At 47.9% G+C, this 288358-nt stretch overlaps 1 protein-coding gene across 1 annotated transcript; it reads right to left on the minus strand.

The window, feature by feature from the left end:
- Positions 1-4260: 4260 nt before the first annotated feature.
- On the minus strand, positions 4261-128259 carry SLC25A33 (solute carrier family 25 member 33). The gene is made up of 7 exons (XM_069610024.1): positions 128011-128259; positions 74298-74477; positions 52360-52437; positions 51358-51458; positions 49720-49786; positions 28398-28681; positions 4261-4734 (listed from the first exon to the last, which is right to left on the minus strand). The coding sequence occupies exons 1-7, from the start codon at positions 128052-128054 to the stop codon at positions 4532-4534; spliced, it is 957 nt and encodes a 318-aa protein (XP_069466125.1). The 5' UTR covers positions 128055-128259; the 3' UTR covers positions 4261-4531.
- Positions 128260-288358: the final 160099 nt, after the last annotated feature.

Consider the following 288358-nt stretch of genomic DNA (forward strand, 5'->3'; position numbering starts at 1 on the left):
CCATCTCTAACCCATAGCAACTTATTCAACTTCCACTGGGTGTCAGTACCACCCATGGCGTTTGAGGGCTTGTCTGGTCCTTCTCTCCCGTTCCTCCCTTTCAACCCCTCAATCATGTAGCCTTTAAATGTCCCTGTATCTGGCCCCTCCCTTTCAAGATGCCAATTGACTTTCTGGCAAACTCCCTACCAAAAAACCTTCTGGCACCAGTTTGTTGCGACCTTCATGTTGGAGCCCCTTCTTAAGCGACTTTATTTCTATTTCTCCCCTTTGGTTACAATCAGGCTGATCTCCCTCTCTTTCCTCCCCGACGGCTGAGTGCCCTCTTTATCTTCCGGACCTTCTCCTGGATCCTGGGCTTGCCCCTCTTCTCCTTCCATTAACTGTGCCATCTCTTCTTTGGAGATTGAATATTGTTGACCTCGCCACTCAAACTGCAGGGCACACAGGAACGACCATCCGCATCTGGTCTTATTTGCCCGGAGTCAGCTTGTTTCCACTCGCAAAGGCTTCCATTTAATAAGAGTTGCCTGTGCCAAGTCCTGAAAGAGGGCCAGTGAGTGTCTCAAACCCTCACTTGTTCCCAATTGCACGTATCCTTCATTATTTCTTCCTTTACTTGGTACAGATGCACCCTGGTCCAGACGTCCGGCGTCAGGTTCCTGCTCATCTGGAATGTTGAATACACTCTGTGGGTGCAGTCCAGCACAATTTCTCATTCACATCCTGTTCCCAACCTAGCTTGGAACAGGCTCCTCAGATATTCATGTAAGTCTCCGTCCGCTATGGTCTTGGGCACCCCTCGGATTCGGATGTTATTCCGTCTTGACCTGTTCTCTGCCCCCTCCTGCTTGTCCAGGAAGGTTTGGTTTGCTGTTCGATGGCGTTCACTCAATGCACCAGCTCATCATGTTCACAGGCTTCCGTCTCTAGCTCATCCACACCGCCATTACATTTTTATTAATATCCAAAATGACTTTAGTTAGGTCTGCAGTGCTCTCCTTTATGTTATGTCCTTTAACATGGCCTGTATTTCTGACCTAATCGGGAGGGGGGGGGGGGGGGGGGAGGTAGGAGAGTGTCCTCCTCCATTTAAAGGGGGAGAGGGTTAGGAGGGAGTGGCAAGTCGCCCTGCGCATTTGTTTGCTGTTGAGCTCTTTTATGCGAGTCTGCACCCTGCATCAACACCTTAATGTCCCCAGAACGTGGGCCCTTCTGTTTCATTTGCTGTTTAGCCGCCATGCTGGATTTTAAATGAGCCTCCTTCCCACTCCTTTGCGTCAGGCTTCTTCTGTGGTGATGAGCTGGCGTCTCCCCCTGCTGCTGCAGCCAGTGTGGTTTCTTAGAATGGTTTGGCCGGGAATGGCAGCCCCTATTCTCCAGCTTCAGCTGGATCTCCCTTTCCCTAGCTGCATTGGGAGCGCAGCCCAGTCCTGAATTAATGCGCTTGCATGTGCTCACCGCCAAGCTGCTGTTATATTCCTTCCTCCTGTGGGGAGACTTATGCCTGCCACCTTAGGCCTGTCAAGGTGGGCCCTTGAGTTGAGGTCCCCAGCGCTTCCTCCCTTATGCCTCGCAAGGCAACTGTGGCTGGTGAAGTTCCTCCAACGCCACACCCACCCCCTCACCATTCAGCTCTGGACTGGTCTTCTCTTCCCCCAGCACCCCTGGTCACACATTAGGGCAGCCCCTCTACTTAGTTTGCCCTACCCAGGGGGGCACATTGTTAATGCAGGCTCCGATTCTCACCACCGGGCCGGGGGGCGTGGTGAGGGGGGCCAGGTGCTCAGTTGTAACCGATACGCCTCCAGTCACCCGGGCTTCCCTGGGACGCTCGGGCCTCCTACACATCTTGGCTGCGACCCACGCTGCCTGCCACACTGCATTCCCCGCGGGGGCCTGGGTCACCAATCCTCTTTCTCCTTTCCCCTCTTCCGTGCCTCAGGGGGCTCGCTCATAGCCTGGAAGCGCACCTCTTCTCCGCCCACTCAGGGCCACCTGCCATCTTGTTCAGCAGCCGCTGACGCTACCAGGGATCCCAGAAACCCAAATCTCTCGTTCGCCTCCTTAACACAGGCAGCCGCTTCCCACCCACTCAGGGGCGCCCCAGCTTAATTTTCAGGGGTGGTGTTCGCATTTCAGGGGGTATATAGCAGTTGAGATGGGACCTCCGAGCGGGAGCTCAGCGGAGCAGTATCTGATTGCGACTCCAGCTAGCCACGCCCCTGTTAATTCTTTTTTTTTTTAAATGCATTTGGAATTAAACCAAAAGATGGGGAAAGATTTTAAATATTTAGGATGCAAGGTGGAGGACTTTGATAGGAGGGGAATCCATAGGGGATCCAGATTTTATGCAGGAAATTTGATGTAGAAGTGTGCCAAGAGTGAAAATATTTAAAGACAGGGAACGAAGAGTAGTAAGCATAACCGGATATTGGGGGTGATAATTCAGAGGCAAGTAAAAAGCCAGTATGTAGGGCTGATCTTTTTGTTCCAAAAAGGAGACTAACATCTCTTCAGGAAAGGAAGGAATGGCAGATGCCAATGCAGAAGGATTAGAACATTCTGGCAAGTGCCAAGAGATTAAATGGTTCTTAAATGATAGCAAACGTTTCTTTTTGCTAGCATTGGAAATGAATGCAAAAAAGTAACGTTTTTTCTCCTGACGAATGTCTGCACCATAGCTGTTATGGTTTGCAAACCAGTCGACCATCTGTGCTGTAAAACTAATACAAACGCCATTCCGCTTTTTGTAACAAGGGCTATGACGAATGATAAACCCCATTTAGTTTTATAACTAGGCATTTGAGCATCTAGAACAGAAGAGGGTCAATCTGTTAGATGTAGATGAAGGACAATAACGGAACATGTTTTTCTGCCTTGCTGTCTGCGCAGATTCAACCAATCAGCGTTTGATGCTGCCGCCTTGGGCTGGAAATTGACAGTATCAAGGCAAAGACATCAAGTATTTATTGGATGAATGACAAGGCACCATCAAGCTTAAGAGCTGTATCCTTAATACATTCAGAAAGCCCACCAACAGCATTTCTTTGCCACCGAGGTGGCACGAGTGTCACATAATGAGACTTAAGTGAATTACAACCTACAAATTAAGTGTTGTGTATTGTATGTGGCACATTTATGAATTTAGTTTCCAAGAAAACCCTCCTTCAGCTTTATTATGACACTAACGGAAGGCAGAAATGCAATTTTCTAGTGAGTATGAAAGACATGCAAGTCATCCCAAGGAAAAATTACTCGGCTTGGCACACATGCCCTTACTTTGAGGCAAATACAGATTTCACAAGAACGGACTTCTGGACAAAGCACATCACCCTTCTTTTGGTTTTGAATAGTTTGCATGTACAGTCCCCAGCAATCCCCTCCCCCCCCCCCCTTCATCCAGACTTAAGATGTGTGGTTCAGGCTGTTCGGATCAGACAACAAGGAATACCTTGACAAATGCACAAAAGAAGAGACATATGAATGGCTTTTGCAGCCTTGGCAAACCGCTCTGGTGTCATTCTCCCACCTAAAGTAACCCTTCTTTGCAGCCAGAAAGCATAAAAATAAGAAAGCAGGGAGGGGGCGGTCTGTAAAATAGGCAAGAAAATATTTCATTAAGGTGAAATAGGCTTAGAGAACTCCAACCAGAACAAAATGCAGTCGACGGTTGGCCTTTCACGATTGAATATGGTTTTCAAACGTTGAAAGTTCCTCAGCTGGGGTATCTGGAAAGAAATCCATTAGGCAAATGTTACCAACTTGAAGTTTCCCAAATGCAAGTGTCATTGACAGTTGTGTTTCTGTATTAATTGCTATAATATTTTCAATAATGGCAATTAAAATAATTGCGCATGCCAATCGAGGTGATGTCTTTTATTGATCATGCTTGTTTTAATAGTATTGCAAGACTAATTTTTTTTTAAAAGATAGTACTTTAAAATGCCAGGTCTTCACCTTAAAATCATACTGAGACCCTATGACAGTTCAATGTATGGTGTGTACTATTAGCAATGGGCAGATTATATTACTCCTGGTTGCATCAAAGTAAAGCGTTGAATGTCCAGCCAGAAAATAACCACATCAGGTCTATTAAGCAGCCAAATCTTGGGTCGCCAATGCAGCAGCATTGGTACTTGGATTGGCATGGTGTGATTTGCGATTTGTAATGGTGCGGGGGGGGGGGGGGGGGCGAGGCGGTGCATCTTTGCGTCCCTTTCTCCTGATCTAACAGGATGAATGATGCAGAGTGAGTGCTCATATCACAGAATGATTTTATTTACTAGCAGCTTCAACTTAATCATGGCTCTGCATGTTTGAAATTAAATATATATATAATTAACTAATAACGTTAATGTTAGTCCAATCCTTCCAGAAACACAATCCAAAAGGCAATGTCCATTATGTCCAAGAGGCCTGCATCTATGTCCAGTGCTTGGCTGGCCCCTCGGTGCTGTCCACCAGTGCATCTGAGAGTCTGGAGTCTACTTGCGGGGTGACCACTTAGTGTGGTCCACCCTTGGATTGGTCACTTGGCGTGGTCCTCCAGTAGGTAAACTATGAGCTCGTAGGTTGACAGAACAATGGCAGTGTTTGGGATCTGCCGCACCAGCTGTGCCAAAAGTCCTCTGTAGAAGGCAGGGTATCCCTCCTCGCGAGCCACCAAGCGGGCCGTCTGGAAAAATGTATTGTACTTGGTGCCTTCTTCACGTAACCTGGTTCGTATCACCTCTGTAAGAGAAAGAGGGCAACGTCAGGAGTAGCTTACATGTAATACTGGATCTGTAGTTTGGAGTCTGGTATACATTCAAATACTTTGCATAGGTCTGCCATCTAATTCTTTGATCTAGATTAGTTTTGTTTGTACAGCAACCTGTGGCCATCAATATACCATTGTGATATTGTAAGGATAATACAAAACATCTACGATCTGATCATATATTTTTGGGTTAAATTAGAATTAAACTAAGTAACAGAATGGTAAATGGCCCCCGGGATGGCTGAAATGCTAACTAAAATTGTGCCAGAAATGAAAACATGTTTGCCTTTAGCAAATCATTGGCATGCAAATGAAATGATATCCAGATACTACCAGTGATGGTAATATTCCAAGCATGTGAAACTTTAAAAATGACCCTTTTCTCACATAAATGATTTAGACATTAGGTGTGTCAAAATGTTACTCCATATCTGTGCACAACTTCATAATATTGTTTGCAATATAAGGAACTAAATGCTATAGATGGCTAGATCACGAAGCTACAAGAACTTTTCTTTTTAGATACCCCTTCAACATTAAGGAGCTTACAATATTATGGAACAGAAGAATCACCCCGGTCCTACTCCATGTAGGAAACAATTGCTCTTCACACAACTCACCTCATACTCAAAACTGCTACTCAAATTGTGTAACCAGGCTATGCTAAAGCGCAGCCCTACTCTGTACACTAGCAAGCATGTTTCAGAAATAGTCCAGGGCAAGCAAGGCAGTTACAAAAAAAGAAAGAAAAAAATATTTCTGATTCAAGAGCATCCACGATGCCAACAACTTCTGCAGTGTATGACCCGGAAGTGTGATTCCCTCAGAGTCCCTCCCACCTCATATGTTAGATGTACCAGCTGGGCGACCTTTCCCCTCACATCCAGGAAATTAGATTAAAGGGCTCTAATTTAGTCACACCTCAGCACAAATCCCTTTAACACTGGACGTTTATTTGGTGTTTTGTATCGCACTGCTAGTACAAATGCTACTTGAGGGCCCACCGAGAAAGGACTAAGAGGACTGGGCATGTGGTGTCACTCACAAAGTGTCCATAGACAAAAGTAACTTTCGAGGTGTAAAGGTGAAATGCAAGATGGCACATTCCGGAAGGATTAGATCTTCTTTAGCAGTACAACCTTCCAAAAGGTTTCTGAGAACACTTCGCGCATGCCTCAGCAACGATAAAAACATTACAACATTTTAAAGGATCACCGATACAAACCCATATTTTTTTTTTTTTTTTTTACAGCCACGAACAATTATGAAGGCACATTAAACTTGCAGCTACAATGGACTGCAAACTAAACTGAAAGGAAAGCCATGGGTGGGGAGGGGCTTTAATGAATGTTTCCATCTCTTCACACTTTTTTTTTTTTAAACCAGGTGAAGAATCGTGGGATTCAGTCACTTCTCTTCAGGGCAGAGATTTCCATGTGAGGCTAGAGAGGTGAGGTCGCAATGCAGTATTCCTGAGGGGTGGCGGCAGGCGAGACATCTCTCCCTGGGGGACAAGGACTCCCATTCCACAAAGTAACTCAGCATCTCCCAGTCTCTTGGCCCAACAGTAAAGTCAGGACTTCAGAAAGACCCAACAGACCAAGCTGCCGTTTGTTATTGTGCCATAAAATCCAAGATCCAACCTGAAGAAATACAACTACAGTGAAGACATGCAATGATATCTGTTTTTCCGTAGAAGGGGAAAGATGAGACACTTACTGCGAGCTATAGACGGATTAGTCTTATAAACATGGATAATAAAATTCTGGCAAAAGACTTGGCCGTTAGGCTGGAAAATCTTCTCCCAACCTTGATCAATGAGAATCAATTGGGTTTTGTGAAAGGGAGGAAGACATCAGTAATATTAGGAGGCTATTCCATACGACTACTAAAGTGACTGATCCGTTAGATGGCGCTGCTGTTTTTTCATTGGATGCAGAGAAGGCATTCGAGCGAGTGGATTGGGACTTCCTCTAAAAATGGGATTTGGAGTGAAGTACAGGTCATGGATTAAACTACTATACTCGGACCCGACAGCTGATGTCAACACCAACGTTAGACGCTCGGATCCCTTCAATCTGGAAAGAGGGACAAGACAAGGGTTTCCTCTTTCCCCATTGCTATTTGTCATTGCGATTGAGCCCCTGGCGGCTATGATTATCCCAATATACATGAATTGTCATGTTGGGAGAAACAGAAATGATGGTTGTTGCTGCTGACATTCTTCTGGTTCTCCGGGACTTGGAACAGTCATTGCCGACCCTAATGGATGTTTTGACATTGTTTCACACTATTTCCGGCTATAAAGTGAACTGGACAAAGTCGTGATGCCCCTGGTACCTTGTTGTAGTAAACAATACATAACTGGTCGAGGGTTTAGATGGTTCCCAGATAAAATGTATCTAGGAATCTGGATTACTCCGGAGATCAGTGATTTGGTGAAGGGGAACATGAATACGATTTGTAAGAATTTTCAAAGTGACCTGGAGCATTGGGGTTTATTAAATCTTTCACTATGGGGAAAGGTTAACGCTTTAAAGATGGTATCGTCTCCTAAAATCAATTATATCTAGAGTATGATCCCATTAAATATTGGTACTCAGTACTGGAAGGAGTTGGACACGCTTATTCAAGGTTTTCTGTGGGACAAAAAAAACACCTAGATTAAGGTTTGTGGAAACTACAATTACCATTGGAGAAAGGTGGACTAGGAGTGCCAAACGTTGGGGCCTATCATCTTGCCTATATGTGTGAATTTATAGTTGAATTCTTGGCACAAATACCAGATGTGTGGGCTATGGCAGAGGCAAGGTATAATGGTCCTCTGTCACCAAGGACCTTGCTGACCACAGAAGCAAGATCGAGAAGTGTGAAAGATCCGTTGACTGAGAAATTCCTGGAAGAAATTGACTGGCTTGTTGGGTGTGGATGCATACAAAGATCTTAGTGCATCGTTATGGATGAATCCTTCTATTAAGTTAGAAAACAAAATGTTATTCTGGCCAGAATGGTTTTTGGGAGGTGTGAGTTGGATTGTTGATCTATTCAAGGAGGAGAAATGGATGAGTGCGCGAGTGTTACAACAAGAATTTCATATTGAAAATTTCATTTGTTCAGATTACAGGAAACTGAAGAATGCTGTAGGTGAGATCGATTTCCAGGCTAGGTTGAATCTGAATTTCCTTACAAGAGAATCGTTGGTAGGTGAGGGTGGCTTAGCTAGCCGGGTATATAAACAGATTGTGAATAAATATAAAGACAATGGGCCTCATTACAAATAACCCGGTATGGAAACAACGGTGGCGGTGAACCCGCCGCCACCGTTGTTTCCATGCCGGGCGATCACAACTCCTGCAGGTGTGCGGTGATGTTCCCGCCAGGTCTGACCTGGCGGGTTTAACACCGCCCGCCTGCAGGCGGACGAGGAAACACCGGCAGCATTACGAGATGCTGCCGGTGTTTCCATGATCCCCATTCCCATCGAGTCCCATAGGACTCGATGGGAATGGGGATTAACACCATTCCGCCTCCGTGATTCCCGGGAAACCGGGGTTGTAATGCCCCGGTAATCACGGAGGCGGAATGGTAATACGAGTCTGGCGGTAACCAGGCAGTTTTACCGCCTCGGTTACCGCCGGACTCATAATGAGGCCCAATGATTTGCTCAAGGATGAGTGGGGATGAAGGATTGGCTCCGACATTACCGTGGAGACATGGACAAGGATGTGTGCAAATGTCAAATTGTGTTCCTTGGGTTTAACTGAAAGAACGAGGCAAATTATGATCTTAGAGTTTATTGGACACCTGATTATGGAAGAGAGGTTTGAAGGATGATCCGGAATGTTTGGCTTGTGCTCATGAAACTGGTACACTGGAACACATGATGTGGGATTGCAGGCAGGTGCGTGGATTCTGGAGAGAAATTGGTGTAATTTGGAGAAGGTCTTGAATGAATTGATTGGATTTGATTTTGAAACATTGATATTGGGAAATTATGCTACCTTGGAGTTGCTCACTCAATGGCAAAATAAGTGGTTATTTAGAGGTGCCATGGTGAAAAAAAAAAAAATCATCCTTAGAAATTGGAAATCTGACATAGCTTTAAAAGGAGGACTGGTTGAATGAACTGCTTGACCTGGCAGATGTGGAAAGATTTGTATATAGGAAACAAGGCAAAAATGGGTTGTGAAGATTTGGGGTACATTTCTGGCATTGTACTGTAACTGTCTTTTGCGTAATACACGATGTGCACCGGGTGTCTATGGGGGGGTATATTTATATTGTTTTTTTAATTATGTATATAGTTCTTGTAATTTTGTTGACATTTCATGTATTGTTATAGTTAAATTGAAAATAAAATAAAAAAATAAAAATACTATGGTGAAGAAGAGTGAGTAATACTGATTTCTCAGTGGTTAGAAACCAGCAATACGGACGAGGAGGAATGAGCGAGTAGTGGGGAGTGCTCAAATGGAAAAGAAAAATGACTATAATTCTCCAATGGTGAGGGCTCAGCAATGTATCATGAAATGGGAAGAAGGACCATTATTACTGAGAAGCGAAACCCGGGAGATTCAAACCAGCAGTGTCGTGGAAGATGACAGAACAGAGGATCCTCCGATGGGAGGAAACAACCACCTGGCGTGTGAGAAGCAACAGGATAGCTGAAAGAAGAGTAGGGTAAGAAAAAAAAAACAAAAAGAGCCAGTCTCAAGTGGTGGCGTGATCCATGAGAGGTGGACTGTAGTCCGACAACTACGCTGAGAACACCGACACTGCAAAGCTGCAGATAAGCTGAGGGAGTCAGAAAGCAGAAGCCATCCTGACCAAACGAATAGAAGTCCATATCCTTCAAGCAGGCCAGATGACACCAACCTGTAGAAAGGCAACGGGGACACAGGAGACCCAGGAAGGAATATGGGGTATAATGAGCACCAGCACCCTACTCTTCCCAGTGATACAAGAAAGAACCAAGAGAGCGCGACTCACCATGGGACTCGTCCTACTCATCATAGTGATACGAGAAAGAACCGAGTGAGTGCAAATCATTACAGGACTCACCTTCCTTGTCCAAGTAATAAAGGAAATAACTAAAGTGGCCAAGAGAACAAGAATACCTATTGGGTCCATCATACGTGCTCCAGTGAGAGAATCAGTGAACCAGAAAAGGAGAATCCGGACATAGGACATCTTACTCATGAGGAGTTAAAAACCATAGTAATATGGAGAACTGGAATAACAGAACGACAGATTCCATTTCCCTGGGATATCACAGAAAGACTTTGAGATACTTGAGAAAAGCACAATAAAAGACATTCAAAGGCCACAAATGCCTAAGAGGAAGCCTTTACAAAGTCAAGAGAACAGAACCAGGGAGTTGGAAAAGTCAGCTAAAGGAATTGAATGGGTCAATACAGCAGAATTATTCATCAAGGCCGGGTAACCCTTTCCAGGAGAAGGGACTCCTTCTCCTAGGCTTTAGTGGTTTTGCCTTTGTGGTAGGGTCAATGCAGCTTAATTATGGGTAGAGGACAGGCGGTTTGCTTCGGATTCCATGGCAGACGAAAAACACCCTAGGGAGGGAAATCCTATAGAGGCCTTTTACTTCTTTAAAAAAAACATGTGCAAGAATGACAAAAACGGGTTAGTGTCCTCCTCCTCACCTACCACAACCATTACTTAAAAACGTGTCTAAATCATGTATATTTTACTACAGAAGCACCTTACAAAGCTTCTAAAAAACAATGAGACAGTTTGACAAGTACTCTACACACTCAGGAGGGGAGACAGGTACATACCACAGAAATACCCATCACAGCAATAAACGGAGCAAGTCAAGGCGTTAGCACTGATAGATGGAATTGGGTTCCAGATAAAATAAAAATGTAAACAATGGAGCACAAACGGGGTACATAGCCCTCTCCATTTGCAGGCCAGTTACTTCTTTGTGCCTCGTGCCATGATTTAATTATTATTATTATTTGTTTATTTTATTATATTTTTTTATTTTTATTTTTTAGGAAGACTGAGGAAGAGACCGTTACAATAGTCCAAGTTTGGCATCACCAGTGGTTGAATTATTTAATTTCCCGGTTCATCTTCAGTACAGGGAGAGGTTTACAGAATACAATTAGAATAAAGTGACTTCTACCGACTATGTTTGTTTACGAGGGCCTAGTCGAAAGTTACACAAATGGGTTAGCCATTTTTGCCACTGTTGGGGCTGGGCGAAGACCGCTAGGCCAATGTTTGGGAATTGTAGCAATTTGGTGATAGGATTTCTGTTTGTCCAGGGTGCAGATAAAGTTGACTCATATCTCCAGGCATGGGTTGTGAATAAATATTCTGAGAATTTTGATGTTTGGCATTGGTGAGCAGTGTAAAGCTGGAACCTTAGTTGTGCATCATCTACACAAATGTTAAAAATGTCCAATGACTTAGTGCATTGATATATACAATGAATAGCCACAGTGAGCGGCAGGATTCTAGAGGAACGTCCTACAAGGGAAGGCAATAGTTTTATAGGCAAACTGACCCCGATCGTCTTCTGGCTCCTTTCTTCTGGCTCCTTGGTTTTGAGGAACATCACAATCACTTTAGGGCAAACTATATGATATTTCAAGTCTTACAAGAAGGATAGTATGGCCCACCACGTCAGAGACATCAGAGAGGTGGATAACTCCTAGATTGGTTGGCATACAGCTTTAGCAGGTCTTCTCAAGGGGCCAGAAGAGTACTTTATGTACTTCTCCCGTGTCTGAAACCAGACTGCTGGTTGTGGAAGAGAACATTTACGTTGCTGTATTCCAGCAATTGCTTGTTGACTGCCCTTTGCATACACTTTGCTTCAAAATGTAAGGGTAAGATGGTCTGCAACTTGCTAGGCTGGAATAGTCTGGGCCATGCCATTTCAAGGGGAGTAAGGATTGCTCTCTTTAGCCGGTAGGGAAGGATCTATGATGTGAAAGGCCTGTTGTAGAGGGCTCTTGGGGGTATACCAAGGCTGCCCATCAGTGCCTGAGGTATGCCGAGCAAGGATGCGCTTGTAGCTTGTTTCTACACAATCGACAATGTGTTTTCCAGGGTTATGAGCAGGAAGGAATCCAGGGCGGTGGGTCTTGGTTTGAAGCCGATTTGTGGCTCTGGAGAATCATGTGGTATGGATTTCTTAGAGATTTTGTTCATGAATAATTCATCTAGATGGTCTGGGCATTTGAGTTGATTGGAGTTGGTTCCACTGGGGAAGAAATGTGGGTGGGATTTAATAATTCCTTATAGATAATGAATAGCTTATGTGGCTTTTTGGTGGACTGCTCGATCCGTTGGTAAATGTACAAGCTTTCTTCTGCTTGATCGTGTGGGTGTAGTGCCTTGCATGTTGTAATCCTTGAATTGGACAGGCTCTTCGTGTTAGCTTATATACATTTCAGCTTGGGTCTTTAGTTAAAAGGGCAAACTTTTTTTGCAATCACCGCAGATTTTGGCCATTTGGAAACTAGTGGGCCTGCCTAGTGATAGTTGGCAAGTAGTCCGGGTTATTTATAGGACTGGGGAAAAAGTTGAAGCAACTTTTTATTAAAGGTTTTTGAGTTGATTTTCTTTTCAGCTTTTAAGGGGACCCGTTTAGTATCATTGATGGGCCTTTTGGAGATCTCCTTCGAGAGATCTTGGGGATGGCGGAGGGTATGAGGAACGGTTACGATTACAGAGTCATCCCACCGGAATGTGGGTACTATCCTATTAGTGTGCTAGACATGTTCCCATGAAAATAGGACAGAATGCAAAGGATCTCTCAAATAAATCAACTGACAGCCTCTGCGTACCCCAGAGGAATGTTGTGCAGGAGTTGTGGGCCAGAGAAGCAACATTGCAGAGCGTGGACCAACTAGATCCCCCCCCCCCCACACCTCCCACTCCAGTGACAGGAGGGCACTCATACAGAGAGCCACCCTGCTTCAACATCACTTACGACATCAAAAAAGCTTTTGTAAAATGGAGAATTATCCATCACCGCTATAAAACACCAACAGAAAAAAAAGAAACGTACACCAGAGAACAACTCTTTACGATTGATCTCTAGCCAATCCCCAATTCCAAATAGGAATAGAATCTTACCAAAGCAATCATGAGTAATACTGAATAATCAGCCTAATCAGAAGACGAATAAGCGCTCAGTATGACAGGAATTTGCAGGTAGGACAGCAATCCTGGCAAGACAAGGACCCAAAATAGAAGATGAGCAAATAAGAGCACAAGGGTGATTCAAGCATGCTGAAGGTTTTCTCAATGGTAAACACCATATTTATAGCAACTTCTATTGATATGGATAGGATAGGATGCATACGATTAGCGACCGATTTAGACCTGATGAGGGTTCCAACACAAACCATAGCTAGGCTACAGGTCCAAAAGGAGAATCCAGAACCTGGGCCCAAAAGGTTGACCCTAGAGTTGTGCGTATAATAAAGCCTGAATGATCCTAGGGGATGGGAAATACCTGCTGTCAGACGTGTGTGTATAACATCACATCAAGCACCCTAGGAAAACAAACGGTGGCGAGAGGTTGAGAATCTGTGCCAAGGAAGCAAGGAGGTACTTGATTGGACCATGGAGTCAAGAAGCATACTTTGTGCGAAATCCCTCAGACAGAGTTCTGAACCACGAAGCAAGGTCGGCTTTATATCCTGGGAGGACTAAAAGAGGAGGGAATTCCGACTAGGACAGCAAGTCTTTTAGATCTTTTGATAACACCAGTTACTCCCTTTTAGCTTTCGCTAAACCTTCAGACTGTATAGGCATTCACACGCCTCAACCTGTTCTGTAAAAAAAATGTTTTTAAAAAAAGGTGTTGATCACGATCTACCATGCTCGTCACAAAACAAGCATGTCTGCACACCCTCGAATATACCCTTTGCTGCCATGCTCGATTTACCCCTTGTGAAAGCCAGTGTAAAAACATGTTACTTACCTATACATGTGTGTCTCCTGTATTTGCATCTTTAATAGACTTATATACTTAAATATTCTCACCTCTCAGGCTGGGAACGCCCCTACTTTACAACTACCATTAAAAATAAAAAATAAAGTTAGTTTTCCTGATTTGTGCATAGTCTGCACAAATAGGTGTGTTCCCCTTCACAAATACATACACTACGCCATTCATTGATATTTTATTTCGATCGCGCTCGTACACAAGTGTTTGAGCGCGACAAGGCAAGGGAGGGGAGGGGAGGGGAACAGGGGAGAACAAAACAGCGATCTTACTAGGCCCAGTGACATTGAGAACGCGCAAGTGCATGGGAAAGGGGGAGGGGAAAAGTGCATGGAAGGGAGTGGTGGAAAGTGCGAAGCAGAGGAGAAACAGATGAACAACAATAAATAATAACAACAAACAGTGGTAATGTAGCCAGCAATTTGCAAGTACTAGGTTTAAGGCAGCAGACAGGGTAGGTCTGATAAGTGCAGGAAGAAAAAGGGGGGGGGGCTGTATGGGTACAGATACAGACCCCAGTGCAAGGGGTGGCCCGGAGGCAGTGCAGGAGGGTGGCAGGATGAGAAGGTACCTGGGCCCAAAAGACAGGGTGGCCTGGTGCACGGTGCCAAGAGAGAAAAGATCAGCAGGGGACAGGGGGAGCGAAGGCAGAAGAAAAGAGGAAGGTCTGGAGGTGCTTCCGGAACCGGAGATGGTTCTCCTCAAGTTTTAGAGTGGCAGGGAGGCTGTTCCAGAGGGAGGCCCCAGCTGAAGAGAGATCTACCCCCAGCTCGTTTCTTAGAAAAACAACTGACCCTGAGTGAGTTGGAGGTAGAGGAGCAAAGAGCTTGAGAGGGGAGGTATTTGCCGAGGGATAGCTGAAGGTATTTTGGACCCAGGCCCCAGAAAGTCTTGTGGACAATGCAGAGGGTTTTGAATTTAATCCTTGCATCCACTGGGAGTCAGTGGATGCCAGCCAACCACTGATCAATAAGCGTTGGTACCCATGTTTGAAACATACACCTTCGAATGGATTGTGTCCTCTCACGTATTCCTCATCTTGTGATAATTCTTTATCGCCAGCTTTGCTGCTTCAGCAAACATTTTTCGGCAGAGGGCGCTGTGCTCGAGGTCGTGGCATCGATTGTCCCTCGACGGGCCCCGTTCCGTGTCGACGTCACTATTGGTATAAGTAGCTCGAGCCGCGCCCGTTGGCTTCAGTTTCGTTTTTCCGATTGCTTCGCTCTCGTGAACGGCACGCTTTGAGATTTTCTGTCAGAAAATGTCTTCATCAACTGCTTCTACACCCAAAACTGGGTTTAAGAAGTGTATCGACTGCGGGTCGAAGATGTCTATCACCGATCCTCACCGTATCTGCCTTTGGTGTCTGGGTTCGGATCATCGAACCGGCGACTGTGGTTCTTGTCAGTCGATGACGGAGAAGGCCCTCCGTGAGAGGAAAAGTAAGTTAGCGGTGGGGCGGGAGGCGTCAAAGGCCAATTCGAAGGCCTCGTCTAAAAGGCATAAGAAATCGTCCGATTCAAAGGAACTGGAACGTCATAAAAAACATTCGAAGAGATCCCGATCTCGTAGTAGGTCGAGACAATCATCTTCTTAAAAAATAAAATAAAAAGGAGACAGATCTCCATCGTCATCATCCGATACATCGACTGAATTGGTTCGATGTCCAACAAGATCGGATTCCCCTACAAAATGGGAGAATTTTACAAGAAAAATGATGCAGGTCTTTGAGAATGCGGCCTCGACCCCCTCAAAGAAACCTCAGAAAAGCCAGACCCAGGTCGCTCCACGGGACACCACAGGAAGTCGGGAACTACGGCGGTAAAACCCAGTAGTACCCATAAAACGCGAGTCGACAAATTGTCGAGAGATCCTTGAGGTTCGATTGCTTCTCCAATCCCTCATAAAAAGCAGAAGGTGCAACTTCGTCGAAGCCTATATTATCTTCAACAACCTTACCGAAGACTGTCGATTGTGTCGACGATTCCTTCGAAGAAAACCCCCAATTCCTTCCATAAAAAATAAATAAATAAATAAATAAATAAATTAAAAAAAAAAAATCAGGAAGAGAAAAGGTTTACACCTTTACCCAAGTCAGATTTATTTAGGTCCAGGTCTTCAATTTTTGAAGAATCTGGCTCGGAGGATGAAGATGTCACTCCTTTTGGAGTAAAATATGGCACTAGACAAGTTCCAGAGGAACTTCTAAACCCTGAATCAAAAATGAGACCTATGCAAAACTCTACATTCTGCTAGTGGTGTTGACACATCACCTGAATTGGAGTTTGCTGCTCCTGATCCTGCATAACATGCAGGCTCAGGAGTTTGATGAACAGGGCAATAGAATATATGGGTTGGGGGAAGAGCCTCACCTACTTTTGAGCAAGATGATATGACGGACATAATAGTCCGGGGACCCCAGAAAGATCCAGTTCTCCCTTTCCATAGGGCGCTTCACCCTTTCCATAGGGTGCTTCAAAGGACAGTTGAAAGGAACTGAGAAAAACCTGATAACATTGCTGCAGTAGACAGCAATCTTCCAAAGAAGTACAGAACATCTACTTCTGATCCAGAATACCTAGATAGACACCCTACTCCAGAAAGTCTGGTTATTCAGGCTACTACTACTTCGAGACAGACAGCATACCCAACCATTCCTCCGCAAAGGGAGGATAAGAAGGTTGATGCTTGGACTCGTAAAGTTTTTACTTCAGGTAGCATGGCCTTGAAATCAACCAATGTCACCTGTACCCTGGCCAGGTTCACACATACCCTGTGGGAATGCATTTTGGTGGCGGCTGAACATATTCAGGAAGGCGAGGAAAGGGAAGGCTTCCTGAATATAGTCAGACAGGAAGGAGGCAATGGGGGAATGTCTCCCGTCTAGACTGGATACTGTTGATCGTATTAGCAGATCCATTGCATCAAGCACAGTGCTATGCAGATTTGCGTGGTTGAAGAAGTCAGGGTTTGCACCAGATGTGCAATCCAGACTTCTCAACATTCCCTTTGATGGCTCGAGGCTGTTTGGTAGTAAGGCTGATGAGAGCCCAGAAAAACGACAGACCTCAAAAGCAGCAGCCAAATCCCTTAGTGCCTCCATGCGACAGCCTCAGAAACCCTATTCAGGCTCATTTTCCTGGAAGGGGGCAGGGGGGCGCCCTTTTCGATACTACTCTTCTGTTGGTAGAGGAAGAGGACAGGCTTTTCAAAGGGGCAAAAGGAATGCCACTCGTGGTGGACGAGGAAAGACTACAAAACCATCATCAGGAACGGCATCTATGCCCTCAGCCGCTCCTGCAGCCGCCTCCAAATCACTTAAGTCTTATCATACAAAACACCAGTGGGAGGCAGAATCTCTTAGCATCTGAAAGAATGGCGGGACATTACTTCAGATGCTTGGGCACTGGAAACAGTAGCTCAAGGTTACTGCCTTCCGTTCCTAAAAAAGACCTAACGATCATCCACTGGGAGCCAGCTCTTCCTGAATTCCACACCCGCTCCTTTTGCAGGAAATTTTCACCCTACTAGCGAAAGGTGCAATAGAAGATGTACCTGTTTCGGAGAGGAACAAAAGGTTGGTACTCCCCTTATTTTCTCATCCCAAAGAAGGACGGAGGATTGAGACCCATCTTGGACTTAAGAAAATTGAACAAGTTCCTCAGGAAGGACAAGTTGAAGATTGTAACCCTTTCTCAGATCCTTCAGGCTCTCCAACTCCAAGACTGGTTGGTATCATTGGACCTTCAGGATGCTTATTTTCATGTGCCAATCCATCCCAAGCACAGAAAATACCAGAGGTTTGCAGTTGGCGGTTCTCACTATCAGTTTCGAGTTCTGCCTTTAGGGCTGACCTCCACTCCGAGAGTTTTAACCAAGCTGATGGCGTCAGTGGCAGCGAGTCTCAGGAGAGGGGGGATTCACGTCTACCCCTACCTGGACGACTGGCTGATCAAAGCATGTTCTCCAGAACAAGCTCAGGAACATCTGTCGATCACCTGCCACTTCCTCCACAACCTGGGCTTCTCCCTCAATTTCAAGAAGTCCCACATGATACCATCCCAACAACTCCAGTTTATAGGTGCAGTCTTGGACACTTCCTCGGGTAAAGCCTCACCGCCCGAGGTAGACCTCTTCACATCGAGCAGATGTTAACAAAATTCCAGAAAGCCCAGCATCTGCCGGCCTTCGATTTTTCTGAGGTTGCTTGGCATCATGGCATCCTGCATTTTTCTGGTGCCAGAGGCCAGAATGAGATCCCTCCAATGGGCCCTCAGAACTCAGTGGTCCCAATTCTCGGGGAATATGTCAGATCTTCTACAACTCCCGAGCGCAGTTGCTCAGGATCTATTTTGTGGGCTTACAACAACAACATCCTCAAGGGAGAATCTTTTTGGCAACCATGGCCGGAGATCACAGTAGTGACGGACGCCTCACTCACAGGGTGGGGAGCTCACACCAGCGATCTGACAATCAGCGGATGTTGGTTTCCATCGGAGTCCAAACTACACATCAACCTATTGGATCTGAGGGCAATCAGACTAGCGCTGAAGGCCTTCCTGCCCTCTGTACAGGGAAAGAACGTCCTGATGACGACGGACAACACAGTGGCCATGTACTACCTCACCAAAAGAGGAGGCGTAGGATCACTACCTCTGGGCAATACGAGAAGGAATCTCTCTATCGGCAGTTCACCTAGCTGGAGAGCAGAACACGGCGGCAGACGCTCTGAGCAGGCACAGCACAGTCTCCCACGAGTGGGAGTTAGCTCAGAAATCCTTCTGGGGAACCCCTCAAGTGGATCTGTTCACAACCACAGTAAACCGAAAGTGCGATCAGTATTGCTCAAGGGAATTTTCCCCGAGAGGAGTTCTAGGAGACACGTTCGTGGTGGATTGGGATTTTCCCCTGCTGTACGTGTTTCCTCCAGCCCCTGTGATTGCTCAAGTAATCAGGAGGTTGAGAAAGTTCAGGGGAACCATGATCTTAATTGCCCCGGACTGGGCCAGGAGGATGTGGTACCCGGACCTTCTGGACATGTCCATCTGCCCTCCAGTACGTCTTCCGCAAAGAGGATCTTCTCTCGCAAGAGAAAGGTCGTGTTCTCTATCCAGAGGTCAAGACACTCAGTCTTCACGCATGGTTTCTGAGAGGTTGAGATACAAGGATTGGGTTCTTCCGGATGACGTAATGGAGATTTTGCTTTCGGCCAGAAGGCCAGCAACAAAATCCTTGTACCGGTGTTGTTGGAACAAGTTCAGTAACTGGGGCAAAGATAGGGATGTGGACCCTTTTCAATGTGGCACCCCAATGGTGCTTTCTTTCCCGTTACATCTAGCCAATCTGGGGCTCCAGATCGGAGCAATCAAAGGATATCCTTCTGCGCTGTCCATTTTTAAGCACTCCTCGGAAGAGGTTTTTTACTTTAAAATTATTCCATTACTCATACAGTTCCTGAAAGGACTTACCAATGTATATCCACCAATACCGTTTCATGTTCCAACTTGGGATTTAAACTTAGTCCTTAAATTCCTAACATGTATACCATTTGAACCTCTGCACTCCTGTCCATTGAGGCTTTTAACACTATAAACTGTCCTTGTGGCATGAACATCGGCCCGCGGGGTTAGTGAACTACAGGCTCTCATGTAAACCTCCATATACCATCTTTTACAAGGATAAGGTAGTTCTTAAGGTTAAACCATCTTTCTTACCGAAAGTAGTTTCAAATTCCATTTGTCACAGAAAATTATTTTACCAACATTCTATCCTCCTCCTCATTTGGGAAAAGAGGAGAGATTACATAGACTGGACCCCAAGAGGGCCCTCAGCTTTTACATTTCGAGAATGACAAAATGACGTCAAGATGACCAACTCTTTGTGGGTCACAGGTCGTAAATTGGGGTTAGCGGTGACAAAACAAACTATATCCCGCTGGATCATTCTAGGTATATTGGAATGCTACAGATTAGCAGGAAAAGACCCACCGGATGGCTACGTGCTCACTCCACTAGGGGAATGGCTACTTCTGCGGCTTTGAAGAGGGAAGTCCCTGCAAAAGACATTTGCTCAGCTACAACATGGGCATCAATGCATACCTTTATCAAGCATTATTGCTTAGATGCCGCCTCCTCCTCTAATGAGAGGTTATTTGCCAGAGCGGTACTTCACTCCGTCCATGAAAACAAGAACTAGCACTCCCACTTCCAAATTTGTCACTGCTATGGGAGTCCATCACAAGATGAGGAATACGTGGGAGGACACAATCCATTCGAAGAACAAGTTACTTACCAACTGTAACGTTCTTTCGACTGGATGTTCCTCCCACGCATTCCTCATTGACCCTCCCAGCCTACCCCGCAGAACAGTTTACGTTTTCTTACAATTTCCTCTCACGATGGGTCTATCAGTCACAGCATACGCCTGGATGTTCCACGAGTATTTCCTTGAAAAAACAGAACTGAAGCCAACGGCCGCGGCTCAAGCTACTTATACCAACAGTGACATCGACACGGAACGGAGCCCGTCGAGGGACATTCGATGCCAAGACCTCGAGCACAGCGCCCTCTGCCTAATAAAAAAAATTCCGAAGCAGCAAAGCTGGCGTTAACGAATTATCACAAGATGAGGAATGCGTGGGAGGAACATCTAGTTGAAAGAACGTTACAGTTGGTAAGTAACTTGTTCTTTTACTTCATTGATGTATGTTGAACATGAATATGTACCATCTCCAAGCCTCCTTGTTAAGTAAGGTGGACATTTGTGAATCTACAAAAGACAATGACTTAGCACAAATATTGCTTTCATACACAGGTTGGAGTGTAGCAGGGACCTCAAAACTAAATCCTCAACACTGCCTTGTTGTTTTGAGCATCTGCTCATGCCATCATGCCTACACAGCAATGCATACTGAAAGGGTGTACGCTCTTCTGTGTAGCTGCCTTGAAGATTGCCTCTAGAGAAGGGTTTAAAACAAAACAAACACCATTATCCCTTGTAAAACATGCCACTAGGTTTCCTGGTCACAGTCTTTTATGACAGAGATTTGTGTACTCCACAATCCATCCAGGTAATCCTTGAGAACAGTTTGCCAAATAGCAAGAACAAATATTTTGAACCAAAGTTAACAGTTGTTGGTCTAATCAAGATCGGTCCTAGACCATCAAAGCTCTTAGAATGAAGGGCCCTGGCCACTGGATTCAAAAACTACAAGCAATAAGATGCTCTGGTTAACCATTGAAACCATCTTTGGAACAAATCAATGATTAGTCCGCAGTGTCACCTTGTCGCTGGAAACCTTCTTGGTTCTGGGACCAACAAGTCAATCCCACACTTCTCACTGAAGTTATGGCCAAAAAGGAAGACTTTTCAGGACAAAAACTTCAAATCACAAAAAATAAAAAATAAATAATGGATCAAATGGATCACCATCAATTACAAAAATATCACGTTGCGCTTCCATACAGTAGCCAGAGTTGGCCTGTAAACTGGCAGAAACTTTCAAATAAGACCTAGGAGGAATCTTATAACTGGAACAGCAAACAAACCATAACCAGGCCTTGTCCGATAGCTGGTATTTGCAGATACACATGCATCAAAAGAATTCACGCTGCAGCTTCAACCCAGGATGTATGTCAATACATAATCAGGTTGGCAATAGAGTGTTAAGACTGCAACAGCACATCAATTGCAAAATCTCTTCCATCTGTTCCCATCAGTTGACATTTTAAACAGGCTGTGCTTCTGGACACTTGAATATGGGTCTAGACTGCATTGAAGTAATAAACTCCAAGACCAATGCTGGGTCGTGATGCAACACCCTGCCCTAATGTCCGGATAAAGGGTTGTGATAACGAAGAGATAATGCTTTAGCAGATCAGGTAGCACAGCGGTCTGCCCATATTGGCACCATTAAAAACATCTTGTAAGGAGTGCCAAGAGTCTCTCAGCACCCTCTACATGGACCGTCTTGATGCAAAATATTAGCAAACTAGAAAAGACTAGATCAAAATATCTTCCCAGAGACTTTAGCTGGTGGAATATGGAGGTAAAGAGTTCAGTTTGTTTTTTTTTTTACAGTGGCATACAGCTATTTCTGGATGACCCCCCCTTACCCCCCATCTTTGAAACCCCCAGTTGCAAAAGTAAACTATCAAATTCCCATTCAAGTCGTTTTGTTTAAACCTTTAAGAGAATCGAATTTAACATTTGGCGTTCCTGGCAGATGCAGACTGCTGCACTGGATGTTTGTTCCCCACTGCGACAGTGCTTGGACTACCCATGTTAATCGGCTTTAACCTTGCCTGCAAATGCAATACTTTGCTGTTGCATGACCCAGTAGAATCTTGGCCACTACTAAAGGCCAGATATCCCGCCTTGCATCCTTTTGAATGACCTGAATGAGACAGCCTTCTTGCCACCTGAAACAAACCACGGTTTACAGGAAGAATTTCCTTCTTTGGTCTATGCTGACTTGGCTGATTTGTTTTGAACAAAAAAGAACTCCTACAAATTGGATGCTGAAACCCCAGCTGAAACAGAAGACTTGCTTGCCTCTTCACAGCTCTGACCCTGGTTCCTGAATAAATTAAGCAATCGTCCAGTTAGGAATACACACAGGTACCCCCAAATCCTTCTCAAATTAGCTCCATAAGGAGCTAGATTTAGTAAAGCCCTTGGGGGTTGACCTCAGGCTGAAGGGCAGTACCTGGTAATATCCTTCCTTAAGCTCAAAGGGTGATATAAAGCATGGTAAGGTGGAAGTAGACATTCCTCAAGCTTTTCAACACAAATCTATCGTGAACCAAATCACATTTTGCATGGTTATCTTGAATATAGATTATGAGGCATTGATTCAATGTTCTGGAATCCTGTATGTCCAGTGACCCTTTACCAGGATGTAGCTCAAACACATCCCCTCGGAAAGTAGGCCAGCATGTTGCACCACACCTCACAAATCTACTGAACAAATTGGATCGTTGACTCCATCCTCAAAGAGCTACACTGGCGTCCCCTGCAAGCACACATTCAAAACTGCCTGCATTACCCACAAAGGAGGCACAACCAAAATAGCATTGTAAACTCCCCATCTCCTTAGGCAAGTGCACTCCCAGAAGCCACAACGATGGCAACAAAGCACTCCAAGAGAGGGAAATACTATGACCATTGTCTCTGAAGGATGGTAGGAGCTGGTCTTCGCTGCATTGGAAACGTGTACTCTTTAGGAAGGACAGGAAGACCCTACTCTTTAAGAACAGTTGCCAATTGCTCCACTCAACCCCATTTCTCCCCCTCTAGATTTCCCTCCCCAACAAGGTGCTCCTCTGCGATGCCTGCACACTACTTGTAACCCACCCCCTCCTTTGAGTGCATCTCATTTGTTTGCTATTTTGCTTATAGTCCTACATATAAACATACATTGACCTGTGTTCCTTTGGAACCATCTATTACATTTTTCTTTAACATTTGCGTCATCTCCCCTCCTTCCAACACAAGTGTCTTTTGATAAGGAGTAAAAGTCATCATCCTAAAACTACAAGTCTTGCCCGACAGCTACTGTCAGGTTGTACTTCTTTTGGGCCCCAACAACGTTGCCTTCCCTGCCAGACTGAATGTGACCATGGAAACCAATCTTAAATTAGTCATAATCAGTGCAACAAATAAAACTGGTATGGACTAGTGACAACTAATTCATACAGGCATACTCCAGTTCAAAGCCTTAATGTACAAGCCATAGAGACACTATTCAAATCTGACCTCAGCCTGAGTCATTGGGGACTGTAAGCAACTCATGGTGGCAAAAGTAAAGACAGACACAAGTGATCACAGTTCAAGGGCGTTTATTGAACTTTGTAATGGGCGAGATAAACGCCTAATCTAAACCTAAATCTAAGATGGGAACAAGCTATGACAATCAAATAAGGCAGTCCTAGTGGCGTCTTCTCAAATAAGGGCCTATAAAAAAATAAAACTATTTCCAATTCTCACCATCAAGTTACAAAAAAGCATGGGATAATGTTCACCAGAAAAGAAAGAAGAGTTCACAAAATGATAAGTCAGGATGGTATGGCTGGTTCTCCCTTCCCCCACGGTTTATAGCACGGGACAAGGCGGGAACTCTAAGCATAGCACACTCCTGGGCCTCACTAGCACAAGGTTAGTTTCATTCAACTATACCAGGACTTCAGGCCAAGTCTCTTTCCTTAAAAGGCCTGCTGCACAAATGTTCCTTGGGTAATCGTGTACCTTGGGCGATTGTTCTTCACCCCTTGTATCTCCCTCTGCCGGGATCGGATCTTTTTTGCAACTTGTGCCTCCCTCCGTCGGGTTCACTGCGGCCTTTCACTCTTAATATCAACACAATGTTCTTGGGTGTGTCAGACTTCACCCTTATTCAAAGGCATCCCTCCGCCGTGTTCACAATTGCCAATCTCACAGTTCAATTTAGTTTCAACAGAATGCAGGATTCACTCTTCTTAGCTTTCCCTTTGGTATCCCTTTGTTGGGTTCACATAGCCATCTTTAACAGTTCATGCTTTTAATCACACTCGGAAAGCGGGGATTCCTGTCCCCTATTTTTCTTTCAGCAGGCAATGGGTCAGACTTTCGATTGTACAAGGGATTTGATGTGACCCCTATAGGACCACTAAGACGCCTCACGCCACCCTCTCCCAGGGCTTTCTGGTACTTGCAGTTTCAAAACGGGTCCCAGTCAAGAGTCTTTCGAATGAGCACCCACATGGAGCTGGACTCCTCTGCAGCTGGACCTTAACTGGCTTTCTTTTAAGTTCACATATACACAAGTTCTTTCTTCAGTTTCTTGCCTTCATACTATGTTGCCGATGGCGAACAAAACTGTTGAGCCCAAGGTTGCAATCTGCTTTTCCTGACTCCCCGGCGGTGCGGAACTAGTTTGAATCGCTTAGCCTGTGATTCAAGGTCAGTGTCTCGGTAACCAGCATGCCTCCCTACCTAGGTCATCAATGCGGGAGGCCTCCGTGCATCATTGACATCTGCTACTCCACACGTCAGATACCAGTCTTAGGTTTTCTCTTTCAGAGGCTTTGCAGATCTGGGGTGAAAAGGCCAAGGGCATCTTCCTCCTCATTGTCCTTTCTGGTCTCTCCCACCTTGCCTCTCCTTTTGAACTGCCATCCTGTATTAGCTGCTTGGTTTGTTTGGCATGGCTCGGAGTGTGCTCTCGTGCTCCACCTTTTATCCCTGTGGGGAAGCGTGGTTATGGTCAATTGCTCGACTGCCTGACCAGTGTGTTGGGACATGTCAGGTAAACTACTCTGGTGTTAGTCCGTTGTCTGTTCTGGTGTAAGAAAGTGTTTGTATCAAAAAAGGATGTGGGTGAGGGGGTAAGTGGCAGAGCTAGGTTACAAGGAGGGCGTACCGAGTCCCAGCAGTCAGTGTCCCACTTCCACTCCTTGAAGACCTTTCATCCAGGTGGTCCAACCCCAGGAACTGGATCCAATAGTGATGGCCGTGTCCTGGCCACCTGGATGACAGATCCCCGGGGACCAGCAGGCGAGAAACCTTCAGATTTCTCACAGGACATTGGCCCGAATTGGAAACCATGGACTCCAATGAGAAGCCTTTAAAAAGCATCGAGTCTCATTATCCAAGCTCTTCACGTGGCAAGAGCAAAGGAGACAACGTTGAAAGTCATGAAGTCGCCAGTTACAAGATAGCCAGTTTCCTGTCCGGACTAGTGTACTCGCATGCTTGAAGTTTTCCAGATTGGTTGTTGAGCTCTTTATAAAGAAGGGATTTGAGCCACACTTGGGTGCTTGGATTCCTGGTTCTGGCCCTGCTGTATCAGAGTCTTGCTCCACCAAACCTGGAGGACGATGCCAGTCCATTCATTCGGACCGAAGGATTGCATCAGGAAGCTAGGAGCCAGCTGACCACCAAAAAGAGCACTCCTGATCACAGGGGACATAAAACAGCTGGACACAAAAAGCCTGGACTTCAAGGTCTTGTCTCAACATTCTGGATTTTCCAAATGCACCAAGAGGTCAAAAGAACCTTACTAATAGAGCAAAAATGACCTGCTCCTAAGGAATCCATTGTAGTTCTGTACTTCAGCCGCAATTTATGTAGTACCATTCAGGTTGGCAGAGAAGAGGTGCCCCTGCTTGCGACCCAGCTTAGTCTTGAAGCGGCTCAAGCCCTTCTGAGAAGAGAATCAGCAAATCTTCATGATTCACCAGATCCAATTTCCCCATCAGCGGATGTTTAAATCCAGCAGACCCCTCACATGGATCAACAGGGCCACCAGAAGACTAGGCTGCCCTGTTCCTAACGCCCGACTCTTGCCCCATTCACCAGTAGGGACAGCAGCAGACTTCCAGAGTTGGGGAACCCTGCTGCAGAGCAATCATGGAAGTTCCTCTGGGCTTGATTTGTGTACCTTTTGACTTCTATCTTATGAACTCCTTCAGATGGGACACAGCTAGGTTTTTACTACCTCCTTTCAGATGAGATCCAGCTTTGTGTCCGGTTTTGGCCTACCCTGATCTTCCGATTGCCTCTCGCCCAACTTCATGTTCACCTCACCAGATGTCCTTTTGGGACATAACTGTAGTGCCCATTGTCTGGCCTTGCGTGGTCCAATATGGACTTTTGTATCTCCATTAGAGATCCTACATTCTGTAAAGGTAAACATTACAATGTGTTCTTCAAGGCCATAGTGCCTACACATAGTTCCTTCAATCAGCTCCTTCAATAATTTCTCTTTCCATCGTACTGATGCTACTTCACATGCAGTTATCAAAATGCAGTGCATACTACTGCTGGCAATTTCCTGCAAATGTGCATGTTGCACAGCCACCCAATACACGCAGCTTATAGGCTACATCTGCACAGTTCGGAAAACAATTGCATATTCCATCTAAAAAGTTGCTAAACACTACATTTTTAAACAGTATCTCCATCAAGCAATTACAAGAGAGAACAAGAGAACATAGGTATTTACAGCAAAAAAATGTCAGTGATGAGAGTGCATATAATGTCTTTGCTACAGTCACCGCAATAGAGTTGGGCTTATATTTCCTTAGTAAATGGAAGCAGGGCAACAGTGCATGGGTTCTTCAAACAGACACACACATTTGTGTAGGCTATATGCATATATTATCACAAACAATTCTTTTTATATTAAATGTTAGTTTTAAAGTTAAATGTCTTCCCAGCCTGAGAGGGGAATAGTCAAAGTATGTGAAGCTATACAAGACCAATACAGGCAAAGAATTTATTACTCCCTAATTGAGGTGACACTTTGGCATCAGCAACCGCCCAAAAACGAACCTCCTCATAATCCTCCAAAATAAGCAATGGCATTTGGTTCTATCCTGACAAGCAATTAGACCCTGTTCTGTCAGCTGATATGTTGAAGGGTTGGCACTAAGTTGATAGGAGAGAGTAGGTTAGTAAAGCACGAAACATCAAAAGGTTTTTTTTAACGATTTCTACACAGCTGGAATGAGGAGATCTACTCTTGCTCGGTTGAACTTGTAATGATTTGTAAGCACAAGGTATTTGTCAAGATCAAGTAGGGTAGACAGGTACGGAATGTGCATGCACAGAAAAACATTGGCGCACATAGGCACTGTGGTCCTATCATGGACATAGCCAGGGCTTTATGAGAGGTGGCTCCTCCTGGTTCCAGGAGGAAGGCAATGCCCCAAATTCTCCTTCCAGGTGGGAAGGGAACCCTGCCAGGTTCATAGTTCCAACACAGATGGGCTCTGCCTCAGAGGAGGAAGGAGGAGCCCAATAACATCCCATTCATTGCTGCAGATTCCCTTTTAGTTGCAAATGTTAAGGAAGGGACAATGACATACATGGATATGCAAGGGATTAGATGCAATCAAGAGCTTGGGCTTCCCTCCTAATCACAAGCTTCCCATGAATGCCCAAGTGACTCTGCCCATCCTGATTAATAGAGGGCAGAGTCACGCTCTGCATTCTCCCCTCTCAACCAAGGACCAGGCCTTGAAACCTCAGTTGATGCTACGCCAGTATGAGGAGCATGGAGAGATGGCTGCTGCATCAACATGTGGGACTTCATTTCTAACAGCCAAGGATTTGGAGTACAAGGTAGGGGTTGATGCTTATATGTTGTTGTAAACCGTTTCAAGGTCCTTAATCAACCAGAAGATTGTCAATCTGAGTGTAATACTTCATTATCTGTCCAAGGTTTGTCTACTCTCTACAGCGACCATGCATAAATTATGAGAAAAACATCAGCTGAACCAATGTATCCACAAAGTAAGCAGAGTGGGATGAAGTTATGGTTAATATACCAACTGATCAAAAATGGGCCCAAATATGCTGTAACCCAATTAAGATGAAATAAGATTTGTATTTAAGGAACACCCAACAATGCAAGCATATATTTAGTCTTGCCCCCCCCCTTCAGAATTTTCTGACACAAATGTCTTATAGATGATCAATACTGGACCTATAGGAGGGGTACACGCATGCATATATGTTCTGGTCTTTCATTGAAATTTCTGCAATCATTTAGTCAGGACAAATGAGCTGGCATGTTCCCCTCTTCAGGGGTCATTCTCAATTGTGTCTTTGGTCTCTTCACAGCAGTTTGCTACATCGCTTTACAGAGGATGTAAGACTTACCATGCGGATAAGCAATACATGAAGCGCAGCCCTTTGAGAATGCTGCAGCCACCATGAGACCCAGGAAATTAGTACATCCCTTCTCGTTGACTGCTGCATGGGGTGGCGAAAGGCGTCCCTCTTTCAGGTGCTTTTTCAAGGCCTCGTAGATTACGAAGCATATAATGGTCTCGGATATGCCAGCATAGGAAGCAGTCAGGCCTCTGTAGAAACCTCGCACACCCTCTGTCTGATACACATAACGAGCACACTGTAAGGCGTTCCTCTGCTTTGAGCCACCAACCCTATAAAAACAGAAATGGTTGTTAGTTCAGAAAAACAACAACATTTTGTCTAGCAAGCAAACAGGGCAGCAAGTACAGTAAGACAACTTTAATTACAAGCCTCAAATGAACGCAAAATAAAATTTAGAGCATTGGTGTTCTGCTTTGGCCCAGTGAAGAAGCCCTGCTGCTCAGAAGAATGGCTGAAAAGTTGCTTGGGAAGCAGATTACAAACCCAGAGTGGTTGTCACTCAAGAAGGTATACCTACTTTAGACACAATGAAAGAAAAATGATAAAGCCACCATTTAAATGCTTACCTCTAGGAGGCTAAAGTAGAAGGTGGTGAACACTACCGATTACCCCTATGGATATTCAGCACCAGCCAGATAATCAACTACTCTGGCAGTCTTCCCATATAAGTCATAGCACCAAGTAGAGCGAGGAACCATCAGCTGTTATTTTGAAGACAACATAGCATCAAACAGAACCAACAAATCCTATAGCAACATTTTAAAAGAAGAAAACCCCCACAAGGTAGTAACAACCACTTTGCTTTCACTTGTCGAAGGAGAGCACATCTCTGAAATTAGACAACCAAAGCAGCCATGATCCGTTAGGAGTAGAGACAACTCCCCTCGACACCAGCAGCAAGAAACACATAGCTTAAGCAACTACTGTGGGGCTTACTCCTTCTCCAACCACCAGAATTCCCTACGGACTATCGGAGTAAAGACAACCCCTTCATATATACACACAATTCACAAGACCCCAATGACTTTGCAAAAGGGCAACTGTGCTTTTTCCCCCCTGGACGTGATACAAAACTACTCTGGTCTCAATAAAGGAGTCCATTTGTAAAGCCACACTGGTAACGGCGATACGGAAAGTGCATTAATCGCAGGCAACTGTGCAAGAGACCCGTTTGGGGGTATTTTGCAATCTATCAGTATTTTTCCCATTATTATATTTTCCATTGTAAACAGTGTGAACATTCTAGGTTAATCAAAGCGTTAACCATCTGTTAACTGACAGTGTTAATAGTAAGGCTCTCCATGGGAAGCATCTCTCCACACCCTCCTATTTTTACATAGGAAAATTAATCTGTTACACAACTTGTCTTTTATATAAAGGGATTACATTCAGGGTATTTCTTAGACACGCCCCACATTTTCTCTACACATCTGATGCTAGAAAAGAACAGCGGATCTCCTGAAAGGGGTTCTGAACGGTGCAGTCTCTAGGTAGCCCTTTCCAACATTGCTAGTTCCAACACCCATCTCTCCTCCTCCCATGCCCCTCAAACCCACTATCAGCCAGGACTATCTGAAAGGTTCAGTTCTCATCGCATTGGCAAAGAACAACATTCTTGGACATCAGCATTACATTTTGATCCAGTTACTTCTGCAGTGGGTTCTCCCTCAAGTCTTGGGAGGATCATTCAATATTATAGTCTCCAAGGTCTGTTACCAGTGACATTTGCCCAGACATCTTATTCTGTCATCATGATAATTTAGTGCAGTCTGCAATATATGTAGTAAACCAGCATCGGGTCGATTGTATCCCCAGCAATAACTGTTGGGGCTCAGTTTGGGTAAAAATTTTCCTTGGCCACACCAGTAGGATCGCAGCAAGATTTTTTTTGTTCAGTGTATGGAGATTGTTTGGATACCATTAAGGAATTGGATCTAACGCTCTTCCAGGCACTGGTTTCAAATAAGCTCTCCCAGTCAAATCTTGCCTTTTTGCGAAGCATTCACAGTAATAAGATACAAATGCTTTGTATACATCAGATACTTTCACGGCTGTGTCCCCATTGGTCTTAGAAGAGTTAGTATTTATCTTAATTGAGCCATAAATGTGAATTAATCTTGGCGCACAGCAGGGCAGATCCATAGTTGGGATACAAGGAGCCCAAATCACTTGCTTATAAAACCCAAAACCTTCAATTCCATCATTGTTAATCACAGCTGAATTCACCTATTCTTTTTGATACCCATAGATACCACCACCAGACTGTCCTTGATCTGGAGCAGAGGGTTATTCCACTTTGGGAGCATGGCAAATGGCTGCTCAGGATGTTCACTGCTTTCACAGTCAGTTTGAGGGATTTCCCTCTCTAGGTTGCTGTTTGTAAGGCTCTTCTGGGGTGGTTGGGTACACTGGCAACCCAGAACAAGTAGATCAGTAACCCCTGCAAAGCTGCCATTCCCTGGGCCACCCATCTGGGGGTTTCTAACAGTCAGTTTCTTGCCTCGAGTTAAGAAAGGTACTCCCTGGTACATTTTGCAACAAAGAAATCGACAGCTGCCCCCCCCCCCTCCCAAGGGGATATGAGTTTGGTGTGGTGGGTGAAGGAAACATATGGAGCTCTAGTCAGCTGTATACTATCATTACCTAGTTCATATACATTTTACAGAACATGCATAAATCACAGGGCCACGTTCATCTTGTTGCAACTTAGTTCAGCCCAAAAGATAAAGTTCAATTACTCCCCCACCCATCCTTCTCAATCAAGACTTATTTGCACCATCTCTGCGGCTAGATTCTTTAAAAAGGTTTTTCTTTACATTCCTGGGAATTTTGATTAAGTATTTTATCATTTCCACCTTATGCAGCCTATTGAGGAGTATGTTTCTTGGTTGTTTAACCTGGACTTTAAAATGAAACTTAATTTACACAAGCTAACATTTTAGCCAGACAAGATGCCACATTGTTCGATGGTGTTCAGCAAGACTGGCATTTTGAAAAAAAGAAAAAAAAAAGCTACACATTAAAAGTTTGTCTGCAAACATGAGTATTTTGATAAATGTATTGAAGTGTTCAATATAATACAATCAACATTATAAGATCAACAAGCAAATAGTAGAATGTCAAGAACAAAACATAGTATCAACTGTAAACTATTCTTTATATACAGGGAGAAGGAGAAGAGCAGGAAAAAAGGAAAAGAGAAGAGGGAGAAATAAAATGTTAAAAATAGAGGGGTGGGGTGGGGCGGAAGAGATAAACCTTAAGTGTAAATCTCATTAAAATCATCCCAATTTTCAGAGTAATTATCTGTCGACAAATCATGCAACCAGTCTTGCACAGAGGGCCCAAGGTCGGGCTTCCAACAATTTTAAATCTGTTTCTTGGCCACCATTTAAGCACTAAAGACCCAGAAGAGTAAGCCGACCGACTGACGAAGCTCAATCAGGAACCACCCCAACATATACAGTAAAGGATTACAGGGAAGCAGAAGACCCAACATGAGGTCCACACACTGTAAGACAACCTCCCCAAATTACTTGATTTTAGAACATAACCAAAACATATGCAGAAACGTCCCCACACCTAAATTACAATTCCAACAGGTATCCTGCACAGATTTACATGTTTCATTCTCCAAGGGGACCAATAAATACAGTGCAAAATCTGTTGTGAGTATACCTCAGATCAAGGTCAAGCTTAGACCTCTATGAACCAGAACATATAGGAAGCCATTCACTGTCAGAAAACTAATGCCCCAAAAATCAGAGCACCCTCCATACAGCCCTCCCGTGATCTGAAGCATTGTAAACGCCTGTTGGTGTAAAACGTTTATACAAATGTGAAGCTGAAAGGTGCGTGCCCTTAGCCAGATGTAAAACAGAAGGGACATCATTCAAAGAGGTATTTAGGGGTGGAATGTTTCAAAAACAGCACAAAGCACACGATAACAATGATTTCTGTATTATGCAACTTATTTAAACTGCAGGAATTCAAAGGTGAGCATAGAAAGACCATCATGAACTTGCCCCAATTTCCAAATACCAGCAGATTGCCCCGAGGACCAAGAGGGTACGATTATTCCAACTACCAAGGGCTCGAAAAAGAGATAAACCGAGGCGATCATGGACAACCCTTCGTGTACCTCTAGAAATAGAAAAGCTAGTCGATACGCAAACATTAACGGTGGCCATAGCCTTAATGTCCTTATACAGGGCAATAAATCGTAAAAACTGGTCCACAGTTCCCCCAGATCAGTATTTGCCAAAGAAACATCCAATGTACCCTGTCAAATGCCTTGACTGCGTCAATACTAACTGCAGCGTGGGCTTCAGAGGAAATACCCTTTGATGTACAGCATCCAGGAGCTCCTGTACATGGTCACGGCTGTTCCTGCCAAAGACAAAACCATCTGATTCGGATGGACCATTTTTTGGCGAGGATTAATCTTCTCAGCATGCATTTTGGCCAGGAGCTTGATATCCGATTTCAACAGGGATGTGGGCCTATAGCTTCCACAATTTGATTCATCCTTCCCTGGTTTGGGGATCACAGTGATCAATGCAGTCCTCATTGAAGTGGTCCATTACCATCTGTAATAAATAACGCCCGTCTCCCCTTCAGCCAGTTAGCCAACAATGCGCCAATTCCCCGCGCTCCCAGAACGCTTTGCCTGGCATAAAATAAATCCTTCTATGCTTTAGAGTGGACTATATTATCTAGTGAACGTTTGGCAGTCAGCATTGCGGACATGGTAGAAGCAGAAGTCAATAACGTTCCACAGAGCGTTTATAAATGGACAGTTTCCACCTCACCCTGCTTTTTTTTGTAAAAGGCAAAACTTGATGATCTTACCACTCAACAGGCTTTCAGTGCATCCCACACGGTTCATAATAGGGCAACAGAATCTACATTGTTAAGAAACAACAAAATCTCAATGTCTATATGATTTTAAAAATCCTGGTCTAACAAAAGTGGTTTCAGCTCCAATACTACAGATTGGAGAGCTTTTTATCCAACTGCAGTTGCTAAGGTTTCCAGTGTTAGGGTTAACACGATAGGAGAAAGGGGTGCCCTTTTTGTCTCTTTCAGTACCATTATTCTGGCCAGTAATCCATTAGTGTTGATCATCGTAGAAGTTTATTAGCTGCACACTTCTAGCCAATAGTTCCACAATACCATATCAAAGGCCTGTCTGTGCCCAGACTTAACAGAAGCCCTCAGCCCCCTTTTTTGCATTGTGAAACTTGAATCAGCTCCAACATTTGTCCAATGTTACTTGAGCCATTTCCTCCCCTCAACAAAGCCACTTTGGTGGACCTGAATTAGAAATTAGTCGATTCTGCCCACATTTTCCATAAGATTTTCTTGTCTCCAAAAGGCGATAATTGCAGCATTCTTGTGGGTCACAACATGGCTTTGGGAGAACCATTTGCAAAAACGTAATTGTTGGAGGAATTCTTTAACATCTATTGATAGTTCCATACAGAGCAATTTCTTCGATAATATTTATAACAATCTGTAGCTATCCCATCTAACCTTGGTAAAATCCAGGGCTCAAGTCATTATTAGAGGTTTTGACTTAATCCAGTGTTCGGTCTGCATCAATCCATGCTTTTAGATGTGTGGACTACTATGGGATGGGCCGCTTTCACAGTCCTCTTTTGGGCCCTTCCCTGCATTGTATGACTTTTTGTAGTAGGTTTCAAACAGTTGATTGGTACTTGCCAGAGTGAGAGCTTGCCCCCCCCCCACCTCCCTTCATCTTTTGCAAAGATGGATCTCATTGTTTCAGCTTCGTCAGTCTGTGTGCTAAGATTTCACCACATTTTCGCCACCTCGCCAATATATCCATTTCTATTTCTGTCACAGTAGATATCCCTCCGCATTGTTCATTCAACTCATTTTTAAGATTGTTGCTTTCTAATGTTTGTACACCCGATGCACTGTTTATAGCTCATTCTAGGTTTTTCAAATCAGCTCAAAAAAGGGAATTGGGAAACTCATACAGGGCGCACACTGGGCGACTTGTATCCATGGCTCCAGAGCTCATACTACACAGTTAATGCATCTGCAATAATAAATTATATGTAAATTAGGGAAAGAGACGAATGTTAATTTATAATAACGTGTTACTTGATTTAGGAAACAAGATGAACAATGTGTACAGCTTAGTCTAATTTGACGACTGATAGATAACCAAGGCTGGGGCCTGAATGTGCAGAAAAGTATGGGGAGGGTCTTGGTGATGTATTTGGAAAGTGGGGTAAGGGTGGACCAACAGTAATCACATATCTTGGTGATCATGCAACATTGTGAAGCGAAGACTTACATTGGATATATTAGAAATAAGGTACATGTAGTCATAGGAATTTGATTCCTGACAGCAGTACTGTTTTAGGTATAAAGATTGTTTTAGTGTCATCAGTAAGTTAGATATAGTTAGCATTTGGGTCAAGTGTCATACACAACACACTGCTGATGTGGGGCAACCAGGAACCATGGCTTTGCGTTTATAGATTGTGGCATGGAATGTCAATGGGTGGATAGATAATTTTTGTATAATAAAATCGGGAAAATTCTTTCGCTGAAGGCATAATGAGAAAGCATAAAGAAGGAAAGTCGTTTTTTCTCAAGGTAGACCTTAGAGATGAAGGAATTGCCCTCAAATGCAGATCTGCCAAACGTTCAACCTAAAGCAGTGTTCAAGGCATCCAGAATAACCTGATCAAATTCAACCACATTAGCCTGGTATTCGGAGTAGACCAATTTAGTACCAGACCAGAACCCAGATAGGCCTTCCAATGCAAAGGTAAACTATTATGTGACGAGAAATAGATTATCCATGTCAACACGTGTCATTCATGGTAGAAATGTCATGCCAGCAGAAACCCGACTAATCATACTATGCGGATAGACACTTCGATTCCAGGATTTACTTCTGACTAAGATACAAGCCTTGTTTGTCTGAGAGCTTGAAAGTGTGCCTATGGATTATGTACATAAGCGAAGGAAAGGGGGAGAAACAACGGGAGTAAAAACTAGATCATTGTTTTCACAGACTTACTACATGCCACCAAGAGGTGTACAACTTTACTGATAGTTAAACCACACTTTTCTGAGAGTCTGAGTGCATTTAACCACACATATTGTAACACTGTACAGTGCAAGAACAGTAGCAGGATAGTGGGCCCTGCATAGCCAAAGTGAATAAGGCAAACTACTTCCATGCCACACTAGTGCTTGAGCCTGTGCATCTTCCATAGTCATTTAACGGGTCATAAGGCCATACACTGGGGAAGTTTGAGATTCAACTGCCTCTTGATCGATCGCACTCACCAGCCTCTCAAAGGCACGGTGCCATTAGAAAATCTACTAGGTGCCCTATAAACCAGTCTGCCTATGCATGGACCAACTAAAGGTTAGCCTTCAAATTGCAGAGGAAATTGCACCACATTGCTGCAGTAACAAGTAGGCGTCTACCCCATATATGTGAAGAGGTTACTGTGAAAAAAGAAGTGGGATAGTCTTTCATTTTAATGGCAACAAAAGTATTTGGTTAAAGAAATGTTGCTTAAACTTGGTTTGCAGTAAATGCCTAAAAGCAAAAAAGGTAGGAAACTAACTTTACTTGAAAAGCAGAAAATTCAGGCCATTGCAGTGATACAAAAGGTCTGTCCAAACGAGCTGAATAAATGTGTCCTCTCCCAATTCTAGAAAAAGCTGAGCAACATCAACTCAGCAGAAATACAGCAACCCTACAAGCAAGCTTCTGGGGTCTCACTGCCAAGGATTTGGCCATTAGGCCTGGCCTGTTCATGTGGCAAAATGTTCCTTCCTTTCAAAATTAATAGAATACTTGCCCCGGAGCATTTGAAGAATACTTGGTGTAAAAGATTTGGAACTTGCCTCAACCGCCAGGTCCATGCCCATGTCAGGCTAGACCACATGGCCCAAAGCAGAGTCCTCCTACTACAGACACTAAGAAAGTGAGGAATTGAAAGCTCTGAATTAATCTTGCTCTGGGCTGTTTGTATTTCCCATGTTTTTTATCTCGTCTTTCCCATCATCGGAACCAGAAATTAGGGCAGACTAGCCTAGACGGCTAGGCCATGCCCCACTTCTCTGCATCAAAAGCAAAGCCCAACAGCCAATAGATCCACCCATTTTCCTTAAATGAAAACAGCCAGTTTTTCCTGTGATGCCGAAGGACAGAATTCCCTCAAACAGGACATGTTGTAGTTGCAACCTGCCAAAATAGTGATAGTTTGACACCTGTAGGTGGTGTTCTGGTACACCACCTTCCTACTGGACAGGGGATTATAGCCATTGTTCTTGTGAGTCAAGGACCGAAGGACCAGGTTGAACGTCTCATTTGGAGTAACAGTCATTAGAAATGACTGGACTATGGGCTGCATTGAAGCACAAAGTAACTGGTCAGGTAATTATCGATTCTCTCAATTATGTTGTCGAGGACTCTGGTTGTACCAAATTTCTGTAGCCATTCTTAATATATATGGAAAAGAAAACACCAAACTCCCCAAAACCCAATAACCAATCTCTCCACCAAAGCCAAAGTCTGGGGTGAAGGAGTTCCTTCCTCATGGCCATCAGCACTCTGTCATGATCTCTGCTTCCAAAAGATCAGGACTTGCCCGACTCCCTTGGAAGCAGGCCCATAACCCCGGGTCCGAGTACCAGCCAGTCCCAATTGGGACCTTTTGGACCCTGTCCTGGCGCCAGTGGCACCAGGCTCATAAAGATGCCCAGTCCCAGCGCTGGAAGCGCCGGGCTCCTAATGCTTGGATGGACTTACCTGCAGCAGACCATGCTGCTTACTTACCTGCCAGTTGAACCCCTGATCCTCTTCTGTTTGGGACTACTTTTCCTGTTGGGTGGGGGCAGGAGCCACTCCCTAGGTTCAGAACACTGGAACTCTTCTGGAAAGCAGGAACTCTTTTCTTAGGCGTGGCTGTGGAAGGAGACACCTAAGCACTACAGGAGGCTATTTAAACCACACCCGATGGATGAATCTTGCTTTGCGTTATTCTGCATTCTCTGCAGCAGAACGCTCATCGTGTCTTCTGCTTCTGATCCTGGGCCTAAGGGAACAAAGGCTTACCATCCTGGAATCCAGTCTTCAGCAGCACCTGTAAAGACAAAGAAAGAACAGGTTAGCACTACGGTCTTCAGTGGCAGCGCATCTCTTACCTGGTCCATCGGCTGTCACCAACGCCTCGCGCTGCATTCTGGCATCTGAAAGACAAAGGCTTACCTACTCTTCGCATGCTCCGGAGGTCTTCGCACTGCATTCCGGCATCTGAAAGACAAAAGCTTACCAGCTCTTCGCACGCTCCGGAGGCCTTCGGCGCTGCATCCCGCATCTGAAAGACAAAAGAAGGTGCGTTTAAAGACATTGGGCAACTTTATTACTCACGTGCCATTACTCCTTCCCACGCCGAATCCAGTGGGTATTCCAGCACCCTTCAGCTTCTCTAAAGCTCCGAACTTGTACCTGCAAGATAAAAGGGACAGTTAGTGCACATCGTGAAGCAGGCTACAAGCGCTTACTTACGTGCTTCCAGGCGCTTCTATTCCTCACGCGGGTTCGATCCTCAACTCTCATCAGCCCGCCATCGCCAGAACCCTGCAAAACAAGAGATACCATTACAAAAGACTTTTAAGACATTTGAAGTGCCCAGAACTTACCGTTCGTGCAGTTAACGACGGACAGCAGTCCTCTGAGGTCAAGAGGCCTGCACCTTTATCCAGTGAAGAGACTGGTTACGGCACCCTGCCCCGAGGTAGATGGAGAGCTCGGCGTTCACTTACCTAAGACATCTTACTCTTCGAGTCAGACATACAGTGCACAGAGGTCCAGCCCAAAGAGCCAACCGTGTGTTACACATCACCTTTGAAGATACGGCATTCACCCAGTCAAGACCGGCGCCTCTGCGGGAATCAGGTGAGCGTTACACACTCACGGATAACCCAGGGTGGTGTGGCAGATCATCACCTTAAATATGGTCTTCCAGTCTTGCTCATCAGTTCTCCATCCGAAGACCTTTGGCATGCACTTGAATGAGGACCATGACCGTCAGATAGAAGGGGAAAGAAGATCGTCAGGGGCAAGATTCTAATAACTGGCTGTATGGAGAACTGCAGCCAGGGCAAGTGGAACTAGATCAAGTGATTCTTAAAGTAAACCCTCACAGCATTAAATGTTGACCAAAAGCGCCCATAAGTGGAGCACCCCAGAAGGAAAGGATGTTGGGCGACTAGAGGATTGGTGCACATTTGCTGATTGAAAACCTTGCATCTGATGGTTCACAGACCAAAGCAAGATGAATAGTTTAATTGCTATGCAGTGCAGGTAAAGATTTAAAGAACTCCAGGTCCATACAGGAGCATTTATAACACACTGTGCATTAAAATGAAGGAGGAGGAGGGAAAACTGGGCCAAAAATAGTCTCTACTTTCAGGCTGAAAGCACTCAAACCAGCGAGAACGAGTTTCATTGGGAGCCACTGCCTGGGTGTGGTAAGTAGGGCAGAGGCAAGCAAGCTATGACGTGTAGTAATCACACAGAAAGTCTCCGCCCCCTTTACGTAAATGGGCGAGACTTGAAGTATGCTCTGTTCGTCCAGTTTAGGACGACAGATCAGTCGCACAAACCATGGAGGCTGCTACAGTTAGCTACATATATATGATGACTGAAGACATCAATAAGCAATACACTTAAATGCACAGTTCAGTCAATCACACAATCATGCAAATACGGGTGGTTGTCATGAGGTTCACTTGTCCCGCCCTTCCGCTCACGCGAAGGGGTGGGACCGGAGGCACGTCCGTCTCATCCAATCGGGGACGGACGGTGCCACGAACTCCATGGCAACGCCGTTATGAAGCCTCACACGGCTGCGTGCGCACGCAACCCTTTTTACGAGCAGATTGCAAAGAAGCAGAGTGAAGGTAAGACGCCCTGCAACGATAGGGCATTCTGTTTTTGAGTAAAGGAAGATTACAAGGGAATTGTAGAAGGCTCATTATCCCTCTCTCCTGACAGGGATACTCTGCTTACGTACACATATATACGAGACATTTATGATTGTGGAAGAACGGCTAAGGTAAAGATGCATAATTACGAGCACATCACGCATTTTGTAATGAAACGTTTATGTTGCCAGGGTCACTAATGTATACATTGCAATTCGTCTTTCTTTTTACCCAACTACAGGATGGGACTAACTTACCTATGGGTATGTATTCTTATTTTCTACTTGTGTGACATGAATTGTGTTAAAATATAGCCCTGAAGATGGTGCTAGGCACCGAAATGCATTGGCAAGAGCCGTATTGATTTGTAGAGTAATTGTGAATCTGCTGACTAAATTGTGTGATTTAAACACAATTACAACAGTAAAGATCTGTGAAAAAAAAGAAGTGACCATAATTGCTTTTTTGAGCTGCTTGTTTGAACTATGTTGTTGAACGGATTCTCAAGCTAAACAAACCAATTAACAAACCTAAAGGAATTAATTTAGCTTCCTACTCGGAAGCAAAAAGTGAGCACCAGGCACTACGGGGTGTTGCACTCTGTTTTTCTAACTGTTGTACTTACTATAAAGCCCTAGTGTCGTTGGGCTTTTTTCAACCTGGTAAGCTCTTCAGAAAAACAGTTATCTTAAACAACGAAAGAAACCGCTTTCCATTTAAGCCAAAGAAACCAATGGTCGTGCCCACCTATTTTCCATTTTTTTGCTCGAGGTAGGGCAGAGGCCACATTAGGCTTGATCAGGGTTATGGTCCGTCAACGTGCCCTAAAGGAGGTTTCAGGGTGCAGTATCAGGACTGTCGACTGAAGCATTTCACACGGTCTCTAGCTGTACTGATGGGAGCCTGCAATGCCAGAAACAAGTTCCGATGGAGAGAGTGAGGCACCATTAGCGATCAAAGCAGGGCATGCGGCAATGGGGTATTGCACTGGCATTTAGCCAAGTTTCTCATCAGTGGGTCCGCTCTAGGGCTCTACTCTAGCACAGGCTTTGTCACCACAGTTCAATGACATTTGTGGAGAAACTTTCTGCATGGTTTGCAAACTGTTGCTCTAGTCTTTTTGACCACTCACAGGCAGGGTTAGAGGTGAAGGCGTCTGTAGTAGAGCTACTCCGAGTTTGCAGCGAAGATTTCTTGGGATGCCAGAGCAGCTTTGACATGGATAGATGACAGTTGGGTCTGGAAGCGTTGCAGCTTCCTCCCAGAGAACAAAAACTGTAGCCAGAGAGCTGCCTCCCCAATGCTTGGGTTCCCCAGTCAGGACAGTCCGATGCCTACCAAGATACCCCCACATGTGAAATCACAATGACTAGTGCCAGCCAGGTTGGACCAATGCAGCTCATCGTGTGCCAATGAGTGCAGCACTAGAGAATTGGGCTTGCTGCATCAATGAACCTTCAACTGCAAGGTCACCACATTAGCATAACTTGCATTTGTCGAGCACACGCTCACCTAAAGAGGGCTCTCGTAGCATAGCGTACCAATAACAGATGTTTATTGTGCTCATTGGTCCAGGAAACTGGCTCTGGCAGTTTAAATTCTGGGACTGGCAGCTTGCAGGCCTATCGCATTGCACTTTAAGAAATGGCTTATTACTCAATTTTTACTAGGAGTGCAGCAGGGTTGGTCTTACTCAGATGAACCTTCCCTTTTTCTCCACCTCTCCTTTACGGACCATTCCCCTCCTTGGATGATGCCCTCCTGTATGTTGCTGTATCCAGCCCTTCAGATTCCAATCTGACACCATAGTTCCACATCTGAACCAAGTCACATCTTTCCTCCAGGTACTCGCTACATCTTGCAGACTATTGGGATGGCCTTTCAAGATTTCAACGTAGCACTTGCTGTTCCCTTCCAACACACCTGTCCCACTCATTCACTCACTCCCTCCTGCCCACATCCTCAACCATGGATTACCACAGCCATCTGACAGCCGATAAACAATATGCACCACCATCTAAGCCAAAGAATTCTCTCCATTTGCACCAAATCTTGCTACTACTCCACCCTCACACACATCCTCCTCCTCCTCCTCCTCCTCCTCCTCCTCTGATCCCCAACCCCACCCTGACCCCGACTCGCCCTGCGTCTGCCCAGTCACCTCCCCTTCAGTTTCCCCACCAAGGAACTGGTATGCTTACCTGCTTCTACCCTTCTCCCCCTCCCTTTTCACCCCTTTGTCTGGGGGGATTTTCCCAGCCTGCTATAAGGCTGCCGCTGCCCTGCCCCCTTTAAAAAAATCCTACATCAGACCCAAACAACTCTGCCATTGAACAACCGTACCTCTTTCTCCCACACTATTCTAAAATTAAAGAAGGGGGGAGCGGCGTTTAACCACATCACTGCTTACATGAAAACGCCTGGGCTCTGTGACCACCTTCACTCCCAGTGTGGGTGCCACAGTAGTCCCTTAATGAGAATGGAACTTAACCAGGTCTCTCACCTCTATGCTGCAAGTGCCTCCACTCCTTGCCGGCAGCAGGTTTGACTACTGCTACAACCTCCTAGTCCATTAAACAGGGTATTAAACTTTGCTTCCAGCACCCTCAACTTCCCCCAATCCTTACCCTACACACCAGTTCAAAAGAGCTCACCATGCACCATTGCACCCCCATTAAATTCTTCCGAATATACAAATGAATCCAAGGGCTAGCCCACCATCCCAACGATACCTGGCTAACAACATCTCTCACGAACCCCCCCTTCCCCTCAATGCACTCAGATCTCAAACCCTCAACCTCCCTGCAACCAGTCTTCCCCCTGCCTCCTATTCTTCCACTAATTAACCCCGAATGCTCCTCACCGTTCGCACTATTCCCCCCCAGACATCAAGTCCATCTTCAGTACCAGGCTTCAAAACTTCCATGAAGGGAGAAAAAAAAAATCTCTGGTGGTCTCACGCTCACACTTTGCTCCAGATCTACTCACCTCACCCTTTAATAGTTGTAAATACTGCTAATTAAAATTTGAACATACTTCTTTAATTCAGGATATTAAATGTACATTTTGTAGCGTTCAGGTTGCCTTTGCTGGTGCTTTCATGGAGTCACCTCCCTTGGGCTTTGAAATATCCAGCTTGCGTTCATCTCACTGCCCTTTAACTCTGGTTTCGACTACAATAGGACCTTGCCAACAGAGAGCCATCAATAGATTTTCAGTGAATATTAGGGTTTTACCTCCCCACTGGTTGGTTTTCCCCAGATGAATGTGCTGCATTCCTTAATGTCTTTTTTATAATCTAAGCATCCCATGGGTGTCGCACTGTTTTGCGTTGCTGTGGTCAAAGGGTCATGTGGCCGGGCTTGTAGGGGCCTATGTCAACATCTTCAGATTGCCCAGAGCACAGGCCTAACAGGCAGGGGTCAAGTCGAGGGTACACATGGCTGGACGGAGTCCACCCACTTTTTTTCAGAGGTCACCTCGATATGCTAATTTCTGGTGACACCATATTCAATTGGTACGTTAATATGCCCCCCACTTTTTTTATTTTTAGGACTTGACCTCTGCTAACACGCTTCCTCTGCTTACATGCAATAAACATGTGCAAGGTCGGCTGGGCCGCAAAACCAAAGATGGATGGTCACTAGAAACCGGTGTAGGGAGGACTGGAACAGAAAAGTCGCAGTGCATACAGTCAGGCTAGACACTGCTTGCTTGCATTTCAGGCACAAACCGTGCAAGCCAGCTTTAGGAAATTGGGACCAACTGGAGCAGCACCGCTTCAAGTTGGCCATTAAGGGCCATAGGTGAGGGGAGGAGCAGAGCAATGGTGGTCTCAGTGGCATAACTACCATATGGCTCAAGGGTGGACAAATTGCTATTCACATTTTCGTGACAAGTACATTGTGGCGCAGTGTGGGGCTTATTTGCTTAGCTAGTGCTAACGAGATTGCCAGGGTTCACCAAGTGGTAGAAGCGTCCCGACGCCTCCTCCACCAGGTCTCAAGATTGCACTTTTGTTTTTTTTTTACTTGGTCTTTGTTTTTAGACATACAATTCTAATGTGGAACAGTTTTACTATTGGCTGAAGCAGACACTTGATGTGGGCTGAGACTTTTCAGAGAAGGACGGAACCACTCCAACATATGAAGCATTACTGATGCGCACCTTCGCATGCTGATGGCCATATAGTGACTAATATCTGGTGGCTTTAAAGCAAGGCTCTTCTAGGGTGAGTCTGTGGGTAAAACACAGCATTATGGATACAGAAATCAAGTTGCCCCATGACTTGTGTAAAAAGGTCAACCACTGCCTGCTTTTGTGGGGTTGGGTGCGGGGGTCTTTGTTGCAACGGATTTTTAAACAGGAGTGTGATGAAGTAGTCCCGTTGGGTGAGAAAGTGGCCAGTGGTTGTCTGCATGAATAGCTGCTATGGTGAACGAAATTCAAACCGTGCCTCGAGCAGGCAAGACCTTGGAAGATGGCCTGGAGAATCAACAGGTAGGGTTAATGAATACCCTTCAAATGGGTTTCAAGTGGATCACCCCAGCTATTTTAACTGTGGTCTTTTAAATCGTGGCTCTTTTTGCCGCTTTATTTATTTATTTTTTTAATAGGGGGGGTTCTCCCACAAACCACCTCACCCTGCCACCCCAATCCCATACCTCAAAACAACAAATATAAATTTTAAAACAATGCAGCGAAAACCGCCGTGATGAAAAAACCACCTTGAAAAACAATGAAAACACAGTAAACGAGGAAATGGGACGGAAAACGTCCTGTAGCTAAGGGTGATGGAGCCAGGATAATCATCTGCTCCTTCCCTTTGTTAAGGAGCCGGATGGAAGTGGGCGAGTTTCAGGGTCCCCATCACTTCCAACCTTTGTGGCCAGCATAGCATGGTTTTTGAGTAATGCCTGCCACACATTTCATTGAAGTCTCCCATTGAAGTTCCAGAGTGCCCTGAAAGACCCCCCATATGACATGACTGTTCAACTTCAGGAATGACCACTGTATCCCTTTAAGAAATTATATTCACTTCATTCCCTGAAAGTTATTGAAAACGTGTATACATCTTCAAATACTAGATACCACGTCTACAAATAGTAGAAACCGTAAATCTTCGTAAGTGTGGCGAACCGACGAGTGTCTGTACAGTTTTGCAGGAAATTCTGCTTCTTGGTGCCTACTACATGCTTTAGTAGTCAGGTCAGACATGGTCAGACCTGGCGGACGGTAAGGCACCCACGAGCAGAACTCATAGTTTGCTGGTCTGGTAACACACCGGCAAGCTTACCGGTACTGTTACCGGACCGGCAAACTTGTAATGAGGCCCGGTGTCTCCATGATGGATTCCCCATTGGACTTACCACAATGCCTTCACAAGATCCATAATACTCTACATCTTCCCGTTTGTCATCTCCTGCGTAATTGCCTTCCCGCAGACTTTCAGCGCATCAATGTCAAATTAGAAAGCAGTCACTCTGATATTTTAACTGAGATTAATCAAAAAATGTTATGAGCTAGTCTCCCTCTATGAAGGGATTAAGATTGAAACAAGTTCTGTCCTCTTGGAATCCTTACTTTTTAAATTTGAAAATATCAATGTTTAGAATAATGAAAACCCAAAATATTATAAACAGCAAACTTCGGCCCCATGATTAGACAAGATGCCAAAGATTACTGGTCTGGTAACAGTACAGGAATAGCATGACTCTTGGGAACTATCTAAACGAACGGTCCTGGATTCCTAGGACTCTGGTGGCCTCACTGGTGGGACCTTGCAATCTTCCTAACATCCATTCCTCCTCAAGAACTATCTTTCTTGGAACACTCGTGCCCACATTCGTTGGTTTACTAATCCCATAGCAGGTCAGGTTTTGAGGTCCCCCACTATTATATCCTTACAAGAAACCTGGTTTACACATTTGCCCGTCTTTGATGGTTCGGTCTCCAAATGTGATCAAGGCTGCCCGTTTGGTGGCCTATTGACACTAGTCAAATCAAATCATGTTTTGTCCATTATTCACTGTCCAGCTAATAACTATGGCCTTTTGGCAACTTGTGTTAGATATACAGCCAAACCAACCTTTGATGTTCTGATCCTTAATGTATTTTGGCATGTAGGTGTCCGTAATTTAAATAGGTTGGAGTTAATTTAGAACTGCATTCATGAATGGGTAGATAAATGGCCTAATGGGTTAATCCTGTATTTTGGCGACCTTAACTCCATTTGTGTAAATGACGGTAGTGCCTCTGGGATCGCTTTCAGTTCTGGGGGTGAAGACCATTCGGGCCAAATTTGGTCCCAAAAACCGAGAGGAATGGGTCTCTTCCCACAAAATGGTTCAGTCTCTAATGTTCCAGGTAAACATACTTGGTCTAATGGTCGTAGTTTTTCGACCCTTTATTATATTTTTGTTTGTAGCAACGTATACATAAATGTGCTTCCCTTAATATACTTTCTAATGAATATAGTGTTCACTGTACCCCGACTAATTGCAGATCGGCGGAGGGTTTAGTAATGGGAGTCCTTTCTAGTGGTTTAACCATCAATCCCACTAGGAACAGGGTCAATTAGAATCCATGTACAGTTTCTCGTGCCAACAAGTCGGCAGCTTCACTGCTTGATTCTACCAATTATGAATGGCAATTCAATACCTTTGGCATTGATAATTTGTGGATTAATTGCCCATAATTACTGGGCTGAAGAGTTGGGGGGGGGGGGTTATAGTAAGAGGCTTGTGCATGTGTGTTCCGGATGTCACCAAGAAAAAAAGGAAATGAAACCGTTCAATCCATTAGACCCTCAGCCTTATTACAGATCTTAAAGCTTTTACAACTGAAAAATATAAAGTTGGCACACAAAAGATGGTTAAGGGGGAAAATCGGGCTCTTTGCAGTCAGCGAGATGCGGAATCCATGTTTGTAGCCCTGCGTAATAAAAATTCTTAGGGCTTCTGGAAGCTTTTTTAAAGGAGTTTGAGAAACCACAGTCAAATGCTCAATTGAACCCACTTTCTGAACAGATTTCGGTGTTAAATATACATCATTATTTGCCCTTACGGTTGGTTGTCCAGTTGAGAAAGTCAATGAATTGCATCTGCTTGATACCACTGATTATCATCAGATACTGTGAATCAAGAAAAGGACTCCCTTGCGAGCCCCAACTAACTTTCCAATTTGTTATTTAAAGGGAACCCTGTACTTCGGGCACAAATTCTATCAATTCTTTTTGAACATATTTCCTTGTCTACTCTACTTCCTCCTTCATGGCCAACAGCATATGTTCGGCCCATATATAAAAAAGGATTCAGGTTGGACTTGTGCAACTAACGCCCAATCACGATTCTAGATCACAACAGCAAGGTCTTCGCAAGCCTTGCTGTTGGGACATCTAGAGGAATGGGAGGTTGGTTCTGGTAGAATCAAATGGCAAACGGGGTTTAAAAAATATCTTGGTACCTCGCTCAATTGTTTTCTGTTGAAGAGCATCAGTTAAGTCGAGCATAGAAAATAGGAATGTTGTCCGCGCACTCTTTTGTCCTTGGCATTTCATTAAAATAATATTTTGGACGTTTGAAGGACTGCTCGTCTTTTGTAACTCTGGGTCCAGTGTGGAATCACCATGTGGGTTCGTTTTCTGGCGTGCACTCCAAAAGCCTTATACTGTGGTACGAGGCTATATATAGCCACCATTGACCTTTCTGCCACATTCAATGCAGTAGATGGGGGCCTTTTATGTACCAAGCTAAAAAACGTGGGGTACCCCAGGAGGGGCTATTACGATTTATAGGTCTGTACACAAACTCAATTGTGCAAATAAGCCTAGATCGAGAGATCCTTATCCAGAAAAATTGCAACCTATAGGCGTAAGGGAGGATTGCGTTTTGGCACCCTGTCTGTTCAACCTCTATATGTCTGATATCAAGGATTCTCCAATACCAGCAACCTTTGCCTCTCCAAAAATTAGCAATATAAAGCCAAGGCGGCTCGCTTATTATTAATTTAATTTTTTGTACCACGCACACATGCCCGTAGGCCTCAGTGCGCACGAACAACTAAACAAGACAATATGCTGATTATTTTCTTCTTCGATTGTTCCAGGCTGGATTACAACTACGGATGACGGCCTTCTCTGATTTTGCAAAACTTCAAGTTTGACCCCGTTAAAAACAAAGGTTATGCATGGTACTTAATCAGAGGAAAGTTGAGAAATGTTGGAGAGTGGGTCCCGAAGTGGCTTTGTTTACTTAGGATACCCCCCCCCTCGCCCCTCCCCCCCATCTATGCCAAATCACAAATAATCCAATTGAAGACCGGCACAGAACATGCACTTTTGAATCAGATACTTAGAATGGATTCTAAATATGGCAAGTTTACTTTAATTCCTGTTATAAAGTTTTATCAAGCAAAGGCAATTCCACAAATTGTATACAGAATAGAAATGCTTCCTATTGAGGTCCTGGACGGCTTGGAAAAATTAGAGGGTCTAAGATGCGTCAGATTCCAAGTAGTGTCCCACTTTCATTGCTAAAATACGAACTTGACATACAATCATCAACATCGAAGGCCCACTGGAAATGTTTTATCACAAAATACAGTAACCAAAAATAAAAAATAAAATCCTTATTTGCAGCTATCCAAGCTGTGAGGGATAAAAACCACGATCAATTAATTAATAAGTATTCTAATTTTTGCATTTCCTTGCTTGATGGAATGGACTCTTAATCTTGTGAAAGTAAAACACCATCTTTAAGCAAGTTGGTCTGCCACTAATGCATTCCTATAAATCATTGAACCATTTAAGTGGCGACCATAAACAAGCTGGTGTTCTTGCTCCCATCTAGCGATGTATCCTGATGGGGAATTAGATTTTTTTTTTTACGTTTTAGGTTAAATTTACTTTACACACGGGAGGTTTTGGCTAAATATTGTAATCTTCAATCAGACTCTGCCAAATGTCGTTTTTGTAACGAAGAGGGACAAGCCGAAACTTTAAAGCCCCTCCTTGTTGCTTGTGTAGCTGTTCAGGGTTTGAGAATGATTGGTTTTAAAAGATTTGCTAACCTTTCTCTAATGGGGGACGTAGACATAGTATGGCAATGTTGTCTGGCAGGATGATAAACTTCTACTGTGATAGCCGTGACAGGATTCGTGAAATCCGACATATCTTCAACTGTCACTGTATAACAATGCGTGATGCTTTTTTAACCGCTCTGATTGTTCTTATCGTATATTGCTCTTTTATGAACGATTCCTTTCTATTTTAATGGATTTTGAAAGGGATTTTAATAGTCGTATAATTGTAAGCCTTCATCTGTATTAACTAGCCTGTTCATGTACTTTCTTCTTTTGCTCTGTTTTTAGTTGTTTTGATCGTATTTTGTAATGTGTGTAAAACAGATGTATATTAATTGTTTTGAATTGTTAAAGGCTATGGTTTAGCCATAACACAAATAAAATAAGTGTGGCATGTAGCATAAAACAAGGTGTCCACGGAGGCAGTGTAAATAGTTCCCAGCAATGTGTGGGAGTGGTCCAATGGAGTGAGAGTACCAACAAACGAGGGTTGGGGGGGGGGTGAGAGTTGTGGCGATTCTCCCCTTGATCATTTTAAACATAATGGGTTAATGTGGTGTATTTGAAAACTGTGTTCTGTCAAGTAGCACAAAATCCAACAGATGCCACATCAGCATCATTGCACAGGGGCTTTTTATAATGCATTTTCATGATGCCTGTGCTACACAGTCAAGCGCGTACCCATGATGCTTGCGTCTACAATAGAGGTCAGTATTGTGTGAAAGGATCAGTCTAGTTGACCGTTCACTATGCTGCCCCGAGCTTGGATGGTGGAGTGCCGTCCTATTCCTCAAATTGCGGGTAGTATGCCCAGTTTACTCACCATGCAAGCGACGCTCAGAGTTTATACCCCAAAACACTAATGGTTCTAGAGAGGGACAGTTGCCTGGATACAAATGGTACATCATGCATTGCAACGCTCGAGGCCTCGCATTCACCCATCTCTCCTTATGCCCTAGTCCAAGCACAAGCAGCGTCTAAACAAGGACACTGAAGCTCAGGAAAACGAGAGACCATATATAGCGTGAAGGAAGGCTCACGGGGTAATGTCTAGAGGTCGCTGCCAGGACACCGAGACTCTAGATCAATTGGGCATGCCGCGAAGGAAGACGATTGGAGAACGTTAACCATTTCCTATGAATCCTTCCTGATTCACCTAGCACAAGCCCATCCCCCACCCCACCCCATCACGTTCACACACACTGCGTGGCGAGTCGCAACACGGGACCCTTACCTGCGTTCCAGCTGCATCCGGGTTTTCACCATCCATATGGGGTTCATCAGAGAGTTTGTGATGAAAGCTGGAGAGAAAGTGACAGATGACCGAGCGGTTACTATGTCTCACATGCATCCCAGAAAGCAGATCTTCCCCAACCCCACGGATGGTTCAAGTATGAAGGAGGGTTCCTCCTGTCGCTTTAAGGAAGGTGGCGGGGTTGGAGACAAGTTAGAAGTATGTGGAGTACCTCACACTGCACAACTGCTGCTAAAAATCAGGCCCAATTCCCCATGCCATAATCTGAAGGCCATGCTAATTACCCAAGCACCTGGCTCTAGCAGCCTGACTGGAGAGCTCCTTCTCCTCCGACAGGACACGGTTCATAAAGTATCGACTCCCAAATCATTAACTTTTAGAAAGATCTTCCTCGGTGGCAAGAACAGCCGGCGATGGGTAAGAGAAATGTGCACATCGTAGAAGACACATCAGGAGATCGTTAAAAAAGGGGGAACTAGTTCTGGCCTGCCGTCAGAGTCACAGGATTTAGTTAACTATTGTCCAGCGCCGGTCTCACGTCCTACGCCGGGATGCGTGTAATGCACCCCACACACAGCCCACGCACCCAGCTTTGGAAAGCTTTAATTTCTCTTACAGCCACCAGAGGGCGCCATCGTCCAGAGCTTCATGGATTCTGCAGACTCGGGACACCAACCCCCGGGCCCCCTCCGCTCCCCCTTGCAGCAGCTGAAAAACGAATGCCCGATTGGCACTCTTCCCAGCGTTTATCGTGGCCAGAACCCCGCCCCCCTCGCCACAGCAGTGTTACGTCTTCCACGCCCGATTACTACAGATAAGCAGTTCTCGGGAAAGGAATACAACCAAGGTGCACGGCCTGGTGAGTACCAGAGGTAACGTAGCGAGGCCCTTTATAATGCGCTAGCATCAAGGTGTGTGTAGTCTAAGCACTGGCGTAGTCCCTCCACCTGGAGGCGGCCTGCAGAGCGCGCACGCTGCTCGCCGCCAGGTGCGAGAGCGGCCCAGACAGACGCGGCTCCACAGCTCACGTGCTTAGCTTTCTGGCACTTTCTACACAGTAAGAGTGATCCATTCACTGTAAATGTGATTGCAAATTCAAATGGACACTTAACGTTGTACTTGTAATGTGAGGAATAATGTGATTAGTACCAGACGCTTAAGAAACACCCGTACTCGTCGTCCTAGCTAAACCACCACAGTGCCCCGCTGTTTTGTCATAAGAAAGCACTTGTACAGGGGTGAAACATGTAGGTGTGGAGCGATATCAGTTATGTGGGACTCTTCACTGTGCATTCTGGTACTTGTAGGCCCTGTACGTATAAAGGGCTAAACACCAATGGCTGGTACTGCATTACACTGGTTAAAGGAACACCCGAGAGCTCTGGTCAAGAGGAGGGGCTCGAAAAAGCTTTACAATTGCGAGATTTGGGAGGAAACCAGCCTGGGCAGCCAATTTAATGGCTAGTGTCAATAATTGTGCACTTGAATGTGGAGGACCACGTGTACACTTTGATATGAATAAGCGGGGGCATTGCGGCTCCCAGGAGTACTGGGGGGTTGGGTACCTCAGACCCCGATGGTGTGTTCGATAAGCAAGGAAGCCAAAGTGCAACCTACCTGCGGAGCCCGCGGAACACATGTGCACAACGTTACTGTTGGGGGTGAATACCCGGTTGTAGAGTTCCTTTGCTTTGGAGTAGGAGGCGAAGTAGATGGCCCTGTGGGGAAAGGAAGGGGAAAAAACAGCCTTCAATAAATCACTCGAATAAAAACCTCCCTGAAATTCAAAAAGGCAGAGTGGGACATAAATCAGTAGTTTTCACAATAAACTGCTGGAGTAATTAGTACGGTTAAAAAAGTGCCAAATGAACAGCCATTACTCTCGGGAACCAATACGGCACAGCATCGTGGGACACTGCAGGGACGCGTGGGCAGATATGATATTTTATTTGCATCGTGCCCATACACAAGTGTTTCAGAGCGCGACGAGGCGAGCGCGACGAGGCAAGCAAACGGGGAGTCGACCACACGCATGGTCTCAGCCTCTGCCCCAGCCCTTCTCCCTTTGTATAGGAATAGATGGGTTCCTCCACAGGCCAACACCTTTGCAAGCAGCCCAGATATTTGGGAGTAGATAAAGGTATGCCATACGGGCAGGAGCGCAAATCAAAAACAGGCGATGGCTGGAAGGTTTGGAATGAATCTTAACCGCCGGCATTGCTCTGGCCCGGTGGAGTAACTTTGCTGAAAGGGGGGATGGGGGGGGGGGGGGAAGAGAATTCAAGACCTCCAAAGGAAAAGGACCCCTGCCAAGTGAAGGGGACAAAATGGCGCGTCACTAAAGTTGGGGGGACAAACACCTTGGACCCCTGCCCCCCCCCAAAAAAAATCACTCCCATGGAAAGACCCCTTGTGCAATGGCACAGGAGCTAAAACGGTTGTGTGCAAAGTTGCCGCCCAGAGCAGTGCCAGTGGTTCAGATTTATTCAAAGCCTTCCATCCATCCATCCGTTTTTTGGTTACAGGCATCGCAAATGGCATGATCACCTGACCAGCTACCGCCTCTGCAGCCTTCATTCACATAAGGACCTGGGGGGGGGGGGGGAGGGGGGGGCTTACCTCGATGGAGCAACTCCCACCAGATTTGGACCTAGCCCTCTAAAGAGAGATCTCGGACCCTCCTTCTCCAGAATGGACCTGAAAATAGAAGAAAAAAAACGATAAGGACATGATGCAGAGATTGGATTCGAACTGCGTACAAAGAACACGCTTTCCTGAACGCCATATTAGGTCTAGGCTTCAGATCTCTGCCCCCCCCCCCCCCACTTAGCTCGATAACTCATCTGGGTCATGGCTGGAAGATGAAGTGATGCCGCAGCAGCAGCGCCCAACTGCAGGGAGGAAGGAGGGGGCAAGAGCGGGCCTGCGACCACGCCGCAGCCCGGCTACATCCCGCCTCAGTAGCCCTCCTCGACTGCAGCAGTGAGGACGGGGCATTCAGAGCCCCGCTGGCACTCGCACAGCCTTCGCCCCCGCCCCTCGCCTCTCACAAGATGCACAGCTCGCGGGGTTTCGCGACGGCACCAGGGACGGGAAGGCGCCTCATCAGTAATCTCCCTCAAAGCACCAGGACCCACCACGTCAATACCGGGTAGCCCCTTCATCCATCTTCCCAATTGCCCTGGCATGCACTGGGCGGGCTTCCCGATGTGCCCGGCCAAGAACCCTGCTGCCCACACACCAGTACCCGCTCCCACTCCGAGTCAAATAGATAAACACCGAGAGGGAGCGGGGGGCATTCATAGATCGCATTTGTGCTGGACAACGCCTCATACAGGATGTGCCCCTTCCCCACAATGCATGGCTTTAGTGATACCCGGGCCAATGCCACCAGACTCCCTTCTCCCAGGAGTAATGGAGTCAACCTTCACCCACCGCTGCCAGCAGGGGAGTTGCTAGGTCTGGAAAAGACCCGGGGCTAAGGTGATGTCGGAACTGTTGGGACTAGGGGCTAGCTAGTCTTTTGGCTGTAGCTCCTGAGATTCTATCCCGGGCTACAACCAAAAGATATGGGGTGTTATAGCCATCTGAGCCCCCCCCTCTAGCAACGCCCCTGGCTGCCAGGCTGGTTGCATCCATGCACTTAGGCTGAAGAAAGGATGCACGGCCACGTGGTTCAGCGAGCAGGAGTGCCAGTACTCTTGCCGACTCAGGTGCTGGCGCAGCCAGTACTTTACCTACAAGCACCTGAACTGGACCACTTTGGCCATTCTTGGACTGGGCCTTTCGGATGCCAGTTCCTGCAGGTGGGGCCAGGACCCTACTGCATCAGCTCCGCCTGCTTGCCATGCACATGCATGGAGGGGCAATCCAGTGGTGCAGCCTGCATGAAAGTCCGCGTCACTCTTCCTAGAACACTCGCGGCTTTATGCTTTGCCAGACTACCTTCTCTCCTAGGACACAACAAGGCCAGCATCTCATGATACCCCCAGCCTTCCTGCACCAAAGCCTGGCCCTTTCTCCCACTAAGTGTTCCTCTGCTGGCCAGGGTCTGATGCTGTGCGAGGGCACAGAAAAAAATAAAATAACTGTGGTAATTCCATCATCGTACTATAGGTTTGGCGGTAAGGTGGACGATTTACACATTCCCGCCAAAAATCAGCAGCCTGTAGTAATTCTGCTGAAATTCCCATGGACTGCAAAAATGGGGAGTTACACCATTTATAAATTGGCGGTAAAACCAATAGCTAAAGTGGCGGTAATGTCAATTGTTTTACCACTAGACTACCACCAAACTTGTAATGAGACTCATAGCATCTGGACAGGGCTCTCTTAACTCAGAAACCATCCTGCGGCTAGATCTAGTAACAATTAAGAGAGAGATCTCTCTCTCTAGAGTGAGTGAGTAAGTGAGTGAGAGAGAGAGTGTGAGTGAGTGAGTGAGTGAGAGAGAGAGAGGTCAAGCAGCCCTGTTCCTGCCAACTCTTTCCACTAATGTGAGGAGCGAGTCACTACAAGAAACCACCCAATGCATCAACTTCAATAACCAGGAGGCGCTGGAACCAACAAAACCATATTCCAACTCTACTAGCAAAGTCCAGGTAATCACGACATTCTGCCTACCCTTTCTGAAAACCTTATTGCATAGGGCAAAATGGAGACGATTGCTTCCAAGGAAGGAGGCCAGCACATTCTCTAGGAACAATTCAGAATCCTAAAACCCAGAGTTTACTACCGAGGAGCTCATTTTTAGAACCGAGGAGCTCATTTTTAGAACCCGTAGCTTGTTCACATGACTCTGGAAGAGGTGTTGAAGTGCCCTTCCAGAAGATGGTAGAACATTGCAGCAAAGGCACAATTTGGCACCCAATTTTTATAGTTGGTATGCAGACTCTTTATGGTCTCCCAGCTCGTCATTAAGTGGAGTTCACCAGTTGGTAGTAGAAGCCTCCAATTGCCCCCAACCATGGCGACATGCGGCAAGAACCAACGGTCCCCTATTTTTTGAGCCATTAGTAAGCACCTTTGATTAGAACTGCCCTGATACATTTCATGTTTCATCTCCTCCTGTACAGCAACTCGCTGTCCTTCAACCTTGCTACAAAAAGTGAATCGTGTACGGTTGCTGTGCAGCTCCAGTAGAACCACCCTGGGGACTGTACATCAGTGAAAACCCGGACACAGATCAGAATCTGCATCAGGAGATCACTACTGCAGCACAGAAGCCAGCTCACGGACTAACAAAGCCACTTCAGCGCGGCAGAATGTATGCAGGACAGATTGACTACATAAGCCTTTCTGGGAAAAATAAATATCTTCCATTAGTCATATGAAGATACACAGTATGGGAGGAGTGGAATATTAGAGTTCTAACAGAAAAGAAAGGCCCATCATTCAAAGAGGAGAAAACGAACAGCTTCTACGTAATCTTTCACGATGGACAATGGAGAGCTACGCTCTGGCAAGTATGGCTCTTCTCCTGGCCCACAGCTACTACTCAGGAGCGTGAAGGGGAAACGCCAACTGCTTCCTATGTTGGCCCGCTGATACAATCTTTAGGTCGGTCTCATTTCTGAGTTTACTTTCCACATCATTACCTGCAAAGGCCGAGCCATATGGAAGCAGAGGCTAGGGCAGTGTTTATGAAAGGTTGCCAAGGAGAAGAGGAGATGAAATCCAGCAAAATCAAGGCGGGGAAAGAACTATACCACAAAAACCCATAGTCAACATTACCTCAGTGAGGTAATCCGAGATGCAAGGTAGCAGGGAACCAACAATGGGGAAGGGCAGGCAACTGGCAGCAAGGGATCTACAAGCTACTAGGGGAGGAAACAAGGCAGGGTTGCCCAGTTTCAGGTTCAGTGGGGGCATGGGCATTAGGAAGGCGGTTCCATTTCCAGCCAGCAGCTGTGCAGGATGCAGTGGCAGGGTAACAGGGGTAGTGTGTGCACCGGGGAGTTCTTCACAGAAAGAAATGCACTGCACAGCGAACGACAATTAAGTCATCATGCATCTTTAGATCATTGAAAATAGGGCTCAAATTCACAAGGACATCAAATGCATCCCAGATTGATTCTGGGAGGGCCTTTCCTCCAGCTGCCTGACTTTATTCCACAAACATACACCATATTTTCTGCACCAAACAGGTGCATTGCACGCCTAGTGGAATTAAAAACTTTTCTTCAAGAATGCAAATTGTCAATATAAGGCCGGCAATCGGCCAGGAAAACTCCAAGACGACTTCACTTGATGCTTTTATTTTTAAAAAGGAAGAACACTGTTGCATTTCAACGTCTCCACTCTAGATGAGCGAGACAGTCTACAGAATCCCACGTAGAAGGGCAGTAGGTCAGATTATTCTGACTGCGATTGGTGTATAGGGAGCAGTTGTGAAGGGAGAGAGTGACATCAACTTCCGGGGCACCAGTGGTCCAGGGATGAATATCGGTTTCTAAACCATCCATCAGACCCACCTCTAGTACACCAGAAGGGATCAGAATAGATTGGAAACACAAGCAAATTATAAATCTCGTTGTCCAATTATGGTAATGTGGACAGAACAGCAGGCTCATCTCCGCAAGGTCGTGGGTCGTTGGTTAGTTGCAACGCAGCAAAAATACAGTTAATCATAAAGACTGTCCAGCCAAGGTTGTATAGAAATATCTATTTTATTATTATCACAACAGACAGTTCTAGCACACTACAAAAAAAAAAAAGAAATACAACCCACCCCACCCTGTAAAGGAAGGCAGAGGACAGAGTTTCAAGAAGGCACGGGGGTGCGCTCTTGATACGGACAGGAGGGTAGCGGTAAAGTAATTAATCACAATAGTTCAAGGATACTTGGTTTCAGCACAAACGGAGCAATGGTCTTAAAATGTCACTAAAAGCCTTGATGGACCAGGGGGACAGAACCACAATGTACCTTGTGCTTGTAGAAGGTCTTGGTGCTAGACAGGGTCGAGTTTGTTTCGGGGCACTTTCCAGCTTCTGCGACAGAATTCAAGACGGGAGACCGCTGCGGGTATCCGGCAGCAGGCAGATCAGCAAGCGAGGATAGATAAACGACTGCAGGAAGGCCTACACAGCAGCACATGGTCAGGAATCTTTGCTTCAGTGCTGGTTGGCGGGTCTGAAGCACTGGTTGAGGCATCTCAGACAATGTTGGCGACTGTTGTGTGACAACAATCAGTGGTGCAGTCGGTTGCAGCTCGAGGCACTCAAAGATGTCCTTTAAGGCGGACGATGGTTGATGTTGGTCGATGCACTCCTCCTAGCTTCTTCACAGGGCTTGTGTCGTCCTTTAAGACGGATGATCCCAAAGCGGAGGAGAGTGTTGCAATCAACGGCCTTGTCCTTTGTTTGGTTCAGAGACACTCTGGCACTTCCCAGGGACGTCATAAGTGTGACCGCTGAGGTCCCTCTTGCGACCTCTATAAAAAAAAAAAAATTAAAAAAAAATAAGAAAACTGTAATGCAAGCTCCTGGGCCAGCACCATGTGGCTCTTTACTTCTGGAGAGGCTGGCTTTCTTGTTTAGGCCCCTAAAAAAAATAAACAAAAAAATCAACAACAAAAAATAAAGAAAATTAAGAACAGGGGTGCCACAAGTCTAACCCTTTCAGCACTGACCGTAAATAATAAAGAATAGGAATACCAAATAATGTGTCTTTTTGGAATAATAATTGCTAGACTCCGCAAAGGTTTATTTCAGGCACACTTCAGGGGTGAGTCACTGATTTAGTCTGTTCTTAAACGCCTCAACTCAGCCTTTCATCCTTCTGAGGTCGATAAATGAGTACCAACACAGGTTTGGTGATATTGGGTGTATATTTTTTCTATATAAAGCGCTTAAGCATAACTGCTATATAATAAATCATTACCATTTCGTCGTGGACGTCTGCTTGCATTCACAGTAATTTGATAATATGGGCCTACACACACTGATCTTAACGATACATATGGCGATCCATTCTTGTATGAAATGTACATCACATAGTGATATCGTAAACATATTTCTCGTAGTGTACAATGCTCTGTGATGCCACTTCCTGTTTTGTCAACGGGCGAAAGGTCGTGTTCCATCACTTCCTGTGCTATCACTTCAGGGTGGGGTCAAATGACAGCTCTTCTGAACAATCAACAGCCAGGCACTGATCCCAAAAAGAATACGTCAGCAAAGAGAAGCGTTCTAGATAGATCGGTTGGACACTATCACCAAGAGGAATGAACGAAGAACTTGATTTGAACGGTTTCCTATAAAATGAAATCTACTTCTGAAATATTTTTTACAGGCAACCCCTCCAGGGTGTCTTAACATAGGTGTTGCACATAAGCACCATTTAGATGACACTCTACGAAAGATCTCTATTTTTTGGTCTTCTGTGTGTAATCATGTTTTTTCAAGTAATGTGCACTGGTGCCATTTTTCTATTTTATAGTTTTTCCAATTTTTTCATCACTTTTCTAGTGATTTTATTGTTTGCATGATGTCCACCAAAGTTCAATTGCAGTATATTTTGGTTTGTCATAAGTATATGTTTTGAGGTTTTTATGTATGTAATGCCATGTTGTTGATTAGGTATCACAACTCACAACAGACATTAACGCATCAGATTCAGAAAGTCGTGTATCTATACAACATCGACATTGCGGCAACAAGAAAGTGTGCTTAATCTGCTACAGATGCTGATATAATTAGCACATTAACATCATCATATTCTAACATACACGAGCGATTCTTATTCTTTTTCTTTTATGAAGCCCCACGTAAAATGGCGGCTTACACATGGACAATCGGCCATGTTAGAAGTGGCAGTCACCATAGCAACCATAACCTCACTCTCGGGAAACATTCTCTGTTTCCTTAGGTATGAGTCAGCGTGAAACGGCATTGACATCAGGCTGACATTTCACACGAGGTACGCGATACGCACCGATTAGACTGTTAGAATTCGGTATAGCACCGTTTGAGAGCGAAAGAAGGACACGATATCTAAATATCTTACGCTGTATATTTAAAAAGCGTCATTACATTTAAACAGGTTTTCGTGTCCATTTGGACGAGGACGGTTGCGCCGCACACTGAAGCGGAAACAATCGCACTTGTGAATGGCAATTTCTGAAAGGTTATATTTTTAGATTACGAGTGTAAGTCACACAATTACAACATCTTTTTGCATCTTTTTGAACTATTAGGGACAATAAGAGAAAGTCTAAGACACTGGCAATTATTCTGTTAGTATGCACGCTTTCACACGAGGTGCATCAACAACTGGGACAAATGTGATTTAATAATGGAGAGAACCACATACTAAATGCGATGTCGCAATGAAACAAGTTTGTGTATGTTATATATGCAATGAAACATGCTCATACATGCTTTCTTTTTCTCTCATGTGTTTTCATGTACGTGGGTACCCTGTCACGTTTATTTTTATGGTTATGTTTTTGAATGGTCATGTTGGGATTTTGTTATACTGTGTCTCTTTATCATATCAACAAACATTGATGTTTGCTATTGGCTGCTTGTTTAGATCAGCTAAGGCCCTGAAGGAGTTTTAGGTCTGAAATGCATTGGCCATTTTATGATGTTTGCTCTTTGAAAATAAGCAACGACACATTGTCTTTTTGAAACTCTAATAAACCACAGAATTTATAATGGAATATTGATTGAGTTGAATTGTTGAGAAATTAAAATACTTAAAAAGATCCCATTGGGATACAAGGTTGTGCGGCCCACACCGCAGGCAAAATTGCCTAGGTCTCTCTTCACACCATCACTTCTTGCGATGTCATCAGGGGGTCAAGTGTTGTGTGATATCACTTCCGCTACCCCTGGCATTTTTGGTGAAATGATGTCCCTGGCACTTCCCACATGGTAGCTTGCTTGCCGATCCTAGCAGGGCACGCTGTGTGCTGGCTGGCTACCGGTTCTGGAGCTCCTTGGAGGGTCCTCTGGATTCAGCATCTTCCTCTGTTCCCTGGGAGATGTTTAGGGGAGGGATCTTGCTTACCTCTACGAAATCCTGGCCTTCATTCACTGGCGGAAGCTGCAAGGCAGACTGCACCTGCAGCCAGGGTCCAAATGAGTTCTTCTGAAGGCTTCACAAGGAGTAACGAGATGTGTCAAAAGAGGGGCTTAACCCTCTTTTAAAGCCAAATGGACCCCAGTGATTGGTGGATGCTAAACCTACCGTAATGAACCAATCCTGGGTCCCCAACCAACAGTCTTCCGTTATGCGCAAGATCCTAACCAGTGCGCTTTGCAACAGGAAAGGTAAAGGGGTGAAAACATGCACTACTTACTAAGCCCCACCCATCTTCCACTCTGTTGTGGATCAAAGGGTCTCTCTGGTTAATTGAGCGCTCTGTGGCTCCTGATTAAAGCGCAGGTCTCCCTTGAAGTTGTGGCGAGAACAGACTGTCTCCATCAAATCACATACTCCTACCTCTGAATGGGGTCCCCCTGTAGGGGTTGCCTACTGTAAACACATGTTCCAGACAGGACAGCTCACTGTCATTGTTACTTTAGGTAGGGAGCCGGCTTCAGGTTGACCGATGCATATCAAAAGGTGTTAGTGTCCTGTCTGGTTACCCTCTGTGGTCCTGTTTGAAGCATACTCTATTATTACCCTTATGTTCAATTGCTGCCACCATCCTTGCAGGGCCAACAAAGGTTAGGGGGATCCATAGAGCCCTTGTTATTTAATTAGGTTGGCCATGACAGGGGGGGGGAGGTTTTGCGCCCCCGCGAGATGCCTGGATTACTCCTGGGTGTCACATTCCAACTAAATGTGAGAGGGAGGACTGTGCCTGTAGGCTGTGTCCACCTAGAGTACACAGGTCTATGTGTGTCGGTCAGTGAGCATAGGAAAAGTTGTGCAGCTTAGCCCCACATTTTCCAGATGTTGGCCTACCCTCATTCAATTTCATATAACATTTTTAAAAAGCCCACTGTGCGGATGGTCGAATTCCATTATCCAGTGGCATGCTCAGAAGTGGGGGGGGCGGCGCAGGGCACACTGCACCGATCTCTACACGGTTCATGCAGCCGGTGGCAGAGACTCATCTGACTCTTCCATTTGTCAACGCCAAGGGACGGCTCAGTCTGTGAGCAAAGACCTGCAAGGGGGGGGGGGGTGGGTGGAGGTGACGTGATGCATTCTTGGGACATCACACAAGGAAGATGTACTCGAAGGGTCAGTTTATAATGGCTGAATGCCCGGCTGCAGGCCATAAGGGTCACAGTGCGCTCTTGTGAAGATCCCCTAGTTACAATCCATTGCCTTGAACAACCGGGCAACCATGTAAAGAGCCAATACTGCAGGCGTTAATAGTCCTGTTAATAGTCTGGGAACAAGTGCACCCCGAGGCATCCCAGACTGGTTAGGGACTGCCAGAAAGAAACATTCCCTTGCTTAATTTTTCTAAAGCCCAGTGGCGAATACTGAGCCACCCAAGCTCGCGTGTATGGTGTGGGTATTCAGTGCTCCCATTCCTAATGGGACGACCACCGGTGTTAATGGACTTTGACCCTTGGCCCTCACTAGAATACCCTCTGTCCCTGGGTCACAGTGTCTAGTAGCCTGCGATGCTGCATGGTTATTCTTTTAGAACGCTTTGCTCTGGGTCCTCACTTTGAAGGACATGACCCCCACCACCCCCTTTTCTTATGACCTACCACCTGGCCTGACATGTTCAAATGCACCCCACTGGCCCTCAATTTTGCATGCCATGTCCTGTTGTAGCTCCCCGTCAGACCACAATTATCAATCGAAATCATTAACTAGTTGTCAGGACTTCACTGGTCTCGAATATGGAAAGTTCGGTAATCCCTACCTGCATTCCCTGGAAACCAAGGAATCACAGCTACCAGGCTGGCACCAACATGGCCATGTTGGAACACATTGTGTATAGGCGCTATATATCATATCTCGAATCACAAACTTTCATGTCTCATCCTTGGTAGCAGAGGATGAATAATAAGGCACGCTGGTCATGAGGTAGGCTGGGTGAAGTGTGGCATAACATCGCAATTCCACAGGAAAAAAAAAAATATCCAGTCAGAGGTATTTGCTTCAGAAAACCTCCAACTCATTAAAAGGAACTTAAATAATTCAGCTCTGATGCTAAAATACAGTCTTAAAAGTCAGGAATGAACAAACAGCCTGGTTCTTGGGCACCAACGGAACCAATGTTAACCCAGTGGTTAAGTTACCAAATAAGATTCCAGTACTGGAACTCCAGCAGCACTGTCCAAGGTGCTGAAAAATAACCTGTGGGTACTTCTTATGGTACTGTCCAATGTTCCGAATTGGGTTCTAATAGGAGGATTATGGACGCCATAGGTGTCTCGGATGTATTGGCGGCCTGTCCACAATGGGCAACAGGTTGGTGCCCACCCACATTGAAGGGAACACTGTGGAGGTCTGTCATGCTCTGTATGACCAGCGCCACAAACTGTCTACAAGGACAAAGGCCTTTATGTGATCCGCCATTCCACAAGGGCCTGTGGAGGGGCTTGGCAAGTCAGGCGGGGACGAGGACACAAGGCTGTCCATTTTGCAACTCATAAGACTTACCACAGAGTGAGCTGAGGTAGGAGTTAGGGAGGGACGCAACCAATCAACATCAAAACTACCTTACTGCTTTAGGCGGAAGTCCTAGAGCTGCAGAGAAGGGGTCAGAATAGGAATTTAAAAAAAGCCAATTATAAACATGTTGGGTGAATTTAGGTGTGCAACAATGTGTGAATGTGTATATGGGGGGGGGGGGATTTCAGTCACCTACATTGTTGAGAGTGGACTCCATTTTCTTTGGGTACAACCAGCATGAACAGGAGGTCAGCTCTGTGATTGAGACAGGGGTCATTCTATTCCTTAGGAGCAAGCACAAAAGAAACCTACAAGCATTGACCAGCAAAAGAAAAATAAAGCTGTTGAGCCGGTTTTCTTGATCTCGAGTGTTCTATTGCACTTACACTATAAACTATGCTAGTAGAGGAAAGGCAAATCCCGACACTGCTTCAGCACCAACTGTTAATGGACTCCTTGTTCCGGTGACACAAGTAATGCACATGTACCATCATGAAGTTCCCAGAGGATGTCCTTTCTGAGACTCCAGCCAGACAAGTCTGCTTGCACGCTGGCCTGCCGGCGGGGGTAGGCTGTTCCTAGCCAGTTCAGCCCACGCCAGCCAGCAAGTCACGAACAGACTCTGGCCGGGAAGCAGAAGATGCATTCCGGTTATGTACGGTTGCTTACAGCTTCAATACTCGTCAAGGCCCTCGGCCACCTTCGAGGTCACTGGCCTTCCTTCCAGCTAAGCAAAAGAAAGTAAAACCAGGTAGCAGAGGGCATTCAAGGACATACAATGAAGAGACGACAATAGCAACTGGCCAGGATGTGGGGCCTGTGTACACTAGCGGCAATGTGCCAAGTGGTTATACCGGAAATCCACTAGGATGTGCCAGCAGGGAATAATGAAAATGGCAATGATATGCCAAGTGGGCAAGAGTGGCGTCTTTTAAAATATAAACAGATTACCTATGTCTTATATTTTCTATTAAAAGCAGTCACCTTAATCCTTTTTTTTTATAAATAGTCTTCTTAATCCAGTTATAAATGCACCCCACACCATTGGGCATCCTGGGGGGGATAAGGGGAGGAATAGATCCCCCAGTTTGAAGTCCACTGCCCCAGGAGTTCTCTCAACTAAACTCCCGTGCTCCCAGCCTCATTAGGAGTTGGCCGTAGTCCACGTTTTTCTTCATGCAACAATGACGGCTGACTAGTTCAGAGGCGCCAGGGCTCAACACTGAAACACCATGTCCTGCCCCACAGAGCAACCACTCCGGAAAATCATGTGTTTCTGCAGCGTTACATTGTTCGTTATCTAGGTCTGCACCTTGGAGAAACTAGTACATAGATAGAAAACCTGCAGTATTTCAGAAATACGCAGCGTAGGGAAGATCTAAAACTTTGAGACTGCATAGGCACAAATCTTTATGGTTTTATGTTGTATTATTTATAACATTAATAAACATGTCAATTAAAAAAAAAAGACCATGGGCTCGCTCCAGTGCTAATCCCTCATCAGGGCTCAAATCGAGGCTACATACAGGGGAAGAGTCGCCCACTTTTTTCGGAGGGCACTTTGATATGCTAATTTCTGGTGATGCCAACTTCACTTGGTATGTTAAGGATTCTCCCTACTTTTTTTGTAGGTCTTATCCCCTGGGTCCATGCCGAATTATCAGTGAGATGGCAACAATTTCACTTCCTCTGGGGGGTTTGTCGATTAATACAAAGAAAGCAGTGCAGCCCTGCACTCAAAACGCAAAGACTTGGTTGGGGAGGGGTTTACATATTTTTACCAGCACTTTCTGGTTGCAACTTGCAAGTTTGTAGAATGCGATTCCTAAAAGGATTTGAGCCGGGAAGCTGTGGCAGGTAGAGCCGCGTCACTCGCTGTGCCCTCCGTGCCTTGCGTTTGACCTTCCCTCGCCCACTGGCACCGCTGGTGCGGCCTAACCGCCCGAGGCGGCTTTCCAGCTCGCGCTGCATTCTAGCCCGCGGTGTCCTTTACTACCCGACGCGGGCTCCGAGAGGCGGCTCTCCTCGCCACTTTCGCTTTATAGCACGTGACCTACTGCTACCGTTGGGACACTTGTAATTTGCACTTCGAAAACATCAGATCAACTATATTTCTCTGACCTATTTTCACTGTCGATGCAACCCGAGAACAACTTCTTAAGCTCACCCTCTTACAGCCATACTCGGTTTGGGACCCAGGAAGCAGGGCTTGCCATACTCCCTTCGAGTTGGAATTAGGGGTGTCGTGGGAACCAAAAATTGCCCTGGAAATGTTCAAAGTGACCCCATATTACACATTTTTAGCAAGCCCAACCCCTTTCTCATAAGAACATTTGGAAATAAAATAGGTAACCGCACAAAAGCAGCTTATGCACAGAGGCCTAGCAGGACATCTCCAGAGTTCCCTGTTGGCCAGTCTCCGCCCCTGGATGGAATGGTGAAGGGGATGGAGGGGAACTCAGAGGGCGAGAAGGGTGAAGTGGAGTGAGGAGTATTAAAATGCTGAATTCCAACTCCATCCTGCTGCACTGATGGAATAATGAATGGAGGTACATTCTCATGACCCATAATTAGGCAAATGCTCGTAAAGGTTATCGTTTCAAAAACTGCCCATTAACATTACTGCCAACCTACTAATGGGAGCCACAGAAGGATGTGCTGGTGCAAGGCAAAGCCCATGCTTTCTGACTGTTCACTAGCCCCCCTCCCCCCACTTCTTGTGGGGTATAATGCAAGTGGCCAGCGCTACCACCACAGCTCCTACAATTAATGATGCATGGCACAGCGCTGCCCACATCCTACTTCAAAGATGCATGCAAGTCACCCCTGCTCCCGTGTTACGAGCCTTCACTTGCGGTCCTGACCATCCTGTGCAACCCCCACCTCCCCCGGTTCCCTCCCCCCTTCTTCCATGAGAGCAGATTCTCACATCCAACCATCGCTGTCGCTGCGGGCCTGTTCTCATGTTGTGCAAGAGCAGCAGTGATAGAAAAATAGCACTGGGCAGCCCGCCAACTCTACTGCTTACGTAAGGTGAAGCGATTCCCTGGAGCGACACAACACTAGCCAGCGAGATTCTGCTGCCAGGCATTCTCCGTTTGGACTGTAAAGACAAGGGCTGCGGCCCAGGGGTTCCAGTACCCAGTTTAGATAAACAGGAAAGCGGACACGCGACTGGCATCATGGAGGGCATAGAACCGAGCCGGGGCAGCAATCCCAATTATGACATCACTAGGCATATACAGTGCTCCCAAGGGATCTGCTCAGATGGCAGTGTGCAGGAAAGGTCCCTTCTGCGGCTGCTTCCTCAAAGAGGTGTACCTTTGTGGGTTTGAGAGGGGTAGAACATGGCCTTCGATTGCATATTTAGGGATCTGCATTGTCTCCTCACTCAAAAGAGCAATCAAACTTAATATGGCAGCCTTAATAGACTTCGAGATATGGTTGCTTCATGGTCTATATTGTATGTGACATGGTGGGGGTGCCTAGAATCCATAAAGATGATGTTTTCCCCAATCATATTTCATTATTTGCAAATGCTGCCTGTCCTTTTGCCTTCATCGATATTAACATGCAACTATTCAATTCTTTTGAATTTCTTATAGGGTAATTAAAAGAATCACTTTGTAAATAGACCAACACATGAGAATGGCGGCGTCAGGTTCCCGGATTTCAGGTGCCATCAAAAGCCTTCATATTAAAAACAGGCACAATGCTGGTTTTTGTCAGATGCCAATGATGATCCTACTGTTTTGTTGAAGAAAGGGAATTGGTGTACCCATTTTCTTTGACAGACTTTATATATTTTTGGTCATTTTTCAGCCAGATATAAGCCAGTTTGTTATACGGTTTCTACTCTTTAGGGAATGTTTATGTAGGCATATACTTTATTCTTTCAATACCTTTAGTGTAAATATTAATGGTAGACCCATGCTGAAGACATTACATTTGTCAATCAACTCTTCTCTGATGTGCATATCTTTTCCTGTGATGAATTGAAGGTCAAATTATCTTCCAAATTCATATTTCAGTCAATATAACAAATTATTAAATGCAGTTCTAGATATTCTGTCCTTTCCCAGCAATAAACTCGTTCTGGAGCAATCCACATTGCAAATGTTGGTTTTCATCACATCTATTAAAGCAGCAAACTTTTATGGAGAACTTTAGCTTGAATTGGAATAGGAGCAAGACTGTGGTGAGGCATTTGCGGCACATCTATGGTCTGATGTGGAGAAAAAAAATGTTTCTTTACACACCATTTATTACACCTAATAAATTATTGAATGATGGAAATTGCTGGTCTTGTTAATCTATTTATGGGTCATACAAACATGTTTTTTTTAATGTGTTGATATTTATTTCTGGGTATATGTCTAGAGGCATCTTAAAGATATTTTACGGTCGACGTCTCTCTATCCATCAACAATATTTTATCGGGGAGTCCCATTTAATACAAGGGGCTTTAACTATTCGTACATTATTTATGATCTGTATCAGTTTATTCTCATTGCTATTAGAATGATTGCAACCATCTGCACACAAGTTCAAATTATCTATAACAGGTTAGTGGAATAATGTGTGACATTCAAAGATTGGAGAGATGTTTAGCATGTACACAGGCTCCCTTTGCCAAACCTGAAATGAAGTGGTACCCGTCAGCCAACATTACATCTACGCAAGGACCATCATTTATTTTATGTACCATTTCATGACTTTTATAAATGGGTACACACTCGGATTTAATCACACCGATATTTATAACTCTTCTCCCCTTTTTTCTGTCCCTGGCCCCGTTTTGTGGTGTGTTGTATGTAGCCCCCTGTATTGCAGTTACTATAGTAACTCATTACTTTCTGCCTTTAGCTGTTTATTTATATGCAATAGCTCCGATGATTTTATTATTCCATATCACATTTGTTTATGTCATACAAGTAGTTTTTCTTTAAGCTCGAAATCTAAAGCTGTCTAATTGACCCCTACTACTAGCAACATGCCAATCTGTTAAACAGGTTTGTGCGACAGTTTACCAAGTGCCCTCAGTTGTATACTGCAATGACATGTATGCATATCCTAGTATATGAATGTGTGGGTTTGAGTTTAAAAAATCTAATAAAAAAAAATAATGTAGTAAACTAAAAACCTGGAGAACAAGAACCATGTCTATATCAATATTTCTTTTCAAGTTATCATAGAACCGACGGACTAGCAAGCGGTACATAGCAGGTAATGGTTAACAAACCATATGAAGGAACGAGGTTACATGGTATACCTGATATAAACTACGCCTCCTTCACCAATCAGGAACCCCAGAAGGTAAGTAGTTTACATGTAGGTTTTATTCTCTTAGTTAGTAAGTAGAGAAAGCACTGGGACATCCATCTGGCCCAGCAGCTTAGGTCCAACTGTCACCAGTAGAACCCTGCACACCAAACATACATCAGCATTCCACCAGAGTCCTAGTGACATCACCACACCAACACTCCACCTAGAATGTGTGTGACATCACCACCAACACAACACTCATAGCCATGATCAATCACAGCACAGATTATGACATATGTCCCTCTCTTCAACCAACACAACACTCATAGCCATAATCCCTCACAGCCCAGATATGACATATGTCCCTCTCTTCAACCAACACAACACTCATGGCCATCATCATGACCAGCACATATTATGACATATGCCCCTCTATTCAATCACACCAAACTATACCCATGGTAGAAACCCACCATAAGTGCAATTTACCCGAAACGTTAGAGCTCAGAAACCATTTTTACTCCCCCTGAACCCAAACCACTACACCCCAAGGTATAACCCAGATCTTAATGGAAAAAACCGAAAACTAACTCAACCACAAGCTCTCCCCAGAACCTGAGCCCACTCAGCTGCCAACCCGCTGAATGGACCATGACATGGAAGCACCAACCTCCGCTATCAACCAGCTGAATAACAACAATAACAGCACCTCACTGTCCCTAAAATACCAGCAGCACCTCACTGCCCCCAAAAACACCTCACAGCCCCTAAAACAACCAGACAGCACATCACTACCCCTAAACACCAGAACACCACCGGACAGCACCTCACTGCCCCCAATTTGACCCAGACAGCACCTGACTGTCCCTGAAAACACCAGGCAGCACCTCACTGTCCCTAACACAACCAAACAGCACCTCTCTATCCTTACTACACCAGGCAGCACCTCACTGTCCCTAACACAACCAGACAGCACCTCACTGCCCCTGAAAAGCACCTCACAGCCCCTAAAACAACCAGACTGCACCTCACTGCCCCTTACAACAACCAGACAGCACCTCACTGCCCACTAGACAGCACCTCACAGTCACCTAACCAAAAATAGACAGCACCTCACTGCCCCTAACATCACCTATGGCACCAACCATGCCAATATCCTAAATAGCATCTCACTGTCACCTAACAGCACCTCACAGCACCTCACTGTCACCTAAACCAAACATGGACAGCACCTCACTGCCCCTATATCACCTACGGCACCAACCATGCCAATATCCTAAACAGCACCTCACTGTCACCTAACAGCACCTCACTGTCACCTAAACCAAACATAGAGAGCACCTCACTGCCCCCCCAACATCGACTGCACCAACCGTGCCCATTTTTCACCTGACTGCCCTTACAACTGCATCACCTCACTGCACCTCCTGAAACCTAACACCATGAAGATGAAGCACCTCACTACCCCATAAACTACAACATGGACAACACCACGCTGCGCCTCAACCCAAGATATATATAAAGCACTGCTGCCCCTAAAAACACCAGACAGCACCTCACTGCCCGCTGGACAGCACACACAACCCCTAAAACTACTGTCATCGCCCACACATAACCAGGGGAAATGCCCCTGCGAAAAATTACCCACAATATGACCCAGACAGCACCTCACAGCCCGCTGGACAGCACACACTGCCCCTAAAAATACTGTCATCGTCCACACATACCCAGGGGAAATGCCCCTACCAACACGACAGACAAACACCGCAGGACAACATGAAAAACCCCACCTTAAACGATAAGGAAGTCAAGACCTTGGCGCTAAAGTCCCTGCGCCAAACCCCAACATGTCCCTGAAATGCAAAACCACAAAATACACGGCAAGTAATAGTAAATGCAGAATGGATGCAAGTGATATGGCGCTAACGTCCCTGCACCATCCCCCACCCACATGTCCAATTCAGCCAACCTGCAAAGCAAACTTTTCATAAACAAACATTACAATGTCCCATAGACCCCACACCCACAAGTCCATACTGAAAACCCAAAGGCATGTCCTAACACCAGGCCACCACATAAACACAACAGCAGTATAACAATTGACAGGCCTTACACCTCTAACATTGACCCAGGACCAAACCCAATTGTCTGCTAAACCCAGAGGCCACAACATGAACACAAACAGCATCAAATATTAAAACAGGCCTCATCATACACCTACCTCTATTTAGTCCTCCCCTTCTATGCACGTTTCATCCTGTATGCATCCCCAAGCATCAGGATCGAGCGCTCGCCACCTTGCCAATCTCCTTGTCTGATGCTCTACTTGTAGCTTCCACCGTCTTCCAGCGCACCCATTGTAAATGCCCAGACTTCCAAAACCAGCCATCGCACAGGCCAGCAGCTCCAATAATAAACGTTTTTTTTTTTTTTTTTCAAACAAATCCTCCGCGCTCACCATCTGTGCCGCCAAATCCATTACACCATGACTGCCACATGCAGTACTTGACTCCACTCCAGACCATTGTAACCCCGGAAATGCCCCACACCTTATTTGACTGTCTATAGACTTCCGGGAACCGCTTTCCTTGTCCACGGTGCTTACCCGGCCAAAAGTACCCTGCTCACCAGTGGGCAACAGAAAAACTTGCGGGGCTTCGCACACTGAGCCAGGGTCACGTCCTGGCTGAACGCTTACATCGGTGACAGCGTTATGTTCCTTAATCCCGTAGCATCGTAAGATAACGTTGCGTACCTTATGAACGCTGCGTTCCATATGAACGTTGCGTTCCAACTGGGCATTGCGTTCCAGCTGGGCCCGCTGAAACGCCTGTCCTCCGCCCACCAACGCCGTCCTACCTCCAACCGACGTCACCATTTCGGCAGCCGGCTCCACAGAAGAAACACCTCTGGCCGGTACCCCAACATGCTCGGTGTCTCTCAGGCCTCCGCTCCACTCATGCTGCACGGCCCTGTACTGCACACCGACCGGACTGCCCGAAACCTTGCTGCGCAACTATCAAAGCGCCCAGCACACACGGAGATTGGAATATTCCTCCTCCAAACTTCCACGGAGCCCTCCCTGTTGGGCCCCTCCACCGCTCCTGCAATGCCAGGCACCTGGAGGTTAATCACGGCCGCCTCTGCTTCTCCTGCACCCGCCCGGCATGCAGGATTAAACAGCCGCCACCTCCGGTCCTTCCAACATGGGGCTCCTGCCACCTCTGCTCCAACGCCAGCCCCCTCAGGCTAATCCATAATAGCCAAAGCAAAACAGGACAACGATGGGCTGCTCAGATAACGATTTCGGCTATGCAGCCACCCCTTTGGCACCTGGCATCCGGACTCGCAGGATCTCCTTCCTGGGCCCTACCCTAGACCTCGCCGCCTGCAATCTGGACCTTCTAGGCACTGGGCCACCTCAGCCCCGTCGCCACCTGGATTTTTGACCTTCCAGGCACTGGGTCACCTCAGCCCTGGTGCCGCCTGGACTCTGGACCTTCCGGGTCCCCGACCTGGACCGCTGTATTGGACCCCACTGCACCGCCCGGCCTGCAGCTCCTTGTTGCTGGATGGATGTCACCCTGGAAGGCAGCGCTCCTCACCTACTGCCCCTTCCCAGCAGGACCATCCTCGTCGCCAGTGATATAAACTACGCCTCCTTCACCAATCAGGAACCCCAGAAGGTAAGTAGTTTACATGTAGGTTTTATTCTCTTAGTTAGTAAGTAGAGAAAGCACTGGGACATCCATCTGGCCCAGCAGCTTAGGTCCAACTGTCACCAGTAGAACCCTGCACACCAAACATACATCAGCATTCCACCAGAGTCCTAGTGACATCACCACACCAACACTCCACCTAGAATGTGTGTGACATCACCACCAACACAACACTCATAGCCATGATCAATCACAGCACAGATTATGACAATACCCTACATAATGCAGGATCAAAAAGGTCCCAGGAAAGTAATCAAACCTAAACATTATTCTGAATCATGTGGTCGCGGTCTACGGTGGCTCTTCTTGTCAAGGTGGTGGTTACTTAATGCTCTTGTGTCAGAGAGGCAGGGTGTTCCACTGCGGGGGGTGGCAGGAGAGTAACACCTCCATGAAGGCGGTGCTCGGGAGGTTAGAGCAGGCCACCATGGGTTTTGTGCAGTAAACGGCGGTTGAGTACATCAAGGGAGAGGGATTGAGCTGGATATGGCTGTGTAAGGCATTGGAATGAGAAAGATGGGGGCTTGGAATTTAAAAAAGGGCCCTATTCTCGGCAGAGCGCCAGCCACCCACGTCATAAGAGTTGCTGCGTACGAGGTAGGCTGGGTAGAGTGTGGGGAGGAAATACTACGAATGACCTCATCGAGGGGGTGGGAACACTGGTGCATGAAGTCACAGAGAAACGGCTGCAAACTAAATAGTGGGTGCTGAGGAAAACCAATAAAACACCAACGTTACAAATTGGAGAGCAGGATAGCTTTTTCATTTGCCAAACGTGAATTACAATGAAGGCTTCGGAGAAGCGAGCAGGACTAGTTCTACTTACCAAATGTAAAGAGGTGGTTTTTCTAGGCACGTTGGTTCATGAAACACTTCCGGTCCAATAAAAAGCACGTTACTAGCACCCCACACAAGGTAGCATGATAGAGTAGTGCGTGAGCCTTCACAATGGACATATCAAAAAGGGACCCGCAGAGTCCAGAAAGAGAACATTCTTCAACCATCCTTGGCCTCATAATAACGATCAACCAAAAAAGATGCAGGGTGGACCAAAGGAAATTCATAAGGAAGACACTGAAGTAGAGCAATCAACCTGCATTACAAGCACAAGGTTAATCGACAAAAACATTAGGATGTCTGGGGACCAAAGAGGGACCATTACCATTGCACCACAACTTGTTATCCGGCGACAATAGCACCAGACCAAGTTGCGGTAACTAATTGCATTTGGACGGTATCCCAGTGCATTTACCACAGGGATAGCGCCCAACTTGTAATGACCGCCCCCCTCGACCCCCTTCCACCCAACAGTGTTCGGGAGCAGGAAGAGCAGGGAGGGTAGCTGGCATCCATCCTGCAGGCTCTGGGAAATTCAAACATGTGCTGCCCGAAACATCGAGAGGCAGCCAGTCTCTGAAGAAGAGGCCAAAAGGAATTCTGCGAGGCAGAGGGAATCCGACTCGCTGCCGAAATCGGGAAGAATCCAGCTGTGGCGTGGCCTCCCTGAGGTGGACCGTGTGGTCCATAAAACATGCCAAGACCGCTGCAGCAACATCTCCATGGACCCGCACAGAGCAGAGGAGGAAGGCAAGAAGAGGTGCCAAGCGCACGCAGAACCAACAGCGACCCAAGACCCTGGGAAGAACCAGTAGGACTCCCCAGTGAAGATACAGGTAATAGGAGTTGCAGGAAAGCTGGGTGGGGTCCCGGAAGCCCAAAGAGTAGAGTATTCCTCGGGAGTAATCTACCTCGTGACAGTGGCGACACAAGAAACCATAAATCTCATGTGTGCCTCTGGAGTCAACTCCCTCGTCACAGTCAGAAACCCAACATACGTGAAAGATACCAAAAGGACCAAGAACTTGCAAGGAGTAATCTCCCCAATAATCAAGATATAAAAACTCCAGACAAAGCTCCAGCATTAAGAAGAGATGATAAAGTCTGAACTCTCTGGTTCACAAACCCTTGGGAGGAAATGGAGAGTTCTAAAGACTGGGCATAAGACTATCAAGGAACAGTCTCAAGTTCTTCCAGACAGACTAGGAGAAGGGAGCCAGGGAGACATTCTCCTGGTGGTTTGGATCAGAAGTTCATTGAACCCTTTTCTTGGTTTGTTAGTGGTAAGGATAGAGTAGTTGGTTTGGACAGACAACGGTATGTTGGTTTCTTTTGACTTACATCCTGCGAAGCACCTACGTTATTCTGTGTTGAGGTAAGGAAAACCCCCTCTAGAATTGGGGAGAGACAGATTCTTTTCTTTATTTGAATAAAAGTCTATAGCCAAAATGATACCATCTGGTCTGCCTCCTTACTCCATCATGCCACAGCAGCCATCACAATTTCTCCAGCGCACGCACATTAAGAGTCTTAAGCATGCGTCAGGAGACTTGCACTAGTGGATAGTTGAAGGGACTGAGCACATGGATTTACAAGCTCGGAGGAAAGCCTTTAGGGAAACAAGATGTTCTCTGTGCACAAGCAGGCCAGTATAAGCCTCACACCTGAAAGTTCAGGATGTCCAAAGCAGTATATACAGTTCATGGTTACAGACATTTTATTCGGCGAGTGCTCTGACAAAGCAAGTGAGCACTAACTGCAGTATGCATTACATGCTCAGGATTTTATGTTTGAATTACTACTGACGTATTTGGCAAATAAAACGAAACACTGTAGTTATTCTTATGCTCCCAAAATGCTCTTTGATTTTATGCAAGTCAGATTGGAACCCACATTGGTAATCAATGGGTTTATTTACAGAAAGCAATTTATTTACAAACGTGCACGACAAGTCGTTTACAACTGGGCGCACAGAAGACAACAAAAATCCATTCAGAATGACCCAAAATACACGTTTGCAGGGTCTCATTGTTTTGGGCCTTCAGACCATGTTATTTGTTAGACAGACCCCTCCCGCCCCCGCCCCCTTCATTTCACACTCCACTTATGGGGTATAACATAGAAGATTCGTTGCCACTTACTTGAGCACCTGGAGTAAACCTGGGGAGACGGATGTGGTTGGTCGCACCATTCCTGCGCCACTGATGCCCAGCTGCACTGGTTGAAAGTATACCGTCCGGAGGGCCAGACCAGAAGACTGCAGCCTGGTCTTGATCACTTCGAGTGGGCAGGTGACTATAGCCCCCACCGTGCCCCCGCATCTGTATGGAGGAGAAAATAATGTCCATGAAACATTTGACAACTTATTCAGCTTCAGTTCCATATCAGCTTTCTTGGACTGCAGGGAATTGTATAAATGGAGCACGAGACAAGCAGCCAACTACACCAAGATTAGTGCCCATAGTGGAGCATACAGAGACCTCACCAGGATGAGCTGGACCCTGGTCTGGGGTGGCAAGGAATTGAAAATGGGGGACAAGGGTGATAACTTAAGAGAAGCAGGAATAGTTTAGAGGTGAGAGAAACCAAATTAAAAGCATAGGTGCGTTGGGGGGGCGTGCGTGGAGCAATACCACAGACATTTCAAGTGTACCATGTGAACTGAATCACTTTTAAACGTTCCAAGTTTGGCATCGGAAGCACAGTCAAAGAATTTCACAGGATCACACACTTAAGTGGTCAAGGTCAAGCTGGGACATCGGAGCAATTTGCAATTTAGGCTCTTGCCTACATTCCTTCCCAGCTCTAGTTGGCCAAAATAGCGTTTGGCTTTCAAGAATACCGTTTAATAGAGGGGACTTGAAAATAATAAACCACGGATCTAACCCCCACATTGGCCCCCAGCCCAAGTGGGGCCCTTTCAGGTAGGGGGTTATATACAAGGGTAGGTAGACAAACCAATAGAAATAAACACAGGACACAGAGGTTTTAACACAGTCCTATTAATGTGTTTAAGTGGACTTTCCCGACTGAACCATGGTGGACACATAGAACTCTGGGACAATGGGCATGTCTCCCCTGCCAGCAAGAATGGACTTACTATTTTCCCGGTAAGGCAGACAAAGACATACAGAGAAATAAGGACGGGAAAAAGAGAAAAAAAAAATAATAGATTAGTGCTGGGGGTGGACTGGGGGGCAGGAGAGGGCTGCAGCCTCGAGCAGCCCCCCAGGGCATCAGGGAGGTGGCTGGCCAAGCTATGTATGCCAGCTGCAGCCCAGCAAAAGATCAAAAGCCCTGGGCCATGTGCAGGGTGTGACCCAGATGAAGTGGCTCCAGCACGGAACCGCATTAGCCGGCGTCCCTGAACGAGGGCATGGCCTCCGAGGCTACAGTTCACCCCAGTAGCCAGACCAGACAGACTGGGGGGAGCGAAGGTCCCAGACATGTGGCGCACGGAGGCCGGGTGAATAATGTGGCATGGCCTGGGAGGAAGTCAGGAAGTCCATCCTTTCCGGGGCCAGACCGGGTGGGTGAAGATAAAGAATCCTGAGAGCGCAAGCAGCATGCAAAGGGCTGCCAGCACCGCAGGGGTCTGCAAGCTCTGCGCCTTCCAGATGAGGAGAACGGTTTGGAGCAACTGGAGCCCGTACGTGGCCAAGTCTCATTGAGGCAGTTCCTAGCAGGCTCCGCCCAGGTCAGCATGGCCTCGGCGGAGCCCAATCAGAACTTCCACATCCAACTTAGGCACTCGCAGGAAAAGAAGTGGGGGCAGTTCTCAAAGTCCTGAAATCAATGGAGGAGCGCAGTAAAGAAGGGAATGCTTAGGGTTTCCAATGCCTTAAGAGAGGAAGTGTAGGGCTGCATAAATCCCAAACCATGCACGGTGAAGCACATCAGTAGGCAAGGCCTCAAAGGGCAATTTCTGCAACCCACGGCAGAGCAGGGGGTGATGACAGGATAACGGACAGTATGTGAGAAGCATGGATGTACGGTACATTATAAAGTTATTAGTTATGTTATATGACTGACAAGTTGACAGACTGAGACCTGCCCATGTTTAAAGGGGAGAAGTGTACAAGAAATCGTTATGAAAGCTAAGACTGGTTATGGGGAATGAGGCAAGGGGAGCACTAGGAAAGAGTGAAAAGGAACTTGCCTGAAGTTCATATGGTTAGCGGTTGGTGTTCAAGAATATCTTCTACTTTGAAAAGGACAAAGCCAATTTGGATTGAGATCATGAAAGGGGCAGGTTGTTTAAGAAAATTAATTTAACTGGTTAGTAAGTGATATGTTTTAGATAAACGCCTAATCGGGGAATTAAAATCCCCCACCCCTCCCCGGTGTACTGTGCCTTAATTAGTACAGGAGATGGGCCACAATCCTGGGTTCCTAACACTTCTTAATTGCAGGTTGCTCAGCACACCACTGGAACCAGTGGGGTGGTTCCAGTGTGGCCCATCACTTGCCCGCAGTAATTTTAGTATTGTGCACCCCAAACCAGGGACATAAAACCAGGGGCTACACAGACATACAGGGATGGACTGGGAACTAAAAGAGGCCCTGGAAATGATGTTCGAAGTGGCCCCATATGACATTTTCAGCAAGCCCAATGCTTTTCCTATGAGAACATTTGGAAATACCACACAAGATGTCCAGGGTGCAGAGGCCCAACGGGAAATCTGCAGAGTTTCCTATAGGCCAGTCCACCCCTGGACATTTATCATTTTCTAGAGATATGCACCGCAAAATGTTTAACTGTAGCTTTACTGTCTATTTTGACTGGAAGGCTGCAAGTACCAGAATGTAAAGTGAGGCTTAAAAAAAGCTTCAGAGCATTTGTACTTTCATAGCTTAAATCCACAAAACAAAAGCTACATTGTAATACGCAATCTTGGTAGTAGTAATTGACAGGCGGGGTGCATTTGGGATGTGAAAATAGCAAATAGGGTTTTGAGTATGAAATAAGCATAGATTCAAATAGACCGTTTAAAAAGGTGTTCTGTTGGACACATTGATAGTCTTGAAAGAAGATTTGGGTAGCTAGCAGGAGCTTTGTGGGGGCTTTCATAAGAAAATTTCACCCACCGGTTTTGATCGCATAAAATGGTACAACTCCTTATGGAGTTGCTCAAATCACGATCAGTCAAATCATCATCAATAATGAAGAGCTTCTCGTTTAAACGCTCTGCCAATAAGAGTATTACTATTTAAGCATTTGCGATGCCCCAGTCAGACCCGATGAGACCATTTTGCTGGTTTGTGAGGCTGGGATGAGAGAAGAGTGGTCTCTAATGCCCTCCAGGGGGCAGTCAGGAGTGGCATACTGGAAGGGAGTCTTGGTGCCTCACAGGAGCTGGCTAGGAAGACAAGTCTCATTGTTGGGAAGGCCTGAGGAAACAGCAACCACCGCATACTAACTGGCCATCAGAGGGTTTGCTTTCTGCAATCAGAGTGGGGCCTTGACCGACTGCACAGACTGGAAATACCTAGCACCAACCCTAGTGAAAACTGCAAGCGCTCTAACAGCTTTAAGCAGGCCGAGAGAAGATGGCGTGGAGAGATTCAGGAGGACATGGAAGTTTAAAAAAAACAAAAAAAAAACATTTTTATTCGGCCTTCGATCCCCACTCCTCTCGAGCTGGAGAGTAGGTACTATTGCAGATATGCTGCCTCTACATGGCAGGGCTGGAGGCATTGAAACACATTGGCAATAACAACAGTTTTGGGCTTGTATAGGCATGGGAAATGCATTTGCTAGGCACTGCCGTATTAGTATTAAATTGCCTTTAACGGTAGCAGCTGCAAAATGGTGTGTGTACCTGGGCTTATAATAGCAGTTACAATGTACAGGGTGAAGCTACATGGATAGTTTGACCAGTCTATGGGATAGTAAAGTATTGTGTACCCATAGTAGACAGTTCTGACCTTTTGTTTCTCAGTCCGAAGTGTAAACTCGATTTTAACATCCTTCCTTTTTGGCCCACATTCCTCTGAGAGGATTCCAGTGACCTGGGACATACAGGAGTTTAACAATCTCAAAATTGTTACATTTTTTCAAAAATGGCTTCTCTTTGCCTTCTTTTACTGTCCCCGTTTTTGTAAGCGTTACACCAGTGCTCTCTAAGGAAAGTTCTCCCATACTTGGGACTCAGCAGGGACAGGAAGTTGTTTTCCACCTATTCCTTCTGTCTTTCTTACCGACCCTGTATCTCCTTAGTCACTGTACTTGCGCTACTCACTGTGTTTGAGGGATTTCCCCAATGCCCTTCCTAAACTACATACAGTTTTGTTTTGCCCATATAATAGCAGTGCCTGGTAAATGCTGAATACTTACACAAGCCAAACCTGTTCGCTTTGCCACTGATCGTTTTTAACAGGACTTCATTGAATGACACAAATGGTGCTAATTGAGTGGCTGAAGGCAGACCTGGTTAAGAAATGTTTATTACACCATTTGCGCGTTTACAGAGCCAAGTCATTAACTCTCTGAAGACTGCTTTGAAAAAACCTGGAAGGCACTTCTGGCACAAAGTTTGATGGCAAGGCTTGTTAAAGTTAGCTCAAAGAGATCCGAGGAGGATGTGCTCTGGTCAGGGAGCGGCAGAGAGTGGGTGGAATATGGACTAGCAAGGCCATGGGCAGTAAATGGGTGGGCAAATAACCAAACCCCTTCAAGATGTGTAACTCCTCATAAGCCATTTCTTCAATGCAATAGTTTTGGCTTACTAATAGCAAAACTAAAAAAGGAGCCAATTCTGGACGTCCACAGCTCACTAATCCAAGAGTTGGCCTTTTTGTCTTTTTTATGATGGAGAGTAGATTTTTCAGTTTTTGGGGATCATGGGCTAGTGTTTGGAATGTGGGTCCCTAGATGCTTGCTTTGGTGTACCAAGATCTCTGCAGGGGCCACTATCAGCTATTTTACAGAATTTGGAGATGGAATTCCCATATTTTGGTTAGATTTCAGGGCTCCATTTGAAAGTTTTGTTCAAGTCGTTTTTCCAAACTGCAGCTACATTATAGTATATTCAACACACTTTAGTTTTGGCTATTAAGTGCCTTCTTAGGGCCGCCTATAAAGCCAAACGTATAGCAATAAGAGTGCAGAGAGGAGGGTAAATCGGGATTAAGGCGGGAGTGAGGCTAATCCCAGTGGCCATGGCCACCCACTATACTCATGCAGTCTTAGAGATAAAGACATCGCTCAGCAACATCAAACAGGCTTTCATGGGTTTGCCACCGCCTTTTCAAAGTAACCTTCTGAAATGTAATGCCTTTGCAGCTGAAAGTCAGCTTCCGTTGCAATACACATTTATTGGACCTTTAGCCACCCGCGAGCAATATGTGCTATTGCAATTAACTCCTGCCAAAACGAGAAGTGAAAAAGCCAGCAGTTTTCACTGGCATGGCCATTAACGGAGTAGGCACTCATGTGCCAGCTGTTGCCATCGTATAGCCAGGTAGTTCTTTTCTGGTCACCTACTGTTGGCCTAAAACATTTAAATGAAGCGTTACAGCGTTTGCACATTTTCTTTTTTAGCAAAAGAACCCAACCAGCAAGGGCTTGAATACATAAATGAGACACGCAACATGTGCGGCACGGAGACCGCGTTATTCCTCCCCTTGAAATGTGGAAGCGTTACAGCGTTTGCGTTTCTTTAGTAACGGAAACCCCAACAGCCAGGGCCCAAATACCTCAAGGAGACACGTGGTACCCACCATAGCCTAATAAAAAGCGGATACCGCTGCATGCATTTAAGCAAGCAAACATACTGTTGGCCTAATAACTTTAAATAAAGCGCCTAATAACTTTAAATAAAGCGTTACGGCGTGGCACATTTTCTTTCTAACAAAAGGAACCCACCAGCAAGGGCTCGAATACTTATTGGAGACACGCACGGAGACCGCGTTATTCTTCCCCCTGTGAACTGTGGCACGGTAACCGTGCTTTTCCAAACCCTGGCAGCAAGAGATCAGTCATCTCGTGGATAACTGCCGTTCAGTAACCGCCGCACCCTCTCCATTGCCCAGCATACCCAACACCAGAACAGCGACCTGGCTTTTCTTAATACCCACCGGCCGCCCCCTTTATAGCAGATCTACGCGGCACAGCGACAGTGAGCAACCCCTCACAACAGATTACACGGCATCCGATGGATACATGTCACAAAAACCTTCAGTTCCCCTCAAACCTAGGTCACCGTGGGAGTAAGCAACCCTACGCCGCCTGCTAAAAGCAGCCACCACTGCATGTATTGGACAAAACCATGGTCTAGGCCAACCCTAGACGCCTTAGAGGAAATGCCAAAGGCTACCACTAGCCGGCAAAGGAATGAGCTGTGCGCACCAACCCAACAACTCCACTCATACCTCATAACATTAGGTTTGTATGCCTCGATCACGACCCCGACTCGACGCTCAAACCCGACTAACAACTCGGCCTCCAATAACCGCGTCTGCTGCTGCCGAATAACCCAGACTGCTCTTGCTGTTTGCTTCTGCCTGGGCTGGAATAGGGGCACCAGAAATTATGCGAGAGAAACCCAGCAAATGTTGGTAAGGGTGGGGTTCATCTGAGCCTGGTATGGATCATTTCAACCTAGTGCTGTGGGGAGTAATGTCATGGTCCGGATGTACATAGTGTGATGATGAGTATAGGCAGGGCCGGCCTTAAGGGCAGCAGCGACCTGGGCGACTGGCGCCCCCGCGAGCACTCCTGTTCAACAGGCAGCAGGGTGGAGGGGGGGGGCAGTATGTGCTTTTTTTTAACCAGGAGAATGTTGTGAATAGGACGCATCTGCTCCGAGTATAGGTAGGTACTTAAAGTTTGTGGGGGCATTGCGGTTGTAGGGGGCACCCCAAAGCGTGGCAGAGTTACAAGGGGCGGTCCCAGAGAAAGAGGCACGCTGCAGTCTTTTCCGTAAGCTAGAACCTCTGGTTGCTTCAGCCAGGATGGGGCGACACGGGTGCTGACACCACTAAGGATGGTTGGGACTCCTCAACAACTGATGCAGTGGCCTTGTTCGCTCCATTGTCTAAATGGGAGTGACTGAACTGGCAGTCGGATACAAGTGTGGGCCGTTCGCGCAAAAGCAGAAATGGAAGTGAGATGGCTCACAGGTTTTTGGGACATGGGACTTTGTAAGATGGGATTGGCAGAGCCACCCGGGAAAGGACTATGTGTTGGGCCAGGCATTCATAAAACCTGAGCGGGGCTGGGGCCAGCCGATAGGATGACTAATAATGCGACCATATGTTTCCAATAAAGTGTAATATGTTTCCAACTTTTAGAAGGTCTCCGTCTCATATCATAGTGGAACAAAGCATGAGATGTTATGCATTACTGTTACTATGTAGGGGCCATGGTAGGGGATAGCCCTGCTATGCTAATTAATGGAAAGAAACCTTTGCGGTTAGACCACACCTTTTAAATTGCTTCCTTTAGCTGTGCCAGAAAAAGCCGTTGGTCCCCTCCCCCAAAATATGGTTTTACGACTCATCGGACTGCCTCTCCACCTTCCAGCCCACACTTCTCATCCCACTTAAAGTCTTCAGCAAATCTGCCAAGGCAGGCGAGGGAGGAGGTCAGCTCTCATGCCATTACATTCTTGGCCTCACTGGCAACAGGAGACCAGTGACCATTGTGTGGAGGCGCTACATGGTAGGAATATGAAAGCAGGTTTGGGAGTAGGGGGGGGGTGGTACAGCACTGAATTTCAAATGCCAGCACACAGTTAAAAAGCATACTTCGGCAGCGTCAAAATCTTTGAAGACAATGCCCTCTTTATTCCTGTGGCCCAGAGAAAGAGAAAGAGAACCAAGGCAGCACAACAAAAATCCTAACCTCGCCAAGAAAGTCGCTGCCTGCCTTCCCACGCAGAGGCTTCCTTCCCATCCATCCCAGGAGCTCCCCACTCCGTCTGTCTGGGACAGACAGGGAATCTGCTCCCGTGCCAGGTCAGCGGACACAGGGCTTCGGTTTGAGAATTTCTCCTTATGTGGGAAAATTAAGAACATCCAGAGCGGCTTTCAGATAGACAAGCGCCATCAATATGTGCTGCAAAAGTACATCATAATATACACATTCTCTCTCGAAGTGACATCACACGACCCTTGACATCACAGGGAGTGATGTCATTTGGCCCTACCCTGAAGCAACAGTACGGGAAGCGATGGAACACAACCTTTCACCCCTTGACAAAACAGGAAGTGGCATCACATAGCATTGTTACTAAGTACACTACAAAAAATATAGTTACAATATCACTGTAATGTGATCTACATTTCATACAAGAATGGATCACCATATGCATCGTTAATATCAGTGTGTATAAGCACTTTATGTAGAACAAATATACATATAAAATCACCCAACCTGTGTTGGTAGTCATGTATCAACCTCAGAAGGATGAAAGGCTGTGTGGCCTTGCCGAGATTCTAAGCCACAATCTACAATCTCAAACTACACAGCAGCGAGCGCTCAACCCACTGAACTATCTTAACGGCTATATCCATTTTACAGCCGACAGTAAAATGAGCAATTGCATGTCTGAATGTTCCAAAAATCAGAAAGCAAATTACACACGGTAGTGGATACCATTAAACTGGTAACAGATTTAACAGCAGTCCAGTTCATCTGCAGGTCTGGGGTAAATTTGGGCACATGTCAAGACCACGTAGATCGTTGGTAAAATACATCCCATTGGGAGCGTTCACAACTGTGAATTAAAGAATTTCGATTAGTGCAGGAAAAGCAGTGCACTCTCACTGCACCCCGTACTGTGGGCACTAGTTACCTCATACACGCAAACAAACACACTGAACAGCATGCCATGGAGATTGGAAAGATAGACATTACAACAACGCATTCATTGTGGCACAATGAAATCAAGGGCCACTTTATGTGCTATGGTCAAACAGGTCTACACTGTACATAAGCTTTTAGGCACAAGGATTTTGTCAAGTGACCGAGGACACCAAGATGGAATGTCTTGTGATGATCATAACGCAGACAACAGCAAAAAATAAACCTGCTCTAACTGCCACTTGTGAAAAGCAAAATACATAGTGCGAAATGGATGCTTATTCTACTCTAAATGCTTTTTGGAAGTTTGTTCTCAAAAAACCTCAAACACACAATGCAGACAGACTAAATCAGTGACTCAACCCCTGAAGTGTGCCTGAAACCTTTGAGTCTACCAGTTATTACATAGAATTCCAGAAAGACAAGTTAATTTGTTATTGTTATTCTTTCTTATTTAGGGTCACTGCTCAAAGTGTAACATTTGTGGAACCCTGTTTTTTGTAGTTTAACATTTTATTTATTTAGAGGCCTGAACAAGAAAGCCAGCTACTCCAGAAACAAAGCCACACAGCCAAGGAGCTCCAATAAAAAAAAAAATGCTATTCCTTTTTAGGGGTCGCCAGGGAGACGTCATGGGTCGCAGGCGCAACCCGTTGGGCCCCTAGATGACATCCCTGACAAGCATACAGATCAATTTTCCCCTTTTCCAGAATCTTAGGCTGTTATAGCTGCAGGCGCTTATAGATTGGCTTAACACAGCAAAAATAAAAAAAAATGTATAAAATGATACAAGCATACACGTGTGGGTGGGACCCTCTAGCACCCTGAACCACTAGCCCCTTCTGCTGGACATGGCTGGACAGTATGTTTCTCCAAGCCTTTTTCCATTGACAAGTTTCTCGGATTTCTTTGGGGCCCTTTCCTTCTGACCAGGGACTCACCCTCTCCTCATACAGGGTTATTCCTGCGGAAGCAGTCTAGCACTTAACCGATCACTCAACACAGACACTAACCAACTCACATGGGGTATTCTCCTTACTCTGGTCTGAATACCTCCCTCTAGGTTTCAGATCTCAAGAGTCCAGATAGCTCAGCCCTCACATAACCTATAATAAATAATACAAAGCTTTTCTTTATTTACTTGGTTTCAGTTACAAAGCCGGTATCTATCTGGGGCCCATACACAACTGTGAAGTTTTGCACCACCGTGACTACTGTGCTCCTACTCCAGTCTGCTTTCCTCCATACTTGAAGGATATTGTCCATGGGCAGAGGAGCAAGGATTTTAAACAAAATCTTGTAGGGCACACAAGTTTCTGCTGTCACTCCCTTAATACCCAACCTCTCCTCACGCTGAATCTAAACATCAGTCCTTTTGATCAGTTCTAGTATTATTGAAAATCTTAGCTAAAGGGGATGATGGAAGGCTATATAAAGGACTAAAGGACTTCCTACACTGGAGATATATATTATCCCAAAATGCTCCTTAGACCTAACAGGCCAAACTGGGAGTTTGGTCTGAAGCTCGAATCCAGCAAGTAATGCTTGCAGAATGCAGGTATAATCAATTTGACAAGCCCCTGCAAAGGTACCGAGGCAGTTTTCGCCTATCCAGATGGATCTGGTCACTGTAAGGACTCTTGACCTTAATTTGCAGGCAGACAGGACACAAAACACCAACCATCTTGCTATATTGCCTCATAAGCCTCCATCCAAGGGTACAAACTGGTATATATTTAGTTGCTCAACCTCTTTTGATCAGGAGAATGGACGGTCTACATCAAGATTGTGCAGCACCACATGATCTCTGAATGATCTGTAAGCAGCTCTACAATCTACCCATACATTTTGCAAATCCTTCTCCATAACTTTTAGCCTTATGCCCCATCAAACGACATTTGGTTGAAGTGTGCATAAAAATCAGCAGGTTTACTGCTATCTGAATTCGCATGCTTTATAATTTCCATTTTCCTAATGCATCTAGAGGCAAATGGAACTGTACGTCTCATACAAAACAGAGCTCAAGGTAGTGAATTTTGTACTAATACTACTTGGTCACCTTTCCACCAGAAAAGCCTGTCCACCTTTCCACTCATTCTCATTGAGCGACCCACCTTCTGTTGGAGATGAGCCATAACAATGTAAAGTTATGCCCTTTTATAGGTCAACAGGCACTCACCGACAATTACGCTGTCGAATGGGGGCTAGAGGGGAGACAGCGAGAGTGTACTCCGCTGGTTCAAACAGTACCTTGCTAATTGCCACCAGTTTGGACAAATGGACTTCTCCAGATCACCAACCCATCTCCAATGGAGTCCTGCAAGAATCCATGGTCTCCTCCCATCCTCTCCCTGTGATTGCCAATCTTTACATGGAGCCATCCTTGTTCCACACAACATCCACCAATACGCAGGTGACATGCAGCTCTACCTCAAGATGTTTTTTATCAAAGACATTCACAGGCTCAAGGCCTGCCTTTCACTGATCCAGCCGTGGATTTCCAGTGCTTAACCCCTCCAAGACTGAATTCCTACTGCTGATCAGCAGCATTGCACCTCGAGGGTTTCCTATTGCAACTGGCCACCTACACCAAGTCCCTTGGAACAGCGACAAGACACCTCTCCTTCGAACAGCACATAGCAAGGAAGACAAAAACAAACTGGTTGGTACCAATTTATCTCCTGAAAAAAAAAAAGCCCTTCATATCAGATAACTTCATATCTGCCGTCTGAGCATTGGTCCTCTCCCACCTGGTAAGTGGCAATGCCTTCCTGGAAGGCCCTCTGGCAACTACTCTAGCTCCCATGAAATGTGGTTGAATTGTTGCAGCATGCAGGACACATCACCCCGACCCTCATCGAACTGCGCTGGCTCCCAGTGCAAGCCTGGTGCAGGAAGGAAATAACCAGAGCACTGGGCTTCACCATCTATGCCACAATACTCTAAAACCTCCTCCCCATCCACCTTAGACTCGCACTCTCACTTGTCCAGTTCAGGAAGGAGATCGAGAACATCCTCTTCCAGCAGTGGCTCCTCCCTAACACCTAGGTCCATACACTGTCCACTCCCCAACTTACCCGATACTGGGTGACCTGATCTCCACCGTTTTCTCCCCCGCTTACTTGTAGATCCATTGCTAACTATAGCTCTTCCTCCCATGTTAGATTCCCCACTCCCTTTTTTCTATGCCCTAACCTTATTTAAAGCACTCTGTTGCTTCCCGAAGCTAGGTCCACGCTCAATCATAAAATCGTTAAGGGACAGTAAACATCACTTATCAAGAATATTTTTGGTTACCAGCACTAGATTATTCACAGCAACCTCTTTTTCTACAGCGGGCTTTATGCAAAAAAAAATAAAAAAAAAAAAATAAAAATAATAAAAAATGAAGATTTAATGCAACTATTGCAAATGAGAACATATTTCCCTCATTTCAATTGGTCTTGCAATGGAGCTCCAGAAGAGCTTCATGTAACCACTGACCTTCCCACACCAGTAAGAAGGGTATAAAAAGTAGATGCTCTAGATGAGTTAAGCTTCATGCACGCAAACCTCAAGAGAGTGGTCTTGTGCCAGCCATATGGGTAGATTTGTCATATTGTACATGCCAATTTGTCATACTGGCTAAGAGAACACCTACTGAACATGCCAATAGTCTAGAGGAACCTGGACAACTAGAAGCTCGGAAACACATTTGATAGCTTTATTAAGCCGATATTTCCAAAGCAAAGACTTTATTTATTTTTAGATTAGTTGTGGCAAATCAAACTCATTAATAAGAGGAGGCTTCTTGAGGTGAGTGAACTCCTTGATAAAAGGATTGTTATTTTTAGAGTGTCAAAAAGCACAATTTTAGAGCTTTAACGTAAATAAGTCAGAGGGGATACAGCCTTTCCTTTTCCAGTGCAAGCCATACTGACGACGGGAGACCGAGTGTGTTCTCTTGGGAAGAAACTAAGTTGGAACTGGTTTAATAATATGACAATTAAAAATGATGGAGTCTAATACCGCCCCTAGTCATGCTGCATTAAGAGCAACTCAAGAATTTTGAAAAAGATGGATTTATTCCATTTTTAATTTTTGTTTAATTTTTTTTTTTTTTTTTTTAAGTGAAATGTGAAGGGAGAGTGGGAGCATGTATGGCATCCTCAAAGCTTCAAGAACACCCCACTATGTTAAACAGAGGGACCCAGGAACTATTGGGAAATTAAAGTATTTGAATTATACTTGGTATTCCATTTCTCCCCCAGTTGAAGAATCTATCGAGATATACATGTTATTAGGGCACCATTTTATGCCAGATCTGTCTACATCACTTCTTAAGCAACATTTGTAAAGCAAGTCCTTCCGAATTCTCCTTGGTTAGAGTCAAGAAGCTAGCCAAAATGCACGTTCAGGGTTTTCATGAAAAGCAACAGATCATCTCCGTAGGCAGCACGTTTCACTTCAGTTTTGTTTCAATTAATTCCAGGCATGCGAAGGTCGATTGCGAGTAGTTAAAAAAAAAAAGGATTCAAAGGGCAAGAATAATTCAAGTTGGTTAAAGCGGGCAGCCATGTATAGTGCCTCTTGACAGTAACACAATAACTAGAAAACTAGCCATTAATAAAGGACAGAAACTTTGTTAGGATAAATGAGTGTCACCAGGGAAATGAAATGGGGACTAAACCCATGCCACGTTAAAGCACTGAAATTCAAGTCTCATTCAAAACAAATTAACACTTTCAAGATCTAGTGCTATCAGAATGCTATGTGCTATGGAAGCATAGCGATTATACGAGTTTTGGGCAAGAACGGCAATATTAAAAAAAATAACCTGAAGTTGACACCTTTAACACAGCCAGTTTGACAATGCATAAGAGGTTGGAGGGGAGGACTGATGTAACTGGCTAAGATTTTCACAAAGCCTTTGCAACTCAGGTTTATCAGAGAAACGAGATGGACATTTTTGGAGGTTCATGGTCTAACAAAGATTCTAAAGGAGTCACATTTGGCAACTTATTTCCCGCAGGATTTACTGTCTGATAAAAAGGTCACAGATGCTAAAATAGTAGCAAGTGAGACAAACAGTCCGATGAAAGACCATCTGGGCGCCATGGCTTTTTTTTTTTTTTTTTTTTTTTTTAATCACCTCCAGGGGCTCTGTGAATTTCGTTCATATTAAAACAGGAGAGTCTGGCATGTTCAAATTCCAATGAGCAAAAGATTCAAGGAAGTTTATTTGAAAAAAGTGTCAACATAAGTTACATTGGGTTCAGATTTATAAAGGTCCAGATTTTAAAAATCCAGGAGGCCTTCAAAGATAGGTTAATCAGTTTAGTATAAAGCACTAGATTAGAATTTTGAAATAATTGGCCTGCTATTTTAATAGAGAGCCACACGTACATCAATTAATTAAAACAAAAATATATATATGTTCTTCAATAGCTCTTGGTGGGTTTAGAATTGTACCTTTCCCCCAAACTCTCAGAATCAGCAATTGTAGTCGAGTCTTTAATGGACTAAGAAACACATATGGCCTCTACAGGCCGCTTTGCAGCAGATGCCCTTATGAAGTGTGCAAATATATGTAAAATTTGTTTGATTAAAAACCATGCGTATGAACGTTAAAAGATAGGACAATTATCCTTATATAGGAAGGTGTTCAATCTCCATCTATTGGGTTAAGACAAAGATCTTGTAAATCAAAAAGTAGTGCTCAATGGGGTATATGATTGGATTTGAGAATCCATTAACAGAACTTCTAAGGGATTTGACAATAGAAATGCCAAACAAGCTGCGATAAAGTATATTCAGAGTCAGAAGAGCGGGCCGTTCTCAAAGAATCCATCAAACCCACTTCATTGATACACCACCTCAAATTATTTATAATATTTGCTGCCAGAGAACCAGATGATTTCAACTTCCTGTTCATGAATGTCCCAATTACATAACTGAAATCGCCACATACCATTAAACTGGGTTGGTCTGATTCTAGTAGGACATTTTTCCCACAATGGTGAGCAAATGTAGGGCAAGGGCTTGTGGAGCCATATACAGTCATGACAGATTTGATTAGAACCAAAACGCAATTCAACTAGGCCACATCCTTCTTCAAACTTTATTTTTTCAAGCATCTCTCATTAAAAGCAAAACTGCAGAGTTTTCATCCGCAGGATTTGAAATACCTCCCCAGCCAATAGTTTATTAGTTTCTGAAGTGTACAAGCAGGTTTCTCGTAAGCACGGGCTTAAACTTGCAAGGAGGAATGGGGGAGGAAAAGAGGGAGTAAGGATAAAACCCTATGCCGCGATAGGATCGAGTCTGACGTTCTTAGCAATACATTGCAAAGCTACTAAAGTATAAACGAGAAGCACATTTTTACTAAGGAACCACATTAAAACAGGCCTCATGCACAGTGCCAACGCGATGCAGAGGAGCCTGTAGGAGCAAACTAAGCTATATAACAAGAAAATAAATTAAAAGGAGCAGACCACAAGGAAAGGAGGAGGCAAGAGCCTCTTCAAAGCACCTCAAGGAGCTACTTTAGGACAAGCAATTAGGTCACAGGAGTAGGCACCGTAGGCTTGGTGTTCCTGTTAAGCAGACATAAGCACATGCGGCCGATCAATTAGCAAAAGGCGAGGCAGAGCCTGAGGCCCATCAGACTTGCAGATACTTGCTCAGAATGTTTCTCATCAACCAGCAGCAGTGAACAGGTGGCTCTGGGCTGTAAAGATAAAGAATGAAAAGTGCAAGCTTTAGTGCAGAGAGGCAGGAAACTATATAGGATAGTACATCCTGCACAAGCATGCTCCGCGATGAAACACTTAATTGCCATTTCTTCTCAGGCCGAAGGAAAGCAACTGACAACCATGGTGGCCGACACCACTAGATTCTCAACACGCATATCCCTCCAACTATCCATTGTGTTATTGCAAAGGAAAAGACCACGTTCTTAAGTTCCATCTCCAGGAGGAAGAATTTAAATCCATCACAAATAAACAAATAAAATGTAAAAGTCCCATGGAACTACTGTGCTACGTTTATATGGGGGCATTTGTGTGGGGAGGTGGGATGGTTGAGTGAGTTTCGAAGAAACAAAAAAATAAATAATAAAACTCCATCACAGTCAAGTCAAGCCACATTGTATGGTTGAAGTAAACTAGAAAGGCATCACCATTTGCCGACTGATCGTGTAGGAAGAATTTGGTACACCTTCAAAACAAGTGAGAAAGAATTTAAAAAGACTGGATTTGTTTTCCCTTGTGGGCTGTAGCAGGTAGGCTCGTTCTGGGGTTGGGTGAGAACACAATAAGTTTCTTCTCTGGTGGAACTTGGTGCTTTAAGATAATGTATCTGCTACAGGAAAGTAGCATGGTTTCTTCCAAATCTCGGAGGTCCCCACCATTGATCTCAGCTAGAAGTATAATCCTGTTCCTCTTAGGCCAAAAGGTGGTAGGACCCAAGATCCAGAACGAGTAGAGGGCCGGTGGGCGGAAAGGGGAGGGTAACCAATACTTTGTCAAGCCAACTTACACCATCAAAACAACCAGGATGGAACAGAACTAAACGACTATTCAGGATCATCAATGTAATCTTGTTCCAGATAGCAGGGGAAACTGTCGCCAGCAGCATACCTGGCCGGACACAAGTGGCAGATCCAAGAATCAACACTTCCACTACGCAAGAGTGTGGTGGTCCTGCATGCGAAAATCCACAGAGTAGCCCTTCAGATCCTCTGATGTCAAACTCAACAAAGGGGGTCCAGCTCCTAATCTTCTCATGGGTGCTGGGTGCTGAATACTACAAATTATGTTCTGGCTGCTGAAACGACAGCAAACAAATGGTTGGCACATTCCACTGCATCAGAAACAATACTGGGATGCAAGCATAAATGGAAGTGCCGGCCTTCATAACAAACCCACGAGGGTTAAGGTTGGCTTTGAGGTGGCAATAGGCACACCCCAAAGAGGGCTTGGGAGCTTCCTTGAACACAGCTTTGGGAAGTATGACTGGTCTTGTCCAGTGTGAAGCCCTCACACCATGGATGCATGGGAGCCAGATTCCATCTGCGCCCCCCCCCCCCCAACTACAAGGAGAAACAGGCCCAAGGAGGGACCAACTAACACACTATAAAAAAAAATAAAAATAAAAATAAAATGAAAGACCTGCATTCATGGAGGAAGGCAAGAGGGCAGAGGAGTAGCCAAGTCCATGGTCAATGGTTCTGGGAAGAGGCAACCCATCTATCAAAGATCAGGTACAAAAGGATTACAGAAAACAACTGTAAAGCCAGTCCGTCAGGTGCACCGTGGGCATGGGGATTGCCAAATCCAAGTTCCGTTTCCAGGTTCGAATATCTGTAAATCTCTCATTTCTGGTCCCACTACATGAACACGCGATATAAAAACAGATATATTTCACCCAATCACACCGATACCAGGTTTCTATTTTGGGTCTCTGGAGTGGGGACCTGTGGTAGTAGCAGTGTCAAAGATATCTGATAGAATTCTTGTTGGCCGCTTTATGCTTCAAGTGCTCCTCGGAAATCCTTCAGGGCGAGCCTTAGTGTTAAGGCTTTAGGCACAAGGCAGCAAGCCCCACCCCTTACAGACCTACATATACTTTCTGGCTCAGAGACATCCCCTCTTTCCTCGGATTGTCAAATTGTCTCAAGAGTACACATTACACGAACTGGGGGGGGGGTTCCATAAACAAAGGTTCCCCTACCAGAGTCCTTGCTTCTTTCATGTGCCCACAAGCTGCAAAGTCTGAAAAGCGTTCTTGCATGCTAAAATTAACAAACACTGACAAAGACAAAAGTTCTGGCATTTGTCAAGCACTGCCCTGGTGCTCAACATTTGACAACTGTTGTCACTATAAGACCAGATAGTACAACACTATGCCCAGATACTTGCATCATATGGCAGGTGTCACAATCAAAATACTAGATACTGCCATCGTATACTTAGTGCTAGCTAGCATCATTCTCAATTATTGTCACGGAAAGCCAGAGATTTACAGCATTGCAGTGAGAACTGGCAGGGGGGCGTTCATGTACATCCAGGGCCAGCCTTCAATCATTAAAAGGTTCCTTCGATACACCACAACACGACATGCACAAGCGTTAAAATTACGTGTCCACAAAGCTATGGCGGGAGGGAGGGCTTTCTCGTTTCCAGCTGCAACTATCTCGAGGACCTCCTGCTATGGTTTTGTAGACACATTAATACACCAGTCTTTGCACAGTAAAACCTTCCCCAAATAGGTTATCGAGGGGACTACAAATGGCCACTGTCTGTCGAAGTTGCGTTTTGGTTATTACATGGCACCTTAAGTGACAATTCTGAGCCGAAACGATTGCGTTGAAGTACAGCTTGGAGAGAGAAGACATGCGAGGAGGAACACGCAGGTTGTGGAGGTTTAGTTATTTACCCACCTATGCCAATCTCTATGGCCATTCCCATCCACATTTCCCGTGCCCCCACACCGAACACATTCTCTTGGGACCTCTGAGCTATCAAGCATTATCAACCTTCGCAACCAGCGTTACTTCTAAGCAGTCTTCTGAGACTTAATGAGTTCACAGCCGATGTAAATGCACTACTGGTGTAATAATAGCTTAAGCTGTTCCTTGCACTGAAGTCCTATTAAAAACAATAATTGGCAAAGCCAACACTTTTGGCTTGTGCACAGGTATTACGCCTTTGCCAGGCACTGCTATAACATGCCCAGTTATTCACACCATTTTCCAGCTATTTCCATCTTATGGCCAGGAAGTACCATGAAGGAATTGCCTGGCAAATGCCCAAAGCATGTCTATACAAAAACTGCTATCTTTGCCAATGCTTGTTAGAGTGGGTAGTTTCTCATAACCTGAGCAGCGTTACCCTACAGGAAAGGTTAAGCAAGAGCTGAGGCATGCGAGGCCATCGAGGACATAAAGAGGGGCAATCTACACCACAAATGCATGTCTCGTTTAGTTTTCCTTTCTAGATTTGCTGTGCAAACAATGCACTGGTAGGTAGTGCTGGAAATGGAATTTTAATATTGTAGGAATCCAACCAGGCTCCAGCATGGTGACATGTGGTGGTCGGAGTTGCTATTATTGCCTGCACATTTGCTGTTCATGACAATGGCAGTAGGCACTATACAAATATCAATCATGAACATCTGGAAAATAGCCCGGTTTCCAATAATAATGTAAGCAAAGATGAAATATGTGCACACCCTTTGAACCTAAAAAGCTGCACTTGGGAGTCTTGCCAAGGAATTTCAAAGGGATCCCTGAGTCTCAAGTGGTCTTGTGGCTTGATCTACAGTTTGAATCCAGCATCAGCACTGCGGCAGTTTAAAGCAATCTAAATGCAACAAGCATTGGAAATGCCAACAGTTTGGGCTTGTGTGTTGGCATGGGAAAGTCACTTGCCAGGCACTGCCATAGTTGTATTAACAGGGTATTGTTGGTAGCAGGCACAAGTACCTGGGCATCTAGTAACAGTGCCTAGCAAACGTGTATAACCAAGCCAAAACTGCTGGCTTTGCCAATGCTCATTTCAAACAGAACTTCAGTGAAGGACACACATAGTGCCTATAAATAGAGTGGCTGAAGGCAGATGTGATTTAGACATTTTATTAAAACACCAGTAGCTTGTTTACAGCCCCCAATTAAGTCATTAACTCTCAGAAGATTTCTCTGAAGAAAACAAAATAATTAAAAAAAAAAAAATACACAGCCAGGCACTGAGTGCCAAGTTTGATTGCATGGTTTGAGCAAGCTGAAGGAGTTCCCATGAGGTGCTTTGGCTGGGGAGGGGCGGGAACTGGACATAGGGATTAGCATGGACATGGGTAGTCCATGGGTGGGCAAATAAACAAAACCTTCAAATGTTGTGTCCCTCCTCGTATGCCATTTCTCCCCATCTGTACACTAATAGCTGTGGTTTATAGGCGTCGCAAGCGATACCTAATAGCCCAAACGAATGAAGAGTACAACTGGATGTCCACGACCAGGGAGTCGCATCAGAGAACTAGCGCGACATTTCGGATCCCAGAGGATCCGGCCCAATGCCAGCGCTGCTGGTAGGTTTTCCTGCAGCTAGGACACCACTACACGAGTGTAGTGCAAAGGGAATCAGCGTACCATTCACTGGGGCCCTTCGAAAGAAATTGGCCACAATACCGTGCACCATAGATTAAAAAAAATGTTATTTCACATATTAAGTTTCAAAGGCATTTTACAGGCTCAAAACAGACGGAAGCTTTAACCCACAGTGTCAAGTAAAAGAAAACAAAAGCGGATTGTAAACATCGAGTCATTCAGGAAGGAGCCCAGTTTAGCCTACATGCACGCAAGCTCCATTTATTACAGCCAAGTCAGAAGCCCTCGTCTCCTGACGTCAGCATGGTAATGCCATTCTGGAAAGCGTCCCGTGACCCAGATCAGTCGCTCAGTGTACTGTACATTCGTTTGCGTTGTCTGCTGGATGGAACCGGAGATGCGTGCTAAACCTTTAATCCAGCCGGGGTGACTGGACCAGAAAAGGTTTTCGCTGCGTGAACAGCGCCATCGAGAAGGGTAGAAGGCTCAGGGCAAGCACACAGGAAGAGCCACGAGGGCGCGCAGTGGCAGACGGGGTGTGAGCCCAACAAGGGCAACAGAAACAGCCGCAGGAAGAGCTTTAAAAAAAAAAAAAAAAAAAAAAAAAAACAGTCCCTTACATGGCGGTCCTCGCTTTAAGTCCAGAAATAAGGTTTCCCACCGCAATGCTTCCCATACTCAAAGGGAATAACAGCAGTCTCCACTGCCTTTCAACCAGGGCCCGAGGGTGAGGCGTTTAGGGCCAAACAAAATATACAGCTTGCAATAATGGTGCTAGAAGCACCTCCAACTTTGAAAGATAAGGGGGAGAGGGTGTACAGGGAGGTGAAGCTGGAATCCATAGATTACACAGCATCTCAATCTTGATTAAAACTCCTTGGTTAAATGGTCAAACTGTGGACCCCAGGAAAAAGAACCAGGTACTCTCGATACTAGCCAGTCAGCCTCCTTGCCAGGATACATAATGTAAAGCCAATGGAAGCAGCACCCACCGGCCACGTGCAAAGGACATGAGCAGGGCACACAGGCAAGAACCCAAACGACTGCCCTTGACCCACCACAGTGGAGTTGACATTGGCAGAAGTTTAATGATTGACTGGTGCCATGAAGGGATGCACACTGCTCCCGCTGCACTTACCCAAGAGTCAGGTGCTCTCCACCGACTTTGCCAGAATCAATGACCGATTTAGATACAATTCCAAAATCAAGGACTTCCTGCTTGGGATTGCTCATCTCCACGGAAAAGGTCTGCTTTGTACAGACAACCTTCCATGCCCACCACATTACAACAGGCCAGCCACCAAAGTGATGAGCGGAGCCACACAGGCCAGGGTAGTAGCAGACATCATACAGCAACGCTCGCATTCAGAGGCAACAGGTGAACGCATGTTGTACACAGGAGTTATTGCATTGGAAGCAAATCTGTAGATCCAGTTACAACAGGTGAACTACAAGCATATGTCACTGGGCCAGCATACATCTGAAGCGGCTATTCAAGCCACTTGCGGCACACTACAGATCAGAATCACAGAGGGTAGGCTTGGAGTTATTTAAGGGCAACGCACCAGCTTTTAGACAGGATGAAATTCTTCACATTGGCACTCAGCACCCGCTAGCAAACCCCCATGGCAGCAGCCAGCTTCCAACACTAGCTATTTATTTCACATAGACCAGAAGATGTTCATAGGCCAGGCAGTAACTTTCCCCCAACATGCTCCTTGATCCGTCACCTCTTCCAGGAGATTTTAAAAAAATCTGTTTGCGTTAATAGTCAATGGTTTTCTGAAGGACCGATGGCTGCAAAGGCAAAACCACCTCTTTTACATCAAGAAAAAGCACGTGGAACTGCTGATAAAGAGTGTACAAACAATGTAAGCAACACCAAACAGTGAAAGTCATCGTTTCAACCTGTGGCCCTGCAGATCTTTTGGACTACAATTCCAATGATCCCCTACTATGTACTATGCTGGCTAGGGCTGACGGGAGTCGTAATTCAAAACAAGTCGAGGCTGAAAGGTTGTAAAGCCCTGTATGGCTGGATTTGCAATACATAAAAAAGAAGGCAAGTGCTATGAACATCTCTGAAGTAAAATATTCAAAACTCCAATAAAAAGTCAAATTGGCCTCTTCCATTGCACCAGGTAGGTGTTTAGGTACCCTTACCAGCTCTTGACCCCAATATTTCCTCTGCAGCTCCCAGTCTGACTGCTGATACTTTCAACAATAACAATAACGAAAAGGAATAGTTCTTGCTACAGTGAGGTGACAGCTTGACACCAACGGCAGGCAAAGGTGAATAACCAGAGTTTTGATCACTTCTGGCTCCCTCAATCTGTGTGGACTAGTTATAGACCATGTAGAACCCTTCTTTTGAATTAATAAGAAAAGAAATCCCACATTTTGTGTGCGAGGGCGACCAAAGAAAACTTAGAATTAAAACAATGAGGGAAATGTATTTTACTACGCACTGGCAGATCCTAATAGAGGGACTGCAAACCGGAATTCACTCACAGGTGTTTTGGGGATCCATGTTCTGAGTGGCCGATTCACAGTAAGCATGAATTATTGGGTGCGACTCCTCAGATGGCTGCATGATGTGTGGTTGACCAGCGAGGGAGAGAGCTTTAGAACAACATTCGAAGGATGGATTCACTTTAACCTGATGCATCATTTAATAGCCCCAGAGGTAGCTCCGGGTGCTGGCGAGGGGAGAGAAATAGCTCGAGGGTGCATCGGAATGTGCAATCGGTCCAATAGGGCAACATGGAAGAGAGAAGAAAATATATATATAAATAAAAACCCTTTCCCCAACCATCAAGTGATAGAGATCGGAGGGGAGGTCTGTAGCTACACAATCCAATGATTAAGCAAGCGGTTGTATTTAACTCCGATAGCAAGAAGAGAAATGAATACATCGACGTTCGACCATTTGGTTTTCAAAGACTCCGAAAGACTAATTTGTTCACTAATGCATTCTGAAGTGCTTCTCCTTCAACTCTTTGCCTCTTGTCAAACGTCCCGAGTGTGTCTCAGTAGTATATATATATATATATATATATATATATATATATATATATATATATATATATATATATATATATATATATATAAAAAAAAAAATCTGACACAAATAACCAGTAGTATGCCAGAACACAATCCGGTTTAACGTCAGAGCAGCAATACAGTAAGGGACACGGATCGTGTTGACTCAGCCAACATGAGAGGAGCACGCCCCCTGTGTTGGCTCAGAGCTTTACGTGGGATGAGAATTAGAAAGGGGGGGGGGGAGGGTGAAAACGAGTTCTGGGTGCGACCTTAAAGGGCAGCCAGCTTAGGTAAGGGCCACCTACCCCAAAAAAACACACAAACTGGGCAAAAGGGGTGTAGGGTGTACCATATAAGCATGCATCCAAGTGAAGTGAGGAAGCCCTGTCCAGGACCAAATATTGCATTATAGTACATTTTTCAGAGTACATCGAGAAAAAAAATCCATATGATTCACAGGCAGCTTTAAACATAACCTCTTAGCAACAGTCCCTCAACCTGCTGCCCTAACTTAGCACCTTCTGCTTTTGGGCGAGTCATGCAACCAGAGTTCAACATAGGATGTGGATCTCTGATAGAACACAAAATCAGTTTACGCACATGAATTAAAAGCCAATAGTCTCATCTACAGCATCACTTACACTCTGTACAGGAGGAGAGTTCATATTCCCTCTTAACACTATAAACACAGGACTGCAAGTACCAAAATGCAATGAGATGGGATCCTGCACTGGATGAGCCTAGCACACTTTACATGGCCCAGTTCAAGAGGTCCAATCTTTCCTCACAAATTAAACATTTATGAGACTATCAACTGCTCTTAGCCATTGTTTGATTCAGTCACATTTTAAAACATGGCTTGAATGCAAGTTGTATTCCCACAAAAACACCAAACATACCGTTAGTTATGGGAATCGAATGACAGCTTACTTCACTTTGAAGAGAGCGCGAGAGGGTGCGAGTTTGGGTAATTCATGCACGCAGCTTCTTAAGGGATTTTTCCGATCATGGCGCACAAACTTGGGGGGGGGGTTTAGGAGGCTAAAGCAAGTTATTTTCCAGAATCACTGGCTAGCAACACACAATCTTAAAGATAAAAATAAAAACACATCTTATTTTCTTTTACACATGCAAGCCTTCATATGAGCAAACCATGAGCAGGTGAGAATTTCACATTGAGGGGTAAATGGCCCTCCTCCAATCTTACAGCTGACTGGAGATGTGTGTACCGCTGGCTGAAATAGGTCACTGCCTAGAGCAGACAAAGGTAACCCAGTCCGCTCGCTTACTGTGCAAACCCTCATTCTATTCATTGATCCGAGGGTCCTGGAGCGCGCTCGTTCCAGACTCTCCTTGTAACCATGGAAGCAAGCTTGGCAATATAGGAAATCACCAAGACACATTCCCCCCCCCCCCCCCCCCAGCCCCATGAAAAAGAGATGTTAAACCCACCAGGTTGATAAAGGTCCTGTTGACTGTCCTGCTCATAACTGCCATTCCATATGCTATGCAAGCATCCACACACTGCCACTAACTGCACGTACACCATCGGCGGCATTTCCAGAGGAAGCATCTGGTCTGTTACCTTTACCCAGGCCCTTCAACACAGGGTTACAGCACCTGCCTCCTCGAAGGACCACTATGCTCTTCTTTGCAACCAAGGGAAAGACTGCACGTATACTGTTAACGCACAGCAATCTAAAACCCCCAACCTCACCTGGCATTCAATAGTCCTTTGCAATGCATATGTACAAAAGTAAAAATCAGGTCAGGGTCAGTGCTACTGCTGGTAAATTGAGGAGGAGAGCCCCAACCCCTCCGTCCCAGCTATGGAGCAGTTTTTGAGACTGCTGAGGCTCCGCCAAGGCAAGAGGTCCGGGTTGTCAATGAGTGCTCCCAGCTGTTCCATGTATAGATCAAAGATCGATTGTAACCAGGCAGTGGTATGATCTGCAGGTGTTCATCTGGCAGCCGGGCCTGTCCGAGAGGTAGGACAACTACTTAAGAATCATTCCGACAAGGCCCATTCTTTGTGCAAGGTGCATTATCAGAGTCTGGTGGTTCCCCCATATTGAATGGAAGATAGGTCAGGAGGCAGGAATCCCATTTGTCCATGATCAGTAGCGCATCATTGATAACCTGGACGGTGGCCATTTCGGTGCTGCATTTACAACGGAACCCAGATCGATGGAGCAATGCGGACCGGTTGATTTGCTCAAAGTTAAATCGTCACTACATTCACAATGATATTACCAATGAATCAGAGCCTTTTGATTGGTCGGTAGTTGGTGAGGTCTTCGGGGTACAGTGTGGGTTTCTTAAGGAGCAGGTGGATCTGTGCCTGGGAAAATGCCCTTTTTGGGGCATTAATTTCTGAGCGAGGCTTTAATATCCAAGGAATCATGTTGACAGCATGACTAGACATCTTTTTTAGTATGGGAGGAGAAAGATGTCACCAGAGGAGGTTGGCTTTAGTGACGCCAAGCTTGTTGGGGGGTATCCTAGGAGTAGAGGAGGGTAAAGTCGGTCATAGGTATGGCAGTGTCTGGGGTAGGCTAGTTAGCAGTGGCACAGATCATTTGGAGGCATCGATTAGATACCCAATTTTGCTGATTTTCCAAATGAAGAAATCATTGAGGGCCCTGCATTTATCCAAGGACCCTGGTGTTTATGGTGCAGGTAAGGGGGTTGCACAGTGTTTGACCAATGGCTTTGATGTATCAGAGGCTGCTGCAATTTCTAAAGAGTAGTAGGAGGATGTGGTTTAAATAATCAAGGTCCTGGCGTGCCGTCAAGGCTTTAAGGGCTTGGAGGACCCCAGGTTTGTGCATTTTGCAGCTAAATGCGTACTTTGTTTGTGCTCTGCTTGCAGCCAATTCCTGGTCTACCTTAAGGTTGGGTGCTCGTCTCTGACGTGCCATGCTTTTAGAGGGGCATGTGTGTCGAGCAAAGTCTTTGGAAGTTTGAGTGAAGGTTTTCATTAAGGAAGGGAATACAGAGTCTGCAATATGGTCAAACATGGATAAGGGCCATGGTCTCTTAATTAAACAGAGGGTAATTTAGCAAGTATTGCAATCAGAGAGCCGAGCCTGGTTTAACCCAGCTCTGGCCTATGTGTTCATCCTGCAGGATACAAGTCCTAATACAGAAAGGCTAACGCATCTTTCAGAGGTCAATACATACGGTACTATTAGGTTTTGTGATTAGCCAACATTTTACTACAGGGTTTAGGAGCGGGAGGAATCTAGTATGTAGTGCCATATAATAGAATATCTTTATGTAATTATTATTCTCAAAAACGGAGTCACTTGCTAGCAGGGCATACCCTCATTCATCCCTACGGAATGAAGGTCTAGCCATTGCAGAGTCGGAGTAGTCATGCTCTTACAGCTGATGTGCAGGACTTGCAACCTTAACCTGTAGAGGCCTAGAGGGCATGGGTGTGCCAGTGAGATGGGCATGCCTATTTGGTCCAGGAAAACACCATTCACTTGTGGGCAGGAAGTAGGTGGTCAGGGGTGTGGTAAGAGCGAGGGAGCAAGAGATGATCGGAGTTCCTACATCAATTGATCTGAAACGCTGGTGACTACAGAATCCTTTAAGGTTTAATTTGGATGTAGTAATTTTACTCTTTCCTTGTAATGCGCAGTTTATGACATCTATAATCGTCAATAACAGTTACGAATGAACACACTTCATAATACGGTTGCATCACCCATTTCCTTTGCCAAATTGGCGCCCTTTTCTGTTGTCAATTTGCTGCCCTATAACCGCCGATTATAAACGGATGCGCCCCGACTCACAATTATGCACCCAGGAAGCACGAGCTAGAGAACATTTGATAGCCAGTTGTCAAGAAAGGACCACTCGGTGGGTGGGGGAGGAGAGGGGCTGGGCCCGGCCCCAATGGAAACACACGACTAGTGTAAACAAAAACAGCAAGTTCACCAGCTAAGAGTTTAATGTTTTACAAGAATAAATGACCAGGTCAGGTGGCCTTATCTGCCATCAGGAGGTATACAGGTAAATCAAAGGGCAGCCCGTGACTTGCAAAGGGCCAGCTTTGCTGTGGCTAAAGGCAACGGGAGTTGCATTATCAGGAGGACAAGTATGAGCAACAAACAGCAAAGACAATAGAGTGCGTGGGTACGAGGAGGTTCTCATTCGATGTAATGAGGGCATTAACGTGCCCTTCACAGCAGGCAAGGGGCATTACATAGAGGGTGCTAAAAAGGCGTTCAAGGGTGGTGTTCACATACCCGTGATAACGATCACAACGAGAAGGAACTTCCCTGACATTTCTGTAACTGCCGACACCTGTATTTACGGCAAAACCCACATCACCTGGAGCTCGGGTCAATGGCTGCGACAGCCGGTCTGTCGCAGTAGCAGCCAGTCCGCAGCAGTGGCAGCCATCCGAGGCAGAAGCGGCTTTCATGGCATGGCCAGACGACGATCGTCTGACATGCATCGCATGCGAGACCTAAGGAATGCTGTGCGGTGGGACACATGCCTCATTCATTTGTTGCTGTAAGGTTTTCGACATGCCAACTGATGTATCACTGTGTAGAGTTGAAAGAAACCTCCAACATGGGTATATGTAGCCCTCAATTGTATTGGTTTATTAGCTCAATAACATCAAAGCCCATCAGTACTCATCTGGTCGGCAAGGTCATCAACGCTCCTCTCCTGCCGTGATAACCTAAATAGATAAGAGACACTTGACAATTTCTTTCAGCGGTTATACATGTCAACCAACTACTAGACTTAGATGGACCATTCTGTACTCTAAAGAATTGCCCTACTAATCAGATATGATATTTTAGCTACAGGCGAATGCCCAAGTTCTGACAGACATCGACCAGCAGAGCAGCAGGGTGCTCAACCTGACCTGTGCATGCTACATTACCCAGTGGCATCTGCATCGCCCGCTCATGCTGGACCAACACCTCCTCAATTCGCTTCAACCACCATGGAAATGGAATAGGGGCTTCAGTTTAGCCCTGCTTTTTCAGATTTCCTATAGGTGGCCATCTTGGATTTGGCATTGTATGTATTATGAATAAACGCTTGCGTTTCTCCCCACACCAATAAGAAAGTGTTGGCATTAGCTCTCCCCCACTGGTTCTGGGTGATATGAGAGTATATAGTGCCTATACACAATGTGTTTCAAAGTGCTTCAAGGCAAGGGAGGGAACAAGGGCAAATACAGTGACATTCTTACAGGCCATGAACAGTAAGGATGTGAAATTAACCATCGTGCTCGGCCTGACAACATTTCAGATAGTGCAAGAGGTGAGACATAGATAAGGAAGGGAGGGGGAGAGTGGGAAGGAAATGCAAACAGACAGGCGACTACCATATTAGGCCTGACAACATTTCTGGTAGAGCCAGAGAAAAACAAAAAGGTGAGGGAGAGGGGTGCAGAAAGGGAGGAGAGGAACAAACAAAGCAACTATCGTACTAGGCCTGACCATTTCAGATATAGTGCTGGAGGGGGGTGGGGAGGGGGTGCATTTGTCAATACCTCCTTCACTTTGTGCCATGCCAGATGTTAGCCCATCGGCCATTAGTAAAAAGGACCTTGCTATGCGTGGGTTCATTAACTTGGGCCGCTACAACCCAGGCATCTTTTAGATCGCACTGCGCCAAAGTGGTCCATTCTCAATAGAATCCTACCTCATTCTTGATTACTGTGATAAGCCCCTGCCAAACCACCAGAGCATGATGGAGGTACACCAGGGGATCCTCTGCCTGCCGCCTCCAGGCCCAGAATAGCTTAAATAGCATGGGGACCTGGTCTCAAAGGATACCCTACTTTTCACCCCAAGGGTCAAGCAAGAGTATGTTTAATCTGTTTGCAAAGCTTCCTAGAACCTAGGAGATTCCATCGAATTCATTTGGCGATTACCCAGCGTCATGTTAGCTGGAGTGAGAGATCTGTAGTGCAACGAATCACAATAAAATATATGATCTTTAAGATGGAGTTGCCTTGGCACGCGCTGTTAAGAAAAACAGTTTTTAGTTGTACATTTTAAAAATGTGACTTTGAGCGAGGAGCCGGCATTCAACTCTAAAAAAAAATCCAGACACGTGTTTTGCACCTTTGTAGCACTCCCTTACGGCCAATGAATCTTAGTCCTTGCAACTGGAGTTCAATAACGCTGCTGTGCCTGATCAACCCGGTATGGCAACAATCATTATAGCTTACCAATTTCTCTTAAGGATTTCAACTAGCCAGAAGTGTAGATCATGTTAACATGCAATATATAAATACATGAGGAGTAATGTATATTATGATCCAATAGCAATATCTCGCTGTTCTGGATCTTAATAGACTTACCAGTTGTGTGCTCTACATCTTGTATCATATGCATTTTCTGATGCTTCACATCTTTAAATGCTGTTAATTGATTTCACTAGAGAGCCATTTAACAATATGAAACGAATTTGATTAGGCATAAAAGGGAAAGCCACTTTAGCATAAACTATTACTTCGAGGTTCCAGGCAGCTTTCGAGTACCCCGACCTCATTGAGTGGTAACACCCCGCATGGTGCCCGGGCGGTTGGTCTTCGGCCTTTTGAACTTGAAGCATGTCACTCTCCAGCCTCAGAGGTTAAGAATTTGGGAGTAATATTCTTTGCTTCGCTGTCCATGGAGAGCCAAGTTGGGGCCATCTGCAAGGAAGGCTTCCTTCAACTTCATGTGCTGCAGAAGGTCTTATTTCTTCCGGTCAGACTTAGGCCGCTTGTTACAGCATCCCTAAATTGGCTAGATTATTGCAATTCTCTGTTCTTGGCTCAGCCCCTATTATCTCCTTCATCGCCTCGCCTGCAGCTTCTCCAAGCCTATGCTGCACGCATATACACCAGTACCCCATATGGTGCCCATACCTCCCTCTCCCATTCTTTGGTATTTGCATCGGCTCCCGGTTGTTCAGCGGGTTTGCTTCAAGTCTCTGGTGATCTTACAACGGGCGTTTTCATGGCTCAGGCGCTGAATATCTCCAGGAAAAAGGTCTACCCTATGTGCCCGCTCATGAACTACTGTCGAAGGCCACCTGCCTTCTTATTGTTCCCCACTATCATTTTGAGCGGGTGGGGGGGCCGCTCCTTTTCGGTGGTGGCTGCCAAGTTGTGGAACTCTTCTGGCCTTTCGCCGGCTGTTAATCTGTTCTAACTCCTTGTTGGGTTATCAATTTAGTTCGCTATTCCTCTGTTATTCTTAGTGCCAGGATGCTTTGCCGAGCGTGCGCTTTATAAAAATAATTAACATAACAAAGCATCTCCGTTTTCCGGCAGGTTGATAGGGGATAGTGGTGGCAGAAATGTCTGGAGCCCCTCAAATTAAGACCGGGATGGTGTGTTGAGGACGAGTGGTTGAGCCATCCAGACTAATCAACTTGCACGAAACGTATGCCTTTAGCACTGAATTCAGCCAGTGTTGTGAGCACCAGATATGTCTGCTATGAGAAAGCCAAGTGCTACTACAGCACATTATGTTCCCTACTTATCGTTGGCCGGCATCCACCATTTAGTTGTATGAAACATGTCATTCTTAAACGGTCATCTTTGAATCGCATGACATTAATTTCATCAGAAATATTTGAAAATACAATTTACTTAAACAGATGATACTTAAATGCATGATTTAACTGAAGACTCAATCTCAATTGTTCTTCTTGGCCTCGCTTTCCTCCCCCATGAGTTTCTAGAAGGCTGCTCAAAACCTTTTTAGTTATGAAGGACCCTCCATCTACCCCGCCCCAAATGTTTGTTCTGCACACAGGAGGTTTTTTGGCTGGAGGCAATAGTTCCCAGAGCACAGTAAAACCCTGGTGTGTGAATGAAGGCCAAATACAGGAGGAAGTATTCACTGGCAGGTACCAGCTCGCAATTCTCACAGATCTCCGATTCATCGTCTCAGTTCCCAAGTTGCCTAGGCTATCACAACCCCCTGCCCCTCCACCAAGCATCCCATGATGTCAAGCAGTAGCCTGAGAGCACCAGGGCCCCCTTCCACCATTTCTTTTTGCCATTATCCAAGGGCAGTTGAAAGTTTCCACAGGTGCAAAGGCACTATATTGGTTCAAGGACAGTGATGTTCCTGTGCCTCAAGATAAAAAGCCATGGCTTTCAGCCAGAAGTTAGGATTCCTCTGCAGTTGCATTGCATACCAGTCCGCGGTCTTCGCAGAGACTGTTAAGAGGCCACTTCAACCAGAGCACAAGTTGAGGGACCATACGAGTGGGTGGCGTATGCCCAAACATAGGCTGTAAGCTTTATTACACCAACCAAAATTATATATAATAAATGCAGATAAACAACGTGAGATTTGCTTTTGGGAACATGGGATCAGGTGAGCGGACGCCCTGCTCCATCGTAGGGCCAACTCAAGGCTGATCCCTGCTGCCACCCTGAGGGGGTGCACAGCCTCTCAGGTCCCCCCAAAAGTCTTATATGCATCCTCTTTCTGTCCAAGTCCTAAAAATGTTTGTGACGGTCTCCCGCCCCGCTATTGAGATATGAACGCTGTCTTGGTGCAACAATTAGTTATTATTCCCAGAAATGGCCCTGTGTTTGATGAACTTGAGGCCGGCATAGGAGCAAAAATTCTCAATGGATATTTATAATCCTTTATTTCAATCTGCCCCCTGCCAGTGCTGCCCAGGTAGTATCTCAGAGACCATCACCTCTGTCTCCAGCACCCTGCAATCTGTCTAAGTGAGGTTCACATCCCCCACCCACCCCCCAAGAGTGCATGTGACTTCATATGCCCCCAATGCTTGATGAAAGCGAGAATAGTGTATTTACAATGTTCTTAAAAGGTTTTGCTCTTTTACCCAGAAATTACTAATGCCTTGTTGTCGTGGGTACCTTGCCATCAACATGTGGGCAGGCAAACAGATGAAGACTTCAGTCCCTCTCCAGTGCCCTCCTTTCCTGGGTGCTGGAAATCCATCTAGTCAGTCTCCTGGCCTATGAGCCAGGAAGAAAGGTAAAAAACAAACTTTTCAGAAGGTAGGTTAAGAGACCTTGTGGCCTGGCCCGGTTTGGTCACTAGCCACAGATAGCAGCTAAAGGTGGTACGGCTAAATTGAAATACTTTACCCAAATGGAAAAGTTGAACTGCTGCCGCCAGCTATTCCATTTAGGACAACTAGGGTATCCAAGATACTCTGGGGTAAAAATAAAAAGTGTACCCCCTTGTACTGCATTGGAAGATGCATTGCACAATGATAAAATTGCCAACAGGGATAAACAATTATCCAACAAGTGTCAGCAGAGTATCCATACTAAGGGAAGCCATGTTCTCCAGTACAGATAGCCTGCACAATGTGTCAGTTTCCCCCTGACAAAACTAAGAAACCAGTGCAGTGAGGTCATCCCACCTGGTACCGGGCATTCCCCACAAGAGGGGATTGTTTTTGCAATTGCCACCCTCTGGAGGTTGGCTGCTAGCCATCCGCCTGCTCGGTCACCCAGAGCGTGACCTAACAAACTTTCAATTTGAAAAGAGCCAACCCCTTAAGTAGTACCTCAAGTAAACCTGTTCAATTCCCAAAGTTCATTGGGCTCCTTCAACCTTTCTTATTTCTTTCGTCTGAACCAAACCAGGAGTGCATCATTTATTGGCGTGCTAACCTATGATAAACACTTGTTGACAACTGTGCTCCCCATTCCATACAATAATTATACCAAAGCTTATTATGCACTTGCTGAAACGCTTGGCCGTTCTCTTGGCCAACACGTTTTTGCCAAGCCTCTTATACCAGAGGGCTCTTCTGCTGTGGTCCAATCCCCTGCACTCCCCGTATCCATTTAGTAGGCGCTTACTGCAATGCTTGGCCGTACTCTTTGCCAATCCTTTTCTGCCAGCCCCCTTATTATAATCCAGGGCACTACTGCTGCTGTGCTATTCGGGGCACTCCCTGCAGCCCCTATCAATTGGGTGCCATTATTTGCAGTACTGCCCTCAGTTTCCTTAGGCACATAGTCCGGTGTGTGGAAAACTCATAAGCAGTGTCATTGGTATTGCTGGCAATTGGCCTGGCCTTTAGCACTGTGCAGCTTTACAATGCCCATCTTAGCATTGCCCTCCATATTATCAGCATCAACTGGCATGATGACCAACTCTTAGCCACTTTCTTCTTCACCCATTGGCATCTGCCAAATTACACAGACCCCAGGTCTATTATGCTTGAGGGCTCCTCTGCTGGTGTGCGCTCCTGGGCAATCCCTGCAGCTTTGTCCATTTATTAGGCACTTACTGCAACGTTTGGCCGCAGTCTTGGCCAATGTCTTTCTGCCAGGCCCCTTAATATAATTGAGGGCAAACTGCTGCTGTGCTATATCGGGCACTGTCACCCCATCAATTAGGTGCAGTTATTTGCAGCATTGCCCTCAATTTCCTTCCATACACAGTCCGGTGTGTGGAAAACGCATCAGCAATTTCATTGGTTTTGCTGCCAAACGGCCTGGCCTTTAGCACCACGTTGCAATGCACAGCCCAACTTGGCATTGCCCTACAAATTCACAGCACCAACTGGCGTGTAGACTTGTTATCCTCTTTCTTCTTCACCCATTGGTGTCTGTCAAATCACTGTACCATTAAGACTCCATGTCTACTTTTTTATACTTGCGGCACTTCTGCTGGTGTGCTATTCTGGGCACTCACTGCCGCCCCGCCAACAATTTCTTTCCACACCCAGCCTGTTGGTGGAAAAAGCATCAACCGCATCACTCTCAAGCTTCAAACCCTGAATCATCTCATTTCTTTCTTTACCTACGTTTCATTTGAAACTATTAACCTGCTCCCTTTTAAACTTCCTCCAACCGGCTATATCCTTGTAACTGGCTGGGGGACTGGCCCGGCTCGTCATCACTTCTTTTTGTCCTTCTATTAAACTAATTATGACTCCCTATAGGGCTTTAAACTCCTACTGTCTCGTCCCTAATGGGCCAAAATTCCCTGTTTGTATCTTACGTGGAAGTTACCTTTGCGTAACTATATACTAGCTCACCGCACTCCAGTGTTGGCTCATGGACGCTCATTGTTGGATACCTTGGAGATGCTTCTGCGTCAACAAAACTGATTTAAATACATTTTGTTGACCAAGTTCCTTTGAAATTCAGTGGGATGTGGAGTGTGTTTCTGCAGGGGCCAACGCGGTCGATGAAACACTAACCTGCCACTTTATGTGATCTTAAAAGGGAGCATGTCCCAGACTGTATGCCACGGCTTCAACAGACTGTGGCCAAAACCATTAAGACCCTGCTTTCTACACATGGCCAGCAAGCAGGACAAAGGAAAGCACAACAATGCCAGGTCATCTCATTTGCACATTGCTGCTGCTTCGAGCAGTTTCCTGTACCTTGTTGGCAACAAAGACTACAATCCCTTATTCTACAAGATGCGTCATCGGAACTGCGGGCACTGACGTTTTTTCAGAATCAGTGAAAGTAAACCGATCTTGCGATACAGCTCACCTGCTTCTTTGCACATGTACCCACCAGCCCAGGCAGAGGCTGGGCCTGTGAACAGTGCTTCACCCGATCACCAGCCTCTGCCCTAACTCAATACACCACACTCTCTGTGGCATATTCAGTTCACATGTCCACTTGCACGTTTGTCGTTCACTTGAAATTTAACTGCCTTGCTTAGCAATAGCAAAACAAATATATTATTGCAATCCATCCGACATTCAACTTATTCAACTCCACAATTAGCCTTTAGGAAGCGTTCCAATAATATGGCTGAGGAGACAATTGGGCCTCATTCCGAGTAGGGCGGTAAGGGTTAACGGTTCCCTTTGCGGGTCATTCCTTAACGCCTGCTTTTAACTACCAGTTATTAGCACCTTCCCCATTCCCATTGAGCCCTATGGGGGCTCAAATGGGAATGGGGAAGGGCGCTGGTGAATGGGGAATTACCGGTACCTCCAACCTTGGAATGGACCAGTAATTACTCCATTCACCAGGGCGGAGTCGGAACGATTTTGGAGGCAGCTATGCTGCAAACCGCGGCGTGGTTACCTCCAAAGTCGGAATGAGGCCCAATAACTGCATATTCATGGGTCGGGACGGCAACCTTTCTTCCTACTATTAGTGCTGAGGTTGCCCTTTCTATTATTTCAACTTGTGTTGAGACATCTGCGAAACAATTTTATGTAGGTACTGAGCCAGGTCATCCTCGAATCTACGGTGGGTGGAAAGGGGGGTGGGGGTGACAGCCGACCCCAAAATTGCTCTCTGTCTCTATCGAGTCTGTGTGGATGCTGCTGTTCTTGTAGTTACCTGGTATTGCGATGCTGCGTCCTTCATTTCGCGGCGAAGGCAATGTATGCTTTCGTTCAATCATTTAAAGCTCCACTAATGGAATTAAAAAACAGAGCTGTGCTGGTAACACAAATCACACCCAGCATCTTGCACGCACGCAAACCTCACTCAGTTCTCTAATTTTGCTATAGGAGGGTGGGCTCTAACCCCTTGGCCCTATGCCTTATCTGCTTGTGCCCCAGATACTGGCAAGCATACTTTAATATGTTGGACACTGACGCTTGTTCAGGCTCGGACTGGCCTATAGGGCAATTGTTCAATGCCCCAACCAAATAACGCAAAACCACTTTTTGGTCCTAATTGGGCCAGTCTGATTTCACCATGGGTCGTAGTTTTGACCTGTGTTGCTGGATACATCTTTTTTTTTTTAATGTCCAATTTGCATCACGCTTGATCAAAAACCTCCCCCTTCGGTAGAGCAGTCTGTCCCAAAAGTAATTAATTGCCATTTGCCACTTTTATATAGGTGCCCGAGACAATGTAATGCCCCAGTCTGACCTTGCATTTATTAAAGTAATTCCAGCAACCTTGCCAACCGTATTTAAACACCTAGGCATAGTATTCCCCATCTTTGTTTGAAATGCCATGCCAGCAGAGTTTGCCTGCCGCTCGGACACGTCCAGCTGTCTAAATTACACTTACGCATTGTTCTGATACCGGGAAACAGCGCAGTGCTTACTGGAGGGCCATTAACACTATGTTAATGACATGTTATCTGTACTTAATGTGCCAATACTAACTTTATGATGTGCCCTGTTCCTTGAACATTCTTTTGCGCCTTTCCTGTCGCTATTTTTGAACTACATGCAATGCGACTTAACGGGATCCTTTTCCCCCTCTTGCCATTTACTAATCTTCAATTGTTGTCCATTACTCGCCCATGGCTGTCGATTTGGTTTGCTCCGTGAATTGGACCGTAACTGATTTTTCGGATCAGCGGCTTTGGCCCTTTCGGGACAGACGCCCGTACGGGTGTGATCCGTCCGCAATGCAGACCGCAAGTCCCTTTCCTCAGAGATCATGTTCTCTGGCCCTGAAACGAAAATTGTAGGTTTCATCAAATGCTTTCTTCCGACCTGTTCTGCAGTAGCTCTTTTCTCACTTGCCAAGCATCAACGCTCTGCCTCATGGCTCCTTCACTGGTAGGTTTTCTGCATCTTCCTCTCAATCGCTTGCCCACTGTGGTCGCCAGTAAATTAATTTGTAGCAAACATTGCCTTGACACCCCCTTCTTGGATATTTCTAGAAGCAGATCCCTTCTCTGGCTTTCTTCACAATGTTGACCCGGCCCTGGCCGCGTCCTGTGCCTTGTACCCTCTTGTGCTGGATGCTCATTTTACTCCATGCTGTTGGAACGGGTCTCCCTTTGTCGCAGAGGAGGCCTCCACTGATTGTCGTGAGGGGATAGAAGTCATGGTTTAGGGTTCTTCTTGATTTGTGTGGTCTTGTCACAGCAGGGCTGGTTTCACAGGATCTTCGCAGTGCTGGGCCGCAGGTAGTGGTCGAAGGGATTTGCAGTGGTGAGTCTTCTGATCAGAGGGTTCGGGTTCTGATCCAGTCCTTGGCAGAAGTTCTTACTCAGCTTTGCTAGATGTTCGTCCAACATCTTGATGTCGGGGTCTCTGAAGGTCTGCTATCCTTGTGAAGATTGGAGCTCCAGAAGATATATTCGCATGCCTTTCCCTCTCCTCTTATGGGCCGCAATTAGCCTGAGGGCAGATAGACACCTCATTGTGTCAGCTGGGAGAGCCATGGCCCCACCCAGTCCAGTTGGTGGCTGTCTTTTGGTCTCCTTTGTTGTGGGGTCATGTGTGACCCTTCTCAGGTCAGTGTTACTTGCACCAGCTTCTTGCCCTGGGCCCAGGCGCTCGGGAGTCTGGCGTTTTCCTTGGTTTCTGCCTGGTCACCTCCTTGCACACATTGGTGCAAAGGAATAGGGGAATGTCTGCCCCCTCACCCCCCACTCTTGTCATGAAAGAGGCACTTCCTTCATTTTTCCACAGCTATGCTTATGTGACTGGGCCTTCCATCTCCGGGTCCTAGTGCAATTAGCAGCTTGCCATGGAACTTTGGCTGCATATATGCTCCAAGGCAGAGCTCTGGCGTAGCAGTCACCCACTTTTACGTGTTGAAACACAAATAAGTGCTTCACCAAACTGGATACTCGGCTATAATAAGCTTTTGCAGGTACATGATTCAATGCGACAAAAGGATGTATGTATGTTTCAAACAACCAGTCCGCTGCCTCGAATAGTTGCCCATTGATACCAGAAAGGATTACCTTTGCCATCGAACGTGATAGCGTCACCAGTCGACCCGTCACTCATGGCTGCAACACTCAAGTATCCGTTCCTCATATTACCCACAAAACCACAGCAGCGTTTTGCTGCACTTTTTTTTCGTAAGCAGCTGTCAGAGCAGTAGGCTTACGGGTCATGATGCAACTTTTTCATCAGCCTCTGCGGTGCTGCCTTCCCAGTCAGTCTGTATGATTTACAGTCAAATAATGCAGTCCTCAGCACCCATGTTAAGTCCGGGACACAGGTTAGCAACTAAAGGAACAGCCGAGTTTGAGGCAAGCAGAAAGCACACTGCTCACTCGTTCTGGCTAATATTTGATAAAAAACGGCCAAGAATATTTGCTTACTGATGTATTTAAACAGGATAATCTACCAGACGGCTACAGGAAGGGAGGTCAAGAGGGTAGCTCAAGATCCTGACAGGAAAGGAATACAAGGGGTAAACAAGCAAATCAAAATTGACAACGGTGGGAATAGCATTAAAGTACCAGGGAAGGAAAAGTGAACGAGTTGAGGTGGGTAGAACGGTGGTGCATCGAACCAAACTTAGAATTCTGGGAATATTGGGGCAAGAGGCGAGTGTGAACGGGGTTGAAATGGCAGCTCAAAAAAAGTCAGGCATCCCATACAAGAGGGAGGGGGGCGAGGGGGGGGAAGAGAAACAGTCGCAAGAAAGGCATTACAACTATGCAGAACATTCAATGAAAACATTAAAATAAAGTTTGCCGCAGTAGTACACACTGCCACATGACGAACTCTACTACTGCGTGATGTGATCAAAAGAGGAAACATAGCTCTTAAAATGCATTAATAACTAGGTGTCGAGATTTGGACAAACTTTGTGTTACAGGTAAAGTTTTACTTCCTTAAAAAATAAAAAAAAAATACTCCCATTGGGAATTAACTTACTTGTTACTCCATAGAAGTCATTTTACTGCCCACTTTCAAAAGCGGGGGTAAAATTCTGCCACTTCTAAATCATAGCTGAAGCACTGCATATCTCCATGTACTCTGAGAGTCTAGAATTAGACATTAGGGTTTTGCACATTCTTCTGAAGTATGGAAAAGTCCTGAGTGGAAGAGGGAGGCAGCTGAACCACACAGGAACCAACACTGTTGGAGGTGGGATGTCTACCATTAAGAAGTAGAGTATAGGAATGGGACAATGAAGGGAGATTTTGGGCCTGGGATTCTAGCCTGCTTCAGAGAACGTACTTTGCACTTTGGGAATCCAATCTTGAATTTACATCTTCAAAAATGAGACAGTAATAAACACTGTATTAGTCACTTATTGAAGGACCTCAGAAAGATGGCAAAACAATGAAATCTGTTCATTTAGCACCCTTAACAATACAGTTGTGTCCCAAGTGTGGTACAAGGATACGGGGGCACTGCTCCACAGATCAGTGATTACGAAACGGAAAGCACAGAAGACCCCATTAACTACAGACCTATATCCAACTTGCCCTACTCAGTGAACATATTGGAAAACCATGTATACAAAATTCTTCTTTGCTACGTAGAAACAAATGGAGTACTCAACCACTCGCAAGTCGGCTTTAGAGCCATGAGACGAACGGAATCAGCAATCCTATGCATATGGGACGACTTAAAATAAAAGCAGACAACAGTCCAAAATCTGTCCTCATACTACTGAACATAGCAGCAGTGTTCGACACGATCAGTCACACAACACTAATTGAAAGACTATTGGAATGCAATGTAAAAAGCCTTAAAAAGGCAGAAATCCTTACAAATCAAACCGAAAAAACAGACCTACAGCCTTTTACCTCAAACACCCAAAACATCTCCTGCAGATGTCACAAGGCTCCAGCCTCTCCTCTTCAACATAAACATGTTCCTCTTGATGAACATTCAAAACCAGATTGACCGCCTACAACTATGCAGATGAGACAGCTCCTCACCCAAGCAACACCCTCAACAATTGCCTAACCGACATACAGATGGATGACCAAATCCAGACAAAAACAGAGATAATGATTTCACCCCCAGCAGGCAACACAATCAACTCACAACTGGACTGGTCGCCCTGCATTGGCTCCAAGTAAAACAAAAAAGAAAAACAAAAACGCATTACATTCAAAGCCCTCTGCATTGCCCATAAATCATTACACGGACAAGGAGCCGAATTACTCCAGGCCAAGATCAGTGCTACCAACAAGGAAGAGACTACCTCCACATCGAAACAATACCAAAATAAAGTTTTTTTTAAAAAAAATGCAACTAAATAAATAAAGACATTCGGACGAACCGCATTCTCACATCCATTTGCTAATCTATGGAACACAACACCAAAATGAAATAAGCACAACAGAAGACCACTCAACATTCACAAAATGGCTGAAAACATGGTTATTAACTCCCAAAGACCAGCACAAAATGGACACTGCCAGCGATGGCAATGGGGACCAAAGAAAAAAAATCATCCAATTACTAAAGCCCCCTGCTTCAAACTCCTCTCCAGCATACCTCAAACGATCCTTGGATCAGTCCAATTCCCATTAAACAAACACATGTATCAACCATCCCATTCACTGAAGGCTACCCATCTGGACACAATAGCCCCAGTGTGCACAAGTCAAACACACCTAGAAACCTGACCCACACCACACGCCTGTTCCTCCTGGTTCTACACGCACAAAACTGAAAATCACAACCTCCTCCCTATTCCCTCACTAACCTACCCGATCCACGGGAGCACATGAGACTATGCCAATGGTAATGGTGCACTGTATAAGACAACTTAACATAGTCTGGGGTCCATGACAAGCCAAGAAGAAGAAGAAGTTCAAGGAGGACTCAGTTTCAAAGCATGCCACTAGTATATCCATACTATCCTGCATCTCACTGCTTAATGAGCGTGCAGGACTTGGAGCACATCTGTAGCATTGCCAGGCCATCCACAGGGACAAAATGAGCAGAAATTAAAAATGCTTCAAACTATGCAACATGGTGTTTCAGAACGACAGGGGAATTTGAAGAGTTGCATCGGTGCAGATTTCCAAGGGTTTGCGAGAGGAGAAAACCACTTCCAAACAAAATAAAAACATGGACAGGGACAAAAGCATCTTCCCATGGTACACTCGCCTCAGAGGGTCAAAAAAGACCATGTGGCTGCCCCTCAATAAATGCCTTACTAGATTGCAAGCGATTTACGGGCAAAAAAAGGAACCATTTCCTGTCTGCACCGGTTACCTGTCGTTAAAATACAATACAACTGGCAAAACAAGTCAGTCAATTAACGAGCAGGTCACCATTTTCAAAAACAGCCTGTAGGGTCTTAAAAGCTAATTTGCCACGTTCGGTATGCCTCTTATTCAACAGAAATGATCACAGCCTTCAGAACCGTTGTTGGTGCCACCTCACGCGGTTTGGTGCATGTGGTTGAAACTCAGGCAAGCAGTAAGCATGGTTTGTCTTTTCCACAAATGCATATAGTGACCCATAAATAAATAATCAGGCAAGTACCGTACCAAGTGAAATAAAGGCAGCCTTCTGGGTCATAGGCAACAAGTCCAAGAAAAAAATAAAATAAACAAAAATAATCACATCAGTCCAGCTTGTCAGAGTGGCTGCTAATGTCAACATGACCTGGCAACTCACCACTTACTGCTGCAGCAACTTGCATATCAGGCTTTGAAAAGTCGATAACTGTTTCCACATACATGCGAGAGGCAAAAGGAATACAGAAATCTTAATTAAAACAAATAAAAACCTAAAGGGGCTATTCAGAACTAGAATCACATACATGTTATGTACTGCTGTATAAAGTCAAGCACATACTACACTAGGTCACAACAGTGCCACGGGATCTGGATCTTATGCCAAACGATGACATGGCCGAGTGAGTGCCCAGTTAACTTCAAGGTTATTGGACTGGAGAACCTAAAAGATTTCTCAATGCCACCAGGGCGGACAGAAAACTTCCCGAAAATTGAGCAATGTTATTCGTCATGCGCCACAAGGCAAGCAACAGATTGTGGACATCACGTTCCCTAGCACAAGAGTAAACCCATCAAGACAAGTCCCTGCAGATTGGAGATGGACCCGAAGGACTGTGGGGTGAAAAACTGTGCAACTTGGGTGAGAAGGCCGTACCACCTGTGAGCAGACCAGTCCGGAAACAAGAAACCTACCTGTGCCTACCAGAGAGCAGAGAAAGTTGGCAAGTGTACAGAGTCAAGCTACAGTCCAATAGTGGGGATGGGCGGAATGGAGGCAGAGAGTCCAAATATGTGGTCTTGGGAAGCTGGGAGAGCCAGAGAGAGGGGTTAGGAGCACCCACAAAGAACTAAAGATGCATAACAAAGTGAAGAGGCATAATGCACGTACAGTAAGGCGTTGAGGCTGTGCTGCGTGCTGGGAACAGGACTTAAAGCTTAGAATGAAATTAATGGTTACTTGTGGCCTGAAAGTCCTGCATCCTGTGAAAATGGATCTTAAAGGCCCAGAATTAACAGAATTCGTACTCATCTGAAATTCCGGCTAAAGCGAAACAGGGTCTAAATGCATCTATCAGGAGAAGTGTGTCAGGGTTTGAGAAACAATGCCTTACAATCCATAGTGTAGAGAACCCCCTCGTCCACGCTTCAGTGCTTGAGAAACCGAGATGCAGAGCATTTAAACACCAGTCCAGCAGACTCGAGTGAAAGAACAGGGCCTACCCAGACACCCCGAGAATCATTTAAAAATAACGTTTTGTTTAAACAGTCACACACGTCACCAGCCTTTGATCTCTCGGAGCCCTTCACAACTGATAATCATGCCGCCACCCACGTTTTCTTCGCAGCCAGATTACTCTTAGGCAATAACATGGTATGCATCGTAATCCTGACCTGCATAAGCCCATGGGCTTCTTGGGTAGTGAACATGACGTGCGACCCTGTTGTACTCTGGGTAATAACAGCGAGAAAGCGAGCAAAAATAACAACCATCAGGTAACAAGGTGATGCAGTAGAATGAAACGCATAAAATGATCGATGCTACAAGCCACATGACAGCTTAGCACTTCTTCGCTAGTCTTTTTAATTCCAATGACTAGTTAGCTCTGCTCTGTTGGAATTTACTCAGCAGCTCGAATGCCTGCTTCAGGCGTGTTTGCAAACTGAATGCCTGCTGGAATCGTGATGACAACCTGGAGGTGCTGAATTCGCCTGGCATCACCAAGAGTTCAATGAAGTGAGCGCCAGAGAGTTAGAAGTGTATGCAGCATAGTATTGTAGGGCAGATCACCCTTTTAACGGTCTCCAATTTTCTCACCAAGATTAGGCTAGAGAGGTTCATGAATAGAACATGTTTTCGTTAAACTCAATAGGATTCTTGAACCGAAGATGGGAATTTAATGCCCATGTATGTAGTACTCTGGTTACACCATGAACGACCCAAATGATCAATGAAAACGTGTTCAGAGGCATAACCTGTCCTACTCCATTGCCTGCATCTAAAAAGGTGAATTACTCACCTAAATTCTAATCGAGTAAAGGTAGAACCAGAAATAGAGACTTCATAAATTAAAAACGTAGCAAGAAACATGGTGGTATCAAATCCCCAGACTATTACCTCAGTGCCTTTGTTCTAAAAGAAAGGCGACTTTGGCTCAAATACAGGGCTATGGACTACCAACCTTCATGGATAACAGCAACTGCCCTAAGGTTTCTGCCTTGTTTTGAAGAGGTCACACCAGTTAACATTTTTTGCCTGGATTTTTTATGTTGATTCAGTCAAATATACAGTGAAAATAGACTGCTAACGAGGTTATCCATTGTGAGAAATCTAGCATTAAACAAATGTCATCCCATTCCCTGTGGCAAAACGAATAATACGACCTGAGGTCGTACAGTTTGGCATGGTATAAGAAAGGAAAAAGTTGTTCCGACTATTATTTGATCAAGATAATAGTATGTCTTTTCCTAATCTAATGAAAGTCATGTGACTGTAACAAAGGGTCAAGTTACTTTAATGAACGACCATGCATCTGCCAAACATTAATTGGCTACAATGGTTCCCCGATTTTGTCTTTGTACTGCCCACTTTAGTGTAAAATGCAGGCGAGACCCCCTGCACAACCCATCCGATACAGCCTAAACAAAAACTTGCTACTTACCTTTTGTGGCAAAAAAAGTCAAATAAAATGTGTTGGTTGACAGACTGGGGACCATCTCACAATGTCTCGATTTATCAAGACTTCACCTTTCAGTATTTTTATACAGAACACAAAAAAAAAAAAAACACGTACACTACAGAAGTAGTTTTCAGAAACAAAGTTGAATGAAGATTGTGACCGTATGGAATGAATCAATACGGAAACGTATTTGAAAAAAAGTACATTCTATTTTGGACTACGAGCTTGTCACAGTCTTATTAATTTATTTCACATAGTGCTCTTTTTACAATATACAAGCTGGTTTTCATTCTAAAATGCTTCCAAATAATAAAGGTTGTTCTTCTAGTGTATACGACCGTTTTTTTTTGGCCATGTGCTTAACTGATCTAATATGCTTGGTTTCAGGAATATATAGTAGTATATGCAAGATGTTTAAAGGTTTTCTATCTTGCTTAGATTGAAAACATTACTTTAGATAGCTTAGGTAGTAGTGCAGTGCTTAAAAGAAAAAAAGGATTCCCCATGTCATTTCATTTATTCATTGTCGGGAGTCTCCAAAATTATTTTAATTGGAATGTTATTACTAATCCAAATATATGGTGAACAATATCTGCAATTAACAGAAGCTAATCAGATTTAATGTGAAATCATCAGTAGACATGACCAGGCACGAGTAAACGTGGGCGTCATTTATTCAATATCTTTCGACTACAAGAGCTCAGTTATGTCCATAAATGTCCGATGTGCCTAATAAGTTGCAGTTAATTAAGCTACACATCTTCACCATCAGTACTGTAGATCATATGCTTTTCACATTGTAATCTTTTATTATAGTTATTTCTCTCCCCTTTGGGGTTTATGGTGTCGTTACTACTCTTTTATAGATTTACGATGGATCATTTATGATCTTTTTCAGCTAACTGCTACATTATTATGCAGATATATTTTGGTTATTGAATTTGTTACGTGTAAATACATATAAACACACAATTATGCCGAAATGTTGGCAAGCATCAAGAAGCAATTTAGTTGGACATTCGGGCTATGTGAATCTAGTGATATGCAGGTTGTGTAAAGAAGTGAGGTGGCCCACGAGATGCAAGACTCAATGACAATGGTGGTAGCTAGTGGAGAAATACCATAAATTGCACTTTCTGGTACAGGTAACACTTAAAGAGGATACACCCTGAAGTCCTCATGTAGAGTTGGAGCGACTAAGGATTGTTTCTAGGTTCTAAATCCATTCAAATGCTCAAAGCATGTCAATAGAAGGCACTTGCTTTGGCTTCAACATGGTCCACATTATGAACATAATGTACTGCTCCAGTCACGCTGGCAAAAGCTGGATTCACATATCAGGGACAGAACAATACATCAGATTTCTTAATTGAGGCGCGTCAGCAAAGCGTGTTTGGCAAGTGCAAAGGCAGTCTGCAGTTCGACGGTAAGCGCATACACAATCTGAGAAAATTATTATTACACGGAGGTAAGATCTCATGATGACCATAACCATTATTTTTTTCCTGCAGCAACTATGCCTGGAAAGATTGCTAGCAAGACTAAAACATAGAAAGGTAGAAACCAAAAGCCTGATCGTAAACATGGTAGCACTCCAAAACAGTGTGTGTAAGGAGCTGAGAAACAGAATACTCCTTGCCCCTCAAAAGACCCAGAGGTTCCAGTCAGCTAACAATCCACACAATGAGCGCAAGATCACTGCCCCCTTCCCCCCCAAGTAGAGAATAGATTAAAAGGAGGTGGTAACCCCAACAGGCAGAAGGGAGGCAGAAATTGAGATCAGCGATGGAGTAACAGTGGGAAAAGGAAGAGCACAATATTTCTGCAAGTTCTGAAATCGATAATTTATTTGAAGTATGCACTTTGCTTCAGAATAGCATTGCAGCAGTTACCCAACGGGCAATGCAATCTTTAGACATAGCACATCAAATAAGGAGCCGCATCGCTCTGGCCAGCCTTCTACTCAGACTCTCTACAACCCCCCTCCGCAGATCCCTCCAAGCTGCATGCTGAAAGTAAAGACTGAGAAAGTATCAGGGAGGAAAATGTGGCCAATACCAGCCAGGCCACGCGTATGACAAGCTTGCAATTAAAAATGTTATGTGGTACAATGCATGAAGACTTAAAAAGCTATGGCAAATTTCGACTGGAGAAATCCTTAGTAAACCAAAATAGAGGGGGGAGATAGACAAAGAAACAAGAGGTGCCAAATGGCACGAATATGCCACTACTCTTGAGCCCGGCCAAGATGCCTGAAAATAATCCCCATAATCAATAAAACTGGGAGCCAGAGATATGTGAAACATCAGAGATATGCATAACCCGAAAGCAAAGACAGCTGAGGCGACGAAAAAGCCAGGGGTTAAAAGAACACCCATGTAAGAACATGGGTGATTTGGAAGAACCATCAAACATATCAACTGCTGCGGTTCTTACCAGGAAAAAGGAAAATCGTCAGAAAAAGAGACTTACTAAAACAACCGGAACCATGACTAGTTGGCTATTCAAGGAGAAAGGTGATGAATCACGAGCCGATATTGAGGTTGACTTGGCTATGAACAATCAGAAGCTCAATTGGATAATAGTATGATATTCGACAAGTGCTCTACACCTGATCAAACGAAAGTTAGCCTCATGAATGGTGTTGAGCCTGGTAATAGAACGTCGAGTCTGGAGGCACAGGGGGGATTAAGGGTTGTCCTATTGTAGATGCAAATGTCTTCACCATAATGGGTATTTTTTACAGAGCATCATAATAAAAAGGAACAGATCTGATTTATTACCGCTATTGCAGTATATTCCAGCATTGCAAGTGCATAACACGGATGATTTTAAGTTTGTGGAGCTGATGGAAAACTGTGGGGGACTTCTCGTATACATTGCTATATGGCTCACACCAACGTTGATACGCTCCTACTTGGTAAATTAACTCAAATTGGGTTGTGACCTTGATCTCAAATACAAACTAAATCAGTATCTGTAACAATGAGAAAAATCACGAATCAGCGAAAGCAGAAAATAACTGCACACAAGGGCATCTGTATTTCCAACAGCAGAGATAAAAATCACGAATCAGAAAAAGCTTATAACGGCTTGCGAGGGGCGAAGACTGGTCAGTAGCGAAGTCCAACATTATGACAAAGATCTGGAGTTGGATTGGCTTGCTGGATTCCTACTTGTGAAAGCATCAATACGACCATGAACTTACTTGTAAGGTTGTTTCATAGACCACCTGTGGCTACAAGCACCTTTTCAGTAAAGCAGGATCCCACAGTATTTTAATCGGATAGCAACATCTTTATTGCAAGAGACCTGGCCAATCCCGCACCTTTTCTTAGATGGCTACAAGATGTTTCAGATTCCTGACAGCAAGGGCAGGATAGGTTGTCCATCAGGCCGCATGCTGGTTGGGTATAAAATTAGTGTGGCCACTAAAATAAATAATAATGAAAGAAAATGTACTGCCAATAGAAATCAAGATTGAAACTGTGGAATTGCATAGGAGGCACTCAGTAATCAATGTATATGATCTGCTGGGGGGGTTATGCACAGAGGGGATAATTGATGACATTGCGGCTGTTGAGTGGATTTGTGGGAGAGAAGGAAACTTGGTGTTATTAGGAGGTGATCTGAATGCGCAAAACAGAGAAAGTAGATTGTCATGGATGGGGGTGGGGGGTGGAACATGTGACAAGTAAAAGCAAGTCAATCCAAAAAGGTATCTAATAGATAGGGTAGGATATGGCATAACTTCATGAATGACTGGGAGCGGACCATGTTAAATACTCAAACAACTGGGGATATACCAGGGAAACACAGAAATGGTGATCGTAGAGCTACACTTGACCATCTACATTGGAGTGACAAACTCATTCCTTTTCGTAAATAAATTGAATATCGAGGAGCACAAATTGTAGCAATCATCCAATGCTCTCCTTGTTTCTCAAATTTGCCCATTGTGATCAGGACAACCTTAAAATTGGCGATGCCAATGTAAATCGGGGCGGTAATCATGTCAATTGGACCCAAAAGAATATGCTTACAGCCAAAATAGAACATATTCATTCAGACAAGCTTTGAGAAATGTCCTTTAATGAAATTGAAAGCTGTCATAAAGCGTCGACAGCTAATTTTAAGCTGTGTAAAGGTGTCTATACACAATCATTGATCCGAAAGCAAAGGGTACATTTGATAAAGAAATCAGGCATGTGAAGCGCCAGATGCGAAAAGAGTTAGATAAATATAAAAAGGAATGTGTTCCATCACCCGAGATAATTAGGAAAATAAAGAATATTAGACAAAAAAGTTGACGTATGGGACTGGAACATAACTACGATCATCTGACCAAATTAAAAACGTATCCCGAGGTCCATAAATTTACGGCTATGCAGCAGTTTCTTCTTCAAAGTCCAGCACCTGCAGTTCGAAAATATAGTTTAATGTTACAAACCAACCAGCTACCTGTATTAACTGTCGGTCCAAGTTAAATGTACTTAATGATTGAAGTTATTGCCGAATATGTTGATTGAAACATATTCTGGAGACATCAAGACATTTCATGACTTTGTGCACAGTCCTGGGGAGCATCTACGTGTGTAATCACGAAAGATTCAAATATGATTATGACGAGATAAAAAAATAGTATGTTTTGGACTTACTGTTTAAACTCAGGCAATACCTCATTGCACTTTATCGTATCTGGCTATTTGCAACGCTGATGAAACTTCCGTTTTTTTTTAATGGGATTGTACACAATGTTTGTATGCATAAGAATAGTTTTGAATTTTTATAATGTATGTGAAAAGTTGGTTTTATAATTAAGCACAATAAACAAATATGAATAGATTACATTTTTTAGGAAAGGAATCCAAGAAATGTGCGGTCATAAATGGATCTTCCAAATGACTGCCTTCAGCGGTTCAAGCATTACCTGTGAAAGAATAGCTTGCGTATAATATAGTGTCCACGTGTACTAACCGAGCAGCCATGAAAGTATCAACCAGCACATGGAAAAGCGCAGAAGGCATTGCATACTTCAGATGATAGTCAACATTGGTTTTCAAAGGGCCGTGATGACATGTAGATAAGAGTCAACACGAGTAAAGGATTTTCCTCAATTTAAATTTATATCTCAAATAGTGCATACCATACAGAAGAAAATAACAAATAGGGACACTGCAGAAGTGGGGGGGAGGGGGCTGACTGGAATGTTTTTGCACCATAGTGTACACCAATTTTGGCATGCCTGCGAGGTCATCCAGACATCATTTGCTTTGCCGAGCATGGTCTCCCGCCATTCAACAATAAAAATTACTACGAAGTGATTCCGGCAAATTATATATATGTAGTTGTGGATTAAGGGCTAAAAAGGTGGAGGGGTTTGGGATAGCGACAAGGAAGGGGCGGAATGGGGAGGAACCCCTCCCCAAATAAAAAAAAAAAAATGAAAGACACAAAAGTAACATTTCGAAGTAATCACTCAAGTAAATTACCGCAAAGCAATTTTCTCCAGAATATATGGAACTGCTGAGCACACCATCACTAAAGCTGTGCCGCAGCGGTCTTTGCTGCCCCTTATGTTTTGGGAGCAAAGGACAGCAGGGCTATACTTGCCATCAGCATAGCATTTAAAACCAGCGATCAGTTATTGATGCCTGCAGACAGCATACAATGGTATTTTGAATGCTGTGTGATTTGAAAAAGGAGAACTGCAGGCTGCGTGGGTGTCCAATGAAAAAGCTGACATTCCCCCCAAAAATGCATTAGTAAAATCAGACACTTCCCCAAATAGTCTAAGATGGGAGTTTATCATAAAAATATAAAATTATACCCCTCCTAGAATATTTGGGGGAAAGTATTTTAGGGGTTATGAAAAAACAAAGTCGCCTACCTGGCGACATTATCACATGGAACATGACCATATGCATTTTTCTTTTGCTGGGAGTCAAGTTTCCTCAAAACGTAGAAAAAAAAGTTACAAATAATCACAATCATAATACAGGTGGACACAACCTCCCTCCTCTTTTCAAACACTGGGAGGTGTTTGGTAAAAACAATTCAACACACATGTGATTAACGTGTTAGCCATATTTTATTTATTAGAGGTTGCTACCGTCATTCGTAATAATACATTAATCTGGGATTCTCAATGAAGAAAGATTTCTTCAGCGCAGTCTTAATGTAATTAGTAGTATATACAGGTGTGTGGTAAGTTCGCCGTTTTGAAGCTGTAGAGCAGAAGGTAGTTAGTAGTTGGGCCTTATAAAGTTGACCATTATGTTGCTCCGAAGGCTGGTCAGAACAGTTTCCGCACAGAATTCAACGGACACTTTGAACGGAAAAAAAAATATTACAAACCGTCTGCATCCTGGCAACAGTGGGTGGGTTTTTGCAATGCGTGTACTGTACAGGATCTTCGGGGAAATGCGATGCAATGACACTGCCGGGCAGACAAGATCATTTCCTTGTTCTCCGTTCCCTGCCTAAAGCAAAGACTGCGGGGGAAGCAGACGCCAGGCAGCGTTGGTACGAAGCTCCTCCGCGTCCCGCTGCTCAACTGGAAGCGCCCTCTCAACTGCATATTTGGGTATTGGCCCTGCCAGGGATTGAGTCAGACGGTTTGGGAGTGGGAGACTGGGATACTAAAGGGAAGACCAGCAGACAGGTGCCACACACACAAACTTGTGTACATGCGCGTTATAAATGCTATATCTATATGTAATACCTGCCTAGAATTAAATTTTAAGTGCCATCTACATCTCTTGATATGGCCAAGGTGAAGCCAGTTCGGAATGCGGGGAGCGGGTATTGCAAGGCAGAGGAGCACATTGCACTACCATTATCTGTAGCCCCCGGGTGGTGTGTAGAGGGGGGTGCGGGGGGAGGGAGACGGACGCCCCTATGGCAGTCCGTTGAGTCCATGGGGATCAAGGTGGAGGGGCCCCAAGGGGCCGTTGCCTTGAGCAGGAGGGGCCGCCAAGGAGGAGATATCTCGGGCCTCCCCCAGGCCGATGTCAGGGCCTGCGGGCCTGTCGCAGGGCAGGAGGCATACTGCAGATGCTGGGCCCGTGCTGGATGAGCACGCGGGCCGCGGACCTGTCGCTCCTCCGGGTCCCCGGGATGATACGGCTTGTCCACAAGGGATCGTGATGGTATGGTGGAGTGGCCGACAGTGCAGACGGGATGGGTTCTGGGCCTGGGCCGACCACGGGCCCGATGTTAGAGTGAGGGCCTGGACCAGGCGTTATAGGTTCGGTTCTGGAGAACCGCCCCGGTGTCAGGGGGAGGGTGATGTTGCTTGAGCTCCTAGGTGGTGTCACGGTCCGGTCCCTGCATCCATGTACTTGGCTCCTTGCCGAAGCCGTCTGCCGCGGAATGGTGAGCTGGAGGAGATGCCCGGTTTGCCCCTCCACTGGTGCCGTGGTCGTGAGGGGGGGGGTGGAGCTGCCATGGATTGCCCATGCTGGTCAGGCGGCTGATCCAAGTAAGGCAGTGGAAGGAAGGCAGCCCCGGGGGACCCCCTGCAGCGCTCCACAGACCACGGGTGGAGGGGAATGACCACTGTTCTGCCTGCTGGGACCCGGGGGGTGGGGAGGGAGGGCGGGCGGGCCTCAAGCCCTGGCTCCTCTCCGCACCAGGCGCCAACCGCATCCTCTATTGCGGGGTGCAGGCCCGAGGCGAGTTGCGGCCGCCTCGTCGCTCTCAGTCTGGATGTCTGGGACTTCGGCCACCGAGGTCCATGCTGGTCTGGTCGGCTGGGCTGGAGGCTTCAGTGCGGGCCTACAGGAGCCGCCATCTTGGGAGATAATCTCATGCCCCGGTGAACGGGGGGCTTCTCCGTTCCGATTTCGCTTTGGGATCGGGCTACAGCTCTCCGGGATGTTCCGCCGCACCTCAGGCTATCTTCATGCCAGGGGTGATGTCTGGGGGTAGCATCGTCCAGTAATCTGTAGGTTAGATTATTTTTTTGTTTCTAAAGCAGATAAACAGGGCTACCCAAGCAAAACCAAAAAGTTGACAGCTGCAAGGTTTAGAATTAATCTTAATCACAGGCACAGCTCTGGATCATCTTCCAGACCACTGTTTTTCAGCCTGTCGCGTCACTACAGAAGAAGAAAGGCCCTATACAAATCAGACTTGTTCTCAACCCAAAAGGGGCAGTCCAGCCAGAAATGCTACGTCACATACCTTCTGAATGAGACTACAAGCATCCCCAGACATGTTGCTGCCTCGTGTGGAAGGAAGGTTGCCCAAAGAAGTGGCAGTGGTTCAGATGTATTCAAACTTTTCACCCATCACTTTTTGGTTATAGTTTGTCTCCGTGTGAGAGAGGGTATTCCCAGACTTGGGTCTCTTGCTCGCTGCACCATAGGCAACCAGGCTGCGCTTCACTGATGAGGCCTAACAAGGCTGAAATATGCCAGGGGACCTGGCCTAGCAGTTCGGTTGGGCTGCTCCCATTGATGGCAGTACCTGACTGACTTGCCTATAGCTGTACCCCTTTCCCAATGGTGCAGAGGGACAAAAAAAACGGTGCTGTGCAAGGCTGCCCAGAACAGCGACAGTGGGTCTATTTTATTTAAAACCTCCCACCCATTACTTTTTTGGTTGTAGACAAACTGGGCCACTAACAGGAAGAATGATGCTTCCCACGTCTGCACTTGTTCTTGGAAGTTTATACAAGATGCTGTTGCCAATGTAATCCGAAAGCCCAACAGGCAAGTTGTCCTGTTGGGCTTTCGTGTTGTCCTGTTGGGCTAGGTGTTAACGAATACATTCTGCCAGCTAACACGAATTTACAGGCTTATGTTGTAGTCTACATACAGTATTGCTATTGCCTTTTGAATCTAGTGCAATTGGTAGATTGGTCTTCGAACACACATGTGAAGAAGGTTCCTAAAAAGTTAGACCGTTGGGTGAGCAAAGAAAAACCAAAATGTATGAAAGGGGACATTCTTGCCTTTATACAACACTGTGTCTCTTATAGAACACGGACCTTGCTTTAACAGGTGACAAGGCAGGTAACAGAGCAGCGCGAAGGCAGGTTCAGTGACATGGGGGTGAGGATTCCGCTGTATACAATATGGCCAGTAAATAACCATAGGCAGGTTAAGATCATATGTACACACCACAAAAAAACAAAAATATAAAACACCACGAAAATAGCGAAAAGCAGGTGCAGCCATGCAGCAGTACCGCTTATATAAAGGGGTGTTTAAGGATATAAGGTCCCTCTCAAGTGGTTGGGGCTCAGCACAGACAGAGGTACATAAACGTTTTGCTCTGCTTACTGCGGCAGTGCCTTTTTTCCGGCACTGGTTTACTGCATTGACCCAAAAGCGCTGGGTGGCACCAGGGAGGCAGTAGGTTAGCGCTGTATAAAACAGCGAATCCGACAGAGATGTGGAGGTTTGTGGCAAGGTGCATACATAACAGGGTAACATCTCCCTTTGGGCGTACAGTATTTATATTCTGGAAGGCAACAGGTCTAAAAGTTAATTATCGACAGTGAAAGACTTGACCTCCAAATTGTGCCCCACGTCCCAACCTGGACGATGGGTAAAACGAAAACTGAACCGCTACCTTCCCAGACAGGAAGGCCTTGGAAACAGGCCAGACACTATTGGAAAAACACTTGTGTATGAGCGTTATACAAATAAAATATATCATAGTAGAAGGCAGGCATTTATATTGCCATGGCGTAACAGAAGGGGAGACAGACCCCACTAGAAACAGAGAGTTAGTCGGTCTCCAAATCTAGCAGGATGTCAGATTTGTGATAGTTTGAGCAAGTGCACATTCATATTCCGAGGTACTGATTACACATACAGGGGCACACACTTCCTGGGTCATGCATCAGCACGGGTGGCTAGTCTATTGGGCGCGGGGGGGTTGTCTGCGTTTCTGAAGGGGAGGGGTTCCGTTTCTGAGGGTCAAGTGCGAGGGTGGCCAGTCTCGGGTGGCGAAGGAGGTGGCCATTCTCCAAGTAAAGCAGTTTCCGGTTATGGTGAGCGGGTAAGGAGCAGGTTACAGTTCCCCGAGGAGTGGGGTGTCTGGCAGGGGTTCGGTTTTCGGAGGGGGGGGGGGGTCAGTCTCTGGAGAGGATGGTCCACCTCTCGTCTTGCGAATCACTCTTACCCTCCAGCGAAGAGATGCAGCAGGGTATCCTTCTGACTACTCATGTTACTTCAGTCCTCCGTTGTCTCGCACGCAGGTCAGCCGGGTTTCCCGCTCCGTTCCCGCAGCCCCCACCGCTACCTTTCACCGCTTTGCTGTCGGTCTCTTCTCGTCTTTTCTCTTCAGTGCGGAACCGGCTGTTTCCAGCACCAGCTCAAACGTCAGCCGTAGAGGGGCGTGGCCTGTGACGTCAAAGGAGGTGTGCGCGCAAGGGCGGCACGAGTCTAACCGTGTTCTTTTGACAACCCGGGGGCGCGGTAAACGACGTCATAGGAGTATGCGGAGGCCATCCCTCCTGTGAGAAAGGAGGGCGGAGCTTGAAGGGAAACCTCTCGAGAAGGCAGTGCGCCGGCGCACTTCAAATAGGGCTTTTGGAATATTGTGCTGGGTAAAACCACGAAAAAGGGGGCGTGGTCGCGACGTCACGGCTTTCAGTAAGCTGCACGGTAAATGTGTAGGAATCATACTTTTCCGACTCGCAACATGCTTGGTGCTTGGAGGGGTTCTTAAAAAATGCTTGCCGATTCCATGGTGGCTGTCGCATACACTCCTCTCCCCACGTGTGTAGCAAAAGTACAGCACAGCCTCTGCTTGAAATATTCGCTGGCGTGGCAGATTCACACAGTTATCAGAATTTGAGAACATGATGATAAAAAGCAATTGGCCTGCCTGCTTCTTAGGGTGGAGGGAATTAATGAAGAACGTCAGCGAGTTACTAGTAATCTACTTTACACCTAGTCCTAATCTTGCTCGTCACATTGCCAACTCGTACCAACTTCGATGGGTAATAATGGCAATGTATGTAAATATGTTCTATGTAATGCGCTTTATATTAAAGTGCTATGTAAACAAATTATTATCATTATTAAAGTCAGTCAGTTTACCCTAGCCAGTCTTCTAAATACTCTGCTCTATTACTAATCTCTTGTGAGCATTCCTCACGCCCTCCTCCCGTAGTACATCAGAATCTACCTACCCACCATTCCTCCTGTTTCAATTCCAGTGACTCAGCAGAAAGAAGCAGGTGCCAGCCGGACTGTGATGAGGAAAGGGAGGAGTGGGGGTATTGAAGAATGCCAGTAAGCAATCAGAGCATTACCCCCATGCCCACTCTTCCTAGCCCCAGTCCTAAATCTTGAAGTTTACCAAATATCATAGATCCATAAATAAATAAAGGCATGCCCACGATTGTTGCTAAACCTATTATAACTTTATTACAAATCTTAGCAGAATAGCTCCATCATGGGTGTGCAACCTGGAAAAGTCATGATGGGCTTTCCCGGGAAGATGATGCCAGCAATGAGGCGTGAATGTGCTCAAATTACCTCTTGGCTTCTGGAAGGTGTACTTTTCTGCAAACTTGTCCTGAACTGATCACTGATAAATTGGAAATCCTGACTTAGGGTTGTCTGCAATTTCTTGATATTCAGGAGAAAGCTGTGACCCATATATATGCCATGCCAGGGCTTGTTTGGCATGTACCCCAGATCAAGAGATCCTGCAAATAAGGGTAGATGATCTTCCCACGAAGGGTACCAGGATCTTGATGAACACTCTTGCGGCCAATCTCATTCTGAAGGAGCGCATGGTAAACTGGAAATGCTGGTCCTCTATCGCAAAGCTCAGAAACATGGTTGGCGGCCCGGTAGGGCTGTGCAGGTAGCCATCCACGAGGTCCAGTGACAAAAGTCAGCCACTGGTAGACCCAAGAGGAGTGATCCATTGGAGAGTTTCTATCTTGAACTTGAAGTTGGAGACAAGGACATTCACACTTTTTAGGTAAAGATCAAGCCTGTAGATCACCAATGTCTTTAAGATTAGGAAGATCATGGAATAGCAACCTGCCCTGCAATCTGGGTGGAACAGACAAATGGTATTCTTTTCCATGAGACTCTGGATCTCCCTCTGAAGGGACGGTCTGTTCATGTGATCCCTGCATCATGGTGTGGTCATTTTCTCCTGTGCAGGGAGGGCATGAATAAAACTCTATGGCATATCATCTTTGGATGGTATTGGGGCCCATGTGTTGTGCTTTTACCATTGGTGATCAAATTGCCTGAATCCTCCTCCCACTGGGTGGATGGTGAGATGCTGGTCCAGTCAGGCGCAAGCTGATTCGGGAGGGATAGTTGCTCTTGTCTTTTGGAAGAGAACACCCTTCATACCCTTGAAATGGGGTTAGCCTGAAGCCTGGGTTCTGGGAAAGGTGGGGTGAGAGGGCCTGGTCTTTGGAAGAACAGGACCACTGCTTCTGGGGAAAGAGTACCCAAGTGCTTCTCCTTATGCGCTTGGTGGACCATTTCCTTAAATTGCACTCCGAAGAGCACAGACACTGCAATTTGAAGGTAAATGGTGACTGCGACAGTCTGTACATCTCTCAAGTTAAGATGACATCTGGCCAGAACCACAGTGCCTATACAGAGAGCCCCTACTCACACCATATCAAATACCAAATCAGAAACAACTCAGAGGAGGGTGTCCACTATAAGTGAGGAAGGAATATATTGTATCCTCGATTCTGTGGAAGTAGAGTTCGTTCAAGAATCTGGGAACCATAATTATGTCTACTCCCTCCATATCTTATCTCTGACGCCTGGTATGAGGGTGAGGTCCCTCTTTGCAGTCTTTTAAAAACGGCTGCACCATGGGCTTGGTGTTGGGGTAAGGGCATTTTCCATTGAAAACCCATCCATTTGGCCACATGATTTAGGACCTTTATAACATCCTATAGGTTTACATAGATATTTTCCCTGGTCGCTCTTTGACTTCTTCCCCTGGTGATGTACGATGAAGAAGAGGAGGGTGTTGGAAGGGCAATGTCTGGATCCCCAAATGCGTAGTCTGCCCCTGTGCTTAGCTAATCTATTCTCTCCATGTAGGATCTCCCTGATCAGGTATTCTAAACTCTAGATAAAATCTGACCTGGGCTACCTCTTAGCAGCAACACTCTTCCTGGGGGTGGGGCTTGAAGTATCAGACCCAAAAGAGAGTAAAACATGCTTTCATTTATCATTTCACTTGCCCATGACTTCCCCAATCAAAAATGATACTGATTGATTGATTTTATTATTTATAAAGCGCGTACCCCGAGGGGACCAGGCAGAAACTGCATCTAGGCGCATAAGTAAAACTGATTCAGTCAATACTACATCGGACTAGCTCGAAGTCTGTCGTGGGTATGCATTTTCGGGAAAAGATAGGTTTTTAACTGTTTCCTGAAGACAGTCAAAGATTCAATCATTCAAAGATCCAATGGGAGAGAATTCCAGGCTCAAGGGCCAAAGGAAGAGAACCGCCTATCACCCCAGCTAGTTGTTCTGGCTAATGGGACCTGCAAAAGAGAGTGGTCCTTTGAACGCAGATATTGTTGTGGACAGAACCACTGAATTTTTATATTCAAGTAGGCTGGTGCCATCCCATGAATACATTTGAATACCAAGCAAAGCACCTTGAGCACGACTCTTTGCTGAACTGGGAGCCAACGGAGATTCCTCCAGTATTTAGAAATGGCTGTTCTTCTAGATAATGAGAAGATTAGCCTAATGGTTTGATTTTGGGTAACCTGTAGTCTTTTAATCTGACATTTTTGAGTCCCCATAAGAAAGGCATTACAGTAATCCAGCCTAGCACTGGCAAGTGTGCCTATTATCATTGACAGGTCCTTCATGGCAATGAGCAACACAACCAATTTTATAAGTCTCAATTGATAGTATATCAATTTGACCATTTGACTAACCTGAGAGTTGCAATCCATGCTTGATTGCCGAATGCAGCCCAAGTTCCTCACAGCGTCTGAATATTTAGTGGCAACACCGAATAATGAGGGGCAGCGGGTACTATGGACAGTGCTTCTTATCAGTCTCTTGGGGACAAAGACGATGACCTCCGTCTTCGAGGGATTCAACTGGAGCTTGTTCTCCTGCATCCAGCTTTTGATCTTATTGGCGCCGGACAGAACCAAATCTCTTGCTTCCCGTTGTTGCTTGAGTCGCACATACATTTGGGTGTCGTCTGCATAAAAGTTGAATGACAGACCAAATTCAGAGAAGATATTCAACAGTGTCCGGATATAGATATTAAATAGCAGTGGTGAGCGTGAGGACACTGAAGACACATTGTGACTAAGTAGGTCAAGCAGGGTCTGCAATGGGCATGCGCTCCAGGAATAGTCTCTCTAGTTCTTGCCAGGTCCATAGAAGATTGTGTGAGGGGTCAGAAATGTGAGGCGGACAACTTTGTGAAGTTTTCTCAACAAATGCCATTTTATTATAAGATAAGATCGGATGAACACCTCACTATCCCTACCCTGACACAGATTTCTCTGCCTAAAATAAACTAAAGGAAACACTCTAATAAAGGATACCTGTCCCTCCCACTTAGACATACAACAAATAAACACAGAAATACATGGCAATTCTAAACATAATAATAATTGAATTTATAATGTCACCACAGTCTCTCTTTGTAACCTGGGTGAATTCCCTTCCCCAGGTTCCAATGTGATTGTGCTTCACAGTTCAAGAACAGAAAACAAGGAAATCCTGATTTGCAACAATGTTCAACCACACTTCAACTCGCCAATAAAAAGTTCCAACTTAGTTTGGTATAGCTTCAACTTGTCATCAGGAAGTTCCAACAAAATCTGGTATAACTTCAACTTGTCAATGAAAAGTTCCAACTCAGTAAGTGCAAGTGTTGTTCCCTTCCTTGACCAGTTCTGCAGTTAATCAACAGCAACAATAATTATCTTGGTCAGGATGATTTGCCACAAATGCCTTTAGCAACTTCAACTTGTCACTAGAAAGTTCTGACTTAATTTGGTATACCTTTAGTATCACAACCAACACAAATTGCGCCTTGGTCAGGATGATTTGCCATGGTATACAGTGATATTACTGAACTTACAACAACAAATAACTTGCATAACGAATAAAAATAAATGTTGAATGTTTTTGTTAAAAGTATATATGGGGGTGAGGTAAGGAATTAAAACGGGTGGGGAGGGTGTTGGGGTGGGGTAATAAAACCGGGGAAACAGGGGGGAGGAGGGTTGACCCCCCAAATTGAAAAAATAATAATTAGACTTTTTTCATTATTTTAATTTCTTTATATGAAAGTAGTCGTTATTGTTTGATTTGTTAATAACACATGGAAACATTTGCCACATATATCTTTAGCATCACATTCAACATCAATAGTATTTGTTAGCACCACTTTTAAGTACTTCTTCAGCGTCCACCTGGTTTACTCCCATGCCAGGCCCACTCCTTCCAACAGTTTGCAATCCAGGTTTACTCCCTTGCCCGAACAGCAATTCACAATCACAAGCGTTAATATCTCTTGATAAATGTTTCACCACAACTTTATATTGTTCAACAAATTGCAGCTTCAAAACTCCCAACAACTATTCAGGGCCACAAGATTTATTTGAGTGTTTTTTGACACTCTTCTGAAAATAATGCTCCTCTCCTTCTGGATCTCTTCCACCAGAAGGGCAGCCTTTGTGCCACTCTTGTTTCCCCACTACACTAGTAACCAATGACTGATAGAAAAGGGTCTTTTACTTCTCTTCCTTTGAATTGTATAATGTGAGTTTATACCAACATTCACCGCAGGTTGTGCAATGCATGAGCAACACGTGTCACTGCTTATGTATCTTCCAATATCCCCCTTCCACCGTTGACAATGTCTGCTAGATTTTAACTGTCTCGGTTTGACTCTATCTTGGCTTGGGCAATGCTGGTAGGTTTTCACGTTTAACAACGTTGCCCCTTTTATATTTTTGGTGTTGCCACAAACTCACACTTTCAATATTAGTCTTTTGGCTTTCATTTAATGAGGCTTTGATGCTTTTTATCACTTTGGTATTCAAGGTTACTTTGGAAGTCTCTCTCGCTTGTGAGCGCTCCTCTTGCTTCGTTTCAGTAGCATGCAATTCAAAAGTGCTTTTCAAGTCACTTTCATTCACACACAAGTGTCTCTCACTCGCCGAACGCCTGCCTTGCAAACGCAAGTGGCGAGGGAGCGCTCCGGGGTCACACACAGTCTGTGAACTTGCTGGGTAAGATGTGCACTTCTCTTCCTCTCGTGTGCTGCAGGACTTCTCTTCTTGTGGCTTCTCACGACTCGGCAAACCTCTTGATTCTGTATGCTGCGCCACCTTCTAATGGAGCCCTCATCACTCCTGAGATTTTCTGGTGCACGTCAGCCACCAGAAACCACATGGCCCTAGGAGGCGGGACGGCCTCCGGGAAGGGAAAACGTCTCTCGCCTTCACTGCACAGCCTCTGCAGATTAAGTTGCCAGAGGGCAAGCTTCCCTCTTGAACGCTTCCCGCTCTGTAACCCCTACACTTCAGGACTCGAGAGGCACAGGCCCTCTCAGGACCGGTAGTCGGTCTGTGCAACGAATGGCCCACCGTCTTCTCTATCCTCCGGCTTCTGCTTGGGCTGCCAACCATCCTGCTTCTGCTTCCTGCTGCTCTTCTCTCCTTTTCTAGCAGGCACCTTAGGGGGCCTTTTAAGCCTCTCAGCCTCCCTCAGGTGTGGGTCGTTTGCATTAATGATCTGAACCTTTCTGCCATTCTGCACCTCTTCAGTCATCTTCCTCATCTCAGTACTTAGAAGATTATGGGACTTGAAGTCCCTAATGACAAAGTTAGAGTTTCTTATTTCTGTTGTTTTACAATAAGCAATCAGAAGAGTGGGGCTGCGTGGAAAATTAAACAAGGGGCTTTCCCCATTCCTCCTGACCTGCTTCCCACTTCATGTGATCCTCCCGTAGAACACCACCCCCAGGGTCGGGATCAGAAAGCATATACCTTTCACTGGCCACATGAGAAGGGTCCCAGGCCAGGTTTCCTTGTGGAATCATTGCTGATTCATCATAATAAGTATTGCTGATACTGCACATGCACACTTAGACTTGCTGGCGCTGTCCTGCATGCCCACACGGAAGGCGGAGGCAGAGAGGATGTGGCTCATTCCCCCTGGAACAGTACAGCCTCACTCAAATCATGCCACTGCTACTCATGGCGGCTTGTGCTCTGTGGGATCCCCATGTCCTCAACTCTGTTCAAGGTCAAAGGGGCCCTCCAAATGTACATGCTGCGCTATACTGCCTCATTCTTATACCATGGTCAAAGCCTGGCCTTGGCTAAGGGAGCCAGTAGTTGTGGTGGAGAGTGTTGGAGTGTGGAAAAGAAAAACCCCAGCAGGCCTCTGTCATAAGTGAGCTGACCAGAGGCCAGCAAGAAACAGTTTGTTCCTCCTATACTCCAGGAGCAGGGGGCAGTCAGCAGGGAAAAAGTAATAGGATTGAGATTATTTAGAAGACTGAATGGGGGAGGTAGACTGCCTTCAAGAGTTAGGACTAAGACATGGAAGAGTCGACGTGTGGGTAATGTTAAAAATAAATATGAAATGGTGAAAATGGGAGCTGACACAGTGAAATGTAAAGAACATTACTCTATGGCCAGTCTATGTTTTGAATGGATTGTGTCCTCCAACGTATTCCTCATCTTCGACATTTAAAGTCCAGCTTCGGCTGCTTCGGAATTCTTTTTCGGCAGAGGCTGCCCTGCGTCGATGGCGCTGAGTCGATGTCCCTCAAAGGCCTCCATCGAGGGTGACATCATCAGATGTTATAAGTAGCACGCACGGCGCCCGTTGCCCTCAGTTCAGTTTTTCCGCAAATGTGTTTGCTTTGTGAAACTCGGCACGTCTCATACTTCTGAAGTACTGTGAATTGCTTCATTTCCGACAATGTCTTTGTCTTCAACCACGATGACTCCTCGTTCTGGGTTTAAAAAGTTTAAGGAGTGCAGCTCCAAGATGTCGATAACAGACTCGCAACAAGTCTGTCTGTGGTGCCTGGGCGAGGGCCACAAGAGGGATACTTGTTCCAAATGTCAGGCCATGACAGAGAAGGCCTTGCAGGAATGAAAGGCAAAATTACAGGTAGGCAAGGTGTCCAATCCCTGTAAATCCTGATCGGCTAGGGCTTCGACCGACAAAGCGAGGAGCGACTCTTCTCGTCGGAAGAAGTCCAAGCACTCACGGTCTCGTATTTGTTCCCGCCACCCTTTCATCCTTATCGAAACGATCGAAGCGAAGGCACCGCCGGTCACCTTCCTCGTCATCTTTGTCAGGCGGTACCCTCAAGGGGGTGATATGCCCCTCCAAAACATCAACACTGGCGGGGTGGGAAGCTTTCCGTATGGAGATGCTTAACATTTTTGGGAGACAAGGCAAGGATCCGTCTGCATCTTCTGTTTAAGCCGGCAAGGAGCGGTCTCGACCCGATACTTGCGCGCTCTTGAGCCCAGGTACGTGCGTGATTCCCATCGAGAGCCCTCGAGGCCTCATGACAAGGGGTTGAAGGAACACTCAAAGCAGAGAGAGAGGTCACGATCTCCGACTTCGTTGAGGCCTTCGAAGCCTTTGAAACCCTCAAAGCCATCAACGCCGTCCTTGGCGCCAGTTGCGTCTTCGACGCCTGTCAGGCCTTTCGGTGCCATTGTCGACGTCGTTGGCGACGCCGAAGCCAAAGCCGTCGACGCTGATGGGGCCTATTTTACTGGCTCAGCCTGTTGACCCTGCTAGAAAGGCTTTGGCTAAGTCTCAGTCGACGCCTTTGATGCATTCCAAGCCTCTGGCCTCGATACCAGAGAAAAGCTTTGTCCCTCTTCAAAGAAAGGATTTTTTTCAGAACCTCACTTCTTTCTTTGAGGAGGAGGAACGTTCGGAGGAGGAAGAGGTCCCCTTTGGGCTCCAGTATGGCACACCTAATGTTCCGGAGTGCCTCATATCAGAGTAGAGCAGGATGCAGGACTTGTGATATTTTACATAACGCAAGTGGGATTGATAGCTCTCCTGAACTGGAGTTCGCAAGCCAGACCCTGGGGAGCATTCTGACTCATATAGGCACCTTATATTTAAGGTGGTGGAGTACTTAGGCTGGTCCAGACCGCCAGCGCCTTATGATAAAGATGATTTTATGGATATTTTGGACAAGGGTCCGCCTACGGATCCTTTGTTACCATTACATGTGCTCTGCAAAAAAGGGTGTTCAGGAATTGGGAGACCCTGGAAACTAATCCGGCAGATGACAACTCTCTAACAAGAAAATACTGCCCCTCCAGTATCGACCCAGGATATGTGTCACAACACCCCACTCCCAAGAGTCTGGTGGTCCAGGCAGCTACGGCTACCTTGAAGCAGGCCGTGTACCCTACCATCCCCCCAGATAGGGACGATAAGTGCGTAGATTGATGGACGCAGAAGGTATTTTTTTGGCGGGGAATATGGCATTGAAATCAGCCAACTCCACCTGTGCGCTTGCAAAATTTTCGTACACTCTATGGGCGTGCATCTCCATGGCGGCGGAGCACATTCCTGAAGGGGAAGAGAGGGACAGCTTCCTGGCTCTTGTTAAGGATGGCAAGGAAGATATTTGTGAGTCCCTTCAGTCTGGATTGGTTTCTTGCAGATAGTATCGGCAGATCCATGGCCATAAGCACCGTGATAAGCAGGTTTGCGTGGTTGCAGAAGTCAGGTTTTGCACCTGATGTGCAGGCTCGTCTTCTCAACATGCCAATTGACGGGTCTCATCTTTTTGGCAGCAAGGCTGACGAGAGCCTTCATAAGTTGCAGACCTCAAAGGCGGCGGCAAAGTCTTTAGGTGCTGCCGTTAGGCAACCTCAGCCTTTTCGTGCTAGTGGACAACCTTGGAGGGGTAGATCCTTTCATTATTACTCCTCATTTGGAAAGGCAAGAGGAATGGCCAGTCAAAGGGGCCAATGTAAGTTCCTTTGTGGTGGACAAGGTAGAGGTGCCAAGTCAGCTCCAGCAGTGGCCTCTGTGCCATCGGCCTCTGCATCAGCCACTTCAAAACCGCTCTGAAGGCTTCAATCACAACTCTCCAGTGCGGGGCAGGCTGTCTTAGCGTCTCGAAGAATGGCGAGCCATTACTTCAGATGCGTGAGCTCTGGAAACAATAGCCCACGGCTACTGCCTTCACTTTATCAAGAAGCCTCAGACCAATTGTGATGAAGTTCTAGTTTCTGGGTGCTAGAATACTTATAAATACCAGGAAATTAATGCCCTACTTCTTTGATGGGGAATGGTTATGTTTATGCAACAGAAAGGTGCTTGTGAAATTCTTTTTTGTAATATCTGAGCTTCTTGGGTTCGTTGCTAGGTGACTGCTGAGGAATGAGAGGACGAGGACGAGTGGTAGTTACGAGTGGGCATACTAAGAAAGTTAATGGAGAAGAGTTTGAATTATTATTGAAGCTGGTAGTGCCGTTGCGCTCTGAGAGGAGTCTTCGTTGTTCTGATAAAGGCGATTGTTGTCGCCGTGTGAAGATACGCGCCATTGCGCTTTGAAGAGTCTTGGCAATCGTTGTCGCCGGGTGAAGTTATGTGCCGTTGCGCTTTGAAGAGTTTTGGCAATCGTTGTCGTCATGTGAAATTACGCTGAAGGATAACAGCCTGTCAGCGGGATCCGACATCTGCTCTGGAAGCTGTGGCAGAGGAAAAGAGGGAGGCATCGCCCAGACAGCTGATCACAAGCGAAAGAGCCGGGCCTGTCAGGCTCTATTGTGTGGAGGAGACGGGGACTGAAGGAGCCGAGTCTGAGGAGGCGGAGCCCAGGGAAGTTTGTAAACAAGCAAAGCAGCTGATCGGAGGAAGGAAAGGAAGGAGACGTGAATGACTCACGAGTCCCGAAGGCAATTGGGGAACAGGGTGAGTCAATACGAAGTTGTGTGAGCCAAGGATAAAGCGAATGAAAGACTCTGAAGTGTTATGATCAACGCGGCTAAGGGTTTAATGGGGAAGAGGACTGAAGTTTAAGAGGCTGATGTGTTACAAAGACAAAGTGACTTTGGGCAGCCCTAAGCAACAGTTATGAGGCGAAATGTCTGATTCATAATAAAATAAAAGAGGGAACAATACCTTAAGATATTTGTTCAAAACAAAAGCACCATTTCATGGGAGAACGAAAAGAAGCTTGAAAAGAAGTGGATACTTGAAAGGCTAGAAGGAACGGAAAAAAGCCACAGAAAGAAAACTGGTGAGAGAGTCACAAATGCACAGAGTTTAAAGAAAAGAGAAGAAAGAGGCAGTATACATAAAACTAAAGTGTCAAGAGACAGAAACAGAGAAGTGATAGAGGAAAGAGCAGAAAGTGGAAATTGTGAATGAACAAAGACACTTACCTAAACATCATTTCTATAAGAAAAGTCCTGATCCTGAAGCTCTGAGGAATTTGAAGCAAAGACGTATCCTTTTTCCTAAATAAAAAAATAGAAAGAGAGAAGTTGCTGTTAATAAAAGTGTTGGGAAGAATCAAAACCCAAAAATCTACTCCCTGCCTCAGTGTTTTAATTTATAAGTCGAGTGAGCCCGTTACACCAATCCACCGGGGAAACACTCTTTGAGGATTCTGGATCCGCTCCTTGTGCATTAGATGTTAACCCTGCTAGAGAAAGGCGGCGTGGAACCAGTGCCTGTAGTGGAGAGGAACAAGGGTTGGTATTCCCCATATTTTTTCATTCCCAAAAAGGACGGAGGACTGAGACCCACTTGAGATACTTGAACAAGTTCCTCAGGAATGACAAGTTCAAGATGGTCACTCTTTCTCAGATCCTACAGGCCCTCCAACTTCAGGATTGGTTGGTGTCATTGGACCTTCAGGATGCTTATTTTCATGTGCTGATCCATCCCAAGCACAGGAAATACCTGAGGTTCACCGTTGGCGGCTTGCACTATCAGTTTTGAATCCTGCCATTCGGGTTGACCTCCGCCCAAGGGTATTCACCAAACTGATGGTGGTAGTGGCAGCGCATCTCAGGAGAGGGGGCATTCACGTCTACCCCTACCTGGACAATTGGCTGATCAGTACGCGTTCTCCTGAACAAGCCTTGGATCATCTCAACGTTACCTGCCACTCTCACAGACTGGGCTTCTCCCTTAATTTCAAGAAGTCCCATATCGCACCTTTCCAACAGCTCCAGTACATTGGGGCTGTTTTGGACACTTCCTTGGGAAAGTGCTCGCCTCCCAAGGTGAGGGCTCATGACATTCTTCAAATGGTTATGGAATTCCAGCATGCCCAGAATCTTCTGGCCTTCGAGTTCTTGAGGTTGCCCGGCCTCATGGCATCCTACATTTTCCTGGTGCCAGAGGCCCGCTTGAGGATGTGGCCCCTTCAATGGGCTCTCAGATCGCAATGGTCCCAGTTCTCGGGACAGATGTCGGATCGCCTCCAGATTCCGACTAGAGTCTCATGGGATCTGCTGTGGTAGGCCTGCGAGGAAAATGTTCTGAAAGGCGAACACTTTTGGCAACCATAGCCAGAGATCACTGTAGTGACGGACGCCTCACTCACAGGGTGGGGAGCACACGCCAACGACTTGACTGTCAGCGGTCGTTGGTCTCCATCGCAGTCCAGACTACACGTCAATCTTTCGAAGCTGAGAGCAATCAGACTTGCGCTGAAGTCTTTTCTGCCATCTGTACGGGGAAATGATGTCCTGGTAATGACAGACAATAGAGTGGCCATGCACTACATCAACAAAAGGGGAGGCGTAGGGTCACTAACACTGTGCAGAGAGGCAATGCAGCTCTGGTATTGGGCTATTCAAGAAGGAATCTCCCTATCAGCGGTACACCTGGCCAGGGAGGAGAACACGGCAGCGGATGCTCTGAGCAAGCAGAGCACAGTCTCCCACGGGTGGGAACTAGCTCAGGAAGTGGATCTGTACATGACCAATGTCAACCGGAAGTGCAAGCTGTACTGCTCAAGGGAATTTCCTCGGTTAGGAGCTCTAGAAGACGCATTGGTGGTGGACTGGGAGTTAACACTTTTGTATGCGTTTCCTCCAGTCCCCGTCATTCCTCAAGTAATCAGGAGGTTGAGGAGGTTCGGAAATCACATGATCCTCATTGCCCAGGATTGGGCGAGCAGAACGTGGTACCCAGACCTTCTGGATATGTCCATCTGTCCTCTGGTACGTCTTCCGCTAAGGGTGGATCTTCTCTTGTGAGAGGAGGTTTGAGTTCTTCATCCAGAGGTCAATACTCTCAACCTTCATGCTTGGTTACTGAAAGGTTTAGGTACAAGGATTGGAACCTTCCAGATGACGTGATGGAGGTGTTGCTTTCGGCTAGGAGGCCGCCAACAAAGTCTCTGTATCATTGCTGTTGGAATAAGTTTTGTGACTTGTGACTAGTGCATAGACCGGAATGTTGATCCTTTTCAATGTACAACACCAGAGGTTCTATCCTTTCTTCTTTCCTTGTTATGTTATGTTACTTGGTAATGTTACTTGGCATTTATATAGCGCTCTATATATCATTGGTATGACCTCAACGCGCTGGTAGGTTCAATGCCCTGGGGAACCGTAGTTCTGGTCAGTAGAGAGAGATAGTGTCGTAGGGTGCGTGGGTGCACCAGATATGTGTGCAGCTGATGTAATTGCTGGGTGGTAGCTGCATCCTAGCGTTAGGTGGGTGATGGAGATGTCACTTTGATGTGTCCTGTCTGGTGGGTGGACACCCAGACTGGGCTCTAGCTGCGTTAGGCCTGAAGGACGCATATGTGAGCGACTAGGCCGGAATGTGCTCGGCTAGCTGTGTTTTATTAGGGTGATGAAGTGTTCATGGGGTAGTATTCATATGTGAACAGCTAGGCCAAATTAATCAAGGGTATAGCTGTGTTCTAGTTGAATGATGGTGTATAGAAGAGAGGAAGAGTAGTGATGTGATATGATGGTTATCTTTAAGGCGCCCGAGACCAGGCACGTGAACAGGATGGCAGGGAACATAGCGACATAAACATAGCACATAAAGGTTTGCAAGTTGGTACCATTAAGGGTTAACTGGCAGCGCTGTCCATTTTTAAGCGCTCATCAGAGGAATGTTCCTATTTTAAGATCCCTTTTGTCACTCAGTCTCTGAAAGGGCTCACAAATGTGCTCCCACCTTCTACGTTCCAGGTTCCGGTATGGGACCTCAACTTGGTTCTCAAATTCCTGATGGGTGCTCCGTTTGAACCATTGCACTCATGCCCTTTAAGGCTGTTGAACTTTAAAACCCTCCTGTTGTAAAGCGCTTTGCTGCTCATGAGCTAGGTTCATGCTATAAGCAATACAAAAACATCTGTTTTCAAATACCTTCTTCCAAAGCCCAGATTATTTATTTACTCCACAGTATTTTCCTGCATACTTTGTCAAACTCGGCCAAGAGGTCTGAAAATGCTTCCTCAAGTGTTGTGGGAAGACATTTTCATCACCTGATGCATTAATTCATTTAATATAAGTCTATTACATATTGTACCAGTTCCTTTATGGAAACCGGTTTGCAAAGTCGATAATATATTTATATAATTGTTAAATTGAAAACATCTAGAACCCCGAGCCATGACGACCATACCAATGTAGTGTTAAAGACAGTACAAATGTACATACGCCAAGAATAGCTCTACTTGGGTGTTAGAGGTTTGCAGTGACAAGCATGCAGTCATATGGTTCTCCACTGATGGGACCAGGAAGTAATAAGGCAGGAATGAGGACAGGACAGTGAGTCAGAGTGATGTGGGAATTGTTTAGTAGGATCAGTTCGTACTTAGCAATTCAAGAGAGACAGATGCTGTTCTTTCGTTTTTAGTGACAAAGCAGTGATAGCAAGCAGCAGTGCGACAATCAGAGGTGAGTGTAAACTAAGCATTCAGTTGACTATACTGCCAAAGATGGTCTGGGGTAGGGTTAAATAATGTTTGTGGGCTAAACATACTGTGTTTCTGTATAAGCACAGCCAAAGCAAAACGTGTCTTATTCATGACAGACAAGTGTAAAGGGATTCACCTAAACATGCAGGTCTAGCACTGGTGCAGTAGAGAACAAGTGTGTTATAGGTAAATGCCTTTTCTGCTTCTAGATACCACTGTACAGACTCAGAAGTGTTCAAATGTGGGAGATTTTACAGTGGCTTAACCATAACGGCATATCCCGATATTAAATATCAATTATAGCAACCCGTCCTTTGGAAGGATCACATATGGGTTATGGTGCTAGGTCTGAGTAATTTTACAATAGCTTCTATACAGCTGTCTGTTAAGTGCCGGCAGCCTGTGGAAATATCACAAGCTAAATAATGTACCTTTCTATTGACACATGTATCATTTCTGTTTGGAAGCTTTGCGCCCTGCAACAAATCCCTGGGTGCTGTCACTTCTCCCCTAGGGGGAGTCCATTTCCATGAGGCCAGGGAGGTGAGGCGGCTACCCGATAGTCCCCTGGGGATGGTATTCAGTGGGTTGATATCATGGGGAGGGAAGACCCCTATGGGATTAGTGACGATCTGGGGAGAACATGGTATCCCCACAGCCCACCTCACTCTAACCCACCTTCCTCACCAACCCATACCAGTACCGTTCCCACTGTTCCCATGTGTTTCTCTTATACCTCCAGTATGGGAAGTACTGGGATGAGGAAGAGCCAGGACAACCCAAATAGAGTTCCCCTTCTTAATATCAAGGCAAGGATGGACACTGTTAGTTGTTGGGAGAATTATTCATTTAGTATTGGGACAACGAGGAGGCGCGGAGCACTAAGGAGTACCGTGCAGAACCAAAGTGAGCAATCTAGTCAATATGGACTTGATCATTGTATAAAACCCGAGGAAGCACTCAGACTAATGTCGAAACCCTCCCTGGCAGAACCAACAAGCTGTGAAGGGAGCACACCACCCCAAGTAGAGTCCGGTGTCAAGGGACCACTTAACGAAGGAGGAGGAAGCAGCTCCTGATGTTTCATTGGGTCGGCAAATGTGCGGAGCAGGAAGCACATCGCTGGAAGGAAATTTCCCTCGCAGAGCCGCAGCGTGCAGAAGGGGACTGCTGACCGGCGAGGAAACACTGCAGCGAGCCAAAAGCATCATGGAAGCCCTGAGAGCATCGCAGAACATTGAAAAAGGTACACAAGTGTGAGGCGAGGTGAAAGGGGCCCAAGGCCCAAGCTGGGAACCTTGAGGGAAACAGGGGTCACAGGTCTGGGACCCAACCTAGAGAATATAAGGAGATTTGAAGGACTCCAAATTAATCACTATAGTCTCAATCCCTGGAAGGGGAGTATACCAGGTGGACTGAATTTAAAAAGAAGTGTGTGTCTGGGACCCACAACCATAAAGGCAATCAAGGCCTCCAAGTTAATCATCATAGTCTCAGCACCTAGCAGGAGATTATACCGGGTGGACTGAACGTGGTGAGAGGAGAGTGTGAATTTGGGACCCACACCCATAAAGGCGAGCTAGTCCTCCAAGTTAATCATCATAATAATAGTACCTGGCAGGAGATTATACCAGGTGGATTGTATCTGCGAGTCCGGGACCTGCACCCATAAGGCATCTTTGTTGGTCCTCATAATAATAGTAACTGGCATGAGAGTATATCAGGTGGATTGTGCATGCAATTCCGGGACCTGCACCCATTGAAGTTTCCTCATCAATCTTGATATTCACAGTCTCTGACAGTGAAGGAAACCAGATTGATTGTGAGACTAAGAGCAAAATAAGGGAAAGGAAACATTAGCTGTGACACAGTTTTGGAAACATTGTAAGAGTAATACCTGGCCAAGTGGAAAATCAGTTTGGTGGTGAAAGAAAGTCTGAAACTAGGGCAAGGAAGTCAATTGCCCTGGTGTCTGCAAACAGCGAAGATGAGGGAGTCAATGCCCAGGGATAAGGCCACCACCGCAGCTCTCATCTGCTCTGCTGCGAGAGCGGGATCGACCGAGGAGCAGAAGAACCCCACCAGCAGTGATCGGGACACTGGAGTGTCCACACACGTTTCTGGCGTTATTTTCATCAATTTCACCTTCTACGACCCACAAGGAGTCTGGCTGTACTAAAATGGCCACCCCTGTTTCCATAGTAACAGGCAAACATGAAGAAAGTAGGTGGAATTTCACTGCCGCGGCCTGAGGCCACAAGAGGTCCGTGGCGCCTGCCAGCCCCTCCCCTACCGCCTTAAAGGTGGAGGGAGGCGACCGACAGGCAAAGCCTCCCACATATGGGTTATGGTGCTAGGTCTGAGTAATTTTACAATAGCTTCTATGTAGCTGTCTGTTAAGTGCCGGCAGCCTGTAGAAATATCACAAGCTAAATAATGTACCTTTCTATTGACACATGTATCATTTCTGTTTGGAAGCTTTGTGCCCTGCGACGAATCCCTGGGTGCTGTCACTTCTCCCCTAGGAGGAGTCCATTTCCATGAGGCCAGGGAGGTGAGGCGGCTACCCGATAGTCCCCTGGGGATGGTATTCAGTGGGTTGATATCATGGGGAGGGAAGACCCCTATGGGATTAGTGACGATCTGGGGAGAACATGGTATCCCCACAGCCCACCTCACTCTAACCCACCTTCCTCACCAACCCATACCAGTACCGTTCCCACTGTTCCCATGTGTTTCTCTTATACCTCCAGTATGGGAAGTACTGGGATGAGGAAGAGCCAGGACAACCCAAATAGAGTTCCCCTTCCTAATATCAAGGCGAGGATGGACTCTGTTAGTTGTTGGGAGAATTATTAATTTAGTATTGGGACAACGAGGAGGCGCGGAGCACTAAGGAGTACTGTGCAGAACCAAAGTGAGCAATCTAGTCAATATGGACTTGATCGGTGTATAAAACCCGAGGATGGACTCAGACTAATGCGGAACCCTCCCTGGAAGAACCAGCAAGCTGTGAAGGGAGCACACCGCCACAAGTAGAGTCCGGTGTCAAGGGACCGCTTTACGAAGGAGGAGGAAGCAGCTCCTGATGTTACATTGGGTCGGCAAACGTGCGGAGCAGGAAGCACGGTCGCTGGAAGGAAATTTCCCTCGCAGAGCCGCAGCAAGCAGAAGGAGACTGCTGACCGGCGAGGAAACAGTGCAGCGAGCCAAAAGCATCACGGAATCCCTGAGAGCATTGCAGACCATTGAAAAAGGTACACAAGTGTGAGGCGAGGTGAAAGGGGCCCAAGGCAATGATGTCGAAGCTGGGAACCTTGAGGGAAACAGGATTCACAGGTCTGGGACCCCAACCCAGAGAATATAAGGAGATTTGAAGGACTCTAAATTAATCACTAAAGTGTCAATACCTGGAAGGGGAGTATACCAGGTGGACTGAATTTAAAGAGAAGTGTGAGTCTGGGACCCACAACTATAAAGGCGATCAAGGCCTCCAAGTTAATCATCATAGTTCCATCCAACTCGGTAGCAGAACGTTAAATAAACATAAACTCAAGCCAAAATAATCCAGTGCTGCTGGAAACCAACTAGTCCTGGGGGCACTGTACCTCATCGGTGCCCAGCACCCCCACTCTTCCATTTCCTTCCTTTTTTCATGTCCCATCAAGTGTGGAAGTCCCGACAGCTGGCACAGAATCTAAACTCTCTGAACTCGTTCGATGCACAGCTCGATCTCTCCTCAGCATTCCACGTCGGAAGAAATGGAAGCTCTCTGGCTCCGCAAACAGAAGAGCGTGGCAGGGTTCTTTACTCACTCCCACCCTCATGAACGTCTCAAGCAGAACATAGTGCACAACCTTCCACAACGTCATAATCCTCCCAGGACACCGGCATGTAGGGAGCTCCATAATTGCTCCCAGGGGCATCAATCCCCGACCACAATGGCTCACGGCATTAACTCCAAGTTCATCATTTCGTTCGCTTGTCGTCCCATTGCAACTTCTCCCTTGTAACGCGGGTGGGTCCGTTGCCAGCACACCAGGAAGACGTGGCTGGTAAATGGCCCAGCATATACCAATCTCCTCAGCCACTCCAGTGGCATTTGCGCACCAATTTAAAAACGAAAAAAAAACAATGCCAACCCTGCCCAGTGTTGAAACTCTCCTCTGACCAGCACCCTCACTGCGGGTCCCTCCACTCCAGTGAATCTGCAGTGCTAACAGTGCCATTTGCAAGGACGGACCATATGGCATTTTTATTTTAAACTCTACACAGTTCTCATGAGATGCTTAACCGGTCACTCCCAGGATTTGAAATACACCTCAGAAACACTCCCAGGCCCCTCAGGAACGCCAAAACTGCTTTCTGCCAGGCTTTGTGAAGCCACCACCAGGGTGCTGTTACATACATACATGGCTCAAATATACTGATGGACCTTCTTGCTGCCCCTTGCAGTCATGCGTCCGACCCCAGTTGCCCCTTGCCTGGCTCTTCCTTGCTGCTATGGTCTGCGCTGGGATCAGCTCACCTTGGGGGATGGGGATGCAGGGGGGGGGGTGGAGGTGTCATCTTCCTCTGGTTACAGCACTGTACCTCTCCCCTGTGCTGTGTGCAGCTCACTCTTCCACTGTTTCCTTCTCTTCACGCCAGGCCTTGTTCATGGGTTCTTCAAGTTCCTCGTCTCCATTCATAAGAACTGTTCTGGAACAGATGAGACAGGGGCCCCAAATGGGAAATCAGCTGTAGGCAGAAACACTACGCGGCATGTAAACACAACCGCATTGTGTTTCTGCCTGCTGTGGCATTCACTTTGGGTCTGAGACCCAAAGTGAAAGCCACAGCAGGCAGAAACACAACGCGGTTGTGTTGGAAAACGCTGCGGTTTTTCTTTCCGAGTTTCTCAGGCTCCAGCTTTCCTGCTCTGGTCTCCGGTCCCCGTCCTCCGCGTACAGCACTAATGAAGGGAAAGCCACCCAGCGGTAGCTTTTGTTTACTACAGCTGGCTGGCTTTTCCTTCATTAGTGCCGCAAAAGCAAAAGCCAGCACAGGAGGGCATCCATTTCACAAAATAGATGCGATGCGCCCATGTGCTTGCTTTTGCGAATTTTGAGCTTGAATAGCTCACAATTTTACATAGGAAGTTTTAAAAAAGAGAATGCTAGTATTTTTTTTTATGTTGCCTATCTATTTTTTAAATATAATTTTTTACTAGACCATGCCTTTAAGGAACGGGGCCGCAAAGGGACCTTGGAGGCAATTACGGTACCGCAATTTGCGGTACCGTAATTGCCGCCTTCCCCATTCCCATTGAGCCCTATGGGGGCTCAAATGGGAATGGGGAAGTGCCATGGTGAATGGGGAATTACCGCCCCACACCCCTTGGAATGTGGCGGTAATTCCGCCATTCACCATGGCGGACTCGGTACGGTACCGGCGGCAACCATGGCGCTAATAGCACCATGGTTACTGCCTACCGTGTAATGAGGCCCATAGTCATTTATAGTAAAATTTGGGAAGAACATCTTTTTCATCTTTTTACTATTATGAGAAGCTAGCCTAACTGGCAATCCATCAAAATCTAAGATGGGCCAATCGGCCGTGAAATATCTCGGCTTCTTTGTAGGGAATAGTAGTGTCCAGCCCCAGCAAGGAAAGGTGAAAGCCGCCCTAGATACCCCCACGCCCAAGACCAAGTGAGACCTCAGGGCCTTCCTAGGATTGATTGGTTATTACCGTAGGTTTGTACCAAATTTCTCAGATAGAACAGCCAGGTTAACAGACAAATTAAGGAATGCTGAACCCCAGAATATTCATTGGACTGGTGAGGACAATGCATGTGTCAGGGCCAGCCAAAAGCTCCCACGTATTATCTTGACACGTAGTGAAGTTATAAATTCTTCCCACCAATGTGACACACTGAATCCTTAAATAAACATGCAGAGGGGCCAATTGATTGAAAGATGGATGGATGGATCCCATGAATCACAAAGGTGTAAGGAAACAATGTACACGTTAACCAGAATGACTCACCAAGTCTATTCTAAAGATTAAATCAGAACAATACATACCTGTGCAATATGCGCAGGTTCTTCGGATCAATAACTCTGAAGGCACAGGCAGGTGGTTGACCAAATACTAACAGTAGAAACAAGAATAGGAACAATCCCAGGCTCAAGATCCCCTAATCCCCTAAACTCCAGAAGCCCTTAAGAAGTGTGCTTACCGTGGAATCCGAAATGAGTTAAGAGAATATGGACGAAGACCAAAGGTAAGTTAAATGCAACCAAAAAATGTGAAGATGAAAATATGTCTTTCCCACGTAGCGCGCGTTTGCGTCCTTACTGTAGTTGTAGTACAAACAAGTGAAAAGGAAAAGATCTTTCCCACGTTGCGCGTGTTCGCGTCCTCATTATAGTTGTAGTACAAACAAATGAAAAGGAAAAAAGTCTTTCCCACGTTGCGCACTGTCATGCGATGAAGTATTGGTTGCTTGACAAATACCCTCCTTGGTTCCCTCCTCCTCCTCCTCCTCACCTGTACTGAGTTCTTCTGAGGAACTGTCTGTGTCTATGGCTCTCCTTTCTCTCCAGAGGTCCAGTCCTTTCCTGTTGAGTTTGGGACGAGCTCCACTGGAAGCCACCCTGCCCGCTGGCAAACAGCAAGGCAGAGGGGGCCCTCAGGGAGTCCGCCCCCAATTCCAGGGAAAAGCGTGGCTGAAAAACCCTGGTGTGCTTGGATGTAGTTAGCACTACGGATGTCAAGGCTGAAGGCTTTCCGTTGAAGTAGATGAGAGGACTACAATTCTCAGAAGACACTGCTGGTGTCGGGCTAGCGTGCGTATCCTGAGCGCTGTTTGGATGGATACCGTAGCCGAGGAATGAGGAAGAGGCCTGCAGAAGGCTGCAGTGGGAAGGAGCATACAATCGTAGAGGTATGCACAACAAGGGAGAGAAAAGTACTAGAGCGGAAGAAGGAACCAGGGCTACAAAGCGGGAGGAACAGAGGAGAGGAGGAAGCACCATGAGAGAACAAGGGCTAGGAGCTGAGCGGGCAATCACTGCGGACTGACAAGAGGAAGCAAGCGGGAATTCACAAGGGGAGTCAGAAAGGAGCATTAGCGTACGAACCTGGCGAGGAAAGCAAGGTTGCAACGCATCGACTACCGCGTGTGACGCCTATTTATATGCGTCATGACGGTAACGTGCAGTGCGTGGGAGACTAGACCGCTGGTGGAGGAACGGAATCAGCCCTTCCATTGGCTCCATAGCTTCCATGGAGTGCGCGTCATGACATGCACGTTTGCATCCTCACTGGAGTTGTAGAAATGTGAAGAGGAAAACGGCTTTCCCACGGAGCGCACATTCTCGTCCTCACTGGAGTGGTAGTGTCAAAAACTAAAAGGTAAGGCTGAGCGGAATCTGGGTAACCAAGTAGGGGTAAGGCATAAGAAATGGAGAAACCCCACTCAGGTAAGGACAGATAGAGCAATTAAGCAATAACCAAAATAACATGAACGGAAGGTACACCACAGAATACCTTCAATAATAGTGCGATGCAAAAACGTCAAGCCAAACAAGGGAAATCCAAATAACAGGCTGGAGTCAGGCTGGGTCGAAATTCCAAGAAAACCGAGTCAAAATCCAAAGGTGCAGGTAAAAGGCAAAACGTAGATACAAAGGAGGAGTTGGCAACAAGAAACAACAATGACCAAAAAACAGAAGTCGAAAGTTTGTTCAGAAGTGAGGAGCCGAGCGCAGGAAGGGTTGATAAGGACGAATACACGTGACCTTACGCAGCTTAGCCAAACGTAAGGGTCGCCACCGCTGCCATGGCAACTGCCAGTCTCGGTGTACTGGCTTTCCACTGAAGACTTTTCTTAAAGGGAAATTATGCCGAATTACTGGAAACTGAAGGCGCTTAGAATGAAGCCTTGTTTTAGCATTGTCATGTAGTCGATTCCTCATGCGTGTGCGGCACCGGATCGTGACAGCATGTTACAAAAACCTAAAACAAACCTTGTGTCAGAACCCAATCCTAAAGTAGTAGACTTTTCGAAAGAATTTGTGTTATAAACTGATGCCTCGCTCACAGTGTTAGGAGCAGTTGTATCTCAAATTTGCGATGGATTAGAACACCCCATCCTATTCATTAGACGTAAACTATTTGCACGTGAGAAGAACTACTCTGTGTTGGAATTAGAGACCCATCAATCAAATGGACAATTGTCCATCTAAGATACTATCTTCTAGGGAGGAAGTTCACACTTGTCACTGACAACTCTCCTTTAGTATGGATAAGTCAACGAAAGGACTCTAACGCTCGAGTCATGCAATGATTCTTAGACCTGCAACCCTACGGTTTCACTGTGGTACACCAAAATGGTAAAGACCAGGGGAACGTCGATTTCCTTGCCCGGTTTCTCTGTGAAACAGATGTGGCTACATTGCATAGGGGAAGGGGATGTGACAAACCAGAAGATGTTTTAGTCGCTAGTCCTTCGGGGTGTCTCTCTCAGGTGGCCAAGGTACGGCCATGGCCTTTGGATCCAGACCTTGAGGGTGGACCAGTGCGGGAGGATCATCTGGGTGAGGGGTCTTTTCGGGAGTGGGACTGGGACACCTGATGGCGAGACGCAGTATCCCCCCCATAACAACTTTACTCCATCCTACCAGGTAGGATACCTGGGAACTGTAACCCCCCCATACACGAACACTTTGACACAGACAACGCGCTCTGGGAGAAAACAGACTCCGACCCGAGCATTGTACCTGACATGTCCCACTACTATGGTGAGGCAAAGTCAGGCAATTCTTGTAAACAGCTCACACCTGACTTCCATTAAACTTTCCCACATGGATAAAAGGCGGAGCATGAGAACACACTCTAAGTGAGGCAAAGCACACAAAGGAACAGCTTTTGCCAGATGGCAGCTGAACGAGGAGAGAAAGGCGGAAAACCGAGAAGGGAGAGCATGGAGTGAGATACCCTTGACCTTTCTGGCGAGAAACTGTTACTTTCCAGAAACCTTCAGATTAAAAGGGGTAAGGAAACCAGACTGAAGAATCCTGCATTGTGTGTCAGAGATACCTGGGGCCCGCCTGCATGACTAGTCGAGTTTAAGTCAACCAGGAGGGCGTTGGGTTGGTTCCCCGCGTTGCTAGATCCTCGCCTCAGAATACATCGACAGACTGGCAGCCTCTCCACATCAGTCACCAGGAAGAACAGGTACCCAGCGCTCACGAGATGCCTCGTTTAACACTATCCTGACATATTGTTTCTTTTTTTTAAAAAACTCTGTTTATTGAGTTTGAGCAACACAACATGAAGAAACAAACATAAATGAGACATGAATCTTTGGCATACATAGGATGAAGGTAGCATGGCGGTAGAAACAGTTTACATAGGCCCGCCGGGCCAAGGACCACAAGACATCAGTAGGACAAGGTAGACAAACAGTGTTAATCGTGCTACTTATGTACCCCCTCCCGCAGGGCTCAGTGAACATCTAGCCATTTACCCCATACTTTTTCAAATTTACGGGGGCAGCCCCGTGCATTATAGATCCGGCGCTCTGAGGCTGCGCACCTGTCCAACTCGTTGCTCCAGCGATTCAGGCTCAGTGGGTCAGCTGATCCCCAGTTAGCTGCTATAAGTCTCTTGCCTGCCCCCAACACAATTGCCAGGAATATTTTCTCATATTTAGACAGGTCTACTTCACCCCCGATGCCTAAGAGTACCATCTTGGGATCGCTAGGGATTGGTGTTGCCAGAGTGGATGAGATTGTGTTAACACACCCCTCCCAGAAGGCCTGTAGCACCCGACATTCCCATATCATATGGTAGAAGGTGGCAGGTTCATTTCTGCAACGGACGCATGTCCCATCTTCCATTCCACCCCATCTGGCCATTACGGCGCGTGAGTGATATGATCGATGGAGGATTCTCAACTGTATTAGCCCAAGCTTGGATTCTATTCCGATTTCTCGGGGGGACATTAATGCCTCCACCCAATCCTCAGGTTCCAGGTGACCTACATCCCTTTCCCACTTTGTTTTGAGCGCGTCTAGCTGTGTAGCCCTGAACGAGTTAAGGGCCTGATAGAGAGTGGAGGTGACCTTCGAGGATATGCGTTGCGGGAGAATGTTGGTCTCAATGAGAGAACAGGGGGGTATGATCGTCATGTCAGGGAATTGAGTGCGGATGGCATGGGTCAGTTGCGCGTGCCGGAACTGGTCCAAGGGTGCAAGGTCGAATTGTTCTCGCATAATCTCGAAACCCAGGAGGCGACCTTCTTGTATCACATGCGCTAATGTATGTATTCCCTTTGCTTGCCAGTGACCAAAGGAGCCCATTTTCACTATTTCTGGGAGGAGCGCGTTGTGCCATATGGGTTGTGACAGTGCTGGCTGTCCTTTCCAGCCGATTAGTTTGTGTGCGTCCCGCCAGGCGCGGCGTATGTGGTGGGTCATTTTGGACAGCGCCGGGAGTTGATCGTGGGTGGCGTAGAGGATTTGCAACAGTGTTAACAGGGCCATGGTCTCCAGTTCGATACGGGTGTGTGGTAGTGTGGGGTCAGCGTGCATCCAGTCATTCACTACTCCTATCTGTGTGGCCAGGTAATAGGTGCGTATGCAGGGTAAACCAATGCCTCCCTCCCATACTGATCTTTAGAGCGTGTCGAGGGCGATCCGGGATTGTTTCCCACCCCATAGTAGTGTGCGCAGATTTCGGTCAATGCGTGCGAAGGTTTCTCAGGGGACGGGGAGTGGGGTATTCTGGAGGACATACAACAGTCTGGGGAGGGTCATCATTTTAAATAGCGCGGCACGGCCCATTAGCGACAGGGGGAGTGATTGCCAATGGGGGGTGTCTCTGTTGAACTGCTCAATTACTGGTTGTAGGTTAAGTCGGAGGAACCCCTCGAGCGTCGGATCGAGCCGTATACCCAGGTATTTAAATTCCCTGATAGAGACATGGTATGGGCAGGTCTCCGGGATTGCGGCTTTGCCACCCTGAATCGGGAAGAGGATGGTTTTGGTGCCATTAACCTTTAGGCCTGCAAAGTACTGGTATTCCCTGAGTATGAGGGAGACAGCCGGGCACGAGGTGTTCGGGTTGCTGAGGTATATAAGTAGGTCATCCGCATAGAGCGAAAGGCGGTCTTCTCCCCCTCCCGGCCAAACAAAACCAGTCCAGTTGGTGTTAGCTCTAAGCTCAATCGCTAATGGTTCGATCGCCAGGAGGAAGAGGAGTGGGGATAGCGGGCAGCCCTGTCTCGTGCCTCGACCCAAGGGAAATGGTTTGGAGGACCTGCCGTTCACCCTCACCGTGGCCTCCGGGGAGGCGTATAGCAGTTTTACCCATCATATAAATGTTTGCCCCAGGTTCATCCTAGCCATGATCTCCCACAGAGCATCCCACCCCACGGAGTCGAATGCCTTTTTCGAAGTCCACTGCCAGGAGGGCGAGTGGGGCTGGTATTTCCTTTGCCCTGGACAGCGCCAGCTGGACTGTACGCAAGTTCATTCGAGTTGATTTATTGGGCATGAATCCACATTGGTCCGGGTGGACGAGGGTCTCAATCACCTGCAGTAGTCTGTTGGCGAGTGTTCTGGCGAGGACCTTGGCTTCTCCATTGATCAGGGATATCGGGCGATAGGAGGCGCATTCCTCCGGGGGTTTCCCAGGCTTATGTATGACTACTATGCTTGCCTTCCTGAGGTCTGGGGGGAGTGCTCCTAGTTCTTTGCTGCGTAGGAACATGCGGTGCATGTGGGTGGGTAGCGTGTTACCGAGGCATTTCCATGTTTCTGTTGGGAACCCGTTGGGGCCCGGAGTTTTCCTGGGTTGGAGCTGTGCCAGCGTCTCTTGCACCTCGGTGTCGGTAATGTCTGTATTCAGGAGATCCGATCGGTGCTGTGCGAGCATCAGAATTTCGATTCGGTCGAGGTAGCGTGAGGGTTCAACCGGTGGGTGCCCGGTGGGTGGGGTATAGAGATTTTTGTAGTAGGCGGCAAATGCATTGACGATGTCGGGGTCTTCTGTCAGCAGTGTTCCGTCTGGAGATCTAATGGCCCTTACGTGTCCCCTGCTTTGTTCGCGTCTCTCCAGCCAGGCCAGAGTCTTGTTAGCTTTGTCGCCCCGTTCATATATTTGGCTCCGGACTAATTGGTGAGCAGTTCGTGCATTGTCTAGGGATAGGTTGCTAAGGGCGTCTTGCGCCGTGAGCAGCGCCTCCTTTGCTTCTTGGGTACTGTGTATTAGGGTTTGTCTTTCACACTCCAAGACGCGTGCTTCTGCCTCTCTGACCTTCTGGACTTGCCGTTGTTGGTAGGCAGACACCGCTGAGATAGCCTCTCCCCGAAGAACTGTTTTATACGCCTCCCAGATCGAGATCAGACAGTCCACGGAGCCCTCATTGAGTTCAAAATATTCCGTTGACTTTTTTTCCAGCTCCTCAGCAATTTCAGGGAGACGCAGATAGTATGCGCTTAGGCGCCAGTTGCGATCCGGGCGGCGGCAGCAGCTTTTAACGGTTAGAAGGAGCAGAGAGTGGTCCGAAATTCCTCTCGCGAGGAATCCAGCATCGAGAAGCCTGTGGTTTATGTTGCGGGGGATAAAGGCATAATCAATCCTGGAGAATGATTTGTGAACGCCCGAATAGAAGGAAAAACCAGCCTCGTCTCTGTGAAGCGAGCGCCATGCGTCCGTTAGTCCCAGGGCCTCGGCGAACGCAGCGAGCGGTGTGGAGGTGGGGCGTGTTCCAGCTCTCCTATGGGTTCTATCGGCCATGACGTCCATTACTTCGTTAAAGTCTCCCCCGATCACCCACATATCGCCCTCTTCTTCCAGGAGCAGGTTCTGTAGTTCGGAGAGTAGCTCTTTCGTCAGCGTGGGGGGGGGCGTAGATTGCTGCCAGGCCCCATTTCTCGCCCCAGATATCAGCTAGCAACAGTACATAGCGACCCCGGGGGTCTGTTCTGATCTTCTTAACCTGGAGAGGGACTCATTTGTGAACGAGTAACATTGTGCCCCTAGCACATTTCGTGAATCCGGCATGGTAAGCGTTCGAGTAGTTGGATCTTTTGAAAAAGTTTGTGTTTGTGCCTATCAAATGTGTTTCATTTAGGAGGACATTGTCTGGCGAGTGTCTGTTTAGGTACTGGAGCACCAGTCTCCGTTTTATGCTGGATCCAAGGCCATTGACATTCCAGGACAGTATGGTTACCTTGTTGGAGTTCGTCCTATCTGCGTGGGTCCTCTTGTTGGGGCATCTGGCAGGATTAGTGGCATTTGCGCTTTTTCCGGGGGCATATGTCGGGTTCCTCTCAGGGGAAACATCCGGGGGTTGCCTCGCTTTGAGGTGCCTGAGGACTGACAAATATTTGTGTCTGCGGTCCTGGCCAATGACAGTGTATGTTTTCCTTGCCTGCGTTTGTTAGTTTCAAGCCTTCTTGTCTCGTGATTCTGTTTTCTTGGATCCCCAAAACTCCCCCCACCCTGTACTTCCCCCCCAACTGGGAGCACCTGTCGCCCAAACATTAAACTTATAACTTGATGAACTTAAATTTCCCCGGGATGACCCGAACTAGGGTGGTAGCTTCTGTGGAGTCACTCGGACTGCGCTTGAGACTGCGATACCCAACCGTTGGCGGCCGCAGTGATGTAGTTTCCGTGTTGTCACGTAGCTAGTTCGGTTCTATGGTGCCCAGACCTCATCTGTTCTCTGTGGTATTTTTGGTGGGACGCTGTGGCGATTCGGTTCCCGGGTCGATCTGGGTATGGGATGGCGAGCGCTGCCTGGGCCCGGGCTTGTGAGCAGGCGGTCCAGAGGGCGAGCGTCGGGCCGAGGGCCCATTGAGTGTTTCAAGCCAGTCCCATGCTTCTTTGGGGTTGTGGAATAGATGGGTCGTGCCCTCTTGGTGCACCTTGAGTGTTGCCGGGAAGAAGAGAGCGAACTTGATTGACAAGGAGTGAAGTTTCTTCTTGACGGAGTCAAACGACTGGCAGGCCTTCTGGACCTCGTTGGTATAGTCCGGGTAAAACCCCACTCTATAGCCGTTGTATGTGATTGGGCCGGAGGTCCGTGCCATCTGCAGGATAGCGTCTCGGTCCCGATAATTGAGGAGACGTGCGATTATTGTTCTGGGCGGGGCTCCTGGGGCGGGTCGCCCGGTGGGTACCCTATGTGCTCTCTCGATGGAGAAGAATTTCGACAGTTTCTTAGGGGCAAAGACATGAGTCAGCCAGTCTTCTAGGAAGAGTTCGACACTGGGGCCTTCCTCTTTCTCCGGGATCCCGAGGATCCTGAGGTTGTTGCGACGTGCCCTGCCCTCACTGTCTTCGGCCCGGTATTCAAGTCGGTTGACTTTCTGGGCAATTATGGCCAGTTGTTGCTCCGATTGGCGGACGTTATCTTCTGTGTCCGACACTCTTTGTTCCGCTTCCCCGATCCTGGACGACAGGTTACAGAGATCCTGGCGTAGGAGGGATACTTCCGTGGAGACTCCGCCTATTTTAAGTTCCAGCGATGTTCTCGAGTCCCCAATTGCCTTCATTAAGTCATTCAGGGAGAGTTGGGGGTCCTGAGTTTCTTCCCTGTTGCCTGCTTCCGCCGGGTTTTGTGTCTCCTGGCGAGAGGGGGCCTCCACTGTGTAAAGGTCCATTTTACTCTCCAAGGTTTGCCGCTTGGCCTTGTCCTTGCCCATGGGCAAGTCGTTGATTTATGTGAGGATTTAGGCCCGGATGGGTCGTGTGGATGCCCTTCCGGGATTGCCGAGGAGACCAAGTTGAGGTGGGCTTGCTGGTCGTCCGTCTGTCGGCACTCTGTCCCTGTTCCAAAGCACCGAGAGGGGCTATGTAGGTTGCTGAGAGCCAATCCCCTGTTCTGGGTGGTCCGGCGTGCTTGTTGTGGGGTCTGAGGTCCTCTGGGGGGGTGTCTTGTAGTTGCGTACACGTGAGGACCGTGCCTGCCGTCTCGGCTGTGTTCTGTTCCTGAGTGGAGTGGAGTGGAGCGCAGAGGGGACCGACACCCTGCCGAGTGCACTTTCATAGGGGTAGTGTCTTCCCGGGGGACCGTTGGTTGTAGGGTGGCAGCTCGGTCTTCCTGCAGTGATGGTACCCCAGGCCCCTGGGCTGGGGAGGCCCAGTAGAGTCTGGGGGGAGTTTGCTTGATCCCACCAGGAGTTTTTCCCCCTTTGTGGGGTGTGTGTTCAAAGCTTTTATACCTGTAGGGCTGTGAGTCTTGCGGCTATGCGTTTTGAGTCCTGCATCAAAGGCCCCCGCTCCCCCAACAATCGTGCTCCAAAGATGCCGCTTTGTGGCAAGTCCTCTGGGCCTTTAGGCAATTTTGCAGTGTGGGGGTGAAGTTATACGTGTTGGCACCAGTACAAGGTGCTTACCGAGGTGGGGGCGGGGAGCGCCTTCAGTCCCCTCTGCTCGGGTCTGCTGCTGTCGTGGGAGGGGGGGTTGTGCCGCCTCCTTTATGCGGGTCGCTGTCCCACGGTTCGCCATATTGGGGGGGGAGAGGCTCCACGTACCTTGCCGTTGCTTGTGGGGGAGCGTGACACTGCGTTGCCTGTGTCGGCGTCGCGGCTCAACCCCAGGTGCTGCTGTCTCGCTGATGGGGGATGGAGGGGGAAGGAGGGCGGAGGGGTTCCAGCTCCGAGCCTCTTCCCCGTATTCGCCCCCGTTTGTGCAGTCCGGTCCGGCCACGTGGGTAGGTGTCTGGCTGTCCTGCGTGGTGCAGTTGGGGTCCCAGTCGTGCCGCAGCACGGGTGCCCGTCTGTAGGGGGAGAGAGGAGCTCAATGCAGGTGTCGATGTGGTGCCGTCTCCCGCTGCCCACGATGTGTTCGTAACACGATGGCCCAGAGGAAGAGGGGCGGAGTGACCGCTCTCGGCCGCGTGACATATTGTTTCTTGAACACTTTTCTTTTGCATACATCATTTTTCCCACACCATTTGTATTTAGAAGTAAGGATTGGCAATAGGTTTATTAGTAATAGGCCAGGGGTCTCCTTTACCCATGTTTTCAGCACGGGACAAGGTGGGACCTTGGAGCACAGCACACACTCAAGCTTTCTCAGCATGATCTGACAGTTCTGTTCCAGCTATCAAGTTCTTCGATGTCTAAGTCTCTTTTCAATAAAAAGTCTCTTGCCTTAGAGGGCATGATGTATTCAGCAACAAACAACCAAACAACCAAACAAAAAGTTCCTTTCTCAATGGACTTTGGGTGAGGACCTTTCACCCTTGGATCTCCGTCAACCGGGCTCGGACCCACTCGACAAGGGTGACCAGTCACTTCCCCTGGTATTGCAATGCCTCTTACGTTTACGGGTCTATATGTCTTTTTAAACAGTTCGTCAGGCTTTGCTTCTGATTGTCGGCTTCCCTCTGCCGGGGTCACTCTCTTCAACATTTACACACAGTTCACCATGGGACTTCAGTCTTCGCCCTTTCTCATTAGCATCCTTCCACCGGGTTCACTCTTGACAACTTTTAAATGTTAACTTTTATTGAATTTTATGAGGGTCACAATAAACATTTGAAACATTGGATCCGTTAATCTGGATCGACAGCATTATAAGAAAATACAAAGAGAACAAACAATGCAAGTGCATCCTTTAACCTCCTTCCCCTGCCCCCCTAACTCCCACCGCTTGACAACTTAATAATCCAACGGCTCTCTCGCGTTCACCCATTTATCCTTGCACCTCTGGGGGAATCCTTGGCCTCTTGAGCAGGTGACAGTTCCATTAAGTGTATGTTAACCTCTGAGTTGGGTGAGTCTAGGCTTTGTGTCATGTATACTAAGTATTCCCAGGTCTATTGAATATATTTTTCACGGAAATCCAACCATTCCATTTCGACAGACCCATCGTCTCTGTGAATGGCCGCTGTTAAATGTCCCATCCGGTATTTGTTATTTCCAGGGGGAAGCTCTCTTTTCCAGTTTGTTGCCAAACATGCCCTTCCAGCAAGCAGCAAACCGTGAATCATTTTAGGCAACCTTATGTATTCTCCTTCCTGTTTTGTAGGCCAAATAGTATCAGCATCAGTGTTTTCCCCCTTGTGATCGCGTCTAGGTCTTTAATCCAAATAAAGACTTCGTCCCAATAGGACTGGACCACCTTACATCAACACCACATATGCCAGTAGTCTACTCTCACTCCACACTCATGCCAGAACATGGGACTCTCTCCTTGATACATCTTGAAACGCCTGACTGGGTCCTACTGCCAAGAGTTTGATACCATGTAGTTTGTACTGACAGGAAATAGATGTCTGGGAGGCCCCCGACACATCTGCTACCACGTCAGCGGGGAAAACTGCCTCCCCATGTCCCCCTCCCAGTATTGTCTCAAATTGTCTGAGGACCCCCTTTTCGTTTCCACTAGGGCCCTGTATAATGCACCAATTAATCCCCTGGAGCCAGACCAGGTATTCAAGATCCTCTCGAAGGGTGTAAGTTCCCTCTGTAATTTCTCCTTCCAGGCCTCCCTCATCATCACCCCTTCAATTGTAGGTATAGGAAGACGGAGAGCAAATCCATTCCCAATGCCTCTTCCAGCTCCTGTATGGTAATGAAGCTGCCATCTTTCCATAATTGTCCTGCCCTTTCGAGACCTGCATCATACCAGGTTTGACCCCTCTGTGGATTTGGGATTGCGTCCCTGATCCATGGAACCCAAAGATGACCCAGCAGGTATGGCCAAGTTGTAACACCAGCTGATGCTGCTCCCAGAATGGGGTGGCCCCTTTGCCCCTGTGCAATAAACTTGACCTGGAACACATAGCCACTTGGTGACTGTCGCCGGCTTCAAGTGGTGGTTGTCAAGGCACACCCATTGCAGATATTCACGCCGTCTGAGGTGTGGGATAAGGGCCTTAAGCTGAGTGGCTTTATAGTACATATCTATGTCTGGGAGTTCCACCCCCCCCACTGTCCTTTGGGAGGCTAAATGTTACGTTTGAGACCCTGTTTTTCTTCCCCTGTCAGCGGAACCGTGAGAGAGCACCCCTGGTTGCTTTGAAGCAGTAGTCTGGGATCTGTATGGGGAGCATCTGGAACAAATAGAGAATCTTGGGAAGCACTACCATTTTAATCGCATTAAGTTGCCCCATCCAGCGAGGTGGAGAGGGCAGGAGCCCCCACCAACCCCTCACCTGCAGCCACAGAGAGCCTTAGATGCAAGGCGACCACATCGGATCGACTACGTAGATCACCTGCAGCAGCAGTCATCGTTCATGGTGAGGCCTGCACTGAATATCCAGTAATCACTGACGCAATCCCCTTCTTTGTGCCCCAATAGCTGCCTCCACACCATTAAGCTGTTCTTACCTTCTAAAACAGCAGATTTTGCTTTAATCGTGCGAAACAAAACGCTGGGCATCTCACGGCACCAAACCTAGGCTTGGATCCGTTGCTAAGCAACGCGTTGATTATTTCATCCGGCAACATCTGCCGGCAGGCGGAAAGCCGGCAGCCCGACGAAGGCCAGAAAAAGATCCTGTTTGCCCCTGTTCGCACCAGGGCGCATTTGGAGCATTTTGTATCCTGAACTCATCAGACACAACCCCTCTTGCAGAAAGAAACAACTTCTTAAAGCACCTGCCATAAATCTTCTAGTGAGTACCACTGTCCCAACCCTACCTAACGTGATCGTGCAAAGTCTTGTCACATAAACATTTTACCGAACTACCATCATCACTGTCTGCACTATATTCTTGCAAGTTCCATATACTGTTGATACGTAGTAGCCGTTGCGCAAGCCATGCTCGCAACATGCAGACTAAACCTTGTATAATCATAACCTGTCGCTAAACGCTAATTGCCCCTAACCCAGATGACTTGATTTGGCATGCCTAACTTTAACAATACTCCATGCAATGTAAGAGATTACTCCCATTGCGCTATGCTATCGCTAAAACTAGCATAGATAAAGTGGCATATCCAATGTAAAGTATCACGCCTGTGTCAGTCATGCGTAAAATTTATAGAACAAATCTTCCAAATAAAACTTTGATATCAGCCCATGTCTGCCAGACTTGCCCACGAAACATAACTGCCTAGGTTACATTGGATTATTCTTCAGTGTGTCAATGCATTGCTATGAAGATTTTATGTACTGCCTTATGTTGAATTTACCTATTGATTGCAATTATCTATGTTAACTTTAGACTTGCTATCAAAGCCTTAACTGTATGTTTAGAGAGTCTCCATGCCTACAACCTACTAGTACACTATACCTGCCAATACTGGACCAACCCACTAGCCATTATTGATGTATACTTTCATGAACGCTGCCTAACCTATCTGCCATAACTATCTAGGCACATTGCGCTAACTGCAAACGCTATTGCCATATTGCTCAATTTGTCCTACTGCTATGCTGTATGAATTGCTCTAATACACTATGTACCCCACTTTGCTAAACCTAGTCTACTTAGGCACCCTAACTAGCCTAATGGTACTATCTACTTTGTTCATGTCCACTAATAGAGCTACACTGTAGACACTCATACTACCATGACCTCCAATCTACCAATAGACAAGTCCAGTATACCTATGGGCTCACCCTTCCAAAAGACCCCTTGCAACACGGCACACAGAAACCTTAGGCTCTGGGCGCGGCTGCCAAAATTATTTGAACCACCTATCAGACATGAGGCCAACCCAGACCACTGTAGAATCAGAGTATCTCATATACCCATAACAAAGACTATCCCCACTCCTAATTCAAAGTCCCACTCAAATAGACCTAGGACTCACACTTGCATACATGCTCCCTCCAGTACACTCCAATCACCTCCACCAGATAAGTATGTACCTCACGTCAAAAGAGCCCTAATCAATGCAAGATCCTTAGTCGCTCATGCAACAGAAATAGACAAAGTCATCTTAGCAGAAGACTATGGGCCTCATTACGATTTTGGCGGCAGCCATGCCGCTATTGGCTGCCAAAATCTGATCCAGGTTCGGGTTCCCAGAACGGGGAATTACCGGGCCATTCCGAGTTCGGAGGGCCCGGTAACTCCTCCCTCCAGGAACCCGGGCCCGGACCTTCCCCATTCCCATTTCAGCCCCCATAGGGCTGAAAGGGAATGGGGAGGGAGCTAACAACGGGCCGATTACGACCGGCCTGTTGTTAGCTCCCTCTTCCCCTCGCGGGAACCGCTCTGCACGTCGGGTGAAACCAGAGGTGAAACCAGACGTGCAGAGCGGGTCCCGCGAGGGGACCTCGTAATGTGGCGGAATGGTGTTAACGGGTCTGCATCCTTTTGCGGCACCCGTTAACCCATTCCGCCACTCCTGTAATGAGGCCCTATGACTTCATTGCTATTACAGAATCCTGGTTACACGAGGCAGCAGGCCCTGCGCTAACCTTAGGAGTACCCGATAACTACACTATCCTTAAAGCTGATAGATGCGAATCATGAGGTGGAGGATTAGCTATCATTGCCAAATCCAAAATCTCTATGAGAATAAACTCTTGACCCAATATTAAATCATGTGAATCCTTGTCATTAAAACTACCCAGTGTGGCGTTGCCCCGTAAGGGCTGCGCACGCGGCGGCGTGACGTTGCACGTCGCCGCGTGCGGCTTAAATAAACGGGGCGTTCCCGGAAGCGGGAGAGCGACCGGGGAGCCCGAACCTGACGGACGTGTGAGTGTGAGCTCTGTTGGGTGTCGAGTGTAAGCCAGGATAAGGACTAATATGGTAGGGCCTGCTTAGTCCAGTCCATCCACGTGGCTCAATTTTTGGGACTTCTATACGGCAGTGCTTTGCTGCAAGGTGGCAACAAGGCACTTCCTCGCCCCCTTCATCATCAGGACACTCTTTTTGATCCTCTTCATCATCACGAGGTGGTGGCCGTTTTGGAAGTTCTTCGTGTGTTTGCACCAGGCTGTGTGTGGCACGGGGGTGCATCCTTCCGCATGGTGATGGTGGGAATCTGAGTTGCGGCCCCAGGTCTGGTAGTGGGGTGCCTGTGCGCTCAGTCCCATGTCCGACAGCGACCAGGACGGTGACACCGCGGATCCTGGGGAAGAATCTCAGGACGAAGGTCAGGCAGCCCAGCCTGCAGCTCTGCAACCGCTGCCACCGGGGAATCAGGGGCCTGCACCACAGGCACCACTAGGGGCACAGCCTGTCGCTCCACAAGGGCCCCCCATTATGGCTCAAGCTAGAGCCCAGGCGGCCCTGCAACCGATACCAGAATTCGATCCTACGGGCCCCCCGTCCAGTCTGGGGCCCCGATGGAAGAGGTGGGTGGCCCGCCTGGACATGTACTTCAGGGCTGCTCGAGTAGATGACAATGACAGCATGGTAGCCACCATGCTGTACTCGGCGGGAGCCGCGGTTCAGGAGATCTTCGAGTCGCTGACTCCGGTGGACCAGATCTATGGTGAGGCGAAAGCGGCTCTCCTGCACACTTCCTTCCACTTGCCAACGTGGACTTTGAGAGATTCGTGATGCTGTCGGCCAAGCAAAAGGATGATGAGACCCTGGACACGTTTTACGGCCGCCTACGCCGCCTTTCCCAAGGGTGCGCGTGGGGGGACGCGGAGGACATGATACGCACAATGCTGATCCAAGCATGCTCCTCCGGCAAACTGAGGAGACAGGTCCTCAGAGAGACGGGAATCACTCTGCCCCGTATACTAGAACTGGGTCGATGTCACGAAGTGGCTGAGGCACGGGCAAACAAGATGGAAGCGGGTTCACGCTCGATCAAGGCCGAAGAGGTGTGCGCTGTGTGGCGGGGCGGCAGAGGAACAAGAAGGCCTGGTGGAGCCCCCCGAGACAGGGCAGGAAGATCGGGGGAGTCATGTCAGAAATGTGGCTATGACCTCCCCTACCCCACAGAGTGCCCAGCCGCAGGAAGAACATGTGGCCGATGTGGACTGCCGGATCACTTCTCGAGAGTGTGTAAGTCGGCTCTACCTGTCATGGTACCCAGAGGTCCTGCCCGAATCTGGACTCCGCGCCAAACCTGGCCATCCAACGTGGCCCAGGTGGATCAAGCGGAAGAGGAGGCTCAGGCAGAGGAGGCTGAAGTAGAGGAGGAGGAAAACATCTTCTTCGTCTCAAGCATGGGGATCCTGAAAGGCAAAAGCAGGAGACAGCCAAGGTGCGTGGTGGAGGTGAACCGCTCGCCTGTTCCCGTGCTGGTGGACACAGGGGCATCGGTCAATGTTATGGCGAGGGGACATTATGACGCTCTTGACCCATTACCGAACCTGGCTGTGCCAAGAGCTCGCATCTTCGCCTTCGGTGGACTCGAGCCCATACCGCTGGACGGAGCGTTCGTGGCGAAGGTGGAGCATGAAGGCTCGAAGATCAGAGCCCGGTTCTATGTGACCCCCATAAGCAACAACACCCTGCTGAGCTGTGCGGCTGCGGAGGCACTCGGGATAGTGAGTTTTGCGTACTCAGTATACCTGGAAGATATCAACGATCTACTGGACAAGTACGCAGCCCTGTTCAACGGCATTGGGAGAATGACCGGTGATCCATTCCGGCTACACATTGACGACTCAGTACAACCAATTGCCCTGAAACACCGGAGAGTTCCTTTTCATCTGAGGGAGCAAGTCGACAAAGAACTGGACAACCTGGTGGCCTTGGACATCATCGAGAAAGTGGAAGGCCCAACACCATGGGTGTCCCCCATTGTCGTGGCCAGGAAACCAAAGCAGCCGGACTCCGTTCGCATCTGTGTGGATATGAGGCTACCCAACAAGGCCATAAAAAGGGAGCGACACCTGACCCCGACCATCAATGACATAATTGCTGAGGTACAGGGGGCCAGATTCTTCTCCAAACTCGACCTCAGAGCAGGGTACCATCAAGTTGTCCTCCATCCGGAGTCCCGGTACATTACGACATTCACCACCCACCGGGGACTCTACAGGTACAAGAGGTTGAGCTTTGGGGTATCGTCGGCTGCCGAAGTGTTTCAGAACATTATCCGGGGTGCACTTGCTGATCTTGAAGGGGTACTCAACATCAGTGATGACATTTTGGTGTTTGCCAACACGGAGGTGATCCACTTGAAGCGCCTGGCCAAAACCTTCGAGAGACTACAGTCATTGGGCCTCACCCTCCATAGGGACAAGTGCGAATTCCTGCGCCCATCAATAGAATTCTTTGGGTTCGTGTTCAAGGAGGGAGGGGTGTCACCCGACCCGCGGAAGGTTCAGGACATAAAGAGTGCACAGCCCCCGGAATCCGTGTCGGAAGTTTTCTGGGCATGGTGACCTACTGTGGTCGGTTCATCCAAAACCTGGCCTCGAGGTCTGAGCCGCTCAGAGCTCTTACCAAGAAAGAGACTGCCTGGCACTGGGGTCCACTGGAACAGTCGGCGTTCGAGGACATCAAGAGCGCCCTAACAACGGAAGACACCATGGCGTTCTTCGACCCGGCGCTACCCTCGGAGATCGTGGTCGACGCCAGTCCGTTTGGCCTGGGGGCGGTCCTGACCCAGGTGGACCGGGATGGAAACCTCCGACCCGTAGCATACGCCAGCAAGGCGCTCTCGGAAACGGAGCAGCGGTACTCCCAGATCGAGAGGGAGGCCCTGGCGGTCTTGTGGGGATGCCGACATTTTCGCCTCTATGTGCTGGGGCGCCCGGTGACTGTGGTGACTGATCATAAACCCCTGCTCCCGATTCTGGCGGGCTCGTCATCAAAGCCCCCGGCCAGAATTGAGAGATGGATGCTCGCATTGCTTGAGTACGGGGTCACGCTGGTATACCGGCCAGGTGCCAACAATGCAGCGGACTTCCTTTCCCGTCATCCCGGAGTGCGTGGGGGAGTGGCGGGAGACACCTGCGCAGAAGAAGCGGACGACCATGTCCGGATGATGGTGGAGGGAGCAACACCAAATGCACTGCCCCTGTCGGAGCTGGAGGCTGCGGCGGCCGAGGATGGGTGCTTCCAGATACTGAAGCAGTCGATGCAGAGCGGTTCCTGGAAGCTCGTCTATGAAGCTCTCGCAGGGCGGACCCACGAGGTGAAGACCGCCCTTGAACAGCTGTGGAAGGTGAAAGATGAGCTGTCTTTCTCGGAGTCGGGGCTCCTGCTCCGGGGGGATCGCATAGTGGTCCCCCACTCCAAAGTGGGTGAGGTGATCGCTTTGGCCCATCACGGACATCAGGGTGCTGCCAAGACGAAGGCGAGGCTGCGGTTGAAGGTCTGGTTCCCGGAGCTGGAGAAAAGGGTCGATGACTTTGTGGCAGCCTGTGTATGGTGCCAGGCAGCCTCCCCGGTGCAGAGGGAACCGGCTATCGAAGCAATGCCTCGAGGGACCAGGCCCTGGGAGGTCGTGCATGCGGACTTTGGGTCCACGTCCGTGGGCACCCATTTTCTGGCCATAGTCGATGAGTACTCCCGGTACCCCGAAGTGGAGTTTGTGGAATCGGTGGCATTCGAGCATGTGGTAGTCGGCGTGGAAAAGATCTTTGCAACCCACGGATTTCCCCTGACGCTATGCTCGGACAATGGGTCGCCATTTCAAAGCGAACGCCTCTCAGAGTTCCTGGCCAGCTGTGGAGTTCAACATCGAAAGATATCCCCGCTGTGGCCTTGGGCCAACGGCGATGCAGAAAGACTGATGCGAACACTAAACAAGACATTTCGGATTGCGCAAGGACAAGGCCAGCCCCTCCAACGGGCATTGTATCAATTCCTGAGAGTGTATCGCACCACCCCACATGCCTCCACTGGTGTCGCCCCGGCGGAAGTGCTGTTCCCGCGATGCCCCCGGGGTCTACTGCCGGAGGTACAGGAGAGAGAACCCGGGATTATCAACGACCAGCAGGTTGAGGCCAACCGACTGGCCAGGATCAGCCAAGAGAACGTGCACCGGGGCCTACGGCCCCAGCGGCTGGAACCCGGGGATGAGGTGCTCATCCGGAACCGCCATCCTCACGGGAAGTTGTCCCTACCTTATGAACCAGCGCCCCTGGATGTGGTCGCCATGAAGGGGTCAATGGTGATGCCTCCGATGGGCGAACGGCTGTCAGCCGTAACGTCAGCTTCTTCAAGAAGCTGGGGGACTCGAGAACTGAACCCCCTCTGGACCCTGGTGTCGCCGAGATCCCTGAGGAAGATGGGCCCCCTCTCGGTGTCCCGGCCTCTCCGTGTCGGGAGGCTACTGTTGATGTACTGCCGGTGCCGGAGGTGAGCGGGAGGTACCCCCAGAGGACTGGGCGAGGGAAACCCGCTTACCTCAGTGAGTATGTGTTGGGACAGTTGGAGAGTCGTCCGGGGTGAGGGTGGCTGACATTAAAGGGGCCTGGGTCCATGATGGGCAAGTTGTTTGTTGTGTGATATGTTGTGTTTAACTAATAACGTAATTGTGTGTCCTCCTGAAAAAGGAGGAGTGTGGCGTTGCCCCGTAAGGGCTGCGCACGCGGCGGCGTGACGTTGCACGTCACCGCGTGCGGCTTAAATAAACGGGGCGTTCCCGGAAGCGGGAGAGCGACCGGGGAGCCCGAACCTGACGGACGTGTGAGTGTGAGCTCTGTTGGGTTGGGGGCTCACGGGCACGCCTGGGGGGGCAAAGGACAGACCCCCAACACCCACTGCCAACTTTCAAACCTTGAACATCCATCTCATATACAGACCCCATGGCCCAATCAGTACTTTTAACGAAGACATCTCCACTATCCTGTCGGAGAACTTAATAAATACATCACAAACCCTACTGTTAGGAGACTTCAACTTAGGATTTAACAACAGGCTACCTCTGTAGGTAACATCCTGACTGTTACGAAGGGACTAAGGGATTGGTCCTTGTGGCACTGTTGGCATCACCTATCATCCCTTCGTATGTCTTCCCCCAAGATGGCGGCCTCATCTCCCAGTGTTGGTTCAGTTCTGCAGGTAGGAATAGATGAGGCTCCTCCCCTACACCCGGGTGCAGTACATCTGACCCTGGAACCGGCACAGCAGTGCTTTGCTACTGCTTTATGTGGCCGCGCTACGTGAGTTATGGCTTTAGCAGTGCTTAATAATTCTATGAGTTCCGATACCTTTCTTCCGTCTCTATAGACATTCGTTTTCTTCTCCTCTCATTCCCCAGGGGACCTTTGTTCTCCCGCGGCATGTCATTCTGCCCCGCTACTGATTCGGACACCAAACTGTCAGGCGTTTCTCCTTACAACAACGTAGGTGTCCAAATCCCTTCTAAACATTTCCACCACTCCTCATCCCTCACGGTAACATTATAATATTCTTTTGTAGAATGTGTGTGTGACTGCCTTATCAAGTACTACAATACCCAGCATTCATTACGGTTTTATTTCGTCCTTGTGGACTTGCTTTCCTGGTAGGTGGGGTTACAAATACACATACAACCAATCCTTTCTACTTCTCTATCTTCACATAAACCTAATATACATCTTTTTCAAGGAGCTTACCTGTTTTCCGGCATTTAAAGTCCCGCCTCCTGTTTCCTTACCAGCAGTTCCTTCTTGGAAAGCTACGCATCACATCCGACAGAAAGGGACGGCTATATCTTTAACCCTTACTAATCCTTTCTCTCTAATTTTTAGCCATCCCGTGAGTTAGAACAATAGCAGAGCCCCGCTCACCAGTTTCCAGTGGGCTTACTTCTATGTTCTCTAGCTACATTCCCAGCCTACAGTTACCTCTGCTCACAAACAGCACAGGGTTTTTTCCCCCCACAAGGGTTTCCCTGGTGCACTCTCTCGGTGCCAGTTGAAAAGGCATAGGAAAAGTGCATCAGGTGAGCATCCCATTTCTTCAAGCAGAATCCAAAGACCAGGTTAGTCTCATTATTTCTATTATCTGCATGTTAGACGCTGGTGTGGTTGCTACTATATGTTTATTTCATACAAGACAAGGGGTACAGTCTAACACTGACAGAACTTGGCTTCACCCAGAGAGTGAACGCACCAACTCATAACAAAGGGAGAATTCTCGATTGGGTGGCAGATCACAACTATAATGCCTCTATCAACTCCATCTCTCCTCAAATCTGGACTGACCATCTCCTTGTATCTTTTACACTGGAAACTAAAAGGCCCACCACACAGTTACCACCACGTGCCCTCCCCACACTAATTAGAAATAAAAAATATTACAGTAGACGATCTCCTTCACCATATCCTTCCTAATCTCAATTCACTACCTGACAATACGGATCCTAGCCTATTAGTTGAAGAATATAACAAAGCTATGGCTAGAGCTCTTGACAACATCACCCCTTTAAAACTTAGAAACAGCCAACCTAAAAGTCACCTTAACACTTGGTTCACTCCCCATCTGAAAAACTTAAGGTTAGATAAAAGAAAATGCGAAATTGCATGGAAACTACATCCCACTACAGAAAATAAAACTAGTGTAATTAACATTTCAACACAATACAAGGAGGATATCCTCTTGGCAAACAAGAAACTTATAACAACAGAATCACGCAAGCCAATTCTAGTATGAAGGAGCGCTTCACAATATTAAAAGAATTAGAAACCCCTATCCTAGCACAAGACAACAGTGTCAAAGATAAAACATGGTGCTCTAACATTCAGCATGCACTAGTCAACAAAGTTACCAACCTTCAGAATGAAATCGCCCAAAAGAAAGCTTCACTAATATCTCCATCACCCTCCAACAAGATACCTCTGTCCAAGACTAAAAACCTCACCCAATTTAACTTCTCCAAAGTATCTATTATTGAGGTTGAGAAAGTTATACTTGCACTCAAACCTTCAAATTGCAAGGGCAACCAATGCCCAGCACAACTGATCAAGGATGCCGCCAGAGATCTAGCACCTTTTATCGCTAAAGTATCAATGCCTCCTTCACATCTAGCACCATTCCCTGCAACCTTAAAGAATCCTGGGTACTCCCACTTCTGAAGAAAAAAAACATTAGACCCTACTATACCAACCAATTACAGGCCCATCACCACAGTGCCATTCCTCCTGAAAATCTTAGACAAGGTAGCATACATCCAAATTCAGAATTTCCTAGAATTTAACCAACTCCTAGGTTCTCGCCAATCAGGTTTCCGGCCACAACATGGTACAGAAACAGCACTAATCAATCTGAAAGCTCAAATAGATAAACTAAGACACAATGGAAAATGTGCACTACTCTTCCTCCTTGACCTCTCGGCTGCATTTGATTTAGTGGACCACAACGTCTTATGCAGCCACCTGGACTCAGCAGCCCACTTCTCCAAAGAAGCAATAGTATGGATACAGTCCTTCTTCAGTGACAGGACTATGAGGGTTTTCTCGACATCTGCAGCAGTGGACTCCATTCTCATTACTTGTGGGGTGCCCCAGGGATCATGTGTTTCTCTGACTCTGTACAACATATTCACCAAGCCCCCTTTTGATGATCTTGATCATCTGGGTATCACCTACACGAATCATGCAGATGATACCCAGATTCTCCTACCACTTACTGGGGATTATGATAAGGATTTGGCCTTGGTGAATGGAATTTAGAGCATTGTTCAGGCATGGATGGCTAATCACGGCCTTTGCCTGAACAATGATAAAACAGAGCTCATCATCCTGGGCACTGCATCTCACTTTACCAGACTTGGCCCTGATTATTCCTCCTTCATTATCGATGGCAACTCTATTAAAGTTGCCAAAGAAGTAAAAACCACAGGTTTTTACTTAGACTCAACCTTAAGATTTACCAAACAGGTAAATACTCTGGCTTCATCTACAGCTTACACATGCAAATTAATTATAACTGGCAAACAATTCCTATTATCTAACAGTTGCATGATCTTAGCTAGAGCTCTTAGCTTATCCAAACTTGAATACTGTAACGCCTTATACATCGGTGCCAACAAATACATTATCAATACAATACAGATACTCCAAAACAATGCCCTTAGAGCTGCCCTAAGCATTTCAAGAAAAGAACACATCTCTGAAACAAGAAGGAAATACAAGTGGCTATCTACACATGAGAAAATCCGCCTAAAAACAGCTTCCCTCATCCATAAATGCTTAAACAACAAGGCACCACGTTACCTGATAAAAAGAATTTCTAGAAAAACCTCAATCAGACCCATGAGATTAGCCAACTCCAACCGTCTTCAGGTGCCACGCTTCAAACTATCCACTATTGGAGGCACCAGCTTCCCAGTCAAATCGGCACAATTGTGGAACTCCTTACCATACACACTGAGAATGGATCAAACATTTACCAAATTCAGGCAGAATCTGTAACGCTCACCTGATTCCCGTAGAGGCGCCGGTCTTGACTGGGCGTATACCGTATCTTCAAAGGTGATGTGTAACACACGGCTGGCTCTTTGGGCTGGACCTCTGTGCACTGTATGTCTGACGCGAAGGGTAAGATGTCTGCAGATAGAAAATATGGGATTATGGAACTGGGTTATTGAATGTCTCTCTCTTCTTCCCTTTCTCGTCTCCTGTAGAACCCCAAAGGTTAACGCTCTCACCTTAGGTAAGTGAACGCTGTGCTCTCCATCTGCCTCGGGGCAGGGTGCTGTAACCAGTTTCTTCACTGGATAAGGGGAGCAGGCCTCTTGACTTCAGAGGACTGCTGTCCGTCGTTTACTGCACGAACTGTAAGTTTCGAGTAATTCTAATGTCTTTAAAGTCTTTAGTAATGATGTTTCTTGTTTTGCAGGGTTCCGGCGATGGCGGATGACGGGCTGAAGTGAGTTGAAGATGGAGCCCGTGTGATGAATAGAAGCGCCTGGAAGCACGTAAGTAAGCGCTTGTTGCCTGCTTCACGATGCGCTCTAACTGTCTTTTTATTTTGCAGGTACAAGTTCGGAGCGGCTGCAGGGTGCCGGAATACCCACTGGGTTAGATGTGGAAAGGAGTAATGGCACGTGAGTATTAAAGATCCCCAATGTCTTTAAACGCACCTTGTTTTGTCTTTCCGATGCGGGATGCAGCGCCGAAGGCCTCCGGAGCGTGCGAAGAGTTGGTAAGCTTTTGTCTTTCAGATGCCGGAATGCAGTGTGAAGACCTCCGGAGCGCACGAAGAGTAGGTAAGCCTTTGTCTTTCAGATGCCGGAATGCAGCGCGAGGCGTTGGTGACAGCCGATGGACCAGGTAAGTGAAGAGCTGTCACTGAAGACCGTAATGCTAACCTGTTCTTTCTTGTCTTTATAGGTGTTGCTGAAGACTGGATTCAGGATGGTAAGCCTTTTTCCTTAGGCCCAGGATCAGATGCAGAAGACACGATGAGCGTTCTGCTGCAGAGGATGCAGAGTAACACAAAGCAAGATTCATCCATCGGGTGTGGTTTAAATAGCCTCCTGTAGTGCTTAGGTGTCTCCTTCCACAGCCACGCCTAGGTAAGAAAAGAGTTCCTGCTTTCCAGAAGAGTTCCAGTGTTCTGAATCTAGGGAGTGGCTCCTGCCCCACCCAACAGGAAAAGTAGTTCCAAACAGAAGAGGATCAGAGGCTCAACTGGCAGGCAAGTAAGCAGCATGGTCTGCTGCAGGTAAGTCCACCCAAGCATTATGAGCCCGGCGCTTCCAGCGCTGGGACTGGGCATATTTATGAGCCTGGTGCCACTGGCGCCAGGACTGGGTCCAAAAGGTCCCAATTGGGACTGGTTGGCACTCGGAACCTGGGTTATGGATCTGCTTCCAAGGGAGTTGGGAAAACCCTGACCTTTTGGAAGCAGAGATCATGACAGTACCCCCCCTCAAGGCCCCTCCCAAACCAGGCTTCTCCGGGGGTTTTGGCTTGTCAGGAAATGTTCGGTGAAATCTTTTGATTAGGCGAGGAGCGTGGACATATTCAGCAGGTTCCCAGGATCTCTCTTGGGGGCCGTAGCCTTTCCAGTCAATTAGGTAAAATAGTTTAGATTTGGAGATCTTGGAGTCCAGAATGCTTTTGACTTCAAACTCGAGTTCTCCATCAACTAGGATAGGTTTTGGAGATTTAGTTAGTCGGGTTTGAGGTTGCACGGGTTTTAATAGAGAGACGTGGAAGACCGGATGTATCTTCATGTGCGGGGGCAAGTCCAACTTGACCGCTACTGGGTTTACTATGGTAGTGATGGAATAGGGACCAAGGTATCTTGGGTTGAATGTGCGTGGCCCTTTTAGAGGTAGATATTTGGTGGATAACCAGACTTGATCCCCTACTTGATATTGAGGGGCTTCCTTCCGATGTTGATCTGCTCCTTTCTTGTATTGTTCTTTAGCCCTTTGAAGGTGAGAAACAGCTTCCTTAAAGGCTTGGGTGATTGTAGAATGCAGGTAGTCTACTGCTGGTGTTTCAAGATCTTGGAGGGGATCCAACTCCGAGGTTCGAGGGTGACTGCCGTACAAAAGAAAAAACGGGGTTTTCCCAGTTCCCGAATGGACAGAGTTATTGTAGGCATATTCAGCTATCCAAAGGATGTCTTTCCAAGTTTTTTCAGTTTGTTGCAGCATGCAGCGTAAATACTGTTCCAGAGTTTGATTAGTCCTCTCGGTTTGTCCGTCGGTCTGAGGGTGGTGACTGGTCGATAGTCTCACATCAATTTGAGCCGACCGACAGCAACTTCGCCAAAAATGAGAAATAAATTGACTACCTCGATCCGAAATTAGAACCGAAGGAAAACCGTGCAGTCGGACGATGTTTTCGAGAAATTCTCGGGCCAGAGTTGCTGCTGTTGGCAAGCCTTTGAGCGGAATGAAATGCGCCATCTTGGAGAATAAGTCCACGATTACTAGAATCGTATTGTATCCGGAGCATGGAGGTAGATCGGTGATGAAGTCCATAGAAAGCGTATGCCAAGGGCGAGGTGGGATGTCAATAGGGCGTAAGAGGCCTGCTGGTCTTTCCTTTTGACTCTTGTTTTGGGCGCATACTCCACAGGACATTATAAAGTCTCTGATATCTTTTTTCCAAGACGGCCACCAGAAGTAGCGCTTGATCTTTTCTGAGGTCTTGGCCATACCGGGATGTCCTTCCATTAAAGAATCGTGATAACAAGAGATTACTTTTTTCTGTAAATCTGTGCTGGGTAGGTATAATCGTTCTTGGAAATACAATAAGTTGTCCTTTACTGCAAAGTCCTTTCCCTGCAGATGCCAATTCTGTATGTCTGCTGGAGTTACAAGTTGCCTGGCTTTATCCTTAACTTCCTCTATGGATTCTGTGGCGATTACACCCAGAATTCTTTGTTCGGGAATGATTGGTACAGGTTTAGGGTTGATCAAGTGTTCTTCCACTCCCATCCGAGAAAGGGCATCAGCTTTACCGTTCTTTGTACCAGGTCGATAGGTAATTATGAAGTCAAACTCGGCAAAGAATAATGCCCAACGGAGTTGTCTAGAGGATTGGGCTTTTGCGGTTTTCAAATATTGCAGGTTTCGGTGATCCGTAATCACAGTAACGGTGTGTCGGGCCCCCAGCAGAAAATGCCGCCAAGCCTTAAAGGCAGACTTGATAGCCAGAAGTTCCTTGTCAGTAATCGTGTAATTGATTTCAGGAGGCGAGAATTTGCGGGACCAAAATGCCACGGGATGCAACTGATTGGTTACCGGGTCCTTTTGTGATAGAACTGCCCCCATGGCAAGGCTTGAAGCATCAGTTTCCACGATGTAGGGGAGTTCGGGGCGAGGGTGTTTTAAGATTGGTGCAGAGATAAATTTAGTCTTCAAATCCTGGAAAGCTTGTTCCGCCAAGGTAGACCATTCAAAACGTTTGTTTTTCTTTAACAAGGCAGTGATGAGCTGGACTATTCGAGAGAATTCGGGGATAAACCTGTGGTAAAAGTTAGCGAAGCCTAACATGCTTTGCACACCTTTTACGGAGGATGGTGATGGCCATTTGAGAACTGCATCGACCTTCTTTGAGTCCATACGCACTCCGCCAGGTGATAATATGAATCCCAAGAATTCAACTTCAGTCACGTTGAAAACACATTTTTCCAACTTAGCGAAAAGTTTGTGTTGACGCAATCTTTCGAGGACCATTTTCACGTGTTTCCGATGTTCAGATTCCGATGAAGAATAAACGAGGATGTCATCAATGTAAACAACAACACACACATCTATGAGCTCTCTGAGGACATCGTTCATAAAATATTGAAAGGCGGCCGGGGCATTGCAAAGTCCGAAGGGCATGACCTGATATTCAAATAGCCCATACTTGGTGCGGAAGGCCGTCCTCCATTCATCGCCCTCTTTTACTCGTACCAAGTGGTAAGCTCCTCTAAGATCCAGCTTTGTATATATGCATGCTTTTCTGACTTGGTCCAGGAGTTCAGGGATCAAAGGTAACGGATATCTATTCTTAACGGTGATCTGGTTCAGGGAGCGATAATCTATACAAGTTCTAAGGTCTCCTTCCTTTTTTGGAACGAAGAACAAAGCTGAAGAAGCAGGGGACTTGGAAGGACGAATAAACCCATTTGCCAGGTATTGATCCAGGTATTGTCGAAGGTGAAGGTTCTCAGGCTCGGTGAGGGCATAAATTCTACTACAAGGAGGAGTAGATCCAGGTATCAGGTCTATCTGGCAGTCATAAGACCTATGAGGAGGTAGAGAGTTAGCCTGATCCTTCCGGAAAACATCTTGGTATTCTAGGTATTCAGGAGGTAACTGGGGAGTCTCTGAAGAAATTGCTGCCAGTGCAACACCAGGTGGAGGGTGACAAGTAGCGACACATTCTGGAAACTGGACCGTTCTTGCTCGCCAATCGATCAGAGGATTGTGTTTCTCTAACCAAGGTATTCCTAGAATAATCTGAAACTGAGGGGCCTTGATCACATCGAACACGATCTTCTCATGGTGTCCATCTTGACTTACTAGCGTCACCTCTTGAGTGGTATGCGTTACTGGCCCGGAGGCTATCTCCGTACCATCCACCGTAGTAATGACGTCCTTTACAGCCTTGGGACAAAGAGTTAGATTCATCCTCAAAACCATTTCATGATCCACATAATTGCCGATGGCACCGCTGTCGACGTAAGCTTCAATTGCATGTAATCGATCTGGATTATCAGGGCTAATGAGGACCATAGGTATCACGAAATGCGAGGTCACGGAACTGGTTTTCACGCTCGGCAAGAGGACCTCTATTCTTGTCGGGCGAGGTCGTTTCCCTGCTCAGAGTTTGTAACTTTGGTAACTGCAGCTCCTACTGCCTTCTTGGCAGGTTTCACCGGACAGTCTCGAAGAAAGTGCCCTGAGTTTCTGCAATAGAGGCATAATTGCAACTGTTTTCTCCTTTCCCGCTCCTTTTGTGTTAGAGGACCTTTCAGACCCCCTATTTGCATGGGTTCCCCGGAGTCTACTCCTTTGGAAGGAGTTGGCGGTTTGGAAAATACTCGAGCATCAAACTTGGAACGATCGGCCTTCCTGTTCTGCAGTCTGTGATCTATTGGAACGACTAAGTCTATATAGTCCGAACAATCTTGTGGGGGATTCACTACTTGGGCTAACACATCTTTGAGCTCTCCACGTAGACCTCTATAAAACAGCGTAATCCTTTTGTCCTCAGGCCATTGAGTTTCCACTATCAGTCTGTTGAAAGACGCAATATAAGCCAAAAGGTCTTGATTACCTTATCGCAACGAAAGAAGCTCATTGTCCAAGGCCTGCCCCTGTGAATGTCTTGCGAACAGTTTTTCCATACTGAGCTGAAAAGCTTGAAAATCATGGAGGACCGGATCATCTTGATTTACTAGAGGGATCGACCAGTCTGCCGCATTGCCACTAAGGTACGAAAGCACGAAAGCTACTTTAGCTTGATCAGTTGGAAAGGCTGCTGGCCGGCATAAGAAATGCAACCGGCACTGATTGATAAATACTGCAAACCTCTTTGGGTCACCAGAAAATCGTTCGGGCGGAGACAGAGGTACATTCCCAGGTAGGTTGATCTGCACTGGATTCATAGAGGATGTAGAAGGAAGATTTCCCCCAGATGCGGGTAACAGGGTCTGTCCGGCTTGTGACTGTAGCAATTGTCTAGCGAGATCATCTGTTCGCTCCTCGGAAATAATCAGTTCCCTTCTTAGAGCGTTCGTTTCCTGACGGGCTGCATGCACTTCTGCCCTTAGATCCCCAAGTAACTGGGCTAGCTGGTCGGTATCTGAGGTTTCCATAGCGCCTGGACGGGAGTTTTGTGGTAGGCTTTGCGTTCTGTAACGCTCACCTGATTCCCGTAGAGGCGCCGGTCTTGACTGGGCGTATACCGTATCTTCAAAGGTGATGTGTAACACACGGCTGGCTCTTTGGGCTGGACCTCTGTGCACTGTATGTCTGACGCGAAGGGTAAGATGTCTGCAGATAGAAAATATGGGATTATGGAACTGGGTTATTGAATGTCTCTCTCTTCTTCCCTTTCTCTTCTCCTGTAGAACCCCAAAGGTTAACGCTCTCACCTTAGGTAAGTGAACGCCGTGCTCTCCATCTGCCTCGGGGCAGGGTGCTGTAACCAGTTTCTTCACTGGATAAGGGGAGCAGGCCTCTTGACTTCAGAGGACTGCTGTCCGTCGTTTACTGCACGAACGGTAAGTTTCGAGTAATTCTAATGTCTTTAAAGTCTTTAGTAATGATGTTTCTTGTTTTGCAGGGTTCCGGCGATGGCGGATGACGGGCTGAAGTGAGTTGAAGATGGAGCCCGTGTGATGAATAGAAGCGCCTGGAAGCACGTAAGTGAACGCTTGTTGCCTGCTTCACGATGCGCTCTAACTGTCTTTTTATTTTGCAGGTACAAGTTCGGAGCGGCTGCAGGGTGCCGGAATACCCACTGGGTTAGATGTGGAAAGGAGTAATGGCACGTGAGTATTAAAGATCCCCAATGTCTTTAAACGCACCTTGTTTTGTCTTTCCGATGCGGGATGCAGCGCCGAAGGCCTCCGGAGCGTGCGAAGAGTTGGTAAGCTTTTGTCTTTCAGATGCCGGAATGCAGTGTGAAGACCTCCCCGGAGCGCACGAAGAGTAGGTAAGACTTTGTGTTTCAGATGCCGGAATGCAGCGCGAGGCGTTGGTGACAGCCGATGGACCAGGTAAGTGAAGAGCTGTCACTGAAGACCGTAATGCTAACCTGTTCTTTCTTGTCTTTATAGGTGTTGCTGAAGACTGGATTCAGGATGGTAAGCCTTTTTCCTTAGGCCCAGGATCAGATGCAGAAGACACGATGAGCGTTCTGCTGCAGAGGATGCAGAATAACGCAAAGCAAGATTCATCCATCGGGTGTGGTTTAAATAGCCTCCTGTAGTGCTTAGGTATCTCCTTCCACAGCCACGCCTAGGTAAGAAAAGAGTTCCTGCTTTCCAGAAGAGTTCCAGTGTTCTGAATCTAGGGAGTGGCTCCTGCCCCACCCAACAGGAAAAGTAGTTCCAAACAGAAGAGGATCAGAGGCTCAACTGGCAGGCAAGTAAGCAGCATGGTCTGCTGCAGGTAAGCCCACCCAAGCATTATGAGCCCGGCGCTTCCAGCGCTGGGACTGGGCATATTTATGAGCCTGGTGCCACTGGCGCCAGGACTGGGTCCAAAAGGTCCCAATTGGGACTGGTTGGCACTCGGAACCTGGGTTATGGATCTGCTTCCAAGGGAGTTGGGAAAACCCTGACCTTTTGGAAGCAGAGATCATGACAGAATCTGATCATATGGCTCCTAGAGAATGGTAAGTAAATCCTCAGACCAATACCACAATTGTAAATAACCCTTCTCTTCACACGCCACATTAGTTAGCTTCCCACATGTACATATATGCCTGTATCCTATTGTATGTATCTTTTATCCTATATTTTATGCCTCTTTGTACTTACTTCCTATATCTTTGCTTTTCTAGATTTGATGTCATTTCACTTTTATGTCTGTTTTATCTGATATGATCTTCAACCATTGTAACCATGCTGTATGCCTTCTTACCTCCTACACACTGATCCCCTTGGGTCTGGCATGCACAATAAATAAATAAACAAACAAACAAACAAAAAGGTCAGCTTGTTCCATTTCCCAGATCCTTCTCCACTCCAGTCATCGGAGGGCGGACATTCGCCTTATATAAGCCCTTCCTTTCTCTTGTGACGTTAATACCAAGGTAGCGCAACGTCCCCTAGCTGACCTTTATGCCCAAAGATGAGAACCGCCCCTCCTCTCCATCTTTACTTTTGTTTATTGGGAAAAGGACCGATTTGCCATTGTTTATTTTGAACCCCGCCATTCGACCATATTTTTCAATCACCTCTACTTCGGCCGGGACCGAGGTCAGTGGGTTCACTACATGGAGTAACATGTCATCAGTGAATATAGGTATTCCCGCCAACACTACTCCCCTCCACCCGCTGGTCCCCTCTCACTCTGTGAGTAAGGGGTTCCAGTGAAAGCACAAAAAGAGCCAGAAAGCAGGCAATCCTGTCTTGCCACGCTTACCATGCTGAACCACGTTGAGTATCCCCCGTTAACGGAGACACAAGCCCTCAGGGAGGAGTATATTGCCATTATCCCCCAGAGAAGTCTCTTGCCCAGCCGTATATTGATGCGGACCGCCTCTAGGAAATCCCATTCCACCCTATCAAAAGCCTTCTCTGCATCTATTGAGAGACGAGTGAAGTCCCCCTGCATCCCTTGGGCCTCATTTATCAGATGCAATGGACCTCATTACGAGTTTGGAGGTAGCCATGACGTTTTTAGCGGCATGGCTACCTCCAAACCCGGTTCCGGGTCCGCAAAAGGGGACTTAGCAGGCCATTCCAACCTTGGAGGGCCCGGTAATTCCCTTTTGCGGGGCCCGGTCCCGGTACATCCCCATTCCCATTTGAGCCCCCTGGTTAGCATCCTGGTCTGCTAGCGGGTCCCGCTCTGCATGTCTGGTATGGCCAGGCGTCCAGAGCGGGACCCGCTGCAGACCTCGCTGCAGACCTCATAATGTGGCGGCCCGGAATGAACGGTGACGTCTCCTCACAAAACACACTTGGTCAGAGTGAACCATTTTCGGTAAGTGAACCTCCAATCTTGACGCCAGGACCCTAACATGGATTTTGGCATCTATGTTTAGAAGTGAGATTGGGTGATAGAAGACACAGGATCTAGGGTCCCTGCCCTCCTTGGGTATCACCGTTATGAGGGCCTGGACGAAGGAGTCAGGTGCTCTCCCCGTCTCCATAATGTCATTGAAGTGTAGCGTCAAGAAGGGAAGCAGGACTGCAGAGAAGGTCTTGTAGAACCCTGGGGTGAGACCATCATCGCCCAGTGCCTGCCCTAGTCAGAGGCGCCCTTTAGCGATCTGAATTTCCTTGCCCTGAGATTGGGGCATCTATGGCCTCTGTCTCTGTCCCCTGGAGGGAGGGGTGGTTGGACCCCTTAATATATTCCTCAATTTCCACCATGGGATCCTTCCCCTCACATTTATATAGATTCTCATAGAACGAAGCAAATGCTTCCTGAATCCCTCCTGACATGTCCCCTTCTCCCCCCACCCTTCCTTCGACCTCTGTAACTAATCTCTCTGCCCGTTGTCCCCGTAGTCTCCAAGCCAGAAGTGTGTCAGCCTTATCTACTTTCTCATAGAATTTCTTTTTGAGGAACTGTAGGTTACAAACTATTTTCCCTCTTCCAGTAATTCTAACTCCTCTCTCAGGCCCTGCCTTCCACAATACGGTCCTCCATGTCTCTGGGTGCGGACTGTGCAAGCCTTTCCAGGGCTCCTATTCTTTCCCTTAGGCCTTTTTCTATGAGCGTGTGTTCCCTTTTCTTAAGGGCCCCTCCCCAATCAGCAGGCCCCTCCAATTTGCCTTAGCCGCATCCCATACCATGCCCTTCTTCACCTCACCCATGTCATTGATGGTAAAAAAGTCCCTTATTCTGTTCTCCATTTCTTCTTTAAACACTGGGTCCTTCAGCAATGAATTGTTACATCTCCACTTGGAGTTTCTGGGGTACAGTCCCTCCCAATTAATGTCTACAGATACAATGTCGTGGTCTGACCACGAGAGCAGGTGAATCCCTAAGTCCCTTGCCACTTCCCATACGTCCCTTGATATGTACAGGGAGTCTATTCTCGTGACAGTACCATGTGGGCGGAATAGAAAATGAATCCCTTCACCTGTGGTTGTAAATGCCTCCAAATCTCCCTCAGACCATAGAGCTCCATGACTGTATTGAGCTCTGCGTTTCCCTGTTTCTGAGGTTCCCCCTCTCCTTTGTGCCTGGCCTGCCTATCCAGATTCACCTCCATCCAGCCATTGAAGTCTGCACCAAGTATATGATGTCCCATGTGTACCATTATTTTCTCTAAGGTTTTTTGCAGGAATCTCTTCTGGCCCTGGTTCGGGGCATATATCATTGTGAAGGTAACCCTAATTTTCTTGATCATGCCTGAGATCAGCAGGGCCCTCCCCTCCACGTCAGACCATTTCTTTATTACCTCCAGCTAGAGCCCTTTCCGTACCAGAATCCCAACTCCTGCCTTTCTTAAGATTCCCGAACCCCAGTATTCACCCCCTTTGAGGCCACAGGGGATCTTTCGCTTATCACCTCTCTGATATCTGGTTTCCTGTGGGAATAGGACATCAATCCCCAATCTCTTAAACTTTCTGGCAACCAGATACTATCACCCATATCAATTCCACTTATCGCAGCCCTGTGCAAGTCTTGTGCCCAAAATGAGTCTCCGCAGAGAACTTAAGCCCCCCGAGCTCTAAAGGCTCGATTACACACGTGAACATTACAAGAGCCATCACATCTAACCTAACCCCCAAAATCCCCCTCCCCAACCTCACCTCACCCCCGCAGCGTTCGGTCCCTCCCAGTTACCATCACTAGGCGAGTCTGAGCCACCAAACAAGCACAAAGGCCAGGCCTCATCTCTCTGCACCTCAGTGTCGGGTGTCCCCACCCTTGTCCCCGAACACCAACAGGCACTGTACAAACCAAGCATTTTTTAACTATTTCAAACTTTCTAAAACCCTTAGCCGAACTCCTCAGCCCCCAGAAGTCCCTAAGGACCAGACTGTGCTCTCCTCTTTTCTCTGACATGCCCCTAGAGAACACAACTACAGTCCAAAACTACATGACAGAAGACACAAAGGGCCTCATCACAAGTCGGGCGGTAATCCGGCGGATTTCCCGTTGAGTGGTATTTGCGCTAACGCCAAGCCCCCTGGTGGAAAGCCTGCCAGATCACGCGTACGGGTGCACATGCACAGGGACTTGGCATTAACGCAAATAGCGCTCGACGCAGAAATTGGCCAGGAACCGGTAAATCCAGCGCACTGTGCGCTACAGCCGTGCCGCGGTGCAATTAGCGCGCAGGAAATGTGTCACCGCCGGAACGGGAAATAAAGCAGCGGCTATTTTGGTGCAATTAGCGCGCAGGAAACGCGTCACCGCCGGAACGGGAAAAAAAGCAGCGGCTATTTTGGAAATCACAATCTGTCTAATATCACAGCCCCTGCAAGCCATCCATCCCCGTGAAGAGTGGAAAATGTCACAGGAGCGCACTAGGGGCAAGTCAGCCATGGACAGGGTTAGGAAACCCAAATTTAGTGACCAGGAGCTGGCCGTACTTGTGGAGGAGGCAGTGACCCACCTTGAAGAACTAGATGGTGCACAGCAGCAGAAGAGAAGCAGGCAGCGTCGGGCGCAGATCTGGCGTGAAATCAGCCAGAGGGTGTCTGCAGTGGGGCGCATGCCCCGGGATTGGGAGGACTGTCGCAAGCGCCTAAATGACTTGCGTGTCAGAGTACATGGCATACTATCCCAGCACAGGAGTGCAAGCATGGGTACTGGAGGAGGGCCACCACCACCACCACCCGAGCTCACACCCTGGGAGGAGAAGATGACAACGCTCATCGACATGGGCACCATAGAGGGAGTCGGAGGAGCGGAGGCTGGCACCGGTATCCAGCAGGCTGCAGGTGAGCACCCCCCAAAATGCATGAACCTGTAAGGCCCAAACATGCAGACCCTGAGTAAATGAATGGGCATGCAATGTGCGTGAGGCACTGTAGACACCCATAACTGACCCCTTGTACCACCGTACCGTAGCACCCCCAAGACTCCCCTGTACGTGCACTGCATCAATACAAGGGCCAGGGGACAGACATCCATGGCCATGGCACAGCTATGTGATGTGTGAGTGTGCATGAAACCCCCCTCCCCAGCAACATGGGCACGGTGCAACCCCAGCACGCATGTGATGATGACACACAAACATGTCCGTGCAGTGTCCATCCACAGTGACACATTCCACCAATCACAACATGGGGAGTGAACATAATGCAAGTGCAATGCATGATTGCTACCCACTTGAAGGCATAATATGCATGATACTTATATAGGCTGCCCTGAACTCATACCATACACTATGTACCCCACAGACACAAGGCGATCACCACAGGGCAACAATGACGGTGAGGAGGCCACTACATCACGGCGCCCGAGGCAGCGCTCCTCCACCAGCACACCACCCCAGCAGCACCCACATGGCCGCAGGGGGTCCGCGCCTCCTTCACCCCAACCCATGATGCAGACACTGGATGTAGAGGGAGCCACCAGTGGGTCATAGCCCGATGAGGGACAGACAGCTACATCTGCACCTCAGCCAGAACTGTTGAGCTCACTCAGACGCAGTGAGACTGAAGGAATGGCCACACCCCAGGGGAGCCCAGAGCCAGTAGCACAGGAAGCACACACCCCACATGTGCATGTGCATCGTGTCCGCACACCAGAGCCTGATGTTGATACTCATTATATGGTACCCCAGAGGATTGGCACTCGGGCCGCAGCAGCCCCATCCAAGCTGCCAACATGTCCCCATGCAGCCCCACTTCCAGGCAGCTCACAGCTGTCAGGCCGGACTCCGTCACACCCGAGGTACCTTTGATCACGGGAGCTGCCGTGATGGCACGACTGGACGTAATCGAGACCAAACAGGCGAAAATATAGTCCATGGCCAAAGTGCACAGCTGCCACATCAAGGCCATCAGCGGAGCCATATGGGATGCCACTAAGTACATGGCCCAAGACAACGGGTAGACCCGGAAAGTGGTGGAGGGATGCACCGCGGCCCTGACAGTTGTGTGAGGGACTGTCTGCACATGCAGAGCAGACAAGGGAATCCAACAACTTTCTCTGCCAGCAGCTGCAGGTCACTGGAGCCATCCCAGCGACCTCTACCCCGCCCGCAGAGGGGTCCCTGGAGCCTTCAACTAGGTGCCAGTCAATGCGCCACCTGAGAGCCCGCTCACCAGATGGTCCCAGACTTGGAAAGCGCCCGCGACCATCATAGATGGACATGGCACAGTTTTCGTGGACCCTGAGAACATGCAGAACCCCGCACTTTTTTGGGGAGTTCACTGGGGGGAGGGGGTATTGTGCGCTGGGGAGTTTACTGGGGGGGGGTATTGTGTGCTGGGGAGTTCACTGGGGTAAGGGGGTATTGTGTGCTGGGGAGTTCACTGGGGGTTTAGGGGGATTGTGTGCTGGGGAGTTCACTGGGGGTTAGGGTGGATTGTGAAACATTTAAAAATCACGTTCCAAAATCATACAAAGCATGGACATTCATGATTGTGATCATGTGCTCTTTAATGTACAATTGAGATTTGTTACATGTACCCATCAACCATATCTGAGTCAATTCTCAATCAAGCCCTGTCTGGCCAACCTCCCATCTCCTAGCTTATCCCTGTGTACACGTGCACCAGATCCGGGCACACAATCATCTTGACTTCCATCCCCAGGTGGCTGCACATCGGCATCGGGGGGCAGTGGCACATTCCTGCAACAGCAAATGTTGTGCAGCATGGCACATGTTAGGACGAGTTTGCAGATATTTCAAGATGCATATGTCAATGCCCCTCTCGTACGGTATAGGCACCAATAGCTTGCCTTCAGCAGTCCAAATGCACTCTCAACGCATATATGTGTACGTCCATGCGCAATGTTGTATGGCCGCTCAGCTTGAGTGTGTGGATGACGCATAGGGGTCATAGGCCATGTGTACTGGGGACATCATGAATCACCTGCAGGGGAGGGAATGCAGGTATGAGGACAAGGTTGGTTAAGTGTGTGCACAAGGCTCAGTAATCAGTGTCATTGGCAGCAGAATCAAGTTTGTGTTGAAGAGGACCTGCTATCTCATTGCTATGTTGCCATGCTCACTGTGTCTTGCAGGACATGCATGGTCTGAGGTCGACATGCAGCTGTGTTTCGATGTATGTGTGAATCTTCATTTGTATCACACTCATCTGGTACATGTGCACTACTTGTCATATGGGCACTTCCATTGTGGTGTGCAAGGGGCAACATTGGATTGATGGACTACTTACTGTTAGCACCACACCCGTGTCTAGATGTATCAGGTCTGTCCCATGTCGCTGGATGATGGGACCCTTGCATCTGCATGTTCATGCGACATGTTGTTTGGCCATGTGTCATTGGCATCCCCTTTGGATGGTGTTGCGTTTGCCGATTTACACTATTATGTACACTTATCCTGGCATGTGATTGACAAATCAGGACTCATTGTTTCAGGGATGTACATTGTCGTGGATCAAGCAACTGGTGTGTTGTGTTGTTGTGCATATGCATACTTTCAGACACCAATGCCATGACTGTCGGGTGGCCAAGGTGGGATGTCTATGGTGTGTCATGGTGGGGAGCAACACTGCGACACACATAGGATGCATTGTGGTAGTTGCCTTCCATATATGACTGTGCTCCCATGTGTCTTTGCCATACAGACTGGCTTTGTTCTGATTTGTTCCACGTGTCCAAGAGTTCTCGTACAAGGGAAATGCATGTGGAAGTTGCTGTGCCAGTGCTGCCTATGTCTTCTGCTGGCATGCATGGATTTCACTGTGTGCCTCCAGCCACCCATCAGATGTCGTTTGACATGCATTTCGGACTTCATTTGTACTCACCTAGCATCCATGTTTTGAGGGCTCGGTGCCTTTTCTTGTACGGTAGCAGGACACTATTGTACTGGTTCATGGAGTCGTGGGTGTATCCTGGATAGCGGGCACAGCAGTGGCTGAGGGTTAGGTCAGGTCTACATGTCATCTGCACATTCATGGAATGGTAATTCCTACGTTTTCTTTACACCGCATCATGTGACCTGGGTGCTACTAGTGGTACATGTGTGCAGTCCACGGCTGCTATGACGTTCATGTCTTGTCCAATGGCATGGCACTGGCCCTTCAGCTGGTTCACCTGTGCATGTGTGGCTACCAATGCAATGTGCTAATTGACATGGAGCAGCAGTGCATCCAGCACCTGTCCCAGCATGGTACTGAGGGTGGACTGGGCCATGGCATGCATCATGGCAACTGTGTGTTGGTAGCTGCCTGTCCCATGGTATTGTGGCATGTACACAAGCTACACGAGCGGGGGAACTGCAGTGCTGATAGCCATACGGCTGCCTATGTCTGCCTGGATTGTGTCCAGCAACTGCGTGATGGTTGCCATGTCCAGCCTTTACTCGGTCACCAATTGCCCATCAGTCAGGGTCCAGGGTGTTGGCCTGACCCTGGGGATGGCTGTCCGCCTGGCTTGTGTTACTCTCCTCCTCTTCTCCTCATCCCCACCACCACCCTCTGTGCTCCCAGGGCCCTGGCCTGGTTGGCTGGCCTCTGTAGCTCCAGGCGCAGCAGGTAGATGCCCACGTCAAGACTCCCGGCTCCAGATGGCAGCATGGTGTTTGGAAGTGTGTGTCGTGCATGGGTGGGTCCTTTGTAGGCCTCTGATTTGCATTGGTTTCACCTGGGCACTTTTTGCTGTCTCCTGTGGTCTTTTACCTCCAGCATTTGGCCAGGGGTACTTTCGGCGGATTTTCTGCTGATTTTCTGGCGCTAATAGCGCCTACGCCGGACTCGTGATGGCTCTGTAATTGCATGATTCAGTGCCGGCACTTTTACCGTTGGCGCTATTACAGCCGGCTGTCCTTGCGCCGGCTGTCATAGCGCCGGCGGTATTTGTACTTGTGATCCAGCGGACCCTTAAATGCGGCAGTAATAACATTACCGCTGGATTTAAGGTTTACCGCCCAACTCGTGATGAGGCCCAAAGAACCAAACTATGTAGCAGTGAATGAACATTCATCCCGAGATTTCCCTGTGTCATCCCCAATAATTTGATCAGGATGTGTTAGGGGGAGGCATTGAGCTTCATAAATTTCCTGGAGCCCGGGATTTTCCTCCTTTTTGGCCCCTTAATGCGCTATCCTCAGTCTCCTCCGCTCTCTACCTAGGGTCCCGCGGCGACTCCTTCCTCACCAAGTAGCTCACTCATGGCTCTATTTATTTCCTCCTCCATTGCGAGCCTTTACTTCTGCCCCTCGAGCTCGTAGGAGATCGAAAAAGGGACTCCCCATCTGTAATGCACGCCTTTTCCGCTCAACCACCTCGTCTGGCGTAGGCACATCTGCCTCTTTGCGAGGCTGAGGGAGAACAAGCCCTGGAAGATAGTAATCCTTGCCAACCCCAACAGGACGGGCCCCCTGGCCTTAGCCTTGTCTAGGATCTTGAGCCTTTCTGGGTAGTTGTGGAAGCACGCCAATACCAATCTCGGGCCTCCAGATGGGCCACCAGCCCTATGTACCCTTTACATTTTTGTTTCATCATGCGAGTCGTCCTCGAAGAGGAGTTTTGTGATTTCATGAATTATTCTCTTAAGATCCCTTTCGGTCTCTCCCTCCTTTTACCGGACCTCAAAAAACCAAAGGTTGTTTCTCCTTTTGCGATTCTCAAAATCATCTATCTTTAGCACCATCTCTGCTTCCCTTCTCCCTATGTCGGTCATCCTTACATCCATTTGGGTCCCCAGAGAGGATTGGTTGTGTTCCACCTCTTGCAGCCTCTCCTCCATTTCGTCAAGTCTGACATTAATCTTGTCAACCTTTCCACCAATGTCGGCCCTCATGCCCCGGATCTCCTCCAGTAGCGAAGCAACATACTTCTTTGTTGCCGTTGAGTCTTCAACCTCGCCGCCATTGCCCTGCTGTTGTCTTTGTTTTCCTTCCTGCTCAGGTATGCAAATTCGGCCAGATGTGATCTGGGTTCCATGCAACACCGTCCCTGGGTGGAGTACCGTCATGAGCAGGTGCCCTCGGGGAAACACTCCCCCTCTGATGGGTGACCACTGGGGAAACCACTGCAATTGTTGCTGCCCATGAGGTGCGTAGTTGGGGTGGGTTGCTATTGTGTGCACAGGCGGACTCCCAAGGGCTTTTCTGTGTGTTGCGGTCTACGCAGATGTCTAGAGAGATGTCCACACCCCTGGAAAGTCACCAAACCTCTTCCCCATGGGTCTTATGTCCTCTGTAATGGGGCCATGGCAGGCGGGCACACGCCCCGAGTTCGGGGGCCACACGCCTGAACTACTTTCCCTTGCCCAATGGAGGCCCCCTCAGCCACTATCACAAGTTACCAGGGTTCTCTTTTTCCCTGTCTGCTGCCTCCCCAAACCCTACCTCCAGGCCCCATTACAGAGGACATAAGACCCATGGGTAACGCTCACCTGGCTCCCACGGAGGCGCTGACCTGGTCTGGATTGCTGTGACCTCTTCAAGCGTGATGCGCAGGATTCGAAACACCGACTGAACTGGACCCCCAAATCTGGCTTGTCTGGCCCGTAGAAAAATCGTTCTGTAGGTGGAGAAAGGGGATTAACTGTCTGCAGAGTATTGTGATTGCTTCCCACCTCCCCTTTGCTCTTCTCTGACCACCTCCGAAATCCCCAATCAAGGCTCACCTTAATGTTTGAATGGATGAGCTCTCCATCCTGCTTCTGGTGCAGGGGCGCGTATTTGACCACTTACTTCACTGGTTTCGGAAGGCGAAATGCCGTAAGTATGCAGTTTAAAAAGTTCCAGAGTAGAGTCTTCCCTTTGTTTGCTTTTCTTAACCTGCGATCTGTCCTTATTTTCAGGTGCAGAGTGGAAGTGATGCTTCGAGGGATATTGCCGGAGATAAACTCAGGTGAGTTTGTGATAAAATGATCCCTTTAAATGTCTTTGAATCCCTCTAGTAATGTCTTTCTTTTTTCCCCTTAGGGGCCGGGGTGCGGTACCAGGCCAAGAAGTGGCGTCTACCCGAAATGAGGAGTGGTTCCGTCAAATATGGCCAGGTAAGTCTTGTGACGGAAAATCAGGCTTTCCTCATTTGTTCCTCCTGCTCACCTTTTGTCTCTTCTTCTCCCCTGCAGGTGCAGAGATGTGGCGGAATGCCCAGAAGGTCGCGGTGGATAGTGAAGAGCCCACGCGGCAGGTGAGTGATGCGCGGCGCTGCAACTAGTAGCGCAATGCTTTTAAAGAATGTCTATCTTCAGGATCGCTGGCGTGATGGTTCCGGACACAGGTAGGAAGTTAGATTAAGTTCTTGGTTTTCACCTTTTCTCTTCCCTTCCTTCCCTTCAGGTATCCCAAGATCGAGGCGGGCGTGGCCGGAGGCAAGATGCAGGAGCAGCCACGTTGAGCGTTCAGCTGCTAGATGCAGAGCAACGCGAAGCACGTGTGGCAGTCCAGGCGTGGTTTAAATAGCCTTGGAAGAAGTTCCAGGTAAGTATTCTTCCACGGTCCCCACCCAAGTAAAATAGTTCCTTTGATAAAATAGTCCCTCCTAAGCCTCATTTGGCTTGAGGCTTCATGCAGCATGGTCTGCGTCAGGTAAGTGCACCAAACACCCTCTTTTATGAGCTTGGCGCCTATGGCGCCAGGACTGATGTCCAACATGAGCCTGGCGCCAAAGGCGCCAGGATAAAGTCCAAAGAGCCCCTATTAGGGGCTGCTGGGCTTTTACCCGAGGGCATGATGCCTGCTCCCGGGGGTGCTGGGCCTGTCCTGGTGCTTCGGGGGTAGGCATCATGACACGCAGGGAGGTCATGAACACAGGGACAGGTTCTCAGGGCCACTTTAATCACCTCGACTCAAGGATCCTCCAGGGGTGTGTCGCTCAGTCCGGAGTCTCTATCTAGGTCCCTGTAAACCGCGGGGTATCAGGCTCTGGGAGAGACACCTCTCCGGGGGGTCCCGTCCTCCTCTTCCTCCCCAGCTATTGCTCTTTTGGCTAGGCAAGGCGGGCACACTCCCCTAAGGAGGGGGCCCTGACCATGCAGGCTGCAAACTTCCCTCCTAAGGAAGTGACTTCGTTGTTCGGCCCGGGCTCCCCAAGCACTGTCCAGTGCTCCACTGTCGGGAGCTCCTGCAAGCCACGCCCCCCCAGGCCGGAAGGGACCAAGACCAGAGTCTCCCTCTACACAAGCCAGGTGTCCAATGTCCTCCTCAATGCTACCGGGATCCCCCAGGTGGGCCAGGACCCTTAGTTTGTCCACAAGTACCGGGAGCGGGGCGCAGAGCCCACTCTTGCCAGCCTACGGGGCCCACTGCCTCTTTAATGTGGGAATGTACCGCTGATCCGGTGGGGAATCACGGGGGGACAGGAGCTGAGATCTGCGCCTGCATTTCTGGCCAGGCTCTCCCTCCCCAGTCTCACAGCCAGCCCCAGCAGGAGCACAAGCCTTAGTAGCCCCAGACCTTCGCCGTTCACTTTCACTTTCCCTGCGATGAGGGAAAAGGCTGGTACTCTGGCTCTGGTGCCCCGATTTCTTCTGGGTTTCGAGCACCTTGGAGCCCCCCAGCTCGCCCATCTTTGCCTGGTGTCAGTTCACTGTGTTGGGGGCCCTGAGTGGGGGCACACGCATTGTTTAAGGGCCTGGGTGACGGAGGGACGCGTTCAGGATCCCAGCATCCACGCGCCCCCTGGTGGCAGTCTCTTGCCAACTTTTAACAAACAGTTCATGTATTCGTATTCTCCATGCGGGATTAATTTCCCTTTCTTTCACAATCATCGCCGGTCAATGACTTTCGACGGTACAGAGGATTTTACAAAACCCCTGTATGACCACTTTGACCTCTCTTCACCTCTTCCCAAGGCCTTCTGGTTACGGTAGTCTCTTATCATCGGGTAATTGCCCAGAGTTTCCTGCATGAGCACCCATGTAGTGCTGGTCGCCTCTGTTACGGGTTCTCCCTCTATTTTTTCAATAGTTCCTTTCAAAGTTCAAATCAGCTCTTGCTACTTTTGGTTCAACACATTTCTGTTTTTTATCAACTCTCCTCTCGACTCACCGGCTGTGATGAACCGCTTGGCTTCCTTCTCCTTCGAGTCAAGGTTGTTACCACTGATACAAGTGTCTCCCTCCAGCTTGGTTATCAGCGGAGGAGGGTCTTGTGTACCATAGACATCTGCTGAAGCACACGCTGGCCTTTGTTCGCGGTCTTATGTTTCCGACTGCAGAGGTTTCACAGACTTGGATTGGAAAGGGCAAGGCCACGTCTCTCCTGGTCACCCTCTCAGTATTTGCTGTCTTTCGCCTCCTCTTGAACTGCTGTGGTGAGTTAGCCCTCACGTTGTGCGGTCTAACTTGCTTGTCCTGTGCTCTCGTGTTCCACCTTTTATCCCTGCGGGGAAGGGAAAGGGCCATCAGGTCTGTGAGGTTCTGGTCAATTGCCTGACTTTGCCTGACCCTTGTATTGGGACATGTCAGGTAAACCGCTCTGGTGTTAGTCTGTTGTCTTTTGTGTTGTGCGAAAGTGTTCATGTCAGAAAAGGGGGGAGCAGTATTTTGGATTATCCTCTGTGGTAGGATGGGGTAAAAGTGTTGAAAGGAGGGGGATACCGTGTCTCACCCGTTGCTGTCCCACTTCCACTCCCCAAAGACCCCCCATCCAGGTGATCCTCCCTCACTGGTCCACACCCAGGAACTGGATCCAATTGCGATGGCTTTGTCGTGGCCACCTGGATAACAAATCCCCGGGGACTAGCTAAGGAGACACCTCCAGGTTTCTCACAGACCCCACCCAAAGAGTTTCACTATGCACAGTGACACATGAACACTCAAGGAAGAATAGCAGGGTAAGAAGGGAGTTTACCAACATGCAGACCACTCATATTACAGACAACAACCAACTGTCCACTGAATGACTTGCATTCATAACACCCAGCAACAATGACCGAAGTGCCGCAAGGGCCGAAAAATACTACAGCAGACACAACATCCTTTATGTCTCATCCTACCGCGCCACCTACTGATACAGACCACCCTCTTAACAAAGCACACCTGGAGAAACATCACAGGAAAATGGACACGTGAGGATTAGAGGCAGTGCCCAGGGAACCCTCCGCCCAAAGCCAACTCCTTATGCAACTAACTCAAGAAAACATGTCTAGAACACAAACTTTGTAAACATGGCCCACCCATCATGTCACAGATGTTCAAGGTCATGTGGCCCTAAGAAGAAAAACCAACCTAAACACACCTTTCATCGCCAAAGACATTTCTTCGCTTACATTCTTCCAGGAATCTGACAAACTAAACAACTCAACCTCCAACCCACTGGGCCTGTTTATCAATGAAATAATATGTGGGCCGCACTCGTAATTTACTTTACTCTTTAGCTAGAATTTCAACAACTGGTCAAAATCTGATATGGGTACAACAGTCTTTGGAATTCAGCTATACCTTAAAAAGCTATAAATAACAAAAGTCACACAATCCTCTAATGTGAACTGTAATGCACTCTTCCTGAGAATCAATCTCACAATACTAAGATCAAACCAACATTACAACAATTTATCCCAAAAAACATAAATATGTCTCTTAGTAAGACTATTTATTATTTTAATATACTTTTTTTTACTGATTACACTTCAAACAAAAAAAGATCTGAAATGGTTACAATTAAATTATATAAATAAAAGGTAATACATCAGTATAATGCATATTAAGTGAAAACATTCAATACATATCTTCTTTCCGTTAATTCCAAATAGCAATTAAACAAAACAACAATGAATTTCATGCCTGTTTTTGAGGTCACTCAGCACGTTTCAGGTTTTAATATTACCTTCTTCAGGAGTAACAGGGGAGAAGTTATGTTGATAGTCTAAGAAAGTTCAAAAATATACTAGATTAGTTCATGATTCTTAATGGCGATGTACCAAAAGTACACTATTCAAAACAACCACTAATCTCCTTACCCACCACTATCGAAAAATATCAGGAAACATGTTTTCCATCTAAGGAAACCAATACCGTACCTTTTGTTTCAATTAGAGATACGCTTCTGTTTGCTAATCCAATGCAATCAAAACATAAACAAATAGTATAAATCCCCAATACTTTTAAAACTTAACCAACTCCTTTTCAATGAGATAATTTCCTACCTGTTTTTCTTATATCCTATTCACAGAGGCAATCCTAAGGGACTGTCTTGACAAAATCAGGCCTGGAGACTGCTGCTATTACAATGAGTGACTTACAGTGGGAAACATCTCCACTAGATCAGAGGGTACACGTGTCCTCTGGCTGTCAGAGCGCAGAGGAAGAGGCACCAGTTCTGCAGAGGGTGAGAGAACAAGGGACAGGGAACAGAGGATTATATTCAGAGATTTTACAGGGCTTGCAGGTCAGGGGTCGGGACAATTCTTCTGCTGGGTTGAGATGGTGTTCGAGACAGAAAAGTCAAAGGCTTCCAGCAGGTTGAGTGAGCATTCAAGATGATGATTCTGTTAGATTAAGTCAGCGGTCGAGATACAGGGAATTGGTTGCTTCCATTCGAGTCGAAGATCGAGTCGAGGCAGTCTACTTCAGTGGGTGAAGCCGGTGTCTGAACTGCTCAGAGAGCAGATCATCAGTTTCAAATACTAAGGGTGCCAAAGGCAGGTCAAAGCACAGTTGTGCTGGCTCTTAGTTCAGGCTTTTTTCAGCTTCATGGACTTTGGAGTTTCTGGAAGACCAAATCCAGGGTCTCAAGGGAAAGGCAAGCCCTTTCTTCTACTCTTCTCAGCTAGGAAGGTTTGTGGGGAGCACTTGCAGGATTCTGTCACCTCAAGAGGCAGGGACAGGGGTATCAGTGTCTCTGTTGCAGTATGCCTTGTGCAGCCAGCTTGACATCTGAAATATGCCCTTGGTATGGTTAGGGAGAAGATCTTTCCTCTTCCTTGGAGGCCTCTGTTTTCACCTCTAAGATCAAGGACTTGGAGCAGATTGTAGGTGACTCTTTCTTCATGAATGGTATAGAGATTAATTAATTTGTATTTATTGAGATTTATAAAGCGCTTTCACCAAAGTGCTGTACATTAAATTCAAAACGATGCAAAAAAAAAGCATAAGTGATGTGTAATGATTTAAAGTCGAGGTTTCAAAGAAGGTCAGTTATTGTAGAGAGAAGAAAGAAGATGACATTTCTGATGACAACAGAGAGAGAAGTTAAAAATCGGACAAGCAAGGGAAGGGATTTCAAATGTTTAGGGGTAAAAAGTGAGAAGAAGAGAAAACAAGATGTACACAGGGAGGTTTGGGACCAGAGAAGAAGGTGTAGAGTTTAGGAGCGGAAATGATGTGATGTATAGTATAGAGGGATTGTAGAGGAAAGATAAAGAAAAGGCGTGACCATGGATGCGCTTGTAGACAATGCAGAGGAGGTGAAAAAGAAGACAAGACTCCAACAGGAATAAAGAAATAGAAAGGAGGAAAGAATTAACAGAAGAACATAAAGGAAGAGCGAAGAGACGATGCATAGCAGAGTTATAGATGGAGCAAAGAGTGGTATGGTGAGAAGCAGGGAGACCAAACAAAAGTACAGCTCAGTAGTAGAGCTGAGAGAAAATAATGGAGATAATATGGAGGTTAGTAGCTTGAAATAATAAAAAAAGTACATGCACAACTGATTTCCAAAAGATAAAAATGACAGATACAAGCGAAATGAGAAATTTGTGAGGAAAAAGAAAGAGGAGAGTCCAAAATAATGCATAGATTACATAGAGGCAGAGAGTAGAGAGGGAGGGAAAGAAGGAACCGTTGGAGGTAGAAAAATGGTAGGTTGAAAAATTAGAGCTTCTGTTTTGGCCAGGGTTGAGGTAAAATAAGTGGGAATGCAGCCAAAACTGGATAGCAGAGAGACAAGACGGTAGTATGAAGAGAACCAGTGAAAGAGGAAAAGAAAAAAAAGAATCTGAGGATCGTCTACATATAAGTGAAATGAAATGTGGCGACGAGAGTAAAAAGAGGTATATTACAAATAGTAAACACAGAGGATTGAGTACAGAGCTTTGGGGAATGCCCTATAGAAGAGGATGAGAAGAAGAAATGTCTCCAACCCATGACACAGAATAGGTTTGTTCAGAGAGTTGAAGAACGGATTCAGGCAGTTCCAGGAAGGTAAGTGTGGAAGGAATAGTAGGGTGATTGGCAGTGTCAGACGCTGCACATAGATATAAAAGAATAAATATTGAGGAGGGTTTAGCATGATGGGCAGAAAGGAGGGAATTAGAGATGTGCATAAGAGCGGTTTTAGTAGAATGGGAGGGTATAAAGCCAGACTGGATAGGATGAAGAAGTAGGTGAAAATTCAGAAGGGAGGAGACCTGTGTATAGACAAGACGCTACAGTAGTTTAGAAAGGAAAAGCAGATAAATATGGTAGAAATTCCCTAGGAGCCTTGGCTCAATAGAGGGTTTGTTAATCTAGCAATAATCACTGTATGCTTAAAAGAGAAGGAAAAAGAGGATGTAGAGAGGGAAATATTGGTTATATAAGTGAGATAGGGAATGCGTTGACAGAATCGGTTCCATGTTTTTAACAAATAAAAAAATAACAAATATAATTTTTTCACAAATTAAAAAGAACGAAACATATCAATGTTGACCTCATCCCAACCTCAACCCCTCCCCACCCATTTTAATCCCTTACCCCAACTCATATATTTTTTTATACAAAATTCAACATTTTTATGTTATTGTAATTTCATTTAAAAAGTTTCCGTTATTTTCTATTCATTATCTTCACTGTATACCAACAGAATCAAGAGGATATGCCATTGGATGAGTGCGAGTTGGGATAAAGGCAGTGTCTGAATAAGTAAGGAGGCAGGGGAAGGGGGAGATATGGCACAATGAGACAAGGTTGTGGTAAAAGAAGACCACACGAGAAAATGTTAGAAGTGAGCTAGCCTGCGAAGTTGGAATAGAAATTAGGGAGAAGATAAAGAAGGATCAGAGGGGTAGGGAAGAGAATATTATTGAGGAGTTGGAACAGACGACGAGGATGAAATGAGAGAGAAATAGTAAAATGAGGAAGCTGCGTTTTTTGTTGTTGCCATAAGTAAAAAGTAGTCATAGGAAAAGTGAAGAGAGGAAATGGCATCAAGATTAGTAGGGGATATGCCTTTCTTCCACCACAGTTCTGCTCTATGGAGGGAGCTTGAAGAGAAGGAGATAACTAGGGTTGGACGGTTTGCGAGAGGCAGAGAACGGACGAGAAGGAAAAAGTAGATCAAGAGTAGAAAAATGAATAGGAGCATCTTAATCTGAAGATGGAAGAGTAAGATCATTGAGGGAGGGAAAAGAAGGAAGAAGAGAGAAAAGACGTTTTACAAGAGTATAGGTGATGAGAGAAGATGGAGGAGGAAGAGAGAGGTCATTGGAGAAGGGGGAGAAGAAGAAAATTGATGGAAATAATCAGAGGAGTAGATGGGGTGAGCTCATATGGCATAGACGGGAAAGAAGAAAAGATAACATCAAGGACTGAACATGAAACTATCAGGAATGGCACTCTGTCAAGAGTGGCACAGGGTACCCATGTAGGTTTTGGGTGGCTGTGCTGAAGTAAGGTAGCAGATAAGCACACACAGCAGGAAGTTCAAAAGAAAGAAGAGTAGGAAACTGTAGCTGTGAGCCAAAAGGGGCAAAAGATACAAAGGTACAAACAAACTGGATTCCCTCTTGGGGTGTATGCTGAAATGGGAAAGAGTGTTCCACGAACCTTAGGAAACTCCAGCCTTCTGCACAGATTGCTATAACAGAGGCCCACGCTGTATACTCATGGCTGGGAACAACAGCAGTGGGTGTCTGTAACACTGAAATCGCTACAAGGGAAGGGGCAGAGGTTGCCTGCCGGAAACCAACAGGCAAGCTCTGTACAAAGGGATTGCATAAGACACATGAGAAGACAAGAACAGATATATCCAGCGAAAAGGAAGTCAATGAGCAATCTAGCAGAAGGAAATGAAGGAAAGGCAGTTAGACTGAAGTAGATAACCTAAGGTGGAGTACAGAGGACTCAAGGAAGAGAACAAGGGAGCAGCAGTCAGGAAAACAGAAGGGCTTCAAAGTAGGAAGCAGGTCTGCAGTCAAGAGTGGGACTAGGTGCAGGCAAACTGTAGTGGACTGTGGAGGACTGTAGTAGGTTGCAAGGCAGGGAGTCCAGAATAACAGGACAGAGAGAGATTAGTAGGAGGCGACAGAGAGCCCAAAAGAATAGGGCCACGAGGTAGGGAGCCCAGAGGAGCAGGGCTGTAGGCAGCTAAGTGTAAAACAGGCTGTAATGCAGAGGAGTGTAGCAAGCCGCAAGGCAGGGAGCCCAGAGGACACAGGCTGTAGGCAGCGGAGGGAGCAGGCTGCAAGGAAGGAGCCCAGAGGACAAGGGCTGTAGGCAGCGAAGGGGTGCAGGCTGCAAGGTAGGGAGCCCAGAGGACAAGGGCTGGAGACAGCAGAGGGTTGCAAGCTGCAAGGTAGGGAGCCCAGAGGACAAGGGCTGTAGGCAGCTGGAGTGAGGCAGGCTGCAGGGCAGGGAGCCCAGAGGACAAGGACTGTAGGCAGCCGGAGTGAGGCAGGCTGCAGGGCAGGGAGCCCAGAGGACAAGGACCGTAGGCAGCCGGAGTGAGGCAGGCTGCAGGGCAGGGAGCCCAGAGGACAAGGACTGTAGGCAGCCGGAGTGAGGCAGGCTGCAGGGCAGGGAGCCCAGAGGACAAGGACTGTAGGCAGCCGGAGTGAGGCAGGCTGCAGGGCAGGGAGCCCAGAGGACAAGGACTGTAGGCAGCCGGAGTGAGGCAGGCTGCAAGGCAGGGAGCTCGGAAAGGGCACTGGATCAAAACAGGATAATGCAGGAACAGCATACAAAGTAAAGGGTCAAGGCAAACAGGAGCGGGGAGATCTCAAGATGCAAGACACTGTGCTCCTGCAGGCAGCTGCTTATATACAGCCCTGCCCTGTTCTGAGGCAGGCTAGTTGACAGCACCTGGGGCAGCACACCTGAAGACAATCTGCCTCCTCCCTCTCTGGTCCTGAGCAGGTGGAAGCAGCACTGGCCGCTAGGGCTTCTGGGGATTGTGGTCCCAATAACGATGAATGAGAATAGCCAGGAATTGAGGACTGTAGCCAAGTGCATTATGGTAAATGTAGTTAATTGAATAAAATAAGAAAGAACCAAAGTTGAGCAAATGGAAATAAAAGACCAAGGCGTGAAAAGGAGTTGTTCAAGGAGTATTAGGAGGATAAATGAGTACCAAGTAGTCCATGATGGTTGCCAATGCGTGTGCCAGCGGCGCGGGCATGACAGAAACATGAGAAGGGGCACCTTGGGCGGCAACCCTTCAGCTCGGTGGAGACAACTAAGAGGAGGGTCTCTTCTCTTTGTGTAGGCGAAATGCTACAGCAGACCGCTCTACAGCAAGCATGCTGTTAAGGGTCCATTCCTGGATGTGGAAACAATTGCTCTTTTCTGATGTCATACCCAGCGTTTCTTATTGGCAGGAAATGGGAAGGGGGACATGAAGTTTCAGAGCCCACACACAATCCAAGATGGTGAGATACATTTGAGGGGCTGGAGCACTCCTCTAGGCTACTCTAACTGCCACCTTTGTCTGTCTGCCTACATTAAATGGTCTCCAGTAATCAGCCCCCTGCTGTGTGGTGGCAATTGAAGTGACAGGGCTGTCTTTCAAGCACTTGAACGCAGAGGACCCACCAGGGAGGGTCCCTGTTTCCTGAAGGAAGGTGTCAGCCCTTCTTATGGGGATCAAAGAGAGTGCTTCCTGGACTGGAACCAACATTGTTGTTGTGGGTTGTTAGAATGGATTTCTAAACAAGGTTCTGGTGAAGAGATGTTTAGCAGGCTCCATTTGTTAGTGAAACAGGGAACACTTCTGTGAAGATAGCCAGACCAATTCACAGTAGCTTGGAGAGCAGTCAAGGCTAAGTCAGAGTAGTGGGGGTGATCTGAGGTATGTCATGAGCATACACAGTAAGACATCAAGAATTACCCTTAGACAGTAGTATTCGAAAATATACAATTTATTAGGCCCAAGAATAAACACAAGTGAATAATGAAATGCACAGTAAAAACACCACTCAAACAACATACTTTATAAAATGTATGCAGTCACGTTGGTCAATGCGGTAAAGTGCAGGATCTTGCCAAAACCTGCACAGGAAAAGGGCAGGCAACTTTATAGCTTCGATAATCTTCAGAGATGGATAACCCTAACTTTATAAGTCCAGCCCTTCGATGAATGGAGCCTTTTGCTCAATGTTTGATGCACTAGTAAATGCGCTCGATGATGCGTAAAGTCACAAAGTACAATTTCTAAGGAGCTGGCAACGTTAGAGAAGGGATTCTGAAGGGTGTAAACAGATTCCAAGAGTCAGGGGAGGATCTACTGTGATGAACAAAGCTATTCTCAACTTTCGGAGAACCTTAGGAAGCAGAGGCTTCCCAAGCCAAATGGAGGATCACAAAGGATTCTCTGTGCATAAAATACAGTAGGCCTCATCACGAGTTGGACTGTATCACGGTTGTAATACCACCCGGCTGTAAAAGCCTTAGCACCCACCGGTCTGCCAGTATTACCGCCGGATCACTGGTTGGGCGTTAATGGTAAATCCCCATTCCCCATTGGGTCCATTGGATCCAATGGGGCAATTTCGGTGCTAATACTGCAGGCTAATACAGCTGGCGGTACTGCTGCCACAAACAGGGCGTTAAATGGGATTTTCACCTCCAGAAAAAAAACGGAGGTAAAACAGCCCATTTAGCGCCCAAATCCTGATAGGGCCCGCCCTTAAATGCGGCGGTAATACTCTTACCGGCGCATTTAAGGGCTACAACCCAACTCGTGATGAGGCACCATGGATGAACAAGGGGCCACCGGTAAGTGTTTTCAGTACTCACCGCCCTTAGCTCGGTTTGGGTTCATACTTGACTGGTCTGGAGGAGGTCGCCAGAAGTATGATTTCCCACAATTGATTTGAATTCAAAGTACACAGGCGCTGTGGGTGCAGATGCGGGTCCGGTTTACACCAGTAGCTGTATCTCTGGTCTCACTTTAAGAACAAAGAAAACACAGAAGCAGCTGGTATCAGGGCACTTGAAGAAATGCGGGAAAGCTGCCTTCAGCGACATTCACTGTCGCACTGTAAAGCAGGGGCACCCAACTCTCCCGATCTGACATACTCTTCTCTCTCGCGGCCCAAAGCAGCTGGGAAATTTGCCAAGAAGATGCTTTGGAGTGCAAACTAGGATTTAGGTTTGAGGCAAAACTCGATGTGGCAACGCTACTGCATGGGTGCCAAGGTTCGAGCTAAAAAGTCCACTGGATGGCCCAGGAACACTTCCGAACAAGCTCTTTTGCAGGGCAACCAGGAGTCTTCGAGAGTGATTGGTCCAAGCACTCCAAGGGGTGGAAGCACCTTTGCAGGCCTTCAGAGATCGAGCGCAAAGTAGGGCTGTCTTGGCACAACAGCAGTCTCAGGGTGCCAACCTTCTTCTGCATGGTTCCGGATACTCTTTGGATTTGCAACTGTAAATGTTATTGTTCCTCCTAATCTTGGAAATATGTACTTCGCATATCTTCATCTCTCGAAATAGCATCCTTGGTCCTAGGCCAATGTACTCCTCTATTTTGCAAGGGAAAACAACTTCTTAACCGTCTTTTTTACTTTAAGATCCCGGGCTCATATTTTGAGCTATCTGGGTTCTTCTAATGATCATCCTAAACATTGAATATATATCTCTCATAATCAAACTTCTATATGTTCTTTCTACCTTATGTTACTGCGTATTTACAGTTATTGACCAGTGAGTCACTTAATTATTTTTTGTGTTCATGATAACTGTATCACTGGGTACATGTTTCTCTTAGAGTTTCAGTTACTTCATCATCCATAAGTATTATCATGTTGTTTCAGCATAGGTTCTTGCATCTTCTTTATAACATTCTTTTCCTGTCGTTAGACTTTGTTTTACATACATCTATTATGTTCATGGCTGCATGTTGACAGCTCAACAAAGGGCATCCTTCTTTGTAGGTTTTCCCCACTATGTCAGCTTGTGGGTACACTCTAAATGGTTGCCTGAGTGCATATCGTCTCTCATGTACTCGGCATGGTACAGACATATTGCAAGGATCCATGCATGGGTTCCCAATTGTGGCTCTTTGTCTGTCATTCCAAATGGATGGTGTTAAGGGGACGGAGACCAGGGAGATGATGTCCACCTGCTCCTTTGCATTCTCCCCTATGGACGAGTTTTCGACCAAACTCTTTGCCTCTTCTTCTGCAATTCCTGCTTCATCTTCTTCTATCATTTTGTCATATTTTCTTTTCACCGGGACCCATATCTTTGTCACCCTCCTCAGATGACCAGCATTTTTTATATGTTCATCCATACTCCAGGTCATCGAACAACAATATCCTGCTGGTGCACAGAATATCCATCGTCCCACATATTTCTTCCGATGTTTAGGATAATAGAACTTAGTTCCTGGAGGTGCACAGGTACTTTTCTTTATGTTCTCATGAATACTGTCATCACTTTGCACTTGTTCACCAGTTAAAGAATCCATGTCAATCATTATCTTCATTCCGATAGCTTTCTTGGCTGTCTTCTTACATTGTCCACGATGATCCTTATGATTCGGAATCCTAGCAATACGAACACTAGTATTGCTCCAAGAATCTTGAAAGCATTTGCTAGCCAGGTCTGAATCCATGAAAACAAAGATGTAAACCAATCACGATCTTCAATTTTGTCTACCTCCCCACCATCTTTGTGTGCAAAGTTGACAGAATAGTTATTGCTTCTGTCAGGGTTCAATTTACTCCACCATGAGAAGGTATAAATGTACAGCACGAAGGCCCATCCTTGGTGCACATGCCTCAATCCATTGCTATTAAGTCCTGGACAAACCTGTTCTGGAGAGTAATCAGCCTGATGGCTCTTAAGTCATCTCTGATTGCATTGAACCCTTTTATTATTGCATTAATTGCCTGCAGCAGCTCCCATCTGGTAATCTGCAGCCACTTAGCGTTTACTGGCAAGAACATAGCTTTCAATATCATTGCTGTCTTTCTGAACAATTTATGCTAATCTGGGATATTGTCATAAAACTCCATTGTTTTTGCAGAAAAAATAGTTGCTTCTCTTAAGTTTGCGGAGTTCAGGTGATCTCTTCTTCCTAAAATGTTCATCCATTTTCAGAAATTCATCAATATGGAGGTCACTTTGCAGAATCACCAATGCTGGTACATGTAGCATGACCATGGAACATATTCCTCCCCAGTCAGTTCTTAGGCACTGGTATGTAGGCCCTGGCTCCACAGCCTTGGCTCCACTGGCTCCACAGGACCAATATCGATCCATTAATACTGCAGTTCCGCCATTCATTCCTGGGACTTCTATTATTTGTCCACATCTTTTATTTTTCCCAAACAGGAATACGCCATCGTTCCTATAGCATGTTGTTGCATTTCTCAGTGGTATTGTAGAAACTGGTCCTGCTTCATTATCAACCCACTGTCACGGCTCGCTCCCTTCGCTCCCGTTCCCGTCACTTGGGGCATGTTTTGGGTTTTTGTTCCCTACTGGACATTTCCTCTGAACCTTATGCTCCAGTGCTGTGATGAATTGGGAGCGCTAAAACCTTATTTTCCAAGTTACTTCCCTTCCGGATCAATTCCTGGTTTTTGGCAGCCAGCATGCTACTTTAATCTAATGACTATGCCTCCCAGAATGCCTGGCACACTGCCTCACCTCCTCCCTTGCAGGACAAGGTTGGTTGGAGGATAGGCAACACCTGTGGCTGCAGGTGCAGCAGGCGGCACACCTGAGGGATGTGCTCGTTAAGCAGCTTTAAAAGCCTCAGTTTATTTCAGTCCAGCGCTGGTCATTGTTGCAGTGTTCCTGTTGTGACTGGTCCCTTGTTCCTTGTTCCTAGCTTTTGTGCCTAGTTCCTAGTTCCTGTTTCTTGTTCCTCTGCCCTGGATTTCGGATTTATGTGCTTAATTGATTTCTGCTTTCTGGATTTCACTTTCTGTCTTCCTCTGTCTGCAGCCAGCCTTTCTCTGTGCTTTACCCTTTTGATGCTGCCCAATTTGCCTGTGTTCTCTGTTTCTTTGATGCTGTCCTTTGCTACTGAAAAACTTGATGCATTAGTCTTTCCCTTTATAGATTTAGCTTCCTGCCTTTTCTCCTTGGATGGGTGGGAAAGGTTTCCTCTTGTGATATCATTTTCCCTGCTCCTGATCCTTACTTTCTATTGGGATCCATTCCATGTTTTCCATTGCACTTCTGCATTTATTTCCCATTGACTATTAGGTGTGGGGTGCTGTTGTAACTCGTCCCTGTGTGAATGCCTTTTGTTTTCCTCACTATTCTATAATCACTATTCCTACTTGCCCCTTGACTTGGGTCTTATGTATTTAGTTATCCTCCACCCATTGCTGTTATAGCCTTCTGGGTCCCTGTTTGATCAACTGGGTTTGTGGGTTTACTGACATTCAAGTGGTCTTTCCGGTCCTCGTGAGTACTGTTTCTATCTAAGTTCCTTATTCAGTATCATCCAGAGTGTCAGCTCACAGATCCTGTCCTTGCTTGGCCTCTACGTGGGCTTAGCGCTGTCAGTATCTGTAATAGCATAGTGGGTAAGGAGTTTGCCGACTTTCCTTTCAGTCATAAGGAGGTTCTAAGTGCTTACCCCACATCCCTTTTCATATATTGGTATTATTGTTTCACTCTATTTGCACTCCTGGGTTTTAGTATACGCGAGTCTTCGGTATTGTATGCACGTTGTTAGATTCAAAGTTGTTCACTGTGCGATTCCGTGCACATTTCCCTTGCCATATTCATTGCCTTCTTCCTTTCTTAACACCCACATGCGTAACTATGAATACATGGCCTATGATTCCAGACATTTGTCACTCACTATAGGCACTTTGCTTGCTGATTCTCTCTTCAATAGATGTGCAGGGCAGGCCAATAGCCATTCTTCCCATCCAGTACTACTGGAAACACGTCCATATGTCACCAACTGAGGGTTTTCTCCACACCTTTGCTCTCCTGGTTTTTCAGTGATTTCTGAGGAATTCAGCTTCTTCATCAGGACAACCTTTATTCGTTCTCCTATTTGGGATGGATACACAAGTTTCTTGCTTGTCCATCCTAGTCCATTTTCTACCCTGCTTGTTTTCACATGGGTATCTTCATATGGAAATGGCACTTTTGTTTGCCATCATAACATAGCGCATCTTCCTTCAAATTGTCCTCTGGTAGAATGCTACTAGATGACTGGGGCATATTGAATCATGTGGAGACATTTGACTTGCAATAAAAGTTCTTGCCACAGTCATGGCATGTGGTATTAAGGATCAAACATAACAACATTCGTCTGCCCACTTCTTTCATGTGCTGGTACCATAGGTTATTCTTTAAATTAACCACATTTTCAAGATATGAATGTATACCTTCATGGTTCTTCAGTATTTCTTTTAAATCAAAATATTCTTCTAACTATTTTATATAACACACTATCTGTGCTTATAGTGGGGACAATAATATGGGTTTCATTAATACACTTTCTATCAGTGCTGTTAATACCCTCCATGTTAGTGCCATTTTCTGCAACACTTTGCAATGACATAATGATTAGGAGAAAAACACAAATCATAATACCAGCTGATATCACCATTAATATCACATGAAACCCTATCAACTTTTTAAATAGTAATGAATCTTTAAAATGTTGAAGCCTCTCCATTATATGAACATGCAAATGTATTACCTTTTTTTAATACATTTTATATTAGAAATTGGAGTATTGTTTCAATTATCACTCTCCAAACGACCCAACTGTTCTTGTGGTTCTCCAGGAATGCAACACTGTGTATTCCACTTTGAATCAAAGCTGGGAATGTTTGAGAAATGTAAGACAAAAGAATAACTAGGAATGCATATACGAATGTGATGATAGGTATCATGAATGACGAGCAATATTTTCTTCGTTTTCTTTTTCTTTCAAAGCTTGAACTCTTCTCTCATTGTCTCTTTTGGCTTGTTTAGGGAAAGTGTTCCACGATTACTGTTAATTGATCAATTCATAAGATAACCCTAATCTAAAAATGTTTCGCATTGTTTATCTGTGTTCTTGGTCATAGATCGTGTTGTCATTCGTTGCCACTCTTCTCTTGCTTCACTGTGGACAATGGCTTCACTGGGGATACTTAGTCATGCATCTCGTCACCTAATGCCTTCACTACACTGAGGGCATCAGTATTTTCCCTTGTTGGGTGTGGGGGGGAGAGGAGTTCTCATTCGGTGTCCAGTGGGGCGTTAAATGGCGATCTGAACCAGGCTGATTGCATAATGCATACAATGCAAGGGGTAGGCAATGCAGCCATCCTTTCTTCAATGTTATTTTAAGCTTTTCTACTTGAGAAGGCCATTTAATTTCTCACATATTCCATTGGCTTGCGGGTAATAGGACAAAGCAAAGTTATGCTTGATGGCCAAATGTGATACTATATGTTAAAAAAGAGTTAATTTACAAAGTGCGGTCCATTGTCAGATTGCAAAACTTCACAAACCACCCATCTTTGAAACACTTCACAGACTAGAAACTTTTCAGTGCATGCAGCATCAGGATACATGCACAGTCCTGCTTCAATCCATCTAGAAAAGGGACGTACTACAACTAACATATATTGATAACCATTACATGTTTGCAACATATCCACATAATCTATATGCAGATGTTGAAAGGGATCATTAGGTCTAGGGATTACTCCTCTCACCTTTTGCAGCATGTGTCCTGCCGTAACTTTCTGGCACACAATACAATTTACAATTAACTGTGCCACATGTTCACTGAGGTTCGGTACAAACAAGTCTTCTGCTATTGTAGCAGCTAGACTCTTTCAAGTCACATGTGTGGGGTAGTGGAGCTGCTCCAATGTTACTCTCAACAATGCTAGAGGTATAACTGGCCTTCCCGTACTGTCCGTTCTCCAAATTGCCTCAGTGGGGGATAAAGAATATCCCTGCTTTTTCCATAGCTCCTTTTCTTCTTGCGATGCTCGTGCTTGCATTTCAATTAACTGTACAATGGATGTCATATTAAACCCTTCTTTACCCAACATGCATCTCTCTGCCACTTTCCTTGTATCTTTTATCTCATTTTCAACTATGGTTGAATAATATGCAGCACATTTGGGCTCTAAATCTGCGGCTTCGTTCTTGCAAGAATTAAATCTGCTCTTTTTGAATGAGCTGCGCATTTCACAATGGTTATGGTTTCTGGTAAGCTTAAGGCTTCAATGAGCTTGTCTAAGAGCCCTGCATGTTGCACAGGAGTCTCGTCTGCATGGAGGAAGCCCCTCCTTTTCCAACGGGACAGGTCTGTGTGTACAGTTGCTGTCACTTAGGCTTAGTCCAAGTACACATTCACTTCCTCATCCTCAAAACTTTGCAGTGCATCAATACGAGTTGCTGAATAAGTTGACAGCAATCTTCTACTTATCAATACTTCAAATGTGCTCCTCTGCTTTCTCTCCCTCCCGCCCCTACTGACCTACCTGTCTGCTGCACCGACTGGTTGCTTGGTTACCCTCTGAGTCTCACTGGGTACCTGGCTCCTCTTGACCAGTCTCCACCGCACTGCCTCCAAAATACCTGGCTGTTGACGGGATATTGCACAAGATTGTCACAGAGTTTGTAACTAAAGGAAACTATATTATTTAGGGGGGGCGAAGAACTTGTATAAATCTCCATGAAACCCATGTTGATCTTTTGACAGGGTACACAGCCATGATACATGGAGAATCTGATGGTAAGAATGCCTTGTTTCATTAGGGCGGATATACATTTGAATATCCCCTCATCTGCTTTTCTGGACATCAGGTACTGTTTTGCAAGTGGCAAAAAAGTCCTATGGGACTCTATGGAAATGGGGATCAACATTTTACTGGGGCCTGACCCATCGGACCGCTGGGGTTGTAATGCCCCAGTGTTTTCGGCAAGTCAGGTGCCGGTTAATCATTGCGGAAACAAAAAACAAAAAGGTGTCCTGACAGGTTCACTAAACATACATATAACTTCTATTTATAGTAGTCTCCTCAATGCCAAGAGTATGGCACAAACTATCTGAAATAGTTCCTAGGTATGATTTTTATAATTTTATGTGTCCACCTAAGTCTTCATTGGGATAAGTCTTTCAAATCCACCATTTCATACTTCTGTTTAAGAATTTATACAACAGTAACTTTTTATTATTTTTTTGTTATTGCTCACAAGCAAGGTCTGTAAATTACCAAGCACAATTGGCTAAAAATAAATTCCAAAGCAAGCACAATATATACAAAATTGGAACAGATGGGTATCCATATTAATGTACACAATTTTTCATATAGAACAAAATACAATTATTTATACACATTTGAAAAGAACATTTGAAAGAAGAAAAAAACGTTTTTCTCTAAATAGTCAACACAATGTGAATATTGGAAATGATAGGTCCCCTCTCGGTGGTTGAAACCATATGTAGCTGAATTTTAAATTTTCAGTTCAGTTGGGGGCATTTCCAATTTGCTAGCTGAACACAAGGTCTACTAGCTGAACTCGGGGTCTACGTGTGACACCAGGATGGATCTAGAGGGTGTCGTACTCGTACAAGTATGAATCCAAAAAGTACAAGTAATTCTACGTTTCGGCGGAGTAGGCAATCCCGCCTTCCTCAGGACCAGTAGAAGTCATGACCCCTCAGGTTCAGAAAAAATAATAAAAGAGAAACAAAGAAAAGACATAATCCCACTCAGAATCTCGGAATAGCAATCTAAATACCACAAAATAATGTGAATCCCGTGACTCTTTGGGTATGCAACTACAAGTCCCACAAGGCATTGGGCTCATAAATCTGTGAAGGCAGAGAGATGAGAAAGAAACCAATCCCTCTATATATGGAGCCTGTGAGAAACAGTTGCCTTTTGTGCAGAAACCAAGTTAAAATGAATAAAAACCAATGTAAAACAATTAGTGATGTGTCATAAACCAAACACATTTACATAGCATGCAGAGAGCATAACCACTAAGCCAAGAAATGTGGTTAATCAAGATCATGAGTTACAGCCAGACATCAGTAGGGTGCAAGGCTGATTTCCAAAATACAGCGCCCTATGTGTGTCTGCACTGATGAGAAATAGCACACCAAGAAGTGTTAAACGTCAGATGTATACACTCACATGTCTGGGGCTCAAGATCGAATTCCCCACTTATTGTACAGTCAGTAGAGTGTATAGCATGACAATTCGTCACGTATATAAACAGACGTTTCTAATCCAAAAGCAGAATCAAAAGGTGGAATCAGTGTATAAGGGTCGGCATTAGCATGGTAGTGAAAAAATGAATAAAATGCAATTTAGCATCAATAGGTCATTGGCTCTACCTTTAAATAGCAGAAGAAACTTTGCAGCAGTCACTAATCATCTTTTTTTTGCGTGCAGAGCACTGGGGTGCCGTTAGGAAGCCATGCGCAGTTAGACACCGTGGTGGTACCCAGGATGGACTGCAACCTTCTGAAGTTGTATTCGTCAGTCTACAAAAAGGTGGCGTGGTCATAAGCTTATCCGTGTTGGATCATTAACAATACTGAGGCTGGGGAAAATGCAACCTGTGTTTCTTACCTGTGTGCTAGAGCCACAGTATACGGGTTGTTGCTCTCTCATAGTACTGCGGACGTGTGGGTCGGCGAGTCATGCAAGCGTAGTCATGGTAAACCTCCTGCCATTAGAGACCCGGCAGGGGTAAACCCTTACCTCGCAACAGCGCCATGGGAGCTGTGTGGTGGGAGGTGGAAAGACAACCAAGCTTCATTCAGTGCAAAAGGAAATAAGGCAAGCAGACTGCAAGGGTATACATATGGGAACGGGTGAGTGCAGAGACGCTTCACTATGATGCACATAGTTGTAGGAATATCTTGCAGGGGCGCCTCAGTGTAAGTCACCACCAGTATATGCACGTGCCTTCACTAGTGCCTACTTAAAGTAATCCCTCTATGCATGCGCCGCTGTTCTGAACTTAATCCCACACATGGAGGCATTACTGTACCCACCTAAAAGTTGACTCCTCATTTAAGCCTTTGGTTTTATTCAAAGAGTCAAGTCTGTAAATCCATCTAGCCTCCTTGTATAGCAAGGTTTTTTGTATATTCATGCTGTTTTTCACAACATCAATCACCCACCATTTGAGGTCATCTGGAGAATGTTGCATTTTCAAAAAGTGTGATACCATCGGGGCTGCATGGTTGCGACATCTGATTCTTGAACGGTGTTCACCAATCCTTATGGAGATGGCGCGAGTGGTCTGGCCTACATACCTAAGGCCACAAGGGCACTCAATACAATAAATCACATTGCATGTTTTGCAGTTGGACATAAATCTGATGTCCCATTGTTTTGTGCCAATCTGGAATTTTGTAGTTTTGCTCGTGAATTTGCACGCCCTGCAGTTTCCGCAGGGGAAATACAATGGGGCGTAAAACTTGTTGGCTGATGTTAGTCCTCTGTTCGGATTTAGCATGAACCAATTGGTCACGAAAGTTCTTAGATCTTTTAAAGGTGAACAGGGGCCTTCCTAGATTGGGCAGGCAAGTGGAAATCATGGGCCAGTATTTCATTAGGGACTTTTTTACTGCAAAAGATTCAGTACTGTAGGTAGTGACACAAGCAACCCTCTCTTGTGTTGAGGTTTTAATTTTCGGTGTCAATAAGCTCTCTCTTGTTGTAAACCTGGCCCTTTTATGGGCTTTCTTCACAAGTTTTTTAGGGTATCCACGTTCTCTCAATTCTCCAGCTAGTCGGTCCGCATGTTTATAGTAGTCTGAGACTGTAGTACAGTTCCGTCGGAGCCTAAGGAACTGACTGTAAGGCACATTTTCCTTCAGTGCCCTCGGATGAAAACTAGAAAAGTGTAATGGGGTGTTGCGATCTGTGGCTTTTTTATAGAGAGAGCAAGATAAATGGCCCATATTGGCAGTGATTTGTAGATCCAAAAAATTGATTGCATGATGATCATGCTCCATAGTGAAAGTGATGGTATTGTGTAGCCCATTGAGATATGTTAAAAATTCTCCAAGTATTTCAGTGTTACCTTCCCAGATGAAAATGACGTCATCTATGTATCTATACCATTTAGAGACGTGCAAAATGAAGGGGTTAGTATCACTAAGTACAAATCTGTCTTCAAAATTAGCCATAAACATTATCACCAAACTCGGGGCGAATGCTGCCCCCATCGCCGTGCCTCCAATTTGAAGGTAAAATTGGTCTGCATACTTGAAGAAATTCTTCTGTAAGGCAATGGCCATAAGTTCTACAATGAATGCTGCTGGCACCCTTTGTTGGGTGGCATTATGAATGAGTTGCTGGTGTATGATGTCTTTTGCTTCCTCCTGTGGTATATTGGTATAAAGTGCCTGTATATCCATTGTCACTAGTAACGCCTTCTCATTGTCAAAGCTTATCCCTTCAAAGATGTTAATGGTTGCAGTAGTGTCTTTGAAATATGTTCTAGTCTTCTGACTAATCGGTTGTAGAAATAGATCAACAAATTTGCATAGTGGTTCCAACAGGGAGCCACAACCTGACACAATTGATCTCCCTGGTGGTCTAGAGGGGTGCTTGTGTATTTTAGGGAGGGCATAGAAAGAGGGGGTCCTTTTTTCCGAATTATTAAGGTATTCCAATTCTTCTTGGGATATCCACCCTCTTTCTGCTCCAAGTTGTGTGGACTCTCGGATGAGCTCCTGAATATTTGCTGATGGATCCTTCCGTAGTGGTTGGTAACTCTGTCTATCTTCCAGGAGGTCCAAAACCATCCTATTATATGTTGTCTGGGAGAAGACTACTATGCCCCCTCCTTTGTCAGCTGGTTTAATAACCAGCCCTTGGTCTGTCATTAATTCTGACAATGCTTTTCATTCTTCATTGGAAAGATTATTCCTATTGTTTTTCGTTTTGCCTTTAAGTCTTTGGAGATCACCCAAAACACATTTTTCAAATAATACAATTTCATTCACCACTTGATTGTCCATCGGGGTGAAGGTAGAGGGGATCCGAAGACCCATATCTTGTATATTTTGTCCTTTATCTCTATCTTGGAAATAATGTCTCAAACAGAGTTTTCTAAAGAATGTTTTGATCTCCATTTCTGTAGTGAACCAATCCGTATGGTTTGTAGGGACAAACGAAAGACCCATGCCCAATATTTTCATCTGGATAGGAGATAACTCAATCCCCGAGAGGTTGAAAATGGGGATATCCGATGGTTGCTGTATGTCAAATCCGGGGCGAATCAATGGTCTATCTATCGGGTCTATTAGAAGAAGCCCCTCCTCCACTGGCGTTGCCGTCTCCTCCCTGGCCAAGGGTCCCATACTTTGTTGTAAAGTTCCCCTTGAGATGCGTGGAATTGGCCTCTCCCTAAAAAAGGTCTTTGTCCTCTTGATCTATATATTTGTTGTTGCTGTCCTGTTTGGTACGGGGTATCACCAGAGGAGTCACTGCTTGTATCAGAGAAGGTTACCCACCTTCGGTGTCCCCTTCTATTGTTTGTTGTTTGCTGTTGTCTAGGCTGATTTTTTTGTTGTAGATATTCAGCAGTTAATCATTACGGGTCCGGGAGCTACCTGCTGGTTTTACCAGCACGGTTACCGCCAGACCCGTAATGAGGGCCTGTGTCTGCATTGGTGCTTGTTGGAATTGCTGTGGTTGTGACAATTGTGTCTGTACTGGCACTTTCTGAAAATGCTGTAGTTGTGATGCACATGCCTGATTTTGTGTGTGATCTTGGGCATAATATCCTTGTGAGTCTGTATTGTATTGTGGAACATAGCCTGTCCACCTCTTGGAGATTGCCAATTCTGTTGCTGCATGTCACCTCTACTTCTACATGCTCTAGCCAATCTGTTTTATTTTTCAACAATTCCAACATGTTCATGGCTGTCCGCCATTAGATCCTCCCCTTCCTTGAGGGTTTTGAAATCCTCCTCGAAGCCCATTCCCTCTGCCTCTTGGCATATAATTATACCCATTTTGATTTTAAGTATTGGCTATATTATTTTGCTGTGGGAACTGCACCACTTACGCCGTGCTTCCCTCGTTACTTGTCAACACTGCTCCCTCTATGGTGAACTTTGATAATTTCTTCTGCACCAACTTCACCTCTTCTTGCTTTCTACCCTCAGCTTCCTTCTTATCTTTTTCTTTTAGCATTCTGCAATAATGCATGATTGCCAATTGTATCTCTGGCCATGGTTGTGCTTCCATTCCCACCGGTTTCTTTAACTGCCTTTGTACTGGTTCTGGCAGTCACTGACACAATATGTGGTAAAATAATGCTACAGTTTTATCCCACGGGTCGTGTGTCTTTGAACTCCATCTGTCCTGGATATCCTGAATAAAGGCAATGGGGTCTTCATTCTCCCTCATCTTCCTAGTCATTATTTCCCCAATATCCGATGTATATGGATATTGTACTCCAAGCGCTCGCCATATGTCTGCTCTACATTTATTGAATGGTGCTCCACCGTGCACTGTGTTTTGCAAATTGTTTATTTAATTTTACACCACAATAACTTACAGACATTACATTATGCAGTACCTTATGTCACAGTGCAATTCCTGTCTGTTGTTTCCCCTTATCCCCCCAATGCCCCCCACCCTACCCCGGCCTACCTCGCACTGCACAATTCTACAATATTGCTTACTCTCCTCCATCCACTCCGATGTCTGTTTGTTTGTTTATTTATTTATTTGTATTGCGCACCAGACCCGAGGGTATCAGGGCGCAGCAGTTACAAGGAAGTTCACAGCTTAGGTTACAGAAATAAATTACACATAGCAAACAATTATGGAACAAAGTCTAGCAAAGGGTAGCAATTCCCGCCATCACAACAAAGACATGAACACAGAGAGTACTAGGTCTAAAACAAAGTGGCAGCATCTTGTGCGGGCCTGTGTTCCAATTCCCTGTTAACTAATGTAAACGTGGCCAGCTCCGCAATCAACTGTCTCCAGGCATCCACCCCCTCTCTCTACTGATCTGAATTCCTGTCTACTGCGTCTTGCCACACTACAGTTTCTGCATTCGCCCATTTCAGCAGGTCCCTCCACCATAACTGCACCAGTGGCCTTGTCTGCGCTTTCCATCCCATAGCACTTTCTGAAAATGCTGTAGTTGTGATGCACATGCCTGATTTTGTGTGTGATCTTGGGCATAATATCCTTGTGAGTCTGTATTGTATTGTGGAACATATCCTGTCCACCTCTTGGAGATTGCCAATTCTGTTGCTGCATGTCACCTCTACTTCTACATGCTCTAGCCAATCTGTTTTATTTTTCAACAATTCCAACATGTTCATGGCTGTCCGCCATTAGATCCTCCCCTTCCTTGAGGGTTTTGAAATCCTCCTCGAAGCCCATTCCCTCTGTCTCTTGGCACATAATTATACCCATTTTGATTTTAAGCATCCCATAGCTTTTCTACGTTTCGCTAATATATATGCTAGATCCCGTAATTTACTTACGTGTTTAGCTCTCTTGGTCCTTGTAAAACCCTGCAGTAAACAAGTCAGGGGGCATCCGATTTCCAGAGTGATATCCACCTTTGCCAGTGTTTGAGCCACCTCCTCCCAGAATCTACCAATCTCTATGCAGGCCCAGAACATATGGACCATGTTCGCTTCCACTTCCCTGCATTTCGGACAGGATTGTAATGCTGTTTGGCTAAATTTCGCTATTCTATTCAGGGTCCAATATGCTCTGTGGGTTATGTATAATTGGATCTGTTGGAACCTTGCGTTCCTGTACACCTTTCTGTGGTACACTGTCGCTCTATTCCACACCGCGTCTGACATTGGTTCTTTCAAGTCCACCTCCCATTGTTGTCTCGTCTGTCCCAACTCCTTCCCCACCTTTGACATTAATAGCTCATATATCTGCAAAATCTCATGTCCCCCTCCTGACACATCATAAAATGTCTTAATTGGCTCATCTGGCTGCAATGGCACTTTGGTCTACGGCCATCTGCTCCTTATATTCCTCAGTAAGCAGGAATATGTAAGGTGTTGCACTGGGTGCACCCCGTCTACCCCAACAATGCCTCAAACCCTTTAGGAAAACCCTCCTCTATCAAATCTCCCATTATAGCCACCCCTTTAGGTTCCCAGTATTTCCACACATTCAACCGCAGTTGGTCACTCATCCCTTCTAGTGCCACCAGTGGAATCTTTGGGGAAGATGGTTTGATTAGGCTTTACGCCACATTACACAGCCCAGTCTCAGCAGCCTAGGCGCTCGGGTTGTGCGAGAGTCAGTTATCCATATAACTTTGCTCACAAAGAACTGGGGTCTTATTCCTTGTAACAGTCTCGAGTCATGTGTTTGTTCATCAGATAGCCATTTAGCTGCAAATTGCAACTGGCTTTGCCACAAAATATACTTCGAAATTGGGTATTTTTACCCCCCGTTCATACGAGTTTTGAATCTTCGATAGCGCCATTCTGCACCTTGAGTTCTGACATAGGAAGTTCCTACATATGTTATGTAGTTTGTTGAAGAATGACCTCGGGATCGCGAACAGAACACTTGTGAAAAAATGAAGGCGTCTCGGGAGCACCACCATCTTCAGCAGTGCTGCCCGTTCCATCATAGACAGTGGCAATATGGCCCAAAAAGACATGGAGTTTTCAATTCCGTTCATTGCTCTCACTGTGTTTTTTGTATGTTCTATCTGAGGGTCGTAATAAATGTCTACCCCCAGATAACGGAATGTGTTCAATTCCTATTTAATTGGCAACACTGGCAGCGTGCGCTCTGTCTTTCTGATATATCCCCCTAGTGGAAACAGACTCGAATTCTGTGGATTAATAGTTATGCCTGACAAAGCAGCGTATCTCTCCATCAGATCTCCATCACATCTGGACCATATTGTAGATTTGTCTTGGGATGTTGAAAGTAAAGAAGCATGTCATCTGCGTACAGTGAGATGAGATGCCTTCCCCCTGGCGTGTCTATTCCTGCCTCACTGTACGCATCCCTCAGATAAACCACCAGTGGCTCTAACGCCAAGATAAAAAGTATCGGAGACCACGGGCACCCTTGTCTTGTACCCTTACTTAGCTGCCATTGTTCTGATATGACTGCGCCTGTCTTGACCCTAGCCACTGGTTTGTTGTATAACAAATGCACCCACTTGATTTATGTCGGTCCCATACCAACAGGGTAATTCATAGAATTTCGCACAAAAGTGGCGCACGCGGCTGGTGCACAGTGTGCGCATGCAAATGTCTGCGCAAGCCGTGTGTGCTAAAATCGTTTCCCGCGCACAGCGTATTCATGGATTTTAGCCTCCAAAACCAGCCGTGGCGCCGAGTGGCGCAGCGACCCTGCAGCAGCGCCAGTTACACCCCCAAGAACGCCCTCGCGCAAGGAAAAGCCATCAAAATTCCCAATTCAGCGCAAAGGGCTGCGCTAAGCCTGGACCAGTTTACAGGGCTGCCAAACAGCAAACGCCAAGCGGGGAATGTTTATTACTGGGGTGCGCTTGAAGTTTCACACGCGAAAGGGCCTGTGCGAGTGGGGTACGTGTATTACTGGGGTTCGCGGGAAGTTTCACATGCGATTTCAGCAGGATACGTGTATTATGGGGGTGCGCGGGAAGTTTCACACGCGATTGGGCTGGGTACGCGTATTTCAGGGATGCGCGGGAAGTTTCACACGCAAATGGCCTGGGTACGTGTATTTCAGGGGTGCGCAGGAAGTTTCACACGCGATTGGGCCTGGGTACGTGTATTTCAGGTGTGCGCGGGAAGTTTCACACGCGATTGGGCTGGGTACGTGTATTTCAGGGGTGCGCAGGAAGTTTCACACGCGATTGGCCTGGGTACGTGTATTTCAGGGGTGCGCGCGAAGTTTCACACGCGATTGGCCTGGGTACGTGTATTTCAGGGGCGCATGGGAAGTTTCACACTCGATTGGCCTGGGTACGTGTATTTCAGGGGTGCGCGGGAAGTTTCACACGCGATTGGCCTGGGTACGTGTATTTCAGGGGTGCGTGGGAAGTTTCACACGCGATTGGCCTGGGTACGTGTATTACCAGGGGTGCGTGGGAAGTTTCACACGCAATTGGAGTAGGGTACGTGTATTACCAGGCTGCGCATGAAGTTTCACACGCGATTTTGCTGTCAGAGCGGGGAACGCGTATTTCGGGGGTGCGCGGGGATTCCTGCACGTGAATTGGCAGTGTGGGTCCTCCCAGGTGTCCCCTCTACCCCCTCCACGGCCCCTGCAGGCAGCCCACACCACAGGGGACTACACCGCACCCCTGGTCATGTCCCGCAGGTAGCACATCCACCATGGGCATGCCCCTCAGCCAAGCCACATGTCACGTTGCAATATGATCACCAATTCATGTCTCCCAGCACCCCCACCCCCCAGCAGTGCAGCGCACCTGCCAGCAGGCCCCCACACATATCCCCCAGCACCCCCACCCCCCAGCAGTCAGGGGCACCTGCCAGCAGGCCCCCACACATATCCCCCAGCACCCCCACCCCCCAGCAGTGCAGGGCACCTGCCAGCAGGCCCCCACTCATGTCCCACTCATGTCCCCCAGCACCCCCACCCCCCAGCAGTCCGGGGCACCTGCCAGCAGGCCCCCACACATGTCCCACTCATGTCCCCTTGCACCCCCACCCCCCAGCAGCGCAGGGCACCTGCCAGCAGGCCCCCACTCATGTCCCACTCATGTCCCCTTGCACCCCCACCCCCCAGCAGTGCAGGGCACCTGCCAGCAGGCCCCCACTCATGTCCCCCTGCACCCCCACCCCCCAGCACTGAGGGGCACCTGCCAGCAGGCCGCCACACATGTCCCCCAGCACCCCCACCCCCCAGCAGTCATTGGCACCTGCCAGCAGTCAGGGGCACCTGCCAGCAGGCCCCCACACATGTCCCCCTGCACCCCCAACCCCCAGCAGTCCGGGGCACCTGCCAGCAGGCCCCACACATGTCCCCCAGCACCCCCACCCCCCAGCAGTGCAGGGCACCTGCCAGCAGGCCCCCACTCATGTCCCACTCATGTCCTCCAGCACCCCCACCCCCAGCAGTCAGGGGCACCTGCCAGCAGGCCCCCACACATGTCCCACTCATGTCCCCTTTCACCCCCACCCCCAGCAGTGCAGGGCACCTGCCAGCAGACCCCCACTCATGTCCCACTCATGTCCCCTTGCACCCCCACCCCCAGCAGTGCAGAGCACCTGCCAGCAGGCCCCCACACATGTCCCACTCATGTCCCCTTGCACCCCCACCCCCCAGCAGTGCAGGGCACCTGCCAGCAGGCCCCCACACATGTCCCCTTGCACCCCCACCCCCCAGCAGTGCAGGGCACCTGCCAGCAGGCCCCCACACATGTCCCCCAGCACCTCCACCCCCCAGCAGTGCAGGGCACCTGCCAGCAGGCCCCCACTCATGTCCCACTCATGTCCCCCAGCACCCCCACCCCCAGCAATCAGGGGCACCTGCCAGCAGGCCCCCACTCATGTCCCCCTGCACACCCACCCCCCAGCAGTCAGGGGCACCTGCCAGCAGGCCCCCACACATGTCCCACACATGTCCCCCTGCACCCCCACCCCCCATCATTGACAGGCACCTGCCAGCAGGCCTTGACACATGTCCCCCAGCCAACACGTCATCACAATCCAGATCCCTGGCTCTTATGGCCACACAAATCCCACCCCACAGCACCCCAATCCAAACAACCAACCAAGCTTTACATCCACTCCAAATAGAAATCCCCATTACATGATAGATCACAAATAAGCAGTATGCGCATGAGTACAAGTCTGTCTGACCCACACAATGGCAACACATGACTGAGAAAACCCACATTGTGACATGCATGAAACCAATGAGAGAAGACCACACATTGAAGTAAGAAACAAAAATGTAATCAAGTCAAAATGAAGGGAATGAAATAAAAACACACAATAATGCCAATAATAATGAAAATGCAGCATGTCCCAAAAAATGATTAAAACAAAAAGAGAATCCAAATTAATCCAAATGAAAATGTGTCCAAAGTCACCGTCCAACAAAGCAAATCCATAGGGAAAGAAAAGCGTAATATCCATTGCTCCATGGTGAAGAAAAATAAAGATGAACGAGAAAAATCCACTGTAAAACTATATACAAATAGCCAATCCAGGGTCCATGAGCCCAACGACATAAATGAAACCTACAATGAAACCTACCATATTACTAACTATATACATAAAATTTGGGGCATAGTCCATGCGCCCCAAATGAAATAAAAAAGAAATTAAATTTAACACTAATGAACTATATACAATGGCGGCGGGCAAGTCCAACGGCTCACTTGCTGATGTCATGGGCCAGGGCATCATCGAACTCCTGTTCAATGTCTTGGAGGCGGGCCTCTTCTCTGGCCCTGAGGTCTCGCAGGGATAACGCCATGTCCACCTCCAACTCCCTGCGAATTCCCTCGAGGCACTCAGCCCGCTTCAGCGCCCTGCGCATGGAGTTCTCCGCCCTGACCATCGTGAGCCGTGCCTCCTCTGCCCACCGCCGCTCCGCACCTATCTGCTGGCCCAACCGCTGCCACACGGAAGACACTCCCATTCCAGGGTCCTCCTGCCCTCCGGCGGATGCCTGCCCCTGTGATGAAGATTGCTCCGAGCCATGATGCTTCCCACGTTGAGCCTGCCGCTGCCTCCGACGCAACTGCCTCTGCCAGCACGACGGCATCCAGGCTGATGGAATCCACCGATGCCGTCGTGCACGTGCCCTGCTCGATGATGCCGGCACATCCTCCATCCGCTAGGGTCCAGTTGCTGTGGTGTCCACCCCTGCTGGACCTCCGACTCCCGACTGTGGCAGGGATGGGATCCCCACCGAGCTGGCTGCGTTGGTCAGGGCAGGTCCACAGGGGGCCCTGGTGGCATCTGGGCCGGAAGACGGCATGGAGAACGACTGGCGCATAGTCTCTGCAGAGGAGGAGAGGGCCGCCAGAGTGGCCGACACATGTACAAAACCCCCGACCATGTACACTCCCAACTGGACCACGTTGGCACGCTGCTCTTCGTGATGACGTGCATGCTCCCCCCGGGAAGCACGCACGTCATCACAAATGTCACGCGTGTGCAACACGATACCAATCAGGACCTTCTCCATACAGCCAGGGTCCCCTCGTCCGCAGGTAGAGGAGTGTCAGATGACATGGACATCCCCCCTACCTGCGGACGGGCCTGGGATGGGGCATCCCTGCTGGTGCATGGTGGTGCAGTCACAGGGTCAGGGACAGCGACATGCACAGGCCCCTCCGCGGTAACCTGTGCTGCCTCCTGCCCCTGGTCCTGGACTGCACCACTTGCACCATTGGTACCACCCCCACCAGGCCCCATGTGCGGCTCAGTAACGGCCTCCTCCTCCTCTGTGGAAACCACCAACCTGGATGGCTCCACACCATCTTCCGCTGTTGCAAGCCCCTGTGGGGGCTCACCCACCCCTTCCGCTGCAGCCGTAGTGGCAGACGCAGCACCAGTCCCATCACTCCCGGACGATGGTAAATTCTGGGAGGGTGACTGGGCCTTGCGTCGCCGGCCGGTGGGGGCATCCCCACCGCTTTACTCCACAGCGCCGTCTCCGCCCTCTTCATCACTTGCCGCTGTGTAGAGGGAGACATAGAACACAAGCATCAGGGTACTGTACAATGGTCCCCTAGACAGGAAGCAATAGCAGATGAGTGGCACTGTCAAACATCACTTCCATCATGTCCCTCCACAACACGTGGGTCAGTGCAGGCAAAACACATGCAGTAACAGGCATGGCGCATGCTATGAACATTAGCATACATGTCCAAGGGACTCTTCAAACATACAATGCTGGTTTGAAACTCACATGCATCATGGGTCATGCCCATCACATGCACACACTTCACCCTAGTTTTATCCATCTGGCATGGTACACCCCAGACACAGTGGATACAAGGATGAGTAGGCTGCATTAGTGAATCTGAACATTGTCACAGACATGTGTCATGCATCCATGGCATTTCCAAGTCACAGACACGCAAGTCAGACACACAGACATGGACACCATACATGTCCATGACAGCAGCACCCATCTCTCACACCCCATCCATGTCCAATAACAGGGACAGCCATGCATTAATGTGTGCATTCCCCATGCTGCTCCGCATGTTGCATTGTAACACATGCATCAACCATTTGGTTCACACATTACTGGTCTCACATGCACGACCATGATGTCCCTGCACACACACATACGTACATGGCCTACGTCACACATACAGGCAAGTATCAGACAACCAGCTCCCTGCAGCATGCCCTGTTGCACACAGCAATGCTTGGCCACTTACTGCTCAACTCCGGACGGGTCTGCCTCCGAAGGATCTGGGCGTGGAGCGCTGGGCCTACGCGTTCCAGGACCCTCATCTGGATGGTACTCATGCTGCCCCGGCCCCCCTCCACGAGGCGCCGGGCCTTGTTGAGGGTCCTGGACCTGAAGTCCTCCCAGCGCTTCTTGACATGATGGAATTCGCGGACTGCCACCCCCTCCGCGTTGATGGCAGTCACGATGTCCGTCCAGATCCTGGTCCGTCCTTCCTTGTCGGCGCGCGACCTTCCGAAGAGGGCATCATAATGCCCCAGGACATGCTCCACCATGACACCAACTTCGGTGGCAGTGAAGCTGGTGGCCCTCTGCCTCTCTGGCTGTGGGTTGCCAGTGGTGCCAGATGAAGATGTGCCCGACATGGCAACCCCAGAGGCAGGAGTGGGTGAGCAACTGGGTCCTGGGGCTGGGCTGTGGAGTGATGGAATCCCAGTCGGGAGTCTTCTGTTCCAGCAGGGGTGGGCACAGCAACTGCACCCCTGCAGATGGCTGATGTGCAGGCAGCAAATAGCAGGGCACGTGGGCAGCAGGCAGGCAGCAGCAGATGGCTGGTGGGAGCGTGCTCGGGGCTCTTGGGGGCAGGAAAATGGCAGGAGCATGGTCTTCCGTGTGTGTACGCGTGGCCAGCTTGATACGGAGTGATTTGGCACGTGAAAATCTTGCATGTCAGCGTGTAATTCGAGGAAAGGCCCTTAGCGCATCAGCACACGTACGTGATATCATTGGACCAAAGGCCCTTAGCGCGTAAGCGCGTCAGCACACGTACGCAATATCATTGGACCAAAGGCCCTTAGCACCTAAGCGCGTCTGTGACGTATTGTGCACGGGCATTGCCCTTTCGCATGTAAAACTTGCCGCGCACCCCTGAAATACACATACTCCGCTCGAACAGGGCCCTTTCGCGTGTGAAACTTCAAGCGAAACCCGTAATACACATACCCTGCTGAAATCACGGGTGAAACTTCCTGCGACCCCCAGGAATACACGTACTCCGCTCAACAGGGCCCTTTCGCGTGTAAAACTTCACACTGTACCCTAGAACTACTTGTACCCCGCTCGCTCACACAGGGCCAATATTCCTGGGCTTCGCTGGAAGTTTCACACGCGATTCCAGCAGGGTATATGTATTTCTGGGGTTCGCGGGAAGTTTCACACGCGATAGACCCTGTGCGAGTGGGGTACGTGTATTTCTGGGGTGCGCGGGAAGTTTCACACGTGATTCCAGCAGGGTACGTGTATTTCTGTGGTTCGCGGGAAGTTTCACACGCGATAGGCCCTGTGCGAGTGGGGTACGTGTATTTCGGGGGTACAGGGGAGTCCTACACATGAATTGGCAATGTGGGTCCTCCCAGGTGTTCCCTCTACACCCTCCACGGCCCCTGCAGGCAGCCCACACCACAGGGGACTACCCTGCACCGCTGGTCATGTCCCAGAGGCAGCCCATCCACCATGGGCATCCCCCCCAGCCAAGCCACATGTCACCTTGCACTAGTGATCAGCAACGCATTACCCCCTTGGACCCCCAACCCCCAGCAGTGCAGGGCACCTGCCAGCAGGCCCCAACTCATGTCCCACTCATGTCCCCATGCACCCCCACCCCCCAGCAGTGCAGGGCACCTGCCAGCAGGCCCCCACTCATGTCCCCTTGCACCCCCACCCCTCAGCAGCGCAGGGCACCTGCCAGCAGGCACCCACTCATGTCCCCTTGCACCCCCACTCCCCAGCAGTGCAGGGCACCTGCCAGGAGGCCCCCACTCATGTCCCCCTCATGTCCCCTTGCACCCCCACCCCCCAGCAGTGCAGGGCACCTGCCAGCAGGCCCCCACTCATGTCCCCTTGTACCCCCACCCCCAGCAGTACAGGGCACCTGCCAGCAGGCCCCCACTCATGCCCCCTTGTACCCCCACCCCCCAGCAGTGCAGGGCACCTGCCAGCAGGCCCCCACTCATGTCCCACTCATGTCCCCTTGCACCCCCACCCCCTAGCAGTGCAGGGCACCTGCCAGCAGGCACCCACTCATGTCCCCTTGCACCCCCACCCCCCAGCAGTGCAGGGCACCTGCCAGCAGGCCCCCACTAATGTCCCACTCATGTCCCCTTGCACCCCCACCCCCCAGCAGTGCAGGGCACCTGCCAGCAGGCCCCCACTCATGTCCCCTTGCACCCCAAACCCCCAGCAGTGCAGGGCACCTGCCAGCAGGCCCCCACTCATGTCCCACTCATGTCCCCTTGCACCCCCACCCCCCAGCAGTGCAGGGCACCTGCCAGCAGGCCCCCACTCATGTCCCCTTGCACCCCCATCCCCCAGCAGTGCAGGGCAGCTGCCAGCAGGCCCCCACTCATGTCCTCTTGCACCCCCACCCCCCAGCAGTGCAGGGCACCTGCCAGCAGGCCCCCACTCATGTCCCACTCATGTCCCCTTGCACCCCCACCCCCCAGCAGTGCAGGGCACCTGCCAGCAGGCCCCCACTCATGTCCTCTTGCACACCCACCCACCAGCAGTGCAGGGCACCTGCCAGCAGGCCCCCACTCATGTCCCACTCATGTCCCCTTGCACCCCCACCCCCCGCAGTGCAGGGCACCTGCCAGCTGACCCCCCTCATGTTCCACTCATGTCCCCTTGCACCCCCACCCCCCAGCAGTGCCGGGCACCTGCCAGCAGGCCCCCACTCATGTCCCACTCATGTCCCCTTGCACCCCCATCCCCAGCAGTGCAGGGCACCTTCCAGCAGGCCCCCACTCATGTCCCCTTGCACCCCCACCCCCCAGCAGTGCAGGGCACCTGCCAGCAGGCCCCCACTCATGTCTCACTCATGCCCCCTTGCACCCCCACCCCCCAGCAGTGCAGGGCACCTGCCAGCAGGCCCCCACTCATGTCCCACTCATGTCCCCTTGCACCCCCACCCCCAGCAGTGCAGGGCACCTGCCAGCAGGCCCCCACTCATGTCCCCTTGCACCCCCACCCCCCAGCAGTGCAGGGCACCTGCCAGCAGGCCCCCACCTATGTCCCACTCATGTCCCCTTGCACAAATTACTCATGTTCTTTTGGAAGAATTATTCTTTATTTTGCACCCCCACCCCCAGCAGTGCAGGGCACCTGCCAGCACGCCCCCACTCATGTCCCCTTGCATCCCCACCCCCCAGCAGTGCAGGGCACCTGCCAGCAGGCCCCCACTCATGTCCCCTTGCACACCCACCCCCCAGCAGTGCAGGGCACCTGCCAGCAGGCCCCCACTCATGTCCCCCTGCCCCCCAGGTCGTGACGATCCTCAATCATGGCCCTTATGGCCAGCCTCCTCAGCCCAAAGACCAAACCAAGTATTGCATCCACCCACATAGAAAAGGCAATTACATGATACAACCCCAATGGCAAGTATGTAAATGAACACATGTCCGTCACCACACACAATGGTTGCAAGTGAATGTGAAAACCCATATCATGACATGCATGAAACCAATGAGATAATACCACACATCGAAGTATGAAGAAAAACATGTATTAAAAGCAACATGAATGGAATTTAAATCATCAAACAAACAACAATGGGAATAAAAAAAGAAAAGCTGCATGTCTGTAAAATAATGAAAAACAAGAAATCATAATCCAAAGGAAAGGTGTCCAAAGTCACAGTCCTTCAAAGCAAATCCAAGGGAAAAACAAAAGTGAAAACCATTGCTCCATGGGGAAATCCAAAAAAATGAGATGAATCCAATAGTGAACTATATTCAGATGAACAATCCAGGGTCCATGATCCCAACTGAAGAAATGAAACCTATCAAAAATACTACCTAATGAAAAACTATATACAGAAACGTGGTGCATTGTCCAAGCGCAACCAAAATAAAGAAAAAACCGAAGGAAACCTAACACTATCTAACTATTTACAAGGGCAGCGGGCTAGTCCGACGGCTCACTTTTGGATGTCCCGGGCCAGGGCATCATCAAACTCCTGCTCAATGTCCCGGAGGCGGTCCTCTTCCATGGCCCTGAGGGTTCGCAGGGACGATGACATGTTCTCCTCTAACTCCCTGCGAATTGCCTCGAGGCACTCGGCCCGCCTCAGGGCACTCCGCATGGAGTTCTTCGCCCTAACCATCGTGAGCCGTGCCTCTTCTGCCCGCTGCCGCTCCGCTTCTATGGCATGGCCTAACCGCTGCCACACGGAAGACACTTCCCGTCCTGGGTCCTCCTGCCCTCTGGCCGATGCCTGCCCCTCCAATGACGAAGGCCCCGAGCCATCATGGCTCCCACCTTGTTGCTGCTGCTGCTGTGCCTCTGCCCGTGCCCTGGCTCTTGCTGCCTGCACATCCTCCTCCGGCTGGGGTGCAGTTGTTGAGGTGGCCACCCCTGCTGGACGTCCGACTCCCGACTGTGGCAGTGATGTGTCCTCCACCAGCCTGGCCGCAGGGTCAGAGGCAGCTCCATAGGGCAACCAGGTGACACATGGTCGGGAAGATGGCACGGAGTATGACTGGCGCATAGGGGGTTCAGTTGAGGAGGGGGTCGGAACAAGGCCCAGCAAACGGAGGAATCCGGCCCTGGTGACCTGTCCCAGTAGGTCGACGTGGTCAACGAGCCATTCGAGACGACATGCAGTCTCCCCATGAAAAGACTGCATTTCGCCTCGCATGGCCCGTTGACGCAACGCCACACCACCCAGGAGAGGCTCAACCCGGTCCCGGAAAGCCACGTCCGCAGGCAGAGGAAGGCCAGTTGTCGTAAGCTCATCCCCTGCCTGAAAACGGGTCTGGATGCTGGTGCAAGATGATGCAGTCACAGGATCGGGGACAGGATTACACACAGACACCTCCGCGGCGGCCTGTGCTGCCTCTTGTCCCTGCCCCTGCACTGCACCAATGGCACCAGTGGAATCCCCACCTCCAGACCCCGTCTCTGTCCCTTGCACGGCCTCCTCCTCCACCAAACCCCCCACCAACCTGGATGACTCCGGGCCATCTTCCTCCGTCGGGCCCTGTGGGGTCTCAGCTGCCCCTTCGGCTGCCGAGGAGTCCAACTCCGACCTCCGCCTCTTGGACCTCCCCTCGGCAGCTGCGACCTGGGACGCGGCACCGGACTCCTCACTCCCCGACGAGATGACAACCTGGAAGGGGAGCCGGGCCTTGCGTCTCCGGCTGGCGGTGCGATCCCTGCCGCTGTGCTCCACAGCACCCTCTCCGCCCTCTTCATCAGTCGACGCTGCAGACCAGACAGGGAGAGATAGGACACAGGCATCAGGGCACTGTACAATGGACTCTTATCACATGACAGTTGCACACGAGTGTCATTGTCAAACTTCAGACATGGCATCACAATCCCCAACACACATGTCATTTCAAATCACACACATGAGCTATTCCACAGCCATATCGCAACAGTCAGCACCATCCATACACATACAACAGCATGAGCAGGCAAAGTTAGCCAGACATCACATGAGACACAGGGAGTGCACTAAACATGCACACACGCCACCACACTTACATGCATGTGTACACCTCCACCAAGTTTCGCAGTGATGAGATCGGCATCCATGTCACATCTGGCAATCAGTCTTCTACATATCAGTCTCACATGCATCCATGTTGCATGACAGTTGCACACTTGTCAGATACACATACATGCACATGTACACAGTGCAGATACATGCAGCTGGAACCAACATCCATGTGTGACACCACAACCTTGACAACTGACATACACAGTTATTCAAACATGTGTGCTCACACATCTGCATTTGGTCTGCATGCTTACCCACAAATACACCATCCATGTGACTCACACATGAAAGGACTTGCATGTGTCAGCCTCACGGCCCTGTACATACACATCCATAGCTGGCCCTACAAAACCACATGTGCAACCTGCACTACTGGCACACCACCACACGCACAGCTTCCAATCAGTATGCATGTATACTTACCGCTCGACTCCAGACGGGTGTGCCTCTCAAGGACCTGGACGTGGAGCGCTGGGAATGCGCGTTCCAGGACCCTCATTTGGTCTTCCGACAGGTGGCCCCGGCGCCCCTTAGCATCTGCTGCCTTCAAGAGGCGCTGGACCTTGTTGAGGGTCCTGGACCTGAAGTTCTCCCAGCGCTTCTTGACATGATGGAATTCGCGGACTGCCACCCCCTCCGCGTTGATGGTAGTCACGATGTCCGTCCAGATCCTGGTCCGTCCTTCCTTGTCGGCGCGTGACTTTCCGAAGAGGGCATCATACTGCTCCAGGACTTGCTCCACCAGGACACCAACTTCGGTGGCAGTGAAGCTGGTGGCCCTCTGTCTCTCTGGCTGGGGGTTGCCAGTGCCTCCAGATGGTGCAGTGCTGGACATGGCAACCCCAGAGGCAGGAGTGGGTGGGAAACTGGGTCCTCGGGCTGGGCTTTGGAGCGATGGAATCCCAGTCGGCAGTCTTTGGTTCCAGCAGGGGTGGTCACAGCAACAGCACCCCTGGCTGACGTGCAGGCAGCAAATGACAGGGCACGTGGGCAGCAGGCAATCTGGCAGCAGCAGGTGGGAGCATGCTTGGGGCTCTGGGGGGCAGTAATTCAGCCTTCTGGGCAGGAGCGTGGTCTTCCGTGTGTGAACGCGTGGCCAGCTTGATACGGAGTGATTTGGCACGTAAAAATCTTGCACGTCAGCGTGTAAATCGAGGAAAGGCCCTTAGCGCGTAAGCGCGTCAGCGCACGTACGCGATTTCATTGGATCAAAGGCCCTTAGCGTGTAAGCGCGTCTGTGATGTGATGCGCGCAGGTGTTTCCCTCATAGCACGTGATGACAGAGCACACGTGGAAAAGCTGCACGTCTGAGTGTCAGCGTGTGTAATTGGAGGAAAGGGCGCATACACGTGTAAGTGACGTGTACGTGTGGGCCGGTTTAAAAGGTCCGTGTAGGACGCCATTTCCTTGTACGTGCTTTTTGTGGAGAGCGAGTGGGTGGATTCTGTACTTCTTGTCGGTTCACATGCGATTACTTCACAGCGTTTCAAGTTCGTACTCCCTGTTACCTCTGACAGCTTTCATTTTTCTACTTTTTTTGGGCCTGTTTCCTCAAAAAGTGTTCACTTATCCTTTTGTCCTGTCTCCTCAGACAGCGTACAATTCTTCTTTTGGCGGGGGTGTTGCCAACGCGCACACGCGCGTATTTTTCACGTTCTTTTTCCAGCCAGACGGTGAGTTCCGCACGTACTTAGCAACTGTGCTTACCCCGTGTGGCGCGTTCCCCTTCAGAGGTCATTGTAGGCTGCGTGTATCACGCGTATGCTTATTTTTGTGTTTCTGGGTGCCACAGCGTAGTGCGGGTTCATTTTTCCACGCACGTGGTCTATGAGGGGTTGCGTGCACGTTTATTTTTGTTTTTGGGCTGCCTGTGCGCTGCGTGACCCGTCATCTTCCCCCAGGGGTCACAGACAACCTTGTTAGAGCACTAGGGTACGAATTCCATCTAGTACCCTACCCCTTTGACCCCGAATTGCCTAGGACAATAGTTTACTGCTCCTCCCATACGCACAACAACATCAGTGCCATGGTTGGGAGGCGACCAAGCGGTAAGGGAGGCAAAGGTGGCTGACCTTCAAAAGGTGGACGTGGTGGGCGCGGTAGGGGACGTCGCCAGGATTTACAGGGTGCCCCAAGACCCCCATGTGTGGAGGACCGATCAGGGACACCCATGACCCCCCATGGTTGAGGGAAACGTGGCTGAGACCATCCCAGCTCAGCCCTTGTTGGACCAGCCCATTGTGGCACCTGACCTGGCACAGGATGACTCCCTGGCTGACTTCCAGGTCAGCAAGTCTAAGCCACATGTGGTGGTGCAAGTTGTCACCAAGCCACGTGGATCTGGGGCAGCTATGTCATCTGCTGCACCAAGTATGCAGGGTGGTGAGGCTGCAGGGGCAGCTGCAACTCCATCCGCCCCAGCTCTGACTCTCCCAGCCAGGACAGTGTCGGTCCTGGTCCATCATACAGATGTTCCCCCTGCCAACATCACACTTCAGACAATGCCTGCACCAAGTCCTATGGTCAATGTGCCTTCGCACACTCCAACAACCCAGTCCACCAGTGATTCTGCCCCTACTGACCAGAGCGGCGTTAGCCACACTGGCTCCGCTCCACCTTCTAAAAAGAGGAAGAAGGGTGCTCTGGCACGACAGGCTGAGACCCCAGGCACAGCTACACACTCCAGTACCTCAAGGAAGCCTTGCTTCAATGATTCAGAACTTAATGCACTTGTGAGCTATGTGTTGCAACATAGCCACGAAATGGTGGTGACTGCAGGGTCCAAGACCACACCTGGTCAATGTAAGGCACACTGGCAGACCATCGCCAACCACATAAGTGCCCTTGGATTTGTGAGGCGCTCAGCTGATTATTGCTACAAGCGATGGAACGACCTGAAACGCAGAGAAAAGGAAAAGCTGGCCTCAAGTCATGCCGCTACTCTGATGACTGGCGGTGGGTCTCCACAAGAGGACAACAAACTCACTGAACATGAGTCTGTTGCTGGGACCTTCGTCACAGAGGAACAGATCCGAGGTGTGGGAGAACTACCCGATTATGACACATTGTCCGGTGAATGCCCATGCCTGTGTGTGTAATGCATGTGTATGTTGTTTGGGTGACGGGTTCTGATTGAGTGCCAGGTGAGGGTGTGTGTGACTGAGTAGTATGGGTCACCCATGTGCTTCATCCAAAACATTCTGCAGCCTTGAATTTGGGTGTGACACTATCCCTTCTGCCCACAGTAGTAATTTAGCGCAACATTACGTCAGTTGCCCTTGAGGTGGCATCATGCAACAACATTGTTTGTATTTTTCAGTGTTCTTTCAGGCTGATTGTTTCAATTCTCCCACTTTTGCAACACATTCCTCAGCCCTATTGTGAAATATGTAACATGCTTCTGTCATTGAAGAACCCCACATTGGCCCACATGTGTCACCTTGGTAGTTGAATGATTTGACCATTCAGGCTGAATGAGTATTGTCCTGATCACATGATGTTTTTGGGCCTGTTTGAATGTGGAACATGCTAGTTGTTTCCTGTCATGTTGAAGTGCACAACCATTGATGTGTACATGGCCCTGCAATCACTGTATTTTTGTACACTGGATGTGTTGCAGTGTGTGGCACATGGCGTATCTTTTCACACTATATGGCATTTTTCATCTCTTCATGTCCATCTCACATGGATGGGTGACAGTACTCATTCACTGACATATGGATGTACTTGTGGAATGTACCATGGCTATGGTACATGCCATCTGCCTGATGGCATGTGTCATTTATGTGTATAGGACATGCCACTCACAGGCCAATGTGTGATGGTAGTGCTACCCAGCATGCAGCAAATGTGTTGCTCTTCCATCTTCGTGTCATCAGTGTCAGACCTTTGCCTCCCCTTCCAACTCTGTGACAGTGCATGCATGGGAGGGTTATAGTCATGTGGGACATGTGTAAATCATGTACTGGTTCTGTTGCTTGTCAGGCCTATTTGTGTGCTATGGTGCTAATGTCTGTGTCCATTTTTTGTCTTTCATGTTTTTGCAGGGGATGATGCACTTGATGCTGTTGAGGTTGAGGAGATGGTGCAGACCCAGGAGGAACCTGAGGCACAACCGGCCACCAGTGGGGGACGTGGTGTGGTGGTGGGTGAGAACCCACTCTTGCTGCAGACGATTCTGTCCAGGGGTGTCTCTGGGTGCACCTCCCCAGACCTCTATTCAGGTGTTGATTCGGATGATGAGACCTATGTGGCGTTGCAGGTAAATGTTTCTGGAAGGGGTTCTGTTCTGTCCAACCCACCTGCACCAGGGGTAGAACCCTCTATGGGGATGTCGGTGTTGGTTAGTCAGCCTTTGGCGGTTACGGGTGCAGGGTCACACTCCACAACATCTGATCGTGTTCCTGGGCCAGCAGATCAGAGGGGGAATGCAGTCCTGCAGCCTCAGGCAGTGCCAGCACAGCAAGGCGCAGATCGCCTTGCCCCAAACCGGTGTGGTGCCTGCAGACGCGGTGGCCGTACGCCACCAGGCAATACCGCATGGGAACAATCCATTTACGGTATGGCAACCCAACAGGCAGCATCAGTTGAGATGATGGCTCAAGCAATGGAGAGGGTGGCCACTTCCATTGTCCCCCCTGAAAGGCAGATGGAGCTACTACAGCAGGCAACAGACTCCATTTGCCAATCACACAGGGAGGACATGTTGGCGTCCAACAGGGACAGACGGGCAGCACTGGAGACTCTACGCCAATCGATATCAATAGAGTCCCAGGGCCACAGGGAAGCCCTGAGGGTAGAACTCCATCACCTCAGGGAGACTCTTGTTGACCTTGAGACTTCCACTAACTTGAGGACAGAACAGCAGCTGGAGCGGCTCACACGTTCGCTCTCAGCTGAGATGCAGGCAACTCGGCAGGAGATCCGGGCATTACGTCAGGTGCTGCATGGGGATCTCCGCACTATAATCCTCCAGAACGAGACCTTCCACACTCGCATGCTTGCTGCCATGGAGGACCATACTAGGGCTTTGCGTGGGATGCCTCCCATAGCACCACCACCTCCTGTGGCAGCAGCAGAGGGTAATGAGAGCGACAGCAGCAGTTCTCCCACATTGGCATAGCCGTGCAGGCCATGAGCCCATGGAGGTTTTTTATTTTCCCAACATCCACACAGGCGGCTTTTGGTGCGCACCCTGTCTGCGGACCTCCTGGGTGGCCTCCCCCCCCCCGGCTCCCACATGGCCATTTTTGATTTTTGATTTTTGCTTTTTTGCTTTTTGATTTTTGATTTTTGATGATTTTTTAACAGTGTGTTGCCTTGTGTGGCTCCCGTGGGCATCCACTGTATTCCTGCTGGGCACATGCAGGCTTGTCCTGAGTTTGGGTTCGATGCTTGGGTTCGTGAGACACACACCCCTCCTCCTTCCCGTTTCCATGGGCTTGCAAAGGGTGTGACCAAGTGACAGTGATGTACACAGTGATGTTGGGCTCCCATGAGCTGTGTGGGCAGTCTGTAGTCAATACTGTGTAGACATTCCTTGTGTATATTGTTGTTGTATTGTACACTGCATGTTGGAATTATGTATGCTTCTGCTTCCATGTCTCCCTCTGAAGTTGCAGGTTCATTCCTCATGCCTTCACAAGGCTGTCTACTTTGGAGATGGAGTTCATGTTGTAGGCAGTACACAGACAAGCTTTGAAGCCTGCAAGACTACAGTTGGAAGGGGGTGATGTGGTGGCATATTCAGGTCGTAAGACTACGACTACTTTAACTTAGTACTGTCATGTTTTAGTTATGTTTGAGCTTGTGTAGCTGCATTGTATTATTGGTAAGTATTTGGTCATGTGTGTTGTTAGTTCAACATTACTGGGAGCATATTGTGTGTGGCCAGTTTCCATTAGGGACACTGTACTTTGTGACACTTGTGTCAGGTTTTCGGGATTGCTTTGTTTGCTCTCACATAGCATGACATGCCATGGTGTGTTGGGTGATGGTGCTGGGGAGGGGTGGGTGACATGACACTGTTCTCATGTTGTATTTTGCAAGGGGATAATGCATTTAGCAGCATATGTGTCTTTTGATGACACAGCATTGGTGGTGTTTCTGTAGGTAGGGATGCACACATTGTGACACTTCCAGGTGACCAATCTCAGGCTGGTATGGTTGTGACAGTTCACTGTCCCTTGTGTCATCATCGATTGTCAGCTGGTATGTGGCAGGGCTGTGTGCACTTCACAGGGGTGTGATTCTAAGTGAAGTAATTAGCCACCAGATGCGTTCGGGCTGCCTCACCCCGTGCCCTTTCCCCTCCCATGCGCAGCGGGCGTGCAGGTGGTTGGGGATGTGGGGGCACCACCATGTCCACCGGCAGGCCCCGGCGTGTTGCAACATTGTGCAGGACACATGCTGCCACTATAATCCTGCACACTACTGCGGGAGCGTATAACAGCTGCCCGCCAGAACGGTCAAGGGAGCGAAAGCGTGACTTCAGCACTCCGAATGTGCGCTCCACTATGCCCCGGGTTGCAATATGGGCTGTGTTGTATCTTACCTCGGGTGGCGTGGTGGGGTTCCGAATTGGCGTCATCATGTGGGTGCTCAGAGGGTAGGCACTGTCCCCTGGGGAGGTTGTGATGGGTATCATTAGTAGGGTTGTGACATTACTCAGTATCTGGCATGCATGCATGTGCTGTGGCATTTATACTCACCGAGCAGCCATGTATCGCCATGCCGCCCAGCTTCTAGGTCCCGGTTTAGGGTTGACATTCTGTAAATGAAACTGTCGTGGGTGGACCCTGGATAGTTGGAATATACTGAGGTGATGATTCCCTTGGCATCACAAACTACCTGGACGTTGATGGAATGCCAGTGCTTGCGGTTTCTATAGATGTGCTCTGATGCCCTGGGGGGACGTAGAGCCACATGGGTGCAATCAATGGCACCTAGGACTTTGGGGAATTGTGCCACCCCGTAGAAATCCTGGACGGCAGCCTGCCTTTCTGCAGGTGTTCTGGGCAGGTATATGTGCCTGCGGACTGATGGGCGTGCAGTCATGATGGCCAAGACCTGGTGTAGGCAGCGTGACTGCGTGGCCTGTGACACCCCCCCCACTGTAGCACTTGTCCACTGAAATGATCCGGTGGCCAAAAAGTGCAGTACATTGAGGACCTTCTCCAGGGGGCTGAGTGCTTGGGAGCAGAGGGTGGGTGATGTGAGGTCATCCTCCCACTCACTGACCAGGTCGAGTATTATGTGAGGTGGAAACCTGTACCTCCCATACACCTGGTCATCAGGCATGCCAAAAAGGCTGGTTCTGGGTGTGAAAATTCTGGGCCTGACTATCCTCCTCCTCCTCCTGCGGTATCCCACGACCACTGCTGCTAGGAACGGTATGTTCATCCTGGCGTCTGAGCTTGCTTGTTGTTTGCGCGCACTTTTATGCTGCGCGGGTCCACGTACGCCTGCTTCCTGCCGGCGTACGTGTTTCCGGATTAGCGTGTCTTTTTTGGCGCGTGCGTGTGGGCGTTCCGCGCATTTGCCTCCAGTACTTCCCCGCCCACCCCAGTAATACACGTACCCCGCTCGCCCAGCCAATCGCGTGTAAAACTTCCCACGAGCCCCTGAAGTACACCTACCCCGCTCGCCCAGGCACAATCGCGTGTAAAACTTTCCGCGAGCCCCTGAAGTACACGTACCCCGCTCACCCAGGCACAATCGCGTGTAAAACTTCCCGCGAGCCCCTGAAGTACACGTACCCCGCTCACCCAGGCACAGTTGCGTGTAAAACTTCCCGCGAGCCCCTGAAGTACACGTACCCCGCTCGCCCATGCACAATCGCGTGTGAAACTTCCCGCGCACCCCTGAAATACACGCTATTTTTGACACAGCGGGTGTCCGTGTTTGTCGCATACCCCTTTGCACGTCATTTGTCCTAGAGGGCCACAGTATGGGACATTCATCAGAGCTGTATATACAGGCTTTTTGGTAGCGCAGGGACGCTACCGCCTGCCTTCGTATGGCGGACATGTGTTGATGTACATAGTTGACTTTTGGTTTGTGTCATGAGATCGCCATTTCACTGCTGGGGGGTGGGTGTGCAAGGGGACATGAGTGGGGGCCTGCTGGCAGGTGCCCTGCACTGCTGGGGGGTGGGGGTGCAAGGAGACATGAGTGGGACATGAGTGGGGGCCTGTTGGCAGGTGCCCCTCAGTGCTGGGGGGTGGGTGTGCAAGGGGACATGAGTGGGGGCCTGCTGGCAGGTGCCCTGCACTGCTGGGGGGTGGGGGTGCAAGGGGACATGGGTGGGACATGAGTGGGGGCCTGCTGGCAAGGGCCCTGCACTGCTGGGGGGTGGGGGTACAAGAGGACATGAGTGGGGGCCTGCTGGCAGGTGCCCTGCACTGCTGGTGGTGGGGGTGCAAGGGGACATGAGTGGGACATGAGTGGGGGCCGGCTGGCAGGTGCCCCTCAGTGCTGGGGGGTGGGGGTGCAAGGGGACATGAGTGGGACATGAGTGGGGGCCTGCTGGCAGGTGCCCTGCACTGCTGGGGGGTGGGAGTGCAAGGGGACATGTGTGGGGGCCTGCTGGCAGGTGCCCTGCACTGCTGGGGGATGGGGGTGCAAGGGGACATGTGTGGGGGCCTGCTGGCAGGTGCCCTGCACTGCTGGGGGGTGGGGGTGCAAGGGGACATGAGTGGGGGCCTGTTGGCAGGTGCCCCTCAGTGCTGAGGGGTGGGGGTGCAAGGGGACATGAGTGGAGGCCTGCTGGCAGGTGCCCTGCACTGCTGGGGGGTGGGAGTGCAAGGGGACATGAGTGGGGGCCTGCTGGCAGGTGCCCTGCACTGCTGGGGGGTGGGGGCGCAAGGGGACATGAGTGGGACATGAGTGGGGGCCTGCTGACAGGTGCCCTGCACTGCTGGGGGGTGGGTGTGCAAGGGGACATGAGTGGGGGCCTGCTGCAGGTGCCCTGCACTGCTGGGGGGTGGGGGTGCAAGGGGACATGAGTGGGATATGAGTGGGGGTCTGCTGGCAGGTGCCCTGCACTGCTGGGGGGTGGGGGTACAAGGGGACATGAGTGGAGGCCTGCTGGCAGGTGCCCCTCAGTGCTGGGGGGTGGGGGTGCAAGGGGACATGAGTGGGGGCCTGCTGGCAGGTGCCCCTCAGTGCTGGGGCGTGGGGGTGCAAGGGGACTTGAGTGGGACATGAGTGGGGGCCTGCTGGCAGGTGCCCCTCAGTGCTGGGGGGTGGGTGTGCAAGGGGACATGAGTGGGGGCCTGCTGGCAGGTGCCCTGCACTGCTGGGGGATGGGGGTGCAAGGGGACATGAGTGGGGGCTTGCTGGCAGGTGCCCTGCACTGCCGGGGGTGGGGGGCAAGGGGACATGGTTGGGACATGAGTGGGGGCCTGCTGGCAGGTGCCCTGCACTGCTGGGGGGTGGGGGTGCCAGGGGACATGCGTGGGGGCCTGCTGGCAGGTGCCCTGCACTGCTGGGGGTTGGGGGTACAAGGGGACATGAGTGGGGGCCTGCTGGCAGGTGCCCTGCACTGCTGAGGAGTGGGTGTGCAAGGGGACATGAGTGGGGGCCTGCTGGCAGGTGCCCTGCACTGCTGGGGTATGGGGGTGCAAGGGGACATGAGTGGGACATGAGTGGGGGGCTGTTGGCAGGTGCCCCTCAGAGCTGGGGGTGGGGGTGCAAGGGGACATGAGTGGGGGCCTGCTGGCAGGTGCCCTGCACTGCTGGGTGGTGGGGGTGCAAGGGGACATGAGTGGGGGCCTGCTGGCAGGTGCCCATCACTGCTGGGGGGTTGGGGTGCAAGGGGACATGAGTGGGGGCCTGCTGGCAGGTGCCCTGCACTGCTGGGGGGTGGGGGTGCAAGGGGACATGAGTGGGGACCTGCTGGCAGATGCCCTGCACTGCTGGGGGTGCAAAGGGACATGAGTGGGGGCCTGCTGGCAGGTGCCCTGCACTGCTGGGGGGTGGGGGTGCAAGGGGACATGAGTGGGGGCCTGTTGGCAGGTGCCCTGCACTGCTGGGGGGTGGGGGTGCAGGGGGACATGAGTGGGGGCCTGTTGGCAGGTGCCCCTCAGTGCTGGGGGGTGGGGGTGCAAGGGGACACGAGTGGGGGCCTGCTGGCAGGTGCCCTGCACTGCTGGGGGGTGGGGGTGCAAGGGGACATGAGTGGGGGCCTGTTGGCAGGTGCCCTGCATTGCTGGGGGTGGGGGTGCAAGGGGACATGAGTGGGGGCCTGTTGGCAGGTGCCCCTCAGTGCTGGGGGGTGGGGGTGCAAGGGGACACGAGTGAGGGCCTGCTGGCAGGTGCCCTGCACTGCTAGGGGGTGGGGGTGCAAGGGGACATGAGTGGGGCCTGCTGGCAGGTGCCCTGCACTGCTGGGGGATGGGGGTGCAAGGGGCATGAGTGGGGGCCTGCTGGCAGGTGCCCCTCAGTGCTGGGGGGTGGGTGTGCAAGGGGACATGAGTGGGGGCCTGCTGGCAGGTGCCCTGCACTGCTGGGGGGTGGGTGTGCAAGGGGACATGAGTGGGGGCCTGCTGGCAGGTGCCCTGCACTGCTGGGGGTGGGGGTGCAAGGGGACATGAGTGGGACATGAGTGGGGGACTGTTGGCAGGTGCCCCTCAGTGCTGGGGTGGGGGTGCTAGGGGACATGAGTGGGGCCTGCTGGCAGGTGCCCTGCACTGCTGGGGGGTGGGGATGCAAGGGGACATGAGTGGGGCCCTGCTGGCAGGTGTCCTGCACTGCTGGGAGGTGGGGGTGCAAGGGGACATGAATGGCGGCCTGCTGGCAGGTGCCCTGGACTGCTGGGGGCTGGGGGTGCAAGGGGACATCAGTGGGACATGAGTGGGGGCCTGCTGGCAGGTGCCCCTCAGTGCTGGAGGGTGGGGTGCAAGGGGACATGAGTGGGGGCCTGCTGGCAGGTGCCCTGCACTGCTGGGGGGTGGGGGTGCAAGGGGACATGAGTGGGGGCCTGTTGGCAGGTGCCCCACAGTGCTGGGGGTGGGTGTGCAAGGGGACATGAGTGGGGGCCTTCTGGCTGGTGCCCTGCACTGCTGGGGGGTGGGGATGCAAGGGGACATGAGTGGGGGCCCGCTGGAAGGTGCCCTGCACTGCTGGGGGGTGGGGGTGCAAGGGGACATGAATGGGGGCCTGCTGGCAGGTGTCCTGGACTGCTGGGGGGTGGGGGTTCAAGGGGACATGAGTGGGACATGGGTGGGGGCCTGCTGGCAGGTACCCCTCAGTGCTGGGGGGTGGGGGTGCAAGGGGACAGGAGTGGGGGCCTGCTGGCAGGTGCCCTGCACTGCTGGGGGGTGGGGGCGCAAGGGGACATGAGTGGGACATGAGTGGGGGCCTGTTGGCAGGTGCCCCTCAGTGCTGGGGGGTGGGTGTGCAAGGGGACATGAGTGGGGGCCTGCTGGCATGTGCCCTGCACTGCTGGGGGGTGGGTGTGCAAGGGGACATGAGTGCGGGCCTGCTGGCAGGTGCCCTGCACTGCTGGGGGGTGGGGGTGCAAGGGGACATGAGTGGGGGCCTGCTGGCAGGTGCCCTGCACTGCTGGGGGGTGGGGGTGGAGGGGGTCATGCGTTGGTGATCAGTAGTGCAAGCTGCTTGGCTGGAGGGCATGCCCATGGTGGATGGGCTGCCTGCGGGACATGACCAGGGGTGCAGGGTAGTCCCCTGTGGTATGGGCTGCCTGCAGGGGCCGTGGAGGGTGTAGAGGGAACACCTGGGAGGACCCACACTGCCAATTCACGTGTAGGACTCCCCTGCACCCCAGATATACACATACCCCACTCGCACAGGGCCTGTCGCGTGTGAAACTTCCCGAGCACCCCCGAAATACACGTACCCCGCTCGCCCAAGGCCAATCGCGTGTGAAACTTCCCGCGCACCCCAGATTTACACGTACCGAGGCCAATCGCGTGTGAAACCTCACGCGAACCCCAGGAATACACGCACCCCACTCGCATAGGGCCTATCGCGTCTGAAACTTCCCACGAACCCCAGATTTACACGCACCCCGCTCGCCCAAGGCCAATCACATGTGAAACTTCCCGCGCACCCCCGAAATACATGCACACGCTATTTTTGACACAGCGGGTGCTCGTGTTTGTCGCGTAACCCCTTTGCACGTCATTTGCCCTAGAGGGCCACAGAATGGGACAATCATCAGAGCTGTATATATGTGCTTTTTGTTAGCGCACATTTTGGCGCACATTTTTTTCATGCGCAGGTACGCTACTGCCTGCCTTCGTGTGGCGTACGTGTTTAGGCCTATGCGCGTCTTCACCCGTGCGCTGGTTTGCCCTATTCCATTCCGTGAATACGTGTTGTAGACGAGCGTGTGGGCATTCCGCGCACTTGCCTCCTGTACTTCCCCTGTGACGCCCACATTTTCACGCGTTGTTCCCCATTCCGCGTGTCACGCCCCGTGTTACGCCTACTTTTGTTATGTGCACTGGGCTATGTGCGCTTTCGCTGTGGCCGTAGCGCACACCGTTAGATGACCTGTGCGCCGGCGTGCGCCACGCAGATTTTCAGCGCACATCCCAGATTTTACTCGCGCACGGACTTCCATGAATCGATGTGCGCTGGTTTTGCTGCGATTTTCGCACTTGCACTGCGATTCGCACGGTTTCGCACGCTTGCGCGGGAATTTTCAGCACACATTAATTCCATGAATCGGCCTGCAAATCTTTTAAACACTGTCAGTAGCCATGGCCTTCTAACCGAATCGAACCCCTTAACTGCGTTTAGTGATGCTACCACGCATTGTTGTGTATCTTCTTGAGTACAATCTATTACGTGGTGCAATCTATGCAAATTCAGGGTGATATTTCTTTGTGGGACATATTCTGTCTGGTCCCCTTGTATAAGCTTGGCTATGATCGGTATATTGATTCAGTAATGAAAGGGGCCTATATGAGCCACAGTCAGTTTTTGGATTATTCGGTTTCAGAAGAGGGACAATCAATTACTCACGTAAGGATCCGGGCAATCTGCCCATTTCCAACGATTCTTCTAGCAGTGGAGCCAGGGTTTCCGTCTTGTATTCTTTATAGAATTTGCTGGGGAGCCTGTCACCCCCGGGGCCTTGCCTGTCGGCAGTTCCTTGACCACATGCTCTAGTTCATCTATTGTAATGGGGGCTTCCAGCCTATCTCGGGGGCCTCATTACAAGGTTGTAGGTAATGGAAAAACGATGCCGGTAAGGGATTACCGGCACCGGATACTGCTCTGGGCTATTCTGACTCAAGAACCCAGTATTAGTGGCACCGCTGTTACTGTGCTCCCCCCTACCGGCATTCGCGCGGGCACGCAGCCCTTTGGTCCGGCAATACCGGGATGCCGCTAACAAGAGGACATCACAAGTCTGGCAGACATGCAAATACCGGCATCATGAAGGCGGTAATAAGGGATACCGGGATGCCGGCAATACCGGCATCGCAAACCACCAGCAAACAGCAATGTGCAGTGTTCCCATCTGCCACAGGTGCACACAATCAGCATAGGTGGAGGCAATGGAGACTGGCCCAGCACAAAAGAAGCACACCCACACACCACACCCCTTTCCACACCAAAATGATTCCACTTGTAGTAGCAATACTGGGGCTGGAGGACATGCTTGCGTTGCTACACCAGCAACCACAACAACAACAGGCACCACAGAGGAGATGTATGAGGAGAAGGTGTCATGAACTACAGAAAACACCCCTTATGGACTTCCTGGTCCTTGTCTCAACGGGGCTTACACTCCCTTGTACTTCCAACATGGCTGTCCACTGTGAAACACCTTTCTCTCTACACCTTGGACGTAGCGTGTTCTATTTATAGACCACGCCTCCCGCGGCTCTGCGCGTCTCAATGCTATTGCGAAGTAGCGACCAGACATGTGCTCCGTAGCTTGCGGTATTGTTTTCCTTGCTTCTTCCAGTCAACCCCATTCCCAGTCCCTTTCCTTCCTTTCTTGATTCCTGGACTCGTGTGCTGGTAGTGCACTCTGTTAATCTCCCGGATTCCTGGATCCTTGCATCCCGGAACTTTGAACGCACGCTGGAGTCGGAAGAGACTCTTGCAGCCTTATTCAAGACTCGATCCGTCCGCAAGAAGGCATCGATCAAGAAACCCAGCAAAGATCGAAATCAGGTGAGAAGGGGGGAACTCCTTGACAGTTTGAGACGCCACCCGACCGAACTCGATATGGACATGGAAGCGGCAGTCCAGGATCTGATGCGTGACATGCAAGAGCTATCAACCAAGGTGCAGAATCTAAAGGTGGAAAACGCCGCTCTCAAACAATTAGTTCTATCCCATGATTCTGCCACAAAAGAAAGTGTGTTGCTGGGCGGCATAGTGGACAAATACGATGGGTCGGCAAAAACCCTTTGCGGATTCCTGGATTCATGTTTGGTCCACTTTACTTTTCAACTCCCAGGGTTATGGTGGGGTTCATAATTTCCCACCTATCAGGAAATGCCTTAACCTGGGCTACGCCCCTCGTTAATTCCGGCGATGCTCTCTTAGATGACTATGATGGCTTTATACAAGCCCTTAATACCATGTTTGACTGTCCAGAGCAGGTCTATAGTGCCCAGGAACGCCTGTTAGACTTTCAGCAAGGATTCCAGGATATGCTCACCTATGTTACCCGATTCAAACAATTAGTCAAGGAAGCTGATAGGTCTCCGGAGGCGAGTTTTACCCTTTTCAGGAGAGGACTGAATGAGGAGATTGAGGATGAGTTGGCCAGAGTGGCTAGCCCAAACTCATTCCAGGCACTAATGGACCTTGCCATGCAAATAGATTTCCGTATCCAGGAAAGGAAGGCAGAGAAGAAGAAATCCAGAGGTAATCCTCCAAAGCTGTCCTTTGAGATTACCACCAAGACGGACACAAACCCAGGCTCAGTCTCTGAACCAGAACCCATGCAGATAGGAGCCTTTCCATGGACCTATATCCCCGCAAGAAAGGATGAGAAGGATTCATACGGGGTTGTGCATGTATTGTGCCTCAGACAAACACTTGGTTAGGGAATGTCCTCTAGCCCCTCCTCGGCGTTCGGGAAACGCCAGCTCCCGATCCTAGATGGAGCAGAGCTTCGGGAGAGAGATGTTTGCTCCACATCAATTGCATCCTTGAATTCTCCTGGACAAAACAATTTGGTGATACTACAGGCCTTCCTGTCGTCCTCCAAGAATAAGACCTATCCCATTCTGGCCTTGGTAGACTGCGGAGCTATGGGAATCTTCATTGATCAAGACTGGGTTGTTAGTCATCATATTCCATACGAGACACGAAGCACCATGCAGCCGGTGGAAGCAATCGACGGAAGACCCCTCACTTCAGGACCCATAAGCCTGCAGACAAAAGAGATCCAGCTTTCCATAAACCATCACCAAGAGCGGATTACATTCGACATCATTAAGTCAGCTCATTACCCCATGGTATTGGGTATGCCCTGGTTACAGAAGCACAATCCGTATATCAACTGGACAGCAGGATCACTATTCCTAGGCTCAGAGTTTTGTATGTCCCACTGTCTATTCTTGGATCCCTCCTCGACACCCCCTAAAGAACCACTAAGAGACCAGCAAACACCACTCATGGTTTCCAATATCATACAAGTCCCAGAGGCCTATCAGGGATATGCTGATGTATTTTCAACTGCCATAGTCCAGGCCTTACCCCCTCACAGACCTGAAGACTGTGCCATAGATACAGATCCCTCAGCAGTGATTCCCTTCAGCAGAATGTTCATCCTTTCCGAACCAGAGAAAAAGGCCCTCCGAGAATACCTGGATACCAACCTTGAAAACGGCACCATAAGACCCTCAAAATATCGAGGGGGTGCTTCGTTGTTCTTTGTTCCCAAGAAAGACACCAAGGAACTCAGACCTTGCCTCGACTATCGTGTCTTAAATCAATGCACCCTCAAAGATCGGTACCCACTGCCCCTGATCTCGGATATCCTGGAAGCTGTGAGAGTCGCTGTAATATTCACGAAGTTGGATCTCCGGGGTACCTATCATTTGATCCGTGTCCGGGAAGGAGACGAATGGAAAATAGCCTTTAGAACACCCTTTGGTCACTATGAATATCTAGTCATGCCCTTTGGACTAGCTAATGCCCCCACAGTTTTTCAACGTTTTATGGATGGGGTGTTTTCTGACATGTTATTCCTTTTCGTCATTGTCTATCTGGATGACATATTGATCTTCACCAAGGATCCTCTAAAGCATGAAGAACATGTAAAGGCAGTATTACAACGACTCTGTGAACACAAACTTTTAGCCAAACCCGAAAAATGCTTGTTTCACGTTACTTCTGTTCACTACCTAGGATTCATCCTTAGCCCAGAAGGAATTGGTATGGACCCTTCAAAGGTAAAGGCCATACTGGCATGGCCTGCTCCCACATCTGTGAAACAAGTTCAATCCTTCCTGGGGCTTGCCAACTTCTACCGGAAGTTCATTTCTACCCTTTCCAAGATCGTTCAGAGGATCGTTGCCCTCTTGAAGAAAGACAGCCCCTTTATCTGGTCTACACCGCAAGATAAGGCATTCCAACGTTTAAAGACAGAGTTCACGCAACCCCTCATCTTGGTCCAACCCGACATAAATCGGCCATTCCTAGTGGAAACGGATGCCTCTAACTACGCCATAGGAGCGGTCTTGAAGCAGGAACTTGAGGATAAACTGGAACACCGCACTGCTTACCTCTCACGAACACTGACTCCCAGTGAGACACATTACTCCGTCCTGGAAAAGGAACTGTTAGCCATCCGCCAAGCCTTCACTGAATGGTGACATCTACTTCTGGGTGTTAGATATCCAGTTCAGGTCCGCACGGACCATCGGAATCTTCAAATTCTACAGTCGTTGGAGTGAGGGAACAGTCGTCAGGCGTGTTGGGCCTACTTCTTTGCTCAGTACTAAATTCCAAATCACTCATGTTCTCGGATCACAAAATATGATTGCTGACGCCTTATCTCGACGTCCTGACTATGTAACTACTGAAGACAGGGCCTATCCTAAGATGTTTCCCCACACAATCTTTGTAGCTCAAGCAGTCAACCTCCTAGAAGAAATTTGAGTGCAAAACCAATCCTCTGACCTCTGGAAGGATATTTCAAGGAAGAATCCATGGAACCTAAAAGTTAAGGAAGGATATTTATTCAAGGACAATGCACTGGTCATTCCTACACAGAAATTACAACAAAGAATAATAAACCTCTGTCATGATACCCTTCACTCCGGACATCGTGGCATAACCAACACCCTACGTCTCATACAAAGACAGTTTTGGTGGCCTGGAATGAAGACCAACAAACAGCAATACATCAAAGCTTGTACTATCTGCAGTCAAAATAAACATGATAACAAGAGACCGGCAGGTCTTCTACTGCAACCTACTCTGCCAACAAGGCCATGGGAATTCATTGCTACAGACTTCATTGTGGAATTACCACCTTCCCGAGGATACACAACCATCATGGTTACCATAGACTTGTTCACTCACATGGCTCATTTTACACCCCTGTGTAAGCTACCATCTTCGTCCGAGCTTGCTGGAATCTTCCTGGAATACATATTCCGCTTACATGGACTTCCTTCTAAGATCATATCTGATCGAGGACCTCAATACGTCTCTCAATTCTGGAAACATCTCTGTCGCATTTTGGGAATCCAACGCGCCCTCTCATCTGGTTATCATCCCCAAACCAACGGGACCACAGAACGTGCTAATCAGACCCTGGAGCAGTATCTTTGATGTTTTGCCACCAAGGTTCAGGATGACTGGTCGCTCCTGATACCCGTGGCTGAATTCGCCTACAACAATTCCGATCATTCAGCACTTAAGACCAGTCCCTTTTATTGTAGCCAAGGTTTTCATCCATCGGTTCTACCCTCTGTTTTCCCTCATCCTACACCAGTACCTACTGTCGACTCCTGGATAGAAACCCTCATCAACGTACACCAGGAGGCCAAAGAAAACTTAGAGAGGGCCAGAACACAGACTAAGAGGTATGCGGATTCCAAAAGAAGACCAGGGGCCTCATTACGAGGTATGCCGGTAAGGCAAAAACGATGCCGGTATGTTAATACCGGCATCGTTTACCGTCCCGTCGCATTCCGACCCGCAAACCCGGTATTAGCAGCACACTAAACAACGGTGCCTGTAATAGTGGCATAGGCGCGTACACGTGCACCTTCAGAGAGCAAATACCGGCATGCCGGTAATAGGGGGTAATTCCAACCCACACATGCATGCAAATACCGGCATCGCGAAGCCGGTAATCACGGGCTGCACGATGCCGGCCATACAGGCATCGCGGACCACCCGCAAACAGCAAGCAGGATACAAGGCAGCTGCCACAGGTGCACACAATCCCCACAGGTGGAGTCAATGGAGGCTGTGCCAGTATAAACTGAGCACACCCACACACCACAACCCCCCCACAGGTGTAGGCAATGTTGAGTGGCCCAGAACAAAAGGAGCACACCTACACACCACCCCCCTTCCTACACCAAAATGCTACCACTAGCAGTTGCAATCATGGCGCTGGAGGACATGCCTATACTGCTACAACTACAGCAACATCAGCAGCAACAACAACAACAACTACAGCAGCAACAACAGGCAGCACAGATGAGACGGAGGAGGAGAAGGAGGGTGAGACAGGCCCAGCAATTACCACCAGCGCAGCCAACAATCCCTCGCACCAGACCCGCCCATTCAACCTAACCCCTGAGCAGACCCACACCCTGTACCGGTTGGACCGTGACACCATCACCACCATAGTGGACATGATACAGAACGACATTGCCAGCCACATAGAAATACGCACTGCCATCCCCCCACTACTTAAGGTGGTGTCTGTGCTACACTTCCTGGCCACAGGCACCTACCAACACACAGTGGGCCAGCTGCATGGCATTTCACAACCACCATTCTCACGCATGCTGTACCACGTGCCTGGCTGCTCGGTGAGTTGCACAACTGGCCCATGGCCATCCTGTGGGGTACTGATGTGTGTGGATGCAGAAGGGGGGGGCTACTGTACCCCGGTGGGAAAGGGGGGGATAGTTCACCAGGGTGGGAAAGGGGGGGAATAGTGCACCTGGGTGGCAATAGCCAGTGATTGGAGAATGCATGCAGATCTAAACACACCTCACCTGAACCAGCCAAACGGAACATGACACATTACTGGGCCACATATCCCAAATAATGCATATGGATGACTACAAGTAAGTGGCACAACCAGGGCATCATGGTGATGGCAAGCAATGCATGACTGAATAGGATGGCAACTGTGGCAATGCGGCTAGTGTGACCATGCATAGTAAAGAATACACATCATGAATTGGAGGCTAAACATTGTTGCACTACCACTGCACATCTGCCAGAGCATGCATGATTACACCCTGCATCATCTATTGAACCCCATCCAGTCTACCGCACCTCTTTACAGTATACATTGCATATAGCTGACTATTTTGTACACATACTGGGACATGTGCATGCCCACACCAAATAGCTGCTGCCATGACTGTGCTCCCTGAAGGTGGCAGTTCAGAGTGACACACACCTATTTATATCTGCTTGCAGGTGATGGAGGATATCCCTTGAGGCCGTGGCTACTTACCCCTGTGCGGAACCCGCAGAACAGCCATGAAGAGGAGTACAATCGTGTGCACACTCATACCTGTGTTGTTAATGAGCAGATCTTTAGCCTGTTGAAGGCGCGGTTCCGCTGCCTAAGCAGGTCTAGTGGGGCACTCCTATATAGGCCTGAGAAGGTGGCAAAGATCACCATGGCCTGTGTCATGCTGCACAACATGTACGTCCAAAGGAATGTACCACTGCCACCTGACATTGACATGCATGGGCCAGGTGAGGATGAAGGGGATGGAGACGGAGGCGAAGGAGCCCCCCTGCCAGTACGTGATGCATGGGATGGCCATGCTGTACACCAAGCACTAATTGACGAATACTTTTGAAACGCAGGGACCATGAAAGTAATGTGCCTGTGACCCACTGGCTGCATGTGGACATGCACACTTGTTTTGTCAGAAGTGCCCCACTGTACACCATCACACCTTAAATGTACATGCACAAAAAGAAGTATATCCAGCCAATGATTTTCTTGCACACAACGGGTGTATTTTCCAGACACGTGATAATGTGAACATAATCCCCTCACAACCCCCAGTGAACTCCCTCACCCACCCTACAAACCCCAAAAATACCCAAGTAAACTCCCTCACCCACCCTACAAACCCCCAAAATACCCAAGTAAACTCCCTCACCCACCCTACAAACCCCAAAAATACCCAAGTAAACTCCCTCACCCACCCTACAAACCCCCCAAATGTCCCCATATGTACAACAAACATTGGTCCCTTGTCATTGCCTGCCCACTCTATTTCTTTGGTTTTTTGGGATCCGGGGGTGCCATGGTCAAGCGCCGTGCACTCCTCCGTGTCATCCGCACGGGGCTCGATTGGGCCGAGGTAGAAGGGGTTGTGGCAGTGGAGGTGTCGATGGTCAGTCCCATGCCTGCCCCAAGGTCTGGGCGCTGCATATGAGGCAGGTTTGCAAGCAGGGCCTGCGTAAGTGCCCCCAGACACTCCCTCATGGCACTTGTGGATGCCTCAAGCTGCGATGGCTGTGGCAATGGCCTCATGGAGTCATTTCCATCTGATATTTTTTGCCGCATCAGTTCAAGCATCGACTCCTGTTGTGCCTCAACCCTTGACAGGCGAGCCTCGAAGGAGTCGTTGGCTGCAGGAGTGGTGGTGACCGGGGTGGTGGTAGGCAGGGTGGTTGTAGGCAGGGTGGTGGTAGGCAGGGTGGTGGTAGGCAGGGTGGTGGATGGCACTTGTGTGGTGCCCACGTCCAGGGCACACTGCTCCTCAAAGAGGCATATGTCTGACTCATCAAGGTCTGAGACGTGGAGGCAGGGATCTTACATGCTCTCTGCCTCTGTAGGGGTAGGGATGCTGGTAATGGGGCTTGGGGTGGGTGTGTCGGACATGATGGCACCCTCATTCTCCACCTCTGCATCCACAACGTTCGCGGTGGTTGGCGGAGCATGAATAGAAATGCCTCCCACTGTTGTGGGTGGCTGCTGCTGGACAGTGGGTGCAGGTGTTTCCTGCAGGGTTACTGCCCAGTGTGGCACACTGCCTGTTGCTCTGGGCAGTTTCTTGGGCTGGGTGGTGGCGGTGGCCCTGGTCCCTTGCCGTGCAGTGGATGAACTTGCACCCCTGTCCTGCATGCCATCTTCCTCATCGGTGCCTGGGGGATAGAAGAGTTGCAGGTCATCAGTGATGGTGTCACATGGCAGCGATAATCCATTGCGCTGTGATTGTTCATACATTCATGCATCAAATTATTTTAGGGGTGTGGCAGTTGGTGTTCTGAGGGGGCATGTGGGCAATCAATGCATGGCTGGTGGCATGGCATTGGTATGGTGGATGTGTGGTGAGTTCCATGGGCACGGTTGGGTCATGTTGCACTTGTGTTGGGTTTGGGATTGGCACTTAGCATGCATGTGTAGCAGGGTGTGGCACACATTCTTGACTGGATATGTTGATGTGGGCCTGGGACATGCATTGCCTTGGCTAGTCTCACTTCCATGTCACTTGTGCCACATCATGGTTTAGGCTACACGGATGTGATGGGTCACCCACCTTCTTCTGTGGATTATGCGGCACCCACCTCCTGGTCTCCGATTCCCTCTATGGATTCAGGATCTATAAAGGTACTGGCTGTCTCCTCCAATGCCATCAACTTCACTGGGGAGTGTGGGCCTCTGCCTGTCGCCATTGCGGCCCTCCTGTTCTCCGACAGGATCTTCCTCACCCTGAGGCGGAGCTCATCCCACCGCTTCTGACAGTCGCGCACACTCCTTGGGGTGGTTCCCACTGCCGACACCCTCTGTGCGACCTCCTGCCATACCTCCTTCTTTTTGGTCTGGGCCGCATGCTTCATGTCGGTGCTCCTGATGGTGTCCGCATGCTGGGCCAGGGTGTCAGCGAGAATACTTAGCTCAGCGTCTGAAAAACGCCGTTTGCGATTCCTGGGGGTCGCCTTCCTGGTAGCCTTGGACATCCTGCTTCTATTCTGCCACAGCACAACACAAAAGAACTGGTGGTTGGGGAGGATGGCAATGGATTGTGTTTTTAAAGATGGCCGCCGGCCCATTTCCCGTTCCTGCGCGATGACGTAATTTCCGGGTCAGTTTTTTGCGAACAGGGTATTACCATGCCGGTATTTAGGGGTTGGTATGAGGCGGTACCGCTATGGGTGGGTGCCGGTATAGGGGTTTTGGAGGGCCTTTAGCGGCATGCTGGTATTACCATTACCGGCATGGGGGCTCGCGCGTGCTCGCACACTCGTAATCACCCGCTGTTAGCTGGTTCATACGAGCACGGACCCGCTCTTACCGGCATGCTGGTAATGGACCCGTTTTTACCGGCCAACTCGTAATGAGGCCCCAGGTCCTTCTTATGCAGTTGGTGATCAAGTCTGGTTATCCTCAAAATTAATACCCCGACATCTACGGCCAAACAAGTTGGCCCCTCGGTACTATGGTCCATTTCCCATCAAGGAAATTATCAATCCAGTTTCATACCGGATCAGACTACCAGACTCCTGGAAGAAAATTCACCCCGCTGCCGACCTCCTTCTCTGCTGGTCGACAACCACTTGGAATATGAAGTATCCCGAATATGTGACTCCAGGTATAAACGCGGTCAGCTTCAATACCTGGTTGAATGGAAAGGATATCCTCCTAGTGAAAGAACCTGGGAACCACTTTCTAATCTCAAGGACCCTCGACTGCTCAGAAGATTTCATCTTATACACCCGGGCAAACCCGGAGGAACGGGTCTTCGGAGGAGGCATGCTGTCATGAACTACAGAACAAGCCCCTTTTGGACTTCCTGGTCCTTTTCTCAATGGGGCTTACATTCCCTTGTACTTCCAACATGGCATTCCACTGTGAAACACCTTCCTCGCTCTACACCTTGGACGTAGCGTGTTCTATTTATAGACCGCGCCTCCCGCGGCTCCGCGCGTCTCAATGCTATTGCCAATTATCGACCAGACGTGTGCTCCCTAGCTCGCGGTATTGTTTTCCTTGCTTCTTCCAGCCAACCCCATTCCTAGTCCCTTTCCTTCCTTTTTTGATTCCTGGACTCGTGTGCTAGTAGCGCACTCTGTTAATTTCCCGGATTCCTGGATCCTTGCATCCCGGAACTTTGAACGCACACTGGAGTCGGAAGAGACTCGTGCAGCCTTATTCAAGACTCGATCCGTCCGCAAGAAGGCATCGCTCAAGAAACCCAGCAAAGATCGAACTCAGGTGAGAAGGGTGAAAGAGGGTGAGACAGGCCCAGCAAGCCCCACCAGTGCAGCCAGTGGTACCACACAGGCAGCCCCGAATCCCTCGCATCAGAGCCAGTCCATTCAACCTAACCCCTGAGCAGATCCACACACTGTACTGTCTGGACCGGGACACCATCAACACGATTGTGGACATGATACACGACGATATTGTTAACCTGATTGAAATACGCACCGCCATCCCAGCTCTACTGAAGATAGTGTCTGTGCTCCACTTCCCAGCCACAGGAACCTACCAGCACACAGTAGGGCAGATGCATGGCATATCACAACCCTTATTTACTCGAATGCTGAACCAAGTGCTGGTGGCCCTCCTGAAGCACTCAAGGAACTGCATATCCCTACCACGGACTGCCCAGGAGATCTTTGACATAAAAGTTTGCTTCCATGCACTGGCAGGCATGCCAAATTGTATTGGTGCACCCATGTGGAATTGGTAGTCCCGCATGCAACAGAGGTGGTGTACCGCAACCGTAAGCTAAATCACTCCATCAATGTACAGATGGTATGTGACTCCAGCAAGATCATCACACATTGTTGTGCCCGATTTCCCGGATCAACTCATGACTCAATGGTCCTGCGCAACTCCACGCTACCACGCTACATGGAGCGACATGCAGGACGATGTGCCTGGCTACTTGGTAAGTTGCATGACAGGCACATGGCAGTGTAATGGGGGGAAAGATGCACACACCACCATGGTGTCATTGTTGTGATGACTGCACAATGTCCACATCCCAAAACACTGTGCCCCAAAGCATCCCAAACTGAACATGTTCAATCAATCCCCATAGCAATGATGTAAGCTGCACACCAAGCACAACATGCCGAACTTCCTACCACCCCAGATTCCACAACACGTCCACCACCCATCATCAGTCCTCACCCTCCGTAACACAATCCAGCTACATGCTGTGAGTATGCGCAATGTAAATGTCTGCAGCAAATCACTACACGGGGCAAGCATCCATGAGAGTGCACATATCTAAACCACAAAGGGAATCCACTGCTTGTCACAGGGTCACCACCACAGTAGTGCAGCATGTCACCATGGGAATAACAAGTGATGAATGTCAAATAATGCAGAGACTACTGCCAATGCTGCCAGTAAGTAAATCATACTGAACACTACACATCACATATTCAAAACAAACACAGCGGTATGCGTCCACAGTGCCTGAGCAACATCAAGGCAGTGTACACTGTGTATCATCTTGAAGATGCAATCCACACCATAAGTCCATGGCATATCACACATTGTGGCAAGGTAAAATGTGTGCATACAACCAGGGACATATGCATGTGAACCACAAATATCTGCAGGCATGTATGATAAGTACAGCTGTCCATCATGATTTGACTAACACATGCCTTATTTTGCACCCATGCAGGTGATAGTGGCTATCCCTTGAAGACGTGGCTCCTCACCCCTGTCCGGAATCCGCAGAACAGGCACGAAGAGGACTACAATCGTGCCCATACCCGTACCCGTGTGGTCATCGAGCAGACCTTTGGTCTGTTGAAGGCACGTTTTAGCTGTCTCAGCCGTTCGGGTGGGGCACTCCGCTACAGGCATGAGAAGGTGGCCAAGGTAAAATACCGGCACCGCCTTGGCGAAAAGGGGATTTACCGCCCCATTCCAAGGTTGGAGGGGCGGTAAATCCCCTTTCCGCCATTGCCCTTCCCCATTCCCATTCCTGCCCCATAGGGCTCTATGGGAATGGGGAAGGCGCTAATTACGGCACCACAATTTTGCGGTGCCGTAATTAGCTCCGAGGTCCCTTAGCGGGTTGGAAAAAGCAGGCGTTAAATCCCCCAACCCGCAAAGGGACCTCGTAGTAAGGCGGTAAGGATTTACCGGTACCGGTATTTTACCGGTACCAGTAAATCCTTACCGCCATCCGTGTAATGAGGCCCTATGTGGCTCCACTGTGGGGCTCCATCTCCCTTGCCCTGGCTCCCCTCCAGACTGCTCCTGTGTGCTGTCATTGGTGGTGGTGAATGGGGTGATCTGGGGTAATGGTGGGGGGCTGGGTGTGGCAGGTAAGTCTGATGATTCATCCTCTACAGGGACACATACCTGGCCTTGGCTCTGTACATCCTCATCACTGTGGGGTGCCGTGGCTGCCGCCTCCCCGACAGGGCTGTCGGTAGCTGAAAGAACACCATCGCCTACTGGCTCCTGTGCAGTGGGCACAGCAGTTGTGGGCACAGTTGCTGTGGTAGTGGCCCTTAGCCGCCCCAGTGACATAGCAAGCCGTGGTGCCTTCCCCTATTGTGGCAGTTGTGGTTTGCTTGGGCCTTTTGATGTAGAAGGCCTGTTGCCGTCTTCTCTGCCCCTGGCCTTCTTCCTAGGAGTTGTTGCCTGCGCCGCCTCGCTGTTAGGATCTGAGCCTGTGGGGGACCGAGAGAGGGACGGCATCAGTGATGGTTCTACATGCATCATGCATACATTGGTATTAATGCTGTTCTACACATTAGAGGGGATTAGGTATTGGAGTTTTGACATTCAGGTTGCTTGCTATATGGGGGGAGCATGCAGGCATACATCAGCTTAACACATGTTTGAGGTGGTGTATGCCGTGTGACAGGCTTTTTTGTTGTGGACTGTGTGCAGTGTGAGAAATGCCATTTCCATGTTTGTGGGATGTTTCTCAGGTATGGCATTGGCATGCTGCATGCATGCGGATGTGTCGGTGCTGAGGACGGCATCTATGCAGGGATGTGTCCATGTGTCTGTAATGGGCCATGCATTGCCTCATGGCACGGTCACATTGGTGGACTATCATCATACTTTGCATTACAGTGTTTTCTTAGGAAACTCACCTCCATCTGTCGATGACGTGGCACCATGTTCCATCTTGCCCACACCTTCAATCGACTCTATGCCAATAGTGCTGGCGCAGGTTTCCTCCCAGCGGCTGAGTTTAATAGGAGAGCTCAAGCCACCGCCAGTAGCCAAGGCCCTAGCTCCGGTTGGCCGACCCCCTTACCGCATTCCCGGTCCGGGTTCTCGAAATAGGGACTTACCGGATCATTCCAACCTTGGAGGACCCGGTAAGTCCCCATTCTGAGAACCATTCCCTATTCCCATTCGAGCCCCCATAGGGCTCAATGGAAATGGGGATGGAGCTAATAACGGGCCCGCTAATAGTGGGCCCGTTATTAGCTCCCTGGTCCCTTAGCAGCTCCCGCTAAGGGACCTCGTAATACAGCGGTAAGGGGTTAACGGCAATGGTACCCTTACAGTTGCAGTTAACACCTTACTACCGACCTCGTAATGAGGCACATGGTATTTGCTCCATGCCGGTAAAAACTGTTTTTTACCTCCAACCTCGTAATGAGGCACTTGATCTTCTATAATGAGCTTGGGTAGGCTAATCTCATACAGTGCCTCTTGTATCTCTGCCATATCACACTCTGGGGTTTCCTCAAACAATTTTGTATAATATTAATTAAAACATTTGTTTACTCTCTCTTGTGTTTCGCACAACTCTCCATCTGTTCCCACCACAGCTCTAACTGTCTCCCTTTTGTTCTTGCTTTTGTAGAGCCAAGCCAGCAGGTGCCCTGGATCGTCCCCTTCTGCGTGTTGTCTCTCAATATACCTTCTATAAACTAAATTGCCTAACCTATCCCAATGTCTCTGACAGTCTTGTTGTAGGCGGGCCCCTTATTGAGCTTCTTCTAGGGAACTTTCTCCTGCTTGCGCTATAGCTTCTAACCTGCCCTCCACCTCCCGCAAATCTTGTAAAAGCACTTCCTGTATGCCCTTTGACTTCGATATGGCTGCTCCTTTTACTACTACTTTAAAGGCTTCCCATAGTGTACCTGATGAGCACACACTTCCCTTGTTATGCTGAAAATATTCCTTCACCTCCCCCTTAGATTTTCCTGGAACCCTTTATCTCCGAGTGCCACCACCCTAAGTCTCCATGTTGGAATCCTGGCTGTAGGGGGGAGAGCCTGCCACATGATCACCAAAGGTGCATGGTCTGAAAGGACCCTAGCTTTGTATTCAGCTCTTATGATTTCCCCCAGTAGACCTCCTCCCGCAAACACATAATCTAGCCTTGTGTATAGATTTGTGGGAGCAGTATAGTGGGAATATACCCGTACATGCTTATGGATTGTCCTCCACATGTCTTCTGGAATGCAAGAAGCAACGTGCTTAGGGCTTTCGCTGCAGGGGATGGATGAGTAAATTTCCGTCTGATCTGTCTATTACCGGATCTAGGGTACAATTAAAATCCCCACCCCATATTAGAGCCGCATCTCTGTACGGGCCTATCTTGGTATTCAAGGATCAGAAATATGCATCCATGTCATGATTAGGGGCATATGTGTTAATCACGCATATTTCTCTGTTTTCCACCCTCCTCCATAGAATGATCATCCTGCCCTCCGCACCCAAGTAGGTCTGGAGGACCTTGAACGGAACCGTCTGTGCTATCCTAATCAGCACCCCCCTGGCATATGCCGAGTATGTGGCACCTAAAATCACCCCACCCCATTGTCTTGTCTCGCCTGGGTCAGATGTGTTTTTCTGCAGAAGGGCTATATCAATTTTTTGGTGTCTCAAATATGTCATTACTCTGTTCTGTTTGATATAACTATTCAGACCCCTAACATTTCAGGTTGCAATCTTCAATTCACCCATCTTCTGTAAGCCCTTCCTCCCTCACCCTCCCTTTGTCTCCTCGACCCTCTCCCCACTGTGCGTGTCTATAAGCCAACTTCCCGTTAACAGTCCCAACTCCCCCCCCCCTCTTTCCCAACTATTCCCAACACTTGCCCAGCTTCGGATCCGAAGCTCAGGCATCCCCGCATCTCACTCCTATTCCTGCAGTGGGAGGATACTGAACTTCTAGTATCCTACCTAATCTACTCTACTGAGGATGATAGTATGATTCCTGCTACCGTCTCGGATCTGGCGGCACCAGTGCTTCCTGCATTTAGCTAACATTAAATTATTGTTCCATTTTCTAATATGGCTGACATTGTCTGATCATTATATTATGGCTTTCTCATGGTTCAAATGTACATTATGCAAGCAATGCTGGTTCACTTATCACTTCGCTTCTTGTCTGGTCATCCTTCTCTGACAGAAGATTCAATGGGCCTCATTACGACCCAGGCGGTAAGTTACCGCCTGGGCCGTACCTTTACCACCATGGCGTAAACTACGTTTACGCCATGGTGGTTGGCGGACTTACCGCCCCATTCCGAGGTTGGCGGGGCGGTAAGTCCCCAATCCCCATTTACCCTTCCCCATTCCCATTTTTGCCCCATAGGGCATAATGGGAGTGGGGAAGGCGTTAATTACGCCACCGTAAATTACGGTGGCGTAATTAACAACAAGGTCCCTCAGCGCCATGGATTTTAACACCTGCCAAAAGCAGGTGTTAAATCCTCCATGGCGCTAAGGGACCTCGGAATCAGGCGGTAAGGGTCGGCCCTGTTTACGCTGCCGTAAACCCCTTACCGCCTGGGTCGTAATGAGGCCCAATGTGTCCATCCAATTGTCCACATCATCTGGGGTCTCAAAAAAAACAGCTTGATCTTTGTGTAAGATCTTCATCTTTGCCGGGTAAAGCAATATGTATTTATAATTAGCTGAGCGTAACCTCCTCTTGACCGGCACATAGTTCATCCGTTGTTTCTGCACCAAGAATGTATAGTCTGGATACACCATGATGGTCGCCGATGCTCTGCTTATCGCTCCTCCTTTACGAACGTCTTCTAGGATTCTTTCACTATCTTTATAGTTCAGTATCTTGGCAATAATCGGACTAGGTGGGGCTCCAGGCTGTCGTTTCGTTGTCAGGGCCCTGTGTGCTCGCTCAACTGTAAACCCCTGAGTGAGTGACTCAACTCCTATCTCTTGCAACAACAAAGTTTTGATAAAGTTTGTCGGATTCGAGCCTTCTTCTCCTTCCGGAAGCCCAACAATGCGTACATTATTTCTGCAGGGCCGTCCTTCCGTCTCTTCTGCTCTGTTCTCCAGATTCTGCACCTGCTGTTGGAGTATGGAGACCTCCTTGGAATTTTTGTTGCAACTGCTCATATTTGCCTTCATTTCTTTCTCCAGCACACCCGTGTGTTCTGCCAGCGCCATAACGTTCTGTCGCAAGATTGTACATCAATTATGATGGCATCAATCTTGCATTCCAATGATATTTTTAGCTCTACAATGGCTTCTAGCATCTGCCGGTCATTTTCTCTGGGGGTCTCCTCACCTTGCCATTGATTGCGCTGACTTGGCAAATGCGTCTGTTGATGACTGTTTCACTTTGGTCTTGTTGGGCTTCGAAGCCATTGTTGCGCCTGTCATCCCTACTGCCCTCACTTCCGTTACTAGCGATGTAGTACATTATCTGTTAGCAGTCTCGTGACTGTGGCACTCAACGGGTGTGTAATAGTATTGCAGCCCGCGTGGTTGATTCCTTTGTTTGTACTGCCTACTCATTTCGGGCGTTCATTCAGTATCCGCAGCCTGTGGTAGATCTCAGCGTTTTGTGCTTGTCATGACCAGCTCCAGGTTTGTAGGGTTGGGATCAGGTATTCAGACCAGAAAAGTTTCTCCCTGCAGATCTGTGGGAGCTAGATGGGTACTAGATTGGAAAACCCGGCGTTCTCTCATTCCTTAGTACCAGAATTACAATGGGCTCCCAGATAGATCCAATAGCTAACAATTTCCCTTAAAATGCCCGTCCTACGGGTCACATACTAGGTAGCAATTGAGAACTAGTAGTTGGGCATGGAGGACTATAAAAGCCCCTCCCCCAGTAACATGTGCTTCACGTTAGTTCCGCTGACAGCGGTGTAACACGACCGGTGCTCTGCTCACAGAACTGTAACAACAACAGAAAAGTCATATTCTGAACTTATCGAATAAACAGAAAATTCACAGACCTAAAGTTTCAATGTACCCGACAAGAATCTCTGCAGCAGCAGTCCTCCGACAGGTGACTTCTTCTTCCGTAGTTACGCTGTTCAGTCAGCACCTTTCTTCCTCAGCCGCAGCTTCACCGTGGAATCCTCTGACCTCTGAAAACCTGCAGAAAAAAAGGTACAATAGTTAAAGCAAGAACATTAAAGACATTTGTAGCGAGTGAAATAAAACTACGCGCTTACATACCTGAGGCTCCCACAAACTCTTCCAAGCATTCCTGAGCCTGGCCTCACAGTTCGAGTACCATAGCTTGGTAACAAAGGCACATATCACTGCGTGTCTTTCCCAACTACGCGCTCAAGTGTTTCCTCGAGTGACAATTCTCTCTTCAACGAACCTGAAAAACAAAGAGAGAGTTATTAGATTTACCTCAAGAGAGCTCTCTCCTCAGTACTTGCTCTCAGAGACTTCAAAACCCAACTGATTAAAAACAAAAGAGCCCACCATGAATCAAGTCAATTACCCTCAGAGGGCATTTCATCATTTTAGAGCCTGAGTTCTTCTTGTGCCTCATCACCAACGCACCACTGCATGAAAGCAGTATGGAGAGCTTCCTAACATAAAAACACAGGTGAGGAGGAGAACGGGGCATATAGCTATTATAGGGCACTGTGCAGGGTGGGGAAAAGGTGAGCCATAGTATAGTGACCACATTGTATTAATTCCAATTCCCCTCCTGTTTTTTTCTCTTTTGATGACATCATCAGTATTGGCAGATCACGAGGGTGGTCAGACCATTACGCTCCTGCGGGGACAAGGTAAGCGTTACAGTGCTTTTGTCAATTTCAATGATTCAGAAGACCCGCTCAGCGTCGTTCCGTGTTCGTTACTGTAGCATTTGTAGGGTAACTGTTACCATGCACTCAATCTTGTCCTAGAGATTTGGTACTAGAGCCCCATGTAATCATTGCACCGTAGTTATAACCATGGAACGGCTGCTGTTTACGTCTTCTGCTGTTCTGGTCTCTCGCTAGGCGTGATGCTTCCGCGCACCAAAGGCTGTACTTACAATCTTACAATTGCATTTACTGTTCAGGTATCACTGCGGTAACGCACGTTCTTCTCTCTACTTTTTGATCCATGCAGATTACACTGCATGTGGCCCCCGGTGCCCAGGACGAGACCCCTCGGGTCATCTGTATGTGCATTGCTACTTTGTATCATTCAGCCTCCCCCATGTCGGTCTTCACCTACAGCTTGCGCAGTGACTCAATCCTTCTTAATGAAGGCTGTCCTGGCTCATTCCCAGTTGGGGTCTCAGCCTGCTATGTGTGTTGTCTTTTAGGCTTATTGCCTACATTTGGGCTGAGCTGCCATGTGTCTCCCTATGGCATCCACAAAAGTGTGAAAGCGTTGCAGTTTTTACTTTGGACAGTTCAAGTCTGTCCCTGCTCCCCTGGTGCTATGTTCACCCAGAATGCGAGTGGATTTCTGCTACTAATCTGATCGCGATCTTGCTCTCCTGTTGTTGCTTTTGTCTCTGCATATCTGCTTTCAGCTACTGCACTCATCTGCAGCGTATTATGCTGACAATGGGCCTCATTACAAGTACTCCGGTCCGGAATTAACACTGCCGGTAAAACCATACCGGCACCGTTTCCATGTCCGCGCAATCATGACCCGCGGCCCCAGTAATAGCACCACCCTAAACCGCCACCGCGGAAATAGGGTTCCCCTTAATTCCGCCTGCACGGAAACCCCTCCGTTACCGACAACACGAAACACCGTGAGCATCACAACTAGCGCGGACACGGAAATACCGGGAAAAAAATGGCGGAAATACCGTGATCACGGTGGCGGAACCGCCGCCACCGCGAACATGGCGTTATACACTGCCAGCTGAACTGAATCAGGGCACAGGTGCACCAAATCAGACCTAGCAGGCCACTGGGAGCCTACAAAAGGGCCACACCCAGCCCAACACAACACAGAACCATGCAGGCAGCAGGGCTAGTAGCACTGGGACTGGGCCTACTCAACCAACAGGCAGTACTGCACATGGTGGCAGTAATGGCGCAGAGGAGGAGGCGTAGGCGGAGGAGGCGCAGGCGGCAACCAGCCAACCCTGCAGCTATGGCAAACCCCATTGCCCAGCCAGCCCGACCCCGCCGCCAGCCACCAATACCACGCATCAGGGCCTCACCCTGGAACCTCACCCCAGGACAGATCCACACCCTATACCGGCTGGACCGTGCAACAATGCTGCACATCACCGCCATGATTGAGGACAACATCAGCAGCCTAATTGACACCCCCACCGCCACCCCCCCCCTCTTGAAGGTTGTCTCAGTTCTGCATTTCCTTGGCACTGGCACCTATCAACACACGGTTGGTGAGCTGCACGGCATATCACAACCGTGTTTCTCAAAAATCCTGGTACAGGTACTGGATGCCCTGTTGCGCCATGTGTCGGAACACATAGCCCTACCCCGCACCCTCCCCGAGGTCATTGCCACCAAGTTGGCCTTCCATGCCATAGCAGGCATGCCAAATTGCATAGGCGCAGTTGACTGCACCCACGTCGAGCTGACAGTACCACATGCAATTGAGGCGGTGTTCCGCAATAGGAAACAGTATCACTCTTTGAATGTCCAGATGGTTTGTGATGCCATGCAACTGATTACACACTGCTGTGCACGTTTCCCAGGCTCATCACATGACTCAATGGTACTGCGGAATTCCACGTTGCCACGGTACATGGAACGCTATGCCGGACAAAGCACATGGCTATTGGGTGAGTACAGCTGACGATGCTACAACCCTGTCTGAGTGGTGTGTGTGTGTCCAGGCCAATGAGCATTGTGAGTGTGCCGCTGTGACCGCACATGCATCACCCCCTTCCATCTACCAAATACACAGCGGATGCCAAACATCATGAAGGAAGACATGACAGGGCACCACAATGTGCCCGTGCACACGCTGCCACAGCCAATCCCGTCACTGTCCCATGAACCCTGTGCCACTGCAGACACCCACCCTCAATTGAAACACTGCCCCAAAAAGCACGAGAGGCGTGAAAATGATACGAGGTGTATTTACTACTTCCGTACAGTGGAGTCACTCTGCCATGTGTGGACAGCACTGCACCATGACATGCACACAATCAAATGTCACCCGCAGGGCACAGCAAACATGCAAGTTAATGTGTAGGCCCATATGCAGTCAGCGACATTCCTCGTGATGGCCAAAACATACCTCCAGACACTGCATGGTACATATGCATGAATGAATGATGATACAAGAATGCACAGCAGCAGATGAGGACATGATGCCACAAACACTGACATGTTCCCCCATCTACATCCCATGTAGGTGATGCGGGATATGCACTCACGCCATGGATGATGACACCTGTACGGATACCAAGGAACAGGCATGAAGAGGCATACAATAGGGCACATATCCGCACATGTGGAATGATTGAGAGGACATTTGGACTGCTGAAGGCCCGTTTCCACTGTCTGAGCAGATCTGGCGGATCACTGCTGTACAGCCCAGTGAAGACGGGCAAAATCACGCTGGCATGTGCCATGCTGCACAATATATGCCTGCGCAGGAACATCCCAATGCCACCAGACGCAGATGAGGAAGATGGGGATGGGGATGGGGATGGAGATGGGGATGGGGATGGGGATGGAGATGGGGATGGAGATGGGGATGGGATGGCACCGCCTCCCCCTGGGGGTGCACATGATGGCCAGAGAGTACGGGATGCCCTGATTCGCATTTACTTTTGAGTCACAGCACATTCACAGTAATGCACAAACATGGTGACGACAATGAATTAATAGTTGCACTGCAAAATAAATGATCAATGTCCACACATGTATGTCTTGATTTGAAATGGTGATGTATTGATGTAATAACAACAGGGAAGAAGGTGCATTGGTTAGGGAAGCTGTACACCCGGGGCCACCCACCACCCAAACGTGCCCACCCCCACCCAGAGCCCATTGTCCAAACCCCCAAAACTACCTACCCCACCACCCAAACGTGCCCACCCCCACCCAGAGCCCATTGTCCAAACCCCCAAAACTACCTACCCCACCACCCAAACGTGCCCACCCCCACCCAGAGCCCATTGTCCAAACCCCCAAAACTACCTACCCCACCACCCAAACGTGCCCACCCCTCTCACACCCTTGTAGTCCACATGTGTCCTGCACTGCCCCACACACATGCCATCACTTCCGTGTGCGCTTCTGTGCAACCTTGCCCAAGGGACCCGTTAGCCTACTCGAGCGCCTCCTCGGACTGGCAGTAGTGGAGCTGGATGGGGTGGTAGTGTTTGATTGGCCAGAATCAGGGATTGAGGGCATCCGTGCCAGATTTGCCTGTTGGCCAACCAACATGGCCTCCACAAGCCTGGAGGTGTGGTCATTGCCCTCCCGCACATGGCGTGCAAGGGTCACTATGGTGCTCGCAAAGCGTCCAATGGACCTCGACATGCGACGCACTGAGGCGCTGTAGCTCTCCCTCTGCAGCCTGGATTCCTCTAGCTGCCTCTCCACCAGCTGGGTGAGGGTAGCCTGCTGGTCCTCCATCCGCTGCATGCGGGCATTCAGTTCGGCCATGGATGGGGTGGGTGACCTCATGGGACTCCCCAGTGAAGTGGGGCTGAACCCCAGCTCATGGAAGGAGCCCAGGTCTTCCAATGTGGGCATCTCCCCCTGTGGCCCCGTTTCCGAGTGCTCTTGCGGGGCACTGTTATCACTGCAGGCCGCCCCCTCTGCAGTGCTGCTGCCTTCGGTGTTGTGTTGGGTGGCCATGATAGGTTCCCGTGGCACCTGTCTGGACTCAGCCAGTGTGGAGACGGTGGGGATGTTGGTGGTGGTGGTGGTGTGCCGCACATCTGTAGTGGCTGGTAATGTGGCCAGAGGTGCAGAACTGCCGGCAGCATCCTCCTGTGTGGTGGCGGTGGCTAGTGTACTTGCCGATGCTGATTGGCTGGCCTGTTGTGCAGTATCACTGTCACTTGAAACGGCTGTGGGGACACAAAGGGCATGCAATTAGTGTTGTTGTGGTGGCAGATGGGTGCATCACATGCGTCATTAAGATTGTACATTGAATATTGTTAGTCACATGCATCTGATTGCTGGTGTCTGCATTCAGTGATATTGGTTGCCATACGGATCATAATGGGTCCTTTGGCCCACACATGCACTGCCTGGGGGGGGGATTGTTAATGGGTCCTTTGGCCCACACATGCACTGCCTGGGGGGGGGATTGTTAATGGGTCCTTTGGCCCAGTACTCACAACTGCATATTTACATGTGGCATTCATGTTTGGGCACTTACCGGCATCTGCAGGTGGGCTCACTCCTGCCTCAGCCTGCCCAATCCCATGGATTCCCTCTAGGTGGAGGACGCTGCTGCAACGCTCCTCCCATGCTTGCAGCCTCAGTGGGGAAGGGGGTCCTCCGCCTGTCCCACTGCTGCGTTGGCGGTGCGTGGAAATGAGGTTGCGTACCCTCAGCCTCAGGTCGTCCCAACGCTTGTGGCAGTCCTTCACGCTCCTCACTGCCACGCCCACGGCGGTGCACTTGCGTGCAGCTTCGGCCCACACCTCCTTCCTCCGCTGCTGTGTGGCACGCCGTTGGTCGGCGCTGAACAGCATCTCAGCATTGTCCACAATGTGCTCCACCAAGACGGTTAGCTCTGCCTCGCTGAAGCGCTGTTTGCGCTGCCTCTGAGCAGGAATCCTGGCAGACATGCTGGTGGTCCCTTTTGGCTTCTCAGAGTCAGGATTGTGCTTGTGCTGGCTCTGGATGGCAATGGATTGTGCTTTTATATGATGGCCGCCTCTCTGTTTCCTGTTTTGGCAATCATGGTATTTCCGGTTCCGTGTCCGTGGCGGCGGAGGCGGAAACGGGTTTTGTGCCACTTGTGGCTTCGTTATTTCCATTTCCGTGGGGTATTCCGTGACGGCGGTAACAACGTTTCCGAGTCCGTGTGGTGCGCGCGACCGACAGCGTGTAATCGGACGGTTTTTCCGCACCCTTGCGGACACGGAAACGTTTTTACCGCCATCACGGATTTTGCACGGTCCCGGACTGGCAGGTTGTAATGAGGCCCAATGACTCAAGTGGGCTGGAACCGAACTGAGGTGCCCAGGGCCTTTCTGTCTTCAAGGGCCGGCCAGCAGCAACAGCTCGCACTGACCTCTCAGTCCTTGGTGGTCTCAGCACAACTCAGGGTCCGTTTGAGTTTGTCTGTCCAGGCTCCCCAGGGCATCACACCCGGGCATCCACACTACCGCCGCTTGTGAAAATAATTACTGTTCCGTGCTTCTTTGTGTGTGTCTTTCTCACAGCCTCAGTTATATCTCGTTGTATTGATATCCCTGACTATCTCATGTGAACGGAGACGTCTGTTTTGTTACTGCTCGGTTGCCCAGTATTTTATCACAGGGAGCTTGGTCCGTGTTCCGCGTGTACCCGCTTCAGTTTTGTACACACCACGTCATTCCTGACCTCAAAGTGGCAGTGTGCAATCTCATATTAGTGAACTTTGTGCATTTGATGTCTCTTACTGCACAGTGTAACACTGTTCCTCGTATCCTTTGAATGTACAACAGTTCTTGCGGCCATGTATCTCACATCCTATGTATCCATTCAGCCCCGGAACACCTCGCTGCTACTGGGCTTCTCTTCTCTCCCTTTCATGTCATTTCACCGCGGCTGCAGTCTCGCTTGACCTTCGAAACTACGGCGCCTGATTCCGCCACCTCTGCTCGTTGGAGTCTAATCTTCCCCTAGTTCTTATCTCCCTGTCCAATCTTCAGTTTCACTGGGGGCTTCAGATCACAGTGTCTCTTCGCAGCCTTGGAAATCCATCCTTCCACACCATCCGATCACACCTCCCCAGCCAAACGAATACTGCTTTCCTCACGTTCATATCGCAACGCTCTTCGTCCTCTTCACTTGCTCCGGCTGGCTCCTCTGATAATTCCTTTGGTGCGATCAAGCTGCCATTTTGTTACTATTTCCAACAGAGCGCTTTGTGTCTGATTTGGCTCACTACACACGGGTTGCAATGTGTATTAATACGCAAGTGTGAACATCCTGTTCCTTATTCTTTTGCCTGTACGTACATCCAAAATTGTACCCAGGGTCTTCTCTCAGTCGCAGCATTTTGTCAGGATCTTGAAGGATCTGCAGGAGCACACAGAATCACCACCTATCAAATGGCTCTTAAGCCATGCCCCCCTGTGTTTTGCACATTTACATTTCGAAACCCTGTGTAACGCTCACCTGATTCCCGCAGAGGCGCCGGTCTTGACTGGGTGAATGCCGTATCTTCAAAGGTGATGTGTAACACAAGGTTGGCTCTTTGGGCTGGACCTCTGTGCACTGTATGTCTGACTCGAAGAGTAAGATGTCTGCAGATAGAAAATATGGGATTAATGAACTGGGGTTATTGGGTGCCTCTCTCCTCTTCCCTTTCTCTTCTCCTGTAGAACCCCAAAGGTTAACGCCCTCACCTTAGGTAAATGAACGCCGAGCTCTCCATCTGCCTCGGGGCAGGGTGCCGCAACCAGTTTCTTCACTGGATAAGGCTGCAGGCCTCTTGACCTCAGAGGACTGCTGTCCGTCGTTAACTGCACGAACGGTAAGTACTGGGCACTTCAAATGTCTTAAAAGTCTTTTGTAATGATATCTCTTGTTTTGCAGGGTTCCGGCGATGGCGGATGGCGGGCTGATGAGAGTTGAGCATCGAACCCGCGTGAGGAATAGAAGCGCCTGGAAGCACGTAAGTAAGCGCTTGTAGCCTGCTTCACGATGCACACTAACTGTCCCTTTTATCTTGCAGGTACAAGTTCGGAGCTTTAGAGAAGCTGAAGGGTGCTGGAATACCCACTGGATTCGGCGTGGGAAGGAGTAATGGCACATGAGTAATAAAGTTGCCCAATGTCTTTAAACGCACCTTCTTTTGTCTTTCAGATGCGGGATGCAGCGCCGAAGGCCTCCGGAGCGTGCGAAGAGCTGGTAAGCTTTTGTCTTTCAGATGCCGGAATGCAGTGCGAAGACCTCCGGAGCATGCGAAGAGTAGGTAAGCCTTTGTCTTTCAGATGCCGGAATGCAGCGCGAGGCGTTGGTGACAGCCGATGGACCAGGTAAGAGATGCGCTGCCACTGAAGACCATAGTGCTAACCTGTTCTTTCTTTGTCTTTACAGGTGCTGCTGAAGACTGGATTCCAGGATGGTAAGCCTTTGTTCCCTTAGGCCCAGGATCAGAAGACACGATGAGCGTTCTGCTGCAGAGAATGCAGAATAACGCAAAGCAAGATTCATCCATCGGGTGTGGTTTAAATAGCCTCCTGTATTGCTTAGGTGTCTCCTTCCACAGACACGCCTAGGTAAGAAAAGAGTTCCTGCTTTCCAGAAGAGTTCCAGTGTTCTGAACCTAGGGAGTGGCTCCTGCCCCACCCAACAGGAAAAGTAGTCCCAAACAGAAGAGGATCAGGGGTGCAACTGGCAGGTAAGTAAGCAGCATGGTCTGCTGCAGGTAAGTCCACCCAAGCATTATGAGCCCGGCGCTTCCAGCGCTGGGACTGGGCATCTTTATGAGCCTGGTGCCACTGGCGCCAGGACAGGGTCCAAAAGGTCCCAATTGGGACTGGCTGGCACTCGGAACCGGGGTTATGGGTCTGCTTCCAAGGGAGTCGGGCAAGTCCTGATCTTTTGGAAGCAGAGATCATGACAGCACCCCCCCTCAAGGCCCCTCCCAAACCGGGCTTCTCCGGGGGTTTGGGCTTGTTAGGAAATGTTCGATGAAATCTTTTGATTAGACGAGGCGCGTGGACATATTCTGCAGGTTTCCAGGATCTTTCTTGGGGACCGTAGCCTTTCCAGTCAATCAGGTAAAATAGTTTAGATTTGGAGATCTTGGAATCCAGGATGCTTTTGACTTCAAACTTGAGTTCTCCATCAACTAGAATAGGTTTTGGAGATGTAGTTAGTCGGGTTTGAGGTTGCACGGGTTTTAATAGAGAGACGTGGAAGACCGCATGTATCTTCATGTGAGGGGGCAAGTCCAACTTGACCGCTACTGGATTTACTATGGTAGTGATGGAATAGGGACCAAGGTATCTTGGGTTGAATGTGCGTGGTCCTTTTTGAGGTAGATATTTGGTGGATAACCAGACTTGATCTCCTACTTGATATTGGGGGGCTTCCTTCTGATGTTGGTCTGCTCCTTTCTTGTATTGTTCTTTAGCCCTTTGAAGGTGAGAAACGGCTTCCTTAAAGGTTTGGGTGATTGTAGAATGCAGGTGGTCTACTGCTGGTGTTCCAAGATCTTGGAGTGGATCCAACTCCGAGGTTCGAGGGTGACTACCGTTTAAAAGAAAAAACGGGGTCTTCCCAGTTCCCGAGTGGACAGAGTTATTGTAGGCATACTCGGCTATCCAAAGGATATCTTTCCAAGTTTTTTCAGTTTGTTGTAGCATGCAGCGCAAATACTGTTCCAGAGTTTGATTAGTCCTCTCGGTTTGTCCGTCGGTTTGAGGGTGGTGGCTGGTCGAAAGTCTCACATCAATTTGAGCCGACCGACAGCAACTTCGCCAAAAATGAGAAATAAATTGACTACCTCGATCCAAAATTAGAACTGAAGGAAAACTGTGCAGTCGGACGATGTTTTCGAGAAATTCTCGGGCCAGAGTTGCTGCTGTTGGTAAGCCTTTGAGTGGAATGAAATGCGCCATCTTGGAGAATAGGTCCACGATTACTAGGATCATATTGTATCCGGAGCATGGAGGTAGATCGGTGATGAAGTCCATAGAAAGCGTATGCCAAGGGCGAGGCGGGATGTCAATAGGGCGTAAGAGGCTGGCTGGTTTTTCATTTTGACTCTTGTTTTGGGCGCATACTCCACAGGACATTATAAAGTCTCTGATATCTTTTTTCCAAGACGGCCACCAGAAGTAGCGCTTGATCTTTTCCGAGGTCTTGGTCATACCGGGATGTCCTTCCATTAAAGAATCGTGATAACAAGAGATTACCTTTTTCTGTAAATCTGTGCTGGGCAGGTATAACCGTTCTTGGAAATATAATAGGTTGTCCTTCACCGTAAAGTCCTTTCCCTGCAGATGCCAATTCTGTATGTCTGCTGGAGTTACCAGTAGCCTGGCTTTATCCTTAACTTCCTCTATGGATTGTGTGGCGATTACACCTAGAATTCTTTGTTCGGGAATGATAGGTACAGGTTTAGGATTGATCAAATGTTCTTCCACTCTTATCCGAGAAAGGGCATCAGCTTTACCGTTTTTTGTACCAGGTCGATAAGTAATTATGAAGTCAAACTCGGCAAAGAATAGTGCCCAACGGAGTTGCCTAGAGGATTGAGCTTTTGCGGTTTTCAAATATTGCAGGTTTCGGTGATCTGTAATCACAGTAACGGTGTGTCGGGCCCCCAGAAGATAATGCCGCCAAGCCTTAAAGGCGGACTTGATAGCTAGAAGTTCCTTATCAGCAATAGTGTAATTGATTTCAGGAGGCGAGAATTTGCGGGACCAAAATGCCACGGGATGCAACTGATTGGTTACTGGGTCCTTTTGTGATAGAACTGCCCCCATGGCAAGGCTCGAAGCATCAGTTTCAACGATGTAGGGGAGTTCTGGGCGAGGATGTTTTAAGATCGGTGCAGAGATAAATCTAGTCTTCAAATTCTGGAAAGCTTGTTCCGCCTCGGTAGACCATTCAAAACGTTTGTTTTTCTTTAACAAGGCGGTGATGGGCTGGACTATTCGAGAGAATTCGGGGATAAACCTGCGGTAAAAGTTAGCGAAGCCTAACATGCTTTGAACACCTTTTACGGAGGATGTCGATGGCCATTTGAGAATTGCATCGACCTTCTTTGAATCCATACGCATTCCGCTAGGTGATAATATGAATCCCAAGAATTCAACTTCAGTCACGTTGAAAACACATTTTTCCGACTTAGCGAAAAGTTTGTGTTGACGCAATCTCTCGAGGACCATTTTCACGTGTTTCCGATGTTCAGTTTCCGATGAAGAATAAACGAGGATGTCGTCAATGTAAACAACAACACACACATCTATGAGCTCTCTGAGGACATCGTTCATAAAATATTGAAAGGCGGCCGGGGCATTGCAAAGTCCGAAGGGCATGACCTGATATTCAAATAGCCCATACTTGGTGCGGAAGGCCGTCTTCCATTCATCGCCCTCTTTTACTCGTACCAAGTGGTAGGCTCCTCTAAGATCCAGCTTTGTATATATGCATGCTTTTCTGACTTGGTCCAGGAGTTCAGGGATCAAAGGTAACGGATATCTATTCTTAACGGTGATCTGGTTCAGGGCGCGATAATCTATACAAGTTCTAAGGTCCCCTTCTTTTTTTGGAACGATGAACAAAGCTGAGGAAGCAGGGGACTTGGAAGGACGAATAAACCCATTCGCTAGGTATTGATCCAGGTATTGTCGGAGGTGAAGATTCTCAGGCTCGGTGAGGGCATAAATTCTACTACAAGGAGGAGTAGATCCAGGTATCAGGTCTATCTGGCAGTCATAAGACCTATGAGGAGGTAGAGAGTTAGCCTGATCCTTACGGAAAACATCTTGGAATTCTAGGTATTCAGGAGGTAACTGGGGAGCCTCTGAGGAAATTGCTGCCAGTGCAACACCAGGTCGAGGGTGACAAGTAGAGACACATTCTGGAAACTGAACCGTTCTTGCTCGCCAATCGATCTGAGGATTGTGCTTCTCTAACCAAGGAATTCCTAGAATAAACTGGAACTGAGGGGCCTTGATCACATCGAACACGATCTTCTCATGGTGTCCATCTTGACTTACTAGCGTCACTTCTTGGGTGGTATGCGTTACTGGTCCGGAGGCTATCTCCGTACCATCCACCGTAGTAATGACGTCCTTTACAGCCTTTGGACAAAGAGTCAGATTCATCCTCAAAACCATTTCATGATCCACATAATTGCTGATGGCACCGCTGTCGACGTAAGCTTCAATCGCATGTAATCGATCCGGATGTTCAGGGCTAATGAGGACCATAGGTATCACGAAATGCGAGGTCACGGAACTGGTTTTAACGCTCGGCAAGAGGACCTCTATTCTTGTCGGGCGAGGTTGTTTCCCTGCTCAGAGTTTGTGACCCTGGTAACTGCAGCTCCTACTGCCTTCTTGGCTGGTTTCACCGGACAGTCTCGAAGAAAGTGCCCCGAGTTTCCGCAATAGAGGCATAATTGCAGCTGTTTTCTCCTTTCCCGCTCCTTTTGTGTTAGTGGTCCTTTCAGGCCCCCTATTTGCATGGGTTCCCCGGAGTCTACTCCTTTAGTAGGAGTTGGTGGTTTGGAAAATACTCGAGCATCAAACTTGGAACGATCGGCCTTCCTGTTCTGCAGTCTGTGGTCAATTTGAACAACTAAGTCAATATAGTCCGAACAGTCTTGCGGGGGATTCACTACTTGGGCTAACACATTTTTGAGCTTTCCACGTAGACCTCTATAAAACAGCGTGATCCTTTTGTCCTCAGGCCATCGAGTTTCCACTATCAGTCTGTTGAAAGACTCAATATAAGCCAAAAGGTCTTCATTACCCTGTCGCAATGAAAGGAGCTCATTGTCCAAGGCCTGCCCCTGTGAATGTCTTGCAAACAGTTTTTCCATACTGAGCTGAAAAGCTTGAAAATCATGGAGAACCGGATCATCTTGATTAACTAGAGGGATCGACCAGTCTGCCGCATTGCCACTAAGGTACGAAAGCACGAAAGCTACCTTAGCTTGATCAGTTGGAAAGGCTGCTGGCCGGCATAAGAAGTGCAACCGGCACTGATTAATAAATACTGCAAACCTCTTTGGGTCACCAGAAAATCGTTCTGGCGGAGCCAGAGGTACATTCCCAGGTAGGTTGAGCTGCACTGGGTTCGTAGAGGATGTTGAAGGAAGATTTGCCCCTGATGCGGGTAACGGAGTTTGTCAGGCTTGTGACTGTAGCAATTGTCTAGCGAGATCGTCTGTTCGCTCCTTGGAAATAATCAGTTCCCTTCTTAGAGCATTCGTTTCCTGACGGGCTGCATGCACTTCTGCTCTTAGTTCCCCAAGTAACTGGGTTAGCTGGTCGGTATCCGAGGTTTCCATAGCGCCTGGGTGGGAGTTTTGCGGTAGGCTTTGCGTTCTGTAACGCTCACCTGATTCCCGCAGAGGCGCCGGTCTTGACTGGGTGAATGCCGTATCTTCAAAGGTGATGTGTAACACACGGTTGGCTCTTTGGGCTGGACCTCTGTGCACTGTATGTCTGACTCGAAGAGTAAGATGTCTGCAGATAGAAAATATGAGATTAATGAACTGGGGTTATTGGGTGCCTCTCTCCTCTTCCCTTTCCCTTCTCCTGTAGAACCCCAAAGGTTAACGCCCTCACCTTAGGTAAATGAACGCCGAGCTCTCCATCTGCCTCGGGGCAGGGTGCCGCAACCAGTTTCTTCACTGGATAAGGGTGCAGGCCTCTTGACCTCAGAGGACTGCTGTCCGTCGTTAACTGCACGAACGGTAAGTTCTGGGCACTTCAAATGTCTTAAAAGTCTTTTGTAATGATATCTCTTGTTTTGCAGGGTTCCGGCGATGGCGGATGGCGGGCTGATGAGAGTTGAGCATCGAACCCGCGTGAGGAATAGAAGCGCCTGGAAGCACGTAAGTAAGCGCTTGTAGCCTGCTTCACGATGCGCACTAACTGTCCCTTTTATCTTGCAGGTACAAGTTCGGAGCTTTAGAGAAGCTGAAGGGTGCTGGAATACCCACTGGATTCGGCGTGGGAAGGAGTAATGGCACGTGAGTAATAAAGTTGCCCAATGTCTTTAAACGCACCTTCTTTTGTCTTTCAGATGCGGGATGCAGCGCCGAAGGCCTCCGGAGCGTGCGAAGAGCTGGTAAGCTTTTGTCTTTCAGATGCCGGAATGCAGTGCGAAGACCTCCGGAGCATGCGAAGAGTAGGTAAGCCTTTGTCTTTCAGATGCCGGAATGCAGCGCGAGGCGTTGGTGACAGCCGATGGACCAGGTAAGAGATGCGCTGCCACTGAAGAGCGTAGTGCTAACCTGTTCTTTCTTTGTCTTTACACGTGCTGCTGAAGACTGGATTCCAGGATGGTAAGCCTTTGTTCCCTTAGGCCCAGGATCAGAAGACACAATGAGCGTTCTGCTGCAGAGAATGCAGAATAACGCAAAGCAAGATTCATCCATCGGGTGTGGTTTAAATAGCCTCCTGTAGTGCTTAGGTGTCTCCTTCCACAGCCACGCCTAGGTAAGAAAAGAGTTCCTGCTTTCCAGAAGAGTTCCAGTGTTCTGAACCTAGGGAGTGGCTCCTGCCCCGCCCAACAGGAAAAGTAGTCCCAAACAGAAGAGGATCAGGGGTTCAACTGGCAGGTAAGTAAGCAGCATGGTCTGCTGCAGGTAAGTCCACCCAAGCATTATGAGCCCGGCGCTTCCAGCGCTGGGACTGGGCATCTTTATGAGCCTGGTGCCACTGGCGCCAGGACAGGGTCCAAAAGGTCCCAATTGGGACTGGCTGGCACTCGGAACCGGGGTTATGGGTCTGCTTCCAAGGGAGTCGGGCAAGTCCTGATCTTTTGGAAGCAGAGATCATGACAGCCTGCTCTTTTCCAAATGTCATCAGCTCTCTTCCCCAGGATAGCTGATAATAGGCATTTTGTATCACCTATAGCTAACGTCATTCCTGACGTCCTTTTCTCAAATTCTTTGATCCATTTTCCCGCACCAGAAGTTAAACTCGGCAGTGTGCACTTTAAATGTTCCTTATCCATTTGTGGCCATGGTATATATTGTGGTCGACCCCCTCCTTTCGCTAATAGTGGAAACTGTGAAAACCCTGGTCCTTGGTCATATCTAACCACACTCCTTGTCCTATAGGCAGAATTATCATTGCCTGCTTCTTTTCCTCCTGGCAATGCCCTTAGTCTGCTCACATAGGGTGGGAACGCATCCCCTGTACTAGGCAATTGTACTTATTTATTTATAACTTATATAGCGCAAACCACTGACCCGGGGCTTAAGAACGCTGAACAAACAGAACATAAACAGCGAACAGCCTAGCACCCTGACAGAACAGTGTGTTAGATGGAACCGGAGTCAGATGTACTGATTAGTTAAACAAAAGGGTCTTCAGTCCCTTTCTGCATACTTTGATGGAAGATTCTTCTCTCAGGTTGATGGGAAGACCATTCCACAAGTCTGGAGCTGCCAAAAAGAAGGCTAAATTTTTGGCCTGTGTCAGCCGACAAATGGGAATCTTTAGAAAAGAGCAGTTGTTGGATCGCAAGTTATATTTACTGGCTTTAGGAACCAAAACACCCTTAACATAGATTTGGGCCAGAGTTTTTTAAGCAGTTAAAAGTGATCACCATTAACCGAAAACGGATTCTCTCCTTGATTGGAAGCCAATCTAGGTCCCTTCTTGCATCTGAGATATGGTCCCTTCTGATTCGGTCCACAACAATTCTGACATCATTATTCTGCATCACTTGGAGTCTATTAATCTGGCAATTGGGTAAACCAATCAGGATGCTGCTAGAGTAGTCCATTTTTGAACCAATTAATACACATGCTAATGCTTCCCTGCTTGTCCTAGAAAGAAAAGGACGGGCATGGGACAGAGTTTAATATAATAGGCTGTGGAGGCAACTAAACTGCTGACCTGTTTCTTTGTCAGGATGGTCAGTTATGTCCTCTTCTTCCACTGAGGACTCTGTCTCTCCCACCTCCCCTTCCTCCTCACCTCTGCTTTTCCACCAAAGAGCCGGCTTCTTTCTTCCTTTTAGTCCGAATCCTTCTTTTTTTTAATGTAGATAAGGGCGGCCTCGGAAGGACGCCACAGTGTCACCTTATAGGTAAACTGTGGCAATTCTCTGCAGTCACCAAGAGGAGGGGAAAAAGCCAGTGGCACAAAAAACCCCTAAGAAGTCTCCACAGGATAAGGTGAAGTAGTCGAGTTCCGGTAGACTTTGGAGGAGATTCCAAGAATAGAGTCTCGAGGTCTGGATAGTAGCGGAAAGAATGCTGGGGTTGGAGATTCAACGTGAGTAATCCTCGGAAAATGTTGACAGCAGCACAAGAAGCGGCTCTAGTTGGAACCCAGAGCCGGGGATGAGGAGGCAGTCCAGGGACAGGTGCGGGTCAATAAACACAATGGCATACAACAATGGCAAAAGGAGAAGGCGGAGCAATCCAAGTAGCAGGCCAGGAGTCGGTGCACGGTAGGTCAGTATGAGCGAATGGAGAAAGGTAAAAATGACAAGTGCGAAGGAAGGCGAGCAAGAGAGGAAGCAGAGAAAATAACGGGAGACGGGAGGAATGGGAGGAAAGGTAAAAGGGAAATGAAAGGAAAGGAGGATGGGGAGAAAGCGGAGGGAAACGGAGAAAGGCAGAAAACAGAACTGGAAGGTTTAGAGGAAGGAAACGGGAAGGAACGGTAAGCAGAAAACAGTGGGAGCGCAGGCAACAGAAGACAGCCAGGAATACAGGACGTTGCAACATGCCCGAAAGCCGGAAGTGAGGAAACAAAACAACCGGCATCGGACGTGCTGCAAACAGGGAAGACTAGACCTGTACCCGGCGTTGTACGGAACGTAACGGAAACTTCATCGAAGGATGTCATTTCCATCGGTTCCAGAGCCGCCAATTTCCCCAAGTCGTGACAGTCTTCATATTCAGACTGCTGTCCAAATAGACCCCCAAAGTTTTAACCTTCTTTTTATTTTCAATGATGAAATCACCAATCAGGAGTTGGGTGTACTGTCCCTCAAACTTACAAATATTCTTTTCTGTTCCTACCAGCATAAGCTCTGTCTTGCTCATAATGAGCGAGAGGCCATTAGTACCCATCCAGTTTTGGATAAGGCCTTAGATCCTATCGATGTTTGCTTAATCTTCAGAGAAGACACCAATAATTGGGATGATACATTGAGTGTCACCGGTGTAGTTAGTGAATTCAACGCAGTCAAAATCCAGGAAGTCCAAGAATGGAACAGTAAACATTTTATAGAAAATAGGGGAGAGACAAGCTCCCTGAGGTACGTCTTGTGTCAATTCTAAAGGGTTAGGATCCCCTAAGTCATTGCTCACTCTCCATTGGCGACCCCCAAGGAATGATTTAACCCATCAAACTGACGAGGGCGTGAAACATGCTACCTCCTCCAACCTGGCTACCGGCACTGCATAGTCCACAAGATCGAAGTCGGCAGACAGGTCTAACAGCATCAGCATGCTTGTATTTCCATGGTCCATATGCTGAGGAGTCTGGATTTTAAATCCCACAGAGCTGTCTCCATGACGTGCTTTTCTCTGAAACTGGATTGCCTCCGATTAAAAATGTCAACGGTTCTCAGGTGAGTAAGCACTTATGTATACATGCCGCCCTGTCCAGAATCTTCAAAAGAAACGGAGGGTTAGAAATAGGTCTATAGTTTAACCTGTCACTGGGTGAAAGATAATGCTTCTTGATGAGCGGTGTGACCCAGGATTGCTTAAAGCATGCTGGCACAGAACAGTCTCTAAAAGACGCGTTCACAAACCTACAAAGAGTGGTAATCAGAGCAGCGGAGCATGCTTTAATAGCTAACGCAGTACAGGTGTCTCCCTTACAGACTTGCAGAAGATGTTTTTTTATTCTATCATTTCTTATTTTTTGTTGTTCATTTCAAACACATTTTCCTTTATACAAAAATATTATACCTTTTTATATATATGTGCACTTTCAAAATATATATTCCCCTTACGTAAGTCTTCCTTTACTATCTTAAGTAAATGTAACTCTTCTCTTTTTTGGTCTTCCATGTCGGAGCTTGACACACGTTCTTCTAATTGGCTCTGCTTTTAGTACTCCTTAATGCTCCGACATGGAGCTATAGCGTGTGCCCTTTCCGTCCCTCTCAGGCACGTTAATTTGAGGCATTCTTATCTCTCTTCTTTTTATAATCCCCAAAATCCAGTTACTCTTTACATCTCTTATATATACACAACATGACATGATTACAATCCATCCCCTCTATAGTTTGACCAGCTTCAATAGTCTACTTAAATGCATGGCTCAGCTCGAATACCTCGGTATCGACTCCCCCTCAATCAACCAGTTTGTCTTTCATCCACGGTCACCTGCGGGGATCGGACAGGAATTTCGTCAAAGGGAGACCTGTCAACCATATGTTGATCACGTGATTCTTTACACACCGCTCTACGCAGGAAACTCTGCGATCATCTGGGTCGTGGCGCGAGCCGTCGATCTTCTGGGAATCTGGGTCGTGGCTCTAGGTTGATTAGAACTGAACCATCCGCACTGCTACCAAATGTGCTTTAGCAACCTGAAGCGTCTGTGTGCTAGATGGAATTACCAATAAAATGTCTCAGACCAAATAACCGGACAGACTTGAAGATGGTAAAATACTGCTTTTATCTCAATGAAGGAATGCAGGGTAAATCGTCATTCATCAAATTTATCATGCAGGATCACAATGTCTTCTTGATTATACTTAGTTTATATAATGCTAGATGCGTCACCTATGATGTCATCCTGCTTGGCATATAACAAAAACCTATTGCGGGGGGTGGGATTGGATTAGGGGAACATGTCTACATACAAAATAAATCAGTATTAATCTCCCATTGGCGGTCGCTTGTATGTAGGGCACGCCCTTAGCTACTTCTACACACGTAGCACACTGATTATAGCAAAGAATATGGCAGCGGAATAATACTTGCAACATTGTATGTAAAAGTGCATGGCCGGCTTTTCTGATTGGTTGGCAACCCAAATCGAAATGTTAACATTCGTCTATCTAGCAGCATGTACATATAAACGAAACTGAGGTGCTTAGAGATACGTCAACTCTCCCCTTGTTTTCCCATTTAGGCTACCCTCTCTCATCAGAAGGCCTCATGCCAGTGTCCCCTGTTTGAAGACTGAGCTTGCCAGTTTGCACTGTTTCGGAACATTAAAGGGAGTGTAGGCACACCATTATCTAAGTTTCAAGCCCAATGAATAGTCCTTGTTTACAAGCTCTTCATCACGTGTTAAGAGACCACGAATGTGTCCATTTCAACATGTATTTAGCACTATTTGATTCATTTATACTGGATGTAATTGCTCCTCTTGGCCTTTAGAGACTTGCTCACTCTATCCCATCCAAACTTTATGCACTTTTAATCGTCCCATACTTGGCAACTGTAAATGTTCTTGTTCCTCCTAATGTTGCGAAATACTCCCTTCGCACATGGTCTGCTCGTTCGACTACCTTCGTACATTGCCTTCATCTCTCGGAATAGCATCCTAGGTCCTAGGCCAATGTACTTCTCTATTTTGCAAAGGAAAAACAACTTCCTCATCGTCTTTTTCACTTTAAGATCCTGGGCTCCTACTTTGAGGTAGCTGGGTTGATGGACATAAGCAGTCGCCCATCTTCTTTTAATGGTCGTCCTAAATGTTGACTATATAACTCTCATAAGCAAGCTTCTATATGTTCTTTTTACCTTACGTTACAGCATATTTACAGTTATTGACCAGTGAGTCACTTCATTCTTCCTTGTGTTCATGATTACTGTATCATTGAGATCTTCTTTATGACATTCGTTTGCTGTCGTCAGACTTTGTTTTAACTTACATCCATTCTGTTCATGGCTGCATTTCAACAGCTCGGCAAAGGGCATCCTTCTTGGTAGCTTTCCTCCATTATGCAAGCTGGTGGGTACACTCTAAATGGTTGCCTGAGTGCATATCGCCTCTCATATACCTGACGTGGTACAGGAATATTGCAAGGATTCATGCATGGGTTCATGATTGTGGCTCTTCATCTGTCATTCCAATGGGATGGTGCTAAGAGGGTGGAGACCAGGGAGAAGCTGTCCACCTGCTCCTCTAAAGCGGGTCTGCATTCTGGACCCCTCCTCATATCTACAAGTCCTGTGAGTGCTTGCACTGAGCCAGCCACTCATGCATGCCAGCATTGGTCCAATCAGGGACCACTGCAGCTCTCATGCCCACCACACCTCCTGGCACCAGTGGTGTTGATTGGGACCAGACCGTCCCAGTACACTTCTTGGGTACCCACACATGTGACCTGCAGTAGCCTGTGAAAGAAACAGCTTTCCTGAGCAACTACACGCCCAAATAAGGAATTCCTGGGTCACAAAGAACACAGGGAAGGTCAACAGATAAAACGGTCAAAGAGTAGACAAAAGACCTTGTGGCACAGCCATGACGGACACTAGCCACAGTCAGGAGCCATACACGGTAAGCGCAATATGGCTCGGTAAAATATTATGAAAATACACGAGTACCCCGGCTCAAACAACTTAATGCACACCAAGCCCTGTCATGAATGAGTCGCTGCCCAACAAGCTGGCAATCAAATGACATCACATGCTCATGGCTATATAATTTGGTAATCTCAGTAGCCACCATGTCAAAAGTCACTAATTATGGCATATATTTAGATAGTAACCTGCTACCAGGCTTCTGGTGTGCAAAATTATGATATTTTGAACCAGAGGTGCATATAGTTAAAAGGCCACCTGTCAGGAGATGGTCACAGCAAGGTACATGTGTGCATTTTGTTTTTTGGCATGGAGCATTATGAAAGTGGGGTCTGATTAGCAGATCCCACTTTGAGAAAAATAATTATCCTCATCATTGTATTGTTAAAAATAAAAAGCCTCAGACTTTCAGCCCTCACTGATAGCATTCTGTCAAAATCATACAGCCAGTATCACAATTGGTGATCTTCTGTTGGATCCATTTTCTCCTCGGTCCAATGTCCACTGATGTGCTCTTTTTGGTTTGAGCACAAACTGTACGTTTGACACAGGTGTGATGGCCTTTAATGCGTTCCATGTCACATGTCTCTGTTAGTGTTGGATTGTTGGTAACTTGGTTTCTGATATTATTCCAAATAACAATGTTATGAAAGTTTGTACTCTCTTTGAAGGCAAACGGAGGAAACAGTGGTCCTTTTTGTCGCTTGTCAAGCATTTCTTCTAGTTTATGTTATTTTCCTCTTGATTTTGTATGGCTACTTGGTCAATGTTTTCAAACAAACTATTTCATTATTGGGTCCCTTTCTCTATTTGGGGAAAATTACTCTCATATAATTTGGTGATAAGATTGGGGCCTCTATACCATAAGCTTCAGCGCTACTGCTATTTGTTTTGAGGCACAAACATTGTCCAACAGGTAGCTTTTCTTTGATATGTCCAGCATGGTGGATGCTATAATGTAATAATGTATTCATATCTATAGGGTTATGGTAAGGTTAAACTTGTAATGACCCATCCCATTGGTAAATGGTCAAGTCCAAAAAGTTGACTTCAGAATTGCATATAGTATGGGTACATGTACAAACATGCTTCATTTTGTTCATCTATTCTACAAATTGGTTACCCAATGATTCATTACCTTCTCAGACCATTATGATGTAATCGATGTAGCATAGCCATATCTTTATTTGATTCATGTGTGGGTAAGCCTCTGCATAGATCACAGTATTTTCATACATTTCCACTTAAAGATTAGCAGATTGGGTGCCATGAGTGTTCCCATAGCTGTACCTTCAATTTGTGCATAGGCATGAGAATCTTTCCTTTGCCAAAGTCTTTCTTCAACCACTTCCAAGGTTTCCTGTTGAGGTATACGAGTGGAGAGAGACTCTATGCCCGTACAGATAAGAAACTAATTATTCGGATCAAATGGAACCCCAAATGGTCCCTAGTATGTTGCCTCCGGACCACCATCTTGAAGTGTAGACGTGTCTTCGGTCCCTAGAGCCACCACTCTGCTGTCTCCCAGTGCCGAGCGGATGTCTTAGTCACACTTCTTACAAATTAAACTCATTGAGTGAGTCTAAAATAAATCACACAATTTCTCAATAGTTTTCTATGAATCTATTATTTTAGCAAGGTGGATACATTTTCTTTAATGTCTTTGCTGTCATGAGAAACTGTAGTACAAAAACGAATGTCTGGGTTTTTCAAACTCATACTTCTGTCCCTGAGTGTCATGCCGCAGAGTAAGTGGCGTGTCTGGGACCTGTGGAGACTGGTCCACCATTAGCCGTTCCAGCACGCTTTTCGCTACGTCTCTCAGCGGTCTAGTCATTGTACGCGTTCGTTTCAGAAGTATTTAGCCTGCCACTTCCGTTTTGCGGACGCTTTGCAACGCTAGGCTTTCCTGTCTGTTGTTGCGCTCCATGTGTTATTTCCCTTGCGTTTCGTCCGCCTTTCTATCATTTCTCGCTCTGATTTCCTTCCTTTCTGTGCTGATTCCCCCTCGCTACTGGGTCCCTGCATTTTCATCTGCGCTCTCCCCTTTGTTTTGCATCGCTCGCAGCGGACCTTTCTTTGTGTGTCTTTCGGATCGCTTTCTACTTACGTTGGTTCTGGTGTTCTTCCGACCTTCCCTGTATTTACTCTATCCTTACCTGGATACCTTCCGTGGACAAGCCTCCTACCTTCTGGGTTCCCGCCTGATCGACTGTGATATCCGGCTCCAGTTCCTGTTTTGGTTTTTTTTATGCCTCTGGCTTTTCCCCTTAAACAGACGACCACGGGGATTCGTCCACAGCCCACTATTCCAGTGGCACTGTGGCGTCCTTCCGTGGTCACCTCTACCTTCTAAAAAAAAAGGAGAAGCCATCTTTTAGGGACAAAATGAAGAAAGGAACCAAGCTGAAGTCAAGAGGTGAGGAGGAAAGGGAAGGAGGGGAGACGGATTTAACATCCGAGGAAGAGGACATTTCTGACCATTGTGATAGTTTGCAACGCCCGGAAACAATTATGGCCACACCACAGCAACTTCAAGAACTCGTAGCAGCAGTCCAAAATCTGAACTTATAAGTTCAAAATGTAAAGAGTGCTAATACTACTCTACAACAGAGGATGACTGAGAGGGAACAATCCTCTAATGATCTTCCCCCACTCCCATTGGTCTGGGGGAAATTTGATGGGACACCCAAGAAGGTGAAAGAATTCTTAGATGCCTGCAATCTTCATTTTGCCTTTAGAACCCATACCTTCTCATCATATCATGCAAAAGTCGGATTTATGATAACCCACATGACAGGGAACGCTCTAAACTGGGCCACTCCTTTGGTTAACCAATCTGACCCAGTTTTACAAGATTACACAGCCTTTAAGGCACTTCTACAACAAACCTTTTTAAGGACTGAAACCACCTCCATCGCTTCTGAAGACTTATTGGACATCAAACAAGGAAACTCTGATCTGTTGTCCTATATTACTTCATTTAAGCAAGTGGCATCTGAGGCTGGATGGCAAGAGCAGGCACAATATGCCATTTTTCGTAGGGGATTAAGAGAGGAGCTTAAGGATGAACTCGCTTGCATTGCCCGGCCTCAAACCTTTGCCGATCTACTTACAGCAGTACTATGAATAGATGTTTAACTAAACGATCGTCTCTCTGAGAGAAGAAAGAACCGAAGCATACAGTCCTCCCCAGAAGCACTTCCCTCACCCTCCTCATCAGCCCCACGTTCGGCTAAAGACGAACCCATGTAAATTGGCACAACTCGAGCTCCTCTCACTCCGGAAGAACGGAAGAGAAGACGAGAGAGTAGCTTATGCATGTACTGTGGATCTTCTACCCATCTACTGAGAGATTGTCCCGACGTGCCTCGTTTGTGAAACGAATTCCCCCGGTAGTTGTAAGGGCCAACTACCGAGGGGCTCAACCGAGTCCTTATACCACCCTCTCCGTGACCTCTTCTCGAACATCTGAAGACTCCGTCTCATGGTGATATTAGTGTCCTTGAGTATTGGTAATACTGACATCCCGACACAGGCCTTATTGGATTGTGGTGCCGCCGGGAACTTTATGGACACTCAGTGGGTGGAAAAGATGCAATTACCTCGCGTAGCCGAGGCAGAAGATCCAAAAAGTCGAGGGGGTTGATGGAGAACCCCTAAGCTCAGACTGTCATGCCTGCGCCATGGGCACATCCATTTACGCTCAATATGGACTATTTGTTTATCATTTATTTGCAACAGACTCTTGGATCCATCTATATTTACTTTGGGAACTTTATTATTTTTCCCACAAACTACGTATACCACAATGCACCTGGCTACAAGCATCGATTCCTGGCTGTTCCTTTGGGTTATCAAAGGAACTACACCCCCCAGAAGCCCAAGGGACTTGCCCTGCTTCCACCAGCCCAGGAACAGAAAGGGAGGTGGCCGATTGCCTGCAGGTGTGCTTAGCCAGGTGCAACCCATTAGCCTGCCTCTGTGCTGGGCTAGGCAGTATAAAGGCTGCTGCCTGCAGTGGCTCAGCCTCTTGCATCTGAGAGTCCTTCCTCCACCTTTTGCATCTTTCTACGGATCTTGTATGCTGCTTACCTTCACTCCTGCTTGGACCCTGCCTTGTTGCTTGCTCCACCCTGCTGCCTCCAGCCATAGCCTTCCAGGCTCCCTGCCTCACAGCCCTGCTCCTCTGGGCTCTCCACACTGCAGCTGATCACGCTCTGCTGCCTTCCAGCCTTCGCCCTTGCCCTGCCGGGCTCTCCACATTGCAGCCGATCATGCTCTGCTGCCTTCCAGTCTCCGCCCTTGCCCTGCCGGGCTCTCCACATTGCAGCGGATCACGCTCTGCTGCCTTCCAGCCTTCGCCCTTGCCCTGCCGGGCTCTCCACATTGCAGCTGATCACGCTCTGCAGCCTTCCAGCCTTCGCCCTTGCCCTGCTGGGCTCTCCACATTGCAGCCGATCACGCTCTGCTGCCTTCCAGTCTCCGCCCTTGCCCTGCTGGGCTCTCCACATTGCAGCGGATCACGCTCTGCTGCCTTCCAGCCTTCGCCCTTGCCCTGCCGGGCTCTCCACATTGCAGCCGATCACGCTCTGCTGCCTTCCAGCCTCCGCCCTTGCCCTGCCGGGCTCTCCACATTGCAGCCGATCACGCTCTGCTGCCTTCCAGCCTCCGCCCTTGCCCTGCGTACCCTCTACATTGCAGCTGATCACGCTCTGCTGCTTTCCTGCCTCAGCCCTTGTCCTCTGGGCTCCCTGCCCTGCAGCCTGCCTCACTCCGGCTGCCTTCAGCCCTTGTCCTCTGGGACTCCCTGCTCTGCAGCCTACCTCTCTCTGGCTACCTACAGCCCTTGTCCTCTGGGCCTTCCTACTTTGCAGCTTATCCCGCTTCGCTGCCTACTACCTACTTTTTCCGCTGGGTTCTCGACCTTGTTCCTTACTGTCCTCTGCAATCCTATCCTGTTACACGACTTTCCCTTCATTTCCTTCTGCTAGTTTGCTATCACCTTCTTTCCTGGATTTGTCTGTAGTATCTTCTCTTGTACTGTTTGTAGACCCTTTTGTACAGAGCTTGTCTGTTGGTTCCCATCAGTCAACCTCCGCCCCTTCCCTTGTCTAGTTTCTACATTACAGACACCCATAGCTGCTGTTCCAAGTCATGAGCAAACAGCGTGGGCCTCTGTTATAGCAAACTGTGCAGAAGGCTAGAGTATTTCCAAGGTTCGTGGAATACTCTTTTCCTATATCTGCATACACCCCAAGAGGGTATTCATTCTGTATCTTTTCCCTTGCTACTCTTGCCTACTCTTCGTTCTCTTTCCTTTCCGCTGTGTGTGTTCTTATCTGTCCACTTTATTTGGCACAACCACCCAAACCCTTTCTGGGTGTCCTGTGCCACTCTTAATAGAGTGCCATCCTTGACACAGGTCTTATCACTCATACCAACGAAAGACTTACCATGAAAATCGAACAACATTCTGAAAAGATTGTGTTTGACCTCATTCGCGCAGATCATTTTCCCCTAATTCTTGGCATCGGTTGGTTATGAGGACATAACCCTACCATCAATTGGGCCAAGAACACCCTCAGCTTTCACTCCACGTATTGCCATGAAACATGCCTTCCTGGACCTCAGTTTGAGACTATCAAGACGATATGTAGCACTGAGGGCAGCACCATACACTGTCTGCCCAATTTCCTTAAAGATTTTTCCGAAGTGGTTACGGAAAAGATACCGCTGGAATTGCCGCCTCACCGCACAGAGGACTGCTGCATCGAACTCTATCTTGATGCTCTCGTCCCATTTGGACGTATGTACTCTCTGTCCCTGGAAGAACGGAAGTTCCTTAGAGAATATCTAGACAAGAAACTTTCCAATAAGCTGATTCAACCTTCTAAGTCCCCGGCAGGAGCATCCTTGTTTTTTATCCCAAAGAGGGGTACTAATGAATTACGTCCCTGTATAGATTACAGGGGTCTGAACAAAGTGACTGTTAAAGATCGTTACCCCATGCCACTTATATCTGAAATCATTCAAGCTGTCCAAGGGGCCACCATCTTTACCAAGTTGGATCTAAGAAATCCTTACCCTTTACTCTGTATTTCCAAGGGAAACGATGTTACGCTCACATGGCTCCCACAGAGGCGTCGATCGGAACTGGACAGCTGCGGGCTCCACCAATGTGACGCGTAGGGCCGAGATGACAGACTGGACTGGCCCACCTAGCTTCGTTCGCTTGGCCCGTAGGAATATTCTTCTGCAAATGGAGAAAGGGCATTAACCACCCGTGGAGTTGAGCGTAAATCCCCCCCACCCTCGCTGTTCTCCCCACAGATCACCTTTGATGTCCCCTCTTATAGTCTCACCTGATGGTTTGAAAAGATGAGCTCTCCATCCTGCATTGAGCGCAGGGGCGCGTTGATAACCAGTTGCTTCACTGGCTCGAAGGAATTGGTGAGTTCTAGAAGAATATTGACTCTGAGATTCCCGGCAAGACGCCGTAAGTATAAAGTTCGTGAGAGTTCAAATGCCTAACTTTCACTCTTGTCCGATTCCTTGCAGGTTGCAGCTTGACCCTAATGAAAAGTTCCTCGTGGCAACCGGTAGTATTCTGGTAAGGATTTGTATTTTCCAACACAGTTCGATAAAATAATGTCAATATGTAACCTGTTGCTTTCTCCCTTATTCAGGCGCTGAGAGAAAGTATGAAGTCTCGGGGAATAATACCTCCGGCGGTAAAATTAGGTAAGTCTTTTGTGGTGAGGACCTTGCTGTCCTTTTGTTTCCCCTTAGGGGCCGGGGTTCGGCGAAGATGCAGTGGAAGCTGCGCCGACCCGTGAAGAGGAATAGTACCCCCGGTGGTAAAATCAGGTAAGTCTATGGGGGGCTAACTAATATTCCTCTGTGTATTCCCTTGGCTTACCTTGCTGTTCTTGTCTTCTCCTTAGGTGCCGAAGTGCGGTGGGAACATGCAGGAGGATGCCGTGGAATGTGAAGATGCTGCGAAGGCCGGTGAGTTCAGCGCGGAGCTGCAGCAGGCGAGGCGATGCACATAAAATAACTTCTTTCTTCCAGCTCGAAGGCACGATGGATCGGGAATTCAGGTAAGGATCAAAGGTATTGCTCTTGTTCTAACGTTTTCTCCTTCTTTCTCCCATTTTCTAGGAGCTCCAAACTCGAGGCGGGCATGGCAGAAGGCTGGATGCAGACTTGCAGGCACGGTGAGCGGTACGCTGCTGGATCCAGAATAACGAGAAGCGTGTGCTGCTCTTCGGGCGTGGTTTAAATAGCCTCCAAAGTAGTCCCAGGTAAGTATTCCTCCCCAGCCCCGCCCGAGTAAAAAAATAGTCCCTAAGTAAAGTAGTCCCTTCCAAGCCTCTTTTGGCTTGGAGCTCTTGAGCATGGTCTGCATCAGGTAAGTTTGCAGCATGGTCTGCATCAGGTAAGCTTTAATCTATGAGCCTGGCGCCTATGGCGCCAGGACTGACTCTCCATATGAGCCTGGCGCCATAGGCGCCAGGACTGGACCCAAATAGCCCCTAGTAGGGGTTGTTGGGCTTGCTTAGGATAACTTGATGCCTGCTTCCGGGGTTGCTGGACTTGGTCTGGGTCCCCGGGGGTAGGCTTCATGACAGCACTCCCCCCCAAGGCCCCTCCTAAAGTCGTTGTTCCCTGTGGTTTCGGTTTGTTTGGGAAATTTCGGTGGAATTTCTTCACCAATCGGGGTGCATGAACATGGTCACTAGGTTCCCATGACCTTTCCTGTGGTCTGTAACCTTTCCAGTCGATTAAATAAAAGAGTTTTGACTTTATCAGCTTGGAGTCCAGGATGTTCTTAACTTCAAATTCGGGTTCTCTGTCTACAAGGATAGGGTCTGGTGGCTTGGTTAGTCTTGTCCCTGGTTGCACTGGCTTCAAAAGTGACACATGAAAGACGGGGTGAATTTGCATATTAGCAGGTAAGTCCAACTTGATAGCCACCGGGTTGATAATGGCCTTAATAGAGTAAGGTCCCAAATATCTGGGGTTAAAGGTCCATGTTCCCTTTAGAGGTATATGTTTTGTGGCTAACCATACTTGGTCCCCTATCTGGTATTGTGGAGTATCACTTCTATGCCGATCAGCATCTTTCTTGTATTTTTCTTTCGCCTGTTTTAAATGTGTAGTTGCTTCCTTAAAGGCTTGTGTAACCGTAGCGTGAGGTTTGGTCCACTGCGGGCATTTCTAAGTGTTGGGGTGAGTCAAGGTCTGAGGTTCGAGGATGGTGCCCATATAAGGTATAAAAGGGGCTTTGTCCAGTTCCAGAGTGTACTGAGTTATTGTATGCATATTCGCCGATCTAAAGAATGTCTTTCCAACTACTCCCAGTTTGATGTAACATACAACGCCGGTATTGTTCGAGAGTCTGGTTGGTCCTCTCCGTTTCACCATCGGTCTGGGGGTGGTGACTGGTCAATAACCTCACATCGATTTGCGCCAATTGACAGCATTTTTTCCAAAAATGTGAAATGAATTGACTGCCCCGCTCAGAGACCAATATGGACGGAAATCCGTGTATGCGAACAATGTTTTCGAGGAACTCCTTGGCCAGGATTGAAGCTGAAGTTAATCCCTTCAAAGGAATAAAGTGGGCCATCTTGGAAAAAAGGTCCACAATAACTAGAATGGTGTTAAATCCATTGCATGGGGGTAGATCAGTAATAAAGTCTAACGATAAGGTGTGCCATGGTGTAGGCGGAATGTCTAAAGGTTGTAAGAGTCCAGCTGGCTTTTTCTTTTGACTTTTGTTTGGGGCGCAAATGCCACAAGACATCACAAATGATTTAATATCCTTTCGCCAGGTGGGCCAACAGAATTGTCTTTTAATTTTAGCTTCAGTTTTTGCAATACATGGGTGCCCCTCCATTAGGGTATCATGATAACGGGAAATGACTAGCTCTTGTAGTTCCTTGTGTGGCAGAAATAGCCGCCCTTGGTAATAAGGCAGATCATTGGTGACAGAGTAGTCTGGGCCTTTTTTTACCCAGTCCTGCAGGGCTGTAGGATCAAAGAGTTGCTGGATCTTTACCTGAATGTCCTCTAGTGTCTGTAGAGTAGTCATGCCAAGAATTCTTTGTTCGGAAATTATAGGTACTGGTTCTGGGTTCACTTCTGCCTCTCCCATCCCTATTCGGGATAAGGCGTCTGCTTTCAATTCTTACAACCTGGTCGATAGGTTATTACGAAATCGAACTCTGCAAAGAACAATGCCCATCGGAGTTGACGTGACGATTGGGCCTTGGCTGTCTTTAAATACTGTAAGTTCTGGTGATCGGTGATCGCAGTAATGGTATGCCTGGCACCGAGAAGATAGTGCCGCCAAGCCTTGAAGGCGGATTTAATGGCTAATAACTCCTTGTCGGTAACCGCATAGTTTAACTCGGGTGCCGAGAACTTTCTGGACCAAAATGCTACTGGATGAAGCTGGCCAGTCTCAGGGACCTTTTGAGACAGGACAGCTCCCATGGCTAGACTGGATGCATCAGTTTCCACTATGTATGGAAGTTCAGGGCGCGGGTGCTTTAATACAGGTGCAGACGTGAATTTAGCTTTCAGCTCTTGGAAGGCATTTTCAGCTTCTTCAGTCCACATAAAGCATTTATTTTTTCGCAAGAGTGCTGTGATGGGATGTACAACATGTGAAATATCCGGGATGAATCTGCGGTAGAAATTGCCAAAGCCGAGCATGCTTTGTACTCCTTTAACTGAACTTGGTGATGGCCACTTAAGGATCGCGTCCACCTTTCCTGAGTCCATTCGGACTCCCTTTGGGGTCAGGATAAACCCAAGGAATTCAACTTCTGTGGCAGGAAAAACGCATTTTTCCAGTTTTGCATATAGTTTGTGCTGGCGCAATTTCTCAAGGACTGCTCGGACGTGCTTCACATGGTCGGATTCTGAAGAGGAGTATACTAGAATATCATCGATATATACGACAACACAAACATCAATGAGTTCACGAAGGACATCGTTCATGAAGTATTGGAAGGCTGCTGGTGCATTGCACAACCCGAAAGGCATCACCTGGTATTCGAATAACCCATACTTAGTGCGGAAAGCAGTCTTCCATTCGTTGCCTTCTTTTACACGTACCAGATAGTATGCCCCCCGGAGATCTAATTTAGTGTATATATAAGCGTCCTTCACTTGGTCTAGTAGTTCAGGGATCAGAAGCAATGGGTATCGGTTCTTAACAGTTATCTGGTTCAATGCGCGGTAGTCTATGCACGTTCTGAGGTCACCTTCCTTTTTGGGCACAAAGAACAAAGCTGAAGATGCAGGGGACTTGGATGGGCGAATAATGCCATTGGCAAGGTACTGGTCTAAGTATTGTCGTAGGTGAAGGTTCTCAGGTTCCGTAAGGGCATAGATCCTGCTACAAGGGGGTTGTGCACCGGGTATGAGATCGATTTGACAATCGTATGATCTGTGTGGAGGTAAGTTGTTTGCCTGTTCTTTTTGGAAGACATCCTGGAATTCTTGGTATTCTGGAGGTAGTTGCATGACTGCTGTGCTTACTGTGGCCAGGCCTGCGTTCTGACTTTTCTTTGGGTAACAGGTTTGTGCACAATCCGGGAAGGTTATTCTCTTCTCTCGCCAATCAATACAAGGATTATGTGTTTCCAACCAAGGTATCCCCAGTATTATTTGGAACTGTGGGGCTTTGATTAGATCAAACACAATAGTCTCTCGATGCCCATCCTGACCCAATAGTGTCATCTCTGCGGTGCAATGAGTTACAGGCCCAGAGGCAATTTCAGTTCCATCGACTGTGGTGATGACATCTGAGGTGGTTTTTCGGCAGAGAGGTAGATTCATCCTGGAAGCCAATTCATAGTCCACATAGTTT

The sequence above is a fragment of the Ambystoma mexicanum genome, chromosome 8 (assembly GCF_040938575.1).
Source record: "Ambystoma mexicanum isolate Mex_15411 chromosome 8, UKY_AmexF1_1, whole genome shotgun sequence".
Classification (NCBI taxonomy): domain Eukaryota; kingdom Metazoa; phylum Chordata; class Amphibia; order Caudata; family Ambystomatidae; genus Ambystoma; species Ambystoma mexicanum.

Excerpts from the sequence above, each read along its gene's own strand:
- SLC25A33 (XM_069610024.1), bottom strand. The coding sequence starts at position 128,054 with ATGAGTAGTCAGAAGGATACCCTGCTGCATCTCTTCGCTGGAGG. Across the intron at positions 49,787-51,357 it reads GTGTTCCGCGGGCTCCGCAG|CTTTCATCACAAACTCTCTG; the intron begins GTAGGTTGCACT and ends CTTTCTCTCCAG. Across the intron at positions 28,682-49,719 it reads CGGATGCAGCTGGAACGCAG|GGTTGGTGGCTCAAAGCAGA; the intron begins GTAAGGGTCCCG and ends CTGTTTTTATAG.